Here is a 224241-nt window from a genome sequence, read left to right as displayed (position 1 = left end):
AATTGCCTATCTTTTACTACAGCCGTATTAGGGGTTGATTTAAGATTCCAATCTGTAAGAGATGAATCAGCTTAACCTTGCATTCAGATCGATACAACAACGCGTTTAAGGTGCAGCATAGGAAATGCTCATGAATGAGTATTTCTAGAGTCTGAAATTTTTTCTATATTTAAATGTTTAAATGTTGACCAATTTTCGAGAATCGCCTATCTTTTACTACAGCCGTATTAGGGGTTGATTTACGATTCCAAACTGTAAGAAATGAATCAGCTTAGTGACAATCCCTGCTGTTTATTGACATCATTGCTAGTTTTGTAATCGAGTACAAATAAAGAGAACTAAACCCAATAGGATACCACCATTAAGCCCGATTGACTTTCATACCGTATGGGGAAAGGATTTGATTTGACGTAAAATGATTCCTATTCCCATTGATTTTACCTTGCTATATTGAAGAGAGAAGGGAATGATTGTGATAGGATCCCAAGTATCCTGGACAATCCACGTAATATACGATCATTTATTTGATGAAAGCGGCTTTTCTATCTTTCTACAGAATTTAAACGGATCTCATGGGAAAAAGGGAATATAATGAGAAATGATCAACAATGACATCGCCTATAAAAATAAATGGTATCCCATAAGGAGCCATTAAAAATAGACTACGATGTCGAATCTATCCAGAACTACTACAAGACAGCTTTCCTAGATCATTGTGTCCTCCATCTTTCTTGATGAGTCTGTGCCCATCTATTGACTTAACTAACAGTGGAAAAAGACTCTGATAATGGACGTAACTGCAAAACGAGGCTTAACATAAGACTGGGATCCTGCAGCAAGAAATAAATGAAGTTGAAGTGCCATACAACCAGTACTAGAAAAGATATTCTACATGGTACATTTATGTGCAATGTAGAGTAACATGATGACGGCCGTCGATCATCATGACTAAGCTACATTGTAGTACACGTCTATCTGTTTCGACAATTGTTAGCAATACAAGTTCTTCTATCCCGTGTACTAGGACTACAACTTAAATTTCCAAAAGTCATGACGAATACAAGAACATTCTGGGGGCTAAACACATATTGCCATCATGCGGAGCATTTGCCTATCTCCCTCCGATGAATATATATATATCTAACAGTACCGTATTGGATTGTAATTTTATTTCCAATCGAAGCTATTGCCTCACTAAAATGTCATGCCATGATTACGATGATATCCAGGATTTGCAGCCTCCTGTTAACACCTATGTCGTATCGTAGATGCCTCAGTTTGAATCAATTTTAGCATATTAAGATTCATTACCGTTCTTGTCTTGCTATCTGGCATTGGACTAACCTCCTATTTAAATACACGTCCAGCATTCAGGAGATTGATACTAGATATCATACTGTGTCAATTGAAAGGTCTTTTAGCCATGTGTAAATGGATCAATATATCTACATTTATTCATGGAATAGAATTTGCTTAAGGCTACTATAATGTGTCCATTTTGGTCATAGAAATATTGTACCCTATGTATTTGGACTAAAATCGCATTCCGAATTAAAAGGAGTGAAACAGTTGNGAAAAACAATCCAATGATAGGAAATAGAATTTGAAATTATTTCCATGGACGATCGGAAGAGGATCATTCGACCAAGATGAGACCGATATGGAGATTTCATTTCAACTGCCATAGATTGTATGGAACTAAGATGAAATTAATTGCAAGACTATTGACGGTAAAGACATTTGGATCAAGTCAATTTCACTTGACTTGATCCAGGTAGTTTATGGAGAAGAAAAAATGAAACAGAAAATGATGGCAGAACGAAAACAAATTGCTCGCAAACAATACTCATGGGTATCATCAATATGAATATTTTGCATCCTGCCAATACAATATGCTATTAATAGCCAATATATCTATATCGGAGAATGATGTCTGAAGATCTAATTAGCTGAATAGAATGCCAGCTCAATTAATATTGAAAAAAATTGGTGGATGGGACTAGATGCGACTCTACTTGAATGGAATATCTCTATATACTGTTCGTATCGGCAACATCCAGGATTTTATCTTTTCTTTCCAATTCCAAGGGGGGGGGGGGGGGGGGAAACAACTTGGATTATACAGGGTACCTATTCTCATCCATATTGAAAGTTGGCCATCGTAGTCCATAGTCTAGTTGAAGTTAATATTTTGTAATCAGTGCTTGAGAAACAGTATGACAATTTAACATAAACGTCTGTTAATCATGCATGATCCATTAGTAGGCAGTTCCCCTAATCAGATTTCCATCGTTAACATAGTTGTAGCCGTAAGGTTTAAATCATTTATACTAGTAATCCAATGAGTAGTATACAACGAAATGTGCATTCGCCAACGCAGCAAAGTCAATAAAAACACAAGTGGAATAATAGCAATTCTCAACGTAGCCTCGACAATTTCATGAATGTGTAGAGTATTACTGTAGTATGGCTTAAGGATCCGTATTATTATAGCATCAGATCACTTTCAAATTGGCAAATGATAGTTGATTAGTTGATGCTATTAAATTATTGACATCAATTTTATCCAGCAATGTCATAACTCCATATTCAAGTACATGTTGAAGGTATTCTATTCATTCTAGTGGTTGGTATGGAGTAAAATGGGTTACTCACTGCTAAAGGAATCTACACAGTATGTCGAGTCCGAGTCTAATTGGTACTCTAAAAAATACCTTAGGATCGACCATACTGTCGATAGTGTAATCTATTACGGTGTAAAATTAAGAAATAGCAGGCGTTAAGGACGCCATCAAAAATGAGAAATGTTATCATAAAGCTGATTACTGAGTTAACATCGATCGATATTATCTTCCTATATTGAAAATGTGCGTAGGCATTTTCTGCCATCAAGAAACATGGAGTCGATCATACTCCTCCTTGACTCCTATTCTGCAGACTAACGATCTCCAGCGCAATTGTGATTGGACAATTGAATGGTAAAATACTCTTCCTTTTTACCCCCTATCTCACCATAAGCGATAAGTAGAAGCTATTCTTCTTTCTATTATCCTCTCCAAGTTATTCGATCCTCATTTTAACCTCAATCAAACCTTGATCAAATGGTCATTGAAATTCTACTCCTATCCACGTTGAGAGATTGGCTTGCTGCCATCTGTGAATCCATCGATGCATGCACTAACTAAGCCAATCTCGTATAGTTTGTCAACATTACTCGTGTCTCTATGTTACAAAGTAGAGTGGATAGATAGCAGAGAATAACCAACATCAGTTTAAACTTACTTAGAGGCTACTTCTCCACCTGCATCATTGATGGCGTAAGTTTCTTTTCGATTGGCCGATCGACCATGTTTGGCTTTAGAATCCATCAGCCCGGTAGTGGCAATTTGATTCACTGTCCAAAGCAATCGTCAATCCCTCCACTGTAATTTTTACATACAATTATGCCTAGTACGGCATACTAAGTTGATTAGACCATGTAGTGGACAAAATGAAGTTAGCATGAATCCAGCGATGGAAAAGACAGCAAAGCAGTTTAGGAAGAAGAAGAAGAAGTTGCCACTTCCATTGTTGATAAGTTTTTTTGTTTTGGCTGGCGATTGATTGACTGACAGACAGAAAGACAGGCGGAGAAGTGGATGCTACAGTTCCAAGTCCACAGTACAGTGTACTGTAGAGCACGGTACCAGCTGCTGTAGGCTACAGTGTACAGTACATATGTTACAGTACAACGTACTGTACTCTACAGTACAGTACTGAAAGTATCTTGGACTGGCTTGATTTAACAAGCTTGCTCTGTCAGCTTCAGCCAGCTGGACTGCCAGACTGTACTTCTCCAAATATGCTATCATGACTATTGCAATGGTGGAAGCTCAAGTGAGTGCATGAGATGAAAATGGAGCAGCTTTGACTATCCGCCATACTGTACTTCTCCAACATGAAATCATGACTATTGCAATGGTGGAAGCTCAAGTGAGTGCATGAGATGAAAATGGAGCAGCTTTGACTATCCGCCATACTGTACTTCTCCAACATGAAATCATGGCTATTGCAATGGTGGAAGCTCAAGTGAGTGCATGAGATGAAAATGGAGCAGCTTTGACTATCCGCCATACTGTACTTCTCCAACATGAAATCATGACTATTGCAATAGTGGAAGCTCAAGTGAGTGCATGAGATGAAAATGGAGCAGCTTTGACTATCCGCCATACTGTACTTCTCCAACTTGAAATCATGACTATTGCAATGGTGGAAGCTCAAGTGAGTGCATGAGATGAAAATGGAGCAGCTTTGACTATCCGCCATACTGTACTTCTCCAATATGCAATCATGACTGTTGCAATGGTGGAAGCTAAAGTGAGTGCATGAGATGAAAATGGAGCAGCTTTGACTATGGAAAATGAAACTTTGTGGAAATTTGTTTTCCACTGTACGTGTACACGTACACGTACAGTGACGTGAGAGAGTTGGAAAACAAATTTCCATAGTCAAAGCTGCTCAACTTTCATCTCATGCACTCAATTTAGCTTCCACCATGGCAATAGTCATGACTCATGAGTGCATATAGGAGAAGTTTGGTGGTACAGCTGGCTGAAGCTGACAGCACAAAATGGTTGGTTAAACCAGTGTAAAACATGATATTAAGCCATAAAATCATCTTGATCGCTGTTGCAGTTTCCACCGAGTCATGCCACCCATATTAATTGCAAGTCGTAAAAACTGCCACGATGATGGTAGTGCTAACGTAGTCTATGGCAGTAATTCATAGTAGCCAAACTCGTAGAAATTGCACGTCAAAGTTCAACAGTCTGCCACATGTGCTATTCAGTTACTGAATATGATGCGATACTATGGTGTCTGTACGTAAACAGGGTGGCTGGATAGGCGGATAATCCGCGCAACACTGCTCTGAACCAACGACTAACTCCAACTCTCTTGATTCATTGAAAAATCCGATGGCTTTTACGCGTACGCCATCAACTATGACTATAGACAGTACAATAATTATAACGTTCAATTATTCTAAGTAGCACTAAGTGCAACTAAATTAGAGAGTAAATAAATGCATGCCATGTTGACGGTATTCTATCACAATCATGTGTCATCTCTAATTCCATGTTTGAATCGTAATTTAAAGTTATACAATGCACACAAATACGCTAAATCTGGATTAAGGTAAGCTTAGTAACCAGCTCTTGTTAGGCCCTAGAGAATAATCTGAAGGCAAAATATCTGTTAAAATAAAAAATACACTGCGCTGCACTGTACGTTATCAATCAATGCTTGCATGCATGCGCTTGTCCGTACGGTGAATTAAAAGAGAGAGAGCAGTACATACTATGCGCTTATTACTGCACATACAGGTTATTACACTGTAGTATTATTAATATATATTAAAATTACCTAATTGACTAAGAATTTACTGCGTAGACGTCAAGACAAGGCGAAAACGATATTGAATTTATTTATAAGTTAGTTTCCTATATGCATACATATGTTAACATATATATGTTCTTGAGATAAAGAGGCACCAGAGATATTTCTGGGTCTTCTTCTATCTCGAACTACTTATCAAGATTAATTCCTCTGACAACTATGAACATTTCCTTAACTTTCACGGCAGAAATGATATAGGCCTACTCTCTAAAATGCATTAGAGCACGTATAACACGAGATAGTCATGATGAGAACACGATTTGACCTTTGAGCTCTCTTACAAATCAGGTATCTAACTCATTCACTTACCCTTACTGTAAAATGAATTAGTTTTACAATCTATAACCTAACGACAAGCAATCAGCTATATAATGATTAATGCAACGTATTCATACTTGATGGTGGTCTTTAACACCATGAAAAAGCTATACTGATCAGAATACTCTATAATAATACGCATATACAAGCAGTATAATATATATTATCAGATAAAGTCATAAGCATACGTAGAATATTCGTACTCAGTACGAAGTAAGAGTAATAATATAAAGTAAATAGTGCAAGTAGAGTACAAGAATTACCACGAGCGAGGCTTCGACCTATATATGATTATGTGATAGCTAACCAATCTCTAATTATTAAACCACATTTACTGGTTACTATAAGTCACGCATAAGGATACTGATACATATTTTTTATTATGTTTTCCTATAGGAATTCAATAAAACAAAGCTACGGTTGGATTGGTAGTCAGTACGAATGACTTGTTTCATAATTTAATTAAATTACTTCTATACAATATTGTAGACGCCAATATATTAACTTTTCTAACATTAGTACCCTCAATTCCTCGTAATGCAGCTACCAAATTTGACTTTACAATGATCTGAAAAGAGTACTCCAAATAGCCTATCTTTCTTGATCCAAATAAATAAAGGAATAGTAGCATTTATCACAGCCGCACCAGTGTTTTATTAGAAAATTACTGTAATTAATACATACGAAACTTGCAGTAATTATTTATTATTTAAGTGGCTCTGCAAAATTAGCCAATAGGTAGCCAAATTCTATTATACGCATATATTGAAAACACAAGGAAATTTATTAATTGAATCATAAATTTTGCTTAATAGACTCCCTTTGCATTATGATATCTTCATAAAAACGTTAGTATTATTGCACTGTACGAAAACTTAATTAAAATATTAAAATTAGTTCGTATTACCTTTTTTATGCTAACGGTCGGCTACAAGCGAATTGCAAATCGAGATATTTGGTTCCATCTTGCAATTTATTCGCATCTGTAGTTTTTGCTAGGTCATATTATATCGTATATGTTTATATTCAAGGACGCTAATCAATCGCATTGTCTAAAATATCCTAAAAGGCGAGCGATGCAGACGTAACTGATAATTTTTTTATTACCATTACATTCGTTTTTATTAGTATTTCTTATCAAGCTCACAACAAAAGGATTAGATAAAGGTAATAGAATGCTTTAGCCAAGCCTTTTCGAATTTATATCTACTAAACTTGACCCAAAAATATTATAATAGACATACAGAGTAAAATTAGTGAGGCAACGATCAATTAACGTTTAGGAAAATAATATCAACATTAAACCCTACTTTAATTTAAGCCTTTAGTGAGATAAACAACGAAGCTGACGTGACTGGAAAGACAATTTTATACCGTTATTTCCCAGGTATATCTACGAAAGATACTGCAATTAACTTGCAATCATACAGTAGATAAATGGAAGGAGACTAAATTAACTATTCAAATACTGAAGCATATTGCTACTGCTCTAATTTAATCATTTCTCATGCGAGAGCAATAATCATAAAATTTTCTTCACATTTCGCTAATATAAAATATTGTATGTATATATTTATTGTATTGATCACTGCAAGTAGGTTCATAAGGCTGTTTCTTTGCAGCCAATATGAAGTGTGATAGCAAAATATGCGTACTGTAGATTATTGCAAGATATCATTAGTTAGTACCTCTATAACATCTGCAACAAAGACGTTTTGAAATAAATTTTTTACACGATACTAAAGAAAGAATAAAAACTATTCTAACATACCTCATACTGCAAGCTCATCAATTACCGTGCCCAGTTAGCATTTTTATCTGGGGTTTATATACTGGACGATTAAACTGACTCTAATGCTCTAAGGAAGCATATGCCAAGTTTATCAACCATTATATCCGCGGCTTTGGGGTGGTTTTAAATTAAGTTGAACTCAATCCACGTATAGCGCAAAGATAGGAACATAGTTTAATAATGCACACTTGCAACGCATAATTTTATCCAGCAGTGAAAGCAGCTATGAGCCAGGAAGAGATTAATGCGGATTGTACAAATTTATTATAAGGCTTTAAACTATTACTAACATCCACGTTATCCTTTCTAGTCATAATTCACATCTGTATCTAAAATCTTTATCTTCTAGGAAGAAGATATCAGTCACGTAATTATGTCACTAACACATAATCTCTTTCCTGAATCGAGCTTTAAAACTTTCACCATAAATAAATTTTTATTAGTTTTTAATTTTGACAAAAGCAGTGATACAAGAAATTAAAAAGTTACTATCAAGTCATTAAATAGTTAATGGTGCTATCAGAACAATAGTTCGCCGTATCCGTTCTTCAAATATTGGAAAGAGCAAATAGCTGTAAGGGGCAATTCCTTGATTATGACATCAATCATCCATCTAGAGCCATATCTATGGCAAGGAAGTACTGCATCGCGGAGTATTTCAGAAATCGCTGTATGGTGATCCTGCTATCTATCTGAACCTATACAATATAGGACAACAAATAGACAATTGTTATGAATATTAAATGTTACGGAATAACGGTAGTATTTACTTTAGTTAAGTAAACCGGTAATAAGGTCAAGGATGATCTATTATCATAGTAAAAGCTAAAATCTTTCCATTATAACGTGAAGTATTAACTGTCAATGACGGTCTTAAAGCTTACAACTACAACAAATTGATCATAATTAAGACAAGATCACTTTTCATTTGGAGTGAAATAGTTCGATACATCAAAAGTTGACCATAATTATTAAGCCCAGAGATTCATGTCATGATTCTAAATAAAAATTATTACGATTTTTACTGCAAGATATACTTGATGAACATGATTTATTGTTCCTGTTCTTAAATTAATACTTTTGCGGCGTAAATTACTAAATTATAGAAAATAACGTCTAGTTTAAGTAACAAATTAAACAAATAAAATGAGGGGGATGAAGCTACAAAGTAAACTATGCAATCAACCGATAAGTTGCAAAAACAACCTTTTCTGAGTCAATAGGTCAATCCTAGGCTCAAGATTTTTGCAATAGAGCCTGTTCAAAACGTCATTATCAGTAATAGTTATATAGATAAGTCAAATAAGTATTTACGTTCTTTGCTGACTGCTGTTTCGACCACCTTAAATTATGATGAAAAGAATTTGTAAAATCGTTATATTCCATAAACTCCAGTCTGCGGTATCGACTATATACAAATATGACGGCCATAGTAGGTGGAACACAGCCAACATTTATCTAATTTGATTGCTTAGATAATATATAAGATATTACGCATCGGTCCGATAAATGTAATTGTTACGATATTGAAATAAGAGAAACCTGTTGATTGTAATGATGATTTTCTTATTTACCTTTATGAATAAATAACTAAATATGATTTTAGCTAGGCTTTTACGGCATCATAATTTGTATAATTGATGGGCTTCCCGCTATCAACAATAAAGCATTGAAAATAACACAATTATTGTCAACTGACTGTATAGATATATAATAAACAGAAAATTTAGGGCTACAATCTTACCTAACCATGCAAGGCCTTGTAAATGTTGCTCGTACAATTGTATCAATAGCAGTATGTCCAATTCGAGATAGAGTAATACATTAACTACATGTACAACGCTACAGCTGACTAACAGCCTTACTCCTCGTATAAATCCGAATATATATTCTGCAACTATAATCGGTGTCGAGAAATGGCAATTTAGACATAAATTATTCGATTTTCTTTACGTAGACCTTGACTCATCTGGATTTTACTGCATATACTGTACTACTACTTTACAACACGTTAGTGTGCACAACCCAAGAACTAAGGTAAGACTATACTGCCACCACTGACTTACACTTTATATTTATACACTAAAATATATGTACTCGTACAGCCGTTTAATGTCCTTTATATTTAACTTCAGTATAAATATAGAAATATTATTGCTGTAGGCCTAACTAAAATTTATTCGCTTGTTAAAATAGCTTGAGAGAGTAAATAACGGCCATATAAATCTGAAGGATCAAATTTAATGCAATTAAAAGCATTTCTAAATGTGAAACTAAATCTATTATTACTAAAATGATCGATTTCAATATACCAGATAGGATTACTTATGTGATCTAATCTACAAATCAATTAGTTCATGCAATTCAGTAAGTCCCAAAGTAATATACTGCCGCACATTTGCCCTAAAATATTTAGAACTTAATTGCCACGTGCGCAAACGACATTCGTAAACTGCAATAACATAACAGTATATAAATATGCATATATATTTCGAAAATAAAGAATGGTTATCCATATGATTAAAGATGAAACCTATGGTCATATGATTTTCACTGCATGACCATGATTACAATACGTAAAAATAGAAGATGCGGCTGTATTGCTGCCTAACTGCTAAAGAGCATTCTCGCTCCGAAAGATACATTGCAATTTTAGAGAAACCAGATGAAAATTAAATGAATTATCGAATCATACACTTTAATAATTCGACATCAAATTATGCACTACTATATACAGTTCATTTTTCAGCTTAATTAAAAATATAATCAACTTAAGTTATCCAATAACCTTATTAGGTAATCTTTCATATTATTATTAAACATACTTACATAATACTATGCTGTAGTATAGACATTCGATCTCATCATCTAATCTTTCACATACGGTATATTACGTTATCACATTGATATGTAGCTCACTGATCCAAATAATTAGTCACTCCCTAATTATAACAGCGAAGTAGCTTTAAATCAATTCGACGGTATCTCATAACTATCACAAGTATGGTACTCAAATACTACATAATTAAAGCTGATTGAAATCAATTTAAAAGATACACTAATGCCTTAACAAGAGAAATGATAATTTAAGCAGTAGTTTTGAAAGTCAGTGGTACAATTATTTTCCATTCTTTGAATCAGCTATTTTTTATATTAAAATCGTAATTAAGGTCAATAAAATCAATGAATTCTACAACGTCACGATAGAGTTGCATTGCCATACCAACTTATTGTCATGGACATCATGACGGCATACAATGTTCAATTATAAAACGGACCTAAACGCATAATAATTACTGAATTGAAGATCAAGTAAAACTGTTAAATTCTTTCGACTCAATAAAATGGTTACTTGAACTATATAGAATATTAAATTTAGTGGAATGTTTAATTGAATAGAACTGTTATTTTTATTATTCTAATCTAAAATGAACAAAGAAAAAGTTCATAACAATATAACCAATTCAATAATGTTGATTCAAGTAGGTCTCACGAAGTAACAACATCAATACAATGATTTAATTTTCACTCGGTACTTGAATAAAAACAAAGCTTAAAATATTATGATAATATTTAGATAGTCATGTAAGGAAATCAATGATAACCCATCGTACCACATCGCCAATACAACGTACCTTAGCATACAGATAGTGATCGACCGCCTTTTCGTTATAATGACAAAAAAATGATAAATTTGATTGACAAGGTAGGATTTATTGTAAGCTATGGTGTTCTTCTACCCTTCAGTGCTTTCTCCATTCTTTTCTACTTATAATTAACTATTGTATCGGCAGTTAAGGTCTAATGAGCGTACAATATTAACCGCCGCTAATGCCAATTGGACTAGTAACCATAGAAATTCTTTCCCTCTCTTTTTTGTTCCTGCTATAAAATTACTGTCTATTTATATAGAATGCTATTATGCATACAAGCCAAAAAATTACGTTGTGAATGCTTAAATGTTATTTGCACTCCTGCCATACTACACTAAAATATAGAATTCTTTTTTGCCCACCCCTGAGTTGTAGTGTGCACATTATTTGATTATAACGCATCATTCGTTAGGCATTTTGTTGGGTACAATCTTACCTATTGCTGCTATCAACTGATTCAACATCAACGTTGCAATTATTATTCCAACTTACAATCGCCATTATAACGCTATTATTGCACACCTACTGTGGATTTGGCAAAACAAATTATACTTTTCAACAGCCACATTTAATACTTTATTCGTAATAGCGTGGCAAAAGGTATTAAAAAAATCATTGGATTAATTCTTTGAACTAACCGTCATAAATTCCGATATTGTTGTTGGATCATTGCCTATTCCGTACGTGCTAGAATTCATCTCTACATTCTGAAACGTAACTTCACATTAATACATTAATTTTAATCCTATTCCTTGGGGATGAATATTTATTTCATTATAGTTATTTAACTTTTATCTGACGCCAAACTGATCAGTTACTGAAACAAATTACTTACATAAAGAAAAGGAAAACGATCCATTCGCCAGCTGTGCGCTATCACTTGCCTTTGTGCAACACCAAAGTGGCTAAGGCGCCTGTTGCAGAATCCGTTTGAACTTGGTCCTCTTTAAGTTGTAAGTTTACTGTAAAATATATTTTATAAAATAGTGATATAAAAGTTTCCTTTTACTCGCTATGTGTTAAAGCTAGAGCAATGCGTTGCTTCGTCTTAGTTCCTTTTTACATACGCATGCATCTATCTTTCTGTTCAAAAGTAAATTCACGTGGGTAGGGCAAGCTAACGTACATTGTATCCAATTCTACTGGGTTATATACATTGTGGTCCATGATATTTATGCATTAAACTACTATTTAGATGATAAATTGAAGTATTAGTGATAATTTTAAGAATATTTTGTTTGCAACATGGTACACAACGAAAGAGATCTTTTTTCTTCCTGACAAAAGTTATATTGACGACTTTATCTTAGAATATTACGACCAAATTTAGTTTAGTCATCTATGGATCATTTTGGAATAGCATAAAATTGGTGTTAAGCCTTTATAATTCACGTACACACATTCAATAGGATCGTTACATCATTCAACCTCCATAATAATGTCAAGATTATTCTAAAATTATTTCCTTGCTATCTTACTCTATATGTACAGAGAGAATATATTAGATTATCATTAAAGTACAAGATCAGATTGTTATATAGAAGTACCCAGTTCTTCTTAAGAAAAGCTAGCGTTTACTTATCGATTCAATATTGTTTAGGCGTAATTGAAAGTTTTATCACCGGAAAGGGTTTATTTTTTGCTTAAATTCATGTCATTATGATCTGATTTTATTTTATGTATTTGATTGTGCTCGACAACAGGTTGAAGAACAATTTATTATAGAATATGATTTCAGAAAATAAGAAAGTGATTTAGTTGTTGAGGATTTATAGATCTCTAAAGATTTTAAAAGAGTCGTACAATATACAGTTTAAGGTTCAGAAATTATAGTTTCTACCTTCGATACGATAAAAAGAATTATTACGGACACAATATTAAAGATATAGAGGTACCTTTAAGATATGCCAGTTTAGAAACTGATTTATGCCGTACGCCTGAATAAATTAAATCAAAACTGGGAAATTATCGATACATTCCACCCAAAGCACGCGTATATATAACAGTTTCTTTCCTACTATTAAACGACATAGTTCCTTTAGTAGGCGATTTCTACGAAGAAAAATCCTGGCTTAATATCATGTTGCCATTCCTAACCTATTTTCATCGATACATCTAATCCGTTGATGTACTATCTTATTATTTAAACCAATTTGTTTCACAAATGTCGTGATGGTCCTGACTAACATCTAATACGATGTTTGTTACCGCCATAGATGTCCAGAAAAACTACGTCACTACCGCTTGCCATCATACTTTGCATACCAATATTTAACTAAAATATAAAAGAATTAAGCCATTGTATGTTAATCACCTAGTCAACTGTACACATGCATTTAAATGAGAACAAGGCACGCTGAGAATGAAACATCTTTCTAGCGGAAAAAAAAATGGCTAATATAAGGCTTAAATGGTTATGTCGCGTGCCAAAGATTCGTTGTAGCAGTTAACTTTCTGTACTTTAGGTATTACGTTCGGTTCTTGACCATTTAGCATTGATAGCAATAGCTGCGAATGGGCTACGGTATTTTCTGCAATATTTAAGTCATATTGCCGACGTATTCCAATAGAGTTATCGTCCATGCTTTTCCACTTTCATAACGGTGTAACCATGACACCTTCAGAATTCACGATAATAAAGACAAATACAAAATGCTGTCTTAATTTCGGTCACCCATTACTGCGAAGTAAAATTGGAAGAGAATTTTAGCTACTTTATAATGTAACTATCTTAGCGGTAGGTTGCCCATTTTCATAGTTTAGCTCACATGATTATACATAACATGATTATTAATTTTAAATTAGATAGGATAGACAACTATAACGCCAACTGTATCAAAGAATTTGATTTCTTACTCTTTAAAATTTTAATTGGCGCAAAAGCTTCAAATTAAAACTAATAGATTAGGCTAGTAATCGCAAGAAGTGATATCGATAACTTGTATAGCCAATTTTACAACGTAAGCTTCACGAATACTACTACCTTCCAACTTGATTATAAGTGTTTCAAAATTACGCTACGTAGCGATTATAAATTGAAACTTTAAACCACATTATGGCAGCTCAAAATTTCTACACTTTGGTTGATACTCACTTACCAAAGTATGCTTTATATTTCAATTTGTAATACATCAATACATAATATTCTACTCAATTTCGGGAAGCGAGTGCTTAAAGATCGCAGCCGTTATGAAAATATTTCGAAAATGAATGAAATAAATTATACAGAAGTAATTACTATGTTATTTAAAGAATTTTCCTCGACAATAAAGCTGTCAATGCATCCTAGCGAGTTAATCTAACAAGATTTAAAATTTCAAAGGAAGCGGGAAAGACATGAAAGGCATATCAAAGATAATTCTTAATAAAGAGTAATGGGCGCTACTACGACATTGTCCTAACCCAATAAGAGTCAATGATTAGGTGTTTAGGGTAAATCGTGGGAATTTCAACAGATTGGAATGCAGTTATCAGCAAGGGGCCATTCTAATCAATTCTATATTTACAGAATTATCACTATTATATTAAACTGTATCAAAGTATTGATAGAACTGCTAGTTTTAAAGAGATTGTAAAAGCCATCGATCCAATTAATTGCAAAGATTCTTTCAAGTTTTTATCATGAGATTACTACTGCCTGGATGCAATCAGGCATCATCAATTATTTCAATTAGTTCTAGATAGAGAGCACGCATCGTGTTAAGTTCGACAATACTATTATACATTTTTACAGGTATATAGCTTGCAACATACATAATATTGCTTATGCTGTATTTAGTTCCTAATAAGCTATCGGAACATTATCAAAAATATCCTACACGTTTCGATATTGCTCTATCCAGCCTAAGATCAATAATAACAGCATTGTATCTAATCAAATTCTTTGTTGCAAGCCCAATAGCTTTTGAAGCTCATTTAAGGGAATTCTTAAGAAATTTTTTTTTAAGAGCTAGTCTACGGAGATACACGCTACACTCGGTTTTAACGAGGCCACCTGGTTAAAATGCAAATTTTCCGAATAATTTCATTCATAAATTAGCAGTATGAATAATTAATTATCCTACAAAACTGTTATTAGTTTTGTCCAACCACTATTTTGTATTATCTTCAATCTTAAAGGCAACATCATTCATAATAAAAACAATCACATTTTACGTTGTATAACACCATGTACAAAATAAGCGAAGTAAAATTATTCCTTTCAGTATTACGGCCGTAGTTCATACTATGTGCTCATAGTTTTATAGGGCCTAATTTCAACAGTCTAATTTGATAATATTAGAAAATTCTTCGCCTATTACTAGTCTAAACTAGAATCTAAATTTTTTAAAGTTATTATTAGAGTTATAGCACAAGGGACTGCTATCTAGCTTACAATTACACAAGCTTACACATCAAGGATAAATACAAAAAAAGGGCTATAAAATATTTACCCAGTGTTAAACTAATAAGGCTTACATGTTAGAATTGCTTTTACTACCTTCCGTGGAATTACCTCCCTTACTAATAATCGGCTAAATTTTCTGATTTAAAATTGTAATTATGTTAGTTTGTCTAGCATTTGAAACTATTCTGTAAACTTATCAGAAACTTTATTAGCCTGGCATTTAATAAACTGTATTCAATCGTAAGTACAGACGACGCCAACTGTAATTGCCCAATCAACAAAAAATAATAGCTAAGCACTTTAATTTTGTTAGCCTTACAATAAATAGAATGGACATGTGCATACAGAAAATCATTGATAGATAACGATAGTGTCCTTTAATTGATACATGCAAATATGCTTAACATAATCAAATCTGTAATGTTTTCGCTTTAATACTATAAGAAGTTCATTTCTATCTGAATTCAAACCGACAACAAAAGGATATCGTAGATAGCTCGTATCGTTCTTATCAGTTACGATACGAAGCTTTACAAACTAAAATTTAAATCTAGCTGAGATTGATCATCTGCTACCATTATAATTGATTTTGTATTGTCTGTAACTAAATTATATTTTTTTAATTATTTATAAGCTCATGCACTTCATTCAAGGCAATCTTAAAGTTTGCAATATTTTTATTTCATGAACCGTTATATATTTCGTTCATGATTTCATCAATTCCGACGCTAAAAAATATTAAAGTCCAAGAATTTTAAAAAATTATAATTTTTAAATTTAAATTTCATTATAAAATTGTTAGTTAAAATAAAGTATTTTCATGAGATTAAGCCGAAAGAGAATAACTATAATGTTTACTATCATCGGCTGATATTTCCTTCATTGCTAGGATTTAAAATATACTAATAGACAATATCAACTAAATTTGTTACTTTATGTCAGTAAATACGGTCTTAGATTAATAGTAATAAAGATGTAACCGATAAAAAACAATATCCCTATTATGTAATACTTAATGCCAGATTGAACACCAGGCCTTTTTACAAAGCATTACCTTACAGCTGCTGCCTTTATTTTTCGTGCTATCAATAACATAAGCTGAATAGCATCCGATAAGAAGGAGATTATTAGTTTATAACTATATTACACTAAACTAATTAATTATTATATAATAAGGTTTATACATTTACTGATGATAATTGATTTTCTGAGTAAGCGATAATCGACGATGTATCTGCATTTGGTATTAATATTTAAATATAGCAAAATCATTGAATCAATATGATACAAGTATTACATCCAACGAACAGAACAATTAGAATATATTTTATATTGTAGAGCTAATTCTAAAGACTGATATTATTTTTTTGGTAATAAAACAAATATAAAAGAAGTCAAAGTAATGTTAAGTGTCTATCCTATCCTAATGGTAACGCAATAATAAACTAAATGACAAATGTCCAGCCCATGATTTTTAAACAGTTTTCGTGTTATGCTTCACTGAAACATAATTCTGTTACATATAATTAAAACTTATTACGTAGATATAACCCCTAGTTTATATAAAAGAAAATATTTTTCATATTTTAATATTAATTAATGAAAAATAAACTGATATTTCTAAAGGGGGACCATCTAACTATCTGCTTCTACTATCGTTCCAAAACTTGCAGTTATCTCTATTTGAAGATTTTTGTTAAGGTATGGTACTAATTGCACATTCAATCATTTTCTGAAATTGCTGTAGAATAATTACGGTACTCTAAAGCCAATAAATGTAATATAAATATTGCTTTTACCAATAAAATCAATCACTGTAATCCTGTTCAATATTCGCAATATTTCGTATAGCCATAACAAGCCATAGATTGAATTTATTTCAAATATTTGCTGATATTGTTATCGATCGATACTAAGGGTACTTGTAATAAGTGCAAAGGATTTACCCTGAGTGTATTATAAAATAATGGAGGCCGTAGTAAATCAAAACTTAGAAACTTTATTTAATTAAAAATTCTGTAGTGCATAATATGAAAGTTTACTGAACTACAAACTTTAAATTTTTTTATAGACATTCAAAAGTAGCTGAGTGTTTATTGAAGGCACTATTAGAATGTTGATCTTGCATTCAATTTAACTTTAATTAAATTACTATCAACCTTGTCACAGAGCTAGAACTCTCACCCCATTTGTCCGATCAATTTCAAATATGTACTCTATCAATATCTATATATGAGTATGCATCTGCATCAAAACTGTAACATATGCACCAAAATATCTATTGGAATAGCTACAAATACGATCATTTATGGTTCAATTTTCCATTTTATTTACTTCACTACATCTACCGAAGCCATACTTATCACTATTTGATAAGAGCAAACAGGCCATTTGAGTATCAACTTAAATTCACATTACAGTCATAAAACAGTACTCTTTAATAACTAGGATACAAAGTAAGAACTTGTGTCACTAAAACATGGTTGGACAACAACGGATAAAGATCATGCATGTTAGGAAGGAACTATTTAACAGCTGGACATTAGATTTCAATTACCAATGAATAATGAAACAAAAGTCCTTTAGATAATTAATAAGCAGACTATTTTGATGCATACTTTTCATCATTATGGTGCCTCGATATTTTGGATAATAGTAAAAATAATATAACACTGTTGGAGTCTACTTGTCATAACGATAATATAATAGAGTAGATCTAATTTGTGTCATCGTTCACTAGGGGATTGATTATATTCTTAGTAATAATTACTATTGAGATGTAGCTCACTATTATTCTCTATCACTAAAGTAATGAAAAATCAATATGTATCGATGTATTTACATGTCAATGTTGATAGCGAAATGTATGTTATCAATTGCATCAAGTTGTCATCATTAATTAATACTGGCCATTTTAAATCTAACGTAAAGTACCAGTACACAATTAAACGTATGCGTCTATTAATCTAGTTTAAAATCAAGAGCTAGGTATCGATCTACCGTAATTTACTCCATTAGGCCGCTTTCATCATTTTAACTCCAATTAAATTTAGTCCTAAAATTAAATTGTTCACACAGTTAAGAACTGATTCTTTAATGCTTTGATGACTCTATACCACTGATGACAATTCAATACACAATCGATGGACAAGATAGACTGATGAGACAATAGTGTAAGTTAAGGTAGCCCAACTTGATGAACTTCTCCTCTTAAACAATAATGATATTGTAAAGGTTGGTAGTCTAGGTTATGCCATGATAACTGAATAGAAATAAGAGTTTGCATTATTGTCCTAGCTTGAAATCGATTGAATACATATGACAATTCATCAATGATCAAACAATAGTGTCGCCAAGGTTATTATATGTTATTGTACAAGAATATTGATTCTAGTGCGGAATCAAGAATAGCTTAATCAGTCATCTCTGTGATAGCCCAAGCAAGCAATTAGTACGGCTACAAGCTATTTCAAAAGAGTCAAATAACTTCGTCACCATATTCAGATAATGTTCATTCTATCGTCATATTATAAATAGGACAAGATAGATTGATTATTGTCAATTAGAGTCTTTTTGTGTCATATTTTACTGTCCTAGCCAGGCTAATGATTATAGTTTACCGGAATGGATGCATCAAATATCAACTTAAAAACACTTTGGGTCCATTATTATATTTAATTTTATCCTATAATTGGGTGTTTTCAACTATCATCATATGACGATCCATTAAACAAGGCCAATTTGATAAGTTATTCAAGTTTTTTTCTTTCCCTCATTTAGACCTACATGAGTAAGTACAAAATCGTCAATCAATTGATTACTATAAAATTACGTAACGAAAAATTGCCTATCCTATCTTTTAAAATGATCTATTTATTTTTGATCTTTGCCTAACGATAATTGCCTGCATCCAGTTATAACCATAAGTTTATTATTCATTAATGTAATATCATTGTTTAATTACGCATCATTGAGAGCCATTAAATCTTTTCAATATTATAACCTATAATCGTACCATGTGGTAGTTCACCTTCGATCAAGTTATTATTCTTCTCCGCTTGCCTAAACTATTGGACTTCTTTTTCGTTTCGACTAATGACATTATCTAATGTTTATTTTATTTGAACATTCTTGATAATCTTTATCCATGTTCAACATCAACGTTTGTTTACATCATCGTCAATATTGCCTAATTTCATTACGTGTCCTTTTTCATCCATTAAAAAGTCAATCCTACTTCTATAATCGCCAAAACTTTTCATAAATAACTCTTTTATTGGCGCCAACTAAGTCCGAGCGTTGCGAAAATTCAGAAATTAGTCTCTAGCATATGCAATAATCCCTAAACTTCAAACTATTTACCTACCCTTGACTAACTCTATAAACGGTAATGACTGTAGTAATCCATCGAAATATTGACTGGTACAGCTTGACTATTTTCTTTTATACCTTCACTAAATACAAATTATAATATATTTCACTTTGAAAGATATGTTGTTTAGTTTTATTGATAAAATCAGTTTAATAATTTAGATATCACAATATTTTCTCTAATTAATTTTTCCTAGTTGTTCAGAGTGATAACCAAGAGCCACAATCTATTATATCGACAATGCGGTACTTTAATGATAACGATCAGTCTCCAACTACATAACATTACTCTTCCTGCTTTTCTTCTAGCAAACAAACCGTACGACTTTTAAAGTTATTCATCAGCAATACATAAAAATTATCAAGCAGCCGTAGCCAGTAGCTTTCAAAGTACCCGCAATATTACAAAAAGTCATTTTTACCCGATTGCACTAAGGCATGTCAGTACAATAGCAATTCTCTAGACCTTATAGTTGATTCGTAGACTTAAACTACGCATTTTACTTTTATCGTTTAACATAAGAATATCTTCTACGGTACATTAGCTTGGTAGCATAACTATAGGCCATACCAAAAATTTCCAGCTGAAAACCCCTATTGTAGAGCATTACGCATATAGATAATATATTCAATACTGATATGGCGATATCTTTTGACTATCTATTCTGAAGTTTTCAGTTCTTGGTCAGAAATTGCTTAATGAATGCCTTCATCGGCAAATTTTGTCTATTCAATTAACCACTTCAGATTTCTAGAAATTTGCTTTAACCACTAATTGTCATTCAATTTTAAAATGTTAATCACGTTCAATAACTCATTCTTCAAAGTCCCTTTTGCTAAATTCTATGTACTCAATAAATTTAGCAATTAGATTAATGTATCTACAAATGCGGACGTGAGCATCAAAGAATAGCGCATACAAGATTTATTTTGCTATATTGATTCATTTTCGACAAAATTTCTTATTAGTACCCTCCAAATATCTTAAATCAAGTTTGTTTCTTTACCATAATCTAACTAAACATAATAATATAAAGACAATTTGAGATATTACTGTAAATGAGGGAATCTAAGTTTGCAAAAAAGGTTGTTGCTTTATCAGCTAGAAGAATAAATTTCTCGATTCTACCAAAATATCACATCATAATCAGAACAGAAACTATTTTAGTAAGCTCCCAATAGCGTGTAGTATGAAATTCGGTATATACATACGTATAAAATTACACCCGTGTCATAACATAATCATACTCAGTACTACACGTCGATAATTTCTAATTAAAGAAATTTTAATCTTCGTCAAAACGTACTTTACAAGAACTACTGTAGTTATATATTAAAATTGATTAATTTCCTAATCTTTCTGACTTCCTCAGGCTGTTGCTAGCATGCAATCTTTCAGCCGACTTTGACTAATCATTAAAATTAAGATGCAGGAGTAAAGAAAAGAAAAATCGCTCATTTTCGTACTAAACCTCCAAAGCAAATATACGATACTGTTATTATAATTTATTCTTGAATCCTTCCTGTGTTCTCTTTCTCAATAAATATGTTATAAAGAATTAGTGAATAGGCTACTACCTCGAGATCAAAGTCCTCACCTTATTGGCTTAAAAAATTAAATAAGAAAAATACTATATTTTAATAAGAAGTAAGTAGTACAATAGATGGTCAATCTTGAGTAGATTTTAAATCGGTATTAATGCTCAAGTGCAGTTGATAACTTAGAAAATATCATGAAAATATATTAGTTACTTATTTATCTTTGAAGTAATTAATGAGTGAGAAACGAATTAAGTAGTAATTTTCGTATGATTGACCAGTTTCTAAGTCTGATGATTAGGCTAAAGGTTGGAGAAATAGATATATAAATTAAATCGATTTCGGCTGACGGGATTCTATATAATATACAAGTGAAAGATTATACATGCAATTATTTCATCTTTTAGAATTAATAAAATTTTTACAGTGAGGACGATTAGGCCCTCTACTTTTAGAAAATCAATCATGAACTAATTCTTATTTTTCCTAAAGTTCACATAATGTTATTACCGCAACGATAATAAAAAGAGCCCCATCCCAACTCTTTTTAAGGGTTTAGTTATTATTATAACTAAAAACAACTGCAATCGTCGCAGCGGGTCCACATTTACCGTCCATATGATTCGTCCCATGAGCCCCTGTTTTTCTCTATTACACTTGATGAAAATACTCGTTACTAACATCCAACACTACTTGTTTCCCCACCCGCAAAGATTGATATTACGATATCTCAATCACATTACTCCCTACGAGTACGGTATATGATTATCTTGTATAATTATTAGAAGTATATTACAATCGTCGCTACACGTGTCCTCTTGCCTATCTTACATAAAAAACTAATTGAGCATTGCTTTCAAATCCCACTAATCTCAAGGAGTATCGGATGGCCTACAGAACGAAAATTTAATTTTTTCTAATTTAATTTCCAGATGATGTAATGTTATCATAGGATTTATATATCTGTATTTAAGTATTATCATGTTCCATCACCCAATACCACTACTCCAACAGAAATTGTCGACAAAATTACATTACCCGTAATTACAAGACTACCGTATCGCTTTTGACGAACGATTATCCTATCCAAAATGAAGAAAGTAGACCACATTAAAAAAATATCATTAGGGAATTTCAAGACAGCTTTTCTCCTATTATTGCTACTTGATCCATTGAAAGCAATGCAAGACATTCCCTCTGTTTGCCTTTTGTTTAAAATTGATTTCTATTCTTCTGCTATTATTTTCTTCGGCGAGGCAAAGGCTTTTTTTTATGCTTTATCGATTTCATTTTAAATACAAAATTGACTTTGCCTTCATATTTAGGGTAAGAGTTCGAGTGCATGCGTTAATTATTTGTATTAGCTTAGAAAAAATGTTGATAGACATTATTAACTGGGCTAAATAAAAATCTGTGAAGCTCTATCCATTTCTGATTATCAACTGGATTTCCTTTTATATCGAATTTTCCGTATGAGTAGTACAATACAGTATTATTCGAGTAAAAACAGAACTAGTCATCAGTCATTTATGGACAAGTCGAAAATTTCAATCTGTATTAACCATAAAAGCCCAAGCGTGAGTCATCACACACCAAAAGTATTTATGGAGTTTTAAGTGCCATAGTATTTCAAGTAAAGACTAGATCATTTTTTATCTCTGCATGAGTTTTTATGAGAGAAAAATAGCAGAAATGTTATTGACATCGGATAGAAAGTTTTTATCCTGTAACCCATTTAATGACCAAGTATAAATCGAGAGAAATTAAGTAACTTTCTCGTCTTCATTAAATTGAAGTATTCAGCATTAATTTATAATATCTGTCTAATTAAATGTACAGTAAAAAGAATAGAACTGGATGTTATTCTTGGCGTGTTGTCTACTATTACCAGTATGAATCGATAACAATAATTGACAATCGTTTTTAGAATAGTTCATCATCGACCATCAGGCGTTCTTCCATTATGATCGTGCGAAGTTGATATTAATGTAGAGAATTTACTCTTTCGATTGTCTCATTAACTACTTAGCGAATTATAAACTTTACCTACCCTGATAATGTGGTTTACCGTTGTTATACTATTCCTTTGCTTTTCTAATAATAGTCATATGGATAATAAAAATTATGAATATCATGACAATAAGAATGAAACTATCATACAGTACTTATTCTTCTTTTTATTCAAATATTTTTCAATCCTTTTTTTCTAACTACGTATTGAAAGAACTAATTTAAACAAGAATAAGTTTAAATAACATTATCCATAAAATTACAAAAATCCTTGAACTTTATCTTTGCCATTAACTATATCTACTATAATTTAAAAATCTTTATTTTATTCGCGGATGAAAGCTTAAGGAAATCAATTTCAGCTGTAACTATACTGCCAGAGATCATTACCTTATAACTTGTAAAACGAAATAACTCTACTTCCCTCTCCATGTGAATACAACGCTCATTAATATCTAGTTTATTAAGTTAATTCATTCTTCTCAAAATAATTTTTGTGAACTACTGATAAAACACAGCACGATGTTCATTTTCCTAAAATGTAAAATAGTGGCAATTGCTCTTCTACACGATCGCTAGCCCAGCAATATTGCTGTATTAATTTAGATGATTCTGAAAGATAGAATAAAGGACACCTACCGATCGAGATCTGAAGTTAGAGAATCTATAACGATTAGACCGTGGTATATTCAACTTTTGTACCGCAAACTGGATAGTTAGTAGAGTTTTTCTAGTGAAGGATATCTGTAATTGTCCCTTTGAAAATCTTTTTCTTTTTATTCTTAAACTAAAAAAAGAGAAAGGATTCTTCTTAATAGAATTAATGTTTGTACTTGGTGCATAGTAACCCTATGTTATCACCATAGCTGCAATTTCTACCTTAATCAGACACACATGAAAAATTGGATTTAGTGCTGATAGTTCATGTGTAATGGGTTGTCAAAGTTGAAGTAGAAGGGGTAAGTTTTCAAAAATCTATCATATTGACCTTATACTAAGAATAATCCTTTCAATGGTTAGGGTTATCCAGCTACAATTAAAATTACAGAGTATTTCTAAAACTGGCAATTTCATTTATTAGCATCCTTATCACAGCATGTAGGAATGCAATCGTAAATGATTAACTTATGCAATTTCAAGAACATAATTCAGAATATGCTTGAGTTTAGTCCGCAAATTAAGTTGTCGTTCTCAGCATAATTAAGCTACGCAACTTAGTACGATAACATGCCAATCTAAGGGAAGATTAAATTGTTAAGATATAAATAAGACTAAATCGTTTCACACTCTTTCAAATTCTCAAAATAGTATTCCCAAAATTTCTACTCTGTATGTTAGCAATACTAGTAAGTATTGCTAATATCTTTTCGATATATTGCTAAGTAGTTATTATTACTTGTCTAGACAAGTTATAATGATGTTTTAACACTAATATTTATGTAAATTTTAATAAAACTGCTGGTACAGTATTTCTCTTGATACGTGCACGTATGCCTTTTTTCCTGCTTATTTGAGATCACGAGACGATGACTAGATTTACATCAAGCTTGGTTTCTGAAATTTTTAAATCAGTTATTCCCCCATTTTGCGATCATTAAACTAAAAAAACTGAACGCCATAATTTCCTTCTAATCTACGAAAAATTACTACACCATTCCAATTAAGCAGTTGCATATTACTAGAAGCAGTGTAAAACAATACTCAAAGATGCCGAAAGCAAAATTCTTCATCGATATTTATTTTAAGTTTACGAATACAAACAGGCGTTGTTAATCCGATTTCAACTTATAATAAATTCTATATTTGTGATTACTATATTTTTTCAACTCTAAAATATAGCAATTACTTTTCAAATATTTTATATTTCTCTTTATCATTAAGTAACTAATTCTTTTTCGTAGGTGCTGCCCCAGTTTTTATTGAAGAGCCACAGGACTTTATTGTCCGACGTAATACCGGCATCACACTTCGTTGTAGTGCAACCGGTTCACCATATCCTAAAATTACTTGGTTGAAGAATGGCAAATTACTAGTTATTGACCCTAAAATTAATCCAAGACTATTATTAATTGGTGGTGCACTCTACATTACGAAAGTAACTAAAACTAGCAAATACACAGATGCTGGTATCTACCAATGCATGGCCAAAAATCAATTTGGTTCTGTCTTTAGTCGCAATGCCACCATTACAATAGCTTGTAAGTAAATTTATCTTGCCATAACTTAGCATTAGACGATAATTTATGTACTTAAAAAATGTCTTCTATCCTCTTTTTGCATAATTTTTAATCACTTAATATCAAATCAGGAATTGAATTATCATGTTTGATATCAATAAATGTAGATTTGCGAGATAAATTCCGAATTTCTCCTTCCAACATCACAATAACAACATCAGGAACGGCAAAATTAACCTGCCATGCACCACGAGCAAACCCAAAACCAAGTATTATGTGGGAGAAAAATGGCAAAATTATTCAATCTGGTGGCAGGATTACTTATACTACCACGCCTGAAAGTGTTTTAACTATTCCTAATGTCGATCATTATGATCTCGGATTTTATGTCTGTGTAGCAGAAAATTTAGCTGGTGTGAAACGTTCTGAAGCAGCATACTTGACTGTTAACGGTATTAATTTTACTTAAAGCTTAAAGATATTATGTCAAATTACTAATTGCTGTCATTTAATAAGATATCAATCTCCATTAAATGTCCGTAAGGAAAAAGTTTCTAGTTTTGTTGATTAGGTAGCAGATAAATTGACAACTGCCTTGTATGTAGCATTATAATTTACTAAGTATTTATTCTTAATTGTAACATTAGAAATTCCCAGATTTATTAACAAAGCTCAAACTAGAGTTTCCGTTGCGGTTGGAGCTAAGTTGACATTGGACTGTTCGGCTAAAGGTCTACCAAAACCGAAAATTCAGTGGTTTTATGGAAAATCTGTAATCACTGAAAATGATCCTCGATTTCAACTTCGTAATATGAGATTACATGTCGAAAATATTCAACTTGAAAATGCTGGTACCTTCACTTGTGTCGTAGCGAATGTCCATAAAGAAATCAATCGTATATTTACAGTCAATATCGAAGGTGAGTACTGCCGAAAAAAATTCTAAATTATTAATTACAATATAAAATAAACTGAACGTAAGCAGTATTTTATTTTTAAATTGTGTATTTCTAAACTTTTCCGTCAGAAATAAATATTTAACCGTATTAATAATGTTTTTATTAAAATAAAAAATATTGAACCTAATTGGAATACTAATTCTATGATTAGCAAAGTTCTCCTCATTTTTGAATTCTTAAAATTCATTATCGTTTTGTATAGAGCCTCCCAAATTTACTGTTGTGCCTGTTGATAAATGGGTAGAAGTTGGAAAATTAGTATACTTTAATTGTAAAGCAAATCATGCTCATGCACTCTTTTGGAGAAAAATTGGAACTGATAGTTTGATGTTCGCTGGTCAAAGCGAGGTAGAAGGAATGCATGTATTAAATAATGGGACTCTCGTTATAAAGAAGGTAAGTTTTCTTGTAAACAGTGGCATAAATTTATGAGCAAGCCAAATTGAGCACGAAATTTAGTTGCGGGATAATTGTTATCAAAGTGCACTAGCGAGTATTATTATTAGCACCTAGCATTGACTCATAATAAAAATTTAACGGGTATCCGTGCTAAAGGAATCTCGACAGATTTATAATTTACTAAATGCACCAAGTAGTATAATTCATATATTATAAATTGATATCAGTCATGTTATTAAATAGAAAAAATAAAAAATTTTAGATGCATCCATAATTGTAATTGATTGATATCCCAATTTATTATAACTCTTCGGCGATTGCATCTCTAATGAATCAATATCTATGATTAGGCTGTAGGTCGAGACTCTGGCCTATACCAATGCTCGGTCATTGGCAATATGCAAGGCAGGGATGTTTTAGTAAGACTGGTCGTAAGAGGTATTACATTATTCTATGATATCATAAAAAGCATAGGAATCCAATTCAATTTACTGGATCTTTTCATCTATTTTATCAACTCTATTCATAATATTCTGCGATTACGCATAACTTAGAAAGCGACATCATAAAAATAACTGCGTTTTGAATTAACTTTTAATAATTAGTTGATACAACGGCAACTATACCCGTCATCAAACCGGAATTGTTCAACAAGACAGTCTTCATCAATGACACCGTAACTATTAAATGCAACTCAAAAGGAGATCCTCAACCGATTGTGTACTGGCGTAAAAATGATCAATTATTAAAATCGAATGATACGCGTGTGAAAAGATTATCCTGGAATACGATTGGCATTAAATTGGTTCAGACAAGCGATCAGGGTTGGTATATGTGTGGATCTTACAATAATGCCGGTTTAGTAACAAGTGTGGCCTATCTGAGAGTTGTTGGTGAGTATTTACACATCATATTTACGGAGTAAAGCATACAATTCGAATATAACATTTCGAAAGTTCAGATTGGAAGGTTTTTAATAGGTTATTGACCTCTACTCTATAGAACAATCCTATGGAGTACCTAAAGCTCCCTATAAGCCATATCAAACTCAAATTGGAAGCTCGTTTATTCGTTTACGATGGGACATACCCAAAGACGGAGAAAGAGTACCTGTTCTCGTCTATATTGATTGCTATGAAGTTGGTGGTCGAAAAAAGAGAACTCGTGTTGGGACAATTAGCATAACCGAATTTACAATCCGTAATTTAAAGCCAAATACTCGCTATCAATTTCAGATAGTTTCTATCAATGGCTATGGCACCAGTACATCACCAATGTCATCGATAATTAGGACTAAACTAACATCTACAGCTACCGAATTATCTGTAACTCCAACTCCTCTAAATCTTCAAACAACACCAATATTTAATCGTCTAGAATTTAACATAACCGCTTTATCACCATCTTCAGTACTTTTAAGATGGAATAAGGTATTCTATCCACTGCCTAATAGAATTTGGATGCTCAATTTGCTAATATAACAATCAAATCTGAATTACCGTAGATTACGCCCATACTTATATTCCGCTATACTAAAGAATTTTAAATCTTTTTGGTGTATATTTACTAGGTTGGCAATGGCGAGACTTTTACTTATACTGTTGCATATGTTCAAAAGTATGGCACTCAAGATAATTGGCACACGGTTAATACAACAGCTACTCAAATTATAATTAACCGGCTGGAAGAGCATTTCGAATATGATTTTATTTTAAAAACATATCTAAAGAATAAACAAGTAGACGTTCGCCGTCTCTCCTTTACCATGCCCGAAAGTGGTAATGCAATTTACATATAAGCGCCCATTTGATAATAACTATTTAATGTGACAATATGATATATTTAGACTCGCAGGGCTTGTATTTATACTAACTTATTTACTGCATTTTATCTATTTTAGTTCCAGCTGTTGCACCAGTTCTAATAGACGCATACAAAGTGAATAACACCATTGCTTTGAAATGGGAAAGACTAACCAAGAGTCAATTAAACGGAAAATTTTACGCATATCTCGTAAGAAATTAAAAATGTAAACTGTAAATGTTGATAGTTCTTTTACTCGATACAGTTTATTAACACGCAAAATGAAAATGCAAGCCATGAATTCTTTATTAATAATATTCTACTTTATCGTGTTTGACCTACTTATACTGCTAGTATCTGTAATTTCGATTTTTTTACAGTAATTAGATTCAATCTAGGCCTATATGATAGATTGATAATACTAAAATCTTACATGATAGGTCAATACTAACTGCCAATAATATTCATAATTAAACAGATTCGTTTAAGCTTTCGCGATGGTAGCATAGACAGAAACTTAACTATTTATCGAGACGAGGATTTTGCAGTTATTAGAAAAATTAATGCGAAGTACGAATATTTAGTTTCAATGGCCGTTTCAACTAATGTTGGTATAGGACCTTGGAGCATACCGATAGCAGGTATAAAACTTCAATGAATTACAATCCTTGAAATCAATTAATTATGCTTTATTAACGAAAATTCCGTTGTTATTCCCCAATACATATATATATATATATATATATATATATATATAACCGTATAAAAATTACCGTTCCTTATTAATTAAATATAATTTGAGGTAAATTTATTCCCGTTATTAAACTTCGGCTTCGCACTTGTTATGCCATCTATTACAGTGGGTAGTGGAACAACCGATTCGCCAACTATCTCCTCAGGACAGAGATTTATACTTTCCAATTTTACTTGGCTGATGATCGTATGCGCTATTAGTGGTGTTCTGATTGTAACATCAATACTGATCTGTTGTTGGTGTGTTTGCAACAAAAACAAGAAATCTGTTACTAAAGAAAAGGTTACCGTTGCTGCTGTTACAGATTTATTAGCACAGGATATTCAAAATACAGGTAAAACTATCTCAAATCAGCCTTGCTAATAATACATAACATACTATACAATATATTATGTACGATTCAGAGAGTCAATTTCTTTTGTCTTACTATAGCAATTCAGCGACTATTTAAACTCTTTCCTACAGTATTCCAATTAATACCTGTAACAATCCCAGCAGTGTTGTAAAAACAGGCTCTATTACATAAAACTTATCATTTTCACTACGTATTCATTTCTTCACTTCACTAATGGCTAAATAGTAGTTAATAACTAGTCCGCAGAAACTAATTCTTCTTAATAATTATTTAATAATTAGGAGCGGATAGTAACGCTTGTCGCTGTCACCATCAGGCTTATAATAGTACCGATAATGGCGATAGCAGCATCAGCAGTGAAAGCTACAATGCTAGTAGTTATCAAATATCACAAGGAGACAACGCTTCTGCCCATACAACATCTCAAGCTGCTGTCGATGTAGAGGGAATATCTATTCGAGCTCAAGGATCAACAGGCCATGTTGACAGTATTGGCATCCAAAGTGAATCTACTCTAACAAGCGATCGTCGAGAAGTACGGACTAGTCTCTTAGACGAATATTATTATCGTAGTGTTCGAGGTGAAGATATCGTAGCTGATGTACTTACTCGTAACAAAAGTGCCATTAACAGCAATAGGCATCATTCCAGTAGGAAAACTATCTATCCAACATCAATATTCTCAGAAGCAGCTTGCCAAATTCCTAACAGGAGACGCCATCAACTCGGCGAAGAAGGTCAAGATGATGCTGGTTACACCAGTCTAGGTTCTGGTAATCAACCGACGGCAGATGGTAAGGATAACGATCCACCACCATCATATCATTCGGATGATGATATCGCAGGAGTAAACGAAATAGAACAGGAAGAGAGTACACAAGATAATGTTAATGCAACTGCGGAAAGTTTAATTCGAGTACATTCGCGGCGCCCAGATTTACCAGGAATCGATCCTAACGATAATAAAGCTAAACGTAAAACTGAACAACTTCTGTTATCATCTAAAAATTGCCGCAGCGCTCCAACTTTGGCCAAAGAAAATTCTTCGAGATTTACCGGTGTACAATTGCTGCATATGCCTGATCTAAGTAATAGTTTTACTACTGGAAGTAGGCAATTAAAGAACCACCCACTTCATATATCTAATGAAGGTAGCGATAGTCCATCATTTGGTCACCAAAGCAGCCTAAGTAATGTCAATAGCGATCAAATATCAAATGGTAGCAGTTCATCACAGCAATTTGTGATGGAAATCATGGATGCTAACTATGAAATTAGAAATAGCCTTAGCTTATATACAAATCCCTTACATCAACAAAATCAGTCTTTTACAAGCGATCAATATTTCCAAGAGTATGACATATCTTCGCTATGTCGTCCGGTAAGTAGCCACTGGTTAAAAATATTTACACTTTAGTAAAATAGGGCTATGTAGAAATTGTACTTGTTTTTACTATATCTGTAATATCTGCACATGGATTACTCCTTTTCCAATATTCCAATCTAGTTATTTCATTAGCGTAATTTATCTAAAGATCCATGCATAATAGGCACTCAATTATAATTGCAATATAATTAATTTTAGTCCAGCATACTAGATCTATTTAAAACCAGGAGAACTTCCCGATAGTCTTCACAAACAAGTCATAGCTATAATTTCTCAAAACAAATCAGTCCTGTTAATAAATATTTACTAAGAATGCATATATTCAGGTACCTTGCACTGAAATCGAATCAAGCTTTACTAATTATTCTTTAGACAACGTATCATAATCTTGACATCTTTAATTTCATTACAGTAACTAATTTTATTAATGCTATAATGATTAAATTCTATTTCTATTAGGAAATATCCGATGAAAGTGAGGCACAAAGCGAAACCGAGAGTCAAAATGAAGAACCACCTGTTATACCACCACGCCATCGCTATGATTCTAATGACAGTCTAACTCGAGGGGGCTTTCCTGAAGTTGAGAATAATATATCGAGATATTTTGCACCTAGCCAAAATGAAGAAGAGGAAGAGGTTATAGATTATCCCTATCATCATGAAGAGGTAGCAAAGTCCTTTTTTGATGAAGACTTAACAGACCTTCCATCACCATGTCCTATTGATGACTTAGATAATTTTCCAAATTTGAAATCAGTCTATGCAGACAATAGAAATAATGAAAATTTATTCCGTTTTCCTAATGGCGATTATAAAGTATTAATGCAGCCTACCCATGTAAAAATGAATAGCAGCCCTAGTTCTTCACTCTCGTCATCGCCCCCTTTGCATCCGGCAAGCTACAGTTATGATTACACGCTAAATAGTGAAGTTATTGACGGCGCCAAAAACAAGCGTTACAGGCAGCGACATCAAGACTATAGTTCTACTAATCCACATTTAAGTAAACTATCTACACAATTACAGCATTCTTACGATGAAAAGATATTAAATGACAATCGCTCTCGTAATCAAGACTACCAATTTTCTCCAGTTAAAATTTCTCGATCGCAGCATATTCAATCAATGGAAGATAAACATCATGATGAAATAGATGATATCGCGTCTGTTTTATATAGAAGAGCACCCTCTTTCGATTATATCGATGAAGTAGCATCAGCAAAAATACATCAAGATCGTAATAATATCACCGAATTTACTTTGTAAAGAGCAATGGAATGAATAAATTCAATAAAATAATTGCAACCTTTTAATCGATAAAAAAGAAATCGGAGGTGCTGCTAATTAAAATATGACCTTAAAATCACATATTCAAGAGGGTTAAAAATATTTACGTCAATAAAGTCAACCTAATTAACCAATTATCCAAGATAATGGTTATAATAATCGGTGACCTATAAAGACAGAGATTAACGATGTAGACATCAAAGTCTATGATGAAAATCGTGAAATAATGTAAAAGCAAAATTCTTCCATTTAATTGTTGGTTATGGTTGTTATTCTTGTTTAATTGATGATGATGATAGCGATATCTGGACGCGGTTAAGGGTGACTGTGGATAAGAAATAATTAGATAATATCAATAATTATCTATTGTAGTTTCTAAATTCCATTTATTGTAAACGTAAAAATTGAATCAGAAATACTATTATAACTTTCCTGCATTTTTTTGCTTATTTTTGCATATCATTTTGCTATTAAGTCAAAGATCAGCTGTAATGTTAACCGTGGTAAACAACCAGTTATAGAATTTTACTTCTTTCTTTTGGATGATCTTAATCTGATTTTGAGATTATAAGAAAATTTTTGCTTATTTGTCGCTAAATCTATTAATTATATTTCGCCATAAGCAGTTATTACGGCTTACAATACTGTTATCACGGAAGATATCATTCAGCCTAGTATATCAGTAATACGATACTGTCAAGCCGTCGAAGTTATAAAATATATGGTAAATTATTATACCATTTCAGTGACTTTTTGGTTTCTTAATTTCCTCTAAATTTATTGGCTAATACTGCTGTATGACATGATATTATTAAAAGTAAATCATATATCATTGCTATTAATAACTATCCATTTATTCATTTATTCATTCAATCATCCATTCATTCAACTCTAATTCTATTAATTCTAAATTTATTATAACTATATTAATGTTTATACCATTTTACTATAAATATGAAGATCAATCAAGCATAAAATGTAAAATGTCAAATGAGATATAGTGATCAAACATCCATCTAAGTCATGCTTCCTTCTCTTCCATTAATCATTAATTGGAGATTAATGTATCAATGTTTGTTGTCCCTGCAATATCTTAAAATGCATTAGATAGTTATAACCAAATCTGCCCTTTAATAATGACTGGTTAATGTCAGAAAGATTATGATATTTAGTCAAACCAGTTTTACAAATAAAGTAATCTATCACAACAATTTAAATTTGTCTGCAGTTATCAATACGTCTCACTAAAGGTAATAAAATCTATCGAATATTATACGAGTATGTAGCATTGATTCACTATTTGTTTGATGTAATCTCAAATTCATAACCTTTATTCACCGTTTTAGAAATTATTAAAGTTTATATTGAAAAATTTATCCTTCCGGCTTTGCTTCGTAACTTGTTCGTAACATGTCAGTACATATTTAAGTAGGTTTCATCGTAGTCCTTATATATATCAAGTATGTACATCAAGTTATCAAAAGACTTTATTGTATCATTCTACATGATGTCGATGTTAATAATGATCTCATCATGATTGGCTTTTAATTAATCGTTATTATTTGACGTGTTGATGCATCTTGATAATTGTAACTACGGGACATGATTAATTTTGTTACATAAATAAATATAAATATATATTTACATATATAGATATATGTACAAGTTGTACTTTCCATCTAAGGTTGTCACTGCTTTACACTTTCGTATAATGTTGATATAAATTCATGCTCGCGGTTGATCATGTTTTATTGCTACTGAATTGTAGATTTCAATTAAGATTAAGCGAGATTCATATAATCTATGTACGATTGCTGTCTTATTTTATGTTAAGAACAGCTGATGTTTTGTATTAACTCATTTTATTTAAGAGTATAATGTTATTTTGATCTTGCCAGTTTGATCTTGTATTAATTAATAATAATAAACTATGTTAAATAATAAGCTACTGAAATTGTTGCTAATTATACGGCCAATCGTTACCATAAGGCCAATATTCATCTAAAATAAATATACTTGTTGAATTGCACAATTTCCTTGCAGTCAAACATTAACAATAATAAACTGAATTCAATCTAGCTACAATTACTAGAATAATCATCTTAAGCTTGATAACGATAGTTAATTTTAGCTTCAAGTTAGTAAGATACGTCGTATACAAGATCCAGTACTAAACCTCTTCATGTTCTAGTTCATGGTCAATACGAGTATATACTGTAGGTATGGTATAGAATTTATGATTTTTTCGATTTTTATGGCTATGTAGGTCTCATAAAATATCGCTAAGATTAAAAATACACAGTCAAAATAATTTATTATCGCTTTTCTACTACGGGTATATACTTTGTTCTATTTTTAAATTAAACAATAAAACTTTGTACCCAGATCTTCGAAAAGGCTGAAACAGTTTCTCAGAGCGCTACTTGCATTGAAATTCTACAAAATAATTGTATAGATGGTTACTATTAAGAATAAATACCGCGATATCTAACGCTTATATAGTATACAGTAGTGAAATATCTACAACAAAAATCTATTTTAGCCAACTTGGATATTTATATTTAACAAATTTCCTTAACGGCGAAATCTTATTGATATTATATCTTTCGTGACCTATTTTTCTGCGGTATCTGTTTAAAAATTGTAGCGATTCTACTCCTTTAAAGGACGTCTGCAGATAATTTCTTAATAATCAAATTTAATTTACCATTCTATTTTCATTTTGAGGCATTAATTCTGAGTCACAGCAGCCCATCTCGGTAGCAACGTTATATATCTATACACTTTTGCTTATTTTGGGTATATTGACATGGCGTAGTCAATCATATGCTCTATACGTAGAATTAGTCTTTTGATAAAGTTCAACTATCTCTAATCACAAATTAAATTTTATACAGCTTGATAAGTATGTAAAATAGTAGAATTTTACTTAATTAAATATCTCTAGTTTGATTCTGTAATGGTGTTCGTAACCAACTCCGAATTCGATTAACCAATTAGGTGATATATTAAATTATGATTTTGAAGGTACTATAATAGTACGAAGCGATAATATTCTGGTAAATTCTCGCGACTTCAGTTTCAAATTTTTAAAGAATCATGCAATGCTCATCTTAAATTCCTGTAACTAACTCTAATACCAGCATGCCCGTTAATCATGGAATTTATTAACTATTGAAAATGAAATAACATCGACCTGAAAATTGAATAGATATATAATAATTAAAGCAATAATTCATGTCGATATCAAGATTGACGGGTATATTAGTTAAATTTTATAATAAGTTATAAGCATCGAAATCGCTAAGGTACATTGGTAATTTTATGTCATTAACAGTAATGAATTATTGCTATCAATAATATCGCGATGATGCTACTTTATAATTATTTCTAATGGCTCAAATGCCATTAGCTATTAGGTGAAAGAAATTTCCTTATCAAGTATATGTATACAGCCGGACTAGCATTAGTTAGTTGAAACAATATCATGAGTATTCCAATCATGATTAAATAATTTTAATCATATTATATCAACTTTCGAGTTAATTGTCAAGACAAAATATAGATTTAACTCATATATTTCTATATTGCCAATAACTTTGAACTTGCAGAAAGGCCATAAACATAATTAGAAAAACAGTCTCCATATGTATTTGCTAAAGAGAAAGATTAAGATCAAATATGATCACAATTGATACAAGTTTCAGTTATTCGAAATGATAAAAAATTTCTATGGCTTGTAGGGAGAAACAATTCAGAATCTAGAACAATTAAGCATTGATACTAATAGTAATAGCGAATTTTAAACTATAGATTTCTTAAAATGAATAAGAAGAGTTTTGCTATAGAAATAAAATTTAGTTACTAATGCTAATCAATTTGCAATTAATTGATTACAATAAGCGAACGAGCTTATCAAGCCGTTAAATTAGTAACTTTACAACATTCTACAACATAAATAGCATTTTGAATTTGCCTGATATTCTATTAAAGTTTGTCTTTGATTGAATTCAATCTTTTGACTTTAGCAAAATATCATAAATAGCAAATTGATGATAGAAAGGGGTAATAATAATACATTTTTGTTATACTATAATCGAGGGAAATCGAATATAATAAATAGTAATTTAACTTTCCACATATTTAATAAGCATTATTCGATAGCCATATAGTGATCATTCATTACGTTCCCTCTTGACAAATATAATCCAACTGCTTCGTAACTGAGTATATGCAACTGCTAACGCACGTATAGGACAAGAAATAAATGGTAATGGCAAGACCAATACTATCTTAACGATACTGTATGACATCTAAAAGATCTAGTTTGAATAGAATGGAGATTGTTAGGCGTAATATTTGTAGCATTGTCATTAATTCGTAAAGTCATAGCTAGAAGATAAATCTAATTTAAATATCCTAATATATAAATATGAATAAGTTGACAGCAATTTCTCACTTTAATAATTATTCGCATGTCAACTTAAGAAATAGCCAGATAAAGCAACATCCTCACATATTGTATCAAGAATTTTCTCATTTAATTTTTGTTCAATACCGTCATAACATCAGACTAGCAACATAATTTATTCTATGCAAGATGCGTTTGTATTCATGTGGCCATAATAAGATGCTATTTGAAAATTTTATTATGCTCCTAGGCGTGCCTTTTTTGCATTTATGAACGCATGGAAGACTATTAATGACTTCTCTAGTTTACCTAAGCATGCCCTGTATAGAGAAATTTTCAACGGGTACATATAACTACATAATTTAGTGTCTCAGTCTAACATACAAATAAACTCCGTAGGCTAAAATATTTAAATAGCAAATTGCAAAAATATTAAACTATCGGCCTAACGAAGATTATGTGTTACATGTATATAGAAACTTGAATTGTGTCAGATAAAAGTGTATGGTAAGGAGTTAAGGGTGGAAGATAGTTTTTTATATTATCTTTTATTGTTCTTGTATGTCTTGAGTTTCGCTTGACTTCCCAATGATTAAAAGTCAGACGAAGAAAGAATTAATATTTTAGGATATGATTTCGCTAAGTGGTTTCTTTATCATTGTAGAAATCGTGTGAATTTTCAGAGCTTATGATTTTAAAATGTTGCTGCGACATCGTTTTCTTTAAACATCTAACAACATCACAAGTGATACGTACTTCCAAAATTGATTAAACTGTACTTTGCCTGAAATGAAAAAATAATTTTTAACGTTTATCCAATAAATACCAGGCTAATATTAAAGATTTATAGTTATCATTGCCTGTTTCAAAAAGTATTTAACACCAGTGTACTTAGAAAATATAGCAACATAAGATACCCTAATATCAGAAAATAATTATTTTATATCAAGAACTTACGATGCCCTTCGGCTATCATTGATTTTATCTTTATCTTTTTCTGCTCTTAATTTTTCGCTGCTTTCCTCTTCATTTTTTTCATTATTCGCTTTATTAGCGTCAACTTCTTCAATTTGCTTCAGCTTTTCATATCGTTCCAATGCATCCATCAACGGAATAACCAATAGCTCACGAACATTAGGAAATACCTATTTGTTAAGAATATGAATAATATTGATTCTTAAGTATAGATTATTACATATTTGCATCTAAATGTTAGGGTTCAAATGGACTAGCCCATATTAATATTATTAAGCAAAATAAAAATTACCTCGCTAAATAATTCAAATAATGGAATTAAAACGTATTTTATGAATCCAATTTGTGTGGAAGATTTTGTCACTTTCTCACGATCCATGAAAGGAGCTACAGGCAAACCTTCGGACTTCTCACGATCTCCCTAAATTGGGCATCGCCCGATAGCACAATAGTGATTTAGAAATTTAAAAACCATCAGTACAGCAAGCATTGTCTAGTAGTTTCTAGTAAAAATTACCTGCTGAAAGAATTCCTCTAGTAAGCAGTCTGCCCATGGATCAGAAATCTCCATTGGTCGCACTTCATTAGAGATATCGCAACATTTAATGAGTATCATTTTTAGCTGTAATGGAAAAAATGAATATTTCAGTTAGATAATATAAAAGTAGGAACCAGTATCAAGGTAGAGATCACTTAAGATCAACCATCTAAAATATTAAATATTGACAATTATTATTTGCATGCCACCAGATTTAGTAAGATTAATTCTTACTACATCTATCGTATAATTCTGAATCTGTTTACATACGCAAGTTCGATGTTTTTCGTTGTTGACGTCAAAATCATTAACAGTGCTCCTAAATTGCTCTGTTATTTCGCCGTGCTTTGCCATATCGGTAGCCAATATTAATGAAATAATACCCTGAGTAAACCGATAATGATTGAATCATGAATTGAGACACATTTCGGCATATTCCATTCTGCCTATCACTTCGAAGATACTATTGTATAATTTCTTACCTTTCTGATTTCGCGATACACGCTTTCAGATGTATTAGCAAAAACGTTACATTCAGGCTATTACAAAATTAAATAATTTTGTTTACCATTAACAATTTATCATGTGGTACTTTAGGATTGTTGATATTCTTCAGTCGAAATTTATCCTAATACCTTATTTAAAATCTTGAAGCAAACTGCGCAATGGTGGTTCTCCAGAGGTGAAATATCGTTATAACGTATAGCAAGCTCAGTTTTTGCATTAATTTGGTAGCTATAAAATCAGATAAAAACTATCTTTAATCAAAATTTTGTAGCGCTCTATTATCTCCTTCATAGTATTGAAACATCAAATCAGAAAATGAATTCGATAAAATTATGATAAAGGGATACCATGGGGTACTTCTTATCTACTATATACGGGTAGTTAATTTGCATCGATGCCATATTTGGCCTCAGTACAATTGATACATCAGATTAATAAAATCTTATATTTACTCAGAGTATACGCGTAAAGTAGAAAATAGAACTGATAGAACATAAGTTCTGGCAAAACTATGCTCATTTGATATTACTACAGAGCAGCAATATTTGAGCACAATTCTATCAATGCACGTAAACTTACGCATTATTATAGCCTGGATGATCCAAATCATGACAAACTGCACTTGTTAGCAATGTTGCTAATTCAGCCTTGGTTAAATGTTTATCCAACTGGCATGCATAAATCATCCCATACATCTACATACGTAAAGAATCGAAAATAGTTATTAAAATATAATAACATCCTGAAAAGCCTCACTAAAACTCTGCTTGTGTAGTAATGAGATGATCATTTATTATTGTATTTCATTCATTGGCATTATGATATACTTTCTGCACTGATTTCAAAGTATTAATACAAAATACCAACTTTAAGATAGATAGCAACATATCTCAGGCTTACCATTTGCGTTACACAGAAACAGTGTCTAAAGTTATGGAACGGGTTATTGCGATAATTCTCTTGCACACATAACTAAGATAGTGATTTCGAGATATTAGATAAAGACAGCGCAATGATTATTAATTAGGTGTTATAATGATATGAAATATAATGATAGGGTTTAAATATTTCTTATAAACAGTACTGAAGCAATGACAGTAGCTTATCTTAATTAAGCTACTTACTAGCCAACGTCTCAGAGTTATGGGATTGATATTTAGATCACGAACTATATCCAATTCATGATACATGTGCTCCAATAAGCTCAACATCTGCAATTTCAAGAGCAAATACCACAAGAAGAGAAATCAACGCATTGATAGCTTTTTCAGTTTTAAATCATGAATTCTTCTGCAATTCAGAATTAGAAAAGGGATGAGAAAATTTTCTTAAATATTAACCAACCTCATTCGGTTCCCATTGCCAGATATCAAAGGTTGGTTTCTTCAAATAATCGATTGTTTCTTGTGAAAGTGTATACTAAAAATAACGTAATTAGATGTTATTTAAAATATATATGTTACGTATATATAATTGGGATGATATTGTAATACTAAATGAAATTTAATTAACAAGAAATTCTTCCGACTAAGTAGCAGCCAAAATCTTCCTTAAAAGATTTGTTACCCTACCTTGGTATAAAGTGGAATTTTACTTCGACTTATATTGACTTTATCTGGTTCATTATAGATGTACTGCTCCGAATTGTACTTTCTGTAAAGATAACGGTCAAGAAATAATTAATTAGTAATGCAATTTAGTTTTTTTAATTTTTATTTTTCAATACTGAAATAGTATAACCTAAAAGCAATTATTAGCATTTACCAATTAGTAACATAATTAATCAGTTTACTATAGATAACCAAGTATTTTAAGTTTTGAACGTATTTTAAAGCACAAAAAATTTAAATTATCAGTAAAATCTTAACTTGAAGTTAAATATTGCTTTGGTAATTCTATAACTAATTATGACTACATTTAATAAATAGCTAATACTTATACATTGTTATTTTTATATATCATAGGTTAGAGATTTATTTTGTGCATGCTTTACATTTGTTATCGCCTTACTATTTACAATAATCAACACATAATCTACGTGTTAGAGTTATATAAACGAATTGTTAGATCATGTTATATATGTTACGTCGATGTTGTGAAGGTTAGAGGTCAATTTGTTGGTTGTTTACGTAAGAATTTATGATTGTAGGTTAAAGATAAGTTAGCATGTATGTTATAGAATGTAACTTTAAGCGCAGGATAATAAATATTTTACACACGATATTGCAGTCTAGTCGTTATTAGTTGAAATAAATAAGTGGTTGATTCAACGTTAAAAATGTAACGGGAGACGTAGTTATATTTACCGTAATGGATAATCGACAGAACTAGATCTGCAACGGTCAGATAGAGACAACGTGATGGTGAGAGAAAGAGAGAGAGCATGAGATGTGGAAGCGAGATAGAAAGTCAAGTTTAGATGAAAGTTTTAGTTACAGAAAATATACTACGACCGTAACCATATGAATCTCTTCGATACAATATAAAACTACTGCAACAATACTTTCAATTATAGAGATGCAGATGTTATTACTCTTACTTACAGTAAATCCACCACAACATAGGACCGATTCCAATATTTATATAATATATTTAAACTTAGGATTTAAGTGCATTAATGTAATAAGTGGTATCAGGTTTGACTTACTTCCTTGCATACATCATCTCGCGGAGTTGATTAATTTCTTTCTTACATTTTTCAATTTCGACAGCTTTAAGGCCTTCAACAGCTGTATGAATACAAATTAAAACACGTCAATTTTCTAGAATACGTGATATAAGTGAAGTTTAGTAAAAGTTTTAAAGCTGTATTGTTATCCTGAATGCTAGTTTGGGACATTTGACGTTTGATATCAAAGTAACTTAAATGCATAAGTAATTACACTAGCAAGTGATTATCTAACAGCCTATAATTATAGCCTGCTCTTAATATTTTCTGACCCTATTTTGGGATAAATGCATGGCAATAACTTATTACTGAATTAATGCATCAACTACTTTTAACTATTACTAATTCCTGATCTTCCAGATGAAAAATATAATGAGTCTATCACGAAGTACTTGCGGACTAAAGTTAAATATCTACGGTAAATTTCAATTTATAACTTCCTAGCTAGATTGTAGTTACTAAACTCAATTAGTCGAATCTCCTATTTTATTTATTGAGGACGATAAGCTAATGCCATCAGTGCTCCTAACTAGAAACTATAGTATTATCCTTTATGCATAAGAATCGATCCATAGTCAACGTCGCTAGTAATCTTTGCACCTAAATATCTTTTGCTCTTAACTAGAAACTACAGTATTATCCTTTAGGCAAAAGAATCGATCCATAGTCACACTTCGCTATTAATCTTTGCTCATTATCTGCTCAGTTAAGTATTACACCTCTAAGTATGCAACGAAACAGATCACTAGATCCTAAGTATTACCTATCAATAACCTAACCTATTATCATAGCTATGATCTATTTTACCACTAAAGCTAGTTTGTGTTATGATAAAGCCTAGCACCTTACTATTCTCTCATTTAAGGGGATATGTATCCGAATCTTAGCTAATTAACCATAAACTGAACAGTGCAAGACTGAATACATTTAATCAAAGCTGTTTCTGTTATTTCGTTCTACTTCACTTGCGTACGAGTACATTATACTGTATGCCAAATTACCGGTATGCTGGAATTGAAATAATTTATACCTATTTTAACTATTATACGCTAGTATAGTATCTAGAAATATACTATTACCCTAAGGCAATTACAGAGTCAAATTAAACCTTTTAAACCTTTTAAACCTGAAATTAACTATCCTAGAATTTCTATTTATGGATTTGCGGCCGAAGGTGTCATGTGATGGCCATTAACTCACTCTCTACTCTCTTCTTCAACTCACTCAAGTGGTCTCTAATTTCTTTTCTTAATTCAGTAATGTTAAATGCCCTATCGGAAAAGTTCCAAATGAAATTAATGTAATGTACAAAATAGGTTATTATTTTAGAAACCCGAAAGATGACTTTAAAGGCATGCATTGCATCAATATTTAATAAATTTACCTTACAAAATGGTCGGAAACCTGTGTTAGAATTCCGGCAAGTCTATCATTTTCACTGACAACTGAATCTTCTGCAATCACGGTTGCAACATAAGGTGCACTAAAAATAAAATAGAAATGATTTAATGTCGAAGGGAAAATAATACAAGAAGTTATCAATTGACTTCAAATCGCGGAGAAAGCTTATTTCTTAATATTTAATTGCAGAAATTTGAGACCTTAATACTTAAGATAGCAGATAAATAGTACGTAGACAGCAACTAAACAACAGATAACCTAATACAGAATATACTAAAAGATATCTTGTTAATCTACCTTTCGTCATTTTCCGGTACATCCCAACTAATCGCCACTAGTGATCCATCATCACTGGATAACTGAACTGATTTCCATCTAAGTTAAATAAATAGTAAATACAATTTCGTTACGGTGAGTTCCTAACAGCGAACGATTGCAGTTTTACTATTTATTATCTTAATCTAGTCAGTTAAGCGACATTATCTATCATTCCAGCTGTCGCTTTTTCGCTAGAGTACTACTACGCTCCGATAATACTTCAAATTAATCGAAACTTCCCTTCCATTTGAGAATAATCATATTTATACCGCCAATTACTGCCGACTAAAATATCGTGAGACAAGAACGAAAGGGTGCAGACACCGTTCTCTTTTATCTCACTCAAAATAGCATTCAATAATTGTTACCGTAAGCAATTCATTAATTCGTAAATGCTTAAAATCAACCAATTGAAGTATATTAATTACATCCTAGTTACAACTGTTACTATTCTTTGTCATTCAATCTCTATTCGATTCGTAAATTTAATATTTAGCTTTTAAAATAAGCTCTTGTTTATTACTCCTTCTTCCTGAAAGCTAGCCTTGTATATCACTTCATTCCATCGATATGCTGACTTTTTCGACCCCCAAAATCATGTTGACTTATGGTACTTCCTTATTTTACGTCCGGACTAATAGTTTTTACTGTTATCATTTTAATGTAATTTTGTATCCTCCATTGATAGGAAAGAATAAGATTAGCTCTCCATAGCAACATAAAACGTCAATTCTGCATAAATCTCTAATACATTCATTCATTATTCTACCCGTACGTACTCTAGCTATACTACCTTATTCCTGTATCGATGGTATAGTGAGCAAAAATTAAATCTCATTTATCTACGATATTGTCAATTTATCTTAAACTGTAAAAGCGATTAAATACGTATCAGCCCGCCGCAAAAAGATCAATTTTAGGCACAGTAGGGGTAATCGTCAGTACAGAATTACATATCCGATTTAGAATACTAATGCAACATTAGTGAAGTGAATTAGGTTATTAAAGGACAGTAAATTCTAGTCTGATGCTTATTTTCCTATCCGTAAATGTCCATTTGTGGTCAATTTTATCAAATTTTTTTAAAGATAAGAAATTTGATAATACCGTACTATCGAGATTTTAAGGTACTAACATCATATAAAATATCCTAGAATTCTATGCAAAGAAAGCCTATAACTTCTATCATTTACTTTTTTATGCCATCGTTATTACGCAAGAAATGTTGCTTTACTTTAATTACATGTTACTAAGATTGCAGGAATAGCAGAAAATTTGACGTTATTTTATTTTGGCTTAACAAGAAACATCAAGGCAATTACTGCTAGGCGAATTCAATTGTTAAGACTTTAAATATGATTTGGCTATTTCTATAAAATATCAATCTTGTATATCTCAAGTTTATCATACTAAAAATAAAATTGCGTAGTTTAATAGAGGAAATAAAGTAATGTTTATCTCACCCGATCCTTTATTTTACTGAAATAAACTATTATATGTAATACGGCTTTACGTTTTATTGAAGACTTTTCTAGTAGAGTTTTATGTTACTTCCACCATATGACGTCAATCTGATGGCGTTCTATTTGTTAAGCTCTTTTTTCCAAATTTATTACCGTAACTGATGTAAATGTAAGGTAATAGAGACTAATCTATAGACTATTTAATATCCTTAGGAAATGGATACGTAAATTAAATGACGTCAGCGGATGACTATTATAGCTTAAAGACTGGTCTTAATAATTTGTTAAGGATTATCCTACCATAAACGATACTGGCTATACTTTTCAAATTAGCCGCTGCTGGTTACAATTTGGGTATTCGATGAGTATACTTCGAATGATTCAGCAATAAATTCGTTCATTTGATATTTATACTACCCCTTTCGAAACTGCAACCTTATTTAATCTTGTCTACGAGTACATTAAAGGAAAAATTCGGAGCCTATCACTAAGCTCCAATAAATGATTGTATATACATTTAACTCTATTCGGAAAAATGGTCTATGTGTAGAAATAACATATCAAACCCACCATTTAATGACGATTAATGCAAGATCAACAGACTGCCCGAATAATGCAGTATTATTAAATTATAACTATTCTCTATTAAAATCACATAGAATTGAAAATACTAATAAAAACAAATAAATTTTTAAAATATATTCATTAACACACACAATAATAGAAAATAAATCCATAGTAAATTGTCGTGGTATTTAGGGCTATCTTCACTAATAATCTTTTCAATATTTAGTAAAGAATTTTGTGTCCCTTTAAATGGAAAGTGACCTGATTTACTGCCATCTAGATTTATTTTCAATATTTTTACTCACATGTAATACAAGATTAATTCCTAGACCTTCGTATGTTACGATAAGTCTTCTATTTATACATGCTAAAATTACCTAGCGCTAATCAAAGAGTCCATTTCTACCATTTATTTTATCAAGTATATATTGTAATGACAACGAAATCCTTATGCTAGTATGCTTGCAACCCTATAGTCTGTAAGCGCATCTTGTTTATGACTACTTATCTTTAGTATTACTATTCTATTGCACAGAACCAAATTTTAGGAATTCCATTGTATGAACAGCAGAATTAGATATTTTGATCCCTTCAGCATTTAATAAACTGGGGATAATAATAGTTAATGTTGGTGTCATCGTGGCGTTATAAGATGAAAGCATGATGATTGACAGGGTTGATAAAATTAGTGCTTTTCAGCTGGAACAAATCGATTGCCAAATTTCTCTTATATCATGAATGGAATGACATAATCACATTGCAAGAACAAGAGAAGGGGGTGGGAGGAGTAAAATTTAAGACCAGGATCCGTCTGAAGGGAGTGAATTTATTCGATATATAAGTCATCTGATCTGATTCAGGACTATGTAGCAATGGATATGAAACTAGGCGCAAGAAAAAAATAATATTTGGCCACTATAATTATCTAGTTGTTAATACTGTATTTTGATTTGGATTTGTAAAATATGATTAACAAGGAATGTTACTAATAGGAGTTAATCGTAGATGATAAGTCTTTTATATTATGATTATCTATGATCTATAAGTGCTTTTTTGTTAAAAATGAAAGTGCAAATGATATAGAATATTTCACAATGAATGGTAGATCAGCATGATTAATTCTATCAATAATGTGCTCTAAGTATGAATTTATTATCTGGGCCTAAACTGAATGTAGTGTATGATTTAACAGCAAAAAAAGGTTACAGATTAAGTACTAGTAATGCAGATATGCTTATCGTATAATACCTTATTATATTACTTGATTAAAATAAATTGAAAGAGTCATAACGAACTTACTGTTGAACGGAAAGCATCGCCTATAGCTAAGCTTCCATGAAATATTTTAATCTAGAGTATCCTTAATTCAATGCGCTCCCGATATTAGTTAAAGAAGGCGTAGCTCCAGAATAACCAGAGAGCTCATACGCACTCGTATACTAAATAGCCTCCCTACTAGTGATAAAAACCTACTGTTATAATTCTTAATGCCTAAAACAGGCTAGGAAGCAAATATATATGTAGCCTTAGTGTTTATCAGGCCAACTTCTAGCTTTTAATCGATGAGAGAAATGAAAGTTAATCAAGTTAGACATAAATATCATATCGAAATAAGTGTTTTTTACGTATGTATGCTAAAGCTTAGGTAGAGAAAAAGCTGTGATTGTCATTCTGTGTATAGGAAGAAGGGTCAAAATCACATTTTATTTCATTATAATTATTATAGTATTTCTTGTGTTACGAAATTTTTGTCATTCTATTCTACTTACTTGGTGACTCCGCAGGCTACAGATACCAAATCTTTAAGTTCAGTAGGCGAGCAACTTCGAGTAAATTTTAGCTAGAATATTACGATAAAAGAAATTAACATGGGCTATTGATCCTGTTAAAACTATAAGGAATAACTACTATGAAGTACGGTTATCATAGCTGTCAAAAATATGAAACACTTAGCGAATCTAATTCACCCCACAAATTAACTAATTGCAACCATATTATAAAGCAAGTACGTATTTGATAGCTTTATTCATGCCATTAAAGGAACACATTTGTTCCTTAAGTTCACAAACTTAGGTTCAGATTACGTTATATGATGTTGTAAGAGATTGTTAAAAAATAAAAGGCCTAAAAGTTCATGAGGTTTAAATTGTTAAACAAACTATAATTATTCTTCATGATTCTATAGATATAGTAGCTCATCATCTGCTAACAGCTGTTGCATATATGAAGAAATAGCTAATACTACATTAAATTACACTGTTTTAGTATAGATGATATCAGTATGAAAATACAGTAGTAAGAATTTCGTAAATCTTAGTATTAAACTATATCTTCTCTTCACAGTAACAAAATTATTCAATAAAATTCTATATGAGATTAGGGATAAATTTTCTTGTCTGTGGAATTAAAGAAATTTTTACCAAGATAGAGTACGGTATTTCATTGCATTAGACTTTATGGAACGAAATTCTTCCCAAGTTTTATTAAACTTTCTTCTATTTTATTTTAATATTTTGAAATTTATCTAGTTTACTGTCTGTCTTAGAAGTAGCTTCTAATCTAGCCTCCTAATTCTCTGATTATATTATAATGAGAAACTTGCATGACGTTTTGCTAAATTACCCGCAGTTTTAGACAAAATTTTACCCTAGAATTGCTTAATAAAGCAATCCAACTGTTTTTAAGAAAGATGACAATTAGCCGCTTCAACTTCCATGCTGTATATTATTTACATATAAACTAATAATCTGTAAAAATAAATTTATGTGCATTAAAATAATACGAAAAAACTATCGTTATCTAAGCAAATGTTCTTTTTTAACGCTGATTGGATACCGGTTAGTTATGAATTTGACTTTAATTACTCGATATATGTACGTAATTCTATACTTAAAACACTACTAGCAAGAATATACCAAGAACTAATGTTCTGCGCTAGCATATCAACTACTAAACAATATCCAATAATGTAAGCTAAAAAGTGTTTGAAGTCGCTGATATAATCTGGATACGAAAGATTTATAGACTACTGTCTTTTTACTGCGAACATATAACCCAGATGACTATAAGGAAAACCTGAATAGGATACCATTAGAAAATTAAGTAGAATCGATTACTTACACGTTGAGTCTTGCCATTAGCACGGATATAAATATTTCTAGTTTTATTCTTGGAAGCTCCGCTACCCATCTTCAGTACATGTTTTAACTTGAGAAACGACAAATACTAAATGGTTTAGGGATTATAATCTTGGTTTTAATCCTTTGATATTCAGAACTCTATCTATTCTTTCTTTCCAAGCTAATAAACAACTAAACAATAGCCTAAATTTCGTCTTTGATTTGACCTATTGAATATAAGATATGAATATAATCAAGAGAAAGACATGCAACCAAAGTAAATGATCCATTTTCAAGCTTAAGGGCTAGACATGATCTAATATTGTCATAATTATAAATATAAAAGCAGCGCCAAAGGGCTAATAAGGCTGTCTCAAGATAGAATCTAGCTATTGTTGCTAGCTCCTTCGTTATACAAAATGTTATTAACATATTATTTGACATGAGCGGTATATTTAATTATTTAATCGAGGTATTGATGGAAATAAATAGTTTTTCTAACTTGCAAGGAAATAAATAATAATATAATGTTATGAGAATTGGTTTAATAAAATATGTCTATCAATCATTAAACGACAAACTAGATAGAAAAATCAGTAACTAGTAATTATTCTATTTATGATAATAAATGATAGTTTTCTCATTTATTATTCTTCTGTTTAAATATAGAAGCGCTGACGATAGCTTGCGCCTTCCATTTCTATTATAACTCTATTTGTCAAACAAACATGTACCATTCATCTTTTTCCAAGTATCGATATTCTAATTTTGTTGATATGCATTAGTAGACGTAAAGATACTGATGTAATTTACAAATTAATCGTCCGACAGGCTAATAATGAGAACGCACTTATTATTGATTACTAGTTGTTCCTTTTAGAAGGGAACGAGTAGAAAATACGACCTTGAGCCGATGAAATACTGATTACTAATCCTTCATGACTAATTAATAATTGTCTTCTTCATTCATTTATTACACCTACAAGCTATTTGTTATCGTACCTGAATAGTCACAGATTTTAGCTGAGTTAGCCTAATACAGCGTACCTCTAGGTATAATGATAATGATAATATTAATAACGTTTCCGTAACTTTTCCAATAAGAATACTGAACCCTACGCAAACTGATCATCAAGTCATCATAAATGATTAACTTAAGCAAGTTTTTATCTGTCTACTGGTAGTAAAGAAATACCGTGTCCCTTAAGATTTATAAATATATACCTAAATAGGATTGGTCTTTAACCTTTCTAATTCACAATTTTTTGCTTGATACCGGATAAGTATAGTGCAACTCTTAATTTTTGTTAGCTTTCAAGCTGTATGATAACCTAGTGTTATGACTTAAATTAATTAAACCGCACACTCTAACCTAGATATGTCGTAGCAAACAAAAATTATTTTTCTATCGCTACATTCGATCACAGGACTTAAAAGCTCAGAATGGAAATTCAATGATTGATAAATCGAACTATACGATAAGCTAATGTAACAAACTAAATTAACGAAGTCGCACACTCTGGCCTAGATATATCGTGGCAAATAAAATTATTTTTTTCTATTGCCATATTCGATAGCAGAACTTATCGAAATTCAAATTTTGATAAATTGAACTATACGATAACCTAATGTAACGACCTAAATTAATTAAACCGCATACTCTAACCTAGATGTATCGTAGCAAACAAAATTATTTTTCTATCGCCATATTTGATAGCAGGACTTATCGAAATTCAAATATTGATAGATCGAACTGGGCGATTACCCTATGTAGCGACATAAATTAATTAAACCATAAACTGTAACCTAGATATAGTTTAGCAAACAAAATTTTTTTTACGGTTGCTATGTTCTATGGTAGGACATAAAAGTGTAGTATCGAAATTCAATGATTGATAAATCGAATTGTGTGATAACCCAATCTATCGACGTAAATTAATTAAATCGCACACTCTAACCTGGATATAGCGTAGCAAATAAAAATTTATTTTTCTATCGCTATATTTGATAGCAGAAAGTAAATAGACAGTATCACAATCCTACGATTAGTAAGGTAGTTGATAAAATTGTATCTTTGTTGTTACTTATGAAGATATTTATTCCTATTACGTACTCATATGTCAGACCTAGAACATCTTATCTAGTATTAGAGGATTGCTTTAACATTTTATAATATGTCATTAAAATTCACGATTAAAAGTAAATTGCTTTAAAACTACTATTTACGATAATCTCGACAGTTTACTAAAGAATCGAAATTTCTTAAAATATTTATTAGATGTAGCAGGCGTATCCGTTTATAATTCTCATCTAATAATAGTTTAAAGCACTATTACAACGTTACTAGACTTGATATTCTCTATATAGCAAAATATAGGATAACAGTTTCAGACAATAGCTAATAATGATAGATTTAAGGAAAAGTTACATACTGTACGCTAGCGTAACGATCACTCTGAGCCAATGTTGGAGTTTAATTTTTCAGAAGATGTAGTCTTATTTTATGTTAATAAATAAATACAAATAAACTAAGAATGTCAGCAATAGCATTGGCCTATTTAAATCTTATTTCCATTAATGGGATTTAGGAACGTCTATACTATTAAAAGTCTATATTAGGAACACAAATGCCTGTAATTTTTTAATATTTGTAAGCAAACTCAAGAAAGAGTAAAACTACCATTAGCTAAATTCAATTAGGCTGTCTCGTCAACTTCTGTTGAAAACCCGTATTTTTTTGTAAAAAATTCATATTTCCTTTACATACTTGCTAGATCCATGCATTTAGCCTTAACTTACCAAAATCTGACTAATAGAACCAGTAGGGCGTGTAATTTCTTTTTAGAGATTGTTTGCAAAATGTTCAATTTTCAGTAACAATAGATTAGTCTGTAATAAATATAACATTTATATTTAATTCGGCAATGTTGCTACTATTAGCCGATTTTCGGAAAATAATCTAAGAGACTGTTCATAGATGCGTAGTTTTAATTTATATGCATCGTGATTATTTTTAGCAACCAAGAAACAAATTCTTTATGCGAAGATAAATTTAATGATTACAACATCACATGTTATTTAGAATCAAGCGGGACGTTCTCATCATTATCATAGTTAGCGTCTATTCGTTATAATTTATTAGCAGTAGCTACCATTATTCTAAACTACCAATAGAATCATCACCTCGACTATGACTAATTTTCATAATATTCCACTTTTAATAAAAATCCGACGATAACAGGAATAGATTTTGCAAATAGCTTAATAAATATCGCTATCAAAAGTAATGGGATAGAAAACTATGCATATTCAGTGGTATCCAATGTAATTTTAATAATATCATAGGATATATGTTCCAGAAATTAAAATGTCCCAGTAAGGACTGTAAATTACTGAGACTATCGTGTTATTTTCGACTGACTGTTAATTAGTTCTCAAAGAATCATACAAGCAAGTTTATTTTACTGTCAGAAAGAAATGGTAGTCAAATATCACCTAATCACGCTTCAGAAACAGAAACACCATAATTATTTATCAAGACAGATAAGGTAGCCAAAACTTTAGAAGTAATTTGAAATAGTTTCGATTAAGTCAATTGATATTACAAAAAATTAATATCCTAACTATGAAACGTAAAAATAATATCATTACAGAAAATAGCTTAGCTTTATAGAAGAAGGGAAAACAGTTCTTTGCATTGTCATTTCCCGTGGATTGAGTGTTTTTCCGATATAATCCTTAAATTTTCAACTTAATTTAATATAATTTGGCAGTCTTATGATAAAACTTTGTTCATTAGTACAGTGCTCACTATAGTAATCTCTTAGAAAACATGCAACAAACAAGGGAAACAAAATCCTATTCGTCATTTCTGGGTAAATAGACAATGCTCATATGTCACAGTTAAAAGTATTATCTTCAGAATCTCTAATAATTTCCTTTATGACGCTTTTACGATGGCAAATTGAACGTCATAATAACGGTAGTAATCTAATGCGATAGTAGATAATTGAGGATAAATGGGAAAGCTCTAGTCTAGTCTCCTTTTACTCCATAATCTGTCTATTATTTTCACCTAAATGAATTTATTACCATTAATAGTTATGTCGATAGATATTTTTGATTATTAACCACAGGATAAACTAATAACCAAAACTTTGCCTAGACTTGCTAGATAATAGTTTGTTTATAATGTGGAGCAATTCTATATAGTCCTAATATTACTCTTTAGGCCATCCTTTATCTTTCAAAATATTAAATTGCTTTTTTAACATCATATGATGAGATCATTGCTCCCTCTTTCTTTTAGTAGTTCCTGATTCCATTAAGTTAAAGACTATTTCCTTTTTCATTAATTTTGTAAAATAAGACGAATTTGCAAAGATTTTAACTTAGTCTCAATGTAAGGCCACGACATAACTGAACTCTTAACATACGAATAAAATTATGGAAAACTTTTACAGTTTACTGCGTTTAGTTGATAATCGTTGATTAATAATTTCTACTTATTCATGTAAAAAACGAAGGTAAATGAAACTGCGAAAAGAAATTGTAGATCTAGAAATTGGCTACTGTACCAGTATCAAAATAAACTCACTCCTTTCCAGATCATAGAAATATCATTAAATTCTTTGAAAGGCGGTACTATTTAATTATAGATAACTTGATCAAACCTTTTCCTCTATCCTAATTTATGTTACTAATTCGCAGATAGTTTGACAGTACCAAATCTAAAAATTAACCAAATAGACTTTAATAAACCGAATTTTTCAATTCCATGATTAATTTAATTCCTACGAAAAGCATTGCGCGATTTAAAATTCGGCTAGGCGAATAATTTAGCTATTAACCAGTCAGGAAAGTAAAATATTACATTTAGTACCTTAAAACTGTGCATACCTTGGATAGTTTGAATCGTAATATCAGACCCATTATGATCGCAACTTGATAAGTTGTAGATAATTTATACGACCACAAAGCATTCATATGTGTAAATTCTTATTTAAAAGCTGACTCTATTTTCAGTAGCCTTATAATGTAGCAAAATGCAAAACGGCAAAAAATGTTGAATAGAAATTATGATAAAAGAAACTACATTTTCACGCCACGAAAGAAAAGTCTTTTGGATAAAGCTCTTAGCCGTCATGATTACGATTGCTATGACAACATAAAATGGCGAACTATCAAAGTTATTCAATTTGCTACCTAATGAATTAAAAAAGAAATCTAGCTACCCCATCAAAATTAAGTGGATGACTGACTACCAGATTACTGGTAGCAAGGAAAATTTTTTAATTCTAAGACAGAATGGTCTCTTCTAATTATGGTCAATCAGAATAATGGATACAAGATAGCAATCATCGGGGTGTCTCTAGCAAATTAATCTTAGTACTTACTCTCTAAAGATAATCGAATTAGCAGTGAAGAAATTTCTATCATTTATAACGGCTGTTGAATTAAAATCAGTTATCCTACCATAAAAGATTGCAAGTAAAAAACGTCAACACCGAAAAGTTGCAGGATAAAATTTTCAAAAGCAGACGTATTCACTTGTAATTACTTAGCGGACTTCGGTGGTAGATCTGGATTGATTTTCTATCAGAATTTAAGACTGTACTAGATATTTTGGTATTTATAATGGCGTTCAATATAGCAACTAGAAGACATACCATTTATTTTTGCGTTATCATAGCAACCGTATTAATCAGGTTAAAACTAACTTGATAGAAAGGCAGTATATTTTCTATCTATAGATTCTCATACTTGGGTGTCAATATTCCATAGATTGGATTTAATTATTCTTACCGATGAAAATTTAATGGGTGTTGCTATTAAGTCGGTAATCATGAAGGCAGTGAAAAAATTATCATTCAATTGATTTCAAATTTATCCTCGTGATTAAATAAAAGACAAATCGATCAATGCAAACAATTAATCAACAATTTAAAATAGTCGATGTCCCCATGGAATGCTAATTCTCCTAATTTCAGCAAATATAGTATAGAAAAATACTTTTAAAAAAATAACAATTGAAATGCGTTTGAAAAAGATTTTTCCTCGAATAATAAAATTATTCATTAAATTATGTAATCAATTATTTTGTAGAATAAGTTGAAACTGATCAATTGGTATACATGAATTGAAATTGATAAATTGATTGGCAAAATTTATCATTATGTTGATGACGTATTAATCCAGTGCATCATATAGAGAACATCTTTACTTTATATTTAAATGAGGACAATTAATGCTAAGTATCAGTACAAATTAGCTGCTAGATCCTTATCAACAAACTGTAACTTTATTTATGTCAAATGGAGTCACAAAAATATCTTAAATTTTGGATTATGAGACAGGGTTTGATATGAACTTACAATCTAAAAATTCACCAAAAATATTCTAAGCATACTTTCAGTAAGAAGATAACGTCGAAATATGGGCAAAAACTAATATAAAATACCCCGCATAATTTTACTATTATATACGCGTAGATCAGCAACTTCGGTATTATATGTGTATATTATATGTTCTGAAATAAAATTACGTATGAGATTGAAATTTTGAACTTGGAACTCTCTTCAACCACGACAAATATTCTATCAAATTTTATTAAATATGTCGTTGCTATGACTACAAGGTTATTCATGAGGTAATATGAAAAATTAATATTTGATGGAATTGCGATACCTAAGCTATTGTTAAATCCCATGTACTCGCCCAATATGAAACTTTATCTACGCAAACAGTCAATTGCGAAGTCTAATTGCTATGATAATAATCAGTCTTCATCAAAATTACAACACTATAGATGTAGCTCTCAGTTAAAAACTGCATTATTATAATCAATTTTAATCTATTTCTTTGTCAGAAAATATAAATATGATCAAACTTATAGGAGAAACAATCAATTAAATAGCATTGTTTGCAATCAGTACACCATAAAGGTTGAAAAATCAAACAATTATATCCTATCCCTATATACCTGTAATATTAGATATATATTGCATCAAAAAATGAATGTTTAAATAAATGGAATTTGTATGAAATATAGGTTTAAAGGAAGCTAAAAAAGCTATTTAGAATAGTTAAGCTAATCTTAAAAATGTTCAAATTTTCTACTGTACGTACTAAATGATTCTAATATCAAATTGCGGTTAAAAATACAAGTCAAATATTGTTTGATTGTGACAGTATTATATACTGTATTAGAGTAGAAATATCTATGTTAGGATAATTCTGTTAGCCTATCCTTATTTTGTTAACTTCTAATTTGGATATACTGTGTTTTAATATAGCATTGACTTTTTATGACAGAGACACTTATACACATACTGAAATTAATAGTTATCATAGGGAATGCAAATCATCTACTTACAGTTCGAATCATTGTGATTGTAATTTGCTTATGGTAGATTGTAAATTATCATGGAAATGTTCCGTGATAGGACATATCGTAATCTGACTATTCTGTATTAGTCATTATATGTTTATGCTCGTAAATACTGTTGTCTGCATTAAGGGAGCAGAAGCTAAAATTAAAATCTAATTCAATAAATGATTCCAATGTTAATTGTATAAACTATGACTCATGAACGATTGAGGAATATTATATAAATGCAGTATATCGTGTAATAAACAGAATTCTCAAACTTAGTGTTTAACTTAAAATACGAGGCGTCTAAGTCTTTGTGTAGTCTGCTAGTAGAGCAAAAGTGTTTCTGATAGTGCAGATATCATTCCTTGATACGTGGTTCAAGGAATTGACTTATTGATCGTACATTACGTACATTACCTTATCTTGTTGCAAAGCTGTTTTGTGACATTGATATAAAAACAAGCTCAAAGTTTAAGCTGTAAAATATTAAATTGCACAAGTAGTAACATATACATATAACTACATCATTTAGCAAATTCTTCATTGCTAATTAATTTACCGAGACTAGGAATTAATTTAACAGCTGTTAAATCTCCACTATAATAAAAACTGGTATCCAGATCATTTGCTAGAATGTCAAATAAAGCGATGGATTTCTATAGATTCAGTGTGTTCCTTGATCAAGTTGTCCTTTCCATTTCAGATATTATGTACCAGTATCGTAATTGAGTTTTAATTTTAGTATTCATTATCTCATTCTTAAGGAAGGACATAAGGGTCGAGAATGATAGTTCAACTTTCTTATTACATCAAATTACGACACATAAAGATTGATGATGAAATGAATACTCCTTTCTTCAATTTGTAAATATGCAAAAAATTGAATTATATATTATCTTGCATCTGCTGGTAGTCATTATTATTGTGTCCTATGCAATTAATGTTGACATAGTAGAAATTATATCAAGATTTCAAGTCAGGAATAAAGTCAAATAGGAAATTATTACTCAATAGAAATGCTTGCGGCTACACTTCAATTTACCGTAAATGAAATATCTTAATTTTCAAGCTGAATCTTTATCTATTTTCCGGAATCGATAATTCCCAGCTTGGTATTGACGTAGAATACCATCATGTTGTAAAAATAAATATCTCTCAAATTATCAGTATTCATTACGATCTCGCCAGCGACTATTAATTACTACCTCATTGTTCCATCAAGGTTTTATCTTTACCCCTTAAAAATGTGATTGATCGCAAAATCGATAAGATTGTAGCAGGATATGCAGTAGGGTGCCTTCCTAGCCGCTGACTGCATTTCAGAGAAATTCAGTGTGGGAGGCATTGAATGATATAATTCAGTCATGAATTTTCTAATTATTGGAAATAGCGATATAGCCACAATAGACTTCAAGGGCAAACTTAGACGTCAAATTCAATCTAGATATCTCGTAGCTGTATAAAGATTCTATTCTAATCATATCATGAGAATAAAATAACTGAAAAATATGTAAAATTTTCCAACGAATCGGGATAAAATTGATACGTAATAATTTTATAAGGTTCAATTTACTTGTTCAATTGAAAATATTAGCCGATAGCTATTTTAATTTATGTTATAATCATTCTGTCAGAATGTTAAATTGATAGGCAAAGCAACATTGGAAGCAATTGATGTCTCCATCCTATTCTTTATACCAAGTTCAACAATGATCGATATCCTGTCGGATAGCATGATAGCATTGAGAGCCTACTTGATAAATAACATAATTTGAACTAATTGTAATTAAAATTTATTTCAATAATTAATGAATGAACTACTCCTTGATCATTTGGATTATATTGGAATAGACTGCTTACACCCTGGAATAGATCTAATGAAACCAAAACCGTGTCTACGTTAGTAATGGAAATGATTACTGTGTACAATTTAAATCTACTCGACAGTTATGCTCATAAAATTATAATGCTCACAACAAGCCAAAATTTTATATAGAAGCTTTAAATGATGTTCATAGTTCAAAGAGTAAAGTAAGGATGCCAAAATGAGATATCCCTGTCGTTATTTTATACTTGAGGGTGGAAGGAAGTCAATATAGTGTTAATTCTTGAAACAATCTAATTTAAATAGCGATCGAAGATTCCGTTAATTATATCCATCAAATTAAACTGAAATAGAAAAATATTCTGTCGTTCTTAATTACCATAGATGACACTTTTATTCATCACTAAATCAAAAAATCTAGCTGTTGCTAAATAAATAAGCTTATAATCGTACGAGAAGAGGGATAGAATCATCAAGAAAGCCAAATCTGTGCTTAGATTCTAACAAGATACTCGCTAAAATAAATTCTAATTACTCTACGAAAATCGCATTAGTCAGCCCCGTGATAAGTAACTGTCTAGTATTCTATACAATCATAATCATGCACATATAAATGGAAAGAAAGAAAATAATAATAATCGATATCGTTGTTTATCATGCATATTTGGCGTTCTGGACTTGAATTCATTTAGTAGAAGAATAATGTAGACACAGTCGTAGTGTAAACTAATAGAAATATCATGCAATCATGATTATGCACATGAAAATGAAAAGAAAGAAAAACTATAATCGCTATCGTCATTCATCTTGCGGATTTGACATTCTAGACTTGAATTCATTTAGTTGAAGAATAACGTAGATACAGCCTCGGTGTACTGTAAACTGATAGAAATATCAGAAGGCAAGCCATAAAGGAGAACTTGAAAATAAATTATTTCAGACATCTATCAATGAATATGCACCTATCAGGATGCATATTCTATAAGTATGTCCAATTTGAAGATATTATGACTGTCACCGCCATTAAGGATGGCCATGGCATGACTATTTAGAAGTTTCCTTTCACTATTATGATAGACATTGTCATCAAATTGGATATTTCGCTATTAATATCAACAAGATGATAGATTAGAAAATTTGTATAAGACTTCTCATTTGATCGTCTATCTTTTAGAATGTATTGATGATTTGACTGAAATTTAGAATATTAGATTTATTAGAAAATAAGTAACAATCATTAAATTGAAATTCTCGTGTTCATGTCCAAGATAGAGTAAATTATCAATAGACATCTTCGTTGCTGTTGAAATAATTATTAGCAAAAAATAGTGAAATACTGTTATAGAGGTACGCTGAGTCAATTTTCATGGATCCGATCGCAGTTCTTACAATATCCCTAATACCAATTCTAATTGCTATATTTCACAATCAAGTACTATTATAAAATCAATTCAATTCCGTTTGTTGTCACCTTATTAATTAGAATAAACTTTCATTTTAATTCATGCTCTGTCTATGATAGTATTGGTAATTGTCAGTAAAGTTTGGATTAAGATATAACCAACAAATTACTAGCAAATTAATAGCAGGCTTGTTCTCCTTGTCAAATTAGTATCAAAGAGCGCGGGCCAGAAATGATTTTATCAGCGATTACAATCGGAGTGTTACTATGGTGCAATATCAAATACACTAAACATAAATAAGTCATCATCATTCAGAGCCATCGCGGAATTAATATATTCGAAATGAGAAAGTTTTCTTTATGAGGTAAAAACTGGATTATCTGACTTTAATATCAGGATATATTAATTACAAACAGGAATAACTCAACAAACTGTAAGTATGGGATAGTGTTTCCTTAGAGTTGATCTCATTTTTACTCAACAAACTAAATGGGCTACGTTACTCTTTCAACACAGCGATGACTCGATTAATTCGTGTACTTTTCACGACAGAAGGGGGAATATTGCCCATGGTGAATTAGACACTATTTAGCCATTATAGATGGTTAAACAAAGTGTATTACTGCCTGACTATTGAAATAAATTTTATAACAATGTCAGGGACATTAAATCTCCAATCAAAAGCAATTTCTATGGTGTTAGAAAATTGTAGCCAGATTAGAACTTCAATCTAAAACAAGGCAGCTGCTTTTAGGAATAGGATTATTTATTAAATAAAGTAGATAAAGAAAGGTCAAATACTATCATAATACTAAAATTTAAGTCAATTCCTAAAATCACGCTTTAGGATATGAAGCAATTTCTTTAACAGAAAATTTTTAAAAATTCTGAAAGTTGGTATCATGTAGTATATTTGTTATGTTATGTTATATATATATATGTTATATAACCATATGGCAGAGTCATAACGTCTCCGTCTTTTAATCTATCGCAGTTAAATAACACGGCTTATTAAAAGCGATTTATATTACTCTAACTTGAATAAAGTAATATAGAATTTATTCTATTTTTCAAATAGTTAATGATCTAGAGGGAAAAAATCTTAGATAATATTTCATAATTTATTAACGTATGAACAATTTGATTGTCAACGAAATTAGATGATTTATTGCCCCCATTTCAAGTTTTTTACTAGATCATACTTATATAGGACTTAGTCTCAAGTAAAATCAAATAAAGTAGATAATTTTTGATTTTGTTGGATTATTTTCTACCTTTCATGCCAGTCCAATATGTAAAATAATCCTTCATAAATGGTAGACAGAGCCAGAGTCTCTCTATGCTTGCCGATAAATTTCTTTTAAGAAAGTCTGTAATTTATCGTGGTGCTGTACCCGGGTACCTTTTACTTTGGCACTAGATTAAACTCTAATTTAATTAAGAACTACCATAAGCGTACTAGCTCCTTAAAATATCAACGATTCCTCTAATTACACGAAGTGAAGTGCTGTTGTGCTTAAGCTTAAGATTGTACATCAGATGAGAATTTAATGCATGATTGGAAATCTATTTCAATTTCTGTTATCCAAATTTATATGGAAAATGTCTACCTTCCTTCCTTTAACAGTTTCACTATGAGAAATGGAGGATATCAAGAACCATTATTAAGACAAAGAGAATTTTGGAAAATGATTTATAAGCAATCATAGATTGGCTTCTAAAAATTACCGATATCGATATTAATCTGAAATAATTGTTTATACTACAGTACTGAACCGAGATATTATCAAAAACTTAAGAATCGTGAAAATAGTACAAGAACAATTATATGCATAATCTTAAGTAGGAATATGGATCAAGAATCACGATGTTATACACCGCAGCTATACACCGCAGTTATATACCGCTGTCTCGAAGATGGCAAGGAGTGATGGGACGAAACGCAATTGCAAAAAATTTAAATGTAAATGCAACCAGTCTTCAACTTAGTTTTCTCCTTCATAACAAATTTAAAGTTATACGCCAAGTGAAAACCGAGGTTATGATAAATAGCGATTTCCTCGGAATTAAGGTCTCTTAATATGGAGTGCCATAGTCTGACCATTTAGACTTTTAATCTCCTTCATAATAAGACTGAATCCATCAGGGAGTTATACAGAAAAGATTTTAGTTTAGTCCTAATTTTTATATCTATTTCATCGTTCTAGTCAACAAATATCCGTATTACGATATCATTAAATGATCATTACAAAGTATTCTAGGATAGCCCTGCACGGGATAATATATGTACTATAGTCTAGATGGATATTTAATTAGGCGACAACAATTTAACCAATGGCTTCATTTTTTGTCCGTATCTACTACCGAAGGTAATTTTAAAATCACATAGGGAATGGATTTAGAAATAAACGCCGGTAGACTTAATAAATAGGAATAAGCTTAATGAAAATCATGTAATAATTCAACAATTCACACCAAAGAATTTGGAATTAAACTAAAAATAATATTGATAGATGTCTAACTAAGAGGTTTAGAAATAGACGAACTTGTTAACATGAAAACCCTTTTTTAGTTCTATCAATAGAAATAATTGTCTATAAGCACGAAAACTTAAACTCTATCGATCCACTGCTGTAGATACGCCATAGTTTTAAAAGTTTTAGACAGATTCTAATATTGGCAAGAATGATTCAAATTTCGTTGAGTTCTAGGCTTGGATGGAAATTTGTTGGTTATTGACAGATATGTTACGGCCTAACAGATATATTAGTAAGCACATGCTATAGACAGAGTCTAAAGCAACTTATTTACACTGGGGGTACTGCATAAAATTATTTCAAAATGCAATTAAAAAGTGTCTATCCCGAGCTAGCAATCTTACAAATTATTTGACAAATTCATTTTGATATGAGTTTTCGTAAAATCAGTCGATGAAAAAAATTCCATCATTGTAATATTTTAACACATAGTAACTCTCCATCATTTCACTAGATAATTATTTTACATCAACGAATACCATACCAGATAATTACTATTCTCATGCCCATCAAATTTGTTATTAATATGGCCACTAACACCCATCATCATCATTTTACTTTAATGACAGTAGTCATGGCGTGACAAAATTATAACAGAAAATATGGGAATTTATCAAGTAGGATAGAATAATAACTAACATACGAAATAGACATAAATAGTCGTGTCCAAAGATTCTTGTTATTAACACTGCCGTGTTAGAAATTTTTGAAACAAAAAGAGATAGCAATTACATAGATAGCAAATTTTATAATATATCTACTAAACCGAAGAAGGTTGTTTTATCGATTATGATCAAAGTTGTAATAAAAGATATTGGTCCTAAAGTAAAAGACCAGAACTAGAATAACTAATGTCATTGAAAGAACGTTGCCTCTCAAGGAGGTCTATGCTACAAAAAAGTTTTTATGTTTTGGCTTCAGTTAAGTATGAGCTTGATCGCCCTAGCTTTTAATAACAAGATAATTATCAAGGACAAAATAGACTTGAACAGCCACGTTTTAAAGCCGTAATAAATTAGATGAGAATCCAATACATCATTTTCTTAAAAAAAATAACAAACATGATAGCAAAATTTTTTACTTACGTATCGTTCAATATAGTAATTGTAGGAGAGATAGTAGAAGTAGGAAATGTTTGAAAATTATCCAGTCATAGGATATTATAAGTAAAGGAAGAGCTCAACTAATTTGGAATGAAATTCAAATAACTAAATCAATACCTATCCGACGGTATTAGTAGGTTGGAGAAAAGTAGTTGTCATAAGTTACAGGACACTATTTAATAAAATGATTAACGCAATTGAAAATAGTAACGATGGAAAGGGGTGGAGAGATTAAATTTATTTTTTGTCCTTGTTTTGTACCTTAAACCATGTGGTATACAAATATTAAGTCAAAAGAGCGACACCAAGCAGCCAATGATTTGGAGAATTAGACAATAAGTTACGTCTTGAAGAACAGTTGAATTGAAGACAATATAATTTGAATCCATCCTAGATGGATCAATAGATGAATTTAAAAAAATAGTTAGAAACTTGTCTAAAATGGAGAATCTATTGTACCCTAAGAGGGCATGAGTTGCTTTTGTCATCATTACTTCAAAGTGACTATGACTGAAGAGTATCTTGTTCCAATCTAAAAAACATGATTAAATTAATGGATAGCATCGATGATGTTTGGATTGCCGTCAGCATATAAAAGATGTGCCCTCTATTATCATAGTATTCTTAACATGAAATTGACGTCGATAAGATCTTTTTAAGACAATAATACTAAGGAAAAAACATCATATCGCATAGATAATATTTTAATAGATAGAGTAGCTCAAATCGAGGACAGTATACAATGAACCCATTTGATTAATATCATCGTCCATTACAAAATTGATTGAACTAACCAATCAATGATTTGATGAGAAACAAGATCGATTCAATGGAGCACTAGTTTGAGTTATTGAATTTTAATATATTATTTATAATTTACAGTTCAGTTTATTTTCCTTGATCTATTTCTTCCTTCTTTCTACAATTTTTTTTCTTCTCGAGTCATCCTATTATTATTGCTGCTAAATTGTATAGGCAATCAAGCCTATGAATAACATTTCAATCATGCATAATGAGAGAATCAATATCAAGTTATCCTTAAGAAATTTAATAAGAAAGAACAACACAAATCAATGAATTAAAACTGTAGTCTCTATCAATCGAATGAATTAATAGCGACCCATTTATACCGCGATTGACCATCATATTACTATAGATTATCTATTGAATTGTGGATTTTAAATAATTTCAGTAAATAGGCGATTGAAAAATTATGCCTTTGAAATACAGGCAAAAATTAAAAGATAAATATATTGATCAAATGATCAACAAGGAAAGATTAAGAATTACTATAAACTTGATACTGCAGAAACATAATGCTGTCTTGACAAATAGAAATTCTATGAGAACATCTTCCTTACCCCTATCATATTATCATATCCGTGTAGGAAAATTAATGGTTTTGATACGACTGACAAAGGGTAATTCAAATTAATTTCTCTACTGCTCTAGTAAATTATGTTCATCTTGAAGAGTATAGTGTGCGCAAACATCGAAAAGAAAGTTTTAATAGACTTACAAGTAAAGGGCAATCTTACTAATTTTGGTTGCTATTAAACATAAAGTAGTCAGCATCACAATATACGATATTGTTCAGCCTTTGATAACCATTATGTGAACAGTTGCTAACATCCAATAAAATACATCCATGCTATTGATTGTAATATTATTGAATTTAATTCAGCTTAACCCACTATTCAAAATTCTTTTAATGAATTGATTGACTGACTGGTTGGCATATTATTTATTGCTCCTATCATAGAGGTATGAATAATTTTATATATTAAATTAAATCAGTTTCGCTTAATCAGTAATCAAGATATCGCTCGTTGACAGTAATAATAATAGTCTTCAAGAGTAAAATAATAATACGCTTTAATATCGTCGATGTGCGTTGATAGGATCTAATTCTTTGTGTAAGTCTAGTCAAAAGACAATTTATCCTATTGATTTTAATACCAACTAGGAATTTATGGAATCATGACATAATTAAAATATTAATTTAGAATAATAGATACTGCCAGAAGGAACTGAATTAGCCTTAGTTATTTCCTATTTTACAATATCAACAAAAGCGAAATAAAAGTTTAAAATTAATGCACCTGTCGTAGGTTATTGTACTTTATAATCAATTTTCCATATTGAAAAAATAATATTCCATGACATGACTATATTATTTTTACTGCCTATTGATAAGTAACTATAATTTCCTTTTACATACCTCCTAGATGATGATTCATTCGACACATTATTGCTAAAAGTCACCCAGCTTATCATCCTTTCTCAGCATCCTCCATGGATGATACATTTTCAATAAGTGATATTAACGCTAAAATAACAAAGTAATTAAATTATCATTGTAATTATCTCCATTTTATAACTTTTTTTTTTATCTATCAACAAATTCGTGAATTGATTGCACATAATAATTGTATTTAAAGTTAATAGGAAAATGACGACATTAAAATGATCATCCTACCGAATTGTGTGATCAACATCACATATCCTAACATACACATTACACGATTAGCAAATGCCGATCTATTTTCTATTAAAAAAATTTCGTTTATAGATTTTTAAGACATTATTATCTACTTTAATCAGCTTGCAGTTTCTCATTCCGTCAGTAATAACTATACAAATCAAGCGTGTACCATTCACTTAGACTCAATTGAAAGCTAGATCACCAACAATATAGTCGATGCACAATCTCTTCTATTACAATATTTTGGTTTCTATCGTCTAATTCGACGTATTTAATATCAATTTTTTTCGCTGATTCAACCTCATTCATCTAGCCTTTGCCATTTGCATTCTCAATGACTATAATATGAGTTTTACTTACTTCGACTTTCTACCGTTGCTGCTACAGATACATTAAATCTTTCATTTATTATAATTTTATAGGCTAAATTAATTATAGATAGACATTCAAATTATTAAAAAAAGCATTGGCATTGATAAAAAGAAGCTGAACGTTACTTAAACATTTAATTAACTAGAATGTAAGTATAACTCAATTTGAAAATATCCTAGGGCATCGTTTATACTATTGTCAGCTCTGAATCTGGTAGAGTGAAAATTTAATATTGAAATGGTATTAAATATAATTTGTTTCAATCTTCGGTCCCTACTTAATCTTATTTTAACCTTATAAGATTCCCTAATTTAATATTACTATAATAAATACATAGCTGATATTATTATCATGAATTTTGCTAATTTTCGATTATAGATTCATTTAATCGACTTTGTATTATTTTATTGATTTATTGCTGTTCTTGTTTCAATTAAAATGGTAGCAGAAATATTGCTATGGTCAATGATATCCAAAGAAATGGCCCCTTTTATATATATTGAAAGAAAAAGGATTGTTTCTTAACTTTGTTATTGTTAAACCTTAGAATAAATAGCGTATCGCATTTTTATCAATAGAATATCTCCCTTTTTTAACTAGATAGTCAGTAAGAGATATCCTACGTTATCAGCAATTATAAAAAAATATAGATTCATTTTTATTTTTGATTAGCACACAGAAGATGTTTTAATCTAAATCAAATTTTAAATTGCGTTTTGTTGTCAATTTGAAGATGGTGATAAGTATTAGCACAAATTAAAGATTATAAAGGCTTTATAAATAATGAACGTAATAAATAAGTAACAACTCATGTACGTTTCACTTTTATAAAAGTTGGATAAAGTAAATAATGTTTCATAACTCTTTTATTAATTATCAAAGCAGATGTTATCATTAATGTTTTACTATAGAGTCTTAATTATAACCTACTGATGATGCAATCACAGTCGTACCTTTATTATGCTTTTCGCGATTACATTTTAATTACTATTATCCATCTCTTATCTTTCATCAAAATTAACCTCTTCCCAAGAAGTCGGTTGTTAATTTTATACTTTATTTAGCTTGATTCTTATTTTTTTCATTTGTAAATTTTATCATGTAATACGATTACTCTAGATATCCTGCAATTACTAAGTTTAATGGCTTCCTTATCTTCGAAATTTTAATTAAGTATATGACTTGTTATTTTAATGCTTTATTAGTAGCAACTATAATAGAGATCGAAAGCTTACGTAAGATCATCGTATTCATGATAATATATCCTTGGTAGCACCTGCTCGAGGATGACGGGCAAGATTGTTTTAGAATATTATTCTATTTCTTATTAAGGGCTGATTATCATCTTGATTTGTATCAAAGATCTTGTTATAAATGGCATTTATCAATTCGATTTCTAGGCTAATACGATAAAGCTATTTTCAGAGATTGATGGGCATTTATAGAGATAAATTCTTTTCAACGCCTGTAAGATTTGTTGTTTATCATGAGATCTAAGCGAACACTATCAACACAAATATCTTCCATAAACCTAGATGATTAATAATTATAATAGGGAAGATATTATTAATTGTGTAGGTGTATCTATACGTGTATTAGTTTAGCACCATGGCTAGGTGATGTACCTTTTCGAACAAGAAGTTATCTTAATTGACTTCTAATTCAATTACAACTTTTGTAGCTTAGATAAAATTAATAGCCAGTATTTTTTTTGTAGAGTAAATTAGGATTTTAGTACATTGAATGTACGATAGTTTTTTAATGATGGCAATTTGGTATTATGACCTACCGATATCATTCATATGATACGACTGACAGAATTTTAGATTGATCATGTTAAGCAAGATGAATTGCGTCTAATTTATTGACAATGATAAATATTGCGATGGTGATAATGATTGATATCTATTGAATTGGTTGCTTCTTCATCTAATATTGCACATAATTATAATTCTTAAAAAAGGGGAGAGGAGGGCATTTTACCGATGATGTAGCAATTAATATTCAGTTTCACACGATTATAAAGCCAAATATCTATAACTGGCATCTCTATATGCACAAACTCTGACTTATAGACTTTATCGGACAATGCTATTTGCCAATGTGACGAAGTCTAATTTTTAATTGTATTATGATGCATTTTTATATTTTAATTCCTCTATATCTGCCCAAACACTGTCTGATAAGCTGGCACCTGATAGTGATTATGATCAGAATAACCATCTATTCAGTAGAATATTTTCAAATCCCAATTTCAATTCTCATGACCCCCTGTTATTATTTCTTCGAATCTTTTTTCACTAATCATCTTGCTTTGAAGGGAATTTATTTTTCTCATATTGTATTAAATCCATTGGAGCTACAGTATTGACCGGATGTATCTACTTTTTATAGTTCCTTCCGCATCAAAAAATGAGCATGCAATTGTCACAAACCAGCTTCGTGATAAGGATAACGTAAAACAAATCTCTAAATTACTATAGTCTCCGGGATTCAGTATCCCTTAACTACCTCACAAGAATTTAGACGCCTTTGATTCTACGTTAAACTCAACTAGACAATTGAGAACTGCTTTATTCAACTATCTGACAGGCTTATATACCCTTCTACAGCAGCTAACATTCACGAGTCATCTTATAATAATACTTAGGTGAGAACATCTGCTAACTAATTTTTCACAGTCGGACTACAATATGTCCATTCACTGAATCATTTCAGTACACATTACAGCACAGCATTAAATTTACTGTAACACATTTATAATTAGAGTAATTCCTACTGTAAGTAACTAGTTGTAATATATTATCACTATATTATATTAACCAAATTTAGATGGCTATTTCTTCACGGTAGTTCGTACCGTGATAGCAATTTAACTCAATTGCATGCCCTCAAATAAATAATTTTTAGTATCGAAATTACTAAATGATATGAGCAAATGATACAAATTCTGTTTCATACTTCATTTATGGTATCGGTACAAATAGTCAAGATATCGCTATACGATATAAACTTGCAGCGTTCAATTCTGATACATGTATCTACTAACAAAAAATAAAGTCATTGATAATTTAAAAAAATAGGTGTTAATCTAGGTAGGGCATACGAGTAACTAAAATTGAGCGATAAAGACAAGCATATGATATGGTTTTATTGAACAAAATTCGTGTTCAATAGATATGTTGCTAATAAGTATACGTATTTAACAATTATGAATTAACATTTGAATTAACTTTATAAGTAGTCATTTATTCTTTTTCAATTGAAGTAGAATGTCGTAGTTATGGTACTATAAGGAGATCAGATTGCATATACTATGAGCACAGCCGGATTTAATTTAATTATGTGTTTCATACATTAACTGTAAATTAATTAAATAGCTTGACTGAATGAAGGATGAGCAAATAGAATACGATGACAAAGTTATCAGCATTTGCAATCTAATTTGAGTAGCAGCAGAAATATTTTATAGAGCTTGTATTTGTATGCTTCTATATAATTAGTTAATATCATGAGCGTACAAGTTAAACAAGAACTCATGACCTTTAAAATTCAAAATAGAACTTTACTGCATATCTTATTTTTTTCTCCTCACTGTGATTCAGTCGCAGCCTCACAAACACATTACGATGCATAAAGATTGAAATGACCGAATGGAACGTCATTCTCTGTTAAGTATTTATTTTATTTTTTGTAGTCATAAGGAAATCGTTCATGGTGATAGAATGCATACCCAAATTGAACTAACGCCATGCGCTTTACTGTATGCCCTCTCCTGCAATCTTATGTAATATGAAATGAAGGCTATCTACATCAGATTAGTTTGTAACATCATTGATTGAAGATTGACGTTTATCAAGACCATTACTAGTACTTTATTTTACTCTCTAGCTTGCTCTTGTCTCTTATTTAACAATTATTTATCGACTAAAAAAGGGATTGTTGTTATTTTTATTCTTCTATGCGATAGAGCGATCGCTTTGTTTTCTTTGCGTTACTAAATCTCTCCTATTTAACAATTATTTATCGAGTAAAAAAGGGATCGTTATTTTTATTCTTCTATGCGATAGAGCTATCGGTTTATTTGCTTTGCGTTAGTAACTCTCTGAGTCTTTAAAATAAATGATTGCATATTCCTTGTTGGTGTGGTTAGAAATACTATATTGAATGATTGAATAATTCGATGGTTTTCACCTCTTTATTATACAAGTCGATGAGCTTATCAGGAGTAATTATCCAAATAGAATACCCTAACGCATTGAATAAAAGATAGACCAGCAGTTAGTAGCAGTTTTATTTATTTATTTATTATTATTAAATCGATGTTCAAATTAGAGTCAAGGAGAAGTTTGGATATTTTATTGGGCACGGATAAAATAGTCAAGTTGATGGAGTCTACGGCTACGACAGCCAGTGATTTGCGTGCGCTTGAATTTCTATACTATCCGTTCATATACTCTACACATTCCATGAGGCTCCTCTGTCCTGCAGTCCGGTCGAAACTCTGAAGGTTTTCGTTACAAAGTGACCCATTGTCCATGATTACGCTACAGTACTGTAGACTGTACACTGTACAAGAAAACCATAAGTGAAGTAATTATTATGGAAGTATAAAAACTTTCCAAGTTTCGCCAATTCGGAAAGGTTGATGACTCGCACGAGTGCGTCAATACCAATAAGAGTTTCGAATTTTTGGAGTTTGGTTTCTTGACGTGTGCAGCGTCGAGGAGCCCAACATTCAACGCAAAGTAAAGCAAATAGTTACCGCGGCGGACTCTCTCTTCAGACACAGTACTGTGCAGTATTAGTATGTAGAACGCCATCATTACAATGGGCAAGTTCTCTCTGTCTCTCTGAAATTCATTCGGCAGCCATAGTAACAATACTACAGTACAGTACTGTAGACAGATCCGCTGATTAGCGAGATCCTGTCACGAGCCCTACTGTGCAGTACTGTGGTATCGAGCGAAAACACAAAAGCGTTGGAAAATACTGTAGAGAAAGAACGTCCTATCTAAATGGCGGTGCAGTACAACGACTGCTACCGTAGCCATTGACCAGTGACATCATTTTGGATAGTGATTTCGCTGCCGACTGCTTGCATTTTCTTTTGTAGATGAACACTGTCTACCAGTGTCGTGCATCCTTGCATACAGTATCACTGATCACTATCGGCGCCTTGTTCACGATCTTTGATCATGACTACGGAGTATACTGTACACTATTCATTGATTCATCGTCCATTCTCCATCTCGTCGTTATGACTGTAGCGGTTTTTCCACTACCCTATTGATTGTCATGACTTGCAAACTTGTAGAAGTACTGTACTGTACAGTCTGTACTGTAAAAGAAAAGCTGATCGGGCAGCCGACTACAGTACATTGTACTGTAGTCCTTTTCTTTTCGTTGTACAGTACAGTACTCTACAGTACTGTACTGTGACACGAGTCAAGAGAAAAGACGACAACTGCCTCGACAGCCCGGCCTGGACTAGACTGGAACGGTACGGTACCGATAGGACTGACTAATTGACCAGTCACTTTGAACAGCCAAGTCATCGCTGCACAAGCAAAGAAAAAAAATGGAGGAAATCGGAATAGTGGTCAATAAGGTAAACTCCTGAATAGTAACCTTGTTCAATATCATGTGAAAGTACATTGCTAGTCATTAGCTGGAGTTGAGTTCGGTTTGGATAGGGTATAGATAGATAAGAATAAGGATGGAAAGGGAAGCAGGATTAGACGAAAGAAGATTGGACGGTTGATTGTCCACGCACAGTAGTCTACAACCCAGAAAATTTCAAAAAGTTCCCACTGTCTAGCATAGGCAATCGTCTCGACTGGTTGGAAAAGACATTGATATTCTGTTCAATTCGATATACATTGTTCATCAACGCTTGATAGAGTGTATTAGTGATGCATACCTTAGGCTTGCTTGACGGCAAAGGAAGTCTCTTTCAAAATTGAACGTAATCTCAACAATGCTCTATAGTATAGTATATCAGTCATCAGCAAGGGTGAACGACAGTTCTATCCGTAGTCGTTTGTGAACAAGGTCAACGTGAAGTTACTCTTCAAATAGCGTAGAACTATTTGACTCTCTATTTTACTTGATAAAATGGGTTCAATGAGTCTACAGCCATAAATACTCTTGTTAGATGGTATAAAATAACAGTTTTATACAAGACTCTTCAAACACTGAAATTGCAACCGTACTCAAAAAACGGCTATTCACCACATCATCCAAGTCGAACAAATTTACTTCAAGCACGTTACAGTAAATCATGAACATCGAGCAATGCGCTCAAAATTGGTAGCGTACCGATACACGTACGAATCTCTCTAATGATACTGTAATAGACTTGGACGTTGATTTCATGTCAAGTCTTTTACCCTCTTGTCAATGTTATCATTCCGATTAAGACATGGTACTGCAATGATAACGATATCATATGGATTGTGTTGTATGCAATCAAAATTGGCAATAGGATATTTCTAGTTGGCATTGGTAGTTTCTCAAATGCTTCACTTGTGATAGTGTTAATACAGGAGGAATCTTCAGCAAGTATCGTTATAAACGACTTACACGTCTTCAGTGACTGTACAAATATTATTTTAAATGTTATCATAATCCACCAGTGATACCATACCATAGGTGACTACCACAAAATCTTAATACTGCAATATATGCGTATAGCGGTGCTGTAGCTTACGTCAAGAATGAATAATTACATGTCATTTGCATCAACCTATTAGGCTTATCCACATCAGTTTCACTCACGTATACTGCAATGACTTTGTTAACATTCTTTTTCCTATCATGTACATATTCTTATCAAATGATGAATCAAAAATAACAGCACTAATACATTTCATTGTCATGTTTGATAACCTGTACAACTTTACTTACTCAATTCATTCCTTTCGAACACGTAGAATGCTACTAATCAAGATGAAAAACAAGTAACTCAAAAGGATAAACTCTTATCCTTGCTAACTCCATCCGGTGATAGCATCTCAATAGATGATCTCTACTCGTTATACAAAAAGCTGCAACGTCAATTAGAATTTCTGCAAGTACAAGAGGAGTATATTAAATATGAACAAAAAAATTTAAAACGTGAATATTTACATGCTCAAGAGGAAGTGAAAAGAATACGTTCAGTACCCCTTGTCATCGGTCAATTTCTAGAAGCTGTTGACCAAGTCCATGGCATCGTTGGATCGACAACAGGCATGTTACATCTCAGAGTTGATGTTGATATCATTGTGCCATTTTTTCTTGGACCACTTCTTGTTGGAATGCATTCTTACAGTATTTCATCAATGACCTACCTGTATTCTAACAATACTATACTAATGAATTACAATTATTTTTATTGCAGGCTCCAATTATTTTGTTAGAATTCTTAGTACCATCGATCGTGAATTATTAAAGCCTGGATGCTCTGTTGCATTGCATAAGCATTCAAATGCTTTAGTGGATATTTTACCTCCAGAATCGGACAGTAGTATCGCGTTATTATCTGCTGAGGAAAAGCCAAACATACTGTATTCCGATATCGGCGGCATGGATATACAAAAACAAGAAATGAAAGAAGCCGTCGAACTGCCCTTAACACACTTTGACTTATATCAACAAATAGGTAAGCATGTCATGATTTTGCTGTTGAGAATGAGAACATTTTCATAGAGATTTTGACTTAAGCTGCAAATAAGCATATATATATATGAGAGCAGAACCATTCACATATTGCGTATGCGCCATTGAATGTACGCATTGCATTCCTATTCAAAAACGATGCATTTCATAAATTGGTCAATCGGTGTAATATAATCGCAATATTATACTAATTGTAGGTATAGATCCACCCCGTGGTGTTTTAATGTATGGCCCGCCAGGTTGCGGTAAAACTATGCTTGCCAAAGCTGTAGCCCATCATACTACCGCTTCTTTTATAAGAGTTGTGGGATCAGAATTTGTACAAAAATATTTAGGTGAAGGGCCTCGAATGGTCCGAGATGTTTTCAGGCTTGCTAAAGAAAATGCTCCAGCTATTGTTTTTATTGATGAAATCGATGCCATAGCTACCAAACGTTTCGATGCACAAACTGGAGGTAGACGATTTTGGTAGTTTCCTTATACTATTGCGTTAAACTTACGTAAGCTGTCAATATCTCTTCGTAGCTGATAGAGAAGTTCAACGCATCTTGCTGGAATTGCTTAACCAAATGGATGGTTTTGACCAAAACATTAATATCAAGGTACTTTTACTTTTATTTCGATAGTCAAAAGTGTCATTCAATATAGATGCATTGAACACTTGTATAATGAACGCTTAATATGAGATGATGTCTTCATATTACATTAGGTCATCATGGCCACTAACAGGGCCGATACGCTGGACCCTGCTTTACTTCGTCCAGGACGTCTTGACAGAAAGATCGAATTCCCCATGCCGGATAGACGACAAAAACGTTTAATATTTCAAACTATAACTAACAAAATGAACTTATCGGATGAAATTGACTTAGAAGATTGTATCCTATTAACATAATTTTTTGGTTAACTTCTTCTATGTTTTATTTCGTAGTGGATTTATCAGCTTACTATACGATCTTATAATGTCCAGTGCATAAAATTGAACTTAACCAAAACATCAAATAGATGTAGCAAGACCTGACAAGATTAGTGGTGCCGATATAAATTCAATCTGCCAAGAGGTAGGTATACACGTATATTAATTTAAGTTCACAGCCAACACCAGTTTCACAATGCTATGTAATTCTTATTCGTTGTCACAGTCTGCTATGCAAGCAATTCGGGAAAATCGTTACGTTATCCTTGCTAAAGACTTTGAAAAAGGATATAGGACAACAGTTACGAAGGACGAAATGGAGCACGAGTTTTACAAATAGACAAGTCGATAGGATGCGATCAGTACACTGTAGTTAACAATTTGTATTTTAACGATTTAAATATTTTACGCAGTTATCAGTTGCTTTATGTGATTCATTATTGGTTTCCACAGTTTCATCATATTACCTGTCTAGGGTATTTATGATATTTAAATTTATAACACTTTGTATTTTCATTATTATAAACTACATCATTATTCTTGATGTATGCAACTGCTAGCTCGAACCTTCTCTAGTAACTTTTTTTCAAATTCATATCATATTCATTGCATAATGAAACGACTATAGGTTCAAAGGTAATATTGAATTATGTTCTTGGGAATTTATTGTCATATTTCTATGAAATCAGTTGCCATATAAACTACTTAGATTAATCTTAATATAAAATAAATATAATCTAAGGGTAAAATTACCAATAAAGACAAACGAAAATTAAGACGGTATGATTCAACTGATATAAAAGGATAATAAGAAGAGCTATGTAACTCATTCTGTTCAGCCAGACCAAGAAATTGAATTTATTTGATTAAGCATCATGATTTCTTTTCAATGATTTCTGAGAGTAGTCTTGAAGATGGCTACATTAACTGTTCTTGTTAATAACGAAATAGGATTAAAGCGTGCAGTTGCATCTATGTGCACAAGAGGTATTATCTTAAATCTTAGTTGATTTATTTTCTATGCTTGTTAATACTCCAACGTTTGTTTCTTGACACACGTTTTTCCACCAATTCTTATTTGTGTTACAGTATGTAGCGAAGAACTTGACTAAAAACTAGTAATCGCTTTCGAAACCAATTTAAATATAAGGGAAAACACCACTTTATTATAATTTTTATACCAAACCTACTGAATATCAGCTAATATATACTTTGGTTACAGTATAATAATTATAGTAAACAAAAATTACGACTATCTAACAATGATAAAACATAACCTGGATCAATGAATCGGGTTTGCGATGTGATCCTATACGAGTACTAAATGAAATCTACTCCAAAAATCTAAATAAATTAGTCGCTGCTATGCTATAATACTGATTACTATGCCAAAACTTTGAAGGAGAACTCTATTATTTAAACGATTCATGACTGCTAGCGAAGGTGCTCCCCGTGATGAGGCAGTAATAAAACCTTTACTATCATTTCTAAACAAAACTAGCTATCTAATAATGATAAAATCCGGCTACTTTATCTAGGTTATGATTTATCATTATTAAATAGTCGTCATTTTTGTTAGGTATTATACAATATAAAGAGTTATTTAACGAATATATTCCCATTGGGAGGGGGGTAATTCTAATGCTTCAAATGATGATCAAATTCGTAGCCAATTGCTTATGAAGTTAACCAGTTTTGTTCCGATATTGCAATAAAGATTTTATTATTCTACCATAGGATAAAAACTTGACTACTGTAAATCAGTCACTGTTAAACTACAATACTTATCGCAATATAAAAATTCGAAGGAGAATTCTAAAAATTAACTTTCAACACGATAGTTCCTCATACTCAACGCTATAATCTAGCTGCAAACTTATACTTAATTTATACCTGGCAATAGCGACATCATAATTCCAGAGCAAAGTAACAATGAATTACTCATACAATCATCGAAATTTACCCTTTACTTAAAAATAGCTTTCATCATGCATTAAAACAATTTGGTATACTGTAAATGTAAGAACGAATATGGATCATCAAATGGCAGAACGATCTGTTGCAATAGCCAACGAAGAGGCTTTATCTAGGAAAAGAAGTCCTGATGCTTTCTCAACTGATTTTAGAGATGTCTTATATTCATCTAGTGGAGTTCCTTTGGAGATTTTTTCGTTAGGCATTTGAAAGACCTACAAGAGTGAATCATAATTAAATCATGAAACCACAATATTACATCATAGATAATCTAACACAGATTCAAAGGATAAAGATATTAGATTAAAGACTTTCTGACGTAGATGATCGTATTTTATTCGTATTATATATCACATTAAGGTATTCGTACATAAGAACAAGACCAATACCTGAAGTTGTAACTGGGCATTACTTTTTTTTTTTCGATTATCTCCCACTATAATCTTAAAAAAATGAGTAGGAACTGATACATCGTTTTTGCCAATTACCTAACAGTAATAAGATTGTCTATAATCAAATATAATTCAGCAATTCACTTTCTCCTCTTCAATTAATTATTGACGCTGCAATACCTGATATTTAACATATCTTTTTCCATCCTTTTCCGCACTCTCTCTTTAATATAGAAATGATATCGCCGTATTTAATTTTATACATTGTGATGAATTCAATTTTACAATTTTTTACTATTGCAACTACTGCAAGTTACTTTGGGAGATATAGCGGCCCAGTGATAACATAGATATCCGTATACACACGCGTCTGATTTCGAGTATACTCTTCTAATCTCTTCCAAATATCACGATTGAATCCTACTCCAACCTAAAGCAAGTTTACGCATTTGTTAACTATTTCGCACAATCCAGACAGGAAATTCGCAATAAAAATCACTATCGTTGCTCAAATATTTATACAGACCTGCGGACTCATATTACTGAGATAAAATGTATCTTTTAAAGCTTTCAATGAATATCCGTGATCACCTGCTGGTGCCAAATGTCCTCGATCAAAACCGCTGTTTCTATAATCCAGTAGTTATGAAAGACGATAGAACACTAAAGCATAATATAACTTGTCCTATTGAGCAATTGCATCAACTATCATATTAGGATTACAGCTATTATCATGTTTTAACTCTATTCTATTGTATTGTATCAAATAATTTAGAAATTCAATTAAAGCTGTACCCAGAATTCAGAATTACATATATTTCTCTGCCCCTTTATTCATACTACACTGTTGATTAATTACGATTACTCAGGTTGTAATTTCTAGCCTATGTATGTGTACCGGTAGTCTTTTTTTGTAGATCTAAACAAAACTGGTACAGATGTATCCTCCTTGAACATTGATGATTTTCTTTTAAAATCACGTTGAAACACTTTATCTGCGGTTAAATGCTAAGGAAATGAGAAATTAAATTTGAATAGCAAATTTACAACCTACTATAATATTATAATTATATTCTTACGTTTACTGTTATCCATTTTACTTTAATTTCAGAATTGTTGCATTGAAACTATGTAATCTATGCCCTATAGAGAATGATTTATGAAGCCTAAAGGTTTATTCTTAAGGGTACTCGTTATAGCAAACTACGAAACAGTACTGTATATTAAATTTTCCCATTTAATAGAATCAATTACTTTATTTTGCAGCTTACCTCGATAACCCAATTGGCTGTACGATGCACTCGGTTGTATGAGAGGACATAATCCTCTCTAAACTTAAGATTTTCACAGCCTGTGGAGATGGTAATCAATTGTAAAATTAAATTTGTTGTACGTATGCAATAATTAACTTTATTAGCTGCAATTACTAAATTTTCCTATTTTTTGATAGATGCCACAAATTGTATCGTTTTGTCTAGAGTTTTAAGCTACTAGAACAAGTCATCAGCTTTTGAGTACTACCAATAGGACTTAGCTACAACCAAACCGTGTAATGACTAACTTGGAAAGCCGAATTTCATGATCTCTTTCGCAGACGAAGGAATATCGCCAAGTGAACATTTATTATCCGTAGTAGTAACTAGAGATGCCTTCTCTGCAACTATATTCTTGGACTGTGTGTATCTAGAAAGAGGTAATGTACTAATCAATTTCGATATGAACAGCAACTCTTATCGAACGCCATTTGTTTCAACGAAACTTGAGAGCATTGCGATATAGTGCAAGTGTAAATCATTTTAGCGTATTAATAGTCATGGTTTAATAAATAAAATAATTAATTTATTTTTAATGTACAGCAAGAGATTCTTAACCTTGCATTAGGGAAAGCGATAACAATTGTGATAATAATACGTCTGAGAGATACTTTTATGAGTTAACAGGTAGATCATCATGACTATTACGAATTATTGTAACGACAGTATTCAGATTTTTATATGCACGTCTATAATTGACAGTAATTTTATGCAGCGATGCCTTCTAATATATTCATCAAAAAAATCCAAAGATAACATCACGTTAAAATAAAGTTATGTTCGAATAACATTAGACAGAAGCCCCTCAAAATGCATAGACATTTGTACGATTACGAATGGGACAAGATTGCAATCTATCACATCGATCATGGAAGAATCATCTTAGCGATTGCATACTAGTCAATATAACTTATAAAAAATATTGCAATTGCAATTCTATAACACTTCTCCCCAATACTGCTATGTATAAACACTAATTTAGACGTATTTGTAATCAAGATGATGATCTTTATTTGTCCTATATGCAGCAAATAATATATACTGTATCATTATCATAAGGTTGTGGCTCAAGATCACATGGAATTATTGCCCATTTCCTTTGCTAATCTAGCAAATCGATCACGTAGCTTGCTATTCGTTACAACTTTCCTTTTAATACTTGTTTCTGTATTGATATTTCTGACACTACTTTGCCTTTTATCCTACAGATAACTTTCTGATCTACGTGTACAACTTTACTTTGGCTAACTTGTATAGCTCAATTCAGCACTACTCAACTACTTTTTATTCATGAATAATCGCTTCTATAGACCTATGCAGCAGATAATATATAAAGTATGACTATCACCATCAAGGTTATAGCTCAAGGAGATATTATGAAGTTATTGCCATCTTTCTTCGCTGATCCAGCAAGCCTATCGCGTAGCTTGATATTCATTACAACTGTCCTTTTAATACTTGTTTCTTTAATGGTGTAACGACACTATTTAGCCTTTTATCCTGCAGAAAACTTTCTGATCCACGTGTATAACTTTACTTTAGCCAGTTAATGTAGCTCAATTGAGCACTACTCAACTACTTTTTATTAATTAATGAATAATCGTTTATATGAAGTGCTAATCAATCACTGAGTAAATTATTCAACACTCTCAAGATTAACAACAATAAGCCAGTACCGCCTCTGAGAATCTGTTAATCATCACAGTAATTGTGCAGCACTATTCTACCAGCAGTTACAAAAGTTAAAGCAATGCTTCTAATCGTTAATATGCTTTAACATAGAACACAATTTCATCGCTTAAATAAATTAACAAATTATCCGTGATGAGTTTGTTTTCGTCACAATCATACATCAACAGACACAAACGATAGTGTTAGAAGAGCTATGCTAACGAATTGCAAATCGAATTATCCTCTATGCTAGAACGGAATTAATCTACGGAATCAATCTACTAGTCGCTTAAAATAACATTAAATGACGAAAAGCTTATGGTTGTTTAAGCTATTATTAATTATTACTCATGTACTTTACGTATGATACCTATCGAAATAGTTGCCCATAAGTCCACCCAAGCAGAAGATTGTTGGCAACAATAAGCTACGTAATTGTGCCATCACGGAGTTCGACTAATTCTTTGGTGTTGATGTTAAAATTCTTATCCTGATGACAGTGGAATTAATTTCTTGCTCAGTTATCGGGTTAGAAAACTGTCTTGGACAGTATTATCCTTACACTATACAACTATAAGTAGCTAAATAAAAAAAAATCGAGCGAATGGGTTTATGCGCCCTCGCTTTTATTGTCCAAACAATAAATATTTTTTTTGTGCTGCTCATACAGACTTTGGCTATACTGTTTATAACTCATTGTCTTGTTCTACACTAAATGGCATACTATATGATGATAAGTATACAGTAATTACAATAGATGAATATATAATTTACCATGCAGAACCCTCAATTATCCGGAAATGCTTATTTATTCATTTAATTTGGAATTAGTCCCATACTAAGCTACCAAGCGATTTCGGATTGTTGGAAATGATATTAGGGGTCAGGGAGTCAGCCTTTAGCTGTAGAGCACATTAGATAGAAAAGTCCCTGAAACGTCTTATTAGATTACTTATTATGGCTTTGTCTATCATTTGATTCAAAAATTAAAATAAAATGATTTATATCCAGTGCACTAAAGGTATTTGTTATACCACACTCATTCCTATTAATATCATAATTCTGTCCGTATAGCAACCTGTTTGAATTATATTATATTATTAATTAGCAGAGTAAAAATCCTTTTTAGATCCTGCTTTACCTTTGCCAGGATATTTAGACAGAAAGATCGCAGTGATTCACAACTTTTAGACTGCCAAACCTGATGTATCAGCAACTATAAACACATACAAGCAGGGATGCAAGGGTTTTAGTTGATTAATTAACACCTTAACATTGATCGTTCCATAGTATTTGAATCACTTTGAAGTTTATTTCAACGGTAAAACAATGTATATCTCGTACGATTATGTTTGTACATAATAATATACTTAAAGCCATCTATAATTACCTGATTGATTGTAGACAGATTAACCTTCTTCTCTGATATCTATGCAAATGATCACTTTAACAATATGCAGCCTGCATGAATATTTTATTAGTAATTATATACGAATTCCGGAAGCAAATGCCGCACCACAATCTAGCTACAAGCCCCATTAATCTAGATCTTGTAATTGTAACAAGTTAGTACAATCACAGTATAAAGAAACAATAAATTGCTCATACAATCATCGAAATTTACTCTTTAATTAAAAATGGTCATCATCATGAAAGTAATTTGGCATGTCAATAAGAGATAAGAGCAAATGTAAATCATCAAGTAGTAAGACGTCCTTGTTTAATAGCTGAGCGAGAAATTTTATCTAGAAAAGTAAGTCCTGATGCTTTCTCAACTGATTCTAGAGGCACCATAAAAGCGTGTAGCGGAGTATCATCGGGGATACTTCTGTTCGGTATGAGGAAGACCTACATGGGTGAATTAAAGTTAAATTATAAACTACAACATTACATCACAGATGATATAACAGGGGCTCAAAGAACAAATGTTAGAATAAAGACTTTATAAAGTAGATAACCGCATTGTACTAAGAATTGTACATTACAACAGCGTATTCGACATAAGAATGATATCAATTACCTGGAGTTCCAATTTAGCATCATTTTTTTCTTTTCGACGATCTCCGACTACAATCTTAAAAAAATGAGTAGGAACTGATACATTGTTTTTGCCAATGACCTAACAAGAATAAGATTGTAAGTAATTATGTTAAAAGCCCAGATATAAAGCTTCTTTCTCTTCCATCGTTGACGTTGCAATACCTGATATTTCACATATTTTTTTCCATCGTTTTCCACACTACATGTTTAATTAATATGGAAATAATATCACTATACTCAAATTACATAACGTAATTCAATCGAATTTACATTTATTGACCAATAAAACTACTACAGTATTAGTTACAGAGGAAGATATAGCGGCCCAGTGATAACATAGACATCCGGATACACTTTGGTCAGACTCCGAACCTGCTGTTCTAATCTATTCCAAATACCGCGATTGAACCCTTCTCCAACCTAAAGTAAATTTACGTATCTGTTAATTACTTCATGTAGCACCGACAGCGAATCCAAGGCATGAGTCAATATCGTTCATTAAACGTTTCTACTGACCTGCGGACTCATATTGCTAAGATAAAACGTATCTTTCAAAGCATCCTGTGAATGTGCATGATTACGTGCTGCTGCCAAATGTCCCCGATCAAATCCGCTTTTGCTATAGCAGATAGGAAACACAATAAGATCCCAAACATATCATAATAAGTCTTATTAAGCAATCGTATTAGTTATCCTATTAGGACTGCAGCGACTAACTATTAGGTTGTAACTCTACTATATTATCTTGCATTATATTCAATAACGTAGCAAGTTCGTTAATGCTGCATTATTACAGAGCTACGTGTTATTTTCATACTGCTTTATCCATGGAACAATGTTTATCAATCATGATTTATAAGCGATTTCCAGGTTACATACGAGTAGTCTTTGTTTGTAGATCTAAACATTTCAGGTACAGATAAATCTTCAGTAAAGATTGATTCGCTTCTGTCAGCATTGCGTTGACGCAGTTTATCCGAGGTAAGATGCTAATGAAATAAGTGACATTACATTTACAGTTAGCTAATCCAGTTAAATTTTATCTTAGAATTTCTCGATCGAAGCTATGTAATCTATGTCCTATGTGAAACAGTTAAGGAAACCTAGTGTTAACTTGAAATATATTCGTTGTAGCAAGCAGTGCGCTGTTTATTGTATCTTCCCATTCACGATAATTAATTACGTTACGGCTTACCTCAATAACCCAATTTGCTGTACGATGCATTCGGTTATATGAGAGAACATAATCATTTCTAGACTTGATGTTTTCATAGCCTGTAAAGGCGATAATATCATTAGTTGTAAAATCAAATCTACGTATGCATCAACTTTATCAGCTGCAATTAGTTAGACTATTCTATTTTGTGATAGATGTAATATATAGTATTACATCGTTTTGTCTAAAATTTTAAGCTATTATAACTTGTCATCAACTTATGGGTACTATCGACGTGATTTAGCTACAACCAATTACTAACTTGGAAAGCCAAACTTCATTATTTCACTCGTAGGCGAAGAAGCAGCAATTGAAGATTTACCATCCTTGATAGTATCTAGAGATGCCCTGGCTGTAACTGTATTGTAGGGGTGTAGGTACCTAGGGGAGGCGATGGATTAACAATTTATGTCTATGAGAGTATTTTGTAAAGCTACAGAAACCCTTATCGAACGCCACCACTAGCTTCGATGAAATTTGAGAGTACTGTGACATAATGCAAGTGCAAATTATTCTATCATGTCAATGGTAATGATTTAATAAAATCGTTGATTTATTTTCAATGTACAGCAAGAGATTATTAGCTAACTGCGTTAGGAAAGGAATAGAAATTGTGATCATATTTCTGGAGATAATTTCACGAGGTAATAGGTTGAATCATCACGACTATTACCAACTATTGGTATTACCACATGCAGATTTCTTTTTGCATGGTTATAAGTGATACAGTGATTTTGTGCAACCATGCTTTACGACTGTATTACAGCAATTGAAAGAATTTAAGATAACATTGCGTCCAAATAAGATAATGTTGCAATAACGTAACATATAGGTTAAGCCAAACAAGATTATGGACTACTAAAATATTCCCCTAAATGTCAAGATCTGTACAATGTAGAATTGTACATTTACGTTACTGCAGTGCGATTATGAATGGAGCCCAATTTCAATGTATCCAATCGATCATGGAAGAATCATGGCCATTGTATACCAATCAACGAAACTTGTAGAACTATTACAACTGTAATTTTAGAATGTTTTACCCCTAAAACTGCTATATACCAACACTAATTCATTCGTATTAATATCAAGATGATGACAGTAGATCATGCTATGCTGTGTACATATCATACGTATATCAACAACTAACAACAGCAAACCATACTGTATTATAACAACTTTATTCACTGCAAATTGAACTATCCTCTATATTTAGTTCTACGTGTATCATGAATAGAGTATAATTAATCCACTAGCAGCTTACACTATTAATACCAAATGGAGAAAAAGATTGTGATTGTATGAATTATCATCCATTGATGATCATATACTTGACGTACCTATCGAAATAGACGCCCATAAATCCACCCAAGCAGAAAGTGGTCGGCCATAACAAAGCGCGAAATCGTGCCATGATTGAATTCAATGAACTTTTTCTCGTAGTTTATGCTAAAAGCCTTCGCTTGACGACAGTGAAATAATTTATGTCCAGCTAGCAGGTTAAAAACCTACCTTGTCATATCCTCATGCAGTAGCAAGAAGAAATTGATCGCAGTTACCGCTATTATCTCAAAGTCTAGCCGTTGCAAAACTTTCAATTTGTTGCTCTACCGATTGAAGACTAGTGGACAAACATCATACTTAATATCTCGAGGTAGAAATGTTGACAACCAGCTCGCAATGTATCAGTAATAAGTTGCAGTTCTTGGGCCTCTCGTACCTGTATGCAAATTAAAATCATCATGGAGAGAGTATGACTTTTTACCGGTCCTCTCGATTACTACGGACGGTAGAGCTTTAGTGACTACTTTATGCAGACTAATCGAAAGTAACAAGTAGTAGTGTGCAAAATGAATTGTCACCCCTTGGCCAATGTTCAGCGAATACAGGATCGCAATCCACTATTAATAACAGCTGGGACTACTCAAACTAATTTCTCCTTAATAAGAAATGAAAGGGAATGACAATTCATATCGTTCTTTAACTAGGTTAAAAAAAGTGATTATTCCTTCGTTAGCTATTGCAGTTAAAGCCAGTGAGACAATAGTTCTTACAGTCTAAATAAGAACGATGCATTTAGTCTTTGGTTCTTGGCCGTGAACTAGAAACTATTATACTGTACAATTCGATATTTGGCAAAAATGGAAAAGGTCATAAAAAAAGAGTCTCGTTGCCGTTGGTCATCCATTTACTAAATTCTGTTTAGAATAATCGCTCAAATATAGGTCGGTACACTGCATTGTAGATTTGTAGTCCAGGTAAAGACTGAATATTTCGCAATATGATAAAGCTTACAAAATGGAAACGGTGATGAAATGATCCATGCAGGTTATTACATTAGCTCTGTACCAATAACATCTTAAACTCGTTAACAACCTTGTTTTCCTCCTTCATCTAACTACATATACCCATATTCTATAATTTAATATTGCAACGGATATGTTTACAGTTAAAAGCACCATAGAGAGTATTTTACGTCTTCTCTCAATCACTACCGACGGTAACATTTCAGTGATTATAATGCAAGGCATTTTATCTTTGGTTCTTGGCCGTGAACTAGAATCTACGATACTGTACAACTTCGATATTTAAAAAAATTGAAAAGGTCATAAAAAACAGAATTCGCTGCCGCTGGTCATCCCTTTGCTAGATTCTACTCAAAATAGATCGTTATGGACCTACTGTGCAAGTTGCGATATCCAGATAAACAATCAATTTTCAGATTACTGTATAATAAAATTTACAAAAATCGAAATGGTGATAAAACTAATCACGTCAATTATTCCATTAGCTATGTACCAATTTAAGCTCGTTTACTACCTTATTTTCTCTCCCTCCTTATAGCAACATACACGCATATTTTCTGTAATTTAATATCGCAACGGATGCGTGATGCTAACTTTTACATACAGCTGAATGACATTGCGATATTTAATGTGCCATGTCTATTTATACCTTGTGCTTGTATGGCTCACCTAGTTTGTATCAGTCAAGTACAGTTTTAAGGCTAGTATTGCCCCTAACGTTTTATGCGATCTCTAATCTACATTAATCTACTTTTCAAGGGCATTCTTAGCTTAGTTGCTAGGCGAGGGTGGAAAATAAGTATTCTACATGGAAGACCCTGCCAAAACTCTTTGCTGCAAGCAGATCAATCTCAATAATAACTGTACAAAAACGGTTTATTTCTTACAGTGCCAGAAACAGTAATAGAATATAGAATAGAAGAGTGAAAAGTTAAAATTTCGATCGCATAACCTCTGGTTTATTACGAATGTTGCGCAGACGAAGACTATCTTGAAAAATTTCATTGACACCTATGGAACAAAAACTGTCCATCAGCAACAAGTAATAAATTATAGTGTAACCAAAAGTAATTTAATTTAATTGACAAGCAAAACTATAAATTACATTTCAAGCTTGACTGAATAATTAAATTGGGTCAACTCGTTCAACGAACGAGTAGACAATATTGAATGCTGCTATTATTACAGTAAAATGGATTGCAGCTTAAATGTCGATGACTATCACCCAATAACACAAGCAAATCTTTCTCAACATTTTAAAATAAGTCGGTATAACCATACAGTATCGATCATTCCACGAGATAATCTACTGAGATTTTGCTATTATTGTACAGACCTAAAATGCCTTTACTTTAACTTTTTTTCCAAAACGTAAGCGTCCGATGGCTCGATACGTTTATAGTAACTTGACTTTGTTTCAATCACTTCAAATCCAAAATTTTTATAAAAAGCCATGGCAGTATCATTATTGATTTGAACGTGTCTGTAGTGAAATAAAAGTAAGAATAATTCTCAATTAGACAATCCTAGCAAGCGCTAGGAAAGCCAATTACTCGCACACAAACAGTAAGTAAAGCTATCTCGATCATCATCAAATTTATAGATGCTATGTATTAAAATTGGCCTCCGTCTACATAATCATTCATTAACATTGCCAGTAATTTTATACTTACAGATAGACACTATCAATGTGGCCGTCGGTTTCCGCTAACTTTAACACATGTTTCAACATTACAGTACCTGTGAAGGAACATGAACAATAATTAGTCCGTTGAATTTTTATAGCTACTGGCTGAATGTAATTTGGTAGACGTTGGTATCGATTTGATAAAGATTAAAATTGTAGTCATTATTACACTAATGTCCATTTTATTTTTGTCCACGTAGAACTGAACATTTTATTGGACACCTATTATTCTAGAATATTTCATACAAGACATACCAATTCCAAGGCAACGATATGCAGCTAAGCATCCCAGTGTCATTATATAAAGTCTGCGACGATTATCTGACGAGTCTACACGGCAGCAGACTCCTCCAACAATAATATCATTATAAAATGCTAGAAGAATAAATAAAGATAATTCTGTCAGCATCCTTCAATGTAAAATATTGGATATTAAACAGGCTTTGCAGGTAGTGATGTCATCAATCTTTCATACAGTGATAACCTTGCAAGTACACACATAGTCCTTATATAATTATGTATTCACCACTAGCTATAGAATGCGAGTTATGTTATATGGACACTGTAAGCGACGAATTGTATGAGAGAGTACATCACTGTTATTAATGAAGGTAAGCCATAGGAAGATTAACACCTCCGCCGAAACGAATTGCATGATGACACTGTACTCGTACTTTGCTAATAATGGTGCATAATAAAATTGAAGTATAATAACGACTAACTCTATACAAAACTTGTCATGATAGCGATGCCTACATACCGAATTTGGCATAATCTCCAGAAGTTAAGACATCCTTGTAAAACTAGTTTGCAAATACATTTCAGAAGATGATGATAGCACAAGTTAGTCATGGGTAAGTAAACTCTTCAGTATGATCATAGCTAGCTTGCAACAAATGAACGCGAACAGTAGATTACAATTTGATATGAAAATAAGTTTCAAGCATCGCATTCTCTACAAGTCCACTTGGATACTCCAAGCTTATGCAGGTATCGATGCGAATGATTCAGTTGGATCAAGTAAGCTTTGCATCTAGTGAGACTTACCTTCTCGTTGTAAGATACTGGAAAGATGACAGAGTTTAGCTTTTTTAATTGCTTGACATTATGTGGAGTGATATCACCTAATTCGATCATGCCCCTGTATCATAGTCAAGATGAAAAATAGATTGATGACAAGTTAGCAAAAGACATTAGTCTTGATGAAGGAGTGCCACAAAGTAGCGCTAGCAAATGAGCGTGATCTTGTGGCTTAAGTACTAGGATATACTTTAACATCGCTCTATCCCTAATCCTCCACCGACTGGGTCGAGTATCCTATCGTAATTGATGAATCAGTCTAACTATTTTATGCTCTTTAATGAACATCCTTTCATCAACTCTTGTTCGTCAACTACTTCAAGTTAACAACTATCCGAATACAGTATCTCCATTTGATCATCAAGCCATTTCGCTACTGCATGAACCCTCTAGTTGGATCTTTCCATCCAACATAGACGAATCGATCAACCTGTATCGTTCTATCTAATTGTAATATTAGCCTCCATCAACAATCCAATGGCGAGCCCTTACCCAGACATGCTATCCTGATTTTCGGTATCCGCTGTCATCATAAGCTTTGCAATGGTTTAGGCAAGCTTTCACGGCAGTATCCAACGATTCCAAGCAGCAGGCAATCAACTAAATGGAATGGAATTGCTAAGGAAAGCAAAGGCAATCTGCAGAACGATTAGATGCAAGCCCAGAACGCACCAATTTCAACTGGTGTCGAGCTGGCGGGACTTTTCCCCTTTATCCTCTACCACCATCGCCATCAGTGGGTCATTTTTCAAGTCAAATGGACTCTTGCTAAGGGGTGTTTTCAGTAGTACACCATGGCCAAGAGACAAGGTGAACGCTGCCAATACTATCGGTATCATGATATTGAGTGTAGGACCTTTCCACTGCAAGGGTAGTGTCGCCATTGACTGCTTTCAACATACGACACAGTATAGTATTGTCAAGGCAAGTAAGGTGTTTGTCTCCAAATGCCTCCAACCACCCAAAACACGACGACTGACCCCTCGTGCGCAGCATCGGTGCTTTCTTTGTCACGGTACTTTGCATCGTAGGGTACCGTACAGTTGCAGTAGTGTACAGTACTGTACTGTACATTGTATGGTACACCGTACAGGATCGGACTAGACTCTTGAAACTTCACACTGTGACTAATATGACTATAGCCTATACTGTACTGTACAGTGTACAGTGCACAGTACTATACTGTACAGTACAAGCCGTTGGGCCAGGACTTGGTCACAGTTGGTACAGTACAGTACAGTACTAGACTAGATCCGACTATCGAAACTTCACACTGTGACTACAGCCTATACAGTGTACAGTGTACAGTACTATTCTGTATGTACTGTACTGTACATTGTACTGTACATACTCTACAAGCCGTTGGGCCAGGACTTGGTCACAGTTGGTACAGTACAGTACAGTACAGTACTGGACTGGATCGGACTATTGAAACTTCACACTGTGACTACAGTGTACTGTACTGTACAGTACATTGTACAAGCCGTTAGGACAGGACTTGGTTACAGTTGGTACAGTACAGTACTGGACTGGATCGGACTATGGAAACTTCACACTGTGACAGTGTGACTACAGCCTATACAGTGTACAGTGTACAGTACTGTCCTGTATGTACTGTACATTGTACAAGCCGTTGGGCCAGGTCTTGGTCACAGTTGGTACAGTACAGTAGTACCGGACTGGATCGTACTATGGAAACTTCACACTGTGACTACAGCCTATACAGTGTACAGTGTACAGTACTGTCCTGCATGTACTGTACTATACAGTACTGTACATTGTACAAGCCGTTGGGCCAGGACTTGGTCACATGATTCGACTCTGCCTTTGCGGCTTGAGCGAGTAAGGAAAAGAAGGAATTTTAAGCCAAATGTCTGACAGCGAACTAATGGATACTGGACGTACAAGTTGGATGGGGTGTACGGAGCAGTCAACTCATGTTGGATAGCACGAGATAGGATAGTTTTGATCAGAGAATTAGTTCGCCTCCTCCTTTCGCTAAGCTGTTGCTATTCGTTTGCTTTACTGTGGTTGATTACTTCGTCACCGTGTCCGCCTTACAACTTGAAGTCAACTATTGTCGCAAATGGCGAGCTTAGATATCAAGCTGAAGAGACCCAATAAAACCTATCAGCCTGGTGTAAGTGATTTTTCCATACGGTCTGAAATCAATCAACTGTTTCCAGTTGCAAGCAGTAATTGTACACACCGTCTACAATCTTGTTGCAGGCAATCCAATGTTGTTGATTCACGCTTATGTGTAATATTCAATCATTCACTCATCAGTACTTTCTATCGCTTAAGCCAAAGGTGTACAGTATATCTAGGATAAAATCCAATCATAATATGAATCATAGCAATCTGAACTGCTCCAAAGACATCCGATAGCAAATAGGATACAACTCACCTTGATCCATCGATTTTACTCTATCTCAGATACCACGGTAGTAAAGTAGAACTTGTAGCATCAAGAAATACATTGTACCAGTATATACTCTGAAAGATGCACATCTTATTATAATAGACAATTTCTGTTATTACTGTCTACTCAACATGGCACTGTTCGATGATATACTATCCGATCAATGCATTGCCGATCGCTTCTGCCATTGATGTTGGTTTAACACAATATCCCCCTTTGCAACAATTTGCCCTATTTTATACTTCCTAGTGATAAACCAATTTCATCGTTGGCATGCTTACAGTTAAACGAGTCATGATGCATTTGTAACCCATTCAAACTAACCTCAACGTGAAGCCATTCCATATCACAACAAATAATGGCGTACGACAAAAGCTGTTTTGAAAAGCAAGTTACCTGGCTTAAATAGCCTCCCATGCATTATATCTACATTGTACAGCATATATTTGCAATGAGACATACGAATATCATGAAGGCATTCGATATCACTACAAATAATCACGAATAACTATAGCTGCTTTGAAAAACGAATTACTTGGCTGAAATAGCCTCCCTTATATACATGTACTGTATATGCTACGTATATAGTTATAATTAGACATACTATGCTTTCGTCATGTTGAACTGGATGTACCGCAATGGGTCGATATCCCTGCTGTACTGTAGAGTGTAGACACTTTTGAAAGTTTTCCATAGCGTTGGCTGTATACAATGAATGATACATTCTCTGCAAATAAATCATGACATTAGCTTCTATCCTATTCGCCGGATACGATGCCCATCAATGATTATCACCATATAACTAACGACAATGTTATTACATAATGATTGACAACATTGATTTCCAATTCTACCATTTTACTTCATCTAGGAAAACATCAAAGGCAACATCGCTATCTCCAGTAAGGGTGATCTATCGCATAATGGCATCACGTTATTTGTAGAAGGCAATGTAAATTTACACTTGAGTGCAAAGAGTGTTGGTATGTTTGAAGCTTTCTACAATTCCGTCAAGCCCATACAATTAATCAACTATTCGGTGGAACTGGCTGGTCCTGGCAAATTATACCAAAACGTTTCATGCATTTACAAAATCTTTATAGTATTGGCAATCAGTGATCATTTTAATTGCCTATTCAACTTTTTTTATCATTATATAGATACATACTATAGAAGTCAATCATACAATAAACAGGCAGTTACAAAGTAGTCAATTTCCTTAAATGCAATAGGCAGTAGAAAAAGTCAAAGTGGTCACATTACGTGATTCTGGAACTTTCTATGAAGTACAGATATAGCATTCAAACATTGCCTAATACAAATATACATATAGGGCTTTTAGACGCTGAACATGAAGCTTGCTTTAAGACAAAATCGTAATGTAGGAATCGTCAATACCAGCATTTTATAAAGCAAATTATTCAAGCTTGATCATTCAGCTGTGTGAAAATGTAGTCTCTATGTACTATTTAATATCGACGTTGAGTTGGCTCATATAGTGAGATAATCAGTATACTACTTACCTGATAAGAATTGCTATGATTTCGGATATCTTCTAGGCAGTTATTGTAATCATTACAAACGTTTTTTGAATATAATTACTAAATTTCTACTTGTAAAAAATATCAAATTTTTCATTTCCAATGAGCTCTTATGAACAAGATTTAAATGACTATGCAGATGTTCCATTCTTTCCTTTTTATTATCTACGCCATCTGGAAAGCTTGAATTCCCATTTGAGGTTCCTCTAGAGCCCAAAGGCAATAAGAAGCTGTTCGATACGTACCACGGAGTGTTTGTTAATATACAGGTAATGAGCGTATACTTAAAAATTTGACAGCAAGCGAGAATTATGCGCGTAGATATGATTAAGTAAATTTTTACAACCCACTGTACGAGTATATCTAGTACTTCAAGATATTGAGAGCATCGTATTAAAAATTGCCGCCGCCAATAATAGCATCAAGCATTCGTACCATATCATATAATACGGTTCATGCTTAGCTAACAAGGTGGATACAGTATCTCAGAGGTGGTAATAAATCTTATTAGACGAATAGTCATCTCCTTGTTATGAGACATTCTCCACATCAAGATACTCTTCTATCGTGGTGGTTTGTGTACCATTATTTCTGTAGCGATTTACCGCTATATCATTTCATACCAGCTTTTAAGCAACATACTGTACAAAATCAATTATAGTGATTCGCTATGTACTTGTTGTTTCCCATCCCAATTACTACAATCGCTGAGACTGAATTCCATTACAAGCATGTGACTAACCGGTGGTTCCTGTGCTATTATTAATTTGTACTAGTATTCATCGTTGGTTGTCAGTGAAATTAATACTCTAACCAGTTTTGGGCTAATGGGCTAATATGAAATTAATGATCATTAAACTTACTAAAATCGATGGACATCATCCAACATGTCTTACGTACAAACGTGCACAGGACAGAATTACTGATCATATTTTTTTTACCATTTTAAATCGTTGCAGTATTCAATCAGGTGTGAAATTAAACGCTCCATGTTGACTAAAGACATGGTTAAACAACTAGAATTTGTTGTTGAGCAGGTAATTACTATCAGCTAGCGAGCATCATTCGCTAATAAAATGCTAACTTCCTTACTTATTAATTGCTATCAGAGTCACGACACCACTGATCGTAAACAGACAGTAGTCAATTTCGAAGTTACACCAAATACATTGGAAAATGTAAAGGAGGTAGGTATATCAAGTAAATTAAGGAACAATAACCTGACGCAAGCAAAATAAGCAAAAATTGACACCAACATCAAGCATAAAATCTTTACTCAATAATTGAAATTTTCGACATTATTTTGTGTACAGAAAGTATTGCCTAATTTCAAATTAACAGGAAGGCTTGATACTATTTGTTGCAATATAACCGAACCTTTCACCGGAGAGGTAAAAATACAAACATTGTTACCCAACAGATGGGTACAACGCAAACAATTGATATCTTATTAAATTAAATCTAATTCAATTTCAGCTGATAGTCGAAAATTCTGCAAGTCTTATCAAATCGATCGAACTACAACTTGTCAGGGTTGAAACATGTGGTATGTAAATTATATCGACATAAGTAGAATCTAATTACGACTTTAAAATACTATTGCATAATCAATAGCTACGCTAAATTTTAGCTCCGATTTGTTAGCTTAATCTTAATGGATAATAGGTTACGGAAACATAGTAATTGGCCTTGTAACATACTAAAACCAAAGCAATCGTAATGAAGTAATTGTTACTATTCTCTACTATGATCACACTTATACAGGTTGTGCTGAAGGTTACGCAAGAGACGGTAAGTCATCCTAACAGCATAAAAGTAAAAATTAAATGTAAATTACATACAATCCTGGATTTGGTCGCTTCTCACCAAGTGTTACCACGCGCCTGTTTTATACCTATCGATATAATTAATGATTGATGAGTATTATAATTATCTTAACATATCATTTATATTTACTGACATTTAACGTAAATAAAACTGCAGCAACCGAGATACAAAATATACAGGCAAGTACAACTTCGGAGAGTGATCGCTTTTTTTTATTTGACTAGATACTTTTAACGTATGAAATGCTCTTAAATGATCGTTTATTCGTTTTTTAGATAGGAGAAGGGAATGTATGCCATAATGTGCCCATTCCCATTTACATGATCTTCCCAAGATTGTTCACTTGTCCAACACTGATTACTAACAACTTTAAAGTTGGTACGTTCTGCATGCTCAAAAGTACTCAATAAAACTGTCATATTAAGCGAACTGTGATGTATAATCTGTACTGATATATAAAATACTAATGTTTTAGAATTTGAAGTCAATATCGTCATGACATTCAACAACGACCATCAAATTACAGAAAATTTTCCAATTCAATTATTCAGAGCTTGATTATATACTTCTCTTAATTACAACGACAATCTCTTTATCTGTAATTACTGTAACTACTTATAACAATACGATGGTACACAACTGCTTTTGTATAGTCTGTATATTACTATTAACAATCAGTAAACGAATATTACAATTTTAGACGCGAAATACTGTATTACAGTATTACTATCAATAAACGTAGTATTTTACCAATAAACCCTTGAAAATAAGGCGATACAGAAAAATTCTACGTTTTCATTTTGGCTATCATTGTACATACCATCTATTGCTTCCGTAGCAAAGTATCTCACGTCAACATCAGTATCGGTTATCAATTTCTCTAGGCAGGGCTTCACTTTAGACTGCAATTCGCTGCATCAAAAAAAATGAAACTTCAATTTACGCCACTACAGAGATTTAATAATTCGAAACTATAAAGTTTATGAAACATTCAATAATTCAGCTTATTTTTCATACCTATCTTCCAAGTGTGGCTCCAACTGAAGTAAAGTCTTGGCAATATTAAAACGAACGTTGGGAACGCTATCGCTTCCCATATTGATAAGAACAGGTAACATTGTTTTCGAGGTGATATCTTTACCACATACATCCGCTAACACCTGTCGTTACATTAACGCCATTATTGTCAATAACATATGCATCATTGCCTACGAGAATCAAGTAAGCAAGTGCACTATTCAAAGCAATTAACTTCTCTCCCTTACGTTAATAGCAAATAGTGTAGTCAAACGATGTAAGTAATTCTGATTTCTCGACATATTCAAAACCTTCGGCATCAGTGTATTCTGTAGGGAGTTAAAGTGCCTTTAGAATATGACAAAATGCTGCAATAGAATTCTATCTGCGTAATCCTACTTTACCTGTGCCCACTCTTTGCCAAACTCTTCCACTAATTTCTTCAAATTTTTCGTAGCAGCCTCACGAATTGCATAAACTAACACAACAAAATTGTGCTCCTTAGTAACATTTTAAATAGTATTTAAAATGCTAATATGCAATTACTTACCACTATCAGATAGCCAGGTCATGCATAAGTTATTCAATTTTTCGTTAAAAAAGTCAATACCCTAAAGAGAAAAGATAGAAATTTTTAATTTTACTGCGTAGCGAAAATGACGCTACCATTAGCTACATCACGTACCAGTTGGCCGGCCAGTAAAGGTATATATTCTATAATAGCTAAGCGAACACGCCATTTAGAATCTTCCGCTAAGTCAACAATTGCAGGAAGTAACGACTGGGAAAGTTGGCTTACTCCAATGACTATAAAGAACATGAAACTTCTAAGTTGAAAAATAATTTACTTTCGTAACATCAACACATACACACTTACCTTTATTTACGCATTCTAGGTTTGAAATTATATTTAGACGCACTTCAGGACACTAAATAGAAATATACGGAAATCAGTCTATACAATATTTTTCCAAATGGAAGATACAAACTCAAAAAAATTCGTAGAAAGCAATATCTCACCTCATCTTTTAATTGCGTAAGGAAAAGGGGTAGCAAGTGTTCAATGGTTCTATCAAAATGATAACATAATACTATTAAACTGTATATAAGTTTGTGACAGGTCAATCTGTCTATGCATCCACATCCTTATCCTTACCCATCTCTGCCTAAAATAGCTGACAGGCCCATAATTGTAGAAGCCAATGCAGATTTTACATGCTGATTAGGATCATTTACCAATTCCTGATTGGAATTATTTCAATGTTGACGAACATTAAAATCATAGTCAAAAAATGTCCGTATATCATAATAGTATACCTTGACACATGGCAAGATGCTATTCATTAAGATTTGCTCTTGGCAATCTTTTGGCAAGGCATCACAAAAATCTAATTTATCAAAAATATAAATCAACATTAGTACGAAAAAATTGGTCAAAACAATAAGTTTTAAGGGTATTACAAGATAACAGTGTACTGATTGTATCTTCTTTACCTTTGACTTTGTGAGCTGCAGCGGCTCTAACTTCAGCTTCAGCATCGCGCAGCAAGTGATGGTAGGCATTGACCAAGTCATTTTTAGTAATGTCAAACTTTACAGCCTTTTGCAACTAAAATTACAAAGTATTCGGAATAAAATGTAGACTCAACGATTAAAAAATAATCTTTACACTGAAAGTGTGGAAGTGAAGTTTTATATACCTGAGTAAACTTGTCAGCTACCATGTAACGGACACGCCAAGATTTATCCTAAACAAATCCATAAGTTAAAATTATCAATTTATCAATTGACTAAATATGCACATTAATCAGGAACTAATCCAGGCTAACATGGTACTACAAAATATGCAATTACATACCTGCATAATTGCTCGAATAGTAGGCATTAACAATTCTTCAATTTCGCTAGTGTTGAGTAAACTAGCAATTGCAATACTAGCTTCGACAGTTAACAATCGCACAGAATCCTATTGAAAAAATAGTACAATATAGGTAAGTCTCTCATACACAAATGCAAATGATCATGCAAATAATTAAATTGCTACGAAACATAGTTTTAAAATCTTAAAAGTGTATCTGTGTAGGTACCATATAGGCAAATGAGTAATAATAAAGTCAAACCTGATCATCACCAGCAAGAGCAGTGAAAGAAGGTATAAGATCAGCCTTTACTTGATCGCTTTCGCATACTTTTGCAAATTCCTAAACTAAAAAGTTGAATAAAATTGATAACAGTTCGAAGACAGAATTACCATGAACAGGGCGTTTCCACAGTAATAAATATATTAGACAGGTTCGCAGGTTAATAACATGATACTTACACCTAGTTTTCCAGCAGCAGCTCTTCGTACCATTGGCGTATCATCATTACAAAGCATCTTGTAGTGGCTAAAATGTTGAACAATTGACAATTTTTAAATATAGAAATATTTCCGGGATACATAACATGATACAAAAGTCATGCACGAAAAATACTCGTAACAACTTGTTATAATGTGCTGTATACTGCATACGTCAATTACATACTTCCTGAGTTCACTCTTAACATTCGGATTGACGCGAGAATAGCAAACTGAAAACAATCCACAAGCTGAAGTTCTAGACGTAAACCAATCTCCTTGTGACAACCTCTTTACTAGTGGTACAAAATGTGATTCTAAATCCTTGGGCTTATGTTCAACAGCAATATTTCTTAAAGATTCAACAGCCTATCAATAATTCATGAATATGATTAACAACAATAAAACGCTGTTTCTATATCAATACATACAAATCCACCAAACGTAGCAGATTACATCATCAACATACTTTATCTCGAACAACTGTTTCTTCAACGGTTGCTAGACTTTCCAATGGAGCCTACAAGTACAACGTTAATTCATAATAGTCACTTCAGGTAATAGTAAAACTACTAATTGAAAGTGAAAATATATAGTATCACAAAATAACTATATCATGACTTGTTAGTAATATCATGTAACTATATTTACTTACGAGAAGCACGTAGACGTGATCTGATCCACCTACTAATGGAGTAAAATTTCCAAGCTAAAGCAAAAAATAAAGTCTGATTGTAAGCATGTATACAATTAAAATATTAAGTAAGAAAATCTGTAGACTGTAAAGATTCCTCGACTAATTCATAAACTTCCTTGCTACCGTACCACTAATATTTATATGACATTATTACAGAAATAACATGTTACTTACTTGCTCCGCCAAGGCTAACAAGACTTCATCCTCATCGTAAATAGTATCTATAGTAAAAATTACGATTATAAATACGTATGATAGCATTTAATTTATTTAACTTTGCGAAAATTATATGTCATAAGTATTGCGCTCAAGTAGAAATGATCTTATAGTGAATTAGAAGGTGTAACGGCTAGATCATATAAAGTGGAGTAAATCAATGTTAGAATTAATAAAATCGCTTATGTATCATTCGTTACATACGTACACAGTGCACCCAAAAAAAGTAGTATGAATCACCAAACTATATTAGGGTAATATATCACGCCCACCCGACATTTAATGTTTAATATTTTACATTTCCAAAACAGCTTCACACGAAGCAAAATCGTTTTTACGAAGATCATTATTAACCTACAATATCATACCGTATCAGATAATAAAGTACAGTTTATTGCATAATAATTAAATAGCGGGCGTATAATATATATCATACTTTTAATAACGACCCATATCGTACACCATGCAGTACATTTTTAGAGGTTACTGAATTCTTTACGCAAAAGCTGCAAAGAACAGGTTCAAAGTAGAACAACTTTTGTACTAATCAATGAAACAATTTATAACGAGAAAGGCGGAAAACTACGTCAATATTAAAATACATTTACTGTTCGTGTAAGAAATTTTTGGAAACAGTTAACCCGTAAGATACAGCACTATAAAAGTTTACATTTACGGCAACAGCAGTTGCAAAGTAACATCGAAAATATTATTATTCTGTCTTACAATGACCTATAGATACCGATCAACAACGGCTTACAACCGTGCTGTATTCATTAAAAAGCATTAAAGCATATCGCGGTATATTATCCCTTTTATAGTATTTACGTAGACTCCAATTTAAATAAAGTAAAATGCGTAATACAGTAGTATGATAGTTACTAATGCTTTAAATTACATAAACGTTCCCAATAATAGACTTGGGAATCCTAGTAGTATGACAGATATGCAGTGCAGTACTGTACACGAAATATTTTTTTAAGATTTCAAAGAAAACAATACTATAATGCCATAGTATGATCGTAGAAGATGCCAAGGTCAGATGAATATATTGCGAAGTTATAGTACATCAAATTGATTTGACTAAGCCTTAATTGGTGAGAAACTTTTATTACTACTACTACCACTACTACTAAAGATTAGCTAATCTAAACTGAATTGAGGATATCTTTTCGGTAAAAACAAACCCATTTATAATATAAATTATTCATTGTCTACAATCATTACAGTACTAGACATAGTGCTCAGTTTATACTGCACTAGGTAACATACTGTCATCAAGGATAAAGCTACCTAGAAAATCAATAACATTCTATGTCAACGCAATTACAAGTCTATTTTCTAAGGACGATTGGTCCGAATTATCAGTGTAGGTATCAAAACAGTACGCTTACAGCCGTATTATAACTACATTCTAATACAGATTTTGTCAACAAATAGTTTATATCCAACGAGACCTAACGGTTGCTATCTTTCATGGCCAACGTCAAGTTGGAATTGCAGTACTTTTATTTAAATATTAGTCAATATTTTGGTGAGATATCGACGTTACTAACTAATAGACAATTAAAGCGCTAATTACACGATACTCCAAGGTGAAAAGTAACATAGCTATTTACTGCAATTCCAATCCTTACCAGTTAAAAAAGGTATAAGTTCATTCCTAGTTCTTTCTACACCTAACGCTAAAGCAATAGTAGATAATTTCTTGATGGAGTTAAGTCTCAACTGAAAAAAGAGAAGATGGAAAAGACTTTTAAAATTGAATAGAACACTTTTTATCTAATATGACAAAATATCCAATAAACTACAATACGTTGGCTATTCAATAACAACAGTATAATCGTTAGTTAACAAAATCCTTCAACTAACTATAGTAATGTACCATCCTGTCTTGATGAAGTACAGAACGATACATTGGGCAAGATAGTGATTATTTCAGTATACTGGTAAGCGCAAATTGCCTTCAATTTCGACAGCGTCAATAATAATATTACAGTACAAACATGATGAAGAGCAATCTGTTTGTGTGCATTGTCGACATCTATCTTCTTCGTTGACAAATGGAAAACGACCTAAGTTAGTAGTTGTTTCTTTGTGCGAATTGAACTTTTAAATTTAGCGTTGTCTACATGGCATCCCGCCTAATGCTACCCAACTACAGTAACATCCACTGCCCTATAGGCATTGTTGGTATGGCAAAATATAGTTAGCATGAAGATAAATACTAACTAAATGTTCTAAGCTACAACTGACATCGATTTGTTGTCATAGACAAGCAATTGAAAGCTTGCAGCATCCACTGTCTAGTATACTCGTGCTGCGGTAAATAAAACTATTTCAGTATATTGGCAAGAGTTTTCCCCAATGATAGTGCTCTTATTTCGATACAGTATAACAAATTCTATATACCGTTAAAATAGTATATGGCGTCTTCGATTGCGTATAAAGTTTATGCTCATTTTATTGTATTGGAGTAAACCATAACGCCCGGTATCAAAACCACGTCGTGATGGAAAGTTTATAAAAACAGATTACGGCTAGAGATTGAAATGTAAATGTTCAAATTTATCCCGCTCATCAATGCTGTAAATAGATTATAAGTATCATTCGGCGGATTACGCTAACCAAATTACTTATCAGTTTTATACCTTCTAACGGTACCATATAATGTACAATTACCACAAACTTTATCCACGTTAACACTATAATACCAATCCTTTAAGACTAATAAGAAGTAATCCTATACCGTAAGAAAGAATGTAATCTTTTGCAGAAGGAAACAAACTGTACAAAGCATAAGTACTTTGTTATTGTCAACGTTGCGCTAGGAGGCAAACTTTTGATTGAGTATCAATTGATTGAACTTAGCCTTGTTTGCCGAAAGTTTTTCTATCTTCCACCATGTTGTATAAACTATGTACCAACAACTTGATCATACCGCAGTCTATTGGCGATCGCGTCGGACTTGGATCAATCGATACTAGTTCAAAGTATTACATTCATCATTCAATTCATTGCTAATATTCCGTGCTCAATCCACGCCGTATCCATGACTGTCCATTCACATCTAGCAAAGTTGATTTGTATCAAAACTGGCTGTTGTCTACGGCCGAAAAAAATGCCTCAAAAGGAACGGTGGAAAATGTACACTAATTGGTCCAAATAAGAGTATGGGAAATATTGAAAAGTCCATTGGTTGAAAAGTAGAGTGAAATAAAGATCGATTCAAAGCTTTAAGCTATTCACTTTTACTGTAAACTACAGGAAAAGAATTGAATCGACCAGCCTATCCTATCGCTCGATAGTAAAGTCCAAATAAAATTCATTGACCATTCTTGAGAAAATTGTAGCCTACTTTGTTTGCGTTGACAATTTTTCTAAATAAACCAATACGCAAGCTGAATTCTACTGGATTGGATCCAATCTCAATGATGTACCAATAGGATAGAATGAAACAGTAGTGTATTCATTTGTTACTTGTATGAATTTGGATGATTATTTCAAGAGGTAAGAAGGCAAAACGTGAATAATTTTTCAATCTTTTCCGTCGTCTCGTTTTGAGTGCGATACTGACATGACTCATAATGGCTTACCATATGACCATGATTAAGATGGTGTTGAATACGGCACCCTAGGGTCCGTCCGTCGAGACCATCTGACAGTTGTGTATGTGTAGTATAGGACTAGACTATTGTACTGGACACAGTATAGAGTCTTACACCACTATGTGGTTGGGTGATCGTCAATAAAAAAGTGCACACTCAGCAAACTTGTATACGATCCCTGTAGACGCTTTTGTGTTGAATAATACAGTACCCTATGCGATTGCCATTGAAGCACGAAATTGAATTTTTAGCGCTCTCTACTACCCAGTGAAGAAGAATCATGTCGGGCAAGGTGCAATAAAATGCCTCAAAAACTGCCATTAACCGCGTAAAAGATGCAAAGAAACATCCAGTATACATTGTCCATCATCCATTCTTACTACATTGTCTAATACCAACTCAACTAGGCTAGTTCATTTTGAAAAATAACGTCAACTTGATGCCTATAGCACAGTCATGACTGCCATGGAAAGGGCAGGACACAAGGAAAAACTCCTTCTCCAATAACGCTATTTCAATCCATTTTTTTTTTTTTTAAAGTTTAAATTACTCCTATCAATAATCCAATAATACACATCAAAATCATTCAACTTACTGCAACATCTTCATTACGTAGTTCATCAATTAAAACAGCAATAGGATAAATGCTGTCTTCGACATTTCCATCGGCCATCATGAAGCTTATTAACTTCTGCAACAAACGTTTACTTTCAAAGCTGTCACTGAAGGTAATGACGGTATCGTGCTTTACTCAGCCTAATTATACTGTACAGTATAATCGACTCCAGTCCAGTGCTAGACAGTACAGTATGGTACAGTCGCATTCAATCGATCTTCTTTATCCGTCGCCAGTACCGTACCGTACTAGTACTAGTGGACCCATTGCTTATACTGCCGGACAGACATGATAGACTGACTAGTCTGTAGTCACTGTCATGTGTATTAAACAAAGAAGTATGACGGTGATGTCGCGCTGGAACGACAGACAGACGCAAAGCCCAAAACTGCTGAATAGAGGAAAAAAAAATACAAAATGACCAAGCATGCGCACAGGGTTGGATTAGTCCGTTATTTTGATAATTGGTAGTGGGTTGGATGGATTGATGATTGTCAATCTTATTAAATTAATTAATTATGGTTGAAAAGCTATTTTTGTACTATGAACTTATTATTTCTAGTAGTCCAGAACAGAGTTGACAGAGTATATTTCTAGAAATTATGCTATTTGACCAGTATCTTAGTCGATTGATTATTGCTCACACAATTCTCTTTCTTATACAGGTATACAGTGATTAGAAAAGCCTTTCTTTCCTCCGCTATCACTCTCTGCCCTTTTCATCCCTAGTAGTGGTTTACAGTTGTGCGATACTGTGCGCCTCCATTCCGACATTATACAATTTTAGTCTACACTGTAAAATGGACTACTCAATAAATCCCTTTTATTGAATAATCCGTGACTGCTGTGCAGACATCAGTACCACTTAAAAACTTATTACTGTAACAGATTTTGCAGACCTCTGCTGTATCTGCAGTATACAGACTTGCCGAGTACTCTGCTTGCAAGTACAGTACGGTCATCGCGATGATTTTGTCATGGCTGAAATATCAGGTTACATACAGCAAAGAGATATCATCTCTTATATGATTGTAGAGGTCGAGGTCAAAATATTTCAATTTTAATTGACTGTTGATCGCAATTTTTGAATTTCACAGTATGGTCACTATGCTACTTTCATTGGAGTCTAGTGCTTCGTATGTACACTGCTGTATGCAACGACTTGTTAGAGGAATTTTCTGAAGGTAGCGCTTTGAACTGTTCTGCTTTTCTTTCTGTACTTTACATGTCTGTCTGTACGCTGGACAGTATTTTGACAGAGGCGTGGCGAGTAAATATGGAACGCTTGAAAAATGTTTAGTGTTGCCTTAAATTATACCTTTAAATTTGGCTCAAATTCCACGCAGACAGATCAGTACAACCTGGAGTAATGGGCTATTGGCGTTTTAATTGCAGTATTGAGTTATTTTATTTCGTTCAAGTTTCTAATATAAACTATCACTCACTGGCCCATGTGCGCTCGGTCTAACCATTTTGTAAATCACGGAAATGGCTGCGCTTGTTGCTTTCTTGCATACAGCGCACATTACAGTAGACACTGGCATAGCCTAGCATACGGTTTAAACCAGGCCTTGAATAGATGCAACCAATATGTAACACTCGATGGAACTACGTTGAGAGAAGCATGGAGATCTTGATATATTTCTGATTTCTTCTACTGTACCATTTACTTACCACTGTGGTCAATGGACTACTAACAGAAAACCAAGTTATTGTTACTTGCTGCAACTATCTAGCGTTCCAGCGTAAATTATTATTATTCACAGATTGTTGATCCTTCACAGCTTCACTCTACTTATACCAAAGTCCTAAAAATATTCATTCTCTGCTCGTATACCGGGAAGGGTATTTCACGGAGCGCAAAGGGCTATCTTGCGGCATCATATTCTAGATCAAGAATGGATAGAATAGTGACCCTGACTATTTGGAGAAAGAAAGGCAAACTGCTGCACACTGCTGACTACGCTGCTGTATAATGTACAGATGTACAGTGGTGAGAAATGGGAAAAATCCACGACTTGATCCTACATTCATCTAAGCTTGCAAGGATTGACGCGTAAGGCATTTAGGTGGTCGATTAAATTCTATGACAATCCAAATCCCAACTGATATACAGTATGCATAATTGCATACAGTTTAGCAGCAAGTATACGACCCCGATATGGCGGATACTATATGAGCTACATAATGCATTTCAGTAACGGCTTTGTACCAGTAGGACAGTTTCAGTGAAGTGTACAAGAAGCATCAATTCACATCGATGCAGATTTTGCAGACCTGTAGTCTACAGTGTCTGGTCTACTCATTTTTTCTCTATTGAGTATTTAGTCATGGTGTAGCCGCAGTGAACGAGGTAGGACTCCATCCATGCCATGCTCTATAGAACGATGCAAGTACAAAACAATTTATCACAAGTATAATTTATATGCAACAGGCAGAACAAGATAGCTAGCAATATTCGTCGGGATCAGGCCAATGAGCGAACGTTTCTAGTTGTAATAATACTCGGTACAACCATGAACTACTCAAATTCTACGTAGAATGAAGCAGTCCATGGTACAACCTAGGTAAAAGATTATCATTACTAGAGGAGTATAGCGAAAAATATAGTAGGTCAAGTTTTCAATAGTGATGTAAGTTTAACTTACGACACAAAAGTAAAGAAGAATGTCATTACAGGAGGAGTATTGCAAAAGATAGATTGAGTATTTATTGATGCAATTCGATCCGCTACGCTAGAGTAGGTATACAAAATGGATATTAATGTCACTACATGCATACTTATACCTACATGCAGTGATATTCTATAGCTCCATACTGTGACTAACCGCCATCAATCGACCACACATGTGTAGGATAGGCTGGATAGTCTTGTTTAGTGGAGTTCCTGCAGATTCGGTTATTAGTCGCTATTTTTAATAAATCACTTTGTTGAGTTTTAGTCAACATCGACAATGCTGAGTAGAATCATCCGTTAGTAAACGATTGTATACGCACCAATTGAATACACGTTATAAGAGCGCTCATGTATGCTTGGTATTCCTGATTTTCGTCTAGTACACTTTGCGTAAGTATGCTGTTATTATCGTCAATTTTTTTATAATGAGAAAACCACGGGGATAATATTGTACAAATTACATATAAATCTTGCAAGAATTCCTTCTTAACCTCAGCATAACGTTAGCTGAATATCTAGTGACATTAGTTGCACTCCTCCATGGACCTGTAGACTACCCTTGTAAAACTATCCAGCAACGAATCCATATGATAATTATCCTAAATATAAATCTCGTCCAAAGGTATGCAAAGAAAAACCTCCATATAATCCTATGAATGTGATTCTGACTTATTAATCTTTGCAGTTATGACTAAACCCGAAGCTTTAGAAATAAAATCCAATCGTAGTATAGACTAATTCCCTTGATCTTATAAATCAACTTGTGCAGCCAGTATAACTAAACTTTGCCGCCGTAAATTCCCTCAAATACAGAGCAGATCCCCCCCCCAAAAACGAATTGGATGTATTTCATTTACAATTAACACTGGTACACACTTTGGTTGCTCAATGGAAGTACAAATTTGTTTTTACCAGTAGCGTTGCGATCCCTTGGCTATTACCAACCTGCACATGTACATCTTCTGCAAAACTGTCGTAGTCTGCAAAAGAAATTTGCATCGATCACACCCGCAAGTATCGATCGCGTCTGTGCTAATTCTATAATTGCATTCTATAACAACATCATCAGAGCATAAAACGACGCAATTATAAAAGCTTATTCACTTGTAGTATAACCCTGAAATTGACCAGGTTGTATGATCGGTTAAATTGTGCAAAATGGCGGGTAACCCTATATCGAAAAATAATAATTTCGTTTCTGTGCGAGATATGCCCGTATATTTAATCGTTCTCCATCCACAGTACTTTGTTCATCTTTTATAAGCATATACAGTACTTCGCAATATCACTATTTATTGTTTGTTATTAATGACATTACCACCTTAATTAAGCATGAGTCTAGTGATTATCTCTTGATGCAGCATCAAGGAAGATATTGTAAGGAAATTCAATTACCATTACAGCAATATCGTAACGCTTGCTTGCTTTATCATGATGATCATGGAAATTATTAGAGCGATACAGAATGACTTAATCCCATTAAGATACAAATAATCGTTTAAAGTAGCTAAATACCGAGCTCCTTGTTCTACTAAGAATTATTCTACGACAGGATAACTTCAATAGAACTCAATACGGTACTATGAGCATCATTCTATTCAATAACAGATAATTATAGTACAAGTAATTGTGCTTGATATCCTTTCCGTTTATGTAAACAAAGACATCGCATATATTATGTAGCTTATACATGCAAATGATAACTGAATTCTCGTTCGACCTATTAGAAAGAGAAAGAAAACGCTACAAGGAAAATTAGCTGAAATAGGAGGAAATTCTATGCCCTGCAAGTGACTTTGCAAATCTTAAAAAGGAAGGGGTAACCCAGCATTATAATGAGAAATACATTAACGTTGCTATGAATAACAAGGCGGTACTTATATAGCGATATCATCAATATCTTTACTAGTGTAGCTTAATTTCCTCGACAACAATAGTGCTGATACAAAGTTAACAATTGATTATTTATATCGATACTGTCATTAATTATTCTGCTTGGCAACCACAGTCTCAATTGGCTTTTGTATACGGTTGCCAAGCAAGCAAAGCAGCACATTTCATTGACTTACTTCCACTCTATTACTACTCTCAGTAACATGATAAGCCAAACCAGCAAATTTGCAGTCCTTCATATCATGATCTATCTTCTTGTTGGTAAGATATAATTAGTGATTCTGTTCAGAAATCTTCAATACTAATTTATGATTTAAACGCATCCAAAAGTATTGACATGAAATATGAGTGAAGCTTTATTTTCTAATTCTAAATCTTAATAATATCATCAAATTATTTACTACAACAGGTAAGTATGACAAAGTGTTACGCTTAAATTATTTAGTAAATCTTTTAGTTAGTTTATATTTTGTATATATATATTTACTCCAATCAATAAAGGCATGGAAATAACGATTCCGATTAATTCTATTCTATTCACCATTTCAGAACATCAAGCCATTTATACTCTTTTCCAAATCAAGGCGAATAATCCACTATTATCAATCATAGCTAATCAATAAATTTGATATAACAGATAATATCAATATGGCTACAGCTAAGCAAATTCGACGTGCATATATTCAAGGGTAAGCCAAATATTTATTGCAACTTTAATCATGTAACAGAAGCATTATATCCTAATTCATCAGTAGTTCACATTTTATATTTAGATTATAAGCTATAATTATTATTAATCACTAATATTTACTGCGTTATATATAACTCACCAATATATTTCTAAAAATCACGAATGAACTGTAGTAATAAACACTTTGAAGCTATTCCCCCACAACCGCATAGTATTTTGATTTAGTCTAGAAATTGAAACTCATCACTTTAAATTGTCACGATTACTGCTATATCCATTGACAAAATTAGTGCTAGTAGTAATCGTTCAACCTGTTAAGTCACTTCCTAAGTTATGACATTTCAAATTATTAGTATAATATAAATTTACTAACGAAATTGTCGGATGCAAAATTTTTCTCGAGTACGGTACTGAAAGAATTTAACGGTCCATAAAAAATTATCAAGTCACTACAGTAACAGTAATTAAAAGATTTATTTAGGACTATTACAGCACCAATCACTCTCTTTGTTCCTAAATTCTCATATTGCTTTGCATGCATAATTTTATATTATGATCCACATCCGGATAAATCTTTCAAGTAGTCAAATTGGTGCTTTAAATAATTACAAATATTTTACAAGAAAATAAAATATACATCTGGCATAATGGAAAACTTTAAAGGAAAAATCAACTAAAAATCATTTCAGACCCTTCATGTACAATTAATTGCGTAGCCATTGATTGCAGTTTGTTGCATATAAGGCGCAATATTAAAAATAGTAAAATGAATAACAGATCATTTATTATAGCGCCGCTATTAAATAGCTCAAAGGGGACGTACAGTATAATCTCGATTGATTGATTTCATGTTTATCTGATTTTGATCAATTTTTACAACTACTAATTATAATTACAAGTATTTATTTTACTTCTTGATATTGCAATATTAATACTAATAATCGATCATTGAAATTAATTACATAATATGGCGTATTCTTCTCCTCACATCGATTTTCTTAAGATAATAAATAATAGATATCTCATTATATTAATCCAATCCTCAGCATAATTCGATATGATAAATGTTTCTCACTTTATCAATAGTAAATTTTCCAAATATGGTGGATAGCTTTATTTATAGGATTAGAAATGAATATAATTTAATCTATTTTATAATTTTCGTAGTGGTTACAAGAATTCTTATAAGCCAACGGAAGTTTATCGCAGGCCAAAAAACGGCGAATATTTAACCAACTATCGTGAATTTTATCCTTCCTATCCTAAAGCAAAACCCAGTACACCTGTTCGGCCATTTACAAGAGAAAGAACACCTGCAATCAAGAAGGGTCCTATGGTATTTGAGACAGCTCAACGTTCCGATTTTATACCCTTGCCGATATCGAAACGTAATAAAGCCTCAGTTACAGTTTTTAAAAATAGTGAAAAGCCTCTTTTAAGCGGTGATATGGATATTAAAACTACATATAATGAAACATTCAAGCATAATAAATTGAAATATAAACCTGTTACGATAACAAAGCCTGAAGCTAGAGCTGTCACAAGCTATGATAACAGAAGGAAATTTGTCCCTCTTACAACTCATGCAGAGGAATTTAAACCCCGTAAAATCGATCGTCAATCATGTTATTCCGATCCACCATGTTATACTGGTTCTATTTTATATCCCGATCGCCACTTGTCTCATTTTTCAACAACCACATCTGACGCATTCAAGCAGCTACCAGGTGAAAGAGCACGGCGTGTTCAAGCTTCGAAGGATAACCTAGCTATCGAGGGTGATTTTTATCACAATACGAGCTATAAAAATAACTTTACCCCTCATCAATTAGAATTAGCTCATATAAAACCAGTGGAGAAGAAAGTAATGATAACTAAAACAAGTAAGTTAAAATTTTTTTGGCGCCAGTTGATAATATCTTCTTTTGAGTTAATCCATGAGAGAGCTTTTATATCAGGCATCGTAATGCCATGACTATTACTCGTAAATCACTTTGAACTGCTAATACCTAAGCGAACATTTCTTGGAAATGATAGTAGATAGTCACCATCTGCAATATTTTGGATTAATTTTACCGTATACGATATTGATAATAGGATTTCTCTATTCTGACTAAACGAGCTAAAAATGAAATGATTACTATTGACAAAAACTGACCAGTTTTATTAATTACCAAGATAATTTCTTTTATCCATTGATAGCTGCAGTTCTATGATATATTAGAATCTTTCAAAATAACCTCTTTGGTTACCTTTACATTTCAAGTCAATCTTCATCATTTCTACTGCTACTGCACAAATTCAATCTGATACTATGAATTTTTTTAGAAAGAAAGCTAGATTTCAATATCTCAAATAAACTATCCAATTTTCACCTTACCCATAATACTAATCATATCCTACTTACTTGTACAGATAATCTAGCTAAAATAAGATTACAAAAAAATCATAAAATTAGTTAATTACACTATCTTATTCGTAGTCCCTTAGCTACTTGTAAGCATTCAGCAAATAATTATAATCAAGTACGATCGATTTTCAGGGCAACGAAGCAAGATTCTATCACTTATCCCTCGCATATTTCTTTAGTGCACTACAAATTAATTAAATGAAAGCTAACGAATATGATATTAAATTTTATGATGGAATATATTTCGGCATCGTCATTGATAGTTATAGAATTTTTATCATTATACGTATATGTAATACAGTCTATATCTCAAAATGTTAGCATTTACGACATGACTTTTCCAAATTAAAGCTTCCTAAAGAGCTGATTGTTACATGCTATAAGTCTACTCTAAAACTATAATATCTAACTCGTATCTACTATTTGAAATGGCTAGAGCAACCTCGGCATAAATTTGATGCCATTACGCAGTCCAAAGATGATTTCAAAGCTTACCGGGATTCTCGTCCACCAAAACCAATTACTCCACCACCATCAACATTACAATTGTTTGAAGGTGAAAAAAGTGAGTTTATTACAGCTAATGCCGATTCCTATCGTGGATGGGATACTTCAAAGCATACAAGAATACCACCAGCTAAAATTGCAGAACCAGATTATAAACCACCTATTGATAAATTTGAAAATTTAACTACCAGCAAAAGTCATTACCAGCCCATAAAGGAACATGAAAATTATAAACCGGTGATGTTTAAACCAGTTCCTAAAGCAGAATCAGTTAATCGTAAATTTGATTATCAAACAACACAAAACGTGGAATTTAAGCCATACTTGATTGATCCAAAAGAACGCCCGAAAAATTATAAAATAATAGATATTTATAATCCAACTCTAGAAAAATTTGATAGTACAACAACGACCAGGGATACTTATAAGTCATTTGCTAAAGCTAGTAAAGCATCAGCCTGGAAACCTCCAACACAAGATCACCGCAGTCATCAACCATTTATTGATCATACTGAATATCGACAGTCATTTCATGAAAAGCAAAGCGAACCATGGCCACCAACTAAATTTGTTCAACAGTATCTCCAGTATCATCGAGGTCAAGATAAAAGTGCAGAAAACACAAATTAGAGTATGCTCTTGTGAGCGGTTTTAGCAACTCAAAACATTCTATCCAGAGTTTGATTTAGTCAACGGTGAGCTTCTTAAGTCATATATGAAGAAGTTTACATATTTAATAACTGTAATTCTAATCCGACAAGTTGACATTTAATGTCAATATCGCTTTGTTCAATTTTCAATATTGACTAATTGTTTCATTGCTTAATGTCAAGTAGCAGTGGCAATCCATCCACTAAAAATCGTTTTCAATATTCATTCACATACTGTTGTAATATATTGTTAGAAAGGATGGAATTTTTACGACCACATCATTTTGGTCAAACGTGTCATGTCCGTTTCATTATTCATTTTTTACATTAGGACTAGGGTTATGAAAGTCTTAGTTGCATATTTTGTTACAACCTATTTTGGAGTGTTGCAATTATTAGTAATATCTGCTTCATCAAATATGTACATAATTTAATTCGTATCTTAATTCCTATGACATTTTTATACATAAGTTGTACGTCACGACGATAGCTTACAACTAAAGCATATAGTAATTGCTAAACTCAACTGTAACACAAAAAAACAAAACATTACGATTTTGGGCAAGAGAACGCTGCTGGCTTTTTCAAAGTCTAGATAGATTCTCTATCTCATGTAGTAACTTGATCAATCTATTTAATAGATTTGTACATGCACCACGGTTATATCCGCTAAAATTTTTTGATAAATAATATCTACCGGATAGAGTCATTGTTGATATGTACATAATAACTATTCTAGATGCAGATACTCAAAACGTTTATGAATCAGTAGTAGAAAGTAAGTTATGATTTATTCATAACAGAGCGATTTAATTTTCCATTTAAATCAAGAAGCTAAAAGCATATTTAATTAATTACTTACTTTACTGTAATAGCCAATTATCCTTTAAATATGTTTATGCGAAAGAAATAGAATATGATATTACTGTTCCAAAGTTTTAACTTGATAAACTATTATCAACACGTCCAATATACAAAAATCTGTATTTGATCATATTTTTTTGTGACCATTTCTTTTCATTTTTTCTTTGCATTCAAATATATGATCAGGCGGATTTGCAGATAAATAGATCAGAATATCTGCTTCTCTATCATGACATAATTGACAATTTTTTCCATAATGCTACAAGTATTTCGTGTTTGGATCCAACTTTGTACTCTGCTTTGAAATGCTATGAAGTACTATTAATCTTGAAATTAAAAATTGTCATTAAGACTCATTGGAGTTGTTTGCTAGCATTTGTATGTTAGCTTTAATGAAAATAGTCATCAAATAGCCATGCACAACAAAATATTGGCCACATTAACATTTCATGTTCATCATGATCGATAATTGCTACTATATCGATCACTCTAAATGCTGTACTTTTAAGATCAACAGAGAATGATTCATTCACACGGATACTTTAGGATAACACCGTTAATGTTTAAAGTAGACATTTTAACTCAATTTCTATTTTGTATAAAATAAAGATATTTCCAATACAATCTTGCTAAAAGGCATTGATAGAATTGCTACCAATGTGTAGTCTCAGATTATAAAACTATTTTTCTACAATTTCGATAAATGTTTAACTATTTCAACACTTTATTACCTATTATTGAATGATCTCTTGCAATGTACTGTTAAATTTGTCGCATGCATGGTATTAATTTCGATTTGTAGAATCTTCTTATAATGCAGGCTATGCTAATTAGGGATGATGAGTTGGAGTATTAGGAATCATTGATAGAATACGTACATTATACTTGGAACTTATGCATGCATACATGCAGCAACGCACGGATAATGTTGAAATTAGTATTTCCAATATCTAGTTTACAAACTGCAGCTACTAGAAGGGATTTTAAGTCGATACGTTTATTTTTAATATGCTGGATAAGTGAAATTTCTACATAAACAGTATTCAGTATATTACATGTCTACTCTATTCAAGAAAATTTAATATCTATAATGTAGAAAACATGTTTCGATAAGGTAAAAAAAACCTTGGATCTAGGTCGCACTTAAAATCAATCGTAACGAAGAAATAGTTATTATTAAAATAACAATCATAAAATTAATTAAGTGAGATTACCGGTAAAGAACTCAGATGAATACCTTGTAAAGCAGCCGTGTTAAATTTGTATTTATGATTATAAAATTATACAAAATCTATAACAGCAATCCAATAACAGATTGTGCTGTACTTGTATTACAGAATTACTAGTAAAATAGTTCATCTGTTAAGGGTACTACTCTTAGAATATAAATCATAAGATTACATTTGTTAGCTACAATTAAAAAATTAAAATCCTCAAACTTAGTTATAGATCGATAAATCCTTATGATTAGTTGATATTATACCGGTACTCATTAACAATAGATATATGAATAGTTTGCTCCTATAAAAAATAAGCAAATAAACTGATATATTACTAAAAATTTCGGTTAAGAATTGAACATGATTGATATGGATGGAATTGAGCTAATAAGAAAGCAAACTATTCCTTAAGAATTTACTTCTAAAATATTGTGAACAAGCTTACAAATCGTGCAAGTATAACATTAAAATCACGAAGAGGAAATTACTGTAGTATTTAAACAATTACGAAGAACCGTCGCTTGTATGTAAGCTATATCAGTAATCTCTATAACTCTGTATCTATTGGTACACAAGCATTCGAAGATATTTTATTGCACCGAAACAAATCGGAATACAAAAAGCTTGCCATTTTTAATACAAGGATTAAAAAATCTTAGTAGGTCAGTTATGTAGAGGATCATTAAGTAGACAGCTAATAGCTAATTGACTATATTTCGTAAATATCCTCAAGTATGTGTAATTAGAGAGAAGAACTTAAATCAAAGGAGTATTACATTCACATTATATTAGAGGGAAACAATCGATAAGATGTCTTAATCATATTTTAGAATCGAACGAACTAGGTAAAAACTAAGCCAAACTCCGATCTAATATTTTCAATTTCGAATAGCATGAAACTAAGTATTAAATAGTGGTTATGAAAATATATTTGGAAAGGCTTTCCATTTCAATTCTCTCACTACACTATTACAACTACGTCAAAGATTTATTTGATCTATCTATATTTTCATATTACAAATCAGCTACATTATGTATTATTCCAGTACCGGTATATTACAGTTATATTTAATTCTATTCCTAGTCATCGCTCACTGCTAGCGCTCCATCTGAGACGACTAATGACTAACCTCAGTTACAACACCATATAATTCAAGAACAAGATATCCTAAAACCATCGCTACGCAGTATATGCTTACTTATGTCGATCGATCAATTTTCATGAAAGAAATACTATTGACACTATTTAATACCGTATAATATAAGATTAATGTTATGACATATCTATAGACTCGTATAATATTCTACTCCGTTCGTCCTATGGAGTAAGCAGATCCTGAAGAGTATATACTTTCCTTTCGCTTGTAACGGCGGATCATATTTATGGCGGTTTTGCGTATATTGCTATTAAAGTAGCCATAAATAATTGGATTGATCACTGGATAACAATAAGCAATATAGACCGTAACTTGAATAAATATCAATGCGGATGGTGTATATTCGCTATTTTGACGTACGCGAAATATAAAGAAGGCGATGATATAAGGCATCCAAAATACGAAAAATGTGCCGACAACTATAGCTAAAGTACGGGCCGCTTTAATATTCTTAAATGTAGAATCGACTAAACTCTTTCTACGGCTTCCATTTTTGCCACTCGTTGGTGTCTTGGGTTGGCTGCGAATATGATGATCTCGTGCAATAGCATAAATGCGGCCATAAGTTAGTAACATAATGGCTAATGGTATAAAAAACAAGGAAATGAAGAAGACAAAGTAATAAACTTCTTCAATTTGGGCGGTTTGTGGTGTATTTGCAGTAGTCCAACCTATTTCACGGATAGATATACAAAAAGTACTCATTTCAGCTAAAAATTTCATAGTTATTACACAAAAAGTTAGAGTTCATTAATAAAAAGCCATTTGATATAGTAGCCATTTAAATTAATCCTAATTGCGTTCAAACGAAAGATTATATTTCAAAATTTCTAAATTGAGCAATTACTGAAACAGCGTGCCTGTTTTTGTGTATTTATGTAGTGTTCATCAATCATTTGCAGAAAATTAATAGGGTATTGACATGAAACTTACATCGTGATCTATCTTGAAATACGGGGCGCCAAATCAGAGGTAAAAAGCTTGCCGCTATAGAGAGAATATAAACGACAGCCAGAGCAATAATTACACGCTTCTTCTTAACGATCGATTCATAGTGTAAAGGTGCAGTAATTGCCAAATATTTATCCAAACTGACTATACAAAGATGTAAATTCATCATAATAACAAATGTTTGCCCAAGTAAACTAATAAAGGCGCAGTAAATTGGATCGCAGCGCAATGTGCCAACTAAAATTTTTCGTGGTAAGAGGAAGAATACGGCAAATAAGATACAACTAAGACACATACTGCACATAATAATATTGGTATTATTCCAATGGCGGCGCATAACCATGATTAACAGACTGTTATTTAAAATTGTAAAAAATACGACAGCGCTATAGATGTAGGCTTCAATAATTTCATCTGGTCGCATATACATGCAACGTGTAATAACTGAGGTAGTATTATTTCCAGCAGCCGACATATTAACGATAGTGCTCTAGTCTGATATCCAACCAAATCTTTAACCAAAATTTACTGGTGTGCCAATTGGCTTGAAGTGGAACTGGTGATAACAAAACTCGGCAAGAAAGATAGGAAAGATCTGGCTTGAAGCGTTAAGATAGAATTTTAAAATTCCAACGTCCAGCAACGTTCGCGTATTACAGTTGATATTCTACGATTTTAAAAGGGTTATAATCGGAGATGATTGAAACTGTCTTATTGGCTTGAAACGATAGCTCCTAAATATTATCGACATATATAGATAAGTACGTTAATTATTAAAGTACGAAATTAAAATGAAAGGCTATAAAGTCGATATACGCGTATTTACAAAAGGAGATAATTCATTAGCCGATCATTTGAATGATCAAAACAACTGTTAAATGTATCGATTCACAATTAATGGCGAACTAAAAGTAGGTTATAATTTATATTCGATATTTCTATCAGGATTTTGGCTTCATTAGAATTAATGCTGTAATCAAAGCAATGAATATACACTAAATATAAAATATCCCAAGCTATTAATTCTTGCGACATGTAGTAGATGCCCGTAAAATAGTTTCGTTACTAAACAGCATTCATTTCTTATCATAAATTTAATATAATTTCCAATTTTAACTCAAGCGTACACGGGTAACTTGTAGTAGCAATATTATGCAAGAAATATCTACTGACAATTTAGAAATGAGCTCATCGATTCGCTCTGCAAAAACTTACAGGCATTTATCAGTATCTTTTTTCCCAGTAAATAATTAAAATTTCAATTTCATCACGGCGACGGTTAGTGATTATCGCAGTTTAACGATTCGGAAATTGCGATTAAGTTTGTGCGGCATTAAGAATGTTCTGATGAGGTAGCCGCTATTAGGCGGCCGAAACTGTGCGATTTCTCATAGGTACGGGGATATCTTACGCATGTCTTACAAAATTTGTACAAGCCCAAAAGGAGCTATCTATATCCGCCATTACCAATGATTAAATAAACCGTACTATCTTATTCCAATTAATGATTAGCCGTTAGTCTTTGCAATCGAAAATTAGCGATGCAGGATCGGAAATTAAAATAAATCCTCATACTATAATAATTGTTTTAGTCAAAGCTCAATACTAGCTTGATAGCACTGAGAGAATTGCGAAACGATCATGCAAAATAAGAAAAATCCTCCTTAAAATAGAATAAATTCATTCGGGCAAAGCAATCCCTATAATTACAGTGAATCCACTGCACAGTATTTTCATCTTCATTGTCGATTCCTGGAAAAGATGGCAGACGATAAATCGATAAAGCAAGATAAAATAGATTCCTTCAATATCAGCCATTTGTTTAGATCTATAGTTCGATTGTCCATATTGATGGGCATATTTACTATCAATTGGTTCCCTTGACCTAAGGGCTTTTAATGATGACGCACAATAAAAATGAAAATGAAGTGTTTTAAAAATGGAATACTAAAATGGACGATGAGTCATCATTCCCCCATTCCAATAGTGAAACAACGGTATCTTTATATGATCTTTATATCTTTATATGAAGATAATAAAGATTTCTATTCTCTGTCAGTAGATTATTGGAGAATCAATACAGTTATTGTAGAAGGAATATATCAAAGTCTCTCATGCTAATGTTAACGACTAAGAGTGGAAACACGACGGCTGGTTTCGAATTAGAAATAACTTTAGATTGACTACTGTTCCCTGGAATGAGAAGGAACAATCATTTAATCCCATTCTAAGTTCATCGCTAATTAGAGTTTAGATGATCATTCTCCAAAAAGATTGGAAATATTCATGAATATCTGTAATCTGTTATTAATCTATTTCGAACAGGGAATGAGATTGGATTAATTAACTGTCATCCTTCAAAAAATGGACGATGATCATTAGCACCTTGAAACCGTTTCTGGTTCTCTCGAACTAGAAAAGAGTTTCCATTGATTAACTATTATGAACAGCATCCCGCGAAAAGACGGAAATAATAATTAACACCTTTAATTCATTCCTGGTTCTCTCGAATTGAAAGCGAATTTAGCTTGATTAACTTCGCTTCTTCCAAGGTACGGAAACGCTAAATGCCGTAGTCTAGGTAAAGCTTCCAACAAAGGCCTTCATGATACTTATAGTCCTTTTCATTGGGAGTAGAGCCCCGTTACTATCCTCACAGAGATCAAGAAACAATCTACTTTGCGAATGTATAAATGCACACTTTCCATTTATTCCTTAGTTTCCTCAATTTGAAACTACTTGAACTACAACCTTATCCTCGAAGACAGAGAGTAACTACGAGTACAGCAAATAGAGTAGTGAGAAAGTATACGTTAATAAATCTCTGGAATTAGATCAACAAAATTATCCGAAACGCCCAAGTAATCGGCAAGAGTGATTATTTTAAAGCTCAGAATAATACCTTTAATCCGCTTTTTATCTTTTCAATTTAGATATTCGAAATTAGTATCGCAAAAATTTAAGTATGAGATAAGTAATCCTTTTTCTACATTGTATCAGATAGGATGCAACAATTCCTATATCACAATATTCACTACAACTGCTCCATTCTTTCCTAATTCAATGACAGAATGCTATTCTATTGCAGAAATTTCGATGTGGTACACTCTCAATCAGTCAATTGTAGATTAATTAACAGTACATCTATAAATAGAATAGATGGAATGCTGAAGCAAATTATTTCAGACTTTACCTTACCAGTGGAATTTTTAGGTACTCTTTGAAGGTGAGCAGTAATCTTTGCAAGAGAGTACGCCAATAATGTAGTAACATGGACGTTTGATTTAGGTCGATTCGATTTACAAATCTAGCATGGACTTGCAACTAGATTCAGACTAGAACTACTTTACTAAGATTTTCCCCTTACGGGATCGATCAATATTTTTCTCGTCGAATCATAGTATATGCCAAAGTAGATTTGCTTTTCATCCGCATTCCGTTAGTTTAATCGTCATGACTACATTCCGATACGCCGTTTATTTATTTGTCGCCTTTATTAGTTCTAATCACGACAACTGAATGGTTTTTCAATTAGCTAAAGCGACAAACTCTCCCATTTCCCCCACATTCTGTTAAATGATAGATAAATATAGTGAGCGTATTCATCTAAAGCTATGCTGAAATGGTCAATCGTCCCAGTACTTGTACGATAAATAGCTTATAGCAATTTAGATGAAGGCGTTGAAAACTAAATAGATAAAAACCGCAAGAGAAATAGTCGTTCTCTAGAATAGCCAATTGAATGATTAAAATATTGAAGGCTTTGTTGTAAATGTTACTGCGATTAACGAATAGATATCGGATGTCGGCTATTTAAGCTAGTTAAAGTAGTTTACAACCTATTCCTTTATCATAACCACTGCCCATGTTGTCTACACTGTCTTGTTCTTTGGAAAATTGAGCGAATAAATGTAACTCACCGATTCTTTCTTTTGTTGAAGAAATGGTTTTGCTCGATGATCGCCGCAGATCGCAAGGAGAAAAATCAAAGTGGACGTAGCTAAAATAAATAAATGTTACCACCGATTACGCATAAGTCAGTAGTGGAATAAACTCTTAATCATCAAGTGTCTTTGAATAAAAGTATGTTAGGACTAATCAGAATTGTATTTAGAGTACCAAATACAAAGCTAATTAACTTATACTTTGATCAATAAAATCTCAAGTAGTTCGTAAATATCAAAATAACGATGCCTAAGGCCTAGGTTAAATAATGCTCGTCACTCTGCAAGCCTTAAGAGTGAATTAACTGAGCGGAGAGTACTATATACTAGTCGTAGTAAAGAAATGAATGAATTCTCATTCCAAATAAATCTGATCCAAGGCAATAAACTACTGGTAGCAATGGTAAAATAACAACAACAAAGTAGACAAAAAACAACAACATCGGCGATAATAAAATGGACTGAATTCCTTCTCAAGCACTATCCTGATGGGCGTTTTGTTGTCTTGTCCAATTAATTGAACATTGTCATGATTGTCAACACTTCTAGTCAAGCAGTTGCAATCCGTGAGAACAGAACAGATTCTATCTATTTCAATTATCGGATATTGGATCATGTTTTCTTTTCAATGAGAATAATATCTGTATTAATTCTTATCCCTTAGTTATAGGCACAATGGCCGACATGATCGTTTATTTATCAGTCTACTTATTTTACTGTTGCAAAATTATATTATCAAATGGAGTAAATACGTGTCACGAAATAATATCTCGTCAGACCAAGTTAATTTTTACCTTCTTATAGAATAACTATTGTCTTGGCTTGAAGTATTTGGATAGTGATAACTCTTTTACTAAGGGCTTACAGTAAACTTATGAATATTAATTTAATTCAGTTTGTTATCATTAAAATTTTATACTGTAGTCAAAAATAGATTCAAAAAATGGACTGTAATCCTATGAACTCTTACAATGACGGAAGCTAGACAATTGAATATAAGTTAAATTAAGTTATAGGCCAATATTATGCTAGAATTTCGAGATTCTTTCTTTATTCCAATTGCATCTGATCCATTAATCTTGCTTAAAGCAGCGATTTTTGATCTATGACAGCTGGAATAGTGTATCGCAGATTCACAACTTTCTTTCTAAAGTTTTCCTATAAAACTGATTTAGACATTGATTTTCACACAAATAGCCCATAAAATGCTGTCCTTACTATTGTAAAAGTCGTCGTTTTAATCTAATGCAATACAATTATGGTGCTCTATTTAAATCTCAGCCCTATAGGCTTTGAAAGCTATTCACTGGCTTATTCTATCATCTTGGGTTCTTTATGACTACACTTTTGTCGTGTTATTTTCAAAAGACAACCTCTTTCTAAGTAGGAACGTGATATTTCGGACACTATAATTAGTACTTTCATTCATTTCTATCCGTAACCCAAGACTGTTCTTTTCAAAATCTGTTGTCAATTTCATGTTAGAAACGGTTAATCTTCCTACGGTTGATAGTTGAAGTTATGTTATCTAATAAATCTACAGATTATTATATCCTTGCGAATTTAGCTATTGCAATAATTCTTACAGCGACATTTGAGAGTTGTACAATGATTATAATATTTAAAGAAATAATTATTCAATTTTTTCAATCCGATGGATTAATCGAATCAAAACAATTTTATAGTAATTATTGTGTCCTTTAAACTCTTTGGTTAATAATTTATCCAAGTATTGTTTCCTAAACTTACATTGTAAGATGCCCTAGGAGAAATTAGTCAAATAGATTATTTGTAAATTCTAAAAGTTATTTTAATACATTATTCGTCGTATGCTTCCTGTAGGCCGTTCCATCATTGCTACTATTATCCTTTCCTACTGTATTAAGATAATGAAAATGGATATTGTAATCAAGCATAGGATGGTTAATGCTGTTTTCAAGGAACATGAAGATCATATTGATGCAATAAAGCTCTATAGCCAAAGCACATATCTCTATATCTCGGCATGGAGAGATTATCGTTTCTTGTCGAATCAATATCGTTTACCCGTAGCATGGCATCAAGCTTATTGAACGATTTACTTCTATGAATGCTGCGTATTCTACACAGATAAAGATGATGCATATTCAAAGGAAAAATGCTAACAGTCTACTAATAATACAAATTCTTCAAGACTACAGGCCATAAAATAAAACCCAAAGCAATTTCCTGACTATGTTGTAGTATATGAGTGCTTAACTTTACTATGGTGATTAGCTGAAATCATTACATACGATATTTAAATCGTATATCATATTCAAGCTGTGGATAAATCATGATTTTTATCTTACTGTGATTTTCCATAGCCAACTATACAAGACTGAAAATTGCATTTTATTACTTTCATGACATATTCATGGAATAAACCTTCGTTTCATATCGAGATCTCAGGCATTCTAACACCGTATGTAAAATACGTCTTTGGGTTACTGTACTACGGAAAAAATATTTGTAGAAATATTTTCAATCTTTCCTCACTTATTTAGCCTGATTGTATCTGTTGAGCTACACTGCGGATATCTCCGAATTTTATATTTAACTCAATACCCAGTACTTTATGGAGTACATCTTCAGCAATCTTTTTTAAAAATTAGTTTCTTCATTGGATTTAACATAAAAGTGTTCCAAAATGTTGATCGCTATTTTTCCGATATTGCACTTAGCAATAGGTTTTTCGTGATGCTCATAGGATAGTATTGTCAAAGGATTGTTCAATGAAAATTGTAGATTCTTCAATGATGACTTTTATATCATATAGAAATGAAATATCTATAGATCATGACCCACTTTCTACGCTTAAATCATGAATGAATTCAAGTGCTTCCCAACTACTGTAGTATAGATCAACTTTGGTATAGAGAACTCGTGATTTGATAATGTTGATTAAATGATGGAAAATGGTAAAGCAAATCATGATATTAGCTCCATTTATGGCTAAGACTGATAGTTGATGACAAAATCAAGTTGAAAGCAAATCGAATATGAAAGATATTAATGAGCTAATTTTTTTACCGAGACATAATACATTGATTGACCAAAGTAGGGATAGAATCTCGATGTGAAGATTAAAACCAGAGAGATACAAATCGTGCGTTTACAAATAATCAATTAACAGAAATTTTATCGACTAACCTGGAAAAGTCGTAAGCTCTTGACGGATATTAATGGAAGTAGACCAAATGATCGATTTAATTGCAGTGAATATTAATTTATAGTCAATGAAGTATTTTAAAAATTCGAGTTGTATAATTTATTTATTCATCAATTAAGAGAACAGATGCTGCTCGACTGCCACGAATGCTATAATCAACAAGTAGATGTTGTTTTTATAAATTTAATTCTCTATTGATGGTCGATAATGTAATTCAAGCATGCTATCTTGATCAGTGTTGACGTAGAACTAGCTAGATGTGAATTCATTATTATTCAAGCTAATGTCAACACTGATCCATTTGATTAGAGCTATGCTAATTTATGTCAATGATGATTTTTTTGAGACTTTATAGTGATGATAGACTCTAGATTCATGTATTCATCCTTTATTGACATAGGGCTCGAAATGAATTATTTCATTAACTCTATTGCATGATCGCTAGTTATTTTAACAAAGTTTATTTTATAATTACAACTAGATTAGCATGATCATTTCTATCGCGGTCAATAATTCAAAAACAATTTATATGTAAAGTACTGATGACGATGATGATGATTCAGTCCGAAAATAAACTTGAACACAATGAATAATGCTTTAATTCTTACTTACGACAATATTGCCGTTATTTATAGATTACTATAAGTGCAGTTAATTGATTTTTTAGATTCTTTCTTTACGTCGTAGCCGTAATATACATATATTTAAGGAAAGGATTCAGTCTTGATTGCTAACTATGCGATTTCATATTATTCAACATCTTACTACATTAGCTCCGATCATTTATCTTGTCTCCAAATAGAAGGAAAACTCTTTCATCAAACTTTAATCAAAATCAAACCTTGCCGTTCTTACTCTAGCTCTATAAGATTTTAATATTGATTGGTATAATCTCATTTCTCAGTTGTTTCTTTACGTCAATAACACTTAGGAATTTGCTTCATTCTTTCAAAGAAAGCCCACATCTTTTCGATAGGATAGACTAATTTAGTATCACAATTTTATTTTATAAATAGACTACTTTGACATTGACCTAATGAATTATTGTTTTTTAAAATCCAATTCCATATTCAACACTTGACTCTAGTAGCTAATCCAGACAAGAGATAGTATCAATTATTTTGCAATACTTTCAAATCGTTGCCATTAATAGGGCAAGATTTATCCCATTGGCTTGCAATATTAATACCTAGTTGCTCGTCAGTGGAATGGCAGTGCGATCCTGTCTAATTTAGTAGTTGTCTAATTGATAAATTGTTATGGCTTATTGGGATAGATTAGTACAATGAACCAGTCTCAATGAAACTATTACACTAGCTTAAATAGAATTAGTTATGCAATAAATTTAAAGTGACGCCATACGAACAAGAATATCGTAAGGGTTCAACGTTATTTCAACTTTTAGAGTATCATCTTGTTTTCTTATTTTCTGAGCTAAACTAACTTTAAGTATCGGGTCGATCGTTGCAGATATGAAATTGTAGGGCAGAAATGAATACAGAATAAGTAAGTGGTAATTCTACGAGTAGTTTATTGACGATCTTTGAAAGCAACTAACCGTAGTTAATTATTGGTGCATTTAGTAACATTGAAAATGAGTTTCTACTTTCATCAAGTATTGGATAAATCATTTTCATTTCAATAGTTTATAATAGAGTTGACTAAAACTATTCAATGAGCCTGCCATGCTATAACTGTTGCGTTACTGAAAGAATGATCTGTTCTTATATGAATATTCTTACATGATTGAATCATGTCATTGATGCTAATTTTAACGCGTTAATTAGAAGCATTGGGCAAAAGATCAAGAATAAAATCTTTGCTTTGGTAAGATGATAAAATAAGATGTCATCGCAGTGCATTGATTCAATCATTTAACGTAGGGAAATTTGTAGAGTCGATGATATTGAGTTCAATTCCTCTTCATGATTTTTGAATGAAGAATAATATATGTGTACTCATGAACGCCTGCCCGATCGATATTTGACGTATGTTAAAGGGCAAAAAATATAAGTCTGTGGTCAATGCTACTAGCCAAATTGATCGATGGCTACAGTAGTCCGTTTCTAGTCATTACTTTCGCTCCTCAAGCAAAAGTTCATTTATTAATGAAATATATGAATTAATGAAAGAAGTAACAGCCTTAAAGCACTCGATGAAAATATTCCTTAACTGGCCTACGATAGAACAATACTGATATCCAAGAGACGAGTACAATATCTACCTTTCTATTTAAGCTATCCTGGATGGTAATATCCCAGTTAAATTAAAAGTAAGATCTTGATTAATGCGATCAACAAATGAATCATGTTTTATATGACTCTCAACAGCCAAATTATACGCATTATCCAAAGACCTACGGCTTATTGATAGTCTATTAATGGATAATTCATTGATTCCAATGAGTAAAGAAGAAACGGAGATCATTGCGTAACTTGATAGAATCGTTTATGACTTTAATTATCCTTGATGATCAGTCTAATTGATGACCGATTGTATCACAATTATTATCGACGTAATCGATTGTATATTAGGCAGTCTCGCGTCTTAATTATGCTAATAAAAATTGAAATTTAATTGCTGCCCCGTTGTACTTCATTGATAACAACAAGCATTCATTTAGATTACGCTGAATATTTAATTCTGATTATGCATTGGCCATAATGACGGTAGAGTATAAATTAAATAAACTTTCTATTATTAAGGATAAGTGTTTAAATAGCGGATGATGCTATTATTCAATGTAATAATGTGCGCTCGTATGTGTTAAAATATCGCCATTGACACAAGTTGCATGTCTGATGGAAATATGTCCACCTGTTTTTTAGAATTGATTCAGGTGGTCGAATCAATTGTTGATTGATTTTCTCATTTTAGCATTTACTTTAACATGAAATGGAATGCGACTATCTGATGAAGGCATATTAATCAAGCGTCCAAATGCCTAATAAGTTCATCATAAAGTCAGTTCCCTTTGCCTTTCTGCTATCGTTTTTTATTGATCCCTTAGTAGGCAAAAATACTCTTTCAAGCGTCTTAAGATCCATATCCTTCGTACGTGTACTTGTGATTCTTGTTACCAGTTGGATCCTATTCAACTTCATCTTGCCAATATTCACTTGAATGGAATAATAATGCCGACCGATAGCGCATCATACTGTTGCATTTCTGTTTGCAGCTTGTACGTGCTATGCTGATGAATCATCCAGTTGCATTGCGTGTTAATGCAGTAATAGGGACATGTAATATAGGTCTATCCCTGTGTAAAGGCTGTGGTAGAGACCACTGGCAAGATGTTGACAGATTTTACAATTTGTGCATCCATCTCATTCGCATCTCCTTTATTGCCCATATTGGATTTGATTTTATGTGTTGAAATGACGGAGGAAGAAGCTTTCGCCAATCTGTACGTCCATCCATCCCACTCCATCATGGGCAGTACCGTAGTTGATAGTTGATACTGTAGTGTACACTGACTGTACTTCTCCTATACTGTAGAGTACTGTACTGTACTGTACAGTACCGTACACGGGAACGGTTACTGCACTCTTTTACTTTTGCATGGATACTGTATAGTGTACAGTTTTTCCATGATACTGTATTGTACTGTATTGTACACTGTAAAGGACGGCTTGTCCGTCCGCCCTAATGCACTGTACAGTGTACAGTTCTTCCATGATACTGTATAGTACTGTACTGTACACTGTAAAGGATGTGCTGTCCGTCCACGACACCGTACTGTCGTGTCCAGTGTACAGTACAGTGTACAGTGTACAGTCCCTCCATGATACTGTACTGTGTACTGTAATATTCGGGACGGAACGGTACCCATGGACGCAAGAAGAACTCGCTGGTACAAAAACATCTTGCGCCGGTCCTTTTTGTCGGCCATTGGTTCTCCATTCCACAAAACTTCTTTCGTCGAGCTTCTATCATTCTTTCGCTATCGAGCATCTTATTTCCTCACCATACCTACAAAATCATCATGTACTAGTGGATGTTGTCCTTCATGTTATTAGTGAGAAGATCTTGTTAAAGCATTGGACACGAACCCGTCTAGTAGTGGACGAGTCATTACCATCTTGAAGACAGTATGGCTGGAATGGATAGATTAGTGGTCAGTTGGATCGTCGTCATCATCATCGGTTTTGTCTCTAGGCCTTCAGCCTTAGCCACAGATTCAGATTCTACTACTTTGCTACCTTCTACCACGTCGACCGATAGTTTGATGGTGACCAATTCAACGCAAAATAGGGAAGATAAATGTAGTCATTCACTGATGCAATGCAGTCAATTACCTGCTATATGCTTGCAATGTGACATGACCTACAACTGCTTTTATGGAGAAGAATTAACTGTCAATTGTTCATCTTTACCTGGCATCAACTGTAAAGTGAGTAATTGGACATTGATTACACTACCATCACGAATCATCTAATCTACTTGCCCACTCAATCGATTCAATTCCGAATGCCGTCTTAACGACGTTGTAGAACGGCTAATAATGCACCAGAGTAGTCTGTCCAATGGATCGGATCAATTGGCTGAGAACGATAGTGATAGACACTAAAATACTCGTATAGAGAAAGACTTGTACTGTGCCGGACAATGTACTACTCTAGTCTACAGTATCGCTACAATCGTCATTTCAACTTGTTTATTCTCTCTACTCTACCGAAGAGAATGTTGACTGCTTTTGTTAAACTTTTTCAATCGTCAATGAGTCATTCAATTACTGTACGAGTAGATGGGTTATTCATGGCTTCAGTTTGACATGAATCCATCCATCATACTATAAGGCAATAGTTTCTTACAGCCTGGTATTACTCCGCTATCGTGATAACGTAGAAAGTTCTCATGAATTCAAATAAGAGTTCTACTTGTTCATAAGTTAAGACTTTCTAGTTCCTAGTAGTCCAATTGAAAGTTTGCTAGCTGGAATGATTATGTTATAAAACTGTAAGTTCACTTGATCTACATTGTCGATACAAATCGCATTGCCCGATAGCCTACTGTAACAGACACTGTTGTGGCCTTTTACTCTACTTCTAAAAATCACTCTGATCTATCTCGGAGCATCCAAAAATCAACCTACTGCAACATACGTGTACAGTAGAGTACATGTAGGCATACTTTTATGCCCATGGAATATACTTACCCTTGGGATGTCCTAATAGGGACTTTTAAAATAACTTGCTGACGCTATATCACCTATTCTTACAGATACACGACCTGAACAAAGTATTTTCTGTTTGTACACCAGACTTAGTAATCTATCACCAATGACTACACGCCAACGATACTATATTATTTTTCACTGGGATAATAGTAATGATAGCATTATCTTGCTTTACAGACAGCGTTAAAACTAATGCTAGTCTTTTATTAATTAATCTTATCATAAATTATTTTAGGGAGATGATAATTTCATTCGATCAATGAAATGTGCGTTTTGCTATCAATTTCCATCTTCCAATTATACATGTTCTAGCAACTTCAGTTGCCGTGTAAGAATCGCATACTCCTTATACATTACTTTTACCAAGAGCACTACTTCTCAATCGAACTATAAATGATATTGTTGTTCTTGTATTAATAGGCTGTCGGAAATAAAAGTACCTCAACATATATTGCCACCTGCACCATCGATAATAGTATTCTTTGCTTAGGTAAGTACTCGCGTATAGTCGTATTTCATGGTAATATATCATAAATACTTGATCGCTATAGGCATCAAATGGTGACACTACTTTACTAAGGATAAATTAAATAAACTAAATTTGAAGGAAGTAGAACATTTCAAAAAAATGTTAAATGTAATTGGACTTCGGGACATCACTGGAGCACAGCTGTTATACTTAGGTGCGTATCGCTAGCGAGACCATTAATCAATCCTCTAGTTTAATTGCCACTTACTACCTAGTTTATATTGTACCATTGATGATAATAAAATAATGATGAATAAAACATTGCAATAAACTCTTACCAATAGCTAATCTTATTGATTCTACTACACGATATCCTTTAATTAGACTTGTACCAAACAAGTTATTTAATATCATTTTGTCTATTGATCCGAAACTTTCAGTATTACCTTGGGAGGTTTTGGCGCTGATCGGTTTTATTTAGGGTATTGGCGTACAGGCCTAGGCAAATTGTTTAGTCTTGGTGGTCTAGGAGTCTGGACACTAATAGATGTTGTTCTAATTGCTATTGGTTATTTAAAGCCAGAGGATGGTTCGTTGTATTTATAAATGCAGCCTTTAATTTTCAAACGTTTATGTGCATTCTGGATTGTACAAAGCAGCGCAAATGTGATGCAATATTGAATACTGCATTGAGCCGTTGTAAAGCATCAAGTTTATTTTCTGTAAAGGATATTGTTTCATAATTCGATAAATTACATTATCTATATTAAAGGTGTTTGTTATGAGACTCGTCAATATTACAGTGATCACTTTACCAATACGTTGTTATATATGAAATACGTAACTCATGTAAATAAGTAAACTTGTTTTGGACGTTGTTAATTACTATAGTATATCGTTGTAATTGTATATCAAATTACCAAGCAGTATCAAAGCACTAATTATAGTACTAATGTAGATTACGATCTAATAATCTCGAATTTAAATTAAATTAGTTTTGATATCGAATAATTTCCTTAAAATCCTGCAAATTGAGTTATGGATTAACAATAATTATCTGGATGTGAAAGTTCTGCTGCTTGCTAGTCGCTGTACATAACCACACATTGTATCAGAGAGGGATTTCTCGAAACTGTACTAATATTATTGAAGATATATTTTTAAATATGAGTAACTTATTACCATTACATTAAATGATTATCAAACGATAATTTATTCTATTTACTATCTGACTTCATACAGATAGTGAAAATAAGTCAATGCTTACGATGTGTACGATTAGTGAATACGCGTACTTACAATGTGTATAAATTCTTGAATTCAAAATTCTTTTCTTATTATAAAATTACATAATAAATAGCATATGCATTTATTACATATATATATACACTAGTTAGCTATCATTGGCTTTTGAAATCAAGATTTTGCAATCTGTAAGCTGATAACATCTTGTAGTCGCTTGTTAGTTATTATTATAGTGCTGTCCAAAAGAATTATTTTGTTTTCCCCACTATACTGTACTAGCATATGAGTATTTACGGTATAAATCTAATCTGTTCACGTACGGTGACTGTAAAAATGAAAACATTACGCCAAATTTTTTCGTTTTTAAACTCATTCCTGATATTGGGCTAGTAATTAAGGAGATTTCACTGTAAATTATCGGATATCACGATAGATTATCCTTATTTTTTAAAGAATACATGAGGATGCAAGTAGCGCTAACGCTAATATTGATAGCCATTCAAGGTAGTGGCTTGGCCCAATCACGCTTTGTCAATTTCTTTGCACCAATATGAATTATAACATTGCCTATATTCGTATGTACAGTACACGACGTATGCATGCAGCTGTCACTACAATTCTCTACGCCTTACTATGATCGCATTTAGCAGATAATAGATCAATAAATTAGAATGTTTCTAGACACCATACAAAGAATTGACGCAAAACATTTGATTTATTTACCATTAGCAATATCATCAAAAGATTACTTTAAAAATGTAATAAGATGAGATATAATGAATGAAACACATGCCAGGTTAAAATCAGCTTCTAATTATAGAATTTAATCTTGTTTAGATAAATAAATTTCTACGACTTAAAACAGACTGCGGGCATTAGACACATAATGCATGCTATTAGTCGATATAAATGTGCTAGTTTAATAAAATTTATAAACTACCGAAAGAAAAATTATCATATAGCCGCAGGAACGTTATTACTTCTATCTTGGATAAAGCGCTACTATGGTCAACAAAACCTGTGATTGGCAAATCAAACCAGATTAAAGATCTTGTAATAGCTTTACATTGGAACTACCTGCGTGAAATAATTCACGGTGGCCCTCATATATATATTTTATAAATAGACATTTTTGTCTGTTAAGTTTGCTGCACCGTCTAGTCTTCCATATTACGGAAACACTGTTGAATACGTTCATTCAATTCCGCAAAATCTGCTTTAATTTTTGCTTCGCCATCTTTACTAGGATCCTAATAGTAGCAAATACGCGTACGTAACGGCATCAATATCATTGAAATAGAGTAGATTATGATGCTGTATGTTTAGAAGTACCCGAAAGTATTCATCACTAGAATGATTAAGTTAATACTAATTCCACGTACCTTGAATTTCATACTACTTAAGGCATACAGTACATCATTCATCTGTTCTTTAATCATTCCCCAAGTAATTTTGTTATCTGCTTGAGCTGTTGACTCAACAGCATGACGAGCCGAATCATAGAAAGATATCATATTTTGAAGCATACCAACAGTTTTATAAAATGGGCAAAAACGATCATAAGGGGTATAACCGTTCTGTTGTAAGAAATCATCTTTAATTAATTTGGCTACTTCTAACGTAATTTTGTCTGCTTCAGCCAATGAACCCTACGGCAGATGAAAAATACATAATTTTAACGAATATTTTCATAGAAAACAACGTAAATATTTTCAGTTATTGTCCATCTTATATTACCTTGCCAACAAGTTGTACAATTTCAGATAGATCTTCTTCTTCTTGTAAAATTTCCTTGACCTAAACCAAACAATTATACTGATGTTGCAATACTATTTTGATCAATAAAATTGAGCTTATATTAAAGTACCTTAGTTCTTAAAGGTACAAACTCCGAGTAATTTTTTTCATAAAAATCATCCAAAGCACGTAGATACTTGCTGTAACTGATAAGCCAGTTGATCGATGGGAAATGCTTACGTTGAGCCAATTTTTTATCTAGACCCCAAAATACCTGAAAAAATATTTACCTAATTTTATAAACTGTTCCTAGCGATTAATATCGTGCATCATTTAAAATATACCTGAACGATACCAAGGGTAGCTGAAGTGACTGGATCGGAAAAGTCACCACCTGGCGGTGATACTGCACCGACAATGCTAACACTACCTTCTCTGCTTGGATTACCAATACATTTGACACGACCTGCTCGTTCATAGAAAGATGCCAAACGTGCACCTAGATAAGCGGGGTAACCGCTGTCTATTGATCATTAATGTAATTTTAGAAGATTAGTCAAATGAGTACATTTGGTTCAGTTTTATGACTATAAGTAATATTAACTAGTTACAGTAATCAGACAAGGGTAAATTATCTACTATCAATTGTTAAAGTATTTACCAGCAGGCATTTCAGCTAAACGTCCGGAAATTTCACGCAAGGCCTCAGCCCATCTGGAGGTAGAATCTGCCATCATACTCACGTTATATCCCATATCACGGAAGTACTCTGATAAGGTAATACCTAGAATAAAATGGATAATTGTAAGAAGTGACAGGGTTCAACTCGGTAGCTCTATACCACTACTTGACTTTAATCATATGATACAATTACCATAGAAAGGCTAAAAAAGTGTAGCCAATTTAGAAATTGAATAGTTTAAAGTAATACCTGTATAGATTGATGCTTCACGAGCAGCTACAGGCATATTAGAGGTATTGGCAACGAGAGCTGTTCTTTTCATGATAGATTCAGTGACACCACCGATTTCAACAGTGAGCTAACATTATTCAAGATATTCAATTAACTCTTAGAATTTTATATCTTTGAGATTAAGTATTTCAAATCTGACTTTTATATCGAACCTCTGGGAAGTCACGCAATACTTCAGACATTTCATTACCACGCTCACCACAACCAACATAAATGATAACATCGGAGTTGGAATACTTAGAAAGCGACTGAGAAATAACAGTTTTACCGCATCCGAATGCTCCAGGAATAGCAGTAGTTCCACCCAAGACGCAGCTATATAATATACAATGAAACATTAGTTGAGTTTATTATTATAAATATCTCAATCTATTTCTTACTTCATACAGAAATCACTATGTAAAATATGTTAGATGAAAGTTATATCCTTACGGGAAAAGGGAATCAAGTACTCTTTGACCAGTAAGTAGTGGATGATTTGCTGCCAATTTCTCAGCAACTGGACGTAGCTGACGAACAGGCCATACCTGTGTTGACAAAATGGTAATAAAGGTTAAAAAATTCTTTTAATAAACGCTTGGCACGTATGCCTATACACATGTATTACATGTGTTGACTATCCTCATTTGAACATGGAAACTATCAAGGAAATCTATCAATGCGCTTACAATATACCATACTATAAGTAGGCAGAATAGATGAACAACAAAACAACAATTAGTTTGGTAGATTCTTTACCTGCAACATCGTATAGGAGCTCTTCTCACCGTCAAATTCAGTTTCTAATACAACATCCTGTAACACAATTCAAACCGTTAGTGTAAAATTGCCACTCAACTAGACGACAGGAATAGCATGATATATTGTTCAATCGTAATGTATTGGACTAACGTTGATGGTATAATTTCCAGGGGGTGCAATGTAAGTTACAGTTCCTCTAGCACTCGGGGGCAACATTAAGCGGTGCTCAATCAAAGAATTTTCACGGATAATACCATATATATCACCACCAGTGATATGAGAACCAACTTTAGCGTCTCTAGGTTTAAATTCCCATTGTGCGGTACGACCGAGAGCAGAAGTGTTGACACCACGGGGAATATAGATACTTTCAGTCATTTCGTTAATATCCTAGAGAAATTAGGTTACAGGTTATATTTTCATGCAAAATGCACTATTGTAATAATTGTTTTATGACACTGGATAAAAATACCTTCAAAGGACGTTGAATTCCATCAAAAATGCTACCCATAATACCTGGAGAGCGCAAACAATTATAGAAACATAAGTTCACTATAAACTACTATTTCTGTTTCTATCGCCGCAAGTTATAGTAACCTTAAGATTATTTGAAAAACACATCAATCGATGTAATAACTATTACAGGAATAGCAATATCAACTTGCCTGGGCCTAATTCGACGGATAATGGCTTGCCTGTCCTAAGTACAGGATCGCCAACTGTTACACCAGCTATAGTTAGTTACACGAGTTAAGGAAGACGAAGTTATTTAGGGTTATGAATCACAGCGAATAGGCAATATGCAGTATTTTCGTGAACAATAATTAATTCAATTTTCGGTAACGTAGGCTTAGTGTGGTGATTCGTAGTATGAAATTTGTACAATTGCCCAAAGATGCTGGATCAACATAATCCAAGGTATGATGATGAAGTAAGTCGGTAATTGTATCATCTACAATTGTAGTTCCCAATATTTTCCTAACATACTATAGCTTGCAGACAACTTTGTATGGTTGATTGATTGAACTACATGTACCATAAATTAGTATTTATTGACTAAAAAACGATCATTTGGACAATGCAATGTTGGACATAGGATACAGGTTTCTTCATATGTCTGAATTGTGGCGGAATCTCCTTCCAAACGGATAATTTCTCCTACCAATTCACTATGACCGACACGTACCTAATTGAATCAATCATTAATAATGTCAGTAAGAAATCAATCAATCTACCAGTCAGTCTATCCATTACGATAGTATTTAGAATGGCCTATTTTATAGAAGAATGCAGCTACAAGGTAAAAGCGCTCTTTCTTATCATAAAAACTTTAGCTGTACTTGTCAACGATATAGAACAGTATCAAGAGAGGGGAAAAAATAGAAAGCAGTAACTTCTCTGTTGCTAGTATACATTATAGTATGCAGTATACGGCATATGTTGTCAAAAAACAGAATGCCAGTTCCACCAACAAGTGGATGACTGTACATATGTCATGCATCTTCAGTATAATAAAGCGTAAGATTTCTAGCGGCGACTATGGTATTTAGTGGCTTCGCATCCACTTTGTTCAGTTTTGGATAGAATTGAAATTGTGTCGCTTTCACAATTTTCATCCATCATAGCATCATACAGCAATAATAATCAATGAGAAAAACATTTGTTTGATTGAGCATGGAAAAAAAGGATCGCTGTAGTGAATTATTTAATAACCATATTGCCAGCAAATGCACATCTGCCTGATTCATTGCGTGACCAGTACATTGAAGAGTATATTTTTTTAAAGTAGAATCATTTGATCGATCCTTTCACTTACCAATTCGTACATAGCAGCACCACTCATTTTAGTAGCGGTAACCACTGAAAGTCAAAAAGGGGAAGACAATAAAGATTTATTAAGTGTCATCAAAACGATCAAGCAAAGTCATTTTTATCCATTGACATCTAACAAGAACCCTTGAATCACTGTTCGACTTACCAGGACCGGAGACGGCATGTACATAACCGTACATGCTCTCACGGTCTTCATCCGATGTTTTAATCAATTTTTTCGATTTATCTGCAGACTACATAGTAATATATTGATGCAAGTGAATGAATTAGCTAGCCATGAAAGAGTTATTCCTTTTAAAACATCGTTCTACAAGCTATTTTGCTCAATAATAACTCACCATGTTGCAAACTCCTCAATCCTCTGGAAGAGATAGACTACCGTAATGACCCACTGGGCAATGTGCAGCTACGTACGTAACGTAGTCGAGTTTATAATGGCCTGATGCTAACATAGATCAAGGTGACTGCGTTGCTCAGCAGCTTGAAGCACTACCTTGTGTATGAAGAAGGACGCTGAACTGCAGCATTCACTTTCCAGTCGTCGTACTGTACAGTACGACGACTGTACGGATGAGTCACAGTCGTACTGTACCGTACCGTACCGTACAGTGTACAGTCCGGTAGGCTACGGTACACTCTGTCGACAAGTACTGTACAGTCCCGTACTGTACTGTATGACGGAAGCAGGGATATCGAGGGAAAACAGAATCAGCGCATGTCGGTATGACAGTCACGTGTGATGGATTTCAGAAAAGTTCAACAACGGTAGAATATTTAGTTTAATCATACAGTTGAGAAAAAACCTACAGTACTGTACAGTAGTATTGTAGGTACTGATGTGGGTGGATCATAGAGTTGAGAAAAAAACATACAGTACAGTACAGTAGAGCGTTAACTTCGCTAAAACCTACCATAGGGTAGACTGTTAAGTACAATCTGATACAGTACAGAACGTACTGGTGTGGCTTTACTGTGAAGTATTGTTACTGGACAGGACACTCCTGTGAATCAATTTGTGATCATCACGACTGTCACAAGACTGGACTTCAATGTACAGTACAGTACACTGTACAGTACAGTACACTACACTACAGTACAATGTACAGTACAACACCTGGACTCGAGCTCGGGGGGGGGAGTGTTTGTATAGCGATTGCACTCATTTCGGGTTCGAAAATCAACAATTTGATCGGGTTTTATCGGGTTCGGGTTGCTTGCTTCTCCATTCAAGGACCTTACCTGATACACTAGTATTCTACTTTAATACAAGTATTCCTATAGCGCAGTTAAAACACATTTACATCATCCATAAAGAACACCACGTAGTGTACGTACGTATTGCTGACCTTGGAAAAAAAGGCTTCTTTACAGTTAGTCAACGGTAAATCAACACCTACGAACTTTATCCAAACATCAGACTTAATCAACCTGCGCGTTTTATGTACAGTACAGTATGTATAATCTCGATATGCAGTATTAACGTACAATATATTACATACAGTACTGTAGTGTGCATCACTTGTGGCAAGTGGCGCGAGAGACAGTATAATGACGTCTTCATTACACTATGCACAACTGCTATCGTACGTTGTTTTTTTCGGCAGTTTACTACGGTACTAGCTTTCTAGGCTGCGTCTACTTCAAACTCGCTTGACTTCACAGTGGTAGACAGCGACGCATAAACCGAATTGCGTCGTTTAGCATTATTTTTTTCCATGATATCTATAAAATCGGCTATGTAATTGCTTGTTTGACCCTCGATGCTGTCAGGATAAGATATAGAGTAATAGCTTCACCATAATCAATTTTACCGATCTACAGTATACTCATATGTATTACGACATAGCCATCGTTTAACAATCACTTTTTGCAAGATTTCTTCTTAAAGTCTGTCAATGCTATCCCAAATACCTTTGATTTTCTGACATACACGTATACAGAAGTTGCAGCATTATGCTACCGTTACTATAGCATGCTAGCTTTTACCCGGTAAATGAAATAAAGAAGCTACGAGCTCGTATTATAATACAGCTGATATTATATGGGCATTACTTGAGTGACTTAATCCTATCCTAAAGGTATTTAACATCCAAATGCATGTATGAATCATCCACTAATTTACTCTATGCGCTACAAAGCCTACCAAAATCACAAGCGGCAATACAACATACAAAGTTAGTAATTATCCCTTCATACAGGTGACTTTATTAGCATAACTTCCCTAAGATATTGAGGCATTGCTAACACGCAAAAGATATGTTGAATCCAATTTAAATAGCAAGCGTATATCCAGGGTACTAATAAAGTACCAGCAGTGGAGATCGATCAAAGCATAACTAGGAAATATTGCATGAAAACATCAATTCTCCAGAGAAATACTGCAACTACACCGCTACGTATTTAGAATTCAGTTTTAGGACGCTTTTCTCTCCATTCCTTAATTTTGGGATTATTGGCAATACGATCAAACAACCCATTCAAACCAGGGAAACTCTGTAAGACATCTTCTTTAGCTCCTTTAAGGTACTCAGCAGCAAAGAAGAAGTATAAATCGCCAACGGTTAACTGTAAACAAAGCAAAACGTTAGAAATAGGCTATAACAATTGTGCACTACTGTATATGTACACTTGCAAAAAAAGGATTCAACAATTGTATATACTTCAGCTACAGCGCACAATCGAGGGCTGCTTCGTACTTACTGAGTCGCCAGCAAAATAACTAGTACCACCTTCCTGAAATACTTTTTCAACAGCAACCAACCATGTCGGTATAAATTTTTCAGTCAGCTCCTTCTGCTTATCGGCCTGCATGCATATGACGATAGCAAAGGAATAAAAATCCGAGATCAGATTCGTAATATATCTACTAGATACTAGGATACCTAATTTCTTAACATTGACATTACTACACACGCACTTAGAGCTACCCATATACAGGATATCAAAGTATTACAAGGAATGCGATAAATATCGCTAAAATGTGATTATAAATATAAATTACTCGTGCAAGTTACAGTTTCCAAAAAGTAAGAAATATAATAGGATACCACATCGCATAATGTTATCATTCTAATAATTATAACTGACCTTTATGGCTTCATCTGCTTCAAAGTGAGCTGCAACGAGCTTGGTTATCAAGTCAGAAACAGCTCCCTCAACGAGATAGATCTTATACACATCATTACTGGTTTTACCGGCAAAACCTAACATATGGTGATAGTATGTATACCACGTATTAGTAGTGTTTTACCTAAGCAGTTTCATCACATCTTCAATAAGCTCAATCTTCCAACTTTAGTGAATAAAGTATTATGTTATAAATAGAGACACGCGCTAAAGTTCAAATTATAATAGCTACTACTAGACACCGTCCGTACCCAAGTTGCAATACGGTATATATATAACATAAATACTACTTTACAGTGATAAATTCAGACAAATAGGATAATTTGCATAAACTACATATATTGGTTATCTACTGTATACTGCTTGGATATTATATTATATACTTATAGAGCAGAGTTATTTAATCAAAGTACTGTATGACGGAAAAATAGGCGTTTGATTTAAACTACGAGTATGATAACTTTGGCTTACATTAAGTTTGCCTATATCGACCAAATGATTACAGCTAGATCTTTACTTAAGGTGTAATAGCTGGTTATACTACTCAAAGTAACAGCAGTTTACTAAATGAATACATGTTATGGTATTAGAGAAATATTGGAGGATCATAGATTACCACGACGCACCAATTCAGAAACAGTATACAGTATATTTAAATCAATTAACATAAACCTTCAATCGACTGTTAGTTTTATATCATTTCGCTATGCATAAAGGTTTCAACTGGTAAACGTTTGAAATAATCCTAGTAACTATAATTTAATCGAACTAGCTTCATAGTACCATTGTCAAACAGATAAAGTCAAATTACTCAGACAACCAACGAAGGTTAGTATTTCCTTCTAATATACTGTACGCGTACTATGCACTAGTATGCAGCATGCATATGGCATAACATACCGAATTCTTTGGCAAGATAGGCGACAATCGCATTACTTTGGCATAACACTTTGCCATCAACTTCTAGAATCGGCAGTTGTCCAAAGGGAGCTTTAGAACCTGAAGTCCAAAAAAAAGTGACATTTGTTTACAGCTTAGCATTCGTATATAACCGATGTAATTGCGCATGACTGCACCGATTTAATTAATCAATAATTAATTAATTATGACAATATATATATATATATTTATACTGTGCTGTACTGTGTACTATCTGCTAGCACTTCCGAGTTTTGAGTACTGTTTTAGACAAATACAGACACAGTAGGTTGGTAAATCTGGTAACCAAAGAAATAAAAGAAAATGAAAATTAATTACAGTATCTCCATTATCTCTCTCTCTTTCATCCCTACGGTAGTGCCTGCCATCATAGAACCACAGAAGTATCAATTTTGTCAAAATCCTTTTATTGCACACAGAAGCACAGATTACAGTAAAAGTACAGAACGCTAATGGGTATGCAGCGTTGATGTAGCACGCCAAAATGGTGCAAAGACAAAGACTAAAATATTTGCTAGCGTTACGATTCATGAGGATCAAATGAAACTGCACAGATCAACAGTAATATGAGTCGAAATGAATTTTTACAGTATTTCTTATACTGTACTTTCTTGATTTTATAACTGCACTAAATGACGATCTATTGAGTCTCCTTACTCATTGATATTGTCATAGTATCAGTAGAGTGACTTCGTAAGGGTCAGTCTTAGATGCGCATGTATTTGAACTTCATATGCATATAGAATCTTCTAGAATACTCAGTCTATGTATATTATAATAACTAACTAATAAGTTCTAGAATATTCCATGATACTGTAGCTGTCATTCTTTATTAGTTCGCATTTATAAGTCTTAATAAAGTTCTATTCCTTGCAAACGCTTTGACGATCAACTGCTTACTATAATAGTGTATCTGCTGAGACACTGATCATACCAACTCGTATAAGGTCGATTTAGAATGAGCCAGCCTTCGATTGCATAATCTTTCATTTTGCAAAATAGTACCATGAAAATGATCGACCTGACTTAAGCTGAAGTGTATACTGCAACTGATTTGCTGGATTATTCTTGATAGAATTCTTATAATCTTTTTTAATATACAGTATGACCAGGGATGTACGAGAATGATTTGCAAAACGAACTACTACAAGACACGGCATATCGAACAACATGTCCATTGTACTGTACAGAACGACTAAACCAATAAACTGATATAAATCAGTGTTTTGCAGCGAAAGCGGATAAGAGTCCATGACTCCTTTGTTAAAATATACTAGCTTCGTAATACCCGTTGTAAAACGGGCACAGTCGAATCTAGCTTTGCTTACCACGCTTCGCCACACAGATTATGACTTTGTGTTTACTGGGCGTACGCCTGATTTACACTCAGTAAAAATGTGGTAATTGATGAAATTTCAACTTTCCATGTGCAAAATAGTAACGCCAATCTACCGCAATTGTTGATACAGTAGTAGTACAGCACTGACAAGAGAAAGGGGAGCAGAAAGAGAGGACAGTCTAAATTATATACTCGTATACTGTATATATATATATTATCATCTACGCTGGAAAAGAAGTGCAGTACAGTACGCACTCTGAGTGCTAGTCATTTTTTTTTATTTATTTATTATCATTACTCTAACCGGCTTTCTGCTTTGCCCATTCTTCAGAACTCAAGCGAAGATCTTCATATGGAGTATCACTTAAAGCGAACAAGTAGCGAATGATTTCTCCACGTCCGCGGCTGTTAAAGTAAGTCAATTTGTAGCTCGGCATGTCCAAAGATCTTCGGTAACGCTAAAAACAGATGTGTTTCTTTCTTGCTCGTTGCTTGTGCTGTAGCGTGTGTGTGGGCTTCTGATCACATGTTTAGATGACGTACAGTACTGTACTGTACAGATTGTACAGATCAAGATCATGACGTACCGTACTCTAGTACTGTACGCATGGGCAATTGGGCATATGAAATAAAACTATGACGAAGAACCACTGACAAGGAGTCAATTACTTAGCCAAAAGTTGAAAATGAGGCTCTATTATTTAGTGTTAATTTAATTTAATTACAGGGTTTTAAAATAAAATTGAGGAAAAGAAAAAGTATGGCTGTCGCGGTACGCCGTTACTAATTAAGCAACTGTTGATTAATGAATGCTTATGAATAGATAAGATAAGGTTATGTGCTATGTTTAATGCGCTTGTAGCTGATAATAGAATGGTAGAAATGCGATAGAAATAGAAGTTGTTAACAGTTAATTTACTGTAGGTTTGTAAGGTGTGTTAATCTCTAAAAATTGAGCCGTATATGGACGAAGGTTAAGCGTCTTAACACCTGATAGCTTGCAGCCATCTAAGTCTGAGAATATCGACATGTACGTATATTTAGTAATGGTATTATACTAATTAATGTAACTTGTAAAGTATGAATTCTCACCCGTTAATATTGGAATTCACTGTAGAAGCCCATTTAAGCGCGTGTGTTTGTAGAATAAAGTTAGTAATTGCTCAAGAAATGGCAAGACTCATATCGTGAAGAATAGTGTAATAATTAGTCAGTTGTCTGTAGAGATCAGCCGAGAAATCGAGTTCTCAAACACTGCTCTCATAGAAACTGAAAGTACTGGGAGAAATAGCCCAAGTTTTAAGTAACTACACTAGAGTTCTTTACTTTCCTTTGCCACAAGTGAGGGTTGTGACAATGGCGTTCAGTATTTGAAATTTTGAAAAGATTAGAGAAACTAAGCTGAGATAAAGATAAATTTGAAACTGGCTGTTATGTCTTGTGTCATCGATATATTTGCGTATACTCGTATGTACTGTGTACACTATACTGTACTCCTTACTTTAATTAATGAATGAATTACTGTCCACTCAGATATACAGTATGCTGTCCTGCAGCTTTAATCTTTTCCTAGAAATCACGTTTTCGTAGTGAGCAACAATTACAATGTTGACAAAAAGACAGATAATGTTAAGGTTATCACAGAGCTTAACATTATCTGTGTTTTGAACTCTAGTAATCCATTGTTTCATTTTATGCTTACCACAGAACTAGGGTCTGAATAGAAGATTAGCAATTCAGAACTTAATTCTAAGGTCATCAACGAGCATAATCACAGACCTTTACTCAAGTAATCCATAACTTAATTTTAAAGTCATTTAGATTGCTGATGGTAGCTGGTGTTTATGCGCCAGTACCACCCTAAAATGCTCAGCTTGATACTGTATCCGGGTTCATTTGAGGATTCAAGAACCTCGTCAAGATTTACAGTACTGTACTATACTATTATAGCAATTATCATTTGACAACTCCATTCACTCAATCGTTTAAGCATAAACAATTTTCTCGACAGCGCCAAGTCTAATATCTATTCCTTCCAAAACTGTCTCGTACTATCTTTTAATATCCTATTCAGCCACTCGATGCCCATTATATTGCTACCTATATATGCTGTAGAGATGTAAATGTAGCTGGTAATTATGCTTTAATATGGGCAACTTTATTGAAAGGGATTTGAAAACGACAAAGCATAGATAACATACAAAAGGAATGTTGCACTCAGCTCAAGTATAATATAATATTTTCCAGGGTACCAATCAAATACAAGTTATGGAGATTGGTTGCAAGTTGGGAATTGCACTGAATTACCAATTCTAATGGAAAACAAAGTCGCTGTAACATTACTGTATATTTAGTGATCGGTTTTCGGGCGCTTTTCTCTCCACGCCTTAATTCTAGGATTATTAGCTATGCGATCGAACAACCCATCCAAAGCAGGGACACTTTTAAAGATATCTTTGTTCATGCTTTGAAGGGTCTCGGCAGTGAGGAGAAAATATAAATCGCCAAGGGTCAACTAAAGACAAAATGCAATATTATTAAGAATATGTTGATAGCTTTACAGTATGCATCTGCAAATTGCAGCTTGGAATCACGTTACAAGTATCACTTAGTACTTACTGAGTCGCCAACGAAAAAACTGGTACCTCCTTCCTTATATACTTTTTCAACAGCACTTAACCATGGAGGAAGAAAATTTTCAGAGAAATCTTTCAGTTTTTCGGCCTGTAAATGATACCGGATGCGTCAATACATATTAACTTTCTGAAGTGAACAAACTATTACGGCACATGAATCACTGTATATTATTACTACGTGCTTAGAATAGTTTATGTACTTTCTAGGAATACCAAGAAGGTAAAAAAGGAATGTCTTAAAACATTCATTAATTTAAGAGTAGATCGAATAGAGTAGCGTAGCGTATTGTATATCATATTATAATCATATTGTAAATCTATGATGCTGATGCCTTACCTTTTTCGCTTCGTCCGCTTCGAAGAAAATACCAATAAGCTTAGTCATTACATCAGTAACAGCTCCTTGAACGGCGTAAACTTTGTATTCATCCGCACTAGTTTTACCAGCAAATCCTACAATATAGTATAGTTTATTATTATATCAGGTATTCAGATGATGAAGGTTTATCTAGCTATATCTATGGCATAAATGAATCAATACAACAAAATAAACTTCACAATCTTTCTGTGTGCCTTTATCGTAGTAAAATTCAAAAGATACGTATAACTACCGTAAACAAGATCAATGCAAATTATGACTAATTAAAGCCGTAAATAAGGAGTAATAAACGTAGAAGTGTACAGTAATAACATCCTACGGTGAATGATAAGAAATAGATAATGTAGGATGAGTAGCAATTAGATTTACTCGTACTGTATATCTTAAGTACTTCTACGAGGGTATAGCAAATGCCTACCAAATTCTCGAGCCAGATAGGCTGCAATTGCGTGACTCTGGCACAGTACTTTGTCATCAACTTCTAACATCGGCAGCTGTCCAAAAGGAGCCTTAGAATCTGCAATTTAGATTAAAACTTTTCAATCATTCTCATCGTAAATAATTTTTATGCGATGTAGTTATTATAGTTTTACGGCCTTCAAAAGAACAATACAAATTGTATGTGAATTCCTGATAGATTACCACTGATGGTTCAATTGAAAATTGTATAGAAGCAATAAACGGAAGTCATTTTGTTTTGCTGTATTAACAACATTAAAGCTATACTACGATTCAGAGGTGTATGCTTGATCTACAGTACTATCTCTATAGGTCCGCGTACTGCTAGAGAGATTTAAGTTGCACACTGAATTTCTCTACACTGCATTCTATTTCTACTGTCGATTGAAGCTGGATCACGCTGAATGTACATTACAGCACTAACCGGATTTCATCTTTTTCCATTCCTCCGAAGTAACACGAACATCTTCGTAAGGGACACCGGCTAAAGCGAATAAGTAGCGAATAATTTCGCCACGACCTCGACTGTTAAAGTACGTTAAACGGTAGCTCGGCATCGTGAAAATCAATTGGTAAAAATTGCGACAAAGATTTTTCAGCAAGCGTGCACTGCACACTCTGTGGATTGCTTAAAGCAGGGAAGATTTTGAAATTGTTATGACGTATTTGAAGTTTTCTTGTCTGACCTATCACTAGGGCTATCTACACTGACGTCACAAAGTACAGTACAGTACAGTACAGTACTGTACAGTGTACAGTACGGTACTCTACACGACATCATTGGAAAACCACCGACAATGACTAAGGGAAAAGTTGATAACCAAAACTCAAGGGCTGCCACTGCAGACACTAGCACTAGATATCACATTTACTGTCAGCAACAAAATGCTGACGAACTAACAGCTAATGTTAACGGTTACCACAGAGCTTAATCCTGGATTGAACTTAAGCAATCCATAATTTAATTTTATGGTTACTGCAGAGCTAAAGTATGAATAGAACATTAGCAATTTATAACTTGATATTTTAAGGTTACCAAGGAGCATCATCACATGGGACTTTTACTCAAGTACTGTAATCCATCACTTAATTTTGAAGTCATTTAGATTGCTACAGTAGCTGGTGTTAGCATCTTAGCAATTTATAACTTAATATTTTAAGGTTACCAGGAGCATAATCACAGGGGGCTTTTACTCAAGTACTGTAATCCATCACTTAATTTGCAAGTCATTTAGATTGCTACTGTAGCTGGTGTTTATGCGACAGTACTGTCCTAAAATGTTCAGCTTGATACTGTATCCAGGTTCATTTAAGGATTTAAGAATCTGGGTAAGATATACTGTACTGTATTATACTATTATAGCAATGATCATTTGATAACTCCATTCAATCGTTACAGCATAAACAATTTTCTCGATAGCGTCAAGTCTAATATCTATTCCTTCCAAAACTGTCTTGTATTATTTTCTAATATCATGTTCAGCCATTCGATCCCATTATACTGCATACAAAGACGCACAGTACATTGGTACCTACAGTAATATAGAGATAAGTAACGCAGCTGGTAGTTCTAATACGAGCAAATTTATTGAAAGGGATTTAAAGATCACAAGGCACACAGAACAAACAAGGGAATATTGGCACCAATCAGCTATAAGTTAGGGAAGTCGCTTACAATATACGTTAGGAATTGCAATACTAATTACCAATCTAAAGGAAAATAAAATCGCTGCAACTTTTCTGCATGTTTAAAATTGTGTTTTCGGGCGCTTTTCTCTCCAAGCTTTAATTTGGGGAATATTAGCTATGCGATCGAACAGCTCATCCAAAGCAGGAGCACTTTTAAAGATATCTTTGCTACCTTGGCTAAAGACTTGGAGGGTCTCACAGGCGATAAGAAAGTATATATCGGCAAGGGTCAACTAAAAGTAAAATGCAATTACAGTAAGAATATGTTGATAGTGATTACACAGCATATATCTATAAATTATAGCTTGGAGCTATCTCACATGTATTACTAAATACTTACAGAGTCACCAACGAAAAAACTGGTACCACCTTCCTTATATACTTTTTCAACAGCACTTAACCATGAAGGAAGAAAATTTTCAGAGAAATCTTTCTGTTTTTCGGCCTGTAAATAAATGGCACCGGATACGTAAATACATATTAACTTTCTACAGTTGACAAACTATTACATGAGTCACTGCACATTACTACGTGCTTAGAATAGTTTCTGTACTTTCCGCAAGTAACAAGAAGGTAATAAATAGATAATAACTTAAACCATCATAAAACATTGATTAAGATATCTAACGATAACTGCCCAGTAAATACCAGTTACTAGGAAATGCATTACATTGAATACAGTACTGTATTGTATGTCATATCATATTATTATAAATCTACGATACTGATGCCTTACCTTTTTAGTTTCGTCCGCTTCGAAGTGAACACCAATAATCTTAGTCATAGCATCACCAAAAGCTCCTTGAACGACGTAAACTCTGTATTCATCCCAACTAGTTTTACCAGCTAATCCTACAATATAACACATTATTACATCAAGTATTCAGATGATGAAGGTTTATCTAGTTATATCTATGGCTTAAATAAATCGATTAAACAAAGCAAAATAAACTTGACAATCTTTGTGTGTGCCTTTATCGTTGTAAAATTCGAAACATAAGTATAATTGTACAAGATCAATGCGAGTTATGTTTAATTAAAGCCGTAACTAAGGAGTAATAAGCGTACAAGTGTATAGTAATAACATCCTACAATTAACTGTAAGAAATAGATAAATAATTATGATGCAAGACGAGTAGCAATTAGATTTACTCGTATATCTTAAGTACTTATATCTTAAGTACTTATATCATAAATGCCTACCAAATTCTCGAGCAAGATAGACTGCAATTGCGTCACTTTGGCACAGTACTTTATCATCAACTTCTAACATCGGAAGTTGTCCAAAAGGAGCCTTAGAATCTGCAATTTAGATTAAAACTTTTCAATCATTTTCATCGTAAATAATTGTTTACACGATGTAGTTATTATATTTTTACGTAGTTAAAAAGTACAGTAGGAATATTATGCCAATTCCTGACAGATTGCCACTAATGGTTAAATTGACAATTGTATAGAAGCGATAAAAGGAAGTAAAGTAAATTCTGTTTCGCTGTCTTGACAACACTAAAGCTGTAGTACTACGATTCTGTAGATTGCGTACAGCTAGAGAGATTAGGATACATACTAAATTTCTTTGCACTACATTCTATTTGTAGATTGAAGCTGGATGACGCTGGATTGATTTTGGGGGGCAAAAATTAGCAATTTTTAAAAGTATATTACAGCACTAACCGCCTTTTATCTTTTTCCATTCTTCTGAAGTAACGCGAACATCTTCATAAGAGACATCAGCTAAAGCGAATAAGTAGCGAGCAAGTTCGGCACGACCTCGAGCCTCAAAGTACGTTAAACGGTAGTTGGGCATTATGAAATCGTAAAAGTTCCGACAAAGATCTTTCAGCAAAGCGTGCACGCTTACAGGAGACGTTGGAAGTCCTTCTGACGTACTTTACCTATTTAATGGTGAATTTATTAGGCTATAAACACTGACGTCACAGGTGACTGGAGCATCTTTAGGGTTGACTTATGACGTTCTACTAGGGGCGGGGCTATTCCGTTCTCTGCAAATAAACGTCTACTGTACACTGTACAGTACGCCCTTCGCTAGTGTACGACCATCAAATCAATATGGAAGAAAATAGCCAAATCATTTACGATCTCTGATAATGTGATGCCGTTTAAATTGATGAACATAATAAAAATAAGTCGACTCCTTTATTTCAGTTAATAATGAAAGTTTTTACCCTCAGTATTTGTGTTTAAAATGATGCAGACATGCATTAATGTACTGTACAGTACTATAAAATTTTCGATCAAAGTTTATTACACTTGAGTTGTCAGAAGTATTGGACAAGCGTTTCCATGTTGAATACTATTTTACTGTGAAGTAAATTTTATAACGGCCATACTGTTATTTATATCCTCTGCGGTACACTGTTACTACACTATCACTGCTGACTGTATCGATTACGTTTAGCAATAAATAATCTGCTGCTCCTGCAAACCGGAGAGCATAAATTCATAATCTGGTTGTGTTGTTCACTCTCTTGAGCATTATAGTATGCTAGCTTGTGCTTTAGTCGAGGTCTCAAGCATTTTCGCTACCATTCGTCGTAGAACACGGTAAATATGATTTAAATGCAAAGTAGCACATTCAAAAACCTAAAATATGAACCGAGGCTATTTGAGCATCTCATCAAGATTTAGAATGTATTCCTAAGTCTCTGTGTAGCAGTTAGGGACTTGAATAGTTCGATAGAACACCTCATTTCAGATATTTCCATACAAAGCGTCAACAATTCTCGTAATGGTTTCCAGTCTAACTTATCTTTCACCTTTAAACAATTTTATATCTATAATATTTTAATTCTCTATATCTATAATTTGCTCAAGTGTAGTATGACTGTTCTCTCTAGTACACTACACTCAGTAAATTAGATTACATTGTGTTTCTAAACTCGACGCGATCGTGTAATCTAGTCCGCTCTTACGGTTTAGATTTCACGATGTATTGCTGTTTATTTACTCGTGTATTCTTACTGGCTATGTAACAGTACCCGTTACAAAATCACATAAAGATATTACTTTACTTTACGAAAGGTAATATACTAGCAGCTATCCATCAACACGGAAAACTTCATTAGAGAGATTCCAAAATACAACAAAACTTTGATAACACTCAAAAGGTATGCTGAATTCGATTAAAGTATATTATACGTCGTATTTTTCTCAGTAAGACGAATAGCAATGCATTGTACAAGGTAGAAGCATACCAAATTCTCGAGCAAGATAGGTAGTAACTGTGCTGCTTTGCCATAATATTTTACCGTCGACTTCCAATATTGGTAGTTGTCAACAAAGAGCTTTACAATCTACAATTTTAATTAAAAATTTACTAAGGGTTAAAACAATTGTCATTGTGTAAACAATAGATAAAAATGGTAGATAAACAAATTTAAATTTTACCAAGCACAGTTATCGTGATTTCATACATAGTGCTCGAAAATTTTAAGATGATCTGTTAAAGTCATAGTTCGTATCGGAATTTTAACTAATTTACGTACACAGATGTTCTTAAACCACACTTTCAGAGTTCTTAGTGAGCAACAATTATAGTGTTGACGAACTGGCAGACAATGTTAAGGTCATCACTGTTATGACTACAAACTACAGTTACTACAGAGCTAAAGTATGAATAGAACATTAGCAATTCATAACTTAATTTTAAGATTACCAACGAGCATAATCACAGGGAGAACTTTACTCAAGTAATCCGTAACTTAATTTTAAAGTCATTTGGGTTGCTAATGTAGCTGGTGTTCATGCGGTAGTGCCGTCTTAAAATGCTCAACTTGATACTGTATCCAGATTCATTTGAGGATTTAAGAATCTCGTAAAGATTTTACTGTAAATATACTGTTATAGCAATTATAATTATCATTTGACAACATCATTCAATCGTTAAAGAACAAACAAATTTCTTAGAAGCTTCAACTATAAGTTAGGGAGATTGGTTGTAGTATAAGTTAGGAATTGCAATACAAATTACCAGTTCTAAAGGAAAACAAAAGCGCTGCAACTTTACTGCATGTTTAGAAATCTGTTTCCGGGCGCTTTTCTCTCCAAGCTTTAATTTTGGGAATGTTAGCTATGCGATCGAACAGCTCATCCAAAGCAGGGGCACTTTTAAAGATATCTTTGTCAAGCATTTGGAGGGTCTCGCCAGCGAAAAGAAAATGTAAATCGCCAAGGGTCAGCTAAAAGTAAAATGCAATAACGGTAAGAATAAGTTGATAACGATTACACAGTATATATCTGTAAATTATAGCTTGGAGCTATCTCACATGTATTACTTAGTACTTACTGAGTCACCAACGAAAAAACTGGTACCACCTTCCTTATATACTTTTTCAACAGCACTTAACCATGAAGGAAGAAAATTTTCAGAGAAATCTTTCTGTTTTTCGGCCTGTAAAAAAATGGCACCGGATGCGTAAAAACATATTAACTTTCTACAGTTGACAAACTATTACATGAGTCACTGCATATTACTACGTGCTTAGAATAGTTTCTGTACTTTCCACAAATAACAAGAAGGTAATAAATAGATAATAACTTAAACCATCATAAAACATTGATTAAGATATCTAACGATAACTGCCCAGTAAATACCAGTTACTAGTAAATGCATTACATTGAATACAGTACTGTATTGTATGCCATATCATGATCATATTATAAATCTACCATGCTGAAGTCTTACCTTTTTAGTTTCTTCGTCCGTGTAGTAGTGAATATCAATAAGCTTAGCTATCAAATCATTAACAGCTCCTTGAACGACGTAAACTCTGTATTCATCCCAACTAGTTTTACCAGTTAATCCTACAATATAACATATTATTACATCAGGTATTCAGATGATGAAGGTTTATCTAGCTATATCCGTTGCATTAATAAATCGATTTAACAAAGCAAAATAAACTTGACAATCTTTTTGTGTGCCTTTGTCGTTGTAAAACTCGAAACATAAGTATAATTGTACAAGATCAATGCGAGTTATGTTTAATTAAAGCCGTAACTAAGGAGTAATAAGCGTACAAGTGTATAGTAATAACATCCTACAATTAACTATAAGAAATAGATAAATAATTATAGTGTAAGACGAGTAGCAATTAGATTTACTCGTATATCTTAAGTACTTATACAGTATTATCAATGCCTACCAAATTCTCGAGCAAGATAGACTGCAATTGCGTCACTTTGGCACAGTACTTTATCATCAACTTCTAATATCGGAAGTTGTCCAAAAGGAGCCTTAATGTCTGCAGTTTAGATTAAAACTTTTCAATCATTTTCATCGTAAATAATTGTTTATATTATGTAGTTATTATATTTTTACATAGTTAAAAAGTACAGTAGGAAAACTATGTCAATTTCTGACAGATTACCACTAATGGTAAAATTGACAATTGTATAGAAGCGATAAAAGGAAATAGAGTAATTTTATTTCGCTGTCTCGACAGCATTAAAGCTGTAGTACTACGATTGTGTAGATTGCGTACAGCTAGAGAGATTAGGATACATACAGAATTTCTTTGCACTACATTCTATTTCTAGATTGAAGCTGGATTGATTTTGGGGGCAAAATTAGCAATGTTTAAAAATATATTACAGCACCAACCACTTTTTATCTCTCTCCATTCTTCCGAAGTAACGCGAACATCTTGATAAGGGACATCAGCTAAAACAAATAAATAACGAATAACTTCGCCACGGCCTCGAGCGTCAAAGTACGTTAAACGGTAGCTGGGCATTGTGAAATCAATTTGTAAAAGTTCTGATAAAGACTAGTAGACGCTGTTTGCTGTAAACAGGGGAGATATCGAAGTAGTTTTGACGTAAAGTACTTGAAATTTTCTTGTCTGACCTATCCTCAAACTATCAACATTGATGTATAATTTGTCTCGCTGATGAGAATTGTGATGTTCTTTTAGATTAGGCGTAGACTGACCAATGCGACCATTCTGTACAATACCCCTCCCCTCTAAAAGTAAACAGTTTTTCAGCGCGAGTTTTATTCTTACGGAGCAGCTGCAGTCCATCCTACTGTACTGGACAGTACTATAGAATTTTATACGATTACGTATTGCGATTTGCCCCCTGCTGCAAACTGGAGCCCAAATTTTGCCAAAGTATCGAGCATTTTTCGCTATAATTCATCATGTAACATGGTAAATATGATTGCACTCAGTCAATCACCACAGTGTAGTTATACACGCTATCACTTTGCTTCAACTAGGACTGTGAGCTAGTAGTACTATTCTGTACACTGTACAGAATACAGTATCGTATAAAATGCAGACTTAAAAATCCTTTTCATAAGCTGATAGCACCGTCTTAACCGAGGTTATTTGAGCATTGCTGCGCAGCAGCTACAGACTTCAACAGTTCGACATGACACCTTATTTCAGTTGTTTCCATACAAAGCGTCAAAAATTTTTGTAATGGTTTCCAATCGAACTTATTTCACCTTTAAACAATTTTATATCAGTGGTACTTTGTTTAAGTGAAGCATGGCTGTTCTCTCTAGCACACTATACCCAGTAAACTACAATGTGTTTCTAAACCCGACGCGATCGTGTAATCAAGTCCTCTTTCACACTTTACATTTGATGATGTATTGCTGTTTATTTACTCGCAAATTTTTGCTGGCTATGTAATAGTGCCTAATACAAAATCACATAAAGATATTACTTTACGTTACCAAAGGTAATAAATATACTATCTAGCAGCTATCCATTAATACGGGCAACCTTACTAAAGAGATTTCAAAATGCAACAAAACTATGATAACCCTCAAAAGGTATGCTGAATTCGATTAAAGCATATACGAGTGTCTTTCTCAGCATACCAATAACCAATAAGCTGTGGAAAATTGATTATTGCATAGTTTAAAAATTGAATTTACCCTACATAACTATCATCCTCTAGGAAAATAGTAGACACTATTACGAAACAGCTTCTTTAGAAATCTGTTTTCGGGCGCTTTTCTCTCCACGCTTTAAGCTCGGAATTATTAGCTATACGATTATACAATCCATCCAAACCGGGGCAAGATTTAAAGACCTGCTCGTTAACGCCTTTAAGGCTCTCACCAGCGAAGAAAAAGTATAAATCGCCAAGAGTTATCTTGAAAAGAAAAACATGTAATACTTAGAATATGTTTACAGCAATTCCGTTCTCCATGTGTGCATAACATAAGCATAATGAAAAATTATAAGTTATAGAATCATGGCTTCCCTAGGACTTACTGAGTCACCAGCGAAAAAACTGGTACCGCCTTCCTGATATATTTTTTCAACAGCAACTAACCAAACTGGCAAAAATTCTTCACTTAAAGTTTTCTGTTTTTTGGCCTGTACACATGATATCATGGAAAAGAATGTCGAAATTTAGAAACATTTAATCGAATTACTGGAAATTATTACATGCTTAGAGCTATCTATGCATTATACAGGAATACCGATAAAGTAATAAAATCTTCGTTGAGATAGAATACATTAAGGATGCATAAAGTATCAGTTGCTAAGAAATGTAGTACAGTACAGTTTTGCATAATGTTAAAAAGGAATTGCATCACACATTAACACCTAACCTTTATCGTTTCATCTTTTTCAAAGTGAATTTCGACAAACTTAGTCATCAAATCACCAACAGCTGCTTGAATAGCGGAAATTCTGTATTGGTCCATGTTCGTTTTACCGGCCAAATCTACAATACAGTATGGCATGCATACATCCACATTCGATATATCAAGTTAATGAAGGTTTATCTAGTCAAATCAACTGTATAAATGAGCAGAATAAATCTATAATTTTTTGATACGTCCTTATACGCGTATATGTAGTATTTGTAAATTCATAACATGCAGATATATAGTATAGCAGCAACTTTAGTAGTGCCGCATTATTCCTTATAATTCTTATGACTACATTGGATTCATAAGACGAGTAGCAGCAATACGTTGTACAAGGTAGAAGCATACCAAATTCTCGAGCAAGATAGGCAGCAATTGCGTTGCTTTGGCACAATACTTTGTCATCAACTTCTAATATTGGCAGTTGTCCAAAAGGAGTCTTACCATCTACAATTTAGATTAAGAATTTATTTTACTAATTTTCACGATAAATAAATAAATTTCAATTATAAATTTTAGGAAGCACAGTTGTCGTGATTTCGTGCACAGTGTTTGAAAAGTTTCAATTTACAGATGATCGATTAAAATTATAGTTCGTATCGGAATTTTAACTATTTGTAATAAAATCTAAAAGTAATCATTATAATTTCCTTTTTTAGCACTTCAAAATATAAGGAGAATGACTACAATGCAGTCTTTGCAAGAACCGATAGCATTGCAAATTCAACTTTGTTTTAAAAGACGTACAACATTTTGTAATTGGAGAAAAGTGAGAAAGGTACAGTAATTGATTTGCAGTTGTTGGCAAAATTGTTTGTATATTGTAGTGGAGTGGCAAAAAAGTAAGTAAAATGAGAAAGGCCGAGGAAGGCCAATCGCCGCCCACTATCACTTCATAGAAAAGAGAGACCCGATAGACCTGATGAACTTGACGTACTGTATTTCCAAAATTGATCTACCGTAATTGCATAAGCTGTAGTGTCGACTACAGCAATCCTACTAATATAGAGTACATTACAATACGTTCTATAACATCATATTTCTTTACTTTGAGTAGTAGATCGATTTTAAAACGGGCCGCGCTAGAAGGAGTTGCTGATATTTCAAGTCAACTAGTTGGAACAGCTAAAAGCTTCGATCAACATCTCTTTTACTTTACGTATCAAGGCAATCAATACTAACCGGCTTTCATCTTTCCCCATTCTTCCGAAGTAATACGATTATCTTCATAGGCGACGCCAGCTACAGCGAATAGGTAGCGAATAATTTCACCACGACCACGAAGGTTAAAATAGGACAATTTGTAGCTCGGCATGACGAGATGGAGAAGATTGATTCAGACTAAATACTGTCAATTATTGAACGTGTTAATAGCTCTAGCAAATGCAGGCCGAAATGGAATAATGAAAGGTTCAAGTCGGTATTTATTTGACTTTGACTGAAGATAGTACTGTACAGTGTACAGTACATTGTACTGCACATTGCTGTACTGTGGGCCGTAAACAGCATGACAGTGCAATTACTTGTACAGCCAACGTGTCATGTTATATCATTATGAGGTGAAAAGTATGACGCGTATTTGTTGTTGTTCTTATTATGACAGTAACCTCCATGGTTTGACCTTAATGTTTTGGGGTATCAAAACGCTGAGTCGTGCTCAAGACGGGTCACATGACAATCAGCAGCGTGCTCTCATTGGCCACTCCACAAGATAATGGTTGTCTTGCGCTTGCATATGCTTTCTGTACCAATCTCACGCACTCCAAAAAGCTTTCGCGATTTGCAAATGACCTAAATTGCGAATTTGACATTGGAGTCTGAACTAGACGTCTGGCTGATACTGTACCTCAGGGTCTCAAAGCTTTCACGATTTGCAAATAACCTGATTGATGAATTGGACGTTTGAGTTTGAATTCGGCATCTGGCTGATACTGTACAGTATGATTCTGTACTCACTGTTAACTTCAGCCTTAATCATCAGACGAATGTACATACAGTACAATATCAGTCATTACGTCGATCTTTCTAGAAAAGTCAGGAGTATTACCTGGAGTGTACGTACGTATAGTGGACACTGTTATCTACATAGCACCATTATGCTATGATCAATAAATAGTTAATTGATGGTTAGTATATCCCTGTCGTAAACGAGTTCCTAAGTTCTATGGAAGACATGATGTCCAAAATTCTTATTTTATCAACATTGATGTGTTCATACTGTCTGTTAGCTGCTTGGTTGATTTTGTACAGTATGGTATACGCTTTCAGTCATAACGTCGAGTGGAAATGACTAGAAAATGATAGACTGCCGAATTTATTTTCCATATCCCCTACCCAGTACTATACTGTACAGTACAGTACATCATACAGTCATGATGAATATTTACTCTACGTTTCGGGTTCAGTAAACACGAAGGCAGATAGGTTAATGAGGTTTATTATAAGACAAACCGAGAATACAGAGACAGTTACAGTACAAAATCAGGGAATATAACAGCTAAGAAGCTTAAAGAGAGAGATGTACACAGCTAAAGAGCACTATTATAATTAAAGATACTCCGGAGGATAGCATCTTATACAGTACTGAAGAAAGATTTATCCTCAAGATTCGATTCGATTCAATGATTTTACTAATACAAGTACAGTACAGTGTACAGTATTTGTTACAATACGTACTGTACACTGTACACTGTAGCTCTAGAGTGAAGCCAGTCATGCGTAGTCTACGTTACGCAGTGTTCCTCCATTTTTCGTGAAAATGTCGACAATCTTTCGTGTCGTCAAGTTAACAAGATTTACTGGGTTTTCCAACTCAGCCTATGCAATTCGCAATTCTCAATTAAAAACTCGACTGGTTCCAGCTCGCAATGTAACCTCAAGAAGTCGTGTCAGTACTCTTAAAAGAGCTGTTCGTAGAACTAAAATTGCGTCTGAAGAGAGCGCTTTTGCGTCATGTAAGTGATACGTAGGCTGGTTGATTTTCTATCTATCGATAGAAAAGAAAACGGAATTAATTTACTCTTGTTCGTCATTTTATGTACCTTTGCATCCATTTTCCTGATCATCCGTTGAATCGCTTAACATGGTGAATGAATAGCTACCAGTGATCATAAACTCATAACAATTCATAGCCCTGAAGTACTATAAACTACCACAGATGGACACAACGTTTGTTGTCTGATCTCTTGGCCAATCGTCATTTCCCACTGAACATTTACTTGTTATTATCAATACGTGCGGAACGTAGTAACCCAAAGTAAATGTATAATTTAAACAAAATCGAAATACATTCATTTTCGGGATTTTACTATTTAATGTAGTTCTACAACCTGCCTGGGATGGATGCCTGATCAAATGATATCTCGCATACGTCGTATAGTATGTACTGTACAGAACACTTCATGAAGCCGCAATATTACGTCATCCATACTCCATTTATACTTCATGGACTGTGTTAGTAGAAAAGTACAGAAATTATCAATAGTAATCTGATGTAGTGTCCATATCTTATTATAAGTTAAGTAGACTGGGCTGGAAGCTGGAAATCCTAAAATCGCTGGTAAAATTTAAAAAAATATCCGTACAAGAAATGTATGAAACAGAACGTCTTTTATTGATATCAACTTGTTGAATTTCCATACTCATTTACTCTTCATATTTAGTAGCTTACTACTGCACCCGTTAAAAAATAATGGATAATTATAACGCCTATACTATTGATGATCGAATAGTACTAACTTCTCTTTCCTTCAATCTAGCTGGAAAGTATGGACTATTGGCAGTGGCAGGTGCCAGCGCAGCAGGTATTGGAGCATTATGCTACTACGGACTGGGATTATCAAATCAGATTGGAGCAATCGATAAAATGGCGTAAGTCCTTAGACCTACATTAGTTCACAATAAGTATGTAAACGGTCTAGCATACCATACTATAAATTGCCAAATTAATCAAGTAATCCGTATCATGGTCTTGTCTCTCTATCGATAACTAATTTTATACGTAAGGTAATTTATATGTATCCCAACCGGCTTATTGTTTACAGAGTATAATATTATATCAGTGATAAGATGCAGAACTGCGTTTATTGAGCACTGCATTTATTACAGAATGCTACTACAATTACGTCCTTTATAGTTTTAGTTATTAGTAATAAAGAATAAATGGTTCAATTCAAAACTAACTATAGTATACCCGTATATACGTACTGGACACTTTTTACTGGGAATTATATTCGATAGTGTACTGCATTTAAGCCACAGAAGAAAAGTACGACCGTCGGAATTTAGTATTCTGTATATTAAATCTTGATAGGATTTTAGTTTTTTACACCTTATAGAATAATAATCAGTTGATGTTAGACATCCAGTAAATTATTTTAAAAATATTTAAAACATTCCAACGTTTTACTATGACCAGGATTTGGCCGCAATATGTTCGTGATCGTATTAAGGCTAGCTACGGCCACTTGATGGTTGGACTAGGAGTAACAGCAGCATCTGCTGCATCACTGTACCGGACGAGATTCGCATACAAATTTATGACAGCAAACCCACTCTTGGTAAGATTACCGTAACAATTATGTACAGTAGTTAATTAGACGTTTAAACTAGCTAATCGTACCATTGGTACTTAGTACACTACCTTGAACATTTCTGTTAACTGCTTCCCAATAGTAGACACTAGGAAATCAACTTATTGTGTTAAAAGTATAATATTTTTGTATAGTTTTTATAAGATTTTTTTCAAGTTCGTCTCACTGATAGTTGCCGTATAGTGTAGATTCATAGAAAAACGCTATAATGCATTTATTCTATATGTCCTTTCTAATTCTTACTGTAGGCTATCGGTGGCAGCTTAGCTGCAATGATTGGCACCGCTTATATATGCCAATCGATGCCATACCAGGAAGGACTATTGAATACCAAACATCTTGCTTGGCTTGTTCATACTGGTACTATAGGATTTGTGCTTTCTCCACTAATGTTCATGGGTGGACCTTTGTTAATGCGCGCAGCCGCTATAACAGGCGGTGTAGTAGGTGGCTTATCCATGATCGCTGCCTGTGCGCCGAGCGAAAAATTCTTGACTTGGGGTGGCCCACTTGGCTTGGCTTTAGGAGGCGTTTGCATGGCATCGATTGGTAGGGCGACATATATATATATATATTGAAATTATAAAGCGATACCTTAAATGTGTACAGTAGACTAACATGCGACGAGTTTACATATTTTTACCATTGCATCATGTTATTTTAGGCTCTGCTTTCATCCCTGCAACTGGCATGCTTGGCGCTGGCTTGTATTCTATTTCATTATACGGTGGGTTACTCGTATTTGGTGGATTACTTCTTTACGATACACAAAAACTGGTCAAAAAGGCCGAGACACACTCTTTATATCATCCGGTCAAATATGATCCTATCAATGAGTACGTAAAATTTAAATCGTGTTTTAATACGTCCTACTTGTACTATTGTTGATCGGCAATTTTTTAAATGTGAATAGGTCAATCGGTGTTTACATGGATATCATCAATATCTTTATACGCATTGCAACAATCTTAGCTGCTGGTGGCGGCTCTAGAAGACGATAGTTAAGCTAATATAAGCTTCTAATTGTACGCTTAACCTTACTGTTAAATTACTTGTATTATATACTCCTCATATAACGCCTTGAGCTATTAAATTGAGCTTCTAATTATATGGCTGAAATACTTTCAAAATTGGATTCTTATGTTTACGCGCAAGCTCTACTCTATATCAAGAAATGAATAGTATATCAGCACTACCTTCGATTTTGTTTGTCATCGCTTACAAATATTTAGCTAAAAAATTAAAGTTTTGCTTGACGTGAAATATTTGTAGCAATATCATAAATTGCATGTATAGTGCTGTAATGATGATTTACGTTTTGACTTTTAATAAAGTAACAAATGATTAATAAAATAGTGAAATGCGAATTTTTTTGGCTTTGATAATATAATAGTACCATTTTTGATCGAACAAAAAGTGTAACAAAGAATCGATATAGGAGGAATAACTTTAGCATTGGACAAAGATGTGTAGCAATTAGATGCAATTCTAAGTAACTTCTGAAATTATGTTCGATAATGTTAGGAGCATATTTGTTCCTTAAAAATTAATTGTGTGGTACAGTATAAGTAGAGACAAGGCTGAGCTCATCATCTATTTGCTCTGTAATTTTTGGCATTGAAGTGGAAAATAGAGGATCACTGCATCCCTAAAATTGGCTTACTTAAAGTAGAATGTAAAGTGTACAGAGAGATGCTTAGATTTCTCTGATAAATCATCATCTCTATTTATAAATTATGGAACAGATTATTTCTGCATCAGAATATCGATTAAGTTGCTGTCATGATCTGATCACGATTTTGCTGTTCCATATCTTTTCTATAGTTTCTAAAACGTTATTGAAGTCTAGTAAATAAGCAATATTTAAATAGCAATGATCATTTCTGCAGTACCAGATAAGACGTTATCCTATTGTGAGCTACAACTCAATCAAGTACAAAGAGGTCTGCTCCGCAATTCTTTACCAATATTTATTCAGCTATTCTATCTCAATCCAGAGGGCAACAACATCGAGAAAGCTACGAAATAAAATTAATTAATTAATTATACACCAATTTTTAAAAAGAAAAAAAGTATACCCGAATGGGCTCAGACGGGAATCGAACCCGTGACCTCGCGCACCCAAAGCGCGAATCATGCCACTAGACCACTGAGCCACTTCTTCCAATACCGTTATTTTTTACGTATTTGAATCATTTTTATGAAAAATGACTCAATTCAATTGATACACCGTTAACTATAGCTTAGCAACTAGCGATACGCAATCAACTGCCATTTTCTATATTCTAAAGCGTATATAAATTCCTTTCGACGTACTAGCGATAGATACATACGAATAGTGAACAGTATTTAAGTCTGTTTGACGTAAATCATCAACATCAATGCGTTATTTACGAAAATTTGAGTAAATAATAACTGTTATGATCGAATTGGCTTAGATAGCTCAACATTGTAACCACCATTATAATTCTTAGTATGGCATCGTTGTTAGCCAATTTATTTGTCTGGAGTCAGCGCTGTTTAGCATCTAGTAAGTCAATTTTGATAATATTCTTCAAACTGCGATAACTTAAATTACTTTGATTGATACATTTTCTACATCGAAAGCTGGAAATCGTAATCACAAATTAATTAGTGTACAGTGTACGATCTGTATACCAACAAAACCGAATAGTATTTTGTTAATCTGAGAACTAATAGTTTCTGTATATTTGCGTAGCTTTCATCAGATGGATTACTATTTCGTATACATCGTCAATTACAGTGAAAGTGTATCCTTAATACAGTCGAGATAAATCTTCAAAATACGGTTCTGTTAACTATGAGTAATAACTTTGATTCTAGTAATCATGATATTTTTAGTAACGAAGAAATAGGGCACACAGTAGAATAGAGTGCTTGCAATAAAGCTACTTATTAGTCAAGCCGAAAATGATAACTATGATAGAAAAGATACTTTGATTAGAGCATTATTTCTGGTCGATAACTCACAGCGGTGTTTACATCATCAATTCATTATAGGCCTTACGACAGGGATTCATTATTATCATGATAAGAGCTCAGGTAAAGATTTATCAGATATTAATATCTTCAAATAATTAGGACTGATAATAAAATTGCAGTCATTTGAAAATACCGGAGCATCAAGAATCGTATAACGTTAATGATGATTAAATAGCCTACTAAAAGTATTGGATACTGATAGTTATAGTTTTCATACCACAAGGTGTTTCATCTTGTAGCATTCCCAACTTTGCAGTTGCGGCGCTAATTGGATAAGATAATTCTTCGAATTAAATATTCTTATCCTTTAAAATAGAAACAATTTACTGAATCTACTGTAAAGTAAACCTTTCTAGAGTAAAGATTATCTAGGATGGCTTCACTATTAATTAATGCCAATCTGCCAGTTTAAAAACTAGAGTTACTTCTGATCGTCGATCATCTGTAGCTTAATCATTACTCACATGTAAAGAAGGCCTAGTCGATATTTCAGCTTGCGTTTAATCTATACATAAATATATCAAAAATATATTACTATGATAATTGAATGTTACTTAATAATTATGTATCACTCCCGCTAAAGGTCAATCAGATGAATCGTATCTGGATTATAGAAGGCATTGGGCAGAGAGTAAGAACCGTTGGCTTAATTAAAATAATTGAGAAATTATTATCTACTTAAACTCGCATATACATACTTCACGTCTATCTACCTGTGAAAATGATTGATTTGGTCTTACTGTAAATGTAGGTCGAGACATAACCTGGTTTCTTAAAAGTCAGGGGAAAAAAATCAGAGATCACTTAAGAGAATCACTGGTAAAAACCTTTTAAATATTTGCTTATATTATTATTTGCTTGCGTCAAGTGGATTATTTATCAGTTATAACACAATCAGAAAGCCAACTGCTAGTTAATCAGAAGAGATGAATGTTGAGCGAGTACAACGAGACGCGAGCACAGGAAACCTGAATTATCATATATATCCATTACCTATATTCGTAGATTTTTCTTGAGTAATAAAAAGCTAGAGCCTTATATTTAACTTAATAATTGTATCATATAGTACATGGAAAGTCATCATGGCAATACATTAAAACAAGTCTAGTTACGATCATATATTATATGATGAATGGCCTGCAAATGATCATGCTATTATGGTTTATCGATATTTTTCATTGTTTTGTAGGAACTCATGGCAAACCATCAACCCGTTCACGTTCATTGGAGAAGCGATCATCTAATTTTAGTAAGTTAAAGCGGTATTAATATTAATTACAAACAATCCATACAATCGATTTGAATATTACCTATATTCACTTATGCTATAAATGCATAGCTAAATTACTTTGCAATTATTTAACATTTGCAAAGTTTATTATTTAGATTGATTTAAACATTTCATTTATTGATACTATAACGAAGAATAATAAATAAGTGGTTAATTCAACCGGACTAGTAGTAAAAATATTTTTATTACTTTATGATTAGCAAATTCTAATTGTTAATCTTTCTTTATTTTTATGACAATTTACTCAACATGGATTCTAGGTAATCTTGAGCAATGGGATTATGATATCGTTCTTAACTGCTCAACATTGCCCTGATGTTGAACAGATTTTAATCGATAAAACCTTAGTCAGTAAATTACATGGAGACCAAATAAGCGATGGTAGGTGATAATAGTCGTAATTACTAATACAGAATGCTTACCAGCGTATGGCTACGCTACCAAAAGCAGTATCGTAAGTGTAATGATGACATCTTTAACACACAGATTTATTTATTATTATACTTTAGTTAGCATTGGAAATGATTATTTGCTAATTCTACACGTCGATAAATCGAAGTTAACACTGGTACTTCACAAGTGTGTAACTGAGATGAAAAAACTTGAAAAATTATCAGCATTTGATCCCAAGGTAATAAAAGCATTAACTCATACTCAATTAACTTGATTGACATAGATTAATATCATTTTGTACATTAGTCGTTCGTTATAAATAACACATATGTTATACATTCGTCTAATCCAATTTTCTCAAGTGCCAATTCCTATCTCAAGATTATAATCCGGGAAAACCAGCCGGAGTAAAACCCAAACTATCTGTGAATGTGACTAAAGACCGGGTAATTCTAACAAAGGCATAATAAGCATCTTATTTCCAATACTATACGCTAGTTTGTAAGAAACTTAGATATAATAAACTCCTTAATGTTAAAAATGTATTTGTGATGGATTTTATCAAATAGTTTATAGTATGGTGGCCATCTCCCGACTATAATTCTCGAGCTCATAACGATGTTACCACACATCAAGAGAACATAATTGCAGGCTCCATTAATAGGTACAATAGATTGTAATGTTAGCACTATTCATTACATAAATATTTTACAATGGAACTGATCAAGAGAACATATAACTCTTAATCAGATCTTCTCAGCCTCCGATACAAATTACTCGTACGTATCGAACTATTGGTAATCCTCTGAGTGTATATTTTAGGTATGTTAGCTAGCGATTCCGTATTTTTATATCCATAAATCTTATTGTTTTAGTTTTATGTTTTTAAAGGATGAAATTACATGCTTAGTATTACGCATCGAATTCATGTTTGACTTGATAAATAATCTGACGAAGGAATATTCTAATTTAGTGCTGTAAAATTTGATCAATTTATCACAATGGAAACACAAGCTGATGAAAATATTATAGAACGACATATAAATGACCTTAGTAAGGACGAGGTAAGATATATTACCTAGGATAGGGAAAATGTATGAATTATCCTTCATTTAATATTGATCAATTTATCTGTCTCGAATCTAAATCTTATTCTAGGAAAATTTTTCAGTCTCAAATAAAATTTCTGTTCCCGGTAATGCACGTTTATCAAATATTATATTAGATTACTGTGAGTACCATCCTGGGCAAGCATATTTTAACAATTCTTATATAGGTTTTGTTACTTGCTGTCAACCCAATCATGCAGAAGACAAATTTATTATTGGTTGTAATGACGGAACTATCGTAAGATTTACTTATTTATGCAATATTATATGATATTAAATTTCAGCATATAATGAAAAGTTTTTCTAACGAACTTGTTACAGGTATGTTATGATGAAAATTGTGAAAGCAAATCGGCAACAAAATCTGCTGTGGTAAGGTTATATCTGAGATAATTCCAAAATAGACTTATAGACCTACTCTAAGGCTTATAACATGCTATTTTATAACGATTAAAATGCCATATTGAAAAATTTACGATTAAATTATAAGGATCATCCAATTTATATCCAGTGGCACTGGGACGATACAATTTTTATAGTGGCCAATGATGCCGGCGATTTTCAGGTTTACATACGAGTTAATTGTCAATTTATACTATGATAATTCAGCTTTATCTGCTTGATCCTTCTTAGTAGAAAAGTTGCCTATGTGCCATATTGTGGATTGCTGTAACTATTTGGAAATAGCTTGATTTCAAATATAATATTTGCTTTACTTTGACTTATGCGTATAAAATTTATAGTGGCAATTAATGGTTAAAAAAATATAAGAATCGATCATAAATATTTCTAATCAAATTCTACAAATCTATCTTAATCATCACCATACTCCATTTATAATATTACAAATAAACTTAACCTCTGCTGTAGAGCCTAATATAATTACTGTACTATATTATTAATGAACAGCAATTATATACTTTGATCTATTCGCTAACATCAGTTATTTTTTAGCTATTCGATATAGCCCTATCCGAATTTCCAATTCATATGTTAACTGAGGAACCAATGAAACTGAATCATTTAGATCTTGCTAAGTATTTGGTGTAAGTCAACTTGAATTAAGTTAACTGATAACAATCTCACTAAGACTGGCTTAAATTTAAGGGCACTTGCCGATGCTTTTATTTTAAATGTGTATTATGGCGACTAAATTGTTTGCTATCGGCTACTGTGTTCAATAGGCCTCCAGTCCATCTTGTATCCGTTACATGGTCACCAGATACAAGTTTACTTGGTCAAGGAAATGAGCGTTTTAAATCTTACATTGATATTGCTCTTGTTCTATCAAAGTATAACTCTCATAATTTTACCCAGTTCGATTCTCCTAAATATAATCCTGTCATTAAAGCTACGCAATTTTAACTTTTATATGTAAAATATTTGTTAATAGAGGACCAATTGCCATTTTACGGCTAGAAATTGGGGTTTTTAATAATGGACGTCTAGGACCTATCGAAATTACAAATGAGTATCTAAAACAAAATCAATATGAAGAGGTATTTATCTAACGGCTTGCATTTAAGAAAAAATTGGATTACACTATAACTTATAGATGCAATTATTGTAATAATTTCTTTCTAAATATATAAATACACCGTTATAGGCCGTCAGCATATTATCCAATCTTGACTGGAATAGAGAAGGTCACATATGCTTTTCATGTTTGATGGCTATCTGTAATGAGATATTTAAGAACGATTTGGACGAAGACAGTGAATGTAAGGATATTCACTTAAAATCTGTTTCTAGTTTATTTCATAATTACTGTATTATAAACTTTAATTATGGTATCTATTTCTCAATATTTGATAAAGCTGATATAATTATCCTAAATTATTTTATAGTACTAATTGACAGCGCAATCGGTACCTTTTATAATCCAAAGCAAACTTTACATGTAAAAATTGCTGACGAATTTAAACAAATTGTAGAAGGACTACTACAACGCTTATTCGACAATTTTATTAGGTACTATTCATTTTAAACTAAATAAATTAAATTTAATATAATAATTACTATTGGAACATTAAGCTCTATCAAATCCTTTAACAATACCATTAACGCCGATCTACTGTTAGACGAAAAAGTTTTGAAAAAGCGTTCTACGTAGCCGATCGGTTAGAAAACAGAGAATTATTTATGGTAAGCACTACTACAGTTATTGGTGGCAATTTGTATTGACAGTAATTTCTGTAATTGCGTAAAGATATATAGCAAAGACAGAATTCTAATCAAAAAAGCTTATAGTTAATGCTTTTTTATGACGATAAAAGGCTAATCAAGCTAAAAGTAAAAGAATATATATCTTCATAGGATCTGTACTACGTAGCTATGGATTACAATGAATTAACACTGGCTTATGCAGCGAAAGCTAAAGCAGACGAAATCAATTCTAGAATTTTAAGCGACGGTTATTCTATAACTTGTTAAAATTCTAACTTATCACTTTTAAGGCGTAAATGCTATCGTGCTTAAACAGAATATTCTCCATTATAGAAAACGTGGATAATTCTGATGCAGTCACCGAAGACACATCGCGAAACTTTGAACTATTGAATGCAGAAGCTAAACGAATAAGGGATGGAGGTTAGTAAAGTGATAGCAAATTTATCTATGACTTTAGCATTCTTATTTGCTCTGGGATATTTTAAAATGTACAGTAGGAATTTGAATAATTATAATTGAGCATCACTAACTCATATAACTTATATCATGCATTTCAGAAATTCCCGATCAAATGGTACGTGACAGAAACTGCCTTAATGCAATTCGACAGTTTATATGTACTCAATATAGCTTTTACGTTCTTGAAACGTTCTCGAGTCAGATTTCAATTAGAATACCAATAGACATTGCTTTAAAATTATTCTTATATTGTTGCTTTCTTTTACCTGCTACTAGAAACCACAAGCAAGTTCTATTGTACATTTTGGGATATCGTAAAATTGCAGATATTGTCATATCTGTATCAGCATTTATAGTTTCATGATACAGACAAAAACCTTGATGGATAATTATGAAAACTATTATGTAAATATGCATTTCATAACTTTTTATTATATCATCAACTTGGATATTAAAAATTCAGATCTTATCACTTTTCATTTATGCATGATATATGACAAACAAACAAACTTCACATTTCGCGTAGATCGTTATTCATTTTATTCTGGCTTCCGTAGTAATAGATGAGGGTGTGATGTATAAACACTAAAAACTATGCATGCAAGTAAAATTTGGTTTTACCTCTTTTCATAGTGTCGAAATTATTAACATCTGCTTGAAAGAATATACCGGAGATACAAGATAACCTCTTAAATTTGATACCATATCTGATACTAATAAAACAGTATCTGTCAATTCAAAATATGATTTCCAAAAAAATTATATGTACATTTAAAATAACAGCTACGAATTCAATTGCCTAGTATACATCATTCGCTCATTGCTGAGCAGCACCATTATGATGAAAGTGCAAACGCTCACTAACTGATTACAGATCGGGTTAAATATTTGCAATCGTGGCCTTTTTCTTTTTGCTTCGTCCCTTTACGTCGCGGGATTTCCTCTTTTGCTTAATTGTTTCATCATTCTTCCCATCGTAATTTCCCTTCGTTGATATAACAGTGAACATTACTTGCCTGTGCTTTATAACTGAAGATTTACTTTTGAGCAATAGCACCGTAATATTAGATGACTTACATTCACAGTAGTAGGCTGTCTTTTACTAGTTAGAACGGTATCCGAAGCGTCATTTTTCAAACTTTCCATTGCGTCCAATGTAGCTGTATTCGCATCTACAGTATCACTTGCACCATTCTCGAGTGTTTCAGTTAACTTATTTTCTGGTATTTCCTTGACTGTAAGATCAGTGACTTCCATTTTCGTGATATCATTACTAATACGATCGATAATAAAACGATTTACATACAAGGTGGAAAAAAATATGAACCTAAACTTTTGTACAGCTTGTTTAAACTGCACTATCATATATTTCCCTACCCGTTAGTAAGTGAAAATGTTGCTGAATTCATACACTGTAAGGTATATTCTATGAAATAGCTTTGCTACAGAAATCAAAACGCAAAGATAAAATTTAATTTTATGCATACTAAAATACACCAGGTTAGCTACTACGATAACGAAGATTACCTCTAACAGTCGCTCGAGCCTTTGATAATGACGTTCTATCAATTTGAGAAAATTCTTAGTATTATACTCGTAATAAGATATAGCAAATAGCAGTACACTCTAAATTCGATGCCGTTCGTTGAATTACCTGTATATGGTATAAGCGCTTCTAAAGTGGTCTGCATGCTTGGCATTTTAATTAAATCCTCAGGTATCGTATTCTTAAGAATTATAGATAAAACTAAATAATAAAATGAAATAATAAGGATAACATTAGTTACCGTCAATGAAGGAACATTTTGGCATTTATGATGAAGGAGAGACAAACTAACCAATTTGAGCAGCCCTTGAATGCTTAGCATTAGTATTCCAAGTCGACAAATACTGGAATATTGTATTTACGTGCTTCTTATCTAATTTTTGAATAACGTTATCGATACTTTCCAGACCGTCCGGTTGATCGAGAATAGCTGAGATATAAAATAAAATTAAATCTTAAACATTTCATATTCTTCTAATAGGTTTCAAGATTGCATCTACTTCCACCTACTTTTGACAACTGTCAAGGTTAGGAAGGGTTTTTCTAAACCAATAGCCATATTGAGAGCTTCTGTAAATTTCTTAGCATGCAAAAGATTTGATAATTCTTGCTCCCTAAGATAGCAATAATGTAAATTTTATAAAGGATACTACTATATATGCATGAACACAACAAAAGGCGTCTAAGCTATACTTTGCTATTAATTCCTCTTCCTCAGCAATTTTCTTTTCTCTTTCAATAGCGGTCATATCCTTTAAAATTAGTAAATTTAATACATAAGGACAGCATTTCATTTCATGATCTGCTACCGTTTTATCACCTTCCATATAGCTAAACTTGAATCAGCACCGCCAGATACAAAGTATTCTTCCGTAGAGTTAGGCTTTATAGCCCATACCTAGTGACAGCCAATAAAAATTCCACAATAGATTTATTAATGTTTATGCTTTATAAATTTAATACAGAGAATTAAAATTAAATAACAACGGTAGTAAAAAAAATGCCATCTTGGATATAGCATTGTAGTGAATTACCTTATCTGTGTGATGATCAAAAGTATTTTCACATTCATTGCTTTTAATTGTCCATAACTTAATTAACCCATCAGAGTCACTTGATTACATAGTTCAACCAAAGACATTAAAAATTAAAAACCGTTCAATCATCGTAGCGATAGTATTGACTGTTTAAAATACTGCCAATCTTAACTTATCAATGTTATTGACTAGTCTATACCTTGACAACAGCTGCATCCCCCGAGTTACAAAGCTTACTTTAAGTACAGAGTTAGAATGGCCTTCAAAAGTCTACAATTTACAACATCTCATGAATTAGGTTTTCTATGACGTACGCATTAAGTTACGTGCAAGGCAAATGAAGTACTGAATGAAAGAATAACCTTGACACAAGTAAAGTCGATAACAGACCAAATCTTAATGTTAGAATCGCTTGAACACGTTGCGATACACTAAAGGCGAATAAATACAATAGTAAGCACATAAAAAAGCTGAATATGCTGTTAACGTTAACGAACGGGTCGCATCAATTACCTGATCTATGGGAGAAAATTGTACAGACCACAACCCTCGTTTGTGACCGACACAACTTCCCAGCAGTGATCCATCAGAAACGAGCCATACCTATGTTAAACAATGTCAATAAGTAGGATAGTAAGGAAGGCTATCAGTCATACGAGGTGTAATTGACTATATAACCTTACTTTTGCAGTTTTGTCTTGAGATGCTGTGGCAATTAGCTTATCGTTTGGTGATACATCAATGGAGTTAATATCCTTAACAGCATTTTAATATAGTATTAAAAATTGCAAACAAGATAAAATTGCATGCTAATTTTGGTAGTTATTTCAGAATATCTATCTTCGATCTACTAACTAAATGGTAACAGCTACATCACTATCACTTTGCAAAATCGAGAGCTTACCTTCTTATGGCTTATTTCTGTTACAGTAGCTGTTAAAGACTGTACATTCTCCTAGAAATGAATTCGGTCGTCGATATTAGTTGCATTAATCACAAAGATTTCTATGATTACATACGTATAAAAAAACAACAGTACAATAGTACATACGGTATTTAACTAATTTGTAAAACTTAAACCATACCTCATCGAAACTAGCAGGTAAAGTCCAAACTTTCATAGTATAATCATTACTTCCACTGACAATGAACGTATCGCTACGTCTGCATGATGTTCATACCACGTTAGTGAAGGGCAACTTCTACAAAATGCTGCAATAAAAAAGCTCAAACAATTTGACACCAACCTTGAAAAGGCAACTGCAGGTACTGCGGAAGTATGGCCAGAAGCAACTGCAACACATCGAAAAGAGTCATGAAACGCCTTCCAAACTCTTATTGTATGATCCTGTCAACATATTGAATGGTTAGACATGCGAATTAACTTATCCGTAAACTCCCAAAAACAAAATTACGCTATGATAAATACTTTAGAAGATGTAGCGATCAGTTGTCTATCATACGATACGTCCAGGGACAGTATTGTATCTAAGTCAAAACAAAATTTTAATTGGTTATTGTAGTCAAAATGGTTACCATCAAAACATAACTTTAATACCTGTATGACCAAATAGCATTTGACAACTCATGGTAGCATGCTGAAATATTCGTAGATCGGGACTATTTGTTGCAACCACTATATGACTATCGTCTTTACACACAAAACTTGCGTCCACTATTTCGTCATTATGGCCTATTAACTGGTGTTTCAATAAAAAAATTCATAAATAAATAAAAAGCACATCGAAATTTAAAAGCAAAATCATAGAAATTACCAGTTTCTTTAATTTTAGGTCTTCTACATCGTAAATCATCACATTATGATCAAATGTAACTAAAGCCAATGAATTAGTCGGTTTCAGATATGATATCTGAGTGAAAGCAGCCAATTCGGAATTTGAAAAGTTCGATGGAGATAATTGATGAACACATCGACTATCATTAGCCCTCCAGATGCGAATTACACCTACATGGTATCACAAGAACAATAAGAAAGAATACGTTGTTACTTCATAATATTTATTACATAATTAATTTTAATAAAAAGTGTAAATTAGGCTGACATTACCTTTATTGCCAACGGTTATATAATGCATAGAATTATTGCTTTCTTTGCCAGGAAAATTTATGTCTGACGGAAGGACTACGACCGATTCAACAATCTATCAGTTCGAAAGTTAACAATGGTGATTGTTAGCGTTCATGAGTCAATAACATGCATTTTATTTATTATTCGTCTAACTTCGAATGTTGGAATGGTCTTAAGTAGGCTTTTAGAAGCTATATCCCATAAATTGACGACATTATCTCTTCCACCACTGTGGAATATTTGGTATAAAAATATGTATTAGAATCGAGTGTTTGCATCGCGAATTCATGCTATGTACAATATTGTTACTGATATCGTGAATACCTTAAAAGTGTTTTACCATCGTGGCTAAAAGCTAAACTTGATATAGAACTGTAATGGCCTTCAAAGATACGAATACATCTAATAAAGTATGACAGTAATGAAATACAGTATGAGTGTCACTGAATTGACAATTGATTACACCTGAAAATTCTAACAAAGTCATGATATACGAACTTGCTCGATTTCAAATCCCACTGCCTAATTTTATAGTCATCCGCAGCAGAAAATAAATGTAGGATTGCAGGATCGGGATGAAAGCTTATTGTGCTTGTATTAACAGATTATAATTCAGGAATTAATATAAACAAGATTATTGACATAGCTCTTATCTTCTCCTTCACTTGATGTATTGCATCTTACTTTACAACTCCTTGAGATCCTTTAAGGTTATGAGTATAGTAATTACTACTGATATCCCAAATTTTTATAGTGCTATCGCTGGATCCTACAATTTGAGATGATATAAATTACGAGAATGAGTGCAAGTCACACTGGTGTACGTTGGTAAGGCTTTTTAGCTGTGTCATTTAATTACCTGTTGCTAGTAGTGTCGACGAAGCATCAAATTCCATGGCTACCACAGGTCCTACGTGTGCGGACTATAGAAAGTGAATTTACGATGATACGTTAATCAGCTTCAAAAATAAAGTGTTCTAGATCAACACATTAGTACCTTCCAAGCACGAGTACAAGACTTTTCCTGCCAATTCCATTGTCGAAGTAATAAATTTTGGCTGCATGTTAACAGCCACTATAATATATGTAAAAGTAGTCATATAACATAAGCAGATGGATTTCTAACGCTATTAATAGATAGATTTGTAATTACTATAATGAAACATCGAAGCTAAGATCTTATCCAATACTATCAACGACCTTATCATCAGGAGTAACAGCTAAACAGGTTATGATATCTTCATCCTATTTGAAAAGGAACGATTTACATAGTTCATAAATTAAAGGATGGTAACTATTATGACTTTCAAGTAGCAGCCAAGATTTGAATTTCAATATTTTTTATGTAAATTTATAAGGCCCTTACCTCATCAAATGATGTCGTTACTGCTCCAGTTTTTATGTCGACCACCTGGACTTTGGTGCCAAAGGTACAAAAGATATGTTGTGCAGACGAGGAAAACTACGCAGGAAATGAGCGATAGCTCAGTCATAAGTTGTAGGCATATAACAATTCTATTCTACGCAACAATACTAGTGTAAGGCACTGGTAGAGAGGAAAAGGCTAAGGTAAAATCGAATTTGTTCCAAGCTTGCATACCTGGAGAGTGCCACCAGTAAATATAGGCTCTAAATGCGATGTGACGGAATAGCTGCATATTCCATCAGAACACAATATATATCGATTTTAGTGTTGGTATGAGCATTTAATTATTGTATTCACATCCTAAACTGGCAACATATAAATCTAACGAGGATCTACTTAGGATAGCGAGATCATGGTATCATGATATTACGTAATTACACTGACTATTATCTTGATCAGTATGCTTGTTTGCGTACTGCTACAGTATAACAATAATAAGAATTGAAATCCAATACACTTCTACTTTGCCCAATCTGCTCATTCACTTAAGGACAATGTCATTATCCATTGGCAACAAGTAGGACAGATTTATTGTGCATTAGCTATTTGTTACGTTTTACTTAGTACAATAAAAATTAAGAAATAACTCCATGTGGGACCAATCTCTTCAGCTAGAAAATCAACTAGTAGTATCCTGGATTAGCAAGTTAATGGAGGTAGATAGGGCACTCGATGGCTGATTCAAGAATATTGTAAACATTTTTACCACAACATTATGTCAATACTATGGATAAAATCGTATCGAAAAAAGGCTAAGACTTACTGTTTCTTGAGTAGCTGGCCAGAAGCTGCGTTAGCTGCCATGATGAATGAGGCTTCCTTTTCTAGTTCAGGTCAGCTCGGTGAGGAGTACATGGTGCAAGCTCTACGCTTGCGCAAGCAGATGGACACTTCGATCATACAGACTTTAATGCAGTGTCCCAGATGGGACTTTAATAAGCAAACAATTGTATAGCATTTGGGTGTATTTTGTGTTATCATACTGTAACAGTGATCCAACCGAGTCATTGGAGATAGTAGCTAGTACTTGTACTAGTGACAAAAGTAAAGGGAAACCTTATTGGTAAATATTTTCGCCACAACATCATGTCAATACTACGGATAAAATTGTATCGAAGTAAGGCTAAGACTTACTGTTTCTTGAGTAACTGTCCAGAAGCTGCGCTAGCTGCCATAACAAATGAGCCTTCCTTTTCTAGTCGGTCAGGTCAGACCAGTGAGGACTGAGGAGTCCACTGCGCACGCTTTACGCTTGCGCAAGCCGATCGACACCTCGATCGTACAGACTTTAATGCAGTGTCCCAGATGGGACTTTAATAAGCAAATAATTGTATAGTATTTGCACGTATTTTGTGTTATTATACCGTAACCGTGATCGAACTGAGTCATTGGAGATAGTAGCCAGTACTTCTAGTAGAGACAAAAGCAAGGACAACCTTATTGGTAAACATTTTTGCCACAACATCATGTCAACACGACGGATAAAATCGTATCGAAGTAAGGCTAAGAGTTACTCTTTCTTGAGTAGCTGGACAGAAGCTGCGCTAGCTGCCATGACGAATGCGGCTTCCTTTTCTAGCTGGTCAAGTCGGAATCTGACCAGTAAGGACGGAGGAGTCCATTGCGCAAGTTTTGCCACAATACAAAGTACTCGCTTTGCTACCGTATTGAACGCCGTACTGTACACTGTACATTGTACAGTACAACAGTATAGTACTACAGTAAATACCATGTCCGATTGGTACATCGGTTAGTAGAGTATAGTGACTGATATCAGCAATAGCGTCCACAATAAGATATAAACTAGTTTGCAGACTTGCCATACTGGAGCGACTAATTGGCCAACTTAAGCAGCCACATTATAGCCAATTAACAGAAATAAACGACATAACAGCTTGTTATAATTATCGGATATACAGTAGACAGAACTCTATTTGAAGCTTGATTGATCGTAAAACTTTGCCTTCAGATTCGTAACTTGCTTATGCCAATTCTTCAATGTCCACTACAGCTAACGGTAAGAATGATTATCCTACAGTAGCCGCAGCGTCAGTTCATCAAGTCGTCCGTCGATTTGGTGTTGCTGTAGCAACGGTAATCTCGCCAAGGTAGTAGAATTGCGTTTGTCTGCTAGACGTAATATTCCAGTACATAGTCTCACTTCCAGCCATTAAGGGATAAGATTAGACGTCTGCAGATTTATTAGGAGCTATAGTATAGACACAGATACATTGGATTAGCATTGACTAATTACTACAGTGTACAAGGATGAACGGTTGTTTCACAAAGGAATCAATAAAATTAGGGGAATCCAATTTTCTCATCTATTTCTACTCTCGCTGTAAATCAAGCAACAGAAGTATTGAAAGGCTCAATAGCATCAGGGGTTCAAGCTTGGCTGAAACGTACTAACTTACACTTGCATACTGCTTTGATTTCAAACATCACTGACAAATTAATGTAATACTTTGGAATCGATATCATGGGCAAGTTGCGGTTATAAATGTAGTATAAAGTGATTGCATGCAACCAAAATACATCATTGATAGCGCAGAATATATTGTAATGTCAAGATACCGTATAGCATTGTGTTTATAGTGTTAGATAAAATTTCTGCGATATCGTCTAATACTTGAACATTTTCGAAATTGACAATCAGCTATACCGTACACCATATATAAGCATTACAGGCTTACAGTATGTATATATACAGTATAATCAACTGTCAACACTACCGTAATGATAGCGAATTTACGCCAGCTTGTTAATGATATTGCTGTAGTTCAATGTAGATTCATCAAATCATCATGATCGATATCCGGTACACTTGAGCAGTGAAGGGCAATAAAAATTAAATCGTTTCAAATTCCCATCAATATGAGAATCGACAGTCAAGCTAAGACTCTGTATGGCGAAGAAATCGAACAAAATATAAAACGCAACCTTGCTACTGTAATGCTAGGATGTACAAGTCATTGAATACAACGAAAATGTGTCATTGATAGGGCAGAATATGATAATGTCAAGATATTATATAGTATTCCGTTAATATTGTTAAATAAATCTCGACAAGATCGTCTAGTACTTTGAAATTTTCAAAATTTCCAATCAGATATCTACAGTATAAACATTATGGCGAAAAATCGAGTAAAATACAAAATGCATTCTTACTACTTGAAGACCAATTCTCTAGCGTTCAGCATCTAGTACTGATTTTCTAGACTAAGGCCTTATAATCAACTTTTACAACGCATACTTTTTTTGCCTTTATTCCAATTAAATACCTCACGACATCATAACTTGTAATCAAGACAGTCGGTGGTTACGCTTTATGCATTTATAAAAAATTAAACTGCTAATGAAACGCCTATTCATTATTCGTTTGTTAATATCTCTTATCATAGTGAACATTAACCTAATATTGAGAAGGCTTCATGTAGTACGAACAAGAGTTTAATAAACGACACTTTTACCAATGACTTCACTGAATTTGTAGAAAATTACAGTAGTCAAACTCTCCGCTAGAAATAGAACATTGTAATGTACAGGGGCATTCATATTAACCGACTATATCTTACCTACTAAATTAGCTATCATAAAAAGCTGACTAGCAATTAAGTTTAATTACTTTAGTGAACTTTTAAAGTACTAACGTATACTTATATTATCACGATACCGCAGTGACAGCTAGCCGGGACAACTTATCTTATAGATTTAACATGTTTAATCTAAAATTTTAGATAAAATTATTGAAAATTATACGAATTACATTACTTTACTTATCCCTTTAAACATTTTACCTTATCTAACTCAAGGTATCAAGTAAAATCCCCTGTAGAACAAACATTTAAACAATTGTATAATATATACCTTTCTTTCAAAATCTATTTTAGCGATAACATCGGAAATTTTCTGGAAAACTATATTCCAGCTTGTGTCATTCAAGACATGCCTTATCTACCTCATCTCCTTACCGCTACTTGTAGCTTTAACCTCCAGAATGCGAGCCTTTAGCTTGCGCCCGCTGCTTATTATTCATAATTTTTTCTGCAGTGCTGTGAGTGTATATACAGCTCTGTCTTCATTTTATGGCGCCTATCAAGGAGGATCGGCATTTCTTACCAAACCTGTTGAGAATTTACGTTATGGATTTTATCTGTATTGGATTAGTAAAAATGTTGAACTATTGGATACTCTATATATTATTTTGAAGAAAAAATACCGACAGCTGTCGTTCCTTCATGTTTATCATCATTCCAGTATGGTATTGTTCAGCGAGTTTGGTTATCGCCTTTGTCCGTATCCTGCCATTGCCATACCTTTAGGAATTAATTCTGTAATTCATGTTTTTTTGTATTATTACTATGGTATGTGTGCACTAGACCCTGCAAATCCTCCGACGTGGAAGAAAAGATTGACTGAAATGCAGATTTTACAATTTATTATCGGTGTAACCCATAGCACCTTAGGATATTTATATCATGGCTTCTGTTTTTATGGTGTTATATATGGATTTAGTATGCTGTGGCTTTTCTGTAACTTTTATTATAAAGCATATCTTACTAAACGACGCCTGAAAAATGAGTAGTTTTTCAACATTTAACATTACCATTTCGGAATAATTCGTATAATCAAAGCTTTACAAAGTATCTTCTATCAAATGTAGTCATTTTTGGCAACTTTACTACTGGCATTAGCAATGGAGTGAAGTAAGATCAACGTTTTTGTGCCCAGTCTACCATATCTTTGCGTAACTGCAGCAAGAATAAGGACAGAGATTTGCAGTCTTCGTACAGTACTCCGAATGTTTTTGTAAATAGCTTTAATGAATGATTTTTTCTCTGCGTTATAGAAATTAAAATATAAAATAGTGATGGTGGTAGGTATTTGCAATAAAGTGAATACCTCTTCATTGTTATGGTGATGGTCAATACGATCATGAGTACCCGTCTTCTCGGATAACCGACTTGTGTATAGCTACCTATCCTGGTATGCAGTATTACTCATTTCGTAATACTGTAGTCAAAATTTTAGCAACTATCAGTACTTCTTCAGACTAATACACCTGTAACACAAGTATGTTTACTATTCTTTAGGATGGAAGTACAAATCTTGCAAATTGCTCATTCTTATCAAAGATGTATAACTAATAAATAAATATAATTATGTGCAGAACATTTTGTGTGTAGCATGCCAGTCGTAATTATTGAATTTGTATTGTACGCGTATAAGGGTATTATTTCATCATTCCAAAATGATCTGTCTTGAACGATTTCAGGTTATTTAGTACCGATGTCCTCCGGTAATACTATATTCTAATATGATATTTCAGCGCATAAGTTAGACTATCGATTGGGATATCGTCCTTTATTTAGCAGCCTTAAATACTACTCTATATCACGCGCTTACAAATGTCTATAAAATTTATGCCCTGAGATTTCGGTAACAAAACGGCAGATATCAAAGCGTGATGTGAACACCTCAATCTCGAAAATTACTTTCACATACTGTGTGCATTGATGGATGAACAGATTATCTCATGACAGTGATATACAAAAAAGGCTTGAACATTTAATTAAGAAGTATAAGCGATCACTTACAAAATCTTTGATGTATTCAAATTTTTAGAAGGTATATGCTGAAATCCAATCTACTTAATGTTCCTAAATTGAATTTAATATATCTGCAATTATTGAGTGAAGTTTTTTATGTTGCAACATTGCACAGAAAAAGATTCCCGTGGTGTTTGTAGTTCATACACAAGCTAGTCAAGATATCTCACTCTTTAGCTTTAGAGACTAGCAACCCTCACCATAGATGTTTGTACTTATGTTTTATTTCTTATCTAATCTAAAATCATAACTAAATGGAAATACATCAGCATATGCTATAGAAAAAAAAGGATGAGTTTTGCGCACTACGGTAAGCAAAGAGTTTAACAACAGTATGTAAAAAGTTTCGTAGCGTACCGTCTTGTGATAACAGTTATTATTATTACACTTGAAAGCTGATAAGTCGCATTTATTCACATATAATTTTACAGTCAAAGACGTCATAGTCATACAGTATCTTTCAATATATCGCGATAAAGTAAGTACAATAACCTTCAATAAAATCATTGCATCGTTATCTGCAGTACATTTTGTCATCTTATTTCGTATATTTCATTCTACGTTGCATCTAATAAGTGACAAGTAGGTAATTTGATGTAAAAGCTTTTACTGATTATAAATTTACCCAACAGCGTAGGCTACAGTCCTTGCTTCAACTGTGTCATGAAATAAGGTTCGCCATTTTCCGTTTGCCTTTGTGTTAAAATTTCAACTCCCTTATCAGTAACAAGCAATGTTTCCTCAAATTGAGCAGATCGTTTTCCATCCTAAATGATCATAGAGTCAAGATTCAATTGTCATATATCAAATACAAACGCTTTCCCTTTAATAATCATTAAATGCTAAAAAATAAAAAGACAAAGGGGAAGCATCAAAATTGATGACAAACCAAAGTAACAGCAGTCCAGTTATCAGGCCAAGATTTATCTCTCCATGTTCCTAACAACAATGTAAGATTTCAATTAGCAGCCTGTTGATTATCCTTTTAAGATTATTATCGCACAATGTAATACAGCAATAAAACATATAAAACTATACCTTCAGAAATCATAGGTTCTATAGTAAAGCAGTGGCCAGCACGGACTATACCTATGGCTTTATTATCTATTAACATGATCCGTAGTAGTTAGTGATAATAAATCTATGATTACCTGTATTAGTGAATCTTATATCAGTTATATTACTTACTTGCATAATGTGGAACATTAGGACTAGTATGGAAGAGACTGTAAAATTAAAGAAATGTTAGCTATTACTACAGCAATATACAGCAAAACACAGAAGATACGCATATACTATGAAGGGAAACTGTTAATGTACCGATGAATCCCATGGCCACAATACGTTTTTACAACACTAAAACCATTCGCTTGTGCATATCGTTGAATAATATTACCAAACTCTCGATAACGAATCCCCACCTTAACTGAATAGAGACGTAGTTAATTTTTAATTAGTACATCTTCATTTAGACAATGCATTTCGTAATTTAGACCTCGCTACAACAGTTATAATTTAAACTACGTTTTAGCTATGCGTGCTATACCAGCTTTAATGGCTTCCTGTAAACATTCATACGATGTTTTAACCAGCTTTTGTGATACTTCGTCGACTTTGCCGATAAAAAATGTCTCATTTAGATCGCCATGAAAGCCGTCGTGATAAACAGTCACATCAACTAGTTGCAAAAAATTAAAGCAAGGTATTAACAAAAATTTCGATTTCAATCAATGACTTTGATATGAAGATAATATTAGTAATGGAAATAGCATGCACTTATAGTCTTATACTAATTGTTTGCTTTCGTACCATTTAATATATCCCCTTCCTCTAATTCCCTCTTGTCAGGAATGCCATGGCATATGACTTCATTTACAGATCTAAATATTTAATATTAGCATAAATTGCTTATGTTTATTTAGTTAAACCAGTAGTCAAAAAGCCAACTATGGATTCCAGCAATACTACTCACGTGCAACATGATTTAGGGAAATTATAGTAATTGAGTGGCGATGGATAGCAATCGCGTTCGATACATGCCTGGAACAACATAGCCAAGCACTTTTAAATATATCTAATAATTCGATTTACATGTGAATCATTTCAAAATGAACTATCATCATCATGAGATTAATTATTTGCACTCTTTCTTTTATTCCTAGCACCAACACTTAATACAGTATAACGTTGCATACCTCATGTACTACTCTATCGATTTCGTCTGTAGTAACGCCAGGTTTTGAGGCCTTAAATCCTTCTTCCAGTACTTCACGGCCAAGCTATGATAATTGTTTAAAGAGAGAAAGTTAGTACATAGATAGAATGCACACATATATACAAACCCTTTTTTAATAGCAATGTATTTTACATAAACGGAGTGTAAAATACTGAAAGCTACCCAACTACATCTGAAGACAATATTACTAGTGATATTTGTAAGAGATCAATATCTAGGATCTTTTCACTGCTATGCAGATATCACAAGATCGTACCCGTGCAGACTTTCTGGCTTTCTCTATATCCGCCGCTGATAGTATTTTAATTGTATTATTGCCACGTAATTTTTGCTCTCCAATAGGGATACCTTCATCAGCATAGTCTGGTCTAGCTATAGAATCAGGCAATGTCCTAGGTGATGACTAAATAGACGTTTGTTTTATTTAGGTACTTCATTAACAAGTACTTATTATTGTATTACTCTATGTAGAGCGAGCAGTAACATCAATCCATTTCATTATATGACTTTCAATCTTACCAATGGGAAAGAACGTAGCTTTCCTGTATATGAATATCCAGGCCATTTTTCTGTGAAAGTATTTTTATTGCCATTTTGTTTGTCTTTGGTATTAAAATGCATAACGATTAATTAAAGTGTCATCTTAGGTAATGTTTAAAACCTTCTAGTTATTCTTTAGTCTAGTAGTAACATAGCTGAGAGAATACACTCTCAATAGACGTATTTCGTGTCATAGCAATGCACTTTACAAGCATTTTTTTCTAATCTCATGTAGCGACCATAGTGCTTTATTTTCCTCTACACGTCGGTGCATATTTATGAAACTATTGAAAGTTGTACAAGCATATCCAGATATTTTACACTACAAATCAATAAAGAATCAATTTCGATGTTGTTTATTAAGTGCCTTTATCATAACTACGTCGGACTTACCCATATTATGTAACAGCTTATGTAATGGCCAGTAATTCTTGAAACATTGCTTTTATTTTGGAGAAGAAAGCGTTTGCACTTATTACACGAATCGAAGTAGTAAATCTAATCTTATCGACGACTTAAAGTATACCGAGTAAAACATAGTCAGAAATGATAGTATTCAATCAAATATTAACGTAGACTTTTATCGAGTAAAGCGTAGTTAGAAATTGATCCATTAGTCTTATTTATAAAATGACTCTTGCAAAACTTCTATCATTTATGCTGCTTCTGCAGTACCCTGCCGTCTCAATTTTCTGGCGATCACGCTTGTGCAACAAACTAATCCCATTGGCGCATAAAACTCATCATTACCTGAGAACAAAAGTAGCTAGCCGAAATGCTCAATTTTATGCATGAAGGGCATCTCATTTTGGCTGCTTTACCACATCCAGTCGTTTCACAAATTCGAATAGTTTGAGAAGCCATCTTGATTTGTTGTTGTCAGGGAAAAGCTTTGGACGGATCGAAATGAGCTACAGTATAATGGAACAGTACAGGGTATATAGTGTACAGACCACAGTAGCGCTTTATACTGTATGCTGTACAGTATAGTGTACAATACCATACTATCCGCTATAGTACATATACTGACTTAACAGATCATCTTCATGTCAGTATGAGAAAGTCCTACAGTATACTATCGAGGGATTTCTTCTTGCTCCATGCCGATATCCTTTAATGGCTAGAAATGTTGACGACTTTGCGAATACTGTTGAAAATTTTTCATGCTAGAGTTGCAGTTGCTATTCATTTAGCAGCCCATAAACAAGAATTTTCACTTGATGCAACTAGGGACATCTCTTACGCAACTTATTGCGCAATTTGCAGCGTCTATTTTGCTTCGACAGTATCATTGTATTTAGTGTATAATGTCATCCTGCACGATGATCTTCTTCCAGCCGTTCATGGCTGCACAGAAGGTTGATATTTTCGTCCAAAAAATCACATATACGCTTGTATTGATGTAGTCAAATTATATTCACTGCCAATTTAAATATTATATGTACCTCAGTGCTGCTGGAAGCCAATTGTAACAAGGATGATCTACCGACCATCTTTATCAACAATCTTTGAAGTGTTATAAGTAGCCAACTATGGGTATTTTAAGCTGACGGAGAACGCTTCAAAAGAAGAAAGAAAAATAATGTGCATTAAAGTAAACTGAGCGGCATACTGTACTGTAAATGGAATCACATGCATAGTCAATATCGTAGAAGAAGATAGCAAGGCATAAAGCAATATTTCATCTTAAATTGCGTTGACCACAGCGAAATGAGATTATTCGGCTACAGTTGCAGCTCCGTCTAGCATTCTATCTAAGTATTGCCGAGTAGATATGTAGGCTAGGAATAGATACATGACATTAAACGATGTTCTTTCAGATTGCGCTGCACTAAATTGTATTCTCCAACAGCGGTCTCTGCTGGTGATGGATAAAATTGATTTACTATCGAATAAATTGAGTCCCCGTTACTTTAGCAGCTCGAAAATTGTTCATCTTTGATACGATCTTATGCATCATTTAGAATTTTAAAACTTATTTTATAGCATGAAAATGTCGAGGATAGGACTGTACTGTGAAATAAACATGGCGTGCACAACCTGCATGGCATAACGCCACAATAAACAGTTTATTACCTACCGTAAGTCTGTTGCAACTTGTAACTGAGTTGTAAGTAACTTACAAGGTATTTCCTTACGCGTATTTCTCCGATATCCCTGTCGATAACATATTTAGAATTTTAATAAATACAGACTTGAATTGTGCTTAGCTCTGCCGATCCTTTCGCGCGAACGAAGCAATTTACCTAATGCATCTAGCCAATACATAAGTGTATATTACTGAAATGAACTATAAATAAAATTAGGGCTAGCAGACAGACTCACCAGCCCCTCTCCTTATTAAATAATAGAATTTCTCATCCCGATCGCGGTCTTTCCGTCAATCCCTGAAGCTTACGAGTATAAAGACTGTATCATATTTCGAAGAGCCTTGCACAGTTTGCTTTACAAGTATCTATCTCTACCTCTCAATCCGTAAAGCTTGCACGTATAAAAGCTATATGGTATTTCTAATAGCTTCCCGCAGTTTAACTTTGCAAGTATCAGTCATAGCAGCCAATTTTGAATGCCTTCAGATAGAAAGACATGCCATAAAGGAGAGGAATGTAAGAATTACATCCCTAGTATCATAGGTGATCATCTTATTGACGCCTTCTGTTTACACATTATTAAGGTAATAATCTGCCACTCTTGGCAACGATGAACTTTAGCCTATCATGATTGCATGATAATATAATCTCTTTATTTATCAAGTTGCGTCTATACTGATCATGGTTCCAAAAGGCATTATGAACTGTTGAGTAAAATCAATAGTAAACAAACATTATCGAAAGTAACAGATCAGAACCTATGGGAAGAAAAGTTATGATTAGTTATTAACTTGATATAGAGTACATCACACGAGCAGCAAACAAAAATGAGGCATGAAATATGGATAAAGACCTCAGTAACTTATACGAAGCGTCCACTAATAGTATGATTAGTTGCAAAATCAATAGTTATAGGCAGGGACTTTTCGATTTCTTTTCTTACCTGGTAAAAAATTCGAAAAATCTCTGTTATTATAGAATACCCGTTGCAAAAAACCTTCTTTTTGAACCTCTTTCAGGAACCTTATTACTAATAGAAAAGTAAAATATCAAAATATTGTATCATCAAGCAACTGTAAATATTATATGATAATTACGTAAAAAAAAAGTGCAAACACGGTCCTTTTTTTTCTTCAAAAGAAGCTATCTAGATGATAGCCGGAAGGGGTATGATTAGGAATATTTTGATGTAGAGGATCGCTCGTGTCAAATATGGATATCGAGTAGTCGTGATTTTACCACCTCTATCAACGCCCTAAATCACACAAGGGATAGTTGAAACATTTCAGCCCCACGTGTGGAGCCGCAGTTTTAGCATTTTATCCGTTCCCATCCATATTCACAATCGGCCCATTTCTGTCAGATTAACTTTCAACTTGTGAAAGTTGTGTGAAATATTCCTGAATTGTAAGATCTATATTTTCGACCGTACTGAAAGGTCCATAGCTACAATATGAACTAATGCGCGAATAAAGTATTAATGCAGTAAAACTCTACAATTCAAAGTTCTGCCAGGTAGTACATTAGATCAGATAAAATTTCGTCACCTCCTTGATAAATATAATTGGCTGAAAATCTTCATTGATATTTCTTCTCTATCATGGAATCAACCGATTTCAAAGGGCAAATACAATCGTTAAGGTAAAACGTAATGTATATTAAACTATTTTTTTCACCTCGAAATCTTTTCCAACTTATTGCTTCTTCTTTACTGTACATGAAGTAGTTCAATTTTTTAATTGTTACTAAATGTACTCCGTAGAGGGTATTGCTAGACTGTAAATTTGTACTCATTTGCATAGTACTTTCTAAATGGCTATCTGTTAACACAGCGTACAGGTATTTTTCTATATAGCACAGTAGCTAAAGTCGTTTTTTTCCCTTAGTTGCCAAATTGAAATTTACAAGTCTAGGTTTCTTTCTAGTAAAATCGATATAACAGTTAAATACGGAATGCAGTATTTATCTGTAGCAGGTTTCTTCCTACAAGAGTATCGTTCATAGCTGCCTATCGGCAAAAATAAGCTAAATCTAAGACCGCTAGATACTTCACCTAGATACTTATCTAGTTACAAGTAAATTAAACTTTCGTCATATTATCCTTAATCACGACAAACTTATGTAGTACACGACCGTTATATTTAAAAATTTCTTACTGTTGCTGTACTAGTAATACTGAAAGATCAGAAATCGTATATTAATATATAATATAGCAAAGATCTCAGAAATGATACAATCTTGCAATTGATTCTAAATTTTGATCGTTAGAGATGGTCTACCAATAGTCAAATGATAAAGAGAGAAAGTGATTTTCGCTAGCTTTAGACGGTATAAACGATAGTTTGTACTTTACAGGCTAAAGTTGGAAAAAATTTTGTTGCATTCTGCTATGTTTCGTAGTACGATTAAAGATATCGTGTATATCATGAAATTTTTATGACTATGGAATAGATACTAATCCCAAAATGAGTATCTTCGATACCGTAAAGAGGTCTATTAGATAGCTATAGCAAAGTGTTCCACTAGAAGAGTAAAGCTGAATTAAGTTCGTTATGATTAATACTAATTCCTAACAGTTGAATATTGCTTGCGAATAACCTAATTGCTCTCAGTATGGCTAACGACCTTGTGAGTACTATCAATATTAGTGGTGATATTAATTCAAAATAAGTTAGCTTTGCTTTTAGAACCCTTACAAGTGATTTTTCAGCAGCTACAGACTATAGTACATTGTTGCACTGAAAGTGGAGAAACATAGTTTGAGAGCGTATAGATCATGATGCTTATGGCTACTTATACATACCCTAACTGTGCCATCTAACCTATTCTCCAAGCTATAGACCAGTGTTAAGAAATTATGATTTATATCTACGAAGTTGTTATGTGCCATAGTGGATGACAACTATCTTTGGAACTGCTGATTTTAATTATACATAACTACGTTTTTTAAACAGCTGGTATCATCCAGGATTATCCAAAAATGTAGCAATATGTCTATTATACTATAACTGCGTCCAAGGAACTTACTTATTAAGAGACAGCCAATCTAACCCTGGAAATTTTACGGTATCAGTTCGGTCAGTATTTTGTACTACAAGATCTCTGTGTCCTATTTGGTTTTTCGCTTAAAATTCATGTAGTGTGTACGAGTATATTATAAAACAAGCTTGGTAAAGGTTATAATACCCTTATTTCTACCTAAAGACTATTTAATCAAATCCAGATTATTTTTCTTGATAAGTTACATGCGACCGTAAATTACTCAACTGTCTACTTCGTGATATTAATAATTTTCTTGCCTTTCTTAAATAATATACAGTATATAAATTTTTCTTTAGAAACTCTTATGTTTAATCATGAATTATGCTTATGATTGCTACGTCGATTTTAGAATTACTGAAACGTTATTAACGGCCTATAATTATAATTTTACTGCTTACTTTCATCATAGAACGAATAATAGCGTCATGCACATACCTCTTTATAAAGAAAGTATCTTTTATATTTTTGGAAAGTTAAAATTTACAACCATCTCAAGATTGCTATCACATTTTGATCACTATCCTATCATTGCTGGATCTGCAGGTAAATTTCAGCTTCTTGGCATTAATTATATTAAGGTCAAAATTTATTATTATATGCTCGTAAACAATTTCTGGAGTCTAGTAAGGTTACAATCTACCAAAGGCTAAGGTATTGCATACATTTTTACGTCCTGTAATCCGATTATGACAGGACATTCATACCTTGAATCTTATCGTAAAGCAATAAAAAATATTAGACAACAGACGGATTAACAGGGCTGCATTTAATCTTATTTCAATGCTTAAAAGTAAACGGTAGTTAATATAGTTACCGATCGTGTTTTAAATCACATTATGGTATAAAATTTACAGTGTTGCTTACATAGTCAAACACATAGGCTAATCTTGCCGCTTTTTAATTGTGTAATTCCGTAAATAAACTAATAAATTTTCGATTGTAAGGGTTTATATTCCCTATAAAATTGTTATAAAACATGTCGTTAACTCAATAACTAAGACTAGAGATAGATTATTAGAGCCTAATTGAGACAAGAGTAAATAGGCCGTTTTAAAACTGACTTATTTATCATTCACGATAAATTTATTACCAGGAAGCTCTACGTCACTCAAGTATCCATATCCCAATAATATATTAGAACCTCCAATTTATGAACGAATTACGTTACAAACTGAAGCTGGGACGATTCCCAGTAAAAGTCCGTATTACCTCCAAAGCTTTTTTGTAAGTTCATACGAGGCTTTAGCATGTTAGGTTCGAATTTTAAAATTGTGCAATTCTAACCTAAGATTGGTAATAAAGAAAGCTGCCTCATGAAATTAGGAAGCGGGTGGAAGGTCTGCCTACATCTAACCCAAATTTGAATAAAGTCACCTTTACAGAAAATCGTTTACAATTTAGTATACATTTTTATTTGCTGCAATTGCTAACTGTACTTAGTGAATAGTAATAAGCACCGTTTAAACATCCATACAAGCTTTCACCTATTGATCTCTAACTTGGTATTCCAGAAAACTTGGAAAAAACGATGGGTAGTTACTTGGAAATGTGATATATCATTCTTCAGACATTCTTCGGTACTCGATATTTATAATTTATTACTGAAATTATAACGTATGGTTTATGTAATCCGATTTAATACTACGTGTTAATTCGAATCAAGTATTTTACAGATTTTTATTTAACGAAATTCTTGGTATGTTCCGGCTTTTCTTTATAGGATGAGCATGCCCTTGAATTTTATGACTTACGAGATGCCATCGAGGCCGAGTGGGATGATACGTATTCAAAGTCAAATTCCTTTAGGTTATTTAGCATAATTTGATATATAACACTAATTACTCAATTTTACAATTTATATTTGAATGTAACATTACAATAGGATCAAGTTCCCAAGCAGAACATTTTATTTTTACACAACAGATGACGATGATGCCAAAGAGTGGGTAGATTTGATCCAATACAAGCTGGTATAATAGTACAAAAGCAATTATTAATTTTAATGATATACACCTAGCAGATTTTTATAGTTATGATTTCCATCTTTATCTCTAATAAAGCAAGCACGGTAATCGATTTTATACTATTATAATTCAGAAATTGTTGATATTTCTTATTATATATACTAAATTATTTCCATTTATTTCTGTACTCAGCGATACTATAGTGAAGAAATCCAAGCAAAGAAGCCTAGCCAGAGCCTAGTATCACAAGCCAGTGCATCGACGTGATAATTATTTTATAAAAATGCTAATGAATACAGTATACTATCAGGCTATCCTACCAAAATTTCAATTTTAATAGCCTATCTCATTGGCTCTGTCCGATTACGTGAAAGAAACATCGATTTTAAAGTGCTCTATTTGAATGTTGTCAATAAAATGGAATAATTGCTCACAATGTTGAAATGTTATGTACGCTTAACATGAGTGAGTCAAAGTAGAAGTGCACCTGATGACCGTCGATTCCATTCTATCTTTCTAATTTTATATTACTAGGGAATCATTTACAACTATTAATTGACAAATTTTGAAGAATAAAGTTATAATTTTATTATACGGAAATATTAGTGGATGCCATAATGATAAAAGTTCGACATTAATGACATGATAATGTAGACTTCTTTCTACAACGATCATTAAGATTCATAGGCCAAATGAATAAATATCACTATACTCAACTCTAAATGTTAATTTGTATTCAAGTGATATATACGTCGTATTTTCTTTCATAGCACTAATCTAATACAATTACCTTAATTAACATTTACTGGAAATAAAATAAACTGTACAAAAGTAAGATGTATCACACTATATCACACTAGAATATTAATATTCGGGTGCTGCAAATAGTCAATATCTATAGGATGCGATCCTTGTAAGAACGATGTATGCTCTTGCTGTTAAGACGATGAACATCATAGTAACGCTGAACCATGATTAAAGCTGCGATCGTTGATGTAAAATCGGAGGGTAGCTGGTACGTCTAGCTGAACGCCACGTTCATGTAATGGAACTAGACTCTTTTCACCGATATTACGGCAATCAGCTACGTGAAGAACAGCAAGGTTTGGGCAGTTCTCACCTATTCAGAAAGATAAAATAAAACATGAAATCAAGTCGATGACATGCTGTCGATTTATAGACGTAATTCTGTCTATACGATATTGCAATGTTTAGCAAACACGCGTACATGTACAGTAATAGTAGTAAAGAAGTTTAAAGGCATGAAAACGTCATGCAAATAGAATTTATTCTATATGTCGTTTCAATACAATAATGAATTTAAAGCAGAATAGCAGATTGCTGATTAGTAAGTATATCTGTACTATAACAAACTTACGATTAATATACATAGTCTGCTAAGCTAGCTTTGAATTTTGTTTTAGTGTAATGTGTTACGTGGTATACGTTGCCGTTCAAAAGTTTGAACGGGTATTTGACCAGTATAATGAATTATTATTATGATGGACAAGGAATTCTACACCGTCTAGTTTGATATTTTTTCTCACCTAGATTCTTGATAGCCGTATCAGTAACACGCCAACAACTCACGAGTGAGACATGCCTTAAGAGATGACATCTTGCTGCTAAATTAAAAATGGATTTATTGGTAATAGCATAACAACATGCTAAGTCAATTTCTTTTAAATTAGGACAATTGATGGATAAGGATATAATACACTCGTCTTCGATATCCCAGCATCCACGGCATGAGAACACCTCTAATTGATGGCAATGTGCACTTAATAATAAGATAATCTCTTTGGAAAGCCAACGACATTCATTTAAATGTAATTCAGTTAAGTATGGGCAATTGGTTGCAATGCATTCAATACTGGCGTTGGTTAGCTTGGAGCACCCAGATAACCATAACTGTCTCAAATGTTGATTTTGGCGTAGAATAGGAATAAAATTATCATCATTTAACAAATCCTTACAATTGGAAACATTGAGATATTGAATGAAACGATTATAGCCAAGAAGCCATTGCAGATGATGATGACGTAATGATGCAGCAAATGGACTTAAATCATAGACAGTACAACAAGTGAAATATTCTAGGCATAGCTGATTAAATGATTTACAGACCAAGCGCAGGTTGCACACCTCCATAAGGGTCAAGAAAGGCAATATCGAGGTGAAGATAACATCTTCCCAGGGTAGCGAAAAGACAGTTAAAGTCATTCTGTAAAGCACTCAGTTCAAAGTGAAACGAGACAACTTTTGATCAGTTCAAAATTACACAGCTAACTTACAACGACAATGTCTTTTTTAATCGATTTGTTTGACTACACTCAATTCGACATCGGTTCATCACTACAGCAGTTTTTCACTTGATTGCTCATTCCTCATGCTAGTCTTTGCACAAGTTCATTCCAAATGGTATCTTACAGTATTGAAAGGCATCAAAACCAGTACAATAACCAATGCTGCAGAATTCAAATGTGGATAATAATAATAATAACGGAATAAGCAGTAAGGAGAAACAATCTACGATCAGTTAACGAGTCGATTTATAGTCTGCCATTACCTTATGGATGGCTGTTGCACTATCGCCGTGCCACTGTGCTGTGCTAAAAAATTTTGCATGAATTATCATCATCATGATTCACTACAACATACTGTCATATCACTCCTGTATGGAGCAGTCTACTATTATAGTACTGCACAATATCTTGTAAGTATACTGTAGTACCAAATGATTACAAAACGGTATGATGATGGAAGTATCGCAAACATGGCGCTCGCACTATACATACTATCCATCGAAGCAGTAAAAATTGTAACTAGTGTGGAAATAAGTTATAATAAACATTCATAGAATCTGCCATCAAGATCAAGGATAAGTTCAGTTATAATTCAGTGGATATAAATGATTGCCATGTTTTATTTGTTTGTCATCACATCGATTCAATTTTGTTGTGTCTGCCTATCGACATCGATAGGAAATCTTTTAAGAATCTCTGACTAGATTTATCGTACACTGCATAATGCACTAGTATGGTATACAGTAAAGAATTCCACTATGAGACATGGCAATCTTAAAGTCTCATCTTTAACGATGAAATCTATTCTAACGATGGCAAGAACCCGATGTGATTCATCTAAGCGGTTAACTATCAAGAAACGCCCGGATCATGTCAATTTCATAGACTAGATTTGTAATCGCCCTGAAATGGACCGAATCCGACGTTCAGATACTGTAAATATAAAATACAAGTACGGATAGACTAGGATGCGTTTCCTGTCCTCGTTAAGAAGAAATAAATACTAACTGCTTTGATCTAATGAATTATTTCGCCGTATTTGGCAGTTTGGTAAACATAATTACTGATATCCTGTGCAGTGTACAGCAGCAGGCAATTGAGGCGATTCTTCTCAGCAATTTACTACCCTAGCAGTCATCGAAAGATTCTATCGTGCCTGTAATGTGTTATTGCAGAATGTTGTCTTGTATTCAGATTGAAAACTTCATCTCACGACAAGAAACAGCTGAAATAATTAATAAACAGCTGCAATTGTAAATCGAAAGTCATCATTTTTCCTCATATTTCAAGAATCAACATTCTCTGCCTCTGATCTATCATCATTAATGTAGTAAACTGAAAAATAGCACTGGAGGCCAAACGTATATGTCATAATACACTCTGCACTCTGGTGTACTGCAGTATGGACGTAAGGACGCAGGTACAGGTGCTAGCAAGCAAGCAACCTTGATCAGCTAGCTGTTGCAGCCTACCTATCAACATATGCAAAGCCAGCCAGCCAGCACAGTTAATGTTTTCAAACTACTCTAGAATTGCAAACACAACTTGGTAGTGTAGTTTACAACATTACGTTGAATTCATACTATACGAATATATCATTATAATTATCGTTCATAGAATAATAAATAATCATCCATAAAAATCTCGCAGTATAAACCAAAGCAAGTAATGGCATCAGCAGCTCAAGTCAAATCGGCTGGTCATCCAAGATGCCTTTTAATCGGTGGTGGCATTACAGCATCTTTAATTTCATACTTCCTACATAAAATTTGCCCATCAATGCCTATTGAAGTATGGGAAAAGGATGCAACGGTTGGAGGCAGAATGATGACCTTTCGTAGTGAAAGCACTCAGTGCACTGCGGATGTTGGAGCTCAATATATTACAACCGTTCCTACCGAGCATAACTCGTCTCAAAAGTTGTAAGACAAACGTTGATTGAATATAGACCTCTAGCTAATGCTATAGTACTCGACTGCTCTTATTTCACGATACCTTGCTTTAGACTATATAAAAAGACAACATGAATAGGTGGAATAGAATAAATAACAATTTACTTCACCTCGTTCAAAAGTAGTGCTGCAGTCCTAAAATACTGTATAAAATTTTCAACGACCATTGTCATCGTAGTGACAATATGCCAACAATAGAACTACTCGTACTCACACATGGCCAATTCGATAAGCGAGCGGCCATTGCATATTTCTCTACAGTAATTTAGCGCTATAATGCCTCTTAAATATGCTCGTACTGATATTTGCTTATGAAAAATGAACGCTGTGTAGCTGGTAAATCTTTCGAAGAATTGTTACTATACACACTATTGTAGTGTCAGAGCAGTGGTAAATTTATTCAATCCACTAATTATATCAAAAATTATTCTAACTAACAAAATTCGTACAAGTTTCAAGACATACTAACAACGTGACACGCTTAATATCGCAGTAATATGATTTGATTTAAAGCAAAGCATGAAGAAATCACCTTATCATTTACAAGCTCTGTTATAACGGTAGATAGTACATGTAGATACTGTACAATTAAAACCGCTCGTGTAATCATATTCAAATACGATTAAAAATAATTATCATCAGTTTACGTGTATAACATTTACTGGTAGCTTTATCACAATTTTGAACTTAGCTCCTGATCTACTTTATGATGATTTAGGCAAAATATCAATATCACTCAATATAAAATTTAAAAAATTTTTTCTAACCTTTCAAATCTGCCAGAATCTATTCTGCTTTAATCGACGCAGGGATTTTAATTCCATTGACGAAGACCATCGTAGGTGACCGTAAACAACACAATGCTATCAATTATGTTGCTGCAAAAGGAATGTCGAGCATTGTAGAGCATTTTCTTACAAATTCAGGTCTAATTTCAACCGTAGATTACGACTTGTATTCGGTAATTATAATCGATATTCACAACATTATTTCTGATTACACAGGAACAAAAACCTTTTGTAATCGCCATGTTAAACGAGTACGACCAGCCTCTCATACCATTGAAGTGCACTATAATGAAGGAATTAGTGACAACTTTGAAATTGTTGTATTTACGATACCACTTCCCGAAGTATATAAAATATATGAAAAGGTGACTTAGAATACAGTCTATCAATTTATCAAAATTTTGCAAGCTATACACGAAGTGCCATTTCATAATCGCATAGTAACGTAATTTACTCGTATGAATCATGGCAATTGGCAATTTTGCTTTCCATCTTAATAGCATTACTCACTTTTCTTGGAAAATATTGCAGGCTGAAACATTACTCCAAAATAAAATAGAATATTCAAGCAGATATGCTCTAGCAGCGTTTTATAAAAACCAAAACTTAAACGATCAATTTAACTGGTGCGCAAAGTATATTAACACCAACCCATGTATAAGATTTATATGCCTGGACACGAAGAAAAGAGAATCTACAGGTAATTACATCATTTTAACGACTCAAGCAGTTTAATATACTCTTATTACGAGTAGGTACCCTTAAATGTTAAATAAGATTATCTGATTCATTTACGTTGTATGAGTATGAACTAGCACAGAGCATATACGTATAAGTAGATTTGGTTGCATAAGATATGCCAGTGATACGATATTGGATAATGTATAATATAAAGCAGTTCTTGGAATGTATCACTGTTAATATCTTGGGTTACATGGGCTATCTCAAATCGATATTCGCACATAATTCTGTCAATACCCAGTTGTGAATCTATGAAGACATGACAGAATACCACGGCTATCGAATATTCAATACTGAACCATATTATTATAGACATACTACAGTTTTTGCTGAAGCTAATTTTTCATATTAAAAACTACAGCATTTTACGATAGAATTTAAAATTTTTCCTAAACTTGATGTGCTAATGAATTGTACAATTATTTTTCGTGTACCTTATGTAGAAAATTGCAAAATGCATAGCTTTTATTTGTAGTGCACTGTAACAGTTTTAGAGCCAATAGGGTGCGATAAATATGTATAATTAATCCATGTACAATTAGTGAAAAAAAATGTATAGATAAGCTTTCTATATGTAGTATATAGCACATCGAATATGTAATACGAGTATATAACGGCAATCGATGAAAAGTCGATGACAATATGCGAATGAAGCCATTTTATCGCTCTGCTGTACTTCGGCTACAGCTTGTATTAAGAGCTGTAAAATTTCAAGTTATCAACAATCAGCTGCATTCTCTTTTATTGTAGTGTCTGGTACCTCCATTGTAGTTCATACCAGTGTCAGCTTTAGTAAAATGAACCAAAGCACCGATCCTACTGCAGTAAAAGACAAAATACTGACAAATCTCAATGGCCTAATGCCTGGTTTGCCGCCTGCAGATGATTCGACACTAGTAAACTGGGAATATTCACAAGTAATACAAGCGTATGACTGCAATGGAGCTTTCATTCTTAATGAATTTCCTTTACTAATTGCTGGCGGTGACTCATTTGCAATGTCTAAATTTGATGGATGCTTAAACTCTGCTTCAGTTTTATCAAAGATCATTTCAGATTCTGTGCAATCTGTTAGTGCAAATATCTAATTAGCTGTACTGTTAGCTTAAAATTTTTATTTTACATGCTACAGTATTCATTTTATTAACTGTAAATGTAGTCTTTCACTAGAACAACTCGAATTTTACTCCCAACTCTAAAGATATTGGCCCTCGTTAAAAAATAACTCGGTAGTACTCAATGATAATTAAACAGTAATGAATAAGACGTTCATAAAATAAAAGCCAATCGTATACGTAGATAAGACATATTTCACATCTAAGAATTTTATTATATTAATAATTAATAATAAGAGAATCAATGGCTACAAGATAATGAAATAATTTTGTAAAGTACCGCAAACCTAATTAAAACAGTACTAAATATCGAACTAAAAATTAAGTAATTACGAACGTTAACTAATTAAGCACTACAAGATATCTGTATCATTAATGGTACAGTATATGTTAGAAATAATTTTAATCTCGAGCATACAGTAACCAATAAACCAGACATAAAAATGTTGTTAATAATTATAATGTACATAATTAAAAGTTTGTAACCCATGAATACGATTTAAAAATGAGCAACATGCAAATAAGGCACGCACCGTATAAAATTAAGGGAATACGTTTCAACATATAACGTGTACTCCTTTACATGATATTAACGTGCGAAAGTGATTTTCAAATTAATAAGAAAAGGGAATTATAAGTAATTGCTATAATTAATCAGCAGGTAAACAGAACCAAGGATTATGGCGGGACTTTTGTCTGTCACCGTACTAATCATAATAACAGTAATATAATAATGACCAATCCTGAAATCAAACCTACCATACATTGTGCTATTAGTGAATATTTACTTAGTCAAGCTTTCTCTTTCTACGTCGAGATTCAGAGTTGATTACAGTCATATCCTGTACAACTTGAGAAATAATTCTCCTCTTTGATAGCAGATTGCAAATAGTTAACAAAGCTAAAGCCGCTGTTATAATTACTATCACCAAAGGTAATCAAATACTTGCAATATTTGCAGTAATTTGATATCAAGAAACCCTTGTTATCAATTAGTTATGCCAATAAATGACTACTGAATATAGTAAATGTCATCGTCATAGAATAAGTACAAATTTTTTTAAGTTTATCCAAAAATTTTCTGTTCACATTTTAGAAAATAAGGCCAACCAGGATTTCTAATCTAAAATTAACAATTAAGTATGAAGCTATTATACACCAACGCATAGAAATGATGACTACAGTATGAAATTTGCTTAATTAACAGTACTTACAGACTGGTTCTACGAAATTTCCTGGAAATGTCCCATAAAGACCTGTTCTTGTTGATGAACCAACAAACCAACCATCGTCGCACTTTTCTTTCACAATAATAATATCACCTACCATTAATTCTAGTTCATCTTCCTTTTCTGGTGCATAAGGATAAAATGCTCGATACCTATGAATGAGCAATTTATCGAGATAAGAATACTATAACAAGTTAAAAATACTTCTGGAAATACTACAGTAATTACCTCTCTGATGTTTCGGTATTAGCTTGAGAATAATTGGAGTTATCCGCAGCTCCATCATTGTAATAATTAGTATTATTATTGTGATCGAATTCGTTATTTTTTGCTCGTATACCAGATTGACTATGATTGTCACTGTAATCGGTTTCCGACTGATATCGTTGGCTTCTGCGATTATAGTCACCGTAATTATTACTATTTCGATTGTCTATTCCACCACCCTGTCGCTGTTGCGGCTTACTTTCGTACGGATCGCCGCCTGCTTCATAACGAGTACTGGTATCGCGTCCACCTGCAGATCTTGTGTCAAAATCGCGTCCACCTGCAGATCTTGTATCAAAATCGCGTCCACCTGCAGATCTTGTATCAAAATCTTGCTTATTGTAATAACTATTTCGGCCTGATTTTCCATCTTGACTGTAGGGATCATTTTCTTGAGATTGATAATTGTAATCACCACTTTGATACTGCGGTTTACTATCGTAATAGCCGTAACGATCATCTACTTGTTGGTTGTTATCATCAAATTCACGAGATTGACCGTAAGCTTTTGGGTTATATTGATTAGAATCAGATCCTATAACATGCTTATTTGGCCGAGAACTAGCTTCTGAAAAATCTTGAATCTTATTATTACGAGCTTGCTTCATCGTTCCTGCACCCTTTACATCTTTAAGAACATTTAAAAATTTCTTAGGCACTAATCCAGATCTTGAATTGAGACGTCCTTCAAACCAATTCGCATCTACGTGCTTCAAAAGTGTTATAATTTGTCCTTTCGAAAATGATAATTCTTTGCTCGTTATACCGTTGCAATCACGCCTTGCTTGCCCTAAACCATCTTGCGAATACTCACACTGCGCTGCTAATGCTTCTTTTATAGATGTCACCACCTACGGTACAAAAAATAATGTTTTTATACATTAATCGATATGATCATCTAATCATAGTACTCTATGTCAATAATGTGTTTATTTTAGTCTAGCTTAAGTCCTTCATAAGTACGGGTTAGTAATTTTTACACACCTCGACATAATTAGCTGGGAAAATGCCTCGTTTTCTGTGTAATTCACCTTCATACCAGTTTTTGTCCACATTTTTAGTAAGAATAATGAGATCTCCTTTTTTCAAGGCAAGTTCCCTAATGAATGCATGACGTACAGTATATTAGCAAAATGTAGAGGTAAATATAAACAATTGTGAATAATTCTATATTAATATTTATAACTACTGTAAATTAACCTTTTTGAAGCAGGTTTAAAACTGTATATTGCTTTACACTTTGGGATGGTTTTATCCTATAAATGAAAGATAAAATTTCTTATAATTCATATCTACACGACAAATGCATTTTTTTGAACACTTAAATATGTCCATATAACTTACGTGGATATTATAATTAGATGGCGGATCAAACATTAATCCTTTTTCATCTATAAACAAATGATATGTATAAAGACAAATTGTTAAGTACCGGTATTTCAATTGTAAGGCATAATGTTGATCTCGCTAAAATATTTAATAACTAACCAATAACATTAAAATTTGCTTTTTCTGGCATTTTAGCGGGATAATCTGTATCATCGTCATATTTACGACTATCCGGCTTCCGTGAATCGCTATCATCACGGTGGAATGGACGACTCTGTTGGTCTCGATAATGCGAATCATGATTATCGTTACGATCGTCATAATATTTATTTCTTCCGTATGGTTCATTATCATCCTCCGGTTGCGCGAGTGAAGGTGTTGATTTCGAATGGCTATTTCCTATTCGAGTATTTTCCTGCCATCCACCTCCTGGCCTGTAATCTTCGTGATCACCATAGCGTGGTTGATATTTTGGATCATACTGTTCATTATACTGATTTTGGTTATAATCATTGCCTAAGCTTTTAACACTGCCAGTACGTGATAAGGACTTTTGGGGTCCAACAGGTTGGATAGGTTGAAAAGAATTTTGATTCCTTTGATTTGGTAATGTATTGTATGATCTTCCTCCAGAGGAGTCATCTGAAATACAATTCAAGCGTTATTACATCAACACCAAAAATTTATAGAAATGTCGAGCCGCGTTGTATTATAGCAAACATGAATATAATTGTAGTACTGGAATACAGGTATAACTGAAAGAAGTTATAGCCTTGCTATAGATGAAAACGGCAGTACCTTCCTTACGATCATTCGATTTCTGCGGCCAAAATCCACCACCCTGGTCATTATCTATTTGCAATTTTACAATACAAACGTGATTAAACAGTACATTAACGAAAAAAGAGATCGTTAAAATGATCAAATATCTTACTTGACCAATCGTCCTCGTAATCCTGATGTGTAGGTCTGTATGAGTCTGGTTTCGCTGGTATCTGCAAAAAAGATAATTTCGATTAACTTATGCTTACAATAGTTACAGACTATTAAATTTCACTCAAGAAGCTAAATTATGTCGCTAATAACGACACTAGGATTCAAAGTGTAATTACTGGTATAATAACTAATTAATATTCAGTTTATAGGATACTAACTACTACTTACTGCACCTATTCGCTAAGGAAATACGTATGTATATATATGGTAGTATTTATACAGTATATACCAGATATGTGTATATAGCAAAGATGTTGGATTGTATTAAAAGTCGTTAAATATATATATATATACATTTCTTGAAGAGAAACCTAGAAGGCAGTCTAATTTTCATACTTTATATATATATACATATACAACTTGCATCTTCAATAAGTTCGGGATAAGAAATGAAGATAGTGATTAATGACCTGGTCATGCTTGTGATAGGGCTTTCATATTTAATGGTTTAATAATTTGTAACTAAAGAAAATTGATATTCCGTTGGTTATCGTCTTAGAATGCCTGTTCAGGACTCTATTATAACGGTACTGAAGGGCGCCTACAACACTAACCCTAACTGGTGGTGGCTCTTCATTAGATGAATTGTTATCAACGCTCTCAAGGGCCTCTAACGAAGTAGCATTTATTTGCTCAACTGGGGAAGTTGGGGATTCCGGGGCAGAATTATTCTTCCTAATCTTTAGTCTAGTTGTTTTTCTATCTTTTTTTGCTACATTCGTCGCTGGCGATTTTATTGCGGTAGAGTTTTTCTTTTTAGGAAAAACTTTCGAACGATCACCGTTATTGTCTGCTGCATTCTTGGGTAAGGAAGTCCTAACGACTACCTTACTCTTGTTTCCACTGCTTTGTGATAAAGGCTTTACTAATTTTTCTTTATTTTTTCCAATTTCATTTTCCTTTCTACTTGAAATGATAGGATTCGATTTAGTCTTATCATAACTGCCAATCTTATTTCGAACATTTAGTTTGGTTGTCTCTCTGGTAGGGGATGTGCTATTGATCTTCGTTGTCTTATTCTTTCTTGAATTTATTACAGGACTTTGATCTGAAGATGATGTTGTTGGAGACTGTAACGCCAAAGAGTTTGGCTTAGTACTTGATCGATCAATATTATCTTTTACAGCACCATCCATAGCTTTATTGATTTTATTAATTTTTTTCCTGTTTTTCGAACGATAAGCTGAATGTACAATTACACCTTCTTCGTCATCTATTAGAAATATTAGATTATTGTTAAATTGACAATAAAGTAGCGCATACTAAATTGCTTTTGATAACGATTATTCAGGGCATAAATCTACACGACTTATTTCGAATAACATACGCACCTTCTCTATTTACAAAGTCTCTTTGTCTATGCAATAAATTTAGAGCCGGAACTTTCAAATTAATCGGTTGTACGTTATCAAAACCACCTCTGCTAAAGTAATCAGGAGAACTGTAATATAAAATAGAAACATGTTTTATTAAACAATATCTAAATAAAATACTATACAAATAATATACAATCTAAGTAAGTCGGCCATTTGACACTATTTCATTAAGTAAAAACATCATTGGACTTCCATAATAAACTATTAAATGATGTATAAATTAAGAGGACAATTTGTAATCAAGCATAATTCGTATATGGAATGATAATAAATACTGACTGTTTTCGTGCGTTAAACGCATACACACTTCTGCTATAACTTTGAGGTCTCATACCTATATACATTACGTAATCCTTCCCTGGTTGGCATTCTTCTATAACGTGGGGGAGGTGGTTTTTCGAATTTTGTAAGGATAGGAGATAGAGGTGCTGCATCAGGTTCTTCTTGTGGCTCATGGCCGGGCAAAGGTTGTAATGGGTCATCATACGACGGTATATATAGATTTCGACTATTTGTATTTTTAACTAATTTTCTGGTGGGACTGTTTACATGACCGAACTCTTGAATGAACTGTCTCTTACTAGCTACGGACTTTTTTGCACGTATACGACTGTTTGAACGATTTCTATAATTAGACTGCCTTCTAGAATCATTAATATTAGTATTAGCAGTTTTATGTGTATTATTATCATTAGGTACCCAAGAATTTTTTCCTGGCCACTGGGGATTCTTTCCGTCATTTTGATTGTTATCTGAAGGTCCATAACCGTTGTTGTAATTCCCACCAGTGTTTTGGCCGTAAGTTGCATTGGATGGTTTCTGATAGTTACCTTGATAGTTATTACCGTCATTAGGTTGTTGATAATGATCATAATCATCCTGTGATGCTCTCGATCGCCTATTGTTTCCTATCGTTATACGAGTGCCACCGCCATGATTGCCTGGTACCCCAGAAGGTTGATAATCTTGGCCAGAGTGGCTATCGTAATGTTGAGCTCCACTTCTATAGCTCTGCATGTTTCCGTAACCATCATTTGCGTTACGGTCTTGCCTTAAATAATACAATTGAAAAGAATAGGCAAAAGATGACATCAACCTTATTGTCCTAACAATTTACAACCTACAGTTACCACATATTTATACTTTGCAACAAGAATTTGAAATCCAGCCAATTCCATACCTTTCTAAGACAATTTGTAATCGCATTCCTGCTCGTCTAATCGTAGACAATGCTTCACTGTGAGTCATATTATCGCAATTTGTGCCATTAATCGATTTGACAATATCGCCAACTCGCATATCTTCTGCTTCCGCTTTGCTATTTTCATTTACCTAATCCAAATTCACGGATAAATACAATATGAGTATACCGAATTAAGCAAGTAGACATCATTACCAGTATCTGAACATTTTGTGTCAAAATGCTTGCAATTGCATTAACCGATATTGCTATGCAATAATTTAAAATCAATACTAAAACAATTAAGTAGTATTACTGATCCAATTACGTATCAAGCGCTTTTAAATTATAGCAGTTAATAAATTGATTTTAGTTTTACAGCTAGTGACTTGAATTGATTGCAAGTACTAGTTGAGTTTACGTTTAGCGTTGCAGCCGTAATTTACATCAACTTTGAAAATCACACCATTAATGCTATAAATTAGCTATTGATGGCCAAAGAAAAATTGAAAGACCGATATCCAAACTTGCAGTACTGTACTGACTGTTAGTTTTAATTAAAGCAGACGATTGGATCGCAACATGAGGTTTCTAATTCAAATAATCTTAAATCACTATATAAACAGTATTGGTGTACTTTCATTCGTTCCCTAAAAAAGATAACCTGATTTTTATCGGGCCCTTTCGCTTTTCTACGTAAGATTGAGGTTGTTTTACGCTGGTTAACAAATTTCGTCATCATCGAAAAAAGTATTTGCAGTAACAGTAAGGACAAAATTTTAAAGGTTCTAGAGAGATCGCTGCAGTAAAATTTTTTTACTAATTTTCAAATTTGAAATGACTGCCCAATTTATAACTGTGGAATGCTATCGCAGACTATTTATAGTCAACGCCAGCAAATATCCTAAATATAACCGTCATTTCTAGGGCGTCACTCTGTTACTGCAACAGATGTTCAGTTCCTTTTCATCGCTTTCTAAAAATAATTTTAGTGTCGAGAGTACTGTAGCAATCGACGGACAACATCAAATCAAATCAATGTCACTGGAATGAACGTTTCCATTGTCCACAGTACAGTACAGTGCCTTGCATTACAATACTTAGTAGGGTACGACAGTAATCCACTGTATCTGTTAAAAATAAACGGGGTATAAAAGCAGAAGGGATTGATTCACAATTAGTCCAATTCGTACACCGTATCAATGGGCTTACTACACTCGATCCACAGAATAATCAATTTATCACGTACAGCTATCGTAGTCAATCCATGATCTGTTTACACTACTGCAATGTAATCCATAGAACTCAAAAATACTCTAATACTTTTCGCTTTATCTCGAGCATCCACTGCACTAAATAGCAATTGGTGCCAGTCCAATCATATTATTGTACTGTATATCACGGCAGTTGCAGTCGAAAATTGATCTACCCGTATGTTATACAGTACCGCATTCTAGCAGTGTGATGTACTGTACTTACTGTATAAGTGTGCCTGTTCCACAGTACAGTATCGTACGTACTGTACAGTATTGTACAATTTGACTGCATGGTGAAATTTGTCGCAGAACTGCTACAGTACTGTACTGTTACAGCCAATTAGAGTATTGTACAGTGTACAGTACAGTACAGCACAGCACAGCAAAGTACGGTACAGTGTACTGTACTGTACTGCACGTTGCCTTAAAAAGTTGCTGTATAATTAATGTAACGTTTACTTTTAATTGTAAGTTACCATGCTTGAATCTGTGACCACCCCCATCCCCTGCTAATAGCGTTATTTTCGAATTTTTCTACAGTGCTACAGTACAGTACTACAGTACAGTGCTACAGTACAGTACTACAGTACAGTACTGTAACAAAAAGTGCTAGCAAACGATGCATCAAGCGCAACGCTGCATACGGTACAGTAACCTGTAGTGTACAATGTACAACAGTCTTCTACGCTGAGTCAAGTGATCTCAAGATTTGAAAGTATCAACCAGAAACACATATGAAAGGATAGAATCGGAAATCATTTTATAGTATTAACTTGACTAAAAGCAAACACTGGACTGCGTTCAGTCCCTCGAAATTATACACCGTACACTAGTAAAAATGTCGAGCGCAGTTTCAGTTTTTTTCTCTCCAAAGTAAAGAGACTAACTGAAAATTAAGTTGATTTCATAATTATCGTCGAGCAGTTATGTAAATTAATAAATTAAAATTAAGTAGCGATCACGATTTAAACTCGTTTAGTACTGCCAATCAGATTTTAGCAAGAAAAATGATAGCATGTATAGAAAAGTATACTAGAATATGGTATTTGCGGGCTAACCATTGGCACATGTCCGAATATACGATTGCATGTCAGTATGTGTTCCTTAACAGGGCTACATTTTTCAATATTCCCTGCTGTTAATTTTGTCGCAGTTTTCCACTCAACATTGCCCAAAAGTGAAATACACATAAATAATTTACACACTTTTTTGTAAGTGCAGTAGAATAGGAAAGGTGATTGGGGGACAGTTAAAAAAAAAGAAGGAAAACCTACAGGATAAGTACCGTCTAGAATACTAGCGTATATACGTCAAAAATTTGCTCTGAGAAAAAGCGTCCTGTAATAATATTGACATCACTACAAGAATTTGTATGCGAACAGAAGTACTGTTATGCGAGAGACATTTTTTTTCGTACAATACAATACAGTACTGTACCGCTAAGTAGTCAATCGTTATGACTCATCGTGCGCGTCTGCGGAATTTGCCTTATTAAATTAAAAATTAAATTAAAGCAAAGACGAAACATGGTAAACTAGCCATTTCCTTAAGTACGCCATTTACTAAGTACCTACTGTACTATTGTCAATGCTCGCCTTTAAAGCAAACCAACTTTCTAGTATCGAACGAACCAATATCCAGTGGACTATACAAGCATGTGTACAAGTGCCCTAAATTTATTTCTCTATGGTCATGATAACATAATTGCAGCTTGACATATTCCTATCTAGCATTTGGTTGTTAATCCAAATTCATATCGTAAGTTAAAGCGATAAAAAAATTTACTGGGGAATGGCTAGTAAATGTCTGTAAAAAATGCAGCGAAAATAAACAGACTACATTGTCACGCTAACGGAGTTAACGGTCTCGTACACAATGATAACAATTAATTATACTGTATTACTGTACAGTACTGAACTGTATTGAGCCGTACAGTACAGTACAGTGTATTATCGTCGTGCATAGTGTACACTGTACAGTAGTAGAGCGTTGAATGTCTTGATTCTTCCGTGGCGTTACGCCCGCTAACGTTTACTTGTGAGTTTAGTTTGTAATTTTTTTGAAGGCTTTCCGCAACTATAGAATAAGTCAGCGTCCACTCATAAAACTACATTATTGCTATATACAATGTCATTTTTTGAAGCTATTACATGTATTCTACAATATAGAGTAATCGTAAATACGGCTTAAGCAAATTGGATTGACAACAATATCAAAAGTGAAAAAAAAACGAATAACGTGTGTTGCGTTGACTGGCGTCGTCCGTAGAAAACGATCAACTCGAATTGATAAAAAAAAGCTCACCTTGGTTACTGATAATGGAGCACGGTACTCGCGGCCACCCTGTAAACGAAATCCCCATGGTGGCCCACCTTGCAAACCCACGGAGAAAGAGTTTCCAGAGTCCATGACAGTGGAAAGGGTTGACTATTACCAAAGCCTATGGGATTCAAACAGAGAAGGCCACGCTTTAAAATGTTTCTCAGGTCGTCGTTGCTCTCGCTGATAAACGCAATGTAAAAGTGTAAATTGATACGGTACTGATATTTAAAATGTAGACGGATTTACTGTTGACTATCAACTAACACTTACAGTATTGCCATACAATACAACCAGTATGCTGTGGCATCCTGACGCAACTGGCGTACTGTACACTGTAGAACAAGTACAGTACAAAGTTTATTCCTTGTGGAACGCTTAGTACTGTACAAGGCTTGTCAATTCGTTATGGGCGGGAGATTCCCTACGGTACTCTGTACTGTAGGGAGGAGGAGTACTTTACAGTACTGTACAGTGTACAGTACAGTATACTGTGAAAAGAATCCCAAAATACCAGTCTAAAAAGTCAGCCGACCACACCCTAGTCGAACGACTGTACTTTAACACTGAGTACAGTACAGTATTGCAGTCAGCGAAACAACCTACCTACTGTACTGTACTATACTACTGTGAGTCGATGACAGAGACATCCAAAAATCTTGATATAGACAGTGTCGAAGCGATCAATTGGGGATCAATGGTGATCCCAACAATATAGTGCTTATAGTAATTTAGTAATTAATTAATAGTGAGTTTGAATATTTTATCAGGCACGCACATAAAAGTTATTTGCTCTTGCCGACTGATGAAAATCATTCATTTATCAGTTCTGATACGCCTTTTTAGGGGGTTATCATAGTAGTATACAATCTCAATTTTTCAATATTTGTGGCTGCGATTAGTCATTCAGTGACATGAGTCACCATACTATTTTTTACATCATTGACAGGACTTCATTGTTACCTTGTATGGTTTTCCTCAACAACTCTAAGTAAAATCTTTGTAACTTACAACAGTATAGTACTGTAAACTTTGTTCCGTGTAGTATCCACTAGTAAGAACGATCAAGTTGCTCATCAGTGGAGTGTAGTGAAATAAATAAAGCATTCAACTATCAATAGTGATTGAGCAATTCATTAAATATTCATCATTTAGCCTTATTTACCATAGCGGTAAGAAACCTCTATTACTCACAGCTGCTATTTTGTTTGTCAATCGATTCGTCACTCATCTTTCCTTACTCCTAATACAGTCATCCTTACACTACTACGGTAACAAACTACACTTCGGTAAATCAATACTCAGCGTTTAACCATCCATCTTATATATGCAATGGGCTTCAATGTGCTCCTTGATACCTTGACATTGTGATAACAAAATCAATGATAAAATTATTTATACATCTTACTAGCAATAGCATGCTATAGGGTATTAATCAATGCCATCATTCATAATATACGATACTACTAATCCTTGCCATTTTAGAAATGCTCGATCATACCTTATCAACCCATTATGATAGTAAATAGTAGTACAAAAATAGAGTACAGTTGGTACACGCAAAGTAGAACGAGCGATGGATCGACTAGTTTATTTATATTTATAATTGGAGAAAGACTCAATTAGATGTTACGATTGATTATTGCACTTTAGTCGCAGAATTATCACAATAATCTACTGTTCAATCCTGATCAATCTAAAATAGGAGCTAAAGCGAACATTTTCAGGCATAGTAATAGACACTTGCCATTAAAATCATTCAAATGAACGTGATTATTTGCCGCATTTAACGACGATCACAGTACTGTATACTGTATCATACGATATAAACTTGTCGAATGTAAGACTAACCCATAGATGGTACATCATTGACCTTTCAATGACTATTTCTAACCACAAAATGACTCACTTTATTCTTTCCCCGTGCTGTATTTTATTGTAGTACGATAGCACTTGCACGTACACGAATACTATCTGTCATATATCTAGATCTTAGACTTGGTTAATGTTAGTATATCGATACCGTATCCTTGCTTAAACTGAATCCTCTTTTTAGTATTTTTTGCTACTGTAAAAAACTGGACAATAGCATACCAAGGGGTAACCTTACTGATTTTATAAAATTGTATCATCGATGATAAACACGGCTTAATAGACATTGTTACTTTACATTCTATCGCCGGCTTCAATGACCAACTAACTGGTGAATCGGATAAATAATGAGCCATTACCGTTTATTTATTTATTTAAAAGGACGCTACATAAAGTCCATCGGACGCAGATCATAACTGCAGTAATCATCATGTTGAGATACAATGCCAATCATTATCGCTAACGTTAGCGTTATGGGCGTACTTATTAACCGACATGGTTAAAAGAGTGCTATTCACAACTGGTCGCCATAGCGATGGCACGCCATGCATAAATACACCAACAGTTATCATTGAAAATTGGGCTTTTGCACAAACCAGGAGGTTATAATGGAATGACAATGCTTACAATAAGCATGGTGTCACAATATAGAGCTATAGTTTAAACGCCATTGAAGAGGTGCAATCCATATCGTACGACAATTCTACATTTATATAGAACTGTAGAAGTAAACTAAATTTTCTAGAGAATGAATACTGCTGTGTTAATGTTCATTGTACTACCAATTTACAAATCGACAGCAAAAGTTTGTGATGAATATAGAACGGATTATCATTTACTAACGCTGAATTGATGTTATTGTAAACCTAGCGTTACAAATATTAAACAAAAAATTTTTAGTAGTGATTCGAATAATCCACAATAGAAGGTAATACTTGTAGAAGCTCGTGGTATGGAAGGTTTGTAGCATGAACGTCAACAAATATCTTTAAATAATCGATCACCATTAGAATTGAATTTCATATACAAACCGTCGATAACTATATGCGATACATCGTAGTTACAGTTACAACGTGCTGACATGTCTCCATTATTAAAAGAGAGAAGAAACGCTATCATAAAACTTCCTACGATGATACTCGTGCAACTACAGGTCAATGATCCTTCGTCTACCATAATATATACCTTTCATAGATTTTTGCAGTAATAAGCTGCTATTAATCTATTCGTTTATTAAGCTAATAATGAGGAGCATTTTTAATTGCGATCATTTATTCTTTGTTTTAGATGTTAAAATAATTTTCGCGGCATTACATGAAAGGGCAAACTCACACAGTGAATCCATTTCTAAGTACTATCTAAAAAAAAAAACACCATCACTATATAATTAAAGATGACCTACTTTGCATAATTAAAGGTAATCGTTCTTCCTTAATTCAATATCCTCGTTATCGAGGTCAATATAGTACTAATAGAATCTATGGGAAGCGATATAATTAGGTCGCTCATCAATTCACAGGATCTCACTTCTAAATTTTAAATCCTCAGTCGAAAAATTTCTAGATAGAGGCTTAAAAAGCAATTCAAAACTGGCATTGGATACTGTACATGTAACTTAGTTCGGTTTAGACAATATTTCAGGGTATAAAGTATCTCAAAGAGCAAAATACAGTAGCGAATGTCGTATCATCAAAATACTGACTACGTAAGACGATGCTGGTTATCTAGTCAACATAAAGGCACATTTCAGCTTATAACTGGGTAAACCTATCACTTTTCACTATTTGCAAATCATCCATTAATAAGCGAATATCTTTTACGAGCTAAATAGTAAAAGGAGAATGCACAAAGCATTAATCCTGTGTGCTGCTTCAACCCTAACCATTTTTGCAATAATGTTGTTCGATATTACCTTATAACTTAGATAGTGTTCTATTTAACAAAGTATTTTTATTCCTAAAGCAATTCTTAATGTATGAGTGCACAAGTTAAGAAAATTTATTGGACTGATTCCCTGATTAAATGGATGCTCAATCTAACTATAATCTCCCTTTAAAGGTTGGCAGACATAAGAATTCAGTTATTTGAAAACATATCCAGAACAAAAATGGATATCCATTATCATTGTCTAAAAATATCATATAATTCATTCATAGTTAAACTGCTGACTTATAAAATTGTTGCTGTTATGAGGTCGTAATCTTAACTTTGTTTTCTTTTGTAAATAGGATTACGTATGTAATAGAAGAAAACTGACCAACAACAGTATTTACAATAGCCTTTTAAAATGAATCATTTATGCTTGAAATAAATATATTAAGTAAATCTAAAAAGTCAACCGTCAGATTAATGCAGCAAGATCTGAAGCAGTACTCAGAGCAAACAAAATCATGGTATTAGTTGCTGCAATTTTATCTAAATCGCGGATAGTTTATATGTAGTCTGCTTTCTGAATGTAGTAAACTAATCAATTCACAGTTGTCAGTGGACATAGTACTCAAACAACAAACTGTGTTATATTATACATGGTAAAACTACCTTATCCAGCACTAGCTGGTGTCAAAAATATAATCGCTAGTAGGAGCTTAACTATTAGCTGATGTCGGCCAATTGCTAATTATTATCTATAGGCCAAGTCATGCTAATAATACCAAAAATAATAAGGTTATTATCGTAAGAAGCACTGTGGAAATAATACACAAGCCAATTACTTGTCCATAATCATAATGCAGGTATGAGTCATACCTTGGTTAGACAAAATACAAGATGAGTAATTCTCTGTTTGCCTCTATTAAATTGTTCCACTAATGTCCATGAAGCATTAAGTCATGTTTACACTACACTTAGTACGGTGCCAATTTCAGCTATTATTATCAGTTCCGTATCACTATAAAAGTGGAATTAAATAATGGTGTATGATAATAGCATAAATCAGCTACAGCAAATAAAAAAGACGAAACGTGCCAATAATATTTTGTTTTGCTGGGGTTACTGAAATTGATTTCTCTATCTTCGTATCATACAGATCTCATAAATTAAAATTAGTTTTTCCGTATACTGTACTTCAATAGTCCTTGGTACAGTAGCCAAATGACTTTTAAAGTCATGGTTAATGTGGTACTGCACTTAATTACACGGGGGGGGGATATTGATAGTTCATCAAACACATGATATACAGTAATCTAAGATTTCTTTAAGGGCTCAAAACTGCAATAACTATACTATGGTTACGTTGTGAGATTTACCGCAATTATGCACTACCGTGCATGTTTCTACAAATTTACTAAGGTTTACTTTCTCTTATCTGTACAATATTAAATGGATAACTATCGGTTGTACAAACTGTCAAAGTAGATTAAGCGTCATAACTTGTTCCCAATAACAATGCATGCGTTTCTTACCCCTCCCCCCCATTTTCGTAGATTATAAGACATGTTAAAAATGGAAATTTTTGCATTACGGTATAGCAATCTAAAATCCATCATAAATTTATGGTACCTGATAGTGCTGCTCAAAACTTGAAATTTCAGAGATTGCTGTACGACAATTTTTTACCATCATTACGCGTACGTAGATTAATACGATGTCCAAATCACCTCAGATAGAGCTAGAAGCTGCTTATAATTTCCCTCAGCCAATTAATTAATTATTAGCAAGTTTAGCCATGATTCTTAAACTCAATTTAAACGGTGTCAGCTAGAACTAACCTGAGGAATAATAAAGCACTGATTCTAAGGAGTTGACATATTACCGTAATTCTCAATAATAACATGCTTCTGAATCAAATAATGTCATTTAGCAAAATAATGCAAACTGCTAGTCAGTGTTTTTCACATAGGATGATCTACGTTTATTAATGCTTACCGTAAGCTATAGTCTATACAGCATTAATTAGTATATCTGTACTTAGCTTCAATATCTGTCTGATTATGACGGTTGGGCAATCTTTAGCAACTATGAACTAATATGAAAAAGAACTTCGCATTAAAGTTGTGGTTAGATAAATTCCAATGTGATGACGATGTGTCAATATTAGCAGATGAAAACCTATGTAACTTCAAATGAAGATGATCGACCTACTTCGGCTTAAGATTTAGATCTGAAATAATTATTTTTACGGACTCCTATTACTAATAAACACCAGTAGTTATTTAATATAGTATTAGCTTAACAAAAACATCAAGATTACAAAATCTTTATAACGTTGTCTCGTAAACCTACTATTTAATTTAATGAAATGTAATTGCTAGGATTTGAAAGACATCGTATGAAACTAAAGTACTGTAAGTGAATTTAAGGCTCACATGAGTAAACTTGCAGCCACTAATTTATTCTAATCTCTTATAACTGCTAACTATTTATTCCTAGAAGATAATGATAATCTTTAGACTCAATGCCTATATTATCCGTAGTAGAAGAGTTCATAAAATTTAATTTCAATCTGCATTCACTCCTAAAAATATCTAATTTAGTTATCATGGACTATTTAGAAGGAGAATCACGTCCATAAGCATAAATATGGAGCTGAATCATTTTTTTGATTATCGTAGGTTATATATCAAAAAATCTACATCAGAACAAAATGGTTCTAGTGCGATAGTTGCGGCATCATGCAACTTTATTAATTGGATAGTAGACTTGGAATACACCAATACCGAGTATATCTATTCTATCATACATATTTCCATATTTTTAAAGAGAAATCACTGGTATTTATAATATTGTCTGATTAATGCCATCGGATACTTATTCAGCTTAACCATAAGTTGCTTTATATTTTAATAGAGAGGATCTATATATTAATTTACTAAAGACTTCGTTCATTATTTATATTGATCTCGAAAGACATATGTCTATGTCAAATATGGCCTAATAATAACGAGGGAGCGGTCAGTTATCGGATAGCTGACAGAAAATTGCTAATTGTACAGTCAGCTTACAGCGTTATTGTTCCACTCAATGCAAGTCATAAAATCTCTACTATTAAAAAATTTATTATTGTTTTGCTTTGCTTTGCTTACAAATAGTTATATTTCATCAAAGATCATTTAGATTCTGTAACTTCACGTAGAGATTTATGGATTAAGATGTCGAACGGTAGTAAAATAGCTATGAGTCAAATCATGCCATTCAATACAATAATAAAGAATTCTTACTTCGATATTTGTATTTTTTCTCAATTTGATAATCATCCATTCAACAACGATAAATTACGAAGGTATTGAGAAGTTTTCGAAGTATTTTTTATGATTAATCACTTTTTCAACGTTAAGCGGTGACTAAGAATAAATATCTATACACTAAACGACATCTGGAATAGTTCTTACAGCAATGAAATCAAATAGCTTCAACTTCTCACCTGCTTTTTCAATCACGATTTTCTTTGTTCTTGAAATTTAATAACTAACACTTATATCATATCAGAGTAGAAACTTAATCGCATTTTAGCAATGGTTGTTGAAGCTATGGATGAATTACTATCATACCATTACTATTTCTATCGCAATAGAAACTAATTCCTAATCAGTCTATTTTAGTAATTTTTCATCCACAGAAGGGAAATAAGGATTGATAAACAATTATGTTTAATATGGCATACGAATAAATCACTTGGAAGAAATTATTTCTCTTTTATGAATGATCAATTAATAATTGGTTGACAGCTCTTATTATTTTGGTCTCTCCTTATAAATTCTAATAATATGCAGATTACAATTCTTAAAACTTTTCATCTGTCATCTTGTAAGATCCTTTTAAAATTTTATTCTATACGGTATCCAAACTACGTTCAATAAGTATCGAAGATAAAGATATAGATTTATTTAGGTTGTCTAATTTTACGCTGATCTAGTAGTTTTCATGATATGATATATTATTGTCACGGTACGAACTACCGTGAAAAAATAGCTATCTAAATTTGGTTAATATAATATAGTGATAATATATTACAACTAGTTACTTACAGTAGGAATCATTCTAATTATAAATGTGTTACAGTAAATTTAATGCTGTGCTGTAATGTGTACTGAAATGATTCTGTGAATGGACATATTGTAGTCCGACTGTGAAAAATTAGTTAGTAGATGTTCTCACCTAAGAATTTTTATAAGATGACTCATGAATGTTAGCTGCTGTAGAGGGGTATATAAGCCCGTCAGATAGTTGAATAACGCAGTTCTCAATTGTCTAGTTGAGTTTAACGTAGAATCAAAGGCGTCTAAATTCTTGTGAGGTAGTTAAGGGATACTGAATCCCGGAGACTATAGTAATTTAGAGATTTGTTTTACGTTATCCTTGTCACGAAGCTGGTTTGTGACAATTATATAGAGTTAATAGCGGTAAGAGTCATAAATTATTACTAGATTATATGATGTCTGTTCTCGCTTAAAATCAAAGCGAGCAGAATGCTATCATTTGTAAAATCTCCCCACTATTTGATTTGGGCAAAATCCAATTAATGATAATTAATTAAAAGTCCATTGTGTAATAGCAGCTTCCTATCAATACTTAACAAACATAAAAACATGATGCCACCATTGCGATTCCCATTCCGTAGTAAAAAGTGCAAATAAAAATCTTATTTCTCTCTGCTCATATTTTAACTTTGATAAACAATATAGAGATTAAATAATTATTCCCAAACTAATAACTATGCATTCAAAGTCTTCTAGATTGATATTGTAGTCTGTCTTCCTGTCTTTTGATATTTGCGGATCTGAAAATTAGCTAAGGTACTCGTAAATTTTACCCAGTTCGTACAAATAAATATAATCAGAAAGATAATTATACAATCTTCCATGTAAACAATTGTTTGATATGAAAAATGAAATGATAATAAAAGAATTAGAATTGTTTTTATCCGTATATGTCGTCATATTCTAGGTTAGTAAAACATCTATAATTTACCAGGAACCGTTACAACCAGCAACAAAGTCTTAAAGAGGATACATACAATTTTCTACGTAATGACAGAGAGACTGAAATTTATTTATTTTTAAATCTAATATCCTGCAATAATAATTATATTTCGATGAAGAGCTCTTTTGTAATATACGCAAAACAATACTTGAAAATAATCTTTACCAAACTAGATAATCTTTGCTTGCCTGCAAAGCGTGGCTATAGGCGGCTATTTTTCGCCAGATGTTGACATACATTAAAATAATATTATCACAGAGCTTCAATTTTACGATTGATGTATTACATAAACCGTATTTTATGTTCCTTGTGAAACAAAATAAAGTCATCTTTTAGAATGGCTTCTACAATATCAAATCGTTTGATATCTTTGAATCATATTGCTAGAGAGTAAATCTGGCCACAAAATTATTTTGAAAAGGCGTGAATTAAAAGTAGTAAACAAGCAATCGGATTATGCCCAAAACTGTTTAGGATATACTGCTAACAAGATCAGACTTAATCATATCTAAACGATCTTTCATGTACCATCCTATATACTATACACATATCATTACTTTTCTGTGCGATTTAGCTTAATACTTGTAAGGAAGAAGAATATCAGTATAAAATTTTCGCAGTTCAACAGACGCTAAAACCTGAACCGGCATATCCTGCTTCGTATAGTTGGTAAATTCATTCATTGAAGAAACCAAAAAATTTGAATGACTATGGATCTAATAAGAATACCCAGATAACGATAAAAAGGATCAGAAAATCAGAAAATGCAATAATACTTTCTGATCTGAATGCAAAATAGTCATGATTACGAATAAAAACAGTTACACTTCAAATAAGATAAATCTATCCCTTATATAAAACGCCCTGTATGATGATCATTGTATTTTTTACTATGACAGTTACTGATTTTATTTATACGTAAAAATTTCTATTGGATATCTTTGTGAATATTTTTAAAACTTGATATTACAGGCATGATCTTAAACTAATTTGAAATTTCTACTTTAGTCAGCATGATATTCTAATAGGATTTGTCATGCTATTCACGGGCATACTATCGTTCATTATCTTTCATGTAAACAGAATTATTATGCAATAAAGGTAATCATATAATTTACGCTGTCTTAAGGTATGAAATTATCGTAAGTTAGAAATGAATTCAAAATTTGAAAACAGAAGCTTATCGTTATAAACTGTTGAAAAGTGTATTACCGCAATGTTAATATTTGCGTCTATTTGATAAAGCTACTAGCATACTACATATATCTACGAATTAATCTTACATTTGATTTCGAATGTATTAGTTAACAACAAGAAAAAACAAACATAAACTAATTTGCAACTTTATTCATAACCACTATTTCATTAAATCGGATATTTTGCTAGTAATACTTAATAAGACTTTGAAAATATAATTACATTAATGATATTAAAGCTAGATCCCATACTAGATTACATCCGCAACGTCGAGTAGAATGCTCTTTTTAGAAACAAATATAGCTCTTATCCCAGCAAAATTCTGATTATGCTTGGTCTTTCTTTGGATAATATATGGCTTTGCTTAATCGGCATCATTAGATGGTATATAAATATTATCTAATCAGAATACAATATTTAACATAAAATAGAATAGAAATTAGGTTATCTTGCTTCAATAAATCAATAAGTATTTCTGGCTATATTTAATTGATATGTATTCCAATTATACGTCTAGCATTACGATTTTTACAGCTTTGATACAAACGAATGCTAATGGCTACCGTTACTAGGAAAGAGCAAAAGTGAGTATTAGCATATTAAACTGAATGAACAGATACATACTGCAATTTATTCAAGAAGAGAGTGCTGGATCACTAAATCGGACATAAGTATTAAACGCCAAAGTAGGTTATAGCAGCTGGCTTATCTTACATAATGTTGGATACTATCTATGTTGGTCTTGATCTATGAGCCAAGAAAAGTTGTAGAACTGTAACATACTTTCTATTATTTCAGCTTTATGGCATAGACGGGATAATTATAGTGAGTAATACCTGTACAACTAGAGGCTGTGTCTTATCACTATCTCATGGATGTATTCGTAGTAATTATGCTAAGTGAGGGTATTACCATTACAACATCCTATAAATTATGCATAGTATACCCAATAATGACAATATTAAATTATAAAAATGGGACAGAGAGCTATACATAATAATAGCATACGCATAACCTAATTTATGTACAGATTTTGATGTATTTGCTTTAAATCTTTATGAAAACATGCGTCATTCAACCCTAACTGGTATATCTATTGTATTTTCCAATGCCTTGTTATTTAGATCGTCACTTGCTTCTTAAATTAGACTAGTTATCAGAATAATTAATCAAAATAATAACTATTATAATTTGCATGTGGTATTAGTAAATTACATCGATCTTATAAGTTTTATTATTCAGTTACTTCAGAGGAATAGTCACGGAAATTTTTTTACTAACTGATAAAATTAAATAGCTTCTGGGAAGCTGCAAAGTATCCTTTCGATATGTATCAAGATTGGTAGTTATCTCCATGATCACTTCAGTTCCGTAAAGTAATGAAGGTAATGTACGAGGCTCAATCCATTCATAGAAAAGATTGAAATACAGGTAGATAGACTCGTCAGAGAGCAGAGAACATATTTGTACGTAGTAAATATTATTTATATCCTGCAATCATAGGTTTCTATTTCCTAAAATAAATAAAAAATATGGTACGGATTCATTAAATAAGTGTAGCAAACAAACGAGAGAATATGAACTTAATAGCTAATGGAAATTACATATTTTTTAATTTATTATTTTCTATTGAAATACATGTGTAGATACAGTACGGTAAGTCCACTAAATCATTACATTAAGAAATTATACGATCTAGCCGAGGATCTCGCTGTCGAAATTCTCATATCTTTCTATAATTTTGAAGATAAAGCTTTTCAATGATAAAGGACTATTTTAGTAATTATTATGATACAGAGTAGCATTGATTTATAGCTAAAAACAATATAATAATGTAGTGTAAAGTGTTTATTAATTACGATGGCCAATGATATTGTCTAACTTTCATCTTATTAATATGAAATATATATAGCTAGAGAAAATGACTCAATAGTTTTAATTACTTATTTACTATTTAAATTGCGCACCGGTACTATGAAATCTAATTTAATTCACGCAGTTCTGTTTTATGATTTATCGAAAATAACGTTAATTGAATGATTTCTCCATGTCTAATTAGCAACTTTGTGAAATTATGGAGCTTCACTTTTCGAAAATTAAATAAAATTCGATATGAAATAAAAATTGAATATACTATGAATAATACACTATACAGTGTATCACTGATCCATAATTTAATAGACTAATTACTACCTGCGCTTGCAAAATATAGATATTCATAGTTTATTTACTTTGCAACGGCTGTGACTAAAGAGAATCCTTTTTCTTGCGAATATCAATATTCTTTTTATTTTGAATTACCCCAGATAGCGAAATATTTTTTATCATCTGTAATATTGTAATTCTGATCATATTGCAGTAGCTGATAATAGTATCACAAAATACATAAATAATGTCTTTGCAATATTTTCTTTAGTAATTTATGAAATTAGGAAATATTGCTTTCTTTTAGCAAAATCAATTGAGAAGAGATGTCCATACCAGTTTAATTATGAAGTAAGAAGCAAGAAAATTAGCTTCTATCGGCTAGCCACATTATTCCTACACGTGTCGGGCATAGTATAAATCTGATGTTTTCCTACGACGAAAATTTAGGATATTTTTATCTTTATTAGATTGCACGAACTTATGTGAGAGTAATTATCTATAAGATGTCATATTTCCTTCGATTTTGTTGTAGTATTTTAATAAAGCATAAAAATTTATCGAATATCTTCAAAATCAACTTTCAAATTTAAAGCTTGGAAGTAATGCATTTAGTAAGATTTATCTGACTCAAGTAAATAGCAATTTTAATATCATTTCTTTTACTAAGATAGCTCTTAGCTAGTGACTGTCAGCTTAATTACGGTAGTACGTTCTACTGATTTACGAACACGGCTATCAAATAATATCTAATTGCAGGACTAATTTTGAGTTAAAGTTTCGATAGGTATGTGTAATGACCAAGTAATAGTCTTTTACTATTACTATAATGATATTTCTGCTATCAATTTTATTCTTTTCTAGGAAGTAATGAAGTGATTATGATAATGAGAACATTACTTTCAACTTACGAATCGAAAATAAGTGCGGCAAGACATCTACCGTAAAGGCCAAGTCATAGATCGAGAGTCTTTGGAGTGAATTCATACATAGTGAATGATTCATGCGGGGATTATTTATTTAATTAACTCTATAGACACTATCTTTTATTATGAACATAACGGAAAGAAACAAATTCAGTTGCAACAAACACCAAGGAAAGGCATCATAACCATGCAATGATGTAACATGCTATAAAGACTTTAATGTTTTTCCGAAGACAATTCCATTAACAGATGATGTCTTATGCAAACACATAACAATTATTTACCGTGATAATCATCACATATGGGCAAAAAAGATAATATATGATATAAAATATTGCTTTAATGTACTATTACGTCAAGATCTAGATTTCAACCTATGAAAAGTGTCTAACCATAACCTAAGTTTTGAACTAGCTAATTGAAATGCAGAGCAGACCTCGAGATTTTTTAAGTATTCTATAGATCATTAAAGTTTTACTAGAAATATGACTGCTAAGATAGATTTTGATACAGAAACTTTGCCAGTGGGAGTCTAAAGCCGTCCTGATCAATCTACGCGAATCGCTGATAAACATATAAGAATGTTATGGCTGCATTTAATAGATTTAAGAAATATTTTATCAAATGATACAGAAATCTTGCAAGATATAGCATAGCTTGCTTTTACTTTCAGCAAGATATTTACGTATATTAGCCAAGTAAACAAAATCAGTATTAAGCAGTAACCGAAAATTATAAGCCCTACATATATCTACAAGAAAAGAGGAAAGCTTTACTCATGATGCCACAAATATCTTGCCTGCTTGAAATGCTTAATGCTATGCTTTAGCTCTCAGATTTTTGATTGTAATCAAAGAAGGAAAAATTTTAGCTCTGCCGCTTTCTAAGCAGTTAGGCATCAACATTAGCAAACAATTAATATTTTCATATTTGCGATAACTAGAAGCGGATGTATCCCAGTGTTAGGCGATTATAACCTGTAAGATCAACCTTTAAAGATGTAATGGAAGAGCAATAAAACCGATTAGCAAAAGTTTCCAGAATATATCCGCTTATATTGCGCATAACATAATTAAAACAGCATCATTTCTTAATTATCTAGCTTGTATTATAGTTCATTAGCCATGTAGCATAAACATTTCGGTAAAATATTAGTGGTAAAATTGATTATTAATTTAATCATATACATATTACGATTCCGATTAGCACATTTTAGGTTTCCTTCTGAATGAAGACTCTAAACTCTCCTACACCCTTCATGTCTGCATTCTTGGACTTTAATAAAGGAGATAAGTCTTCACTGAGTAAAGCCTTAAAATTTTTTGGGACAGTAATCTATAACCATTACTAAATTGAAGTTTAGTCGAGAAATATTTACTATAACTCAACTTTAAATCACTCTGGGGCGAAAATTGTAATAAGTACTTGCAATATTAACCTAATAATAATTGCAATAATAAAATTATTATGGAAATATTGTTGTTTGTCACAAAACAGCTTTGCAACAAGATAACGTAATCTACGATCAATAAGTCAATTCCTTGAACTACGTATCAAGGAACGATATCTGCACTATCACGAGCACTTTTGCTCTACTAGCAGACTACACAAAGACTTAAACGCCTCGTATTTTACGTTAAACACTAAGTTGGACAATTCTTCTTTATTTCACGATATACTGCATTTATATACTATTCCTCAATAGTTCATGAGTCATAGTTAATACAATTAACATTAGAATCATTTACTGAATTAGATATTAATTTTAGCTACTGCTCTCTTAATGCAGATAACAGTATTTACGAACATAGACATGTAATAACTAATACAGAATAGTCAGATTACGATATGTCCTATCACGGAACATTTCCATGATAATTTACAGTCTATCATAAGTAAATTACAATCACAATGATTCGAACTGTAAGCAGATGATTTGCATTCCCTATTATAACCATTATAATTTCAGTATGTGTATAAGTGTCACTGTCATAAAAAGTCAGTGCTATATTAAAATACAGTATATCCAAATTAGAAGTTAACTAAATAAGGATAGTCTAACAAAATTATCCTAACATAGTTATTTCTACTGTAATACAGTATTTAACACTGTAACATTGTTATAAATAAAAATTTCTACGGGATAAATTAATTAAGTTCCAAGTCAATTTTCCCAGAATTATGGCATTAAGAATGCAATCATCTTTACGTATCATGCCATATCTACCACATATTCATTAGAAACTATATAACTTACCCTAGTTACTATATTGATGAATTTTTTATAAAAATAACTTTGTAAAGATAATTTGATTATAACATGTTTAGCTAACTTGGTCGACGTTAATGTTAATAGTTATCGTTACAATGATGTTGCTTTGACACACTTTCCATAATATCTATAAAAAATTACAACATTTGCAGATTTAAACTATTTATAGTCTGAGTAGCTAAACATAACTTATCGCAAAGCTAATATTGCTCTATACGTTTATTCTGGAAATAAACCTGCATAAATCCTACTTCTAGATCTTAGAAAAATGATCAGAATTATCTCACAAGTTAAATATCAATTATAATAAAAATGAAATTTTTCATTTCCTAGGTTAAGGATTTTATAGTTTAATAAGCATTTATCAAATTGCTGTTTTAGAACATCTGGGAGTCAGTTTCGTAAAGCTGAAAGGAAATAATTTTGAAGTTCTAATGATATTCTGAATTTGTTATTAGTATGGAGTGAATTTATACACGAAAGGGGTATCGGTAATGCCGTAATTTTAATTATTATCCTAAACCATGAGTTTCTACCGACTCCAAATATTTTCTTCTTGGCAGATCTCTAAGATCTAGCGCTAGATATAGAGCTACATAGTAATCTTGAACTAGTTTAAACCAGTTTCTTACTCGCTCTTAAGCAAAAGAGTAAACGAAATTAGAGCTTAAATCAAGTTGTTAAAAAATTTTGAAGGTTCACCTCATTTCTATCTTTAGATGCACAATCGGAAACGTGTCATTTTATGTGTTTAGTTCATAGTACTTTTAACAGAGTTAATTACTCAATCAACCGGATCAAAAATATTTTTTAATACACCAATTAAATAAGATGTAATATTTTTCGTAATCGAATTTCTTTAGGAGAAAGTAAAGCGTGATAAATATGTTACGTTTCAACAAATATAAGATACGTAAAATTGCCCTAAGTAATTATGCATTTTATTTGCTTCAGTTATTTTAAGCAACAAGGCTCTGCAAATAGAATGAATGAGCTCTTAACCCGACAATAGCACGATGCAATAAATATGCTCTAATGGTCAAAATAATCTTTCTTGCGAACAGCTTTATTAATTGCTAGTTTAATTACCAAGGTCACGTTTATGACTATTGTTCTCAGCTGATTAAATGATTTCTCACAATTATAATACTAGCCCTTCTCTTACTAATTATGTATCGTGACATCGTTAGTGGTAAGCGGTAAATACATGCAAGAATAAAATTATTTTAAAAATTAAAGAGTCAGGATTAAATAATTTCATGTATTAGAAATTGTTACAGCTAAAAATAATCTCCTAATATATAGAAAGCCATATCTAGAAATTGATAATGCGATCCTGGGAGCCGTACAACGTTGGAAATTAAAAGTACCATTATGTACTTATGACCATTGTTAGCATATCGTGCTATAGATTTGTAAATGTTAAATTACGTCTTACAAGTACTGCTTAAATGAGTTTGTCTAGCATTCATTTTACTCTCAATTGAGATAGAGAATTATTACTACGCTTACAAATCTACATTAATGAGCACCAGAATATTATCCAGTAGGCAATTGATTTATTATTACTTATTGCAAATTAACCTAAAATTAAATAGGCCCTCTGCCTTTGAAATTGAATAGAAGAATCAATGGAAGCTGAAGCAAATATTTTTGGGGATTTCTGTCTTCAGTGCTTGCTTGGTACTTGATCGAGACTAACAATAAAAATAACAATATATCCGTTGTCAAGGATACGTGATATGAAATATGCTTCAATCAATCGGGACATTTTTATTAGGTTGAATAATTAAAAGGTGTTTGCTATGATCATTCCTAATATTATTAACCTCATATTGAAATTGTTAAAGAACGAGATGATGACATTGTTTGAAATGAGGAGCCAAAATATAATGATATAATTAACTGAATTAATGAAAAAATCAACTTCCAATTAAGCATAACTAATTTTAACATAATGTTGATGATGGAATTCCTAATCTAAGTAGCAGACATAATAACACAATTAACGTTATTCAATTTTTCAATCTTTGATTTATAAACTAGATATAAAGGTATCTTCTACTATCAAACGAGTAGTGCTGTAATAATTTATAGGATATGACTTATTTTTTATCATAACTGGTAGTCTGCAAACAGAATCAACTTAATATTTACGCTATTTTTAAAATGCTAGGGAATCTAGATCCGTTCTAACTAGCGATAATCATCTCTTGCTATTCTTTCTGATTCAGTCTTTTGATTTTGATGACGTTCATATTCACTTTTATTGTTATTGTTATTGGATGATGCGGATGAAAATGTAATAGTGAATGGAACAATTTCGAAAAAAGTTATGCACCAAAACGCCTTTGTTGTCAAGACTATGATAGACACAAATACGGTACTACATATAAATCAATTCATTAGCCATCATTTGGAATACTCTGCATTAACTTTAAGGAAGATTTTCTAAAACCTATTATTATCCGAAAATGCAATTTTATTTTATAATAACAGTCGGAAATACTTCTCTGCAGACATAGTACTATTATTGTAGTTAATATTTCTTATTACTTAAAATATATTTATTTTACAAGAAAAATAATGGATAACTTCCTGTAGCATATAAAATTGATTGTTCGAAGCAGATGGATATATTAGTAATTCATCTACTTATTTCACGATGATAACATTGCATCAGGATAATACCTAACTTAAATCCGTGGTATTGTCTAAATATAAGGAAAGCGGTTTCAATAGGTTTGTGGTACACCTGTATTCAAAATATTATACCGGTAACCTCATTTCATACCACTCTTGAGAAAATTATTTCCCGTGAATACACAAAATCGAATAGCACACGCTTATATTATTACTCTTACTTCGCCTAATTAGTAAGAGAATCAGATAGATTTTTAACTCTAGTAATCGTATCCATCTTAATTACGCTTGCATTGTTATTTTCCTTATTCAAATCTTCCTATGAGGTAAATCGTTCTCTTTACAGTTCTTGCAATGGCGTGTTGTATTTACCAATTTAAAAAAAAATGACAATTTTTATTGTTCAAAGTAAATATGAAGTTCGGTACTATAACGATTAGAATGAAATTAGCGACATTAATTAACAGTTTAAATGGTATCAATCAGTGACATCCTATATCATATTAGCCGTCTAAATAGGACAATATGGAGATGACTACAATTGACTTGAAGTCTATAAACAATATTATTTTATCCAATTTTATTGTGAAAAATACTAAAACAAAACCGTTACTGACCATATGCAGCTTAAAAGTCGTTTGAATTGACTAATGAGCTAATGACTCGATTATTGCGCTCGTATAATTTATTTTGTTAACGCCTTAATTTTCAACCGTAGTTAATCATTAACTTATCGAGAATAAATTCTTCAGCAACAGTTTGATAGAAGCAAATTTCTTATTACTTATTCACAGTTGTTAATGATACCTCATAAATAATGTCTTTTCACTTTATTTATATCATCAATTATACGACAATACTAATATCCAATTAATGCAGTTGTCAATCTTAAAATAATACAAGACAGACATGATTATTATTTAAGTTATTACTTTTACCCTTGATTCACCAACCAATAGCATAAATGAAATAATTAGAGTTAATTGATTATCGCTCTCTATAATACCGTATAAAATAGGAGGAACAACGAATAGAAATTAATAAGAATGGCAAATTTAGGTCATCATAGCCATTGTGGGCAGCGAACAAGGAAATGACTTAAAGAAAGCATAATTATGCTTGATTATGTTACTCAATAGAACACTTATTATTTTAGAACCATTACTTAAAAGATAAATACCGCCTTTGCTTTACATTAGCTGCCCATTTCTCGCAGGCAGCTACAACAGCCACATAACATCTGAAGTAAATTGATATTGTTTCAAAATTTCTTTTCTAATAAATTTTTTACCGTGTCGCTACAAATTCCGCATTGATTATTGCCATTTTAGGTATTCTTCTACAATCAAGTACTAGTTCGTAATTATTACATTCCAATTTAATTTGATCTGAGCTACTATCATCTCATTGCCCGTAAATCGATTAAGGTAAGTCGAATGCCATATTTAACATAAGATATAGCTATGCGAAATCATGAGAATAAATAGAATGTATTACTTTCATTCTGCCTATAATTTTGACTTTTACTTCTTTTTCTTGTGAATCGACTATCTAGTGCTTTTCAATTAATATTTAGTATTAATTTCTACCCTATGATGACTTTATGTAACATTCTTCTAATACTTACTTAATACCTTTGAACCAGAACAAATTTCGATAACGACAAACTATTAAAAATGTAATTTATTTTAAAATCCGAATATTCTTTGGATATAGATTTAACCTATCTTTGCGCGGACAAAATTACAGCGAAATTTTCTATACTCTTTCAATATTTCACAAAAATTAATATCATAACAAAATCAATTCCATAACACATAGCTAGGAGATTTTTAGCTTCAGTTAAATTATTGATGCCCGAGATCATTTTTAAATCGTATTATTTTACAAATCTTCTACCTTAATCTGTATTGGAGTTTTTCACGATCTTTCACAAAGATGGGGAAAGAAAAAATTAAGCAGTGTAAAATGATAATTTAGTAAACACACTTTGGCACCCTGGGTACAATTGCACGAGATTACTTCCTATTTTACCCATGTAGA

At 32.9% G+C, this 224241-nt stretch overlaps 24 protein-coding genes across 24 annotated transcripts; 8 read left to right on the top strand and 16 right to left on the bottom strand.

Annotated features, from left to right (window-relative positions):
* Positions 1–25415: 25415 nt before the first annotated feature.
* TRIADDRAFT_24180 (uncharacterized protein) lies at positions 25416–27966 on the top strand (the record flags this gene model as incomplete). The annotated part of the gene is made up of 3 exons (XM_002112129.1): positions 25416–25704; positions 25851–26135; positions 27647–27966. Coding segments are annotated over 3 exons (894 nt in total), but the record flags the coding sequence as incomplete, so codon positions are not given.
* Positions 27967–37279: 9313 nt separating this feature from the next.
* On the bottom strand, positions 37280–48667 carry TRIADDRAFT_55920 (uncharacterized protein; the record flags this gene model as incomplete). Its single annotated transcript, XM_002111622.1, has 18 exons — positions 37280–37361; positions 37999–38186; positions 38309–38437; positions 38534–38638; positions 38789–38938; positions 39037–39093; positions 39190–39289; positions 39641–39756; positions 39962–40033; positions 40186–40272; positions 40406–40480; positions 40633–40714; positions 41709–41790; positions 42930–43000; positions 43114–43212; positions 43428–43505; positions 47248–47318; positions 48599–48667. 18 exons carry the CDS (start codon positions 48665–48667, stop codon positions 37280–37282), a joined length of 1713 nt encoding a protein of 570 aa, XP_002111658.1.
* A 22611-nt stretch (positions 48668–71278) lies between these two features.
* TRIADDRAFT_50249 (uncharacterized protein) lies at positions 71279–74615 on the top strand (the record flags this gene model as incomplete). Its single annotated transcript, XM_002112128.1, has 10 exons — positions 71279–71308; positions 72633–72914; positions 73082–73095; positions 73135–73176; positions 73206–73342; positions 73557–73814; positions 73885–73961; positions 74069–74237; positions 74365–74420; positions 74502–74615. The coding sequence occupies 10 exons, from the start codon at positions 71279–71281 to the stop codon at positions 74613–74615; spliced, it is 1179 nt and encodes a 392-aa protein (XP_002112164.1).
* Positions 74616–76314: 1699 nt separating this feature from the next.
* On the bottom strand, positions 76315–80069 carry TRIADDRAFT_55918 (uncharacterized protein; the record flags this gene model as incomplete). Its single annotated transcript, XM_002111621.1, has 9 exons — positions 76315–76464; positions 76639–76737; positions 76822–76864; positions 76959–77071; positions 77168–77270; positions 77540–77649; positions 77913–77992; positions 78203–78324; positions 79996–80069. 9 exons carry the CDS (start codon positions 80067–80069, stop codon positions 76315–76317), a joined length of 894 nt encoding a protein of 297 aa, XP_002111657.1.
* A 1254-nt stretch (positions 80070–81323) lies between these two features.
* TRIADDRAFT_23653 (uncharacterized protein) lies at positions 81324–83180 on the bottom strand (the record flags this gene model as incomplete). The annotated part of the gene is made up of 8 exons (XM_002111620.1): positions 81324–81473; positions 81646–81744; positions 81828–81864; positions 81973–82085; positions 82182–82284; positions 82545–82654; positions 82861–82940; positions 83144–83180. Coding segments are annotated over 8 exons (729 nt in total), but the record flags the coding sequence as incomplete, so codon positions are not given.
* A 3354-nt stretch (positions 83181–86534) lies between these two features.
* TRIADDRAFT_23961 (uncharacterized protein) lies at positions 86535–88011 on the bottom strand (the record flags this gene model as incomplete). Its single annotated transcript, XM_002111619.1, has 5 exons — positions 86535–86670; positions 86861–86927; positions 87130–87249; positions 87635–87677; positions 87922–88011. 5 exons carry the CDS (start codon positions 88009–88011, stop codon positions 86535–86537), a joined length of 456 nt encoding a protein of 151 aa, XP_002111655.1.
* A 5520-nt stretch (positions 88012–93531) lies between these two features.
* On the bottom strand, positions 93532–102293 carry TRIADDRAFT_35913 (expressed hypothetical protein; the record flags this gene model as incomplete). Its single annotated transcript, XM_002111618.1, has 22 exons — positions 93532–93811; positions 94565–94656; positions 94762–94904; positions 95010–95090; positions 95166–95239; positions 95312–95372; positions 95447–95568; positions 95639–95690; positions 95782–95830; positions 95918–96003; positions 96079–96149; positions 96256–96370; positions 96462–96509; positions 96620–96727; positions 96882–96962; positions 97082–97148; positions 97287–97468; positions 97569–97619; positions 97755–97808; positions 97971–98017; positions 99650–99740; positions 102216–102293. The coding sequence occupies 22 exons, from the start codon at positions 102291–102293 to the stop codon at positions 93780–93782; spliced, it is 1785 nt and encodes a 594-aa protein (XP_002111654.1). The 3' UTR covers positions 93532–93779.
* A 5161-nt stretch (positions 102294–107454) lies between these two features.
* TRIADDRAFT_55913 (uncharacterized protein) lies at positions 107455–111044 on the top strand (the record flags this gene model as incomplete). Its single annotated transcript, XM_002112127.1, has 3 exons — positions 107455–107495; positions 108665–109380; positions 110344–111044. 3 exons carry the CDS (start codon positions 107455–107457, stop codon positions 111042–111044), a joined length of 1458 nt encoding a protein of 485 aa, XP_002112163.1.
* Positions 111045–114452: 3408 nt separating this feature from the next.
* TRIADDRAFT_55912 (uncharacterized protein) lies at positions 114453–115731 on the bottom strand (the record flags this gene model as incomplete). Its single annotated transcript, XM_002111617.1, has 2 exons — positions 114453–115015; positions 115239–115731. 2 exons carry the CDS (start codon positions 115729–115731, stop codon positions 114453–114455), a joined length of 1056 nt encoding a protein of 351 aa, XP_002111653.1.
* A 10938-nt stretch (positions 115732–126669) lies between these two features.
* Positions 126670–128644, top strand: TRIADDRAFT_24056 (uncharacterized protein; the record flags this gene model as incomplete). Its single annotated transcript, XM_002112126.1, has 5 exons — positions 126670–126783; positions 127805–127897; positions 127990–128063; positions 128181–128252; positions 128479–128644. The coding sequence occupies 5 exons, from the start codon at positions 126670–126672 to the stop codon at positions 128642–128644; spliced, it is 519 nt and encodes a 172-aa protein (XP_002112162.1).
* Positions 128645–130440: 1796 nt separating this feature from the next.
* TRIADDRAFT_50246 (uncharacterized protein) lies at positions 130441–134746 on the bottom strand (the record flags this gene model as incomplete). Its single annotated transcript, XM_002111616.1, has 16 exons — positions 130441–130533; positions 130666–130932; positions 131021–131080; positions 131151–131294; positions 131365–131543; positions 131682–131804; positions 131952–132060; positions 132146–132308; positions 132426–132520; positions 132732–132788; positions 132885–133124; positions 133207–133237; positions 133396–133465; positions 133836–133920; positions 134551–134594; positions 134713–134746. The coding sequence occupies 16 exons, from the start codon at positions 134744–134746 to the stop codon at positions 130441–130443; spliced, it is 1794 nt and encodes a 597-aa protein (XP_002111652.1).
* Positions 134747–136754: 2008 nt separating this feature from the next.
* On the bottom strand, positions 136755–140438 carry TRIADDRAFT_63110 (expressed hypothetical protein). The gene is made up of 5 exons (XM_002111615.1): positions 140276–140438; positions 138594–138692; positions 137655–137770; positions 137268–137372; positions 136755–137132 (listed from the first exon to the last, which is right to left on the bottom strand). Exons 1-5 carry the CDS (start codon positions 140406–140408, stop codon positions 136968–136970), a joined length of 618 nt encoding a protein of 205 aa, XP_002111651.1. The 5' UTR covers positions 140409–140438; the 3' UTR covers positions 136755–136967.
* Positions 140439–142321: 1883 nt separating this feature from the next.
* TRIADDRAFT_63899 (expressed hypothetical protein) lies at positions 142322–144002 on the bottom strand (the record flags this gene model as incomplete). Its single annotated transcript, XM_002111614.1, has 5 exons — positions 142322–142486; positions 142591–142695; positions 142945–143060; positions 143405–143503; positions 143870–144002. The coding sequence occupies 5 exons, from the start codon at positions 144000–144002 to the stop codon at positions 142322–142324; spliced, it is 618 nt and encodes a 205-aa protein (XP_002111650.1).
* Positions 144003–145166: 1164 nt separating this feature from the next.
* On the bottom strand, positions 145167–146941 carry TRIADDRAFT_63898 (expressed hypothetical protein; the record flags this gene model as incomplete). Its single annotated transcript, XM_002111613.1, has 5 exons — positions 145167–145367; positions 145475–145579; positions 145871–145986; positions 146338–146436; positions 146809–146941. 5 exons carry the CDS (start codon positions 146939–146941, stop codon positions 145194–145196), a joined length of 627 nt encoding a protein of 208 aa, XP_002111649.1. The 3' UTR covers positions 145167–145193.
* Positions 146942–149168: 2227 nt separating this feature from the next.
* On the bottom strand, positions 149169–150890 carry TRIADDRAFT_55906 (uncharacterized protein; the record flags this gene model as incomplete). Its single annotated transcript, XM_002111612.1, has 5 exons — positions 149169–149333; positions 149441–149545; positions 149840–149958; positions 150300–150398; positions 150758–150890. The coding sequence occupies 5 exons, from the start codon at positions 150888–150890 to the stop codon at positions 149169–149171; spliced, it is 621 nt and encodes a 206-aa protein (XP_002111648.1).
* Positions 150891–151923: 1033 nt separating this feature from the next.
* On the bottom strand, positions 151924–154170 carry TRIADDRAFT_37628 (expressed hypothetical protein). Its single transcript, XM_002111611.1, has 5 exons — positions 153956–154170; positions 153122–153220; positions 152732–152847; positions 152388–152492; positions 151924–152265 (listed from the first exon to the last, which is right to left on the bottom strand). The coding sequence occupies exons 1-5, from the start codon at positions 154086–154088 to the stop codon at positions 152101–152103; spliced, it is 618 nt and encodes a 205-aa protein (XP_002111647.1). The 5' UTR covers positions 154089–154170; the 3' UTR covers positions 151924–152100.
* A 3443-nt stretch (positions 154171–157613) lies between these two features.
* On the top strand, positions 157614–158366 carry TRIADDRAFT_23781 (uncharacterized protein; the record flags this gene model as incomplete). The annotated part of the gene is made up of 3 exons (XM_002112125.1): positions 157614–157914; positions 158030–158201; positions 158279–158366. Coding segments are annotated over 3 exons (561 nt in total), but the record flags the coding sequence as incomplete, so codon positions are not given.
* Positions 158367–159840: 1474 nt separating this feature from the next.
* Positions 159841–166153, top strand: TRIADDRAFT_55903 (uncharacterized protein; the record flags this gene model as incomplete). Its single annotated transcript, XM_002112124.1, has 22 exons — positions 159841–159895; positions 160387–160428; positions 160952–160999; positions 161120–161187; positions 161558–161617; positions 161920–162040; positions 162169–162290; positions 162415–162498; positions 162622–162716; positions 163026–163116; positions 163211–163399; positions 163483–163533; positions 163673–163726; positions 164116–164207; positions 164346–164453; positions 164555–164660; positions 164768–164882; positions 165009–165132; positions 165243–165306; positions 165478–165574; positions 165661–165750; positions 165888–166153. The coding sequence occupies 22 exons, from the start codon at positions 159841–159843 to the stop codon at positions 166151–166153; spliced, it is 2142 nt and encodes a 713-aa protein (XP_002112160.1).
* A 1016-nt stretch (positions 166154–167169) lies between these two features.
* TRIADDRAFT_23688 (uncharacterized protein) lies at positions 167170–172115 on the bottom strand (the record flags this gene model as incomplete). The annotated part of the gene is made up of 27 exons (XM_002111610.1): positions 167170–167351; positions 167444–167536; positions 167628–167765; positions 167846–167949; positions 168029–168087; positions 168156–168233; positions 168370–168448; positions 168572–168642; positions 168735–168803; positions 168886–168975; positions 169056–169127; positions 169277–169324; positions 169434–169530; positions 169614–169720; positions 169802–169860; positions 169931–170072; positions 170148–170338; positions 170441–170534; positions 170615–170690; positions 170786–170863; positions 170960–171052; positions 171146–171230; positions 171321–171384; positions 171459–171536; positions 171662–171706; positions 171828–171923; positions 172062–172115. Coding segments are annotated over 27 exons (2442 nt in total), but the record flags the coding sequence as incomplete, so codon positions are not given.
* A 3760-nt stretch (positions 172116–175875) lies between these two features.
* Positions 175876–176475, top strand: TRIADDRAFT_24481 (uncharacterized protein; the record flags this gene model as incomplete). Its single annotated transcript, XM_002112123.1, has 1 exon — positions 175876–176475. A coding segment is annotated over one exon (600 nt), but the record flags the coding sequence as incomplete, so codon positions are not given.
* A 1662-nt stretch (positions 176476–178137) lies between these two features.
* TRIADDRAFT_55901 (uncharacterized protein) lies at positions 178138–181139 on the bottom strand (the record flags this gene model as incomplete). The annotated part of the gene is made up of 13 exons (XM_002111609.1): positions 178138–178266; positions 178389–178438; positions 178538–178603; positions 178688–178725; positions 178820–178925; positions 179046–179177; positions 179309–179379; positions 179472–179539; positions 179695–179778; positions 179992–180138; positions 180255–180337; positions 180669–180717; positions 181026–181139. The coding sequence occupies 13 exons, from the start codon at positions 181137–181139 to the stop codon at positions 178138–178140; spliced, it is 1137 nt and encodes a 378-aa protein (XP_002111645.1).
* Positions 181140–188324: 7185 nt separating this feature from the next.
* On the bottom strand, positions 188325–189594 carry TRIADDRAFT_24236 (uncharacterized protein; the record flags this gene model as incomplete). Its single annotated transcript, XM_002111608.1, has 2 exons — positions 188325–188491; positions 188919–189594. The coding sequence occupies 2 exons, from the start codon at positions 189592–189594 to the stop codon at positions 188325–188327; spliced, it is 843 nt and encodes a 280-aa protein (XP_002111644.1).
* A 1751-nt stretch (positions 189595–191345) lies between these two features.
* Positions 191346–194246, top strand: TRIADDRAFT_24653 (uncharacterized protein; the record flags this gene model as incomplete). Its single annotated transcript, XM_002112122.1, has 5 exons — positions 191346–191596; positions 192413–192555; positions 192634–192782; positions 192949–193117; positions 193909–194246. 5 exons carry the CDS (start codon positions 191346–191348, stop codon positions 194244–194246), a joined length of 1050 nt encoding a protein of 349 aa, XP_002112158.1.
* A 246-nt stretch (positions 194247–194492) lies between these two features.
* TRIADDRAFT_55897 (uncharacterized protein) lies at positions 194493–201389 on the bottom strand (the record flags this gene model as incomplete). Its single annotated transcript, XM_002111607.1, has 14 exons — positions 194493–194521; positions 195488–195654; positions 195731–196620; positions 196754–196868; positions 196970–197025; positions 197114–197160; positions 197258–197740; positions 197897–197950; positions 198033–198093; positions 198649–199307; positions 199426–199535; positions 199805–200521; positions 200651–200802; positions 201315–201389. The coding sequence occupies 14 exons, from the start codon at positions 201387–201389 to the stop codon at positions 194493–194495; spliced, it is 3615 nt and encodes a 1204-aa protein (XP_002111643.1).
* Between the last annotated feature and the right edge of the window lie 22852 nt (positions 201390–224241).

Source organism: Trichoplax adhaerens, genomic scaffold, assembly GCF_000150275.1.
Source record: "Trichoplax adhaerens TRIADscaffold_4 genomic scaffold, whole genome shotgun sequence".
In the NCBI taxonomy this organism is placed as follows: domain Eukaryota; kingdom Metazoa; phylum Placozoa; class Uniplacotomia; order Trichoplacea; family Trichoplacidae; genus Trichoplax; species Trichoplax adhaerens.
The sequence above is the reverse complement of the archived record's forward strand: the minus strand, read 5'-3'. Positions and strand labels throughout refer to the sequence as shown.

Coding starts and splice junctions, on each gene's coding strand:
- TRIADDRAFT_63110 (XM_002111615.1), bottom strand. CDS start 140,408: ATGCCGAGCTACAAATTGACTTACTTTAACAGCCGCGGACGTGGAGAA. Junction 138,693..140,275: donor ATGGGCAAAGCAGAAAGCCG/GTTAGAGTAATG, acceptor TTTGGACTTCAG/GTTCTAAAGCTCCCTTTGGA. Junction 137,771..138,593: donor CTATCTTGCCAAAGAATTCG/GTATGTTATGCC, acceptor ACCATATGTTAG/GTTTTGCCGGTAAAACCAGT.
- TRIADDRAFT_37628 (XM_002111611.1), bottom strand. CDS start 154,088: ATGCCGAGCTACAAATTGTCCTATTTTAACCTTCGTGGTCGTGGTGAA. Junction 152,848..153,121: donor CTATCTTGCTCGAGAATTTG/GTATGCTTCTAC, acceptor ACTGTATTGTAG/ATTTGGCCGGTAAAACGAAC. Junction 152,266..152,387: donor GTTTTTTCGCTGGTGACTCA/GTAAGTCCTAGG, acceptor TTTCTTTTCAAG/ATAACTCTTGGCGATTTATA.